The sequence below is a fragment of the Phacochoerus africanus genome, chromosome 11 (assembly GCF_016906955.1).
Source record: "Phacochoerus africanus isolate WHEZ1 chromosome 11, ROS_Pafr_v1, whole genome shotgun sequence".
Lineage (NCBI taxonomy): Eukaryota > Metazoa > Chordata > Mammalia > Artiodactyla > Suidae > Phacochoerus > Phacochoerus africanus.
In genome coordinates, this window is record NC_062554.1 from 117,188,421 (window position 1) to 117,432,923 (window position 244,503).

Genomic DNA, 244,503 nt, shown 5'->3' on the forward strand with positions numbered 1-244,503 from the left:
CAAAATGAACTACTGATGTCTGAGCAGGCAGTTGTAAAGCTCCTAACAAATCTGCTTTCAATTGGACATTTTTTTTTTCTCATTCTCATTGATGGCAAAAGTCCCCTATTTAAAAAAAAAATTGCAAAACAGATACCAAACACATATTTACTACAAATACATATTTTCATTTAAAGTCCAGAACCAAAAATTGCACCTCTAGTAACTATTAACTAACTCAGAAGCTTATGCTGATTTAATTCCAGACAGAACATAAGCTTTCAGAATTTCATAAGGCTGTACCACATAGGAAGACTTAAGTTGGCCTTTCTTTCCTTCTTTTTTTTTTTTTTTTTTTTTTTTGCTTTTTAGGGCCACACCCTTGGCATAAGGAAGTTCCCAGGCCTGGGGTCAAATCAGAGCTACAACTGCTGGCCACAGCCACAGCCACAGCAACTGTGGAATCCGTGCCTTGTCTGCAACCTACACCATAGCTCACGACAATGCTGGGTCCCTGACCCACTGAGTAAGGCCAGGGATCAAAATCACATCCTCATGAATCCTAGTCGGATTCGTTTCCACTGCACCACAATGGGAACTCCTAAAATAGGTTTTTAGGTTGAATCATGATAACACCCTAGTCTAAGCCACCAATAACCCTCGACTGATCACTTCCTAACTGCACTCTTGCCCTCATCTATCATTCACCACAAATGCGACCATGCCATTCCATTTTACCCTTCTATTTAACTGCTTTTATAACAAAATTCAAAATTTCAACAGTGCCCTGGAAGGCTCTCCATATCTACTGGGCTCTTTTCCCTCTTCAAACTCATCCCACACTCTTCTCTTCCTTGACTATTAATGGTCCAGCCATTATTGAGGCTGTGGCTACTCTAAGAAACCCTACAAATACACTGAAATGAAGATTATATTAAAACATAAAAACCCACATTAAGTTAGAAAGTTTATTGGTGTTACAATGTACATTTCCTTTAAGCTTTAGTTAACTAATATGTTATTTTTCTAAGAAATGGTAATATATGTTTGATTTTGACATCCTGCAAAGATTAACTCAAATGTAAAAATGGTTTCTATTTACATGAAAGAGTTAAACACAAACTTAAATAAAACACTGCCTTCTTAAAATAATAAGTTATTTAAAAAAACTGAGTTCCTTTGATAACTAAAGGTACCTTATTGCATTCTTCCAAATATATGGAAATTAACATGACCTACAATGCTGACATCTTGAAATAAAACAAAACCAAAAAAGACAGACCAAACAAAACCCATAATAATCTGTTTCTATTTAAATGCATTCAAAGAGTGCATTAACTCTCTGCTTTCTCTCTTGATGACTTTCTGGACATCTACCTAAGTAAAGTTCTTTAAATGAAGAATCTACATGTTAATATTCTTTCTATATCTTTGCAAAAGGACATTCATCAGTCTTGGAAAAGAAGCCCGCCTAACATTGTTCTGGTTTATGAGAGGTGTAACTTTTGAATGATAGTGATCTTTCCTCTCAGAGTTAATTCTGAGTCCAAAAGTATATCAGGTTCTTAACTCCCAGATGTTAGTTAAGATATAATTGTCTTGAAGCTCTGAAAACTGAAAAATTTACTTAAGTTTGAGGCTAACTCATTTGGCAGTAAAAACTGAACTGACCTGATGCAAGACTATTTCTAGTCTGTTAATCTCACATAATGTGAACATTCCTACATTTTGCTGCAAAAATAATGTGTTCGATAATGGAGTATTGCTCTATTGGAGGGTGTTATATAATACCTACTCTATTACTTTTCCAAAAGCCAAGAAGTTCTAAATTCAAAAATGCACTTGGCCCAAGTGTTTCAGAAATGTGGACCTGTAGTAGGTTTCAATAATATTAAACAGAGGGATACAATGGGATAATCTGATTATCCTTATTATCCATATACTTATTCACACCAAGCTTTTCCAAATGTCTATTTTTATAAAATATGTGTGGCATATAATTGTTTATCTTTTTCTAAAAAATGTTCAAAGTAACTCAAACAGAAAGCTTGGCATTACTTTTGCTTGATCTGCTACTCTAACTTTTCCTTTTACAAATTGAAAACAATGTACACAATTAACTAGACCATCTAAGAGATTATATGGCTTGAAAATTTGTGAATTAGGGCTTCAAATTCTTTTCCTCTAAATGAGGGGCTGGCAAACTATGGTCCGTGGGCCAGATCCAATCCTTCACCTACTTCACTGCTACACTCATTTATTTCCATGTGGTCTGTGGCTGCTTTTCTGCTACAAAGGCAGAGTTAAGTAGTTGTGGCAGAGACCATATGACCTGCAAAGACTAAAATATGTACTATTTGCCCTTGAAAGGAAAAAGTTTGCTGACCTTTACTCTAAGTTGATCATCCCAGGATGGCACTAATTCCTAGGACTATCTGATAGTCATGATTTTATAAAAATAAGTCAGCTTGTCTGCATTTAGGGCTTATTTAGGGCCTTATGTGTAACACTTCAAAGGCAAAGAGAGAGAGAGCTGTCACAGACTGATATTCCCTTTCTGTTTGAATGTGATCTCAACAAGTCACAATGTTAGACCCCTGGCCAGATCCAGCGGGACTGAGGAGTACATACTTGCTGATGACATAAATCTGGTCAGAGAATGAAAATGGAAATTCATAAGGTAAAGTTATTAATCTTTCCACCTACTGTAAACATTAAATTCTCTGAAAGGAATCCATATACTTTAGGTTGACATGCATAATTCCAAAGAGGTGGGGAAATGGGGACCTTACAACTTATTCATCCTTATTCTGGAGTTCATGTGTGCTACTTCTTGAAAAGATAAGATTATCTCTTGCCATATTTGACAAAAAGTTTCCCAGCTCAACTGTGGCTCAATAAACTTTTATTATTTTTTGTTATTTATTTTTATTCAAAAGAATTTGTTTCCCTATCACAAAAATTAGATAACCATACCACCAACAGCAGCAAAGTCCATAGAGTTATATTGATGGTGGAGAGTTCACTGGGTATTCCCAATGTCCCAAAGGTCATAAAGGAGGAAAAAAAGGAAAAAAAATACTCAAAGCAAATCCAAAACCCACGATGACTCTGGGGAAAGACATCACACGACAATTTGTCTTCTCTTATTGTCAGCTGCAGATGTATTTCAGCAGAATCAAGTACAATTTAACTTGAGTAAACCCTTCATACCAATTCCAGCACCTAACAGGGAGAAAAAAGAACCAGTTTAATGAAATAGTTTTAAAATATAGAAAGAGTTTAATCAGTCTTTATTATACTGTCAATGGAGAACCAAATCAAGTAAACTTTTCCCAACTGCTAAAATGTCAAATAATTTGAAGGAATTAGACATTAATCAATTTAATAGTTGCATGAACTCTTTTAGATTGATTTTCTCCATAATTAGGGCGCCTTCAACATAAACTACATAAAACATATAGATAAATGAACTGGCTGATGCATAGCATGAATGTAACATTTTGGGAACATATGTTGGTATCTTTCTATATTCATAAGAAACATTTTAATAAAACAGAAGACAGAAAAGCATTAGTTCCAGGAGCTAAATGTATCTCTGGTTTGGATTTACTGAGTGACCTTAGGCAGAACACTTAGCCTTTCTGTTTCAATTAACCTGTTAAATGGAGTTAAAATATTATCTTGTACCAGTAAAGTAACAGTTAATAAATCATTGTATACATAGAGATTTACATGTACTATGTAAATACAAATGTTGAACAGACTGAAAAAAAGAGAAACATTTTAAGTATTGCTGTTTACAATTTTAATCTACTTCTTCATTGATAAACAATTTATAGTGATAAAGGAATACGGAACCTAAAATCTTGTCTTTTCCTACTGCTTCATTTATTTCCCAATCATCTTGGTTTCAAGATATTTTGTTATTAAAGCAGTACCTTGTCATATAAGAAAGCTGTTGTATTTCGAAAACTAAAAAAAAGAAGTTATAAAAAGAATAGAAGAAAATGGCTGAGAAAGGACATTGGGTATGAGGACAATTATGAACAGTGTCAAAAGAATTACATTAGATGGAGATTGTAATTCTAGGTGGCAAAGAATTAAAGAAGCAACTTATCTCTTGCTGTGCTAATGTCTGACATATACCTGTGTTTCTGTAGGGCTTTTTGTCTTTACATTTGGGAAGCAGGCTACTTAACATAAAAGGTTAGTGCTGTTGAACAAAAACCTTCGATCTGACACTGAGACTCTCTATATATGTAGCTTTGAGCTTTCTGCACATATATTAGCAATCCTAATTGTCCTAAAGGCCAAACTTGTTGAAGAATAAGGTATAGCTTTTTCAATACACGCCTTGCCATGGGACTAAAGAGAAACTGAGAGACTACCGAGAGCTATTTCAAACAGAGATTCCAGGACCTTCTACCAGCTTGCTTGAGGCTTCCATAACATAGCACTGATGAGTTCAAAAGCCTGGCTTTTGTCCATGGCTCTCTAATGAGGCTTTCTAAATAGAGAAATTAGCTACATAAAAGGAAGAATATCATGTAAATTAATTTGATTAGCTAACAGTGCAGTTCTGCTTCGAGTTTTCTCATTTCATTTCCGTAGGACAATGTATAAGGCTTGGATTTGCTCTCCTGGTTGCTGGGTCATTCTCCACTCAGGATGAGTAGAAGGAAGCCATGGCAAAGTTAATGCTCAGGGGCAGGGGAAATAGATACATATTCCTGTTACTTCTATGATCAGCAGAGAATATGTGGAAAGAACTGGTGCCTACAGAATAAGCACTAATCAAACCCCTGTACTACAAACCTCCAAAATGATATTTTGTTTAAAAGTTCACTGCTTAGCTCAGGATTTATTTATCCAATGTATTATGTCCAAGTGCTGAATATCCAGTGGTATAGCTAGATGAAATTTTTACTTCCTTGAATTCCTAACTACAAAGAAAAGTATGTGTTGGGAGTTCCCGTTGTGGCGCAGCGGTTAACGAATCCGACTAGGAACCATGAGGTTGCGGGTTCGGTCCCTGCCCTTGCTCAGTGGGTTAACGATCTGGCATTGCCGTGAGCTGTGGTGTAGGTTGTAGACGCGGCTCAGATCTCGAGTTGCTGTGGCTCTGGCGTAGGCCGGTGGCTACAGCTCCGATTGGACCCCTAGCCTGGGAACCTCCATATGCTGTGGGAGTGGCCCAAAGAAATAGCAAAAAAGACAAAAAAAAAAGAAAAGTATGTGGAAAACTATGTGTGAATTTGCGAATGCGACTGTGAGCAAAAGGATATTAGAGTTTTCAGTTTACATCAATGGCACAATCACATGATCAATCAATTTTCAAATGAACACTTAGAATACATTTTCTTCCCCTAGCAACGGAGGAAAAACCTACTTGTCATGGGAGAGAAACATGAGGAAGAGAGAAATAAAATAAGAGTAAGACATTTTTAAATCTAGTGAAATGTCTAAGCATCTCCTGCTATATCTTGATCTTGTCCCTGAATACCCTGTGGGGTAGCTGCACTGACATAATAATAGAAGCTAAACAGGGTTTGGCCCACAGTGAATGCTTAATAGTCTTCATCTGTTTTTCATTCTGACCACCTTTAAAATCCCTTCAGCGTTTGTTTAACTTCTAACAAATACTATCATTTACTCTACAGTTGCAAGCTGCCTACTCTTTCTGCCTTCAATCAAAGCCACTTCCAGGCAGACAGAGACCCACGATTTGGCATGCTTGCTAGGGCTTAATGCAACTCTCTATTTCCATGTTATAGTTATAGTCTGTTACAGCCTAAACATGAATCTGAGTTTAAAATGGAGATGTATAAAATAGCTTACCTTAATTGTACCCTGACTGTTAGCAGCAATCAGCACATTGGACTCCTAGAAAAGAACAAGAACTTTTAGAGTAGAGTGAAGGATCTCCTGGAGGGTAGTCCAAGAGAATGATTTCCTCTTCACCCTTCTTTCTTCACTTTGCCCTAAGGCACATCTAACTGGAGAACCAACTTTAACATGGTTATAACTATGAATTATAAACACAAAATCCTTGTGAGGATTAAGTTTTAATAAAAAAAAAGTTGGAAGCAGAGTAGGAAACTTTCAAATGCAAAAGAAAAATAAAAGAAATAACAGATTGCCCTACTAGGAGGAAAGGCAAGAGAAACAAAGACCAAAATAAAAAGCAAATAAGAGTAACTTGAGAAAAATAAAGTATACAGTCCTCCACAGAAAACTTCATTCACTTTCTTCCATAAGACACCAGTAATTGGCATACCTTTCTATGGATAGCTATTTGGTAGTAGGAAAACCAGGTAAAACAGAATGTGACTATCTAGGAGAAGGAAAGCTACCTTTCTTTTTAATTGTTCTATCACTCACTATATGCATTTTTAATAACCTTGGTGATTACTTGAAACAGAATGCATGTGGTAACACATTTTTTATATTCTGAGTCTTAAGAAAAAAAATTTCTCTGGAAAACAGAAAGGGGGAAAGAAGGAATGGACAAGACTGAGTTTACCATTGAGTAAGGAGAGCTGGGACATGTCTTCATTGGAAACAGTGTCTAACAAGCACTGGGGCTTGGGAGTGTACACGAGTCTTTCAGCTTTTCAGAGCAAGCAGCTAAAAGAAGGTAAACAGACTCAGAACTGCCATAGAGGCCATATGGCTCATGGGAAGACCAAGTCCGAACAATAGCTTGAGAAACAACATAAAGAGGATTTTTCCCTCTGCTATGGGAACACATGTCAGGTAAATGAAACATTTATAGCCCAAATCTCAATGAAGGACAGGACCTGCCTGAACATCCCACAGGGTTCATCAGAAAGTGATGAAGAAAGAAAACTCCTGATGTGTACTTGGGAAAGTTATGTCAGCCACTCTGAGTTAAACTTCATTTCTATTTTTTAACTTTCTCATTCCTTGTAAGTTACTTTTGAAAAACGCTCACCTTGTTGCTACTTGGGGGATGAGAATATTCTTTGGATGTAGTCGGTGGTGACAGCATCAAGAGCCAGTTGTATCAAGAAGGAATAATACTCACTCTGGAGATGAGTATGGGAATTGTTGATGATGGGGTTGGGGACACCCCACCCCCCCACCCCCCCGCAAATATGGCACCTTGGCATAATGAATACTTCAAGCTGAAGGAGTTTGAGAAAATAGCAGAAGCAGGAAGATCACTCTGACCTCCCACACCCCTTGCCCTTTCTTCCTAAAACAGGTCATAAAACCCTCTCCCCAGAGTAAAGGAGCCTCCTTATTTCCAACAACAAATGAATGCCAAGAGGAATCCGAATAAGTGGGCCTTGCCACGTTTCCTGCAGCTTTCTACTCCTGAGTACAACTACCTCTCACTCCTTAACCCACCACGTTGCTACAGGACTACCCACTCGTCATCAAACACAGCAGAAAATACACAGGTCTATTTCATTTCCTTATGAAGGCTCTCGTATTATGTAAAACATAATAAACCTGTTTGCCTTTTTTCTGTTAATTTGTTTCTGTCAGCATAATTTTCAGGCCCAGATAAGGAACCTCAAGACCTTTAAGGAAAACCTCTTCCTCCCCACACAGCTATTTTCCTAGCTGAGCTTTTGCCTTAAATCAGCACATGTGTTCTTAGCAACACAGGTAACAGCATTCACTACCAGAATGAGTTTCAGTATCCACCTTGGGGAGTTATGGGCTACTGCTGGGACTGAATGTACACAGAATTAATGCTTCCATGTGGGGGTGGGGGAGAGGTGTTGAATAAGGGGGATTTAGGATTTATCTTCCCTTTTAGCAAAATCAATTCAGAAAGTGGTTAGAGTGAGTTCTGGGTATCCTTAGGGAATATAATAACTCACTCTGAGCTGCTCAAGAGGCAGAATTTCTACATCTGCCTCAGAAAACAACAAAAGGAGGCACTGTGGTGTAATGTGGATTTCCTTCTAGCAAGAACTTTAAACAAGCTGGTGTGACATCACAACTGCCACCAGAGAACCCAGAAATGTTTCTGCTGTGAACGCTATCCAGAAATGAAACTATGAATAGATCAATCTAGTTTCTGTTTGTGGAAAGACTCCTGTCTCCAAGAAAGCAACTACTACCATAATTACATGCTACAGTCACCAAGAATTTTTCCCTTTGCTATGGGAACACATGTCAGGTTAATGAAACATTTATAGCCCAAAGCTCTCTTTCTATTATGTTGGTTCTAGTCACCTTTTAATGCAGAGAAAGATAGAAAAACCTGGTGGAGGTGAGGACTCACCCTGAGGGGGAGGGGGAATCCACCTCTGCCAGTAACAGAGGTTATGAATTAAACAATTTAAATTTGTAATTCTCAGTGGAAGGACATTTGAAAAACTGGTATAGTATCATACAGTATGAAAGATTATGTTCAATATAAACAAAAGAATCTAGTTAGATCACCACACAATTTAGTTTGAAGTCTGTGCAATTACTACACTAAACCCAAGGAGGAAGACATCTGATAACAACCGAACGAGAACACACAATGTCTTTTTGTAAGCTGAGGACTATTTTGGCATCAAGAGGTGACCACATTAGGTGCTACCAGAGAGTTAACTTTAAACACCTTTTCCTGCGGAGACAGGAAACTATCTCATTTACAAATAGGCCATCATAGAAAGTGATTGCCCAGTTGGAATTGTCTTTTAGGGCTAACATATAGGTGACAGAGTGTCCTAAGAACTTTTAGAAAGAGTCAGAACTATTCAAATTAACAAACAATGAAAGAAAAATAATTGCTTCACTTCTCAGTATGCTCCTCCCTCCAAAGACCATGACTGTATTAAAAAGGGATTTAGGATTAAACTGTCTTTCAGAGAGCCAGATATTAGCTTAAGATAAATGGACTTTTGCACTCAACAGAAAAATAAAACCAGTATTTTACTTCAGCAGATATGGAAGTAAGTACAAGGTTTTTACTGTAGGTTTTGAGTGATTCTTGTTTGCATTTTGAATGACTAGTAATTCTTAGCTGTAGCTGTAGCCTGCCAGAGGCCTGATGTAAGAAAGTTCTGGCTCAATGGGTTGTTTTGACTCGCTAAATAAAATAAAAGTCAGCCAGTAATTCTCATTATTTTCTCCTTCTTTCTTGAAAATTGCCAGTTTTACTGCAAAGCCCTCCTCAAGGTTAAGATAATAATGCATGTACTATTTTCTTTTTAAGATAAAGAGTTTAAGAAAAGACAATGGAAAAATTAGCAGCAATTCTTTTATAAAAATAGAAGACATGTACATAAACATATACAAACTTGCTTATTACAAAATCTAAGACATTAATTACACTTAAACTGAAACAAAACCAGCAACCACTGGAATCATCTTCTCTTTGCTAGCCTGCCTGTAAAAGTACCATTATAGCTACTACATTAAAATCCTGAGCAAGTTGAGAATTAGTAATTATTCACTTAGTTTACAATGGGAGGATTTATTCTTAGAAATAGTCATACTTGATTTTAAATGTGAAGTAATTTTATTAGATACATAAATATGTAATTTTAAAACACTTCTATTTCTGGCTGTGATGGAATAAATAGAATAAATTTGCTTTCCTACCTTAAGCAAATAGAAAACTGAACAAAATATGTAAGACAGTACTGGATAACAGGCAGTACAGGACTATGATCACTACAAGAAGAGAAATAAAGAAGGTCAGTCCTATAATAACCCTCGCTTTCTGCTTGGAGGCAACTTCTGGACTACACAGCAAAGAAGGAAGATCTAAATAGAGCACAGAGGCTCTAAACAGACTGCAGCAGACTCACTAAGTTGAGGTGACAGAGGTGTAAGTACAGGTTGTAGGGCAGCTGCAATGCGTACGGCAGAGTACCTCAGAGGAGCAAGTGACCCTAGAGTTCCAGGAATACGTGTAAGGGGTCCCCTCGATTGTAAGTCAGAATAACAAACTGCATGCTCATAGGTAAAATTACACAAAGTCAGGAAAATAACCATGAAAAGGGAAAGTACAACCAACTGTTGAGAATCTATAACATTATCAAATGCGAGAGTACACACAAGATTAGATGTTTTAATTTTGACCAACCAGAGAGAAGAGACCTCACTGAACATTCAGGGCATTTAGAAGAGTTGCATAAGGGTCATGCCTTAACACTAGGGCTAAACAAGCCTTAAAGTAAATACTTCTGTAGACCAGGGATCAGCAGACTACAGCCTATGGATGAAATATAGCCCCTTGCCTGTATTTTGTATTTCAGTTTTAGCATGGTCATTTATTTACAGCTGGCCCTCTGGTTCCACATCCACGGATTTAACCAAATGTTTTTCTTCTTTTTCTTTTTTCTTTTTTTTGGTTTTTTTTGTCTTATGAGGGTCACACCTGCAGCATATGGAGAATCCCAGGCTAGAGGTACAATCAGAGCTATGGCTGCCAGCCTAAGCCACAGCAACGCCAGATCCAAGCCGTGTCTGTGACCTACACCACAGCTCATGGCATGCTGGATCCTTAACCCACTGAGCGAGGCCAGGGATCGAACCTGCAACCTCACAGTTCCTAGTCAGATTCATTTCTGCTGCGCCACAATGGGAACTCCCCTAACCAAATGTTTTTAGATTAAAATTATTTTGTAAAAAAAAATCCAGACAGTTCCAAAACACAAAACTTGAATTTATTTGCTGGCAATTATTTACATTTTTTTTTACAACTATGTACATGGCATTTACACTGTATCAGGCATTATAAATACTCTAGAGATGACAAAGTATACAGAAGGATACACTAGGTCACATGTAAATATTATGCGATTTTGTATCAAAGAGCATCCAGGGATTTTGATATCTGTTGGGAGTCCTAGAACCAATCCCCTGTGAATACTGAGGATTGAATTGTATACATTGTCCATAGTTGCTCTTCTACTACAGTAGCAGAACTGCAACAGAGATCGTGTGGCCTGCAAAGCCTAAAATCTTTGCAATGTGAGTCCTTTAAGAAAAAGTTTGCTAACTGCTACTTTAAAGTCACCCTAATAAAGCTTAGAAAGTCAAAAGAACTAAGTTTATCTCCAAACACTTCACTTTCTGTCAAAACAAAGTCAATACTCTTAAAACAATTCAACAAAATCTAGACATTCAACAATTCACAATGCTTTCAAGGGGCAAAAAGCATGACCTATAACTAGGAGAAAATTCACTGAATAGAAACAGATCTAGAAATGAAAAAGACAATGAAAGTAGCAAATGAGCATTTTTACAGTATAATTATATTCAAATATTTAAAGGAAACAATGAACTTAATGAGAAAAGAAATGGAAGACATAAGTATGAAAACCAAATGGAATAAAACACCATTAAATTTGACATTACAGAAAAAAAAAATGAAGCAGAGGGAGAAAAGGCTAAGAAGAAAGGAAAAAAAAAAGGTTAGTATTTGAGTGAACAATAGGACAATATATACTCTAATAAATGTGTAATTGGAATTCCAAATGAAAAGAGAAGGGGAAGAAAAGGTATATGAAGACATAAGACTAAAATTTTTCCAAATCTGAAAATTATAAACTCATAATCTAAGAAGCTCAACATTTCAGTGGAAAAAAAGCATAACACTACATTAAGGCACATCATAAACTACTAAAAATGAGTAAGAATGAGAAACTCTTGAAAACTGCCAGAGGAAAAAAGGTCACAATACATAAAAATTGAGTAGGGAGATCAGAAGGGGGTGCTCCCACACCCTACAAGGATATTATAGCCTAAAGGAAGAAGGCATACTCCCCCTTCTTGCCTGGCAAGAGTTCAGCCAACGAGACAGTCACAGCTTAGCTAAGAAAAAGTCATAGATTCTGTTTACCAAGTTCTCCAGCGTCCTCTCTATGAAAGAGTTTGCCTCTCTGTCTTTGCTGGGAACTTGCATGTGGCTCTCCATGACTGGAGACCTTGAAATGCAATTCTGTGATCCTGAATAATCTCATTTTTACTGGAGAAATAACCAGCAGTCTACTTGTTTTAGGTCAAAATATTTCGGTAGCCCGTGCAGGGATCCAGAGAAGACCTCCAACAACTCCAAGGCCGGTGAGCAAACAGGTGTGATACCCACATTGAACCCACTGTTGCTCACTGCTTTTCTGCAGACCTTGGGGTTTGAGGGTAAATGTTTCTCCTGGATCTAAGCTTTCACTCTCTTTGTGGTTTTGAAGCTTGCAAGGTTTTATTCGGGACCTATTTTAAGGCTTTGTCCTTTCTGGTTAAGTCCTTGTTCTGTATGCCAGCACTCATCTGGCGCTTTGGCCTAATTACTGAAATCAGGCTGTTCTGATTGAAACTGTGTTAGCTTTCAGTCCATTCCTTTGGAACAGGGGGTTTTTCACTGGGATTGTGCTAGTTAAGCCTTTGGCTTGCCTCCTTAAGAATTAGGCTATTTCATTAGTGTTGTGCAGCTGGTAGCCTGGCTCGTTCAGGACTGAATGGTAATAAGCCTACAGCTTACTTGACCTATTTGAGCTGTTTAGGCTGTTTGAAAATTGTTCTTTGATTCTAGAGAAAAATTTCTGAGAAATGGGACCCCAGTTACCTTCATACTTTGAGGGTCTCCCCCACCCCTATGGGGACTTCGGCTAATTTTGTGTTTAAAAACCAAGTTCCTTCTTTAGGTACATTTCTAACTAAACAGATCAACCTAACCAAAGTATTCTTGGTATTCCAATGGCCATTACAGGTAACTTTTGAAATTCCTAAATTTTCTTTTTAAAAAACCAAATCATCCTGATATTTTTTATTTGTTTTATTTCTGATGGTACTGAAGCTGATTCTGGAAACACTGACCATCTGTCACTATTGAATCAGTTTGCCCTTCTCATGGGCAAAATCTCCAACTAATACTGGCAAACTATTGGTGTACCTTGCATCAAGATTCAAATAGATGCCTCAAAACTTCTTCCCCAAATTAACCAATATCTCATAAGTAAAGAAGGCATAAAACCCATAATAAATTACAAAGCCCTTGTACTAGTTTCTGTAGTACTCCCATTTTACTGGGGAGAAAACCTAACGGCAGAGGGTGGAGGTTTACCTCCGAGGGATAAACTGTTGTTAGTTATTCCTTGACACGTTGTTCCTGACCTCCTAAGTTACTAACACACCCATTCCCACTGGAGGCAAACTCTACTATGACAGATTTATGTAAGGCATTCTTTAGTATTCCAGTTGGTGAAGCTAGCCAGTACCTTTTTGTCTTTACTTGGGAAGAAAAACAACTCAACTGGGCAGTAATGCTTGCTAAAGGTTCTACTAAAAGTCCTTACTTCTCACAAATTCTAAAGACTGACCTAGATGATATAAAGTCTCCTAGAGGTTCTACTTTGTTGCAATATGTGGATGATTTGCTACTTTACTCTTCTTTTCAAGCCTCCTCACAAGACAGCATCCACTTGCTAAAGCTTTTAGCCTTAAAGGGACAAAAGGCTGTCAAAGAAAAACTGCAGTTTGCCCGAACAAAGGTTCAATATTTAGAGTATCTAATACTAGAACAAGGACTACACCTAGATCCAGAAGGCTTCATGGTGTCCTAAGTTTACCAAAACCCAAAGTTCAGGCTAGTTGGTTACTGCAAAAAACTAGATTCCAAATTTCATATGGCAAAATATCTGTATATATACATATTTTTTTTTTGTCTTTTTGCCATTTCCTGGGCTGCTCCCAAGGCATATGGAGGTTCCCAGGCTAGGGGTCTAATCGGAGCTGTAGCTGCCACCCTACGCCAGAGCGACAGCAACGTGGGATCCAAGCCGCATCTGCAACCTACACCCCTACACCACAGCTCACGGCAACGCTGGATCGTTAACCCACTGAGCAAGGGCAGGGATCGAACCTGCAACCTCATGGTTCCTAGTCGGATTCGTTAACCACTGAGCCATGACGGGAACTCCAATATCTGTATATTTTAATTAGACAACAACCCTGAACCAATTTTATGGGAAGAACCAGATGACACAGACTTTAAGGCCTTAAAGGAGAGTTTGATGAACCTACCTACCTCCTTGGGCATCCCAATTATCAGAGTCCCCTTTTCTCTTTTGTTTATGAAAAGGAAGGAAATGCCCTTAGGGTATTTTCAACCACAGGGACCACCATCAACCCAAAGGGTATTATAGCCAGTAACTGGACCCTGTGGCACAGGAGAAACTCTTTACCTTACAGCCATTATGGTCACTGAGAAAAATCATCATGGGATCTCCTTTAATTGCATAAGTTATGCCTATGGAAGTTTCCACACTAGGGGTTGATTTGGAGCTGCAGCTGCTGGCCTACGCTACAGTCACAGAAACGTCAGATCTTAGCCACATCTGTGACCTATATCACAGCTTGTGGCCAGATCCTTAACCCACTGAGCAAGGCCAGGGATCGAATCTGCATTCTTATGGATACTCGTTGGGTTCTTAGCCCGCTGAACCACAATGGGAACTCCAAGGTCTTGAAAGGAACCAGCAGCAGTGAAACTCGTCATAAGTCCAAAGGGATACTTCTCCAAATGATAACTTAGAAACATTGGCTAGAGAAGCCCAACAATTGACCTCAGAAAAGGAAAAAAACTCGAATTTCAATAGTTAATTGGTTTGATAAAAATAGAAAGCTCTGGTTTAGACGAGTAATAATCCACGCCTACTGAAGACTCTGAGTCACTATACATGCATTATACTACTGGTTTACTGATAAAATGATAACATTCATGAATCAATACTGATGGGGAAAACATTAATAAGGCCACAAAAAGTGCCTACCTCATTTGTCCCACTTGCCTAAAATACAACTCAGGGAAGCCTGTTCATATTTCTCACAAACATTTCAAACCACCTAATGGACCTCTTGAGGTCTGGCAGATGGATTTCAGGTAATTTCCTCTGTCTTATGGATATAAATATGTTTTAGTCATGGTCTGTATATTTTCACACTGGACTGAAATCTTTTCTTGTAGACAGGCTATTGCCTCTTTTGTGGCTTGGAAAAGATTATCCCTACCTGGGGAACTCCTCTTGGACTTCATAATGATTAAGGAACCCATTATACTGGTCAGGCACTTCGAAAGTCTGCACTGTTTGGCCAGTTTTACAACACTTTGCTATACTTACCACCCTTAATCTTCTGGTTTAGTCAAATGCACTAACGGCATTACTAAGACTTTACCTAAAAAATTCGTAAAGGGCTTCCAAATTCTTTAGCCCAAAGCTTTGCCATTGGTCCTTCTAAGTCTTAGATCCATCATTTTTGGAACTCATAAACTCTTACCCTTTGAGAAGTCATAGGATGTTCGTGCTTCTTTACCCATAATTGATAAAAGGAGAGAACCATCAATGTTGCAAATGCCTAACTGCTTTTATTTTAAATAATCTTTTTTCTTTATTTTTTTTAAGTAGGGTAATCTTTTCACAGTGTGCTCTCAGGAGATAAGATTTTCAGCATCACATTTTGAAAGCTAGAGATTTCATCTATTGGCAAAAATATCCCCCCCAAAAGACTTTCTTCAACCTTGTTGGAAAGGCCCCTATCAGGTACAGCTAACCAACCCTTGTGTTTCCAAACTCCAGTGAACAGACTCTTGAGTCACATGATATACCTAAAAAGAGTACCAAACCCTGACTGGACCTGTACATTGTCTGGTGACCTGAAAGTAAAGACTTCCCAGAACTGAAACAGATGATATCTAGTGAAACAGCTTTTCCAAAATACCTGGACTAGGCTTGCTGGAAATTTGTCTGTACAACTTTAGATGATGACCTAATGCTTCAGATGATTTCCAATGTCTATGATCTTAATAACATATAGTATTGATTGGTTGATTGGCTATGCCCATGGCATATGGAAGTTCACAGGCCAGGGACTGAATTTGTGTCATAGCAGTGACCCAAGCTGCTGCAGTGACAATGCTGAATCCTTAATCCACTGCACCATGGGGGAACTCCAACATATAGTCTTTAGATAATAAAAAGTGCCTGAGAGTTCTCCCTCCTCTTTCTCCTTATTACTCAAATATGACTTCAATAGATTTCCAATTTATACACTTTGCCTCAGATGTGAGACACTACAGCCAGGAAAGACCTTTTCTGGCATTGAGGGGATAAAGGCACTGAAACTGAAAAACTTGACTCATGATCTTCAATCCTTTCAGAGAAAGATCTTGATCAAAAGGGGGAAATGTAAAACACTTAACTAGAAACCTCATTTAAAATGGAGTCAGGAGACCAGAAGAGGGAACTCCCACACCCTAAAAAAACAGCAGAGCTCAGCAGGAAGAAGAGAGACACCCTATTTTTGCCTGCAAGAGCTCAGCCAATGAGAGACAGTCATAACTCAGCCAATAAAAGGACTTGGACACTTTGTTTACCAGAGTCCTTCATAACTCCCTTTCCCATCCATAAAAGAGTTCTCCTCTCCATTTTCTGGGGACTTGCATGTGACTTGCCATAGTTTCAGGCTCTAAAATTCAACTGTTTGATGATCCTAAATAAAAACATTTTTGCTGGAGAAATAATTGGTAATCTGTTTTATGTCAACAATTACAATTGAGGAACAAGATCATCAATTTGTCATCAGAAGCAATGCAAGCCAATAAGATAGTTCTATTAAAGATGATAAAAGAAAAAAAAAGTCAAACAACAAATATTATTCAAAAATAAAGTTATTTTTAGACAAACAAACTGAGATAGCATCAGATATGCACTTTAAGAATTGTTAAAGGAAGTTCTTATTCCACATGAAAACTCGGACCTAAACAAAACAATGAAGACTAGCAGAAATGATCAATATGTGGGTAAATGTAAAAGACACTTGTTTTCTTGTTTTTTAATTTTCTTAACACGTAATTGCCTATTTAAAGCATAAATAATAACAATGGATTATGTTATTATAAACAGAGGTAACATAAATGACAGTAAAAGTACACAGGATAGAACGAGAAAATAGAAGTATATTGGAAGGTTCTTTCATAATACATAAAGTGGTATAATCTGATGACAGACTGTAATAAGTTAAACATGAATATTATAAACCTTAGAGAAACTACTGGAAAAGTAAGAGTACAGCTAATCAGCTATGAAAAGAGATAATAAAAAAAGAAAATGATGAATATGCAGGCAAAGAACAGACAATAAATAGCAAAATGGTACATAAATACCTAACCAGATTGACAACTAAATGTAAATGGTCTAAATACTACAATTAAAAGGCAGAGATTATAAGACTTGATAAAAGAGAAGAGTAAGTCTACGCTATTCATAAGAAATAATTTTAAATTAAAAAAAAAAGTTTTCTTAAAAAGAGAAAAAGATATACCATGCAAACATTAATCATCAGAAAGTTGGGATGGCAGAGAAAATAGCAGAGAAAATAGACTTCAGGACAAGGAATATGATCAAGAATAAGAGGAATGCTTTATAATTAAAGATCAATTTTAAAAATCCTAAATGCATATACACCTAAAACAGAGCTTCAAAATACTCAAAGTGAAAACTGATAGAACTGAATTAGAAGAGATAATGCCACACTTGTGTCTGCAGATTTCAATACTCTACTACCAACAATTCAAAAAATACATAGATAGAAAATAAAAAAAGATAAATTAATATTTACATCAAATCTGAAACGGCAAAAGTATGCATTTTTTCAAGTGCCTGTACACCACTTACCAAGACACAATATTTGCCAGACCATTAAAAAAAATCTTAGTATATTTAAAAGCATTAAACTATACAAGTTTGGTCTCTGACTAAACAGACCTAAAGTAGAAATCAGTAACAAAAGACACCTAGAAAAAAAATCTCCAAATATTTGGAATTTTAAAATACACTCTAAGTAACCCAGGGCTAAAATAAATCAAAGGGAAATGAGAAACAATATTGAACTAAAAAATATTGAAAACAGGAGTTCCCGTCGTGGCACAGTGGTTAACGAATCCGACTAGGAACCATGAGGTTGCGGGTTCGGTCCCTGCCCTTGCTCAGTGGGTTAATGATCTGGCGTTGCCGTGAGCTGTGGTGTAGGTTGCAGACGCGGCTCGGATCCTGCGTTGCTGTGGCTCTGGCGTAGGCCGGTGGCTACAGCTCCGATTTGACCCCTAGCCTGGGAACCTCCATATGCCGTGGGAGCGGCCCAAAGAAATAGCAAAAGACAAAAAAAAAAAAAAATTGAAAACACAACATATTAAAACTTGTGTAATACAGCTGTAACAGTTCCTAGATAGAAAACTATATCTCTTAATGTTTATATTAGTAAAGCATAATGTTTGACATTAATGATGTAGTAACTTGCAGCTTAAGAAGCTAGGGAAAAAGCAAATCACACAAGAAAAATATAAATAATGGCAGTAATAAAAAGCAGAAACCAATAAAATACAAAGGCAAAAACCGATAAAAATCGTTAAAATCAAAAGCTAGATCTTAAGATAAAATTGATTAAGCTCTACAAAAAGAGAGAGTAATTCAGGGTAACAATATCAGGAATGAAAGAATATCACTAGACATTCTTCAGATATTAAAAAAGATAAAGAATAAATAGAAACAACTTTTACCAATAAAACTGCAATATAATGAAATAAATAAATTCTGTGAAGATGCAATTCTCAAATAAGATAGAAGAAAGAAAAAGTCAGGAAACAGAGGAGGAAGGAATACCTCCAAATTCAGTTTATGAGTTAACCAAAGCAAAAGACAGTATAAAAAAAGTATAGACCAATTACCTTTATAAACAGATGTGTAAACTCTTAACAAAATACTGGTAAACAGAATCCAACCACATATAAAAGGAATAATGTATCATGCTCGAGTGGTTTTTACCCAGATATTCTACTAGATTAACCTTTTTTTTTAAGACAATGAATGTAACTAACATTTTTAGCAGAACATAAGAAAAAATCATGTAATTACAATTGATATGGAAAATGTATTTGATAGAATGCAATACGTATTCATAAGAAAAACTCTGGAAACTAAGACTAGAAAGGAGTTTCCTCAAGGGATAAGGAATACCTATGAATAACTTCTGGTTAGCATCACACTTAATGGTGAAATGCTGCACTCCTTTTGTCATGCTAACTGGAAGTTGTTCGCAAGTATTCCTTACCTTACCGTCTGGGAGTAAGGGGAAGATGCTTGTTTTCACCACTTCTATCTCATAGAGTTTGAGAGGTCTTAACCCAATCCAATAGTCACAGAAAAGAAAAAACATACAGATCAGAAATAAAGAAGTAAAACTGTCTTTATTTGTAAATGACAGGGCTGCCTATGTAGAAAATCTTTTAAAATCTTCAAAACAGCTGCTAGAACTAATACATGGATCTAGTAAGGCTGTCAGACACAAGGTCGTTATATCAGAATCAATTTATTTCTATAAACTAGCAATGAATACTTAGCAAATGAAAAATACCACTTATAATAACATAAAGAACATAAACTGCTTAGAGACAAACATTAAATATAGGTAAGACTTACAGCTGAAAATTACTAAACAATACTGACAGATATTAAGGGATACCTAAATAAACTGACAGACCAAACACTCCCATAAAATAAGGATGGTTTTATATGTAAGCCTTGGTTCTCATCATGATAAACAACCTTTTTCTTTTAACCTGAAGAAACCAGACCTACTAATAAACAAAATCAGAGTACACCACCTTCTTACTTAAGATTCTTTTTTCCAAATGTTAAGCATTATGTTAAACTAACTTCTCCTTTTCTCAGAATGAATAAATTTGTAGAAAATATGGAAATAAAAGATATTATATTAGTAAATCAAATATTTAAAAAGTGGAAAAATTCCTATAAGAAATTGATCAAGAAGCAGAAAACATGAATCATCCTATAGGCACTAAAAGAAAAAAAAATCAACTGTCAAAAATTTTTTCTACCTCAGGCTCACATGATTTTACCTACAAGTTCAATCAAACATTCCAGAAAGGAGTAATTCCAATCTTACACAAATTTTTCCTTAGGGAAGAAAAAAAAAAAAGGAGTACTCCCTAACTTGTATGAAGTTACTGTAACTAAAATCAAAACTGACAAGGACAATGCAAGAAAGAAAATTACAGCCAATGTTGTTCATGAAAATAGATGGAAAAATCCTAAACAAAAGAGTAGCAAGTCAATTTTAACAATATGTGAGGATAATACATCTTGAATAAGTTGGGCTTATTCCAACAATGAATGATTGGTTTAACAGCAGAAAAAAAAATGACCAATTATACACCAATATTTAAATGAGAAACACTGTATCATCTTCAATAGGTACAAAAGAAAGCAATAATACATTTTAGTGCTCATTTATGATGAGAAATCTTCACAAGCTGACAAGAGAAGAAGAAACTTCCTTGTAAGGGTATCTATAAAAATCCTAAAGCAAAAACCATATTTAATAGTGACATATTCAAAAGTTTTCCCTTTGGTGGATAACAAGCATACCAGATATCAACACTTCTATTCAACACTATACTAAAGGTCCTGGCCATTGGACTAAGTCAAATGAATAAAAGGTATCAAGGTACAAAAATTGGAGAGGGAGATTAAAATTTCATCATTTATGGATATTATTATGTACCAAAAATATCCGAAGAATGTATGTAGAAAGGTATAATTAAAATTGATAAGAGAGTTTAGCAAGATTGCTAGATTTAAAAATGGGAACAATAATGTACCATTCTTCAGGGACTGTTATGATACCTTTTTTCTCTCTCTTAAAATAAAAAAAAAAAAAAAAACTGGTCTGCTTGAATAGGTAGAATATACATGTGGTAAAAAGCCAAACAGTACAACAAAGAATAGAGGCAAAGTGAGTATCTCCCATGGTCCTGTTCTGAGTCCCTGGAGAAATTATTATGATTAGATGTGAAATCTTTCCAGATAAACTAGCATCATTAGTGTGAAATTCAATTGTATGATAAGACTTTCTCAAGATGTAAGGAATCTTGCATTTTCTACCTGCTGATTTGTTTCCCTCCTTATCTTATTTGAGTTTAGGGTATCAAACAATTCTACTTCCAATTTGGGATCTCCATCCTTGTTAAGTGGCAAGACATGTTTTATATTCAATGCTAAGCCACTTGATCACCTAAGAGAGGTCTTTAGGCATCTCTTACAAAAAAAAAAAAAAAGGCAGCTCCAGAGAATTAATTTCTGTATTGGCCTGCAGAATGAAATGGGCCTAGAATCTGTATCCCTAAAATCAAATGAACAAAATATGTTGATATACTATACTATATAGAAAGCTAAAATAGCAGTGTGGAATAAACACAGTTGTAGTCAGAAACACATGCGTTCAAAGTTCTAACACTTTTAAACTATGTCATCCTAGACAAGTTATCTCAATCTCAGTCTTCTCAACTGTAAAATAAAGCTGAGTTAACAAAAAACCAGGTAATAGAGCCAAGTGGGGTGGGGCGGAGATGGGCCAGGGAAGAGGAGGGGAGGGAAGGGGAGGGGAAGAGAAGAAAACTGAGTTAAGTGTTGCTGTTATGACCAAATGAGACACATACATAAGTATCTGGCATATAGTATGCACTTATAAGTGATTGTTTTAAGTGAGGAAAAGTCTTTTTTAAGAAAGATACTCAAAACTGTCAAAAATCATGAGGAGATGAAAAGATTGTTTAATAATAAAAGGTTATTAGATTTGGGCGTTAGATGGTATTGGCAACTCTACCTAATGGTCAAAAGTGCAGCATAAAAGGTGTTTGCACAAGTCCTTGGAGCTAACTTAGCCTTTAGAACCTAGCTTTAATAGACACCTCTGGAAAAAACTTTCCCTGATCTCCAAAGTGATAAGGTAACTTATCAAACTGCTTCCAGAAAGAGAATAAATGTCCATTATTTCAACACTTTTTAGGATATGATAGTAGCTTCACCATAAAGTTTATCAATTTCATGTCACTTACAGTCATCTACCATTATTCATCCATTTATCACCATTAAGGTAGATACTACTTGTCAGGCATTGTGCTGGGTGCTAGAGTCCTGAAGATGAGTAAGATATGATGCCTGATCTTGATATTATACACAAGGAGAAATGGGACTTTTAAACAGAAAACTACTATGTATATTATTTGTATAAGAAATAGAGAGTTCAAAGGGTAACTGAGGAAGTAAGAAGGAAAGAGGGAAAAATAAGAAAGGTTTTATAGATAAGGCCCCAAATGGAACATGAAAGAGGAACAACTGAAATTTCTCAAGAGAAAAGATAGAGGATATTTTAGACAAAGGGACAAGGTCATAGAAATGCCATGAGTTTGAAAAAAGTGGTGTTTTGGGATGATGAGAAATTGTGAATCATCTTTTGTAGTAGTTGATGAGATAAGAACAATAGGTTGGGGTGAACATGCAAACTAACTCTCTCATACCAGAGGAAGGATTTTATTTATGGATAACAAGGAGTCAGTGGCAAGGAAAAGGCAGGATTAGCTTTTCTCTTACTATTCTACTTCCTCAGTGATGTCTCAAGCCCTTACTCTCCCCCAGACACTAGGGTCATCCTTAATTCTCTCTCTTAACAAAACTCTCCAATTAACATGTATTAAGTTCAGCAACTGAATTCCTTGGAAGAAGTTTAAATAAATAAATAAATAAATAAATTTAAGTTGTGTACTAGTACGTGAGAGATAATAACCATACTCTCAAAATAGTTCAAAAGATTTTTTCAATTGAATATACTGAAATACCTTTGAGTAAACATGTTTGCAGTATGTAAAATCAACTTTAACAACTGTAAAAGGAAACTGAATACAGAAAAAATACTGATTAAATTATTTAATCACCTATCTAAATTGAACTTTGAATTTTCAATATCCTATTACAACGCACTCTATACACTGCTATGAAAATATTGAAAATATTCTCATGTGATAATCTCATCTCCCTGTAGAGTAGGCTTTAGGAGCTTACTAACATCTATAGAAGAAAGCCCAAATTTCTTTTTTTGGTATGGCATTCCATACCATATACTCTGGTACTTCACCAGCCTCATTCCCCAACAGAGTTTCTATTCTACCTTCTTAAGGATACTACTCTTTTTAAAAGTTTCCTACATATCAATTGGAGTTTCCCTCATCTACTTCTTTGTTCACACTTTCCTCCAGCCTGAGGGCAGTGTAGCAAAAAACAGTATGGGTTTTGGAGTTACAAAGACCTGGATTCAAATTCCAACTTTACTACTCATTTAGTTGTACTGTCTTGAGCAAATCAGTTAGCCTCTCTGAACCTCAATTTCACTTCTAAGCAGACAGAAAAGGTTTGTAATTTAAAAGATTTACAATGATGATTTTAAATTAAGATAACACTTTGTATATAATGCGTAGTAGGTATAACCAGATGCTGGTTTATTGTCTTCTGTCCAGGCATATCCCTTCTCTGTCTTAAGCCTTCTGAAACCCTTTTTGTATTTATGAAGCCCAGCACAAAAGCCAACATCATCATAAAATCTTCTATAATCCTCCCAATTAGCAGTAATCATTGCCCTCTAAGGCCAGTATTTTCAGGAGTAGTTCTTTTACAAAGATTTCTTTCATTCAGGCTTACACTATAGCTATTTGTTGATAAATATTTATGTTTTACTAGGTTGTAAACCACCTAAATGCAGATAACATATTTCATATATTGCAAAATGCATATCCAAACAATTAAAAACAAGTACAGTTATCTAGTTATGTCAATTAATATTGAAGATCACAGCAACATTTATTATTTACTGATTAAACATTTACCTAGAGTTTCCTACCTATCTCAATACTTTCTAAATATTTTCTAATTTTATTCCACAAAATTATGTAGAAGAGAGCATTATTCTGATTTTGTAGAGGAGGAAACTAAGGCACAAAAAAGTCAGTAACTTGCCCAAAGCCTCAAAGCTAATATTTAGAGGTGAAAGGAAGAAATCTGGCAACCTGACTCCAGCAATCTTACTCAGAACACTACCAGAAACTGGAAATGACGTACACCGCCACCTATCCCTAGATGTATAAAAGCACAACCTTGCCAAATACAGATCTCAAAAACTCCAGAAACATCTCCCCCCCAAACAACTTTACCGTCTGTGTTATAGAACTAAGGAAGGAAAGTTCCTTGAAGATTTTCCTGGAGAGAAAAACGTCTGAACATTTGATCTTTAAAACCGAGTCTCCCTGTCATTATTACCATTATGACAGGGCAAATGTGAAGTACACTGAAATACTATTCACATGTGTCCTCTAAAAGCAAGAGCTGCAGTTGAGATAGTCAGCAAAAGTTAATGTAAGCAGTCTGTCTTCAACAGCTTGTCCTATAAGCACTGAATTTTCTTCTTAAAGTGGTCACTAAGTTACATCCGTTTAAGCCCTTTGGATAAGCACTTGATATGATGAAAAATGTCAACCACTATGTACAACATACAGCATCTGCAAATACAGTTCCCTAGAGGACTCAGAACAGTGGGAAAGACGGCTAAATTTAATATTCTTCCTTAAAGATGTGTGTATATATATATATATTTATATAGACAAATATAGAGATATATAAATATATATCTAGATATATATGAAGAAAGCAGTATATAAAAACTTGAGATAACTAGGCTTCAAACATAACAACTACATTATATCTGTTACATCACAATCTACATTATAGCTGTAACTGTTAATTCCTTAATATTCTCACCAGAGAAACTCTTGTCTTATTTGGTGTTCTCTTTTTTATGAACAGAGATACTTTGTTTTCTCATTGCCAAAAAAAAGGTGTTAATTCGTTTGTTTGTTTTTTTGTCTTTTCTAGGGCCACACCCGCAGCATTTGGAGGTTCCCAGGCTAGGGGTCTAATTGGAGCTGTAGCCACTGGCCTACACCACAGCCACAGCAACATGGGATCCGAGCCCTGTCTGCGACCTACACCACAGCTCACGGCAGTGCTGGATCCTTAACCCACTGAGCAAGGCCAGGGATCAAACCTGCAACCTCATGGTTCCTAGTTGGATTGGCTAACTACTGAGCCACGAAGGGAACTCCAAAAAAGTGTTAATTTGAATATGACTTCAGGAGCACTGCAAACAAGAGACCATACATACTTCAGGATCTTTTTATACCAAGGTTATAAACATAAAAATAAAAGTAGGTGCTTTTGCCTCATTTTTTTCTTTCTTTGAGGTGGGGTGACTGGACGGTGACATTTGTATTCAAAATGCATATTGAAAATTAAAATGGCTTTTCTCGTCAAAGAGGAGTTGGTGAACTCTGTGTACAACGGAATCTGATTTTCATGCAGGATCTTAGAGCCACAAAACACTTTCAAATGCATTTGCCCTTTCAGCTTTTCTGCTTATGCATAACCTACAGCTGCCTTATGAACATCCTCTTCCTCTCCCTTGAGATGAAATGCAAATATAATATGTAGAGATTCTTAGGAGGTTTTCCTCCATCAATTTTCAGTTAAGTGATACCATTCAATAGTCCAATTTCCCCACTTCTTTATATTTCCTTCAAAACCATCCCAAAGCCTTTATATACTTCCCTATGATATCTTTTGATTTAAATACAAAGAGAGGAAATACTCAAAGTGTTAACATTTTGTTGTTTAATCTGAGTTGTAGTTGATTTCCTGACAGGCAGAACCATTTATCACGTTTCTTTTGTTTTGGACCTTGGAGTTATGCCTATTTTACTTTTGTTTGATTCATCAGGAGCATCCCCCAGTTTGCCCGGAGTGGTCATTTACCTTCATATAGACTCACATCTATGCTGCACATGGGCAGCATGTGAAAGCTACACAGAGATATTCAAACACTGGTTCAGGATCTCCAATTATTTTTAAATAAGTGATCTTTCTTTTGGCATGTGGTTTTTCAAAAATAACTTAACAAAAATATATGTAAATATGCCTAAGAAAGAATGAATACAAAACCATAATCTATCAATAAAGGGTCTTCCTCTTAATAAAATGTAACAGTCTGCACCCCCTACATTCTGTAAAGGATCTAAGGCTGAATAAATCAGTTGAACTGTTTTCAAGACAGACAATAAATAAAATCTGTGACCTTAGAATCTAAGGTTCTCATTTTACTACTGTCTCATTTTCTCACTTTACTATTTTACAGAGATAGTAAAACAAACAGAAAACCAAAATTCTATCATCATCACATAACTCTTTGTTGAGAACTATAGGTCAGTTGCTGTGTTAAGGAGTATAAAATTATTTCACTTAATCCATATACCAAGCTACTGAGGAAGTATCCTCAATTTACAAAGGAATACTTTCAAGATTACCCGGTTAAACATAAATCCTCTCTTTCTTCCCCAGTGGTATCCTTGCTTGGGATGATATTGAATCCCTTTCTGATCTCGAACTATAAGGGCTATTATGGATAGAAAGATATAGTCATGATCTATGATTAGTAGAATAATAGGTCATTATTTTAATAAAATATATTACCTTCATCACATTTCAACTTTTTTGATTCATTAAAACAAATACTTGCTCTTAGAACTAACTTACCTAAAAGGAGGAGATGGATTGTTACACTGCTCATCAAAAGAACTTCTAGATTTGCTGGCCTTTACTGATTGACCTGGATTAGTTAAGCCAATGTGGTGCCTCAGAAAAATACTATTTCTGTGTTCATTCTACTTCCTGGTTGTAGTTTCCTTAATTAAACAAATAGACAAATAATATCTATTTTAAAAAATTGTAATATACCTAAAAACTAGTTAAGATGGATAGAAGTAACCTCACTTGGTAGTCTATTAATAATCTGCAGAGAGAGCAAACAAAACGTCAAGGAAAGCAGTATTTGGAGGGTGGGTTTTAAAAGCTGTATGGAGGGGAACGATCAGACTTAGTCAGCTGTCCTAAGCCAGACAGAGACCTCCATGTTAATGTAGGATCACTGCAATTTGTAGACAAAAGGCATTTTTTGTCTACATGATGGGTTCTTGCAGGTTCCACTTTTGCTGTGCTTCATTATTAAGAAGTCTTTGTTATCGTCTTTTCTATGCCAACTTCCTGATCGCATCAAATCCTCATTTTAATATACTTTAATGCATTCAAATAACCTACAGGAAAAATATATGATTCAGAGAATAGAAAAAGAATGATTAAAAAGGCACACTTAGCATACAAAGTCAAAGTGATCTTTACTCAGAGAGAAAAGGTTGTAATAAATATGTACAAGAGAAAGAGGATGGAAACAAGCAAAAATATCACATCATTTTCACCTTCCTTCTAAATGCTTTCCAAAGTCTTCTCTCTTCTCATCATCTTACTTTTCCTTACCACACCAGACAACTGCCCTCACGTGTCAATACCTCTAGACCCTGGAAGCCTTTAGACCCCTGGAGGCTCTCTGGAATGGAGCTTGAGAACAATGTACTTGCAATGGCATACCTGACAGGGAAAAAAGACTCTAAATTGATGACTGATACTGTTAAAATGTAGAGGAGAGCCTCTGAGCATGGAATCGTGCATTTCTAAGGGTGCTATTTGTAAAATTCCTCCAGAGTACTCTGGCAAAGCTGTTCCAAGAGTTCTGTACTATTTTAGGGATACTCCATAACATAGTAGAAACAGTAATTAATTTAAGACATGGAGAAGTGGACCTGCATTTTGGTTCTGCCACAGTATTGTCCAACCTTCTTAAGAACTCAATTTTCTTCAAATATAAAATAGATTATCTTAAATACTCCATAGAAATCTTGTGACGACTCAAAGAAAACACAATAAAGTACCTAACCAAAAGAGAACTGGCATGTTTTAGGCAACATATAAGTGGCATTTATTCTTACTAAAACACTGTAACCTAAATTTCTTTACAATTAACAGGCAGTTTCTCAAGTATGACTGTACTACTGTATCTTTCATCAATGTAATTATGATCTTATAAAATTGATAAAAAAACATAATATAGGCGCTACAGATTAAGACTTTTTTTATCTTAACTATAACTCTTTCCTAGAAAACCAAGTACCTTTTTATAACACCAGTTGCTGGCATTGATATTTTTTGCTAAAACTCAAAGTAGAAACAAGAAATAAAACTAAGGTAATACTAACGAAGTACAACCTTAGAGAAAAATATACTGAATGGCAGGCAGCTGGTAATAGCACATCTATAGGTGCATTGGTACCTGTGAGAAACTGGAAACCAAGGAGATGAAATGGTTAAGAGGGGGACAGAAAAGTCAGAATTGGGTTGGGACACGATGAGAAAATGTAGATAAACGGGAGAGAGAAGACAAGGAAATACCAATATGCAAGGAACAACATACGCACAAGTTCAGAGGTAAAAATAGGAAGAGTATGGGGCAATGAAGAAATTTCTTAATGGATGTGTTGTGCTAAAAAACAGAAATTAGGCTGGACAAGCAGCATTATTCTAGATTCTTAAAAATCTTGAACACATGTAAGAGTTTAGTTACGATGCCTAAGATCAAACACATGAGGAAAGAGAAATCATTAAAGGAAGAAAGAAGAGTAACAATTAAAACTCATGTCTAGGATTATTCTATACTTATTTTAAAGGCTGAGTTTCCAATTAATTACTACTGAATTTGAAATCTGAGCTAACTTTGAATCAGTTCTTCTACTGTATTTTTTTTTTTCTTTCTGTAATGGGAGTTGGATTTTTTAAGGATCATATTTATTGGTTTGTTATTTTGTTTACTTATTTTTGGCTACACCCGTGGTATGCAGAAGTTCCCAGGCCAGGGACTGAACTTGCACCACAGCAGTGACAATGCTGGATCCATTACCTGTGTGCCACTAGGAAACTTCTAATGATCATATTTAATAGTGAGGACAAAATATAATTTTTTAATTAGATAAAGGTATCTGAAGTGGAAAAGATAAGATAATTGATAAACTGAGGTAATATATTTATCAAACTTTCCCCTAATTTTTAATGATGCCCAAATATATAAATTGGAGTTACATGTAAATACTGAGTTTGAAAAAAAACTTTTCTGGGTCAATTAAAGGTAATAAGCAATGTTTAACTCTATATGAATTCCTCTGTGTAATGATTAAGGACATGTGGTAGCAGTGTACAAAGGCAGACTGAAATAGTAAAAGGCCTTACATAAAGGGATTAAAAGTAGTCCATGGGGGCAGGGGTAAAGGAAGAAATAAGAATGAGGAGATGAAATGTATGAATAAATGAAAAGAAAGAGGCAAATACTGCAGATATTTGAAAGAAAGTATTAATGTTTGATGAATAATTAGAAAAGAGATTAGATAAAATTTATTTTGTTAATTCAACAAATATTTACGAAGCAAATACAAACAGAAGAAAAGCTCAAAAACTGCACTTTACTACATATGAATTCTATGAGCCGTGGGTTAAAAATGGAGGTTTTGGAGCTTCTGGGCTGGGGAATACATGAGGTGAGGAGAAGGTGGCTTGCTCAGAGAGGGCATGGATGCCCCAGGCCTTACCGCCCCACCAAAACCTTTCCCTACACATCTTTCCCATTTGGCTGTTCCTGAATTGGATCCTTTATAATCGGTAAACATTTGGTCAGATTAGGCTATTAAAAGTAAGGATGTGCTGCCTTCTGAGAGATCTTTGACTTCAGCTTTAAAATCCTGATTTACCAAAAGTACTCTAAGAATGTTCTAGTCTTAATTCCTGCCATTGAGGAGATAACAAGAACCCCAGCCTATTATCCAATACCCAATGCTTCCCCTGCAGTTGATTTTTATAGCTTCCAAAGTGACCAACTTCAAAGGACCCTTGGAAAGCCTCCTTTTGTGGCTCCTGGAAGGGTTTGAGACAGCGCCTAATTACTCCTGTGAAATGAAGAACAGGTCTGTGGCTGCCATTGTTAAAAAAACTTTATAAACAGCCTCCTCCCGCCCCCCCCCCCGCCTTTCCCAAATGGAAACACTGCTGGATCTCTACAAATTTTCACAGGTGAGATCAAGACTGAATGTCTAGGAAATGGATATCTTCATTTCTTCTGCGTAATTCTAGGCTTTTAAATAAAACAAAAGAGAATTATGCATCCCATAAAGAAAAAAACCACAGAAAAAAGTGGAGCTTCTTGTGTCTCACCCTCGAACTCTGGTTTAAGAAGTTCTGGGGTTTGGAAATTTGCTTTTTAAAATACATATCTTAAGTAATTAGTAATTCTTTAGTAGATGACTGGTAGACCACTTTGAAAATCACTAGTATCGATATGGGAAACTGTCTATAAATGCTGAATTCAAGAAAAAGGAGAAATCTGCATTTTTCTACTTTTAATTGGGCTGTGAGAGGGAAGTAGAGGAAAGATTTGCTTGTTTGTTTGAATTTACTGTGTGCCTATTTACCAGATTCCATGCAAGGCCAAGACAATACAAAGATAAATAGGATAAGACTTTTTAACTTATGAAAACTCCTGAGTTTTAATGAGAATGATTATACATGTAAAGCCTAATTATAATGCTTTTACAAATTATATAAATTTATTTGGTTAAAAAATATTATACTCAGTATTGGTATCTGAATTATGTAACCAGCTCACAGAAATTTAGTAGTAAAGTTAACTTCACAAATGGAAATGTATGAGAATTTAAAATAAATAAAATGAAACAATATTGGGTTGATACCTACATTAACGTAGTTAACATATACTAGTAATTGTCCTATTACTATATACTAGTCATTGTCTTATTCTTCCCTTTTCTTTCATTCTCCTATTCCCGTATTTTAAAATAGTCCATAAAAGTGTAAATTACATAAAACCAGCACAACATCATAGAATGCAGTTTTGAACTTTGCCTGCTTTTTCAAGTGACATTATACCTCTAAAGGATTCAAGTAAATGTGAGGTAAGGAGCAGGTTAACACAATGAAAATTAATTCAGAAAATGTTGCCCTTTACTGTTTATAGAGCTACACGTTGAACACTACACATTTGAAGATATTTACTATTTATGAGGTGATGGGAAAAAAAGATAAGAGCTATTCTTATAGGGCAACTTTGTAAGATTTTAGAGTTATGGAAAAATATAATGGAATTCCTTGTGAATCAGAGCTTCTTGTCACCAGAAGTACTGAAAAAAATACTTGAAGGATATTCCATTAGAAATATGATAGAAATCATTTATACAATAGGCAAAAGGCAGGGCTAGATCAATCTAATGGCAGTCATCTACTTTATGAATGCTCCACTATTTCTGGGGCTACAAAACTCCACCCTGTAATTAAAGGGCTCCCATCTAATGGCATTACAATACGTAACAGAGGTGCAGGAATGCATATCTGGGCACAGTGAGCAGCAAAGTCAAAGGCACCAAGGTTAAAACACAAACAAAAAACCCCAATCAGGGGTGTTTGAGGACCTATAAGCAGTTCAATGTTGCTGAAGGATAAAATATGCAAGTGGTGGAGAGATGGGTGTGGTGCCTAATGAAGGAGGGTGTCTTTAGATGTCCCGTAAAGTTTATATTTTATTCTATAATCACTGGGAAACTACTGAAGGATTTTGTTTAGATTTTATTCTGTAACCACTAGAATACTATCAACGGATTTTAAGTAGTACAGATAAGTAAGCCTGGGACTACTCAGAAGTAATAGCAGGGAATGATGAAAGCCTTGAACTAGTGGTAAGTGGCAGAGTAGCAGGGGTGGAAATGCATGATAGATTTAAGATGTATTAAACAGAAAATGAGATTGGATTTATGCTTAGATTACATACCAAACTTGATTTTACATTTCTGAGACTCCAGTCTTTAATGGTCAAAACTTGGTACTTGAATAAATTTGATTTTAAATTTATAAAATGCCAAAGAACAGAACTGTGCTTAATAAAACTTAAAAAAAAAAAAACTAATACAACATTTTCTATGATCTAGTAAATCATTGCAATAGTCTGTATTATTAGAATTTCTATAGCAATTAAAAAGTAGATTGCCAAACTCGTATAAATGTGTGTCTTCACACCTGTTAGTTGTATATAGGAAGACTGGTAAATTTTTATAGAAATAGTATTTGAGACTAAATAATTAAAAAGTTCTTAATGCTTATGATCAGGTCATATCAATTTCTGGATAGCCTAAATATTTTTTTTCACACTTAAAATTCTCACCCCTGGCTAAATTTGTACTGAGACTTTCATTAGAAAACTAATTTCAAATAGATGATCCCATTGCCACTACCAATTCAGATGCTGAACTGCCTTTTGTAACTGAAATTACTTTTGTCATTAGTTTGAATGATAACGTGTGGTATAGATGGTTGTGGTGGTTACAGATGGATATATATATATATATATATATTATAAAGCATATTTTGAAAAAGTAATCATCTCTAAAATGTTACAAGAAATAAAATGTCTATTTACTCTTAACAGTGCTGAAACATGTTGACAAAACAAGTTTAAATAGCAAGAACTCCGAGATCATTATTAAAAACCCCTTATATTTATTTATATCTGTATATAAATTTATATTAATACAAGTCTTAAATACTAGAAAGCCGGGCTTAGGGATGGAGAAAGTTGGGAAGACTAACTCTCCCATGCATACAATGAGGTAGACAACTTCAAATAAATGACATTTCTTGAAACTTCTGGCTAAAATCAGGGGCAACTGGCCTCTGCAGGGACAGATAATACCAGAGTAACTGCTTGCCCCGCACATCAACAGCTGGATAAGCCAGCAGGAAGATTCATGGTTACCAAAATGCTACAGGGTGGCGAGCATGAGTGCAAGAGGCTCCTGCTGCTGTCAACACTGACTGGGGCGGGGGGCGGGGGAGGCGGATAGGGGTAGAATCCTCATGCAAACTTTTCCTCCATGAACCCCACGAGGGAAGATTGGAATCTTGAGAGTTTCTCATGTGCTATTGACTGGAAGGAGGGAATAGCAATCATTTCCTAAAACTGCTCAGATGCACAACTACTATGTCCCTACTATGTCCTAATTGTTTTGAGAGTGATGAAAACGTAATGAACTTAAACAGAAAAAAGAACCTGTTTCCCAAGTAAGGACCTTTGGTTTTTAAGATTATGACATCAAAAAACTCATGTGATAATGCAGAGAGGTTAGTAAGACAATTACATACACAATAAATAATTTTCTGTTTGCAAAAATAAGTATTTGAAAAGCCAATATATAAATAGCCCAACATCCTTTTTCATACTTCTTACCTATATAATGCAGATTTTTATCTCACATTCTTTTTTTTTCCTTATTCCCTATAGATACATGCAGAATCTACCACTAGGGATACTGATTATCAACAGACTATAAGACAGTACACAAATTATAGATGCATCCCTTTTATTTCAAATAGGGATATTTTGCTATAAACAATTCTTCTGACAAAGCTCATGTTAAAAGTTAAAACATGTTTTATATTTATTCAAAGTTATATTAATAACTTTTGGCATAACCGCATAAAATATACCTTTAAAGATAGCTGGTTGGAACTGAAACTTATTTTCACAGATTTACTATCTTAGGAAAAAAGATGTTTCATGATCTTATTTACATGTTCTTTCTTTTTACTTGTGAATTATGCAGATTATTAGCAATTTTTATGGCGTTAACTATGTATTGACAAAATATAAAATTTTTACTACAGCTGGTCTGTTCTGTATGTGACATATTTACCTTGCATAAACATGATATTATATGATTTTAAATGTTTGTTCACAGTCAAAATCTCATTTGAGTTTTACAAACAACCCTATAAGGTAGTAAATCTGGTGTTACCTACTTTTAAACAAGATGAGGAAATGAATAAACAGAGGTAAAGTGACTTACTGAAGGCCCCTTGTCTCATAAAATAATTAATAGATAATACAAATCCGTTTTGGAAGAGGCAGAGAAGAAGAATAAAGAATTAAAATAAAGAGCTTCTATTCAATTATTCTGTAACTTTTTCTTTGTTTCATATAAAATCTGTCAAGATATAAAAATTACTATAAACTTCATATTAAGTGAAGTAAATCAGACAGAGAAAGAGAAGTATTACTGGGAATTTGGGATTAGCTGATATGTACTATTATATATATAAAATAAACAACAAGGATTTACTGAATAGCACAAGGAACTAGAGTCAACATCTTATAATAACCTGTAATGCAAATGAATCTAAAAAAGAATATACACATATATACATAAAACTGAATCACTTTGCTGTACACCTGAGACATTGTAAATCAATTATATTTCAATGTAAAAAATTTTTTAATTAATGTAAACTTCAAAGTGAGGGCAGAAAATTAACATGCATGATTTTTAACAATTGGTATAGCTAGTACAATTCAATTCATAGCTCTATCACGACAACTTGCCAGACCACATTTTTTAGCACTGATTTTTAATCACTAATGTTATGGTCCCTTTTTGGAACCTAAATAAAAGCAATAAACTCTCTTTCTAGAAAAACAATTGCATAGACACAACAAAGTTTTTCATATGCTTTTCTTGGGTCCTGAAGATCCTTGTGAGGTGGGTTTCATGAATCCAAAGTTAAGAGTTTTGTGCTAGAGGAACTGAAAAGCCCCAAAGGATCATAAAGAGTAATCACAAGTGGTAACTGCTAATCTAAATGATATACAAGTATGATTTAATAAGGAATTTTAAGACCTCAGTCCTGGAAAACAAGTCAATCACATCAACTAACTCAGTACTAGTCTGAAGTGTTAGAATCACCACTCATTCTACTCCTTTTAGTATTTCAATGCTAATGGAACACTGAGAAAGGTGCTAAACTCATTTAACTATTTTAAAGCTATCAGTTTATAAGGAGAAAATGTGAATGCTTCTGCAGCAATGCTTTCATGCAACATATAGGTTAAGCTGTACAATCAGAACTTCAGAGCAATGTTAGGAAAAAAGCATCAGTCTATTATTTTTCCATCTCAATAATTCTCTAAGGTACTAAGTGATTAGAACAGAAGCTCTTTGTTAGAGGAACATGACAGAAGCAGATGTTATTAAGATACAACATATATTTAAATAAAACATTTTCCATTAACCTGCAGCAGTTAAGGGACTATCAGAACATTTACTGTAAAGTGTATGTTAAGTGTAAAGTTGGCAAAGTTAACACAAAAAATTATGCAGTAATTACAGTAACAGAAACATTACTTTAAGAATTAAATAGTAAAGAATATGGCAACAAAGGAAGTTCAAAACATTTTAGAAAGATTGTCAGAAAGTGACTTTATTTTTCTTAGCACTGTTATTTGTAAAATATTTATATGTCAGAGCTATAGTTCTTGGAAGGTGTTGCAGTTCACGCGATAAGAATTTCTAAGAATAGGAGCTCCTGTCGTGCCTGAGCAGTAATAGACCCGACTGGTATTCATGAGGACAAAGGTTCGATCCTTGGCCTTGCTCACTGGATTAAGTATCTGACACTGCCGTGAGCTGCGGTGTAGGTTGCAGATGTGGCTCACTTCTGGCATGGCTGTGGCTGTGGTGTAGGCAGGCAGCTACAGCTCTGATTTGACCCCTACACTGGGAACTTCCGTATGCCATGGAGGCAACCCCAAAAAGACACACACACAAAGGAATTTCTAAGAATAGTGAAAGAAAATTCATTTTTTTCTTAGAAAACTGCCTTTAATAAACTTTTTGCCCAATCTTCCTAACATTAAGAAAGTTTCTATTCTGAGGTGACTTCTTTCCTTGGGGTTAAGGGACTTTGGAATTGGAAGCACTTATTCCACTTATAAGTGAGCTTAGGAGCTGTATCAAGAGAGAAAAAATTCAAACCAAAGAGTTTCTTAGACGGTCTGTCATTCATGGGGAAAAAAAGGTTTAATTTGTTACCTGACTTACATATCAACAATATGATCTTACTATAAGCACAGTTGGCCTTACAAATGGCCACTGGGCAACAGAAGTCTAGTATACAACCCCTTCAAATTAAACAGGGAAATGAAATTCAGACATATTAAGTGACATATCTAAAATAAAAAGGTAATTAATTACTATACCCTAGAGTTATCATCCCTTTAATGAAACAATGGATCTTCCCAATTTAACCTCAAACATATACCCAAGTTCTCGAACCAAGGTAAAACCCTGTCAGCAGTGCCTTTCAGTTCTAGCCTATTCCAGTATGTCCTTCTGTTAGCACTATCTTTGTGGTTTTTTTCGTTTGTTTTCATTTTCTGCTTTTTAGGGCCGCACCTTCAGCACATGGAAGTTCCCAGGCTAGGGGCTGAATTGGAGCTTCAGCTGCCAGCCTATGCCATAGCCACACCAATGTCAGATCTGAGCCACACTGGTGACCTACACTGAATCCGCAACACCAGATTCTTAACCCAATGAGTGAGGCCAGGGATGGAACCCACGTCATGGTTCCTAGCTGGGTTCATTGCCACTGAGCCACAACAGGAACTCTGCTGTGGGTTTTCAAAACTAATGTAAACTACGAACCAAATATTGAAGTCAATCACTCTTCTACAATCCTTTAGAGTTGCATGGATAAGATTCAAGATTCTTAACACAATCTAAAAGACCCTTAAAAACCATCCTTAACCTATCATTTCCCACTTCACCCCACTAATCCTGTTAATTCCTAGAAGCCTGCAAACACACTGCACTCTTCCATATTCTCAAGCTTTTGCACATGCTATTCCTGCTGCACAGAAATATCTGGATAATTTATGAAAAATACTAAGCAAGGGACCAAAACAGGATACTCAAGTGCTAATTTTCCTATTTTTACACATTAATTTTTTACTAATAGTAGCTACCATTTATTTCCTATGTGCAAATGTTTCATGTGCATATTTACTAATAAAGACTTTAAATATACTGTATTTAAATATTCATATTTTGGAGATTAATCCCTTGTTGGTCGATTCATTTGCAAATATTTTCTCTATTCTGTGGGTTGTCTTTTCATTTTGTTTAGGGTTTCCTTTGCTGTGCAGAAACTTTTCAGTTTAATTAAGTCCCATTTGCTTATTTTTTTTTTTTACTGTCATTACTCTAAGAGGTGGATCTGAGAAGAGGTTGCTGTCGTTTATGTCAGAGAGTGTTTGGCCTATGTTTTCCTCTAAGAGTTTTATAGTGTCTGGTCTTATATCTAGGTCCTTAATCCATTTTGAGTTTATTTTTGTGTAGGGTGTTAGGGAGTGTTCTAATTTCATTCTTTTCCATGTGGCTGTCCAGTTTTCCCAGCACCACTTATTAAACAGGCTGTCTTTTCTCCATTGTATATTCTTGCCTCCTTTGTCATAGATTAATTGGCTATAGGTGCATGGGTTTAATTCTGGGCTTTCTATCCCGTTCCACTGATCTATATTTCTGTCTTTGTGCCAGTACCATACAGTTCTGATGACTGCTGTTGCTTTGTAGTATTGAAAAATGGGCAGAAGATCTAAACAGACACTTCTCCAAAGAAGACATACGGATGGCCAAAAAAACACATGAAAATATGTTCAAGATCACTCATTATTAGAGAGATGCAAATCAAAACCACTATGAGGTACCACCTTACACCAGCCAGAATGGCCATCATCCAAAAGTCTACAAACAATAAGCACTAGAGAGGGTGTGGAAAAAAAGGAACCCTATTACACTGTTGGTGGGATTATAAATTGGTGCAACCATTGTGGAAAACAGTATGGAGATCCCTCATAAAGTTAAAAATAGAACTACCATTTGATCCAGCAATCCCACTCCTCGGCATCTATCCAGAGAAATCCTTGACTTGAAAAGACACATGTACTCCAATGTTCACTGCAACACTATTTGCAATAGCCAAGACATGAAAACAACCTAAATGTCCACTGACAGAGGAAATGGATAAAGATGTGGTACATATACACAATGGAATATTACTCAGCCATTAAAAGAAACGAAATACCAGCATTTTTAGCAACATGAATGGACCTAGAAATTATCATGGTAAGTGAAGTCAGTCAGATGATGAGACACCAACATCAAATGCTATCACTGACATGTGGAATCTGAAAAAAGGACACAATGAACGTCTTTGCAGAATAGATACTGACTCACAGTCTTTGAAAAAACTTATGGTTTCCAAAGGAGACAGTTTGGGGGGTGGGGGGATGTGCTGGGGGTGTGGGATGGAAATCCTATAAAACTGGATTGCGATGATCATTGTACAACTCTAAATGTAATAAATTCATTGAGTAATAAGAAAAAAACATTTCAGTCATAGTTTAAAAAAATACAAAAATAATTATTCATATTAACCCACTTCAAAAATGAAGTAGATTCAGAGAGGATAAGGAATTTTCCTGAGGTATCACAGCTAGTGACAAAACCAAGGTTTATAGCTAGAGATCAGATCTCAAAGACTGAGCCACATGAAAATATACATACACATGAATCATCTCTCTTTATCTTAACCTCATTTCCCCTCCCCAACAATCAGTGTTAGCATTGGTAAGGAAACCTGAAGTTTAGAAATTGGTCTTTTTTTTGAAAATCAAAAATAATAACAGAATTTAAAAACTAAAAAAAACAACATTTTGAGCCAGTTTTCTGCCCACTTGTGAGATTTTATATTACAAATACAATATTATAAGAAAAAAGGAGAAAAATAGGTCCAAAAACATAACAAACTTAGAACTTGGAAATCAGAGGCAGCCTAAGTGTCTAACAGTAATAGATAAATAGTAATTGATAGTGTATATAAAGGCTTTCAAATTTTATTATGAAGTAAGGTGAGAAAATGGTTAGATGTAAAAAACTATATGTAAAATATACCTATATGAACTGCAAAACTAAAAAATGGAGGCTGAAGACTAAAAGGACAAACATTAAAACATTAACTATGGTACTGTTCAAGTGGTAGAATTATAGGTCTGTTTTCCCTATTCTCTATTTCATAAAAGTTTTTATTAGTGAAGAAATATATAACCTTGTGGTGCAAAGGTGACAAAAGGATAAATAAGGTTATTAGGTGTCTTAAATAAGGTATAACTGGATTTAGATTGTCCAAGCGCTGAAAGTAAGTTTCTGCTTTGTCAGAGACTACATAATACAACAGGCTAGGAAGGAAACTTATTTATAGTTGTTTTGACTCTATTGATAGACAACATGTATATTTTAGCAAGAATAATAAAACTAAACAATAATTCAAATGCCAATATTCATTCAAAGAACAAAAATCTCATGCTTATTTTATTTTATTTTAGTTTTTTAGGGCTGCACCCACAGCATAGGGAGGTTCCCAGGCTAGGGGTCAAATCAGAGCTGCAGCTGCTGGCCTATCCGAAGCCACAGCAATGCAGGATCCGAGTCGCATCTGCAACCTACACCACAGTTCATGGCAACGCTGGATCCTTAACCCTCTCAGTGGGGCCAGGGATAGAAACCTGTCCTCATGGATACTAGTTGGATTTGTCACCACTGAGCTACAAGGGGAACTCTTCATACTTATTTTAAAAAGTAATTGCCACTTATCAATTAGTAAGAAACATGGCACCTAAACTGTGTAGAAGAATCTCTTCCTAAGGGTTTATTCACATCTATTCCGAGCCAATACAATAACTCAGGTTGATAAAGACCCTTATTCTAAAAAACAGGACATAAAAATTTTAAACTTATGTTTTTTTAAAAACATAAGTTTTTAAAAACTTAAAAACTTATGTTTTAAATAAATCTCATCTAATAGAAAAAACATACCTTCAAACAACTTATTAATATTACCAACAAAACAAAATATTCCCCCCACAATAATTATATCAAGTGAATGAGTTAAAGCTAATGACATTTACACAAAGACTAACAAAAAAACCAAAAGTCAAAAGCCAAGAAAAACCCAACTTATTAATCTTGAGCAGTGATCTTTTTCTCCATATCCCTAAAATAATGACTTGGAAAGGATGCAATGAAAAGAGAAAGAGAAATAAGTAAAAGCATGCACTAAATGTATAGAACAACATAGACTAGTCAATATTAAGTGGTTTTCTTCACCCTACTTCACTATAAAATGGCTGAAAACTGTTTTTTAAAGATGGTTGAGTACTCTGATGGAGAATGTAAAATTTATAGGGTATAGGCTTTTTTCCTACCAATAGACAAATAAAATCCCCCAAAAGGATCCTAGAATTTATTTTGCTATCAATAATTAATCCTTTGTATAAATTAAAGGGAAACACAGTTGTCAGATCTTTAAAATCCTGCAAAATATAAAAGACTTAGAATTAAAAAGTCTTAACTCTTCACAAGATAGAAAACCTTAAGGAAATGAAAATATTTCTTATAAATGGAGATTCCTATTGACCTTTGAAGTTCCAAGGCTAACTTATTAATTGGAAAAGTCATTAAACAGTCTATAATTATTCTTTTCAAAATATGAGATAAAACTATTTTTAAATGTAAATACCCACATAAGTATCTAGATCACTTATCCATTCTTATTAGTTTAGATTGTTGATTAATCTGAACCACTAGAGTCTTCCATTAGTACGAACATCAAGATTATGGGAATTACAAATGTGACTGGTTAGCAAGAAAAGGCTCATGATGGAGTTCCTGTCGTGGTGCAGAGGAAATGAATCCGACTAGGAACCATGAGGTTTCAGGTTCCACCCCTGGCCTTGCTCAGTGGGTTGGGGATCTGGCGTTGCCATGAGCTGTGGTATAGGTCACAGATGTGGCTCACATCTGGCGCTGCTGTGGCTGTGGTATAGGCCGGCAGCTACAGCTCCAATTAGACCCCTAGCCTGGGAACCTCCACATGTCATGGGTGCGGCCCTAAAAGGATAAAAGACAAAAAAAAAAAAAAAAAAAAAGAAAAGGCTCATGAGTACGACTTGTGAAACTTAAATGACTCTTGGCTGCTAAAAATAAGGATTATACATATTCAGTTAAATATTTCAAACTAAGATAAAGGTATTTAGATAGTCTGGCATGAAATGAGGTATTTCCGTTTCTTATTTACGAGGTGATAACATGATTGTAAGATCCATGATGAGAGATATACTAATTCTTGGCAATTAAAACAAAAACAAAAAAAGACGGGAGTTCCTGCTATGGAATACTGAGGATTAATAAGTATTACTAATACTGATACTTAGTAAGTAAGTTACTGTTTTAAATCCTAAAATACTTACGATTTATTAGGATTTAAAACAGTAACTTAACAAAATGGAACTAAACCTTAAAGTTAGAATTAGCAGGAAACAGTTTCTCTTACAGTTGCTGTTGCTTTAATTGTTAAAAACATGTTTATTCGATTAGAAAAAGAGTAATCATATTATCCATACATATACTTCAGCATATGAAACCAATTCAAGCAGTATTCTTTAAAAATGTTTAAGTCAAAGAAATGATATCCAATATTCACTCTCTTACCTTCTACTACAGCTATGGAAATTTGTAAGAACTATCAAAAGATAAATATTCAGAAATCAGTTAAATTTCTTCCTATCTCAAAATATTTTGGACACTTTTAAGCATGGTGGGGTAACAATGAAAATTATTTACAAGTTAATGGCATAATTCAGAATGCACTCACAAATTAACATATTTCTTCTTCCTTAAAAAAGGCAAAAACAAAACCTAAAACCAAGTAGGTTAAAGATATGTGTCAATTCTATTCCTCAAAATTCACATACTTCAGAAGGACAAACTTTTTAAGTATTTAATGAGAAAAAAATTATATGAACCATTCTAATATAGGTCAAATTCCATCACAGTACATATAAAAATGACAGTAATGAAATACTTAAAATGTCAACTAGTAGACCCACTAAATCGTTTTGTTGACTTCATTACATTTTCACCATAAAATATCTAATGCCACAAATGTTTTCACAGAAACTGTCCATACAATAGTGGACATTAAGTTTAAGGAATAATTACACTTCATGTAATTTAGAGAAGAAATAAATGTCAGGTTTGGTTCAGCTGTCCATAACCTTCTTGTCTCCTCTCTTTTCTACTTGCCCACCCCACTCTAGTTTGGATACTAAGGGAAGAACAGGGCACTTAGAAGGAGATGAGAGCCACATCTTCCTGGAAGTCAGGGTCCATGCTCAGAATCTTCTTTCCTTCCACGCCCAAGACAGACAAGAGTTCATTCAGATTGGCCCTCTTCCAGTCAGGAAAATTTTCTAAAGTGTTATAAACCATCCAGCTAGAGGGAAGAAGAAAGGAAAGGAAAGATAAAAGGAAAAAGAGAAACAGAAATGAAGAAAGGAGAGAAGAAAGAAAAAGAAGCTCCATGTTGTTTTCTCAGTGTTACGAAGAATTTAGGATGAGATATAGTTTATAAATATGGGAAGTCAATGTATATTAAAAGTTGCTTTTTTTTAATTGAAGAAAAGAAAAAAAGGCCATATCTTATTTTTTAGTGTGTGTGTTTCTTCCTGAGGGAGTAGCAAAATCTAACAGACATTAGGAATTCATAATTACAATTACTCCTTCTTTAACAGATGCTTGAGAACCAATAATGCCTCTTGGTTACAGTGTGTAACAAATCTCCAGTGGTAACATAAATTATGTTTCCATACTTGATTGTTCACCTAATTCTACATGGAGAATTGGGGGAACTTTTCAAAACACAAATCTGTATACTCTCTTCCCATCCTCCTCCAAATACAGATTCAGAGATCTAAGAAGAGAACTGTTTTGTTAGATATATACATATTTTTGGAAGAGCCCAAGATATTCTGATGATCAGTGAGGTTTGGGAATCACTGGTATAAGTCTTATCATAGATTCCATTAGCATTTTAATGGAAGAAGACTGGCTTTTCATGTGTACCTTACTTTCCCTAGGTTAATATAATCTGATGCTTTCTACAGTGTTTACTAAGTCAGGGAGGGATGCTTATCTCTTAGATAAAAGCATATATAAACTAGAAAATAGAAATGTGAAGTCTTTTGAGAGAAGACTGAGTTGTGAAATCAGTCTTTGTAATCAGAAAGCAAAGGACCAATAATAAATACCAACTTCCCTATAACTATACACACTTCAACATCATTTTCATTGCTTTTGAAAATATGCAAAAGCTTGGAGGTTTTATCCTAAGGACAAAATGGTAATTATGAAACAATTATACAAGTACCTATTGAAAGTTCATGTAGGAAAACTACTTCTCTTAAATTGATGTAGTTGCTACTACCATTAAGCTTTAAGTGCATCAATTAGATATTAGAAGTATCTCTCACCTCTACTCCAGCATTTCTTTGGTTTCAAAAGTCGGTATTTAATTAATTATGCAATAAATGAAATACTGGACAAGCTAAAAGATTGTATCATTCATTACAAAAATTATATATTAACTATACATTATGGGCAAATTATCTGCTTAGTGCTAGTGGTAATTTAAAAATGAATGTTACTAACAGTGAACACAAAACTTACTATATGTCAAAAAGTATTCTAAATCCTTTATGTACATTAATTTATTTTAGCATTATAACAACCCTAAAGGTAGGTTCCTACTATCATCAGCACTTTACAGAGAAACTGAAGCACAATGTAGTTAAGGAACCTGAGCAATGTCACAGATTAAGCTGGAAAATATGATTTGAATATCAGTGCCCTGGCTCCATATTCTGTGCTCTTACTTGATGCACTATGATGCATTTTTTTCAAGGAGTTTGCAGGCTAGCAGGGGATAGGGGACATGAACAAAAACAACAGTACAATGAAGTGTATTAATTCTTTTAGGAAATGTTTTTAACAGTAGGAAATATGAGAGATTTAGGTAAAGAAAAGATAAGAACATAAAGTTTTAGTTATAAACACCTCAGAATGTTTCATTAAAGGTTTTACTTATTAGAAAAGAAAGAATATATTTCATTATATAACTAAAAAAGATGCTCTTGCCTCATATAATTTTATATAGTGTATGTGATGACTTTGTTAACAAATTCCCAGATAGAATCCTGCTGGACTGGGTTTCAAGGGAGGGAAATTAGGGAAATCATTATCCTGATATCCTTCACTATAGAGTTAGAGAAAGAAAACACCCACCCTTGAAAACCAAAGCTTTTTCTGGGATAGGATATGTGTGTGTGATTTGTTTCTGAAGAGCTATGAAAGTCTTAAGTGTCCTTTATAAGCATTGCCTTTTACCATTAGATATGTATTTAGAATTGGTAACCCAAGACTAGGTAAGTATGTACGATGTGGTTCAAAGCTTAAAAAAAAATGATACAGGTACCTACAGCCTCAGTGGGAGTCACCATACACTCAGTATCTGCCTCCAACAAAAATATGCTGTCCCTTTACACAAACAGGATCACTTAACAGAAAGTAACTTGCATTCTTGAATCAATTATATTTCATTCCAATAGTTGCATAAAAGAGTTATGCCACAGCATTGATACACAGAGAATATATAATCTCCTTTACCTAACTTCTAGTCTCTAAATAAAGCAGTGATGATAAAAAAGATTTAACAGAAATAAAGAATAAGAATACTGCCCCCAAATTACCTCTACTTTGTACCATTTCCTATTCAAGAAAGAATTTCTTAAAAAAAAATTTCTCAGTAGGTAAGCAAAAAAAAACAAAAAACAAAAAACAAAAAACAAAAGGAAATAAAAAAGATAACGTTTCAGAAAACTTTATGGAAACAACTGATAAAAAAAGTATTTTACTAATCTTTAGCTAAAAAAAACCAAAAGCTAATGTTGTAGAAAACTGTTTATGGAAACAAGTGATAAAAAAGATTATTTTACTAACAAGCTATTTTCAAACTGGCAAAGATATTGGCATTATATTCCATGTCTTATGAGCATGGTCAAACTGAAATCTCTGGACTTTCTTGGTGCAAGAGCAAATGGAACCAGTTACAGTAAATACTTAGAAGAGAATAATATGGAGCCACTGAAAACACTCCTTTCAAAACATATTTAGACCTGGGAAATGTTCATGACAAAAGCAAAAGGTAAAGAATACCTTATACTAATATATAAGATAATATACGAATATCTTATAATAATATATAAGATATTCACTTTTGTTGGGGGAAAAGTTCCTATGTATAGGAAAATTTCATGGTTAATTATATTAAAATGTTCATATTAGTTATTTCTGGGAAAAGCGATTATAGGCATTTTCTTGGTTTTTGTTTTTCTAAATTCTCTAAAATATACATGTATTCATTTCTAACTGTTTCTTTTAGTAATAAGCTACTATAACCACTTGGGGTCGGGGAGAAACCTAAGAGATAATGGTTTGAGATCAACACATCATTCTCCACCAATGTGCTTGCCAGGGAGATTCACTATGACTTCCAGACTTTCTTAATATAAAGCTGCAAAAAACTTTCTTGGAATCAACTCTAAATTAAGTTAAGGATAATTATTTATTAATGAATTATCCAAATCATATCATTGATGCCTTTTAAGAGGCAGGTGGAAGGAAGAAATAAATTTTATATAAGTCAATATTAATACTTGCTAGAAACTGTGAGTAGAATATTTTAGAAAGAAAGATTAAAATTAGAACTAACATGAACTGTTGGTTATAGACTTTAATGATTCAGATAATGGTTGTATCCAATGAGTATCAGACAGCAAAAGTTACTACATCTATGAGACAAGAGGTTAAATAAATTACAGGGTACTTTTCAAGGAACTAGAGTCAAAAACTGAACTAAAATTGTAGTCTAATAGCCCACCATTCTCTACATTCAAAACTAGGGAGTTGACTGTTATATATAAAAACAAAGCAAATCATACTTACTTAAAGACTGTATAATTACTCAAATGGAATCTCTTTGGATATTCAATCCTACATGGACTAATACATTCAAATACAGTTTTGGAATTTGCAACTGCTTCTTCAAATACATAGATAGTAATTTTCTTTTACTACAGCAAATGAAACACATGATCAAGCTTATTTACATTTTAAAAATAACCAATGTGGAAATTAAATTCCAGAGCCTAAATAAAAATAAAGGGATATGTGGTATTTCAAGTAGTTATTTCTTATAAATTCATATTTTTTAAAAAATCATCAATTAATACTGAAATAGGTAATGCAAATAAGAGCTACTCTTGGGAGTAAAAAACCTAAGAGTTTGGCAATAATGAACATCCTTATGTCAAGAACTCTAATCTACACTGTATACAATAGCCAAGACACGGAAGTAATCTAAATGTCCACTGACAGAGGAATGGATAAAGAAGAATGTGGTACACATACACAATGGAATATTACTCAGCCATTAAAAGGAAAGAAGTAATGGCATTTGCAGCAACATGAATGCACCTAGAAATTATCATGGTAAGTGAAGTCAGTCAGACGATGAGACACCAACATCGTATGCTATCACTTACATGTGGAACCTAAAAAAAGGACACAATGAACTTCTTTGCAGAATGGATACTGACACACAGACTTTGCAAAACTTAATGGTTTCCAAATGAGACAGGTTGGGGGGTGGGGAGATGCACTGAGTGTTTGGGATGGAAATGCTATAAAATTTGGTTGTTAAGATTATTGTACAACTATAAATGTAATAAAATTCACTGAGTAATAAAAAAATAACTCTAATCTACTAGTTTCTTTAATTAAAATAACTTCAAATGAATTAAAATAAAAAGGTAAAAAATATAAAATGAAGAATTTTGCATTCTTCATTAGTATAGAATAACTATTACCATTTATAAGTATTCTAGAGAGGATCTACATTTTAAAATAAAAAACTTCTTTAAAAAAAAAGTATTTTCACTAGACTTCAAACAAAACTTATCTTAAAACTCCCTTTGAAAATTAAATGTGTAGAAGAGGTTGTGGCATTTTAATGGTAGAAATGCTAGAGCCACTACCTTTGCAAGAAAAAGCAAAAGAACAAAGGGCGGAAGACTATTAGCCAACCCTAAAGTGACTGAATAAAAGTGCTTTTAGACACAGGGGAAATATTAGGAAGAAAGAAAAAGAGAAAGGACAAAGTACTACCCCTCAGATTAAAAGAAACAACATTAGACATAGTCTCTATCTTTAAATGGAAGTAATTAAAAGCAAATATTGTTAAGCCCTGAAGGAAAAACAGACAGACCACATGGAAAATGTGAAGGTGGGGGAAGCATGCTGTTTAACTTACACAGTACAGTTAAAAGTAAAAGTAAAAGCAGAAATGCAGTAAATGCTACAATGAATTTGACCAGTATCTTTAAAAAAGGCAGTATACAGCATTCTTATCAGTTTATACACAGAACGGCAGAAATAAAAAGAGTAGAAATTACATATAATCTTGGCTGATTATTCAAAACAGAGCTTGAAATTACTGGTTCATTTTTCAGCCAGAAGTAGCCAAAAAGAAATATATATTTTATATATAGAATTTTATATATAGAAAAAGCAAAGCCAGACAAAAATTTAATCTGCAGGAAAATATCCTACATTTTTATAAAATCTAGATACTGTCTTAAAAGAATATATCTGTTGGTATTTGTGCCTCTCCCTCTACCACTCTTTCTTAATTTCTCATTCCCTCCATATGGCTAAATCACTACCATAAATGATAGCAAAAAGACATATCCAATTTTCATGTCATCATTAACTGAATAGTTTTAAGTTTTCTGTTAATTCATACAGTAGATTGATATACCACTAATATATACCCAAATACAAAAAAAACTTTCAAAGTTAAATGTCCTTAAATTGATCTCTTTCTTGTGATCAAAATTAGGTAGTACAGAAATCAAACAGAGAGAGATAATGAATTGTGTGGCTTTTTTAGAGACAGCCATTGATTTCATGTCTTAAATAATACAGGTGAGATTAAACATGGTATTATTTTCATATTCTCCAAAACAGTTCTCTGTACTTCTCCATCTCCAACTTCTCCCTTCTCTTTCTTTCTTAAAACCACTCCAAATTTATGTCGTACCATTCCTTTTTTTTTTTTGGCTCATCTTACTTATATTAGTAGTAGCATCTGACAAAGCCATCCATTTCTCCTCCTTGACTGTCTTCACTTGGCTTCCCAGGCACCAATTTTCCAATTTTTTTTTTGTCTTTTTAGGGCTGCACCCGTGGCATATAAAGTTCCCAGGCTAGTGTTTGAATCTGAGCTGTAGCTGCAGGCTTACACTACAACCACAGAAATGCCAGAGCCGAGCTGCATCTGCGACCTACACTGTAAGTCACGGCAATACCAGATCCTTAACCCACTGAGAAAGGCCAGGGATCAAACCCTACATCTTCATGGATACTAGCTGGGTTTGTTACCACTGAGCCACAATGGGAACCCCAACTTTCTAACTATTGATAACCATGCTTTCTCAGTCTTTTTGTTGATTCTTCACAATCACTGAACACTGGAGCACTGTGAAGTACACTCCCCTGGAGAGAACTCATCCCATTTCTTGCTTAAATATCTTTGACAGCTACAAAATTTTTACATCTAGCCCCACAATCTGCTAAGAACTCCAATTGGCATGTCCATTGGCAAGTAACATCTCAAACTTAACCAGTTTACAACTTTCCTATGAATTCCAAACTTGTCATCTCTACTTAGTATTTTTAGTAACTCTCAAACTTAGCCAGTCTAGAAGTCAATTCCTTGTCTTCTCCCCTCATCCTCTCCTGTAAGGCAGTTCCTCTAGTAGTCGCTTCCATCTTAATGCAATTCTGTGCTTAAAAATGCTTGGGGGGAAAAAAAAACCCACCTTACTGTCATCCTAGATTTTTCTGTTATTCTCCACATGTAATCTCCTTGCAATCCTATTCATTCCAAATTCAAAATATGAACATGATTACCTCTCACTGGCTTACCACTATCTAATCTTATCTGGATAATTATATAACAGCCTTCCTGATTCCAGTGCTGACACCTTATGTCTATTCTCTACAAAACAGCCAAAATGATTTTTCAAAATTTTAAGACAGATTGTCACTACTTTGCTCAAAATCTTACAATGCTCACAATGCTCTCTTTAAACAGCTCTTCTTCACTGTTCTGAAATCATCTACTGCTCCCACCTAGATCACTGTAGTGCAGCAATATTGGCCTTCTTTCTGTTGCTTGAACACTAGCCACATTTTTACTTCTAGACCTCCGAACTGCTTACTCCACCTGAAATCTTCTACATTTAAACATGGATTACATTTTCATCTCCTTCAAGTCTTTAACTCTGCTTCTCAGGTCAGCATTCTGTCACCACCAATTAAAAACTACAACTCCCTGCTCTAGCATCCCCCTATGCTATTTTCCTGCTTTGTTTTTCTCCAAAGCACTTGTCACCTTCTAATATTTACCTTTTGTGTGTATGTATCTCCTCCAGCACATAAAATTACAAGTCTCCTAAGAGGGCCATAATTTTTCTTTCTATAAAATTTTGTTTAGAGCTTATCTCCAGTATCTAGAATTGTGTCTAGACATACTAAATATCTGCTGAATAAATGAACAAAGCAGTATCTCATACCTTCTGCCTCATCTAAAACAAGGAAATAAAGTTATTTTTTGTGGCTAATAGAAGTGACAGTTAAATACAAGTCAGCTCTGAATTAAATCTGGAATGGTACTAAAGTGAGTTACAGAACTTTTAATTGTATTGTGAACTAAAGCAAGTTCCCTGGTGGTGCTGCTGTTGATCTAGGTAGCACACTTTAAGAACCTACAATGTGCATCCTTTTAGTCTAATATTACTTAGTTCTTTTGCTTCCTGCCTTAACAAAGCAAGGAACAGAGAATGTTTTAATTACATTTATTCTTCTCACTTATTATTGTCAAGTACTTAATTCTGTGTGGGTATTAAATTCAATAAGACATAATTGCTTTATACAGTCAATATGCAGATTTACTTCATATTTACCATTTCTATTGTTTTCCATTCCTTTCTGCATCTCTGACCTTCATCTCCTATATTTTTTCCTTCTGCTTTAAGAATATCTTTTAAGATTTTGTTTAGTGTAGGTCTGCTAATAGAAAATTCTTCATTTTTATTCATCTAAAATATCTTTATTTTACCTTTGTCTTGAGAAATTCTCACTGGATATGGCATTTTACAATGGCAGGTATTTTCCTTCACACACTGAAGTTCTGGTTCCACCATCTTCTGGTTTTTATTGCTTCACTGAGAAGTTGGCTGTCATTCTAATTGCCCATCCTCTGAAGACAGTTTTTCTTTGCCTTCTTTTAAGAACTCCCCTTTGTATTTCATTTCCAGCAGTTTTACTATGATGTGTCAAGGCATGGCTATTCCACCATCAGCAGGAGTCACAGGATCAGACATAATTAGCGTTAATCTAGCATTTAGTTAGCTTTACAGAAGGATATAAGATAGGAAATTCAGCATGCATAGCATCTTCAAACCCATCAAGAGTCCAAGCAACTATTCACATGTATAGCTTCTTGGATCTCTCCCCAAGCCACACAGAGGAAGCAAAGGTGTCAAGGACAGTTAAGGTACAGGTGGTCTACCTTGACACAGAGATGTGCCTTGGTTTCCTGCCAGTCTTACATTTTTCAGATTGTATAGATATAAGGCCAGTATGTCAACTCACAGTTATCTCTGTCCAGAAGCAGTAAGACAGATAGGGTTTCACAGTAAATTTAAGAGATAACTAGCTCCTCAATTGTCTTAGCTCAGTTTATTTCCACAGAATAGTGCCATGAGAAGGCAGACCCAAAATCAGATTTTTAGGCCAGCTAGGTCTGTTCAGGGTCTGGGGTCTAATATTAAATCTTTACTCACAATGTAGGTTTCAAGTCACTTGTTCTGTGGGATATGTTTATTGAATTTCTGTCTTAATATCTTTCATTAATTTTGTAAATTTCTCAACAATAATTCTTTCAAATATCTGCCTCAGCTGCATTATTTCTCTCCTCTCCTTTTAGGTCTCCTATTGAATATGTTTAACATTCTTACTTCAAACTCTATCTCTTTTGTCACCCCCCCATAACTTTTTTGTCTTTCAATGCTTCCTTCTGTATATTTTCTTCTAATTGTTCTACCAGTTCATTAATTTTTTTCAAATGTGTCTTATAGTTCAATCGACCCATCCACTAAGTTCTTAATTTGGGTAATTATATATATTTTATTTATTTATTTATTTATTTATTTATTTCGCTTTTTAGGGCTGTACCCATGGCATGTGGAAGTTCCCAGGCTAGGGGTCCAGAGCTACAGCTGCCGGCCTGTGCCACAGTCTGCAACCTACACCACAGGTCATGGCAATGCCTGATCCCTGACCCATTGAGCGAGGCCAGGGATTGAATCTGCAACCTCGTAGTTCCTCGTGGGATTTGTTTCCGCTGTGCCACAATGGGAACTCCTATACATATTTTTTAGTTCTAGAATATTCACTTTAAAAATAGTTTTCATTTCCCAATTTAAATTTTTGACCTTGTCTTTCATCTTGTCAGTACCGTTATTTTCAGGCTATGTCTGATAATATCCAGAGCTACTGTGAGTTTGTTTCTATTTTCTGATGCTTATGCTGAATTTATTAATGTTGTCTTGCCTTTTCCTCTGGTTTGTTTATTTTTTTTATTATGTCCTAGTTATTGTATTTTCAATTTTGAAAAAATAAAATTCTAGGATCATCTTCTTTAGAAGAATTTCTTACAGACAGGATTCATTTTGCATCCTGTCAACACTAGCAATCCAAGATCACCTCAGTTTACTCAGGATGGACATGATCTGAAGTTGAGGTGCAAAATCACCGAGAGCTTATCTTTTACTGGTTTTCCCTAGACTGCGGCCCTTTGGGGACCTAAACCAAGGTGAGTCCATCCATACAGTGGTAAGCACTAGACTGCATTTCCCACGCCCCCATGAATCTACCCTAAGTGCTCCTAGCATTCTACCCAAAGTGACGAATCCTCCCAGGGGAAAAAAATACTCAAAAGCCAGGCTCGTATTCCTAGACTGGCAATTCTTTTTTATCTTATTTACTTTCCAATGACTTAAAACAGGTTTTGGTTTTTAAAATACATACACTTGATCTAACTTTTCTAGCTCTACTTGGATGGTTGGTCCAAATCACTGTGTCTGTCATTACTAAAACTGAAGCTGAGGAATAGAACTTTAAGTGAAATGCTTTGAATATATCTAATTAAAGTTAAAGTGTACCTACAAACTCAGATGTCTTAAAGTAATTATCAGACAGAATTGTTTGTGTTAAAAATAAAACCAAGTAAGCACCTAAAAAGCAATTTTTAAGAGATGACATTAATGAATGACTCATGTGTATAAAATCAAGACAATAAAATAATTACTTCTTCATATAACTTATTAGAAAGCTTTAAAATGTATAAAGAAGTGACAAGCTTTTTGAGGAAAAAAAAATTTTTGGCAACCTTAACAACTTTTTTGTTAAGAAATTAAATGTGTTTAAATATTCTTGTATAGGAGTTCTCATCATGGCTCAGGGGAAACAAATCATCCATGAGGATGCAGGTTCGATCCCTGGCCTTGCTCAGTGGGTTAAGGATCCGGCCTTGCTGTGAGCTGTGGTGAAAGTCACAGACGTGGCTCGGATCTGGCATTACTGTGGCTGTGGCATAGGCCAGTGGGTACAGCTGGGACTCAACACCTAGCCTGGGAACCTCCATTATGCCATGGGTACAGCCCTAAAAAGATAAACAAATAAATATTCTTGCATAAACATATTTGTAGAGAACAATTTTGCCCTGACACAGTAATTCAATTAGGTATACATACAGCCCACTCTCCTTTACCTACATCAAATTTTTTCCATCAGGTTCAGTTGAATGTTTACTGAACCTATACTACATGTGATCAATAAGGAAAATGAGATACAGTGTTTTCTGGAGAAACTTCCAGTCTAGCAGTAGAGACAGACAGATAATGTGGTAATGCTGTAACAGAGGTACATCTAGAATGCTACAGGTACACAGGAGAGACATCCTGTCAGCATGATGTGCCATTTCAATTACTATTTCATTAGTGACATTTCAACTACTACTTTCTAAAATGCCTGTTTCCTTTGGTAATAAAATGCTAAGCAAAAAAGAAAATGAGTATCACATATCAATTTGTACTTTAAACTTAAAAAACTCACCTGTGTATACATAAACATAATGCATTACATGAGAGACCAAGGTTAAAGAGTGATATGAAAACTTACCCCATCTGGTAGTGCCCTCCAGCACACGGCACTAACAAATTCATTTGTATCATCTTCTTTTCGGTCTTTGTCCAGGACACTTTTGACCGTATCAAACTTAAAAGTTAGCAAAGTCTTAGAAAGTCCTTTATAGTACAGGTAAAGAGAGTTGTTCTCGCTTCCTGAAAAAATAAAATAAAAAACCAATTTTTTTAGAATGGGAGAATTTAGAATTAGGACATCACATTCATAAGGTAACTATCACTCAATGTTTAAGTTCAAAGACTAATATTCTTTCATGGTTAAATATAAAGATTCGGAGTTCCCGTCGTGGCGCAGTGGTTAACGAATCCGACTAGGAACCATGAGGTTGCGGGTTCGGTCCCTGCCCTTGCTCAGTGGGTTAACGATCCGGCGCTGCTGTGAGCTGTGGTGTAGGTTGCAGACGCGGCTCGGATCCCGCGTTGCTGTGGCTCTGGCGTAGGCCGGTGGCTACAGCTCCGATTCAACCCCTAGCCTGGGAACCTCCATATGCCGCGGGAGCGGCCCAAGAAATAGCAACAACAACAACAACAACAACAACGACAAAAGACAAAAAGACAAAAAATAAATAAATAAATAAATATAAAGATTCAAAGTTGAAGAGTTCTTGGGAATCATGTGAGAAAAGGAGTCACAGAAAAACAAAAAATAAAAAACCTTTACTAATCTAAAGAAATAACCACTGACAAATGATATAATATTGATATAAAAATCATTTTAGCAGAGTCTAGAGAAGAATCAGAACTCTTATTATAATGTGATCTTAAATTACATTTTAAAATATTTCTGTCTAGAGAGGAAAAGAAAGTTATAGCACTTAAAAAGGTAAATTTTAATACCCTACAAATTTTATTTTTCATTCCCCAATAAAAAATGAGTAGTCTAGAAACCTATATTTTTGAGCAGTTTTTTAAAGTAAGAGCCTTGCTTTGATAGGGTTTAGGCTTGTATATGTGTGAAGACAGTCAACTTTACTAAATAAAGGTCAGGTCATTTGAAAGTAGTAACAAATATCCAGGCATCAGATGTATCGAAGCATTTGAATAGTATCAAATTTGATTTTCCTACTTCTGATTTAAATTTGTATAAATTATCAACAATGAAAGTCCTAGAATAACAGATCATGACTATTCAAACAGACTGGTTATTGAAGAGAACACAGTGGTGGGGAAAATGAACATCAAGCTTAAGAAGACAACTGTATCCAAAATTAAGATATCAGCAGAAATTAAAATTTTGTCTTCTAAATAACATGTATAGAAATTGTACTAATGGAGAACAACTACAGCACATAATTAAAACCTTATGCTATTTCATGTGGTCAAGGCTTGAGTTCAGCAAAGGAGAGAAGGACTAATCCTTTTTTTAATCCAAGGAAAAGTCAACATGCTACCTTCTGAATGTACATATCATTTCTTGAGTTGGTATGTAGTCTATTCCACTGAATGCAATTACAGTGACAGATATCTACTAAAAAGTTTCAGGAAAAGATAATTTCACTTACCACAGGCTATATAATCTCCATTGGAAGCGAGGCCTACAAAGTTTTTTTCATTAATATGACCTTTGAAGGAACGTAGACAGTATGGTTTCCCTACATTCCACAGCTTTAGCTGGCTGTCTGTTGAACTGAGATAAACACAAAAAGTTAGAACATCTTTAAGATTTCATGAAATGAAATGCATCACTACTAATTAGAGGCAATCCAGTTTGGTGGCTGAGAATGCAGACTCTGGAGCCAGACTGTCTGGGAACACTCAATACGCCATTAATTTACTTTTTACTTCAGGAAATTTATACAGCCTCTCTGGCTTCAATTGTTTTTCATTGGTTAAATGTGAAATATAATAATTCCTACCTTACAGAATTAGATGAATGATATAAGATATTGCAAGAATTAAATTAATTCATTTTAATGCTTTCGATAGCCCCTGGGCAAGCAGGAAATAATCAACATTATCCATCAATAGTACCGCACCATCATCAAACAAGACTGCTCTATTGGGAGTTGTACTTAATTTCAGTTTTTCTAGTTTATTTGATTTACTTTTCAATTGTTAAATATAAACGATTTTCATAAGTTAGTTGTCCTGCTGGGGTGGAATACCATCAATGGTTGAATGGTCTATTTAGCTTATCTTACTAAAATGACATGCAAATGCAGCTAATAATTAAAAACAGCTGAATAAAAAAACACTGCTAATCCTATCATACAAAGACAGGATCTGAATAAAATACCATGTTTTTGTTTTCTGCTGAATTTCTGTTACAAAAGTAGGATCATACAACCTACATTATTTTGTCAAGAACATCTTCCTCATTCAATAATTTATATTTTTTATGTAAAAGAAACATGTTTCTATATCTTTATTAATGATTACACAATAAATCATCTGTTCTCTTACTCTAACATTCATAGAATAGGGTAGACCATGCTAATGTTTTACATAGATTTATTTTATTCAAAGATTCACAACATAAGTAGTATTATTAGTTCCCCTTCAGAGGTGAGGAAATAGATTTGAAGGTTAAGGATAGTTTCAGGGTATCACAGCTAGTAAATGGTAGAGCCAAGACTGAAACTGTGTTATTTCAGAAGCCAAACTTCAAACTCTAGGTACTTCTCTATTGCTTCTATTCACTTTCAACATACCATCAATTCTTAGACATTTATGCTGTTTTAAATTGTCCATTGCTTAACAATATTGCATTGAAAATCCCTTTGTGTGTATTTATTGTCCAAGAATTCAGAGGTTGAAACAATATGTATATACTTTAATATCACTTTTCAGTATTTCCAAATGTACTTGTCTCAAATACTTATAAACATCAATTATGTCCAAGAGGTAGATCATCGTAATTTATAAAAACTAAGAAGGAAAAAAGACTAGTGAATATATAAACAACAAATCCACATTAAAAAGCTCAACTGAGATTTCCAATGTATATAATTAACTAGTTGAAATCAAACTAACTGATTCAACATTTATAAGTCTGAAGTTTAAGAAAAATATTTTTGCCATATAATCTATCATCCACATTTGAATCTGAATAATATTTTAGTTATTTACTACCCATTATTATTTCTAAAGATGGGATACTTTTTGACTAGTTACTACTTATTTTAGAGTTGTGAACTAATTGCCTATATTAATTCCCCTTAGAAAGCTCAGCCTTTTCTTTTTTCTCTTTTTTGGTAACTCAATTCAAATGACCTCAACTCAAATTACCAAGTTCTTATTGAGAGCAACCTGCATGGTGGGCGGTCCCCACTATTAGGCACTGGCATTAATAATCTCCTAAAGGATATTAGAAACCATGTGAAAAAAAGAAAAAAGGAAAACAGTGTAAGATTAAGCTTGAGAAGAAAAAAGGAGAACAATGAAATGGATGACGGAAAGAAGGGACTGTCTGTTAGTAGAAGAGCTTGGTCCACAGTATTTGAGCAATGAGATTTATTTGTCTGGTTGTTATCTTGTTACTGCCAAACAAAATAAAAGACAACTAAAAGCTTATATTATGATTCCCTAGTTCAGAAGGCTTCTCGAAGGATATCTGTCAGGTGTAAGCAGTCATATTTAGAAAGTTCTTTTCAGAACATATTTAAAACTCACCATGAAATCAGAGGAAGACCAAGTAACATGGAAATGGAATAAAAAATGTCGGCCAAGGAGTTCCCATTGTGGCTCAGCAGAAACCAATCTGACTAGTATCCATGAGGATGCAGGTTTAATCCCTCACCTTGCTCAGTGGGTTAAGGATCTGGTGTTGACGTGAGCTGTGGTATATTTCACAGAAGTGGCTCAGATCTGGTGTGGCTGTGGCTGTGGCATAGGCCAGTGGCTACAGCTCAGATTTGACCCCTAGCCTGGGAACTTCCATATGCCATTGGGTGCAGCCCTAAAAAGACAAAAAAAAAAGTCAACCAAATATTGCTTAAAAGCAAAAATACTACTACCCTATTGCAATGTAGATTAATGTATAATAACCTATTAGTAGACTTTAATAAATAAAACACTTCTCATTCTATTGCATCAACTATATTGTTTCTCCTTTTATAAGGAAAGGCTGAAATCTAATCTGAGGTTCAAATGTTTAAGGGGGCAACACTAAAAATAGTATTATCAAGATTTTATTCACAAATAACACAGAAGTGAGCAATACAGACGCAAATATACATATGCTTTCATTACACAAGTTACAAAAATCTACTATTTAAGAAGAGGTGCATGCACCACAGGGTTGTTACTCTTTACAAAACCCATGGCGGGTGACGTTACAAACATGTTAAGCTCAACTTCTGAAAAGAGTAATACTCACGCAGACACAATTTCCTCACCGCTCACAAACTTTGCATAAGAGACTGCTTTTCGGTGTCCTTTGAATACCATGATTGGCTGTTTAGTGTTACGAAGATCATAGTAGTGAACACAGTGATCTAAAACAAAGCAAAACAAAAGAAAACAAAAGGGGGAAAATGCAGTAAATGAAAAAATGGTTTTGATATTTTTCATCAAATGTTTCAGAGACAATGTCAAATCTATAATAGCCAGACAACTGAAGGCAATGACTCGTTTTCAAAGATAAGAAGATGTAGTAGGTTTTCTGTTTTGAACCCAGGAGAATACAGTTGTATAAAAAAGTATATACACATATGCTCATGTCAGTCTGAAAGGGAGTTTCACTGATATTTCTTGAGATCCTGGCTCTAGAAAGAGTATTAAGGGTTTAAAGAAACTGAACGTTTTAAAATATATCCTTATATTTTGATGGCTTTATAAAAGAAAACATTTTGGACTTCTGATTAAACAATATGTTAATAATTTTATTTCTCACATTTGCCTTTTAAAATACATTTTCTTCGCGTTTCTGCTGTGGTGCATCGGGCTAAAAATCCGACCACAGTGGCTCAGGTCGCTGTGGATATGTGGGTTTGCTCCTCACAGTGGGTTAAAAGCACCTGGCATTGCTGCAGCTGTGGTGTAGATTGCAACTGCAGCTTATATTCAATCCCTGGCCTGAGAATTTCCATGGGTGCAGCCATAAAATTAAAAGAAAAAAAAAAAAACTTAGAAGAAAACCTTTGCAACTTTGGGTTAAGTATAAGATACATTTTCTTGAGATACACTTTACATATAATAAAAATCAACTTAAAGCATACAATTCAGTGATTTTTAGCAACTTAACCCAGTGTTGCAACCAACACCATAAATTAGTTTTAGAACATTTTCCTCATCTCAATAAAATTTCTCATGCCCACTTACCACTCACCACCCTAGGCTGTATTTTACCTCTGTAAATTCATCTTTTCTGGACTTTTCATATAAATGGAATTATATAATGTATGGCTTCTTACACTTTACATAATGTTTTTGTAGTCCAAATTTTAACATGGGTCAGCAGTTTATTCTTTTCTCCTGCTGAATAGTATCTAATAAGTAGATATACCACATTTTGTCTAGTTTAGGGATACTGTTTTCCATTTTTTCAGTTATCGTGAATAATGCTGCTATGAACAATCATGTTCAAACCTTTGTGTGGACATTGATTTAGATCTCAGGTTGATACCTCGAAAATGTAATTACTGTGTCATGTGATAATTTTGCGTTTAACTTTTAAAGAAACTGACAAACTGCTGACTGCACCATTTTACCCCACCAGCAATATATAATGGTTCCAATTCCTTTACCTGAGTTCTTTGAAAATTTCGCATACATATCTGAAATGTGTTTTGCAAATATTTTCAAACCTTGTGCTATTTTTTATTTTCTTAATAGTGATTTTGAAACACAGAACTTCTAAACTTTGATAAGGTCTAATTCATCTTCTTTTTCTTCACATAAAAATAAGAAATCTTTGACTAATCCAAGGTCTTAAGGATTTTTCTATTCTTTTCTAAAAGCTTTATTGTTTTGGTTCTTACATTTAAGTCTGTGATCAATTTTAAGTTAGTTTTTGTGTATAGTGTGAAGTAAAGGTCTTAGTTGATCTTTTTGCATGTGGATGGATATGAACCCAGTTGTCCCAGTATCATTTGAGAAGAGACTACTTTTTCCCCAATGAACAACTCTGGCACCTTTGTTGAAAATGAATGTATTATAAAGATTTACTTCTAGGTTCTTAATTCTAACCAATTGACCCACATATGCCTACTCCTGAGGAGATAAGATGGAGAAGGACTTCATCTCCTCTCATAAAAACACCAAAATCACAACTAACTGTTGAATAACCATCAACCAAAAGAGACTGCAACCTACCGTAAAAAGATACTCTACATCTAAAGACAAAGAAGAAGCCACAACAAGATGGTAGGAGAGGGGAACCTGCACAATCTAATCAAATCCCATACCTGCTGGGTAGGCAACCCACAAACTGGAAAAACTATATTGCAGAGGTTCTCCCACAGGAAGTAAGAACTATGAGTCCCATGTCAGGCTTCCCAGCCTGAAGGTCTGGCATTGGGATGAGGAGACCCCAAAGCATATGGCTTTGAAGGGCAGCAGAGCTTGAGTGAAGGAACTCCACAGGGCTGGGGGGAAACAGAGACTCCACTCTTGGAAGGTGGAGGTTTCACAAGGTTTCACAAGCACTGTGACCCAGGGCAAAGCAGAGACTCCTTAGGAACTTAGGCCAGAACCATCTTCAGGTATTGGAGGGTCTTCTGGAGAGGCAGGAGGTCAGCTGGGGCTCACTGTGGGAGTGGGGACACTGATGGCAGAGACCTCAGAGAGTGTTCTGTGGGACCACAGCCACACCAATGGGCAGATAGGCTGCCTGGGGCCATCCTGAGCCCACAACCACCTCTAAATACACCACCTGACACAGCCCTACCATGGATAAGACCCAGATCCACCCACCAGTCGAAAGGCGTCAGAAGCAAGAGGAACTAAGATTCCTCAGCCTGCGGAACAGAGACCACAAACACAGGAAATAAGACAAAAAGAAACAGCGGAGAAATAGGTTTCAGATGAAGTAACAAGATAAAACCCCAGAAGAACAACTAGTTCAGATTAACGATAGTAAAGATGATCTAAGAAAAAAAGGGAGGTACATATGACTGCTTTTCTGCCCGTACAACATCTTAACAACTACAGCTCTGGAATTCGGAAATTGGGAAGAAGAGTCCTCCAACTTTTTGTGACTTTTTTCAAAATTGTTTTGCTAATTCCTCATATTTTCCACTTTGAATTTATCCTACTTTGAGTTCATTGAGCTTCTTGGATATATATATTGATGTTTTTCATCCAATTTGGGGGTTTCTGGGCCATTATTTCTTCAAATATTTTTCTGGCCCTTTCTCACCTTATCTTCTGCGAATCTGAACTGTGTGTTCTCCTACACTTAATGGTGCCTCATAGGTTTCTGAGGCTCCATTCATTTTTCTCCATTCCTTTTTTCTTTCTGTTACTTAGACTGAATAAGCACTATTGATCTACCTCCAAGTTCACTCACTCTTCTGCCAGCCCAAATTTTCTCATAAGCACCTCTAGAGATTTTTTTCTTATCAGTTATTGTACTTTTCAACTACAGAATTCCTATGTTTTTTATTTCTATTTTAAAAATATTCTCTATTTTATAAGACATATTTGTCATATTTTACCTCTATTTCTTAAAGTTTAATTCACTGAATATTATTTATTTATTTATTTATTTATTTATTTATTTATTTATTTATTTTTGTCTTTTTGCTATTTCTTGGGCCGCTCCTGCGGCATATGGAGGTTCCCAGGCTAGGGGTTGACTCGGAGCTGTAGCTGCCAGCCTACGCCAGAGCCACAGCAACGCATTTATAATAACTGACTTAAATTCTCTAGTAAGCCCAACATTTCAGACAGTTTCTATTGACTGAATTTTTCCTGCTTCTTCGTATGTATCTCATAATTTTTTGTTAAAAACTAGACACTTCAGATAATAAAAAGCGACAGCTCCAGAATCAGTTCCCACCTCCCTCTCCCAGGTTTGCTGTGGCTAGCCTTTTCGTCGGGGATGGTGCTGTCATTTACTTGGTTTAGTGACTTTTCCAGAACTAATTCTGTAGAGTCTACAATTGCTGCAGCGTGGGACCACTGAAGTCTCTTAATCAGTTTTGTTTTTGTTTTTTGTTTTTTTTAACCTGAGTAAAGGCTGCTACTGAGTCAGCATCACTTAGTAATCACGAGAGTTCCTTAAATGGTTTGTGTCAGTATGTCTTCTACCCTTTGCCAAGGGAATCTGTGCGTGTGTGTCAGGGCATGCTTTCAAAGCTCAGGCAACTTATACATCTATCTTAGCCTTTATTTACTTCTTGCTTATTATTTACACAGAGCCTCTGGGTCTGCCAGAGATAAGCAACCAGAAGCCTAACCAGTTTTTCCTAGATAGGCAGACTGGCCTGCACAAGCACAAAGCATTACTATCCCAAGAATATACAGGGCTTTTTTAAAAAGCTGTGGCCCAGATCTTTCTTTCAAATTTTTGACTGGACTCTTGCTTACCCCTATGGGTATCACAACCTTAGATACTTGTGGTACTACATCTTTCTGTAGTGTCATCATCATTTTAAAATTCTTCATAATTTGAAGACTAAGCACATGACCTCTTTTTACTTTGAAACTTCAAGCCTGAAGAAAAGTTGAAGGAATAATACAATACATCTGTAACTTTCAACCTAGACTCATCAACTCTAAGCATTTTACAATATTTGTTTTACCTTCACTTCTACAAACTTAACTTGCATTCTATATTCAAATAATCCAACTGTTTTTAAAAAAAACCTTGAAAAAACTTTTAATTTTGTTCAAGGGTAACATAGTATATTTAGTTTCTCTTTGTTATTTTATATATAATGATTTTGTAATACTGTTATTTACCTGCATCCTCATGGATACTAGTCGGTTCATTACTGCCGAGCCACAGTGGGAACTCCCTAATACTGTTATTTTTGAAGCATCTAGGATATAGTTGTTTTGCAAAGTGTTCCACAAGTTTGAATTTGTCTGAATGTTTTCCTATTATAAAGTTCCTCTTACATGTTTTTGACAAGATGACTATAAAACTGATGGTCCTTCAAAATGCAGCACATCAGGAGGCATATAATGTTTGCTTCATGGCGATCTTAAATTTGATTGCTTAGTTAAATGCCTCTATGGCCTTGTCAATTTAGAGAGAATCTGTTTAATTTTTTAATCAAATGATGCTACTTGTACAACCATGAAGAACACCAACATAGAACAATTTCCAGTACAATAAATACTTTTCCTATAGGGATACTTTAAAAAAAACAAAAACAAAAACAACAAGACACTCAATTTCACCACAGTTGATTAATATCAACAGTGACTACTGTTAATATGTTAAAATAATACAATGGAAATAATTTGTTTGGAATAGATGTAGAAATATCCTACTGAACTTTAATGCCTTATAAAGAGTTCATAACCTTTCGCTAAATTAAGAATAAAATAACTGCAAATGATAAGTCCGAGTTTTTTTGTTTTTCTGCTTTTTAGGGCCACACCTGCAGAGTATGGAAGTTCTCAGGCTAGGGGTCGTACTGGAGCTACAGCTGCCGGCCTATAACACAGCCACAGCGAAGCGGGATCCAAGCTGTGTCTGCAACCCACACCACAGTTCATGGCAACACTGGATCCTGACCTACTGACCAAGGCCTGGGATCAAATCTGTATCCTCATGGACACTAGTTGGATTTGTTTCTGCTTCACCGTAACAGGAACTCCCCTAGGTCAAAGTTTTAAATACATTTTATGACACAACCATCCTAGAGTACGTTCCAAAAAAGCAAGAAAATGACAGAAATATACTCCATCTATATAAATTATGGCCAATCAGAGATCAAACTGAACTTCGAAAGTAAAAGAAGTTTTAGCCTATGCCAGAGCCACAGCAACGGCAGATCCAAGCCGTATCTGCAACCTACACCACAGCTCCTGGGAACGCTGGATCCTTAACCCACTGAGTGAGGCCAGGAATCTAACCCGAAACCTCACGGCTCCTAGTCGGATTCATTTCCACTGCACCATGATGGGAACTTCAAAATAGCAACAGTTTTATCTACTCTTAACAAATAACACTTTTTAATGAAATGGAAAAAAGTATTTTAAATGGTAACAAAACTATAACACACACAGAAAAAAATTAACCAGAAAGGCCTGGAACCTAAATGAAGTTAAACTATAAAATTTCACTGAAAGTCAAAATAATCCAAACAAAAAGATACCCTACGTAACTACGTAGTAAGACAAAACATCTTAATATCAGTGGTTCCAAAATTAACAAATAATTATAATGTAATTTAGATGAGACTCCCAAAATAATTTTCCTAGAATTAGAAAAATATAAATCTTAACACTTACATGGACATGCAAAAATTAACTAAGAAATATATGAAAATTTAACAGTGGGGGCAAAACCACCTGCCAGATAGCTGAAGCATTTTGAAAGCACATTTCCCTTTTGCAGAAAGAAGTTTTGAAGATGCTCATGTCTAACATTTGTACATATTAAAGACTGATTATAACTTCTATTCATAAGTGATGGCCAATGGTTAGTGAGTGTGTTTATAACATTAAAATTAAAAAATGATTTTAATTAAATGCATAATAAAATATTGAAAATAACTAAGCAATTATTGAGCATCATATTCTAAGAGCTCTATACATAGCATTTTCTTCTCATAATCCTCTTAAGAGCCTCAAAAGATTATCTCTATTGTAAAGATAAGGAACCAGGGGAGAGAAGTTAATCAACTTACCCAAAGTCACATTTCTAGTCAGTAACAAAACAGGGATTTAAATAAGGGAGTAGTAGGTTCCAGAAAAAGGGAGCACATTAAAAAAAAATTCTATCTGCTAATGAAAAGAGAATTCTATCCACATACACATGTTCATCCATACTCTCTTGGAATTTAACTATGAAATTACATTAGTATCCAAGAGAAATAAATATTGTTAGAATAAAGAAAAGATGTAATGATAAATTAAGATTTAAATTTATATTTTTAAAAGGTAATGTGTTCATGATACGGTGCTAGATTATCTCTTTTTAAAAAACCGAGATCATCAATTAAAAAAAAAGAATCAAGGAGATCTCTCAGTGCAAAACCTAAACTACAGGTGTTTACTGCTTTAGTGAACACTCAAGGTGGGAAACCAGATACAGAATACAAAGAAATTAAGAGTAGAGTGACTATATAATTTATTCTCCAACCCATACACTTTTGAGAATGAAAGAAGGCCCTAAGAGCATTTATGATGGTAAAACAAATATAAACTAGGATTTCCCCGGGCAAACCCAGATATTGGGTCATCTATACTTGAACAAAAAATTCTTTGCTGTGATTTTTTTTTTTGAGTACTTAAAGTTTTTAATCATGGAATACATGCTAACATATTATCTATCTTATTCACTGTCCTTAGATGGATGCTTTGGGCAGAGTAGGCACTCAATAACTATTGAAGGAATAGGTTTCCTCTGTCTATACAATATAGCTTCTTAAGCTTGTGATGACATAAGCATTAATTCATGCATGCAAAAACTTAGGTGAATAACAAAAAAATAATCTACAAACCTATCTCTATATATTAAACATGGGTGACAGAATACTGAAATTAAGGCACAGTGATTAATGAGTAATAATGGCATACTACATACTTCTAATTTAGGATGTAATAATGAAAACAAAGTTTAAACCTACAAAGAAAGTTATTCCTTTTAAAATGTTCTTCTATCCAAGTCATGATAATCAACCAAGATCAAAAGAAGACAATCTTTCACTTCTTACCTGCACAGCCGAAAGCCAAATGGTATCTAGAAGAGGGGCTGAATTTAACACAGCACACATTAGCCTTCGCCTCAATGCTTGCCACTGAGTTGTCTAAGTTGGTAGACCATAGCTTCACTAAGAGTAAGGGACAATAAAAAATGAAAATAAATACATTAGCCAATGCTTCTATAACCTAGAAAGTTTGCTTATTGCTACAGCTGTCTTTCCATACTAATCTAGGCATTTTGGTTTACTAGATCAAAAATGTTTAAACAGTGAATGAATAACAGACCAATATTTAAATGAAGAAAGCTTAGTTTCAAAGTCAGAAAACAAAATAGATAACCAATACATAATGAGAAATAATATGATCTCATAATTAAGACATAAAAGACAGGTTAAAAAAAAGCAATCTGGACATACACAGATTGTGTGTGTGTATATATATATATATATATATATGTGAGGGAATTACATGGTTTAACTTTTAACCTATTACACTTTTGAGAATCTCACACACACAGGCACACACTTTCATATGTATGATATATATCAGAATGTATATATGATACATAAACAAATGTCATTTAAAATACCTGGGATCCGTCCTATTTTATCTTCAATTCAGAATTTCATGATTTTATGGAGTTCCCGTCATGGCTCAGAAGAAACGAATCTGACTAGCATCCATGAGGATGCAGGTTCAATCTCTGACCTCACTCAGTGGGTCAAGGATCCGGTGTTGCTGTGAGCTGTGGTGTAGGTAGCAGACGCGGCTCAGATCTGATGTTGCTGTGGCTGTGGTGTAGGCCAGCAGCTACAGCTCTGATTCAACCCCGAGCCTGGGAACCTCCATATGCCGCTTGTGTGGTCTTTTTTAAGAACTTAGTTATATGGTTTAGTGTGTCTGAAGTGACAGCTAAACTATTTAGCTAAACTTTAAAATTTTGCATTAGTATTTGATATCTGCAATTTCAAAGGTATATACTGAGATTTGTAATGATTAGGGAGTGAAAAGCTAAGCAATCAAAGTAGGTCAGATCTGAGAGCAGGAGTATAAAAGTGAGATGTTACCTTGTAAGGTAATAGACCAACTATCATATTATTTATAAACAAAACTTTCCTAGTAGACACTAGAATACACATATAAAAAAGACTTTCAAGATAAAGGTTACAATCCTGGTTGCACATTAGAATTAACAGCAAACACTAACAAGAACAGTGATAAAAACCTTCCTATCCATTGTTCAATGGGTCCCAATGTCTCATCAGGACAGTGCCTAGAGTAAGTCTAGGTATTGGTGGGTTTTCTTTTTTTTTTTTTTTTTTTAAAAAAAAGCTCTCTGGGTGCTTCTAATGTGTATTTGGGGTTGAAAATCAATATACATGAATGGAGGCATAATACAATTTTAGAATCTTTTTAGGATTATCAATACAGTAATCTTTAAATAGGAGTGGGAAAAAGGTAAAAATGGTTCCAACTACCATTTCTATGAATGTCATTTTATAAGAACAGACTTTCTCTGTGTGAATAGGATCTATTTATCTTCTATGAATAGAACTTGGTAATAGAAAATTTCTTTAAATGTGTAAGATCTCTGAATAAAAACTAACCATTAAAAAGTTACTTATAACCTGATGAATTAGCCTTCCCTAAGAAAAATAAGATACTCATTATTAAAATAAAAATGATATTAAGTAGCCATATTTTATTTCACATTATTTTTCAATAGGAATCATATGCTATTTCAATCACATACAATTGTTCAGGTAGTTAAGATATTCAATTCTGAGATGAAATGGCTAGCTATAATTAAAAGTCTGTATTCAAACAGCATTCATAGATTAGTAGAATATCAAGTGGTAGAACTATAACAGCCTAGCAAGCCCAAGTTAATCCACAACAAATATTTACGGAGCACCTACCATTACACTGTTAATCAGTAAGACTCATTACAAATAAGTGCTATATATCAATTTTATGACTATTAAATATAAGTAAACATAAAAATGAACCAGAACTAACAGGTATAGTTAACTTAGAAGTGAAGTCTTTTTTTAAAAGGTCAAAGTAATTTTCTCCATAGAGTAATTATTTACATGTTACAAAAAAGTCATAATGGTAACCACAATGATTATAATTTCAATATATAAGATACTAGAATTTAATACAATTGCCTGAGCTATAGGATAACTAAGGTTTAAAATACCGTGAAGATACACTGACTATATAAAGTATAGAAAAGGAAAATGCACAAAATTTATTGGTTACTGATCACTAAAAAGAACACATATTGTGGTTAAACTGTGTTCCCCAAAAGATATGCTGATGCCCTAACCCCAGGTACCTATTGAGTCAGCTTATTAGGAAATAGGGTCTTTGCAGATATAATCAAGATGAGGTTATACTGGATTAGGATGGGCCCTCAATTCAATGACTGGTACCTTTATAAGAAGAGGGAGACTTGATACAGGGGAGAGCGTGAAGAAAACCACGTGCAGAGAGAGGCAGAAACTGGATGCAGCTACAAGTAAAAGAATGCCAAGGACTGCTACTAACCACCAGAAGCTAAGAAGACAGCAAGGAAAGATTCTTCCCTACAGTCTTCAGAGAGAGAATGGGACTGCCAACACCTGATTCTGGGCTTCTAGCCTCCAAGACTGTGAGAGAATAAATTTCTACAGTAGAAGCCAACCAGGCAGTGGTACACTGCTATGGCAGTCCTATGGAACTAATACAACAGATATGAAAAAATAACATTAAAATTAATTAAGTTCAACTCAACTAAGGTAACATCATAGAAGGAAAGGTAAAAAACAGTACAATCATTTCAGAGAAAGTATAGAAGAAATCAATAGAAGTACTGGAAGAAAGTGTCTATGACAAATATAAATGAGATGTTCTTCAAAATAAGGAAATACTGTTAAAAGGATAATAGTAAGAATTTTTTTAACTTCAAAAATTACAATCTCAACATTTACTGTGAAAACTCCTTTTCATAAGTAAAAGTGAATTTTAAAGAAAATATCCTCAAGGTGAAGAGCTAAGGCAATTAAATCAACAAAACACATTGTCCTTATTTGTATACAGTCTCCTTGACTCAGCAAAAAATCAAAATCGTGACTCCGAGGAAAATCATGTTGAAATATAGGAGCTAAAAAGAAAAACAAAACTTGTTTGGGGAACTATAATCAATATTTTGTAATAACCTATAAGGAAAAAGCATCTGAAAACAGACAGATACATAAATATGTATGTATAACTGCCACACTTTGCTGTACACTTGAAACAACATTGTAAATCAACTCTATTTCAATTTTTAAAGATTGCATTAAAAAAAAAAACAACAAAATTCAGGAGTTCCCGTTGTGGCGCAGTGGTTAACGAATCCGACTAGGAACCATGAGGTTGCGGGTTTGATCCCTTGCCTTGCTCAGTGGGTTAAAGATCTGGCGTTGCCGTGAGCTGTGGTGTAGGTCGCAGATGCGACTCGGATCCCGAGTTGCTGTGGCTCTGGCGTAGGCCGGTGGCTACAGCTCCGATTCGACCCCTAGCCTGGGAACCTCCATATGCTGTGGGAAGCGGCCCTTAGAAAAGGCAAAAAGATACAATAAAATAAAATAAAATAAAAAATTTAAAAAAATTAAAAAAAAAGAAAATTCAAGCTTGTTCTGAACACTGGCTAGCTGCCTTTAGGAAATGAAATTTTTACTTAAAATTGTTTTATTACAAGTTTGATTAATATTAATACGTAAAGAAAAACTTTTTTTTAAAGTATGACCTGAATCTTCAGTCCTATTTAGAAAAAAGAATTAAAAAAAAAATCCACTACCTTAGAGGATAGGTGAGGTTTATCATCTACTAATATATAAAATTTGAGTTAAACAGTCCCTAAGTTCTTTTGTTCAAATTAATTTTTTTCCAAAAACATAACACATTGCATATCTATAATAACATCAGTACCAGTTTCAAAGTGTAAGATTTATATGTTTCAAGCTTCTCAGATAGGGCCCACTATATATCTATTTGCACCAAAGCTTCCTAAGAAAGAATTCAATGTAAAAGATAAAGGAAACAGGCCTAGGAGTTGACACAGTAAGAAAGTCTGCCTTTAGTAAGGATGTACAAATATGAGTATGACTGACATGTGATACTCCTGGACCCACTTCTGAACCACTGTCTAGATCCTGCAGAAAATAGAATGAGTAAAAAGGGAGAGCGTGGCTTCACATAAACATCTGCATCATTTAATAGGTCTATAAAAAGCACACCATCACATCATACATCTGATCAGGAATTAATATCCAGGATAAAGAACTCCTACGACAACAAAAAGACAAACAATCCAATGTAAAAAATGGGCATAGAACCTGAATAAATACTTTTCCAGAGAAGATACACAAATGGCCAGTAAGCACATGAAAAGATGCTCAATATCACTATCACTGGGGAAAGGCAAAGCAAAACCACAATAAGATACTACTTCATATCCGTTAAGATCATTATTATTGAAAAAAAGAAAGACATGAAAAGAACAGATATTGGCAAGGATGTGGAGAAATCAGAAATAGTTGGGCACTACTGGTGGGAATTCTGGGAAACAGAATGGCAGTTCCTAAAAAATTTAAATATATAAGTATCATATGATCTCACAGTTCCATTTCTAAGTATACACCCAGAAGAACTTAAAGCAGAAAATAAAGGAATATTCTGTCATTCGTGTTCATAGCAGCATTATTCACAATACCCCAAAGGTGAAAGCAACCCAAAGTATCTGTCCATCCATGAATGAAACAAAACACAGTACAGTCATACAACAGATTACTTTTCAGCCTAATATAAGAAGGAAATTCTAATACATGCTACAATGGGGCTGAACCTTGAAGACATGATGCTAAGTGAAATAAATCAGGTACAAAAGGACAAATATTCATATGTGATACTTAGGAGAACTAGTCAAATTCACAGAGACAGAAAGTAGAAAGGTGATTGCCAGGGACTGGTAGAGGGGTTATGGAGAGTTAACTGTTTCATTAAAAGAGAAACAGTGTTTTCAAATCAGAGTTTGAGTTTTGCAATATAAATAAGGGTCAATGGATTGAGAGTGGTAAAGGTTGCACAAGAATGTGAACGCACTTACTACCACCAAGCAGTACACTTAAAAACAGTTAAAATGGTTCACTTTATGTGTATTTGAATACAATTTAAAATGAATAAATATCGCAGCAACATGGATGGAATTAGAGATTATAATACTAAGTGAAGTAAGTCAGAAAGATAAAGACAAGTATATGATATCACTTACACGGAGAATCTTAAAAATGACACAAAAGAACCTAGCTATGAAACAGAAATAGACAGGCAGAGAGTACAAACTTTTCATTGCCAAAGGAGAGGTAACTGGGAGAGGGATGAAGTAGGAGGTTGGGTTTAGCAGATGTAAGCTATTATACATGAAGGGGATGATCAATAAGATTGTACTGCACTGCACAGAGAAATATATTCAATACGCTATGATAAATCATAATGGAAAAGAACATACATACATATTTTTAAAATAGAGTGTGTGTATGTATAACTGAATCACTGTATATATACAAGTGTACATACATTTATGTACACAGAACTGTATGTATAACTGAATCAGATAGGGGTTGATTCAGAGCTACAGTTCTGAGCCAGGTCTGCGACCTATGCTACAGCTGATGGCAACCCTTCATCTTCAACTCACTGAGAGGACCCAGGGATCAAACTTTGTCCTCATGGCTACTAGTCGGGTTCATTTTCACTAAGCCACAACAGGAACTTCTCAAAGATAATTTCATAAAGCAATCAAGAAGGGACGTATTCCAAACTACACATACCGTGGGTTTACTAGTTTCTGATCCAAAAGTTTTGGGGTGGGGGGTCAGAAAAGTGTTATTTTCGTCTTACAGAATAGGACAGCTCTATCTATCACTGTGAAAGAAAATTTCAACAGGAGAGCTACTCTTGCTTATCTATCTACTACTCTGCATGTTATATGTATAAAAGCAAAGGGCAAAGAAATTAAGGTTTCTAACTCTAAGATAAAAGAAATCTGTTAACAGGGCTTTGTAAATTTGATGATGAGAAGAACTAGGCCAAAACAAGACAGTAGGATAAAAGAAAAGAAAGAATAGCAAAGACGGATACACAAGAAAGGAGAGGTCAATTAAATTGGAAGAAAGAGATGTAGAATTTTTGCCTTGAAACATGATAAATTCATGAAAAGATTTTAGTATACACTGGGAATTTAATATAATACAACATATATAGAGATATCTGAATACTTCAACAAAAAAGTTCATCTGATGGTATAGATAAAGGAAATGCTTATAAAAATATCACCATGTGGCATGAATTCAAAAAACATTATTGTAATAAAGATGAGTATATTCATTTTTCTTCCACTCCCTGAATGATATATGTTTCTGTGCTTACTAGATTATTTTTAAACAATCAGAAATCACAAAGGATTGCTATGGGTTTCAACAAATATCTGCAGCTTTGTCAGCAAAAAGGATTAAGTTGGGGGAGGGGATTCAAACAGTACCTTTTGCATCATCAGAACCTGAAGCCAAGAGTTTAGGATCCATCAAATTAAAGTCAACACTCCAACACCTCTTCTCATGCTCCTGGATGCGGAAGGAAGATAAAATAGTCTCAGAGAGAATACAGATCTTAAAATAAATAAAGCAAAAAACAAATGGATACTATGGTAGGAGGGAAAAATAACTGGCTGTGGAAACAAATGAAAAGCAAAGTAGATCCTAAACTTTTTATATATACATTTACTAAAATTACTGCTTGGGAAAATTAATTTGATACATTCCACAAATGCAAAAAGTCTAAGAGAAAAGCATTATTTCAGAAAAGTATTAGTTGGTATTATATAGGTATAAAAATGCTAAGTACTGACTTTTAATTTGTAATTACAAAGCACATGAAGCTCTACAATTATTAAGAAGTAAAAATGATTCTTAAAACAAGTAACTGGTATCCTTATTTACCTGATAGACCTTTGACCTCTGTCCTGTGAATCCATCCCACAGGATGACAGTGCCTTCATAATCACTGCTGGCTAACAGGTTCTTATGGTAACTACTCCAACTGATACAGCTGCAAGAAAAGAATATGGTTAAGCCTCACTTTACATAAAAATAAATAACAATGATACAAAGAATACTGATGTGTTAAGAAGATTAGAACCCTTTCAAAATGGTCTACTTGAGTTCACATTCATTACCCTGTCCACAGCACATCTGGAAAGAAAGGTATCATGTAATTCCCAGATTTTTTGATTGAAGCTACCAAGTTACAAGCTGTAATTAGTTTTCATTCTCATCACAAGCTGCAAGATGGATATGATGAGCCTAATGCTGCTACTGGCTACCCTTGATATGTGAGGAGAGCATGTCTGCAAGTGAAGAAAATAAAGGCCGGGGCACAAAGCAGGCCACAGCAAGATGACAGTGACCTAACCATCCTGCTTTGGCCCCTGGATCCAGTTATGCCAAATCATATAAACCAAAAAACTAGTTTGAATTGGGTTTCTGTATTTACATCAAAATCTTAACATAAGTATGTGACTGAAATTGCAATTAAAAGCATTTAACAGCTGGAATTAAACTTCAACATTTATGATTTCAGCTATTTTCAAATGTTCCAAAATTAAGAATGCAACATCTAAAAATGCATGCTTTCAGTCAGACACAGAAGGTATAGAGAAAGCAAAACAATTAACCTAGGTAACTTCCAAGCATTTGAACACAACAAGGTCTTTTCACTCTCAACGAACTGCATATGTGCTAAATTTTAGGGATTGGAAGAGTTCATTTGCAACTTTAAGCCTACTTATTAGAATTTCTGAAAGGAATTTTATGGAAGTTAAGAGCTTTGGAATTAGATAGTTTTAAGCTTAAATTCCAGACCTGTTACTTACTAGTGGCTTTGGGTAATTTAGTTCACTTTCACAACAGGTGTGCTCCAAACTGGTTTGAGGCATGTTTACAACATTGATTCTTTCAGTCCCAAACCCACAGTTTCCAGCCTTGAACAGTTTCCTCTCCATTATTTTAAGGCACATAAAGTACTGTCATATTTGTACATATGTCAGGACAGAAAAGGTAAACCCTCTAACCCATATTTTCATTACAATAACATTTACTATGAATTCTTGATATGGGCCAAGTATTGTGCTGAATGCATTATGTGGATTTATTTAAAATACAATCCTATGAAACAGGTAATACTATTACAGCCTCTATTTGATAAATGAGTCGCATGAAATGGTTAAGAGCACAGATTCTGGAACCAAACTACTTCTGTTTGAACTCTGGCTCCTCCATAAGTGCTCCTGCACTGCTTAAGCTGTACGGTCTTAAGCAAATTAATGAGCCTTTCTGTTCCTAAGCTTCCTTGTGTATAAAATGGGGCAATAACAGTCTGCTTAAGACAAAACACTTAGATAATGATTGCCACATAACAATTCAAAAAGTTGTATCTTACTAATGTTGTACTCTTTCCACCTAAAAATAACTCAGTATATAAACTAAGTATATAACAGATTCCTGATGATGAGCACCAGGAATGAATGAACATTATCAGTCTACCATTTTTATGAATGAATTAGGAAACAAAAAAGAAAGCAATAACAAATTATATAAAGACTGTAATACTTGCTATATTAACTTTATTTAAATTTACAATATACATATTTATGGTGTGTGTGTGTCATTCATTCAGATAAAAAAAGTATAAGGATGAATGGAAAATGTTCAAAGTTCTGAATAAATGTATTTTTAAATGATTTCCCTACACCACTCTCTTTCAAGCCAGTGCCTATGAGAACAGCTTAGGAAGCTTGTTTGAAAAATGCACATTCTAGGATTCCTCCAAGATGGGGGGGGGGGGGCACAGATTAGAAGTAAGGTGCAGTTCCTGCATTTTTATTAGTATTCTAGGTTTAAAAAGGACTCATTATGAACTCTAACCCCTAATATATGAAACTTAAAGGCTATGCCCTCATGAAAATGATCTTGTGAAAAGAATTCTTAAAACCATAAACAGTTATAATATTTAGAGATATGTGCGAGCTAGAAGAAAAACTCCTGACTTTGAGACACTATTTATTGGGCTATAGCCATACTTCATTCAACATCCCATGAAAGGCCATCTACAATAAAGACCTTTATTTGATTAAGTGAAAGACAGAGGACTTTCATTTGGCAAACAGAAAAATGATAACTACTAGCCCCCACAAGGAAAGAGTAATCAATGTCTAAAAGACATTCTGATGTATTCTCTGTATATAATTACAGTGTTCACTATGAATGTGTAAGGAGTCTCACAAAAAGGTAAAAAAGCTAGTACCGATTATAGACACTAATTGTTATAAACACATGGTATTATGCCAAGAAAATCATGTAAATACCTGATTTTGGAATTGCAGGTCATTTCATTTTCAGGGTAATGAATATCCACTGCATCCTGAATGACTGTGCCATATTCATAGACTTTAATCTTCTTTGTAACCCCAGCAATTGCAAAGTAGTCACAATCTCTGTCAAATTCGATACTAAGGGGAAAAGTATATTCTGGGTCAGTAAGACTACCCATCCTTATGAAGCTTACATGAACAACATTTCAGAATTTGTTTTTTTCTATTTCTAAAGTGATTTTGTTTATAAGGATAAGAGAGCTACTTGAAATGCCCTCAAATTATATTAGGCCTGATGTCCAGATTGTCATTAATAAGATATCGCAATTGGTAGAGAACTGTACATAGCTACACAATTGTGCTGAGAGATGGTTCTTTTTTTCCTAGAAACTTGACGTGTTTTTCAATTCAGCTTTAGCAACCATATTATAACAAACTCAACTGTCAAGGCTAAAAAGTTATACTGTAAAAGTTAAAAAAAAAGATTTAATGGTTTGGTATATTAAAAATACATCAAAAGAGAACTTCCAATAAATCTTTTCATAAATTCTAGCTCTCCCTTTCTTAACATTTTGTGAGGATGATAGAATTTCAAAATATTTAATGTGGAGTTCTCATCGTGGCTCAGTGGTAACAAACCCGACTAGTAACCATGAGGATGTGGATTTGATCCCTGGCCTCACTTGGTGGGTTAATGATCTGGCACTGCCATGAGCTGTGGTGTAGGTAGCAGACACAGCTCAGATCCTGCATTGCTGTGGCTGTGGTGTAGGCCAGCAGCTGCTGCTCTGATTTGAACCCTAGCCTGGGAACTTCTGTATGCTGCAGGTATGTCCCTAAAAAAAAAAAAAAAAAATCAAAATATTTAATGTTATTTAAACACATAAATTAGTCCACAAGCTGGAGCACTGAAGAAATTAAGGAAGGGGTAATGACAAAAGGGTGAAATACACATAAAAATGGAATTATTAAATTATTATTACATCTCCTCAAATCCACTTCTAATCTCCCAATGAAATAAGTTCTCTCTGACTTATGAACCACAAACAGGCAAGGGAAAAAGTAAAAACCTTTCCTTTCTTTCTAATTACTTAGCTACTCTTACCTTCTTTTTATACAAGTTCCAAAATAAGCTACTTCAAAACAGTACAAGATTTTTTCCACCTTTATAGACCTTAACTTGGAGTCTCAACAAAGTTTTTACATAATCAGCAAGAAGACTAAGTGCCTATGAGAACAGCTTAGGAAGCTTGTTTGAAAAATGAATCATCACATACATTATCTTTCATCCTTTCTAGAAGCTGTCATAAGGATACAGAATACATAAGAATTCTCACTATCTTCAATTAATTATAATAGATAACATTCATTGACCACTCAACTACTATAACCACTGTGCATATTAACTCATTTGATTCTTATAATAATAACCATATGAAATGGGTGTTAATTTATCCATAATTTTACACATGAGAGAGCTGAGAACTAAAGCTGAAGTAACTTGCCCAAAAGTTATTCATCTTGAAAGTGTCTAAAATAATACTACTACTCTGCATATTTCAAGCATTCATCCAATGCATAGAAATACCTACATGACATAGTTTTTTAAAAATAAATTGCCTGTGATATTCTTTTACCAAAAAGTTAATGATTAGTTAATAATACAGTAAGAAGCTTTGCTAAGCTTCTAATAAATAAGGAAAATAAGTACACATGAAGAATATTTCTCATAAAAACAAATGCTGAGATGCTCATTTTTTATTTAGCTTTAAATACTTAATTTTATAAAAATTTTAATTTCATTAAAGGTCATTGACTATTGCACAATTCAGCAAAAGCTCCCTCCAATACAATGTGACTATGTGGCAATGCAATAGATTTATCTGTACAACAATCTCATGCGAACTGCTGTCTCAGCTACTGCTTGTTACCTGCCCTGTAGACTCTAATGCAGCATAACTGTATCGATAGCAACTATTGAACTCACCAAACTCAATTTATACTCATAGCCTCATGCTACTGAAAGAAAAATATTACTGTGTCTGACAAAGGATAGAGTTATCAGAACTGAAATTCCATCCTTAGGAAATTTGGGTATGCCTGATACTCCAAGGAAAAACCAGTTATATTATCCCTAAATACTTTCTTTTTACCTACAAACATACATGACTAATAAACAAACAACATTCTAAATGTTGTTCCAGTAAAAGTTAACATGCTACTTCCAAACTATTTGTTTCTAATATAAAAAAGTTTAAATACTAACTTATTAAAAGCCACTGGGGAGTCCTTGTTGTGGCTCAGAGGTTAACAAACCCAACTAGTATCCATAAGGACATGGGTTCAATCCCTGACCTTGCTCAGTGGGTTAAGTATCTGGTGTTGCTCTGAGCTGTGGTGTAAGTTGCAGACATGGCTTGGATCCGGTGTTGCTGTGGCATATGCCAGCAGCTACAGCTTGGATTTGACTCTAGCCTGGGAACTTCCATATTTTAGGGTGAGGCCTAACAAGACAAAAGACAAAAATAAATAAATTTAAAAATAAAATAATAAAAATAAAAAGCCACTGTAGGAAGAAAAATGGCTTATAAATATAAATGCTAGCCAAAGGACTGATTTGATGATATAAGAAAGTAATTAAGTCTACTACTTTTTCTGTTGCTATCCTGCTATTCAAGACAACTCTTTTTTCAACGAAGGTTATTATTTAGCTATATCATATCATTCTTAACTCTCAAACTAAAAAACTAACTTTTGGATTTGACTTTACTGCTATTGTTTTCTTATATTCTGGTTATGTTTTGTTCTTACAATATTAGGATATCAAAGACCTAGACAGTATCCCTTTTTATTTGGTGGGGGAGGGGAGTGGCGGGAGGGGAGGTGTGCCTGTGGCATACAGAAATTCCTGAGCCAGGATCAAACCCACACCATAAACCACAGTAGCAACCTGAGCCACCTCAGTGACAACATTATATCCTTGATGCACTAAGCCACATGGGAACTTGCAGTATCCTTTTTTACTATTCTGGGATACTGAGGTTCTTTCAGTTTATTTTTATTAAAGTACAGTTGATTTACAATGTTGTACCAATTTCTGCTGTACAGCTAAGTGACCTAGTCATACACACACACACACATTTTTTTTCTCATATTATCTTCCACCATGTTCCTCCCAAGAGTTGGATATAGCTCCCTGTGCTATATAGTAGGACATCATTGCTTATCCATTCTAAACGTAACAGCTTGCATTTACTAACCCCAAACTCCCAGTCCATTCCATTCTTCCCCCTGCCCTACTCTTGGCAACCACAAGTCTCTTCTCTGTATCTGTGATGTAGATAGGTGCTGTTTTGTAGACAGGCTCATTTGTGCCATATTTTAGATTCCACATATAAATGATATCATATGGCATTTGTCTTTCTCTTTCTGATTTACTTCACTTAGTATGAGAATCTCTAGTTCCATCCATGTTGCTGCAAACGGCATTATTTTTCTTTTTTGTGGCTGAGTAGTTATTCCATGAGGTTCTTGTTTAAAAACAGTATTTTTACAGAAATACTGATCAAAAAATATAAGGAGTAGTATTATTTCTACTGAATTTTGGTAAAAAAGGAAAGGAAGACAAACAGCTACCTTTAAAAAAAATGCAAGTACTTCCACATAATTAAGACTCAGAATTTAAATACTTCCAAACAGTGAATCATTTGTTCCCAATCTCAGACATATTTAATCACATCTGTTCCCAAACACAAATGAAATTAGGCTCTAGAAACAGATCATGGAATAACTCAAAAGAATAATGTAGTTTTCAGGTACAGAGAGATTTTCAGAGCTAATCCAAAATAGATGGCTTCTATTTCACAATACATTTCATCTGCTTTAATTATGAAATCTGATAACATAAACAAAAGTAGTAAACAATGACTTGTTAGGCTGAAATATAAACAAAATAAAAGGAAAACAAATTAATTAAAATGTACCCATTTGTGCAATTAAATTCAAAAAAGAACTGTAAATAGTCTTGTCTGTTATATATAATTCACTTCTGCTATCCACTATCACCAGTAATAAAACAAGTTCTGTTTACGAAAGTTAACTGCAATAATAAATTCAGTTTCATAAAATTTTTCAAATTAAAAAAATAAACATTTTAAAGAATTACATGAATGGTGACTTACTTAAACATGAAAATAAACTACATCTTTCATATTTGGAATGTTTCTATTATTTTTACAAAGTGATTTATTTAAACAGTTGTAAAATGTAACTACACTGCAGAAAACTGGCTACATATTTTGTCCAAAGAGCCATCAGTCAAGCAATTAAGCTTCAAGGCAAGAGACCAAACAGGACACCTTATTAATGCACACATCTAGTACAGTGTAGCACGAAGCAATAGTAAAGATGTCAATATCTCAAGAAGGTAAGTTTGTCAGTGTTCCCACTGTCTGTCATATTTTTTGTAATTATAAAACATGCATTAGCAAACAAGGTGAATTAATAGCCCTGAACACTGGAATCCGATTTATTGAAAAAAAATATAAAATGAACACAATTGTTAAAGGTCTAATTTATTACTACGTTAGTATGCCCCAAGAGACAGGGGCTACTATAATTTCAAGGAAACTAAGAAAGGTTCAGAATTTGGTCTTTTTAATAAGAAAAGGGCAGATTTTTAAAGAATACAAACACAGGTAAAGTGAATAAGAACTGGTGTTATTTAACTGACTTTCTCCCAAATCAATCAATAATAGCAAAAATTTCCTTAACATACTTAGTACTATGCATCAAGTAATGTTTTAAGAACTTTACATAATACATACTTAATCTTCAAATCTCCACTGACAGATAAGGAAACTGAGGTATACTGATACTAAGAAATTTGCCCAAGGTTCACTAGATAATTCCAATTCAAGCCACCTGGTTTCAGAGTCTATGTTCTCATACTATGCAAAACTTCCATTTTAATAAGAACAAAAGAGCTTCAAGGAACACATACGAAGGCTAAATAAACAATAATGACATAAAATAATGTCTACTATATTATATATCATAATTCATCTTGTGCAACAATTTAAATAGGAGGAAAAAAAGAGTAAAGTAGCCTCATTGGGTTTATAAATAGTGGGAAAGACTTTTTATCAAATAATTATTAATATTTATTATTAAAATAAGCAAGTGCCAAATGATAAAGACAAAACATGCTATAGGAATTCCGTTGTCTATGATTACTAAGGCCAGCTGGAAGAAAATGGATGAAGCTTGAATATTCTCATCCATCAAATACCCAGTGTGCCTGTTATCTGCCAAACACTGACCTAGCTGATGGAAACTAAAACACGTTTGAGAAATTTGTATTGATACAAATCTGGGCTATTGCAATAGCCTCTTTACAAGTTTGCTACCTCTGAATTTCCTCTTTTCTAATCCATTTGAAGAACTGATATTCAGGAACATATCCAAAACCACAGCTCTGTTCACATAATTCTATCTTCATTTACTACCACTTAAATTCCAAACTCCAGTTGTTAACCAAAGATCCATCACAGCTCGGCTTGAATCTTTTCTTTTCTTTTTTTTTTTTGCTATTTCTTGGGCCGCTCCCGCGGCATATGGAGGTTCCCAGGCTAGGGGTCGAATCGGAGCTGTAGCCACTGGCCTACACCACAGCCACAGCAACGCGGGATCCGAGCCGCGTCTGCAACCTACACCACAGCTCACGGCAACGCCAGATCGTTAACCCACTGAGCAAGGGCAGGGAACGAACCCGCAACCTCATAGTTCCTAGTCGGATTCGTTAACCACTGCTCCACGACGGGAACTCCTTGAATCTTTTCTTAAAACTTACTTTGTTTTTAAAAATATGTATACTGGAAAATAGTTTAAAAAGTGTACAGAGAAAAGGAAGTCTCCAATCTTTCCAAATAAGCATCCAAATGGCCTCCCTAGAAATAACCCACAGTTACAGACTGCGTCCTACTAGAATTATCCTATACATAAACAAGCATATAGTATTCATATTCTCTTTTTTAAATTAAACACATGGCATGGTTCTGTACGTATCTTGCCCCCCACCCACATCTAACAGTCTCTGACAATCATGTTATATCAGCACGTATTAGAGCTACCTCATTTTCACCCCCAGTGGCTGCATAGAATTCTGACACACAGATGTATCATACATTATTTTAACCAGTCTAATGAGAACATTTACTCTCTAGTCTTTCACTGCTAAACAATGCTGCAATTAAATAAAACCCTTCACTGTGTCATTTTTCCAACATGCAAGAATATCCTTAAATATACCTGGATTATGAAGTGCTAGATCAAAAATCACACACTTTTTAATGTACTAAAATAAAGCTACACTTCTCTCCATCCAGATTAAGATCATTAATAATTTCAATTTTGTCTCTGAACGCTTCCATTTAAATATTCATTCCATTTGGAATTTATTTTAAACCGTGAAGACAGAAGAGATGTAACTACAGACACTCTCTGTTCATGGACTTGTACCACACAGCTTTAATTACTGATTCATCATAATATGCTGTAGCATCTTGGACGAACTACTGTCCTTTCATTAATTGTTCCATTCAGAATTTTCCCAGATATTTTACAACTATAGTTTCAAGTTTAACATCACCTTATTTCCAGAAAACAATCAAAATGTATGCTATCTGATATTTTCATTACAATCATGTTAAATTTATACATTAACTAAGGAAAATGAGATTTTTGTGATGCTTAATCTTTCCATTTAGGCATACCTGTGTCTTTCCTTTGTTCAAATTTCATTTCCTCAGCAGTATTTCAAAATTTTTCTTCTTTTAGATCTCCTACATTTCCAGTTAGGTTTATTATTTTCTATTTGACAACTTTCCGTATTTTTCCTGTTGTAATTAGCCTGTCTATTTTTATCCTTCTAGAGCCAGTTCAGATCAATTACATTTCCTTCAAAATAACCTGTCATCTAAAATCAACGGACTTGAGCAAAGTAGTTTATTATTTTTTTCTTCCAGTGTACCTGTAGGGACTTTCTCAGTTTCATTCTTATTTTACGTACTTGATGTTTCTCCTAGTTTTTACTTGATTAGGCTAACATGCATTGTTTTAAGAAGCTCACTGATTGAAAACAATTGTTTTTTTATAATTCATTCATGTTCTTACATTTACCTCATTTGTTTCCTTCTACTTTATTAACATTCATTTTGTTCTTCCTCTAACATTTCCAGTTGAATGCTTATTTTCATACTTTCTTCTTCATTAAAGCAAGAAAGTTTATTCTGAGCACTTTCAGCTACATTCCATAGGTTCTAAGTATACAAGTTTCACCAAAGTGGCTTCATTTTCACAGTGACTCTACAGTTGCCAAGATAGTTTTTAAATGTTAGTGGGGTGGGTTGTTTTTGTTTTTTTTCCCCCTGTGTTCTAATTTTGTTATGAATGTCTGGTCTCTTGCTGTATTATGATCAGAGAATGCTGTATCTGCTACTTTTATTTTCTGTAATTTGACATTTGATATATATATGACTATACATTTTCTGATGATCCATGGACATTCTAAAAGAAGTCATATTCTTAATGCATGTTTGTATATGCGTTCTAACTTGTTAATTATGTTATTTAGGGTTTCCACAGTTTCATTTTTAGTCCATTTAAGGTCTGACCAGTTATGAACTAAGATCTGATTTGATTTAAAGTCTCATACCCTAGTGTTGTTGTCTTACAGTTAACAAAGGAATTTTCCAATGTATAATGATATTTATAGATACTTAAATTTCATCATGGACTGAATCTTTATCATTATGAAGTGCTGCCTGGGGGAAAGGGTGGAGAGAAACTGAGATTTAATTACTTCTAGCCTGAATTAAATCTTCCTTTTAACATTCACACATCCAAATTACATACAACACAGATTTATGCTTCATATTATGATTTAATGCAAAAATACTTTTCCTTTTGATGGGAGGTTTAGCCTGTTTACATTTATTTATCAAGCACACATTTGTTTTTACTTCTGTCATTTTATCTTGTGACACATGTTTTAACTGCATTTTTTTCCAGTTTCAAAATGTCCATTTTAATCCTTTTTGTCTGCATTTTAACCATATTTTTAATTAAGGAATATCTTTGACCATTTGATTTACTTCTGCTTTCTGTGCTATTCTTATAAATGGGAACTGTATTTTTTCTGTCTAGTGGCTATTTTTATAACTCTATGAATTACTTTAAAAAGAAATAAAACATTCATGTATCTATTGTCTTTGATAAAAAGACAAAATTATTTTTGCATTCCCTCTTCCCATCCTATTGATTACTTTGATTGTCTTAAAGTTTTTTTTATACATTCAAGGATATTTTTATACCACTCATCCTTGTACAAGTTAAAAAACCTATAAATAATCATCTGAGTATAGAGATGAATCCCATTATACATATAAAGACAAACTAGTCATGCATTTCTAATATTCACAGAATGTTCCAAACTTATTCATTATAAGTAGGTTCAAATATCTGAGTACTCCGTTATATTGTCTAATGCGGTCATATCAAAATGTACATCTTATTTTAAATTATTTTTTTTCCTTTATATTACAGTTAGGGCGCTATAATTTTTTTTTAATGTTTGTATAGGTTGCAATATCTATTAACTTTAGTTAGAATAGTGTCAATGTTCAAGTAAAACTTGACAGATGTTGAAATTTGAATTTCATATAATTTTTACACATCGCAAAAAATTATTCTTTATATTTTTTCGCCATTTTAAAAATTTAAAAACTATTCTTAGCTTGCTGCTGTACAAACTAAGACAATGGGTCAAAACTGGCTTGCAAGCCTTAATTTATTGACCCCTGTCATGAATGAATGGATATATTTGATTTTATTGCATAGGTACTAAAATGAAGCCACATTTAAAGTCTATATATATGTATTTGTTCAATAATTTTCATTAGCTGGATGGTTTTGTTTTTAAGCCTATAAAGCCCTAAGATCTTGCTTTAAAACAACTACTTTAAAATTTTAATTTTTCTGTTCCCTCTGGCTATCACTGAATAGCTAGAACAAATATATGTACTATCTGATAAATTACATTCTGAAATACTTTTGTGAATGTCAAATGTTCACTCTATAATAACGTATCTTTTTCCTCAAAGCATTTAAAATTAAAGATGTAACTTGAGGCCCTTTAAGGTCAACTTAGTGATTATCAAATTTTTCTCATTTAAGTCTATAGGAAGTTATAATTTATACTCAAATTAATTTAATTGTAGACTCTTCATCTGTCCTAAAACAACTTTCTGTGCAAGGTATAACAATATCCTGATAGATGGTGTTTATTAGAGAACTTAGGAAAACTGAAAATAACTTCTGAAGCAAACTTGTAGAGAAAGATTGCATAAAAACATCTAGAAAATAGACATTTCTCCAAAGCAGACAGACAGATGGACCAAAAAACATGAAAAGATGCTCAACATCACTGCCTATTAGAGAAATGAAAGTCAAAGCTACAAAGAGATATCACCTCACACCAGTCAGAATGACCATCATTAAAAGGTCTACAAACAATAAATGCTGAAGAGGGTGTGGAGAAAAGGGAATCCACCTACACTGTTGGGAATGTAAGCTGGTGGAGACCACTATGGAGAGTAATATGGCAATTCCTTAAAATACTAAAAACAGAACTACCATATGATCCAGCAACCCCAGTCCTGGGCATCTATCCAGAGAAAACCCTAATTCGAAAAGATACACACACACCAATGTTCACTGCAGCAGTATTTACAAGAGCCAAGACATGGAAGCATCCTAAACGTCCATCAACAGAGGAATGGATAAAGAAGATGTGGTACATATATATACAACGGAATATTACTCAGCCATAAAAAAGAATGAAACAATGTCATTTGTAGCAACATGGATGAACCTAGAGATTATCATACAAAGTGAAATAAATCAGCAAAGACAAATACCACATGATATCACTTATGTGGGATCTGGTAAAATGAAATAAAAGAACTTACTTATAAAACAGAAATAAACTCACAGATTTCAAAACCAATCTTACGGTTATCACAGATGAAGCCATTAGGGGGAGTGGGGAATTGGGAGGTGAGAATAACATATACACCTACTGTGCAAAATATATGATTAATAAAAACCTACTGTATATAGCAGGAAAATCTACTCAATAGTTTGTAATAACCTATGCGGGAAAAAAATGTATATATTTATATGTAGAACTGATTTCTTTGTTCTACACCTTACACTAATATAACATAAGAAGTCAACTATGCTCCAATAAAATTTAAAAATAAATAAATAAAATAAAAACCTGTACTAGAGAAAAAAAAAAGAGTTAAAAGACAAAACAGGAGTTCCCTCAGGGTTCTTCAGGTTAAGGATCCGGCATCATCACTGCTGTGGCTCAGGTTCAATCCCTGGCCTGGGAACTTCCGCATGCTGTGGGCATGGCCAAAAACAAACAAACAAAAATGCCAAATATATTTTGTCCCCAAATCTACTATGACATTCTGTCCTCTTTGGAATGTATCTGTATTTAGTAAAGTGGTGGGACCTATATGCAAGTGAAAGTTCCAATTCTTTACTTTTGAAATTGAAGTATAAGATAGATCTAACTTTTTAGTTCTGTATCATGTGGCAGTATTTACAAGCAACCAAAAGGATTACAGTATTAAATCATCACTGTCATTGCTATGATGCTTCATCAGAAAACAATGTAATGATGACACAAAGAAACTATTCAATGCTACAGAGGGCTAATCTGGAATGAAAATGTATAATTTAGGAAGAATTTCATCATAAATACATAAAAGTATGTGTCCCCAAAATATCAGTTAGCCATAGACTTTAACAAATCAGAAATTCACCTCACATTTGCTATAGAAACAAGTAGACAAAAATCACTGGAGAAAAATGTGACTTTTATTAAAACAGTCCTTTCAAATCGTCTGGGCAGGGAGGGAAGAAAGGAGTGGCTCAGCAGGTTAAGCATTCAGTACTGTCACTGCTACGGCTCTTGTTGCTGTGGTGCGGTTCACTCTTTAGGTAAGGAACTTCCACAGGCCACAGGCGTGGCCGGAAAAAAAAAAAAAAGAGATAGAGAGTGCAGTACCAGTCTAAGAGAAGACAAATAGATCAATATAGAACAGAGAGTCAAGAAGTACATTCATACATATCCACTCAATTGATTTTTAAACACAGAAGAAGCCAGGGGGGAAAGTTTACTTTTAAACAAATAATGCTTGGAACAAGTGGATCCATACTTGGGAAAAAATTGAATTCTAACGTTTACCTCATAACCTAAACAAAAATAAACTTGAAATGGATTATAGAATTAAATGTAGAAGCTAAAACTATTAAAATTATAAGAGAAAAAAAAAATCTTCACAGTTTGGAGCAAGCAAATATTTATAAAGGAAATTTATAATAAATTCCAAAATGGCTAAACTATTCCATGATGACAGAAAATTGCTAACTAGTGGCCTAGGAAAGGAATCTTAAGGAGGAGGTAGAATTAAAGGCAAAGTGGCAGGAAATAAAATTTTTGGAAATACTGTGTATATTGACTGTAGTTTATACAACTGCCAAAATTAAAAACACTTTATTGTATGTAAATTGTACCTCGACAAAGGTGATTTTTGAAACTATCCAATTTGTGATTCTATACTTATTAAACTTAAATTATATAAATAACAGGATGAATTAAGCCCTCTTAAGGATAGATCAAAAGACAGCATTTTATAAATTTAGACGCTATAAACAAAAATTAACTGTTGATGAGAGAGAGGAAAAGGGAAGAGAAAGAATGTAAACACAATTAAAAGTCATTAGTGGTAGAAAAGCATTCCTGTTTCAAGATTAGCATGATAACGCTAACCATAGTGCAAGCTTCTGTCTTATTTCAAGGCATTTTTTAGCTTCGCTCGATAAATAATTTTTAAAAGACACAAACAGGAAACTTTGCTGAACAATCCAGGATTTGTTATTACATGAGTACTACAAATCTGTAGTTATCATTCAACCAGTGAAGGAATGCTTACCACATGACAGGCCAAGTAATAGGTATTTTGCATTAAGTAATGATGCAGCATATAAAATAGTCAGCCAGTCATCACTAGGAGATCACAAAATCTGACACAAGCTATTTTTATTCATAGATATGCCAAGGCCCCAAAAGATGACAGAACTTTAATCAATTGCAGTAGTACATCCTTAGAGCTTAAGCTTATCTAGTAGGTCAGGAGTCGGCAAACTTGTTCTGTAAAAGGGTCAGAGAAGCTGTGAAGGTCTCTGGGACACTACTAGACTCTGCTGTTGCAGCACAAATAGACAATACGTAAAGGAAAGAGCATGACTGTGTTTCCATAAAACTTCACTTATGGATACTAGAATTTAAATTTCATACAATTTTCACATGTCATTATTATAAGTCATGTTACTATACATTGTATGTTATTATTCTTTTGATTTTTTTCAATCAATTAAAAATATGAAAACCACGTTTGGTTCATGGGGCATTTAAAAACAGGTAATGCATTAAATCTGAGCCCCATGAGCCATAGTTTGCTGATTCCCATACTAGGCAAAAAGTCAACATTTTTCTTACACATGATGTTTTCTTTTATATAAGTAATACCAATGCAAAGCATGAAACTTACAAAAACCGGAAATTTTTAAGTAATTACAAAGAAATATGAATTTTCCATGTTATACTTAGACCAATGGCAATACGTATATTAAAGTTATTTTTAAAGGATAATGGAATAGTATTTTCTGGACATACCTTGTCTACTGTTTTAAGACAGAGTATGTGCCCCATAAATATTAGTCAAATAAATTTTGGAAAAAACTTTTGATGCCCTATGAGTATAATCTATCAAATGTAACATATTGCTCACTACCTTTACACGAACACACCTAGCACTGTAAGGTGAATAGCCCTGCCAACACTAGTTACCACACTCTCTAACAGCTCAATGATCTTAGGGTCTATTAAGATATGTCAGACCACTTGACCCCATATTAAATGGAAGTAAATTACTTTACTTTTTTAGCTCCTATTTGAAGTTTCATCATTTCTTCCCTTGGTCAAGCTAGTAGCTATCACTTCTTGCTGATGTTACTGAACATTTTGAAATTGAAATTTTTCCCTTCCTCTTATAACTTGAAGAGACACAACCTAGATATCTAAGATTACAGGGGTTATATACAAAAAAGTCAACAGTAATGAAATAACCCAAGCAGCTGGCCATCTGTGAATATATGAACTTTTTAGCCATTAATTTAGGGGCATTTATTTTGTTCTAAAGCCTTTTTATTTTCATTTCAGTCTTAGTTACTATGTTTCAGTCAGATGAGATTACCAGAGATTAAATTCTGTACAAGTGAAGTGTTAGCATAATATGAAACTATCTACTGTGAAGAGCAGATAGAGAAATTAACTCAGATAAAGGGGGGGAAAATCTAAATGGTATATGTGTACAAATGCTCTTGGAGTAATGGACATTCTTACCTAAGTTTTAAATGTCTAATGTTAGCAATATAGGCAAATTATCTCATCTCATGCAAATGACAAGTTCCCTTTGTCAAATACTTATATTATAAAATATTTCAGAATATTAAGCTTTATGTATACTGACTGACAGCACAGTCATTTCTAAGTTGCAGTAAAGTGTTGTCCTACTAAATTCACACTTGCGATAAAATGAATAGACATTGATTTTACTCGAAGGAAACCAGAATATATTACCCCAAATATGGCTCTTTGACATAAAAATTATTTTGAGCTGAAGGCAATTAAAAAGCAGCAAATTCAAGAAAATCTTTCTCCACTCCACACCTTTGTCAGCCTAAAAGCAGGCTATAAATGCTCCTTTTACTGACACTCGAGACTCCTACCAGCCTAGAAAAGCCCCCAGTGGAAATCTGCAACCAAACCACTTCCCGCTATGTATTTACCTTCCCATTGCTTGCTGTCCTTGGAAGTCTTCTGCTTGTCCTATCTTTATTCTACAGATTTATTATTTCTTGTTAAACATGTAATGTAAGCCAGAGCTCTAAGGCACCTCTTTGAGTTACTCATTTCCCCGGGTTCTCTCATGCATATATGAAATATATATAAACTTCTGTTTGTTTTTCTCTAGTTCTACATTTTTTGTTAGAAGGGTCCCAGCCAAGAACTCAGGATGGACAGAAAAGGATTTTTTCCTCCCCTACATATCCTCCTAATTAAATCAAAAGTTTAAGAAAGCATGAATAATGAGATTATATTTAAGAAAATAGGAGTTCCCGTCGTGGCGCAGTGGTTAACGAATCCGACTAGGAACTATGAGGTTGCGGGTTCGGTCCCTGCCCTTGCTCAGTGGGTTAACGATCCGGCGTTGCTGTGAGCTGTGGTGTAGGTCGCAGACGCGGCTCGGATCCCACGTTGCTGTGGCTCTGGCGTAGGCCGGTGGCTACAGCTCTGATTCAACCCCTAGCCTGGGAACCTCCATATGCCGCGGGAGCAGCCCAAGAAATAGCAACAACAACAACAACAACAACAAAAAAGACAAAAAAAAATAGTTTTTCAAATTTTAAAAGGTTCAAAACTTCCCTCTCAATCTCCCAAAATGTGTAACCTATTTACGGGCAGTCCAGTGACTCACTTCTATGTCAAAGTGAGATAGAGTCCTCCAGCACGAGTAAGAGAAGGCTTCCATTTAAGAACTCAGTCTGCAGGTTAATTATCAACATTAAATATCAATATCGTATATGTTGAAGAGCTCAATCTCAATTTTCACTATAAACTTCATTCACCAAAAATTGCTAAACAACTTGGAGAAAAAATAAGATACTTTATGTGTTCTGGGTTCTCTAAGATGGAGTTTCCTTACCGTTGTGCAGCAGGTAAGACAAATTAAGTTAAACATATGTAATCCCCTCTGTCCTTGGGACAGCTGGCTATGAGGCAATTCTCCAATCCAGCTCTCACTCAAATCTTCCAAGAACAGAAGGAATAAATATGTTGGTACAAATGCAACCTATTCATAGCACACTCTGACAGATTATTGGTTAGGAAACTATAAAGTAAATGGTTTTTTATCTCATTTTCTTATATTCATAAACTGTAAGAAATAAATGATTATGGTCATTTCCTAAAGAATTAAAATCGTAAATAATTCCTATTAGAAATAAATTTCTTCTATTAAAAATAAATATCTTTTAAAGCCCTTAGCCTAAGACAGTGTTCTCAAAATGCCAGCCCAGATGAGCGGCATTAGTATCTCCTGAGAATGTTAGAAATTCTTGGCCCCAGCAACCCGTGTTTTAACAAGTCCTCCAGCTATATTTGAGGCCTACCAAAGTTTGAGAACCACTGTCTTTAGTCATGTTAGTAAATCTGAAACAGTAAGAATATTGCCTAACATTTAACTTAGTATTTATAATCCACCACACAAAATGCTAGAACATTTCAATTAAGTTCTCATTTCACTTCATTTAAAAAGGATGAATTGAAACTATTTCTAATTAGACTAGATAGCTGAAATAAAAAAAAAAAAACTACATGAGACTACTCACTCAAACTGGTCTTCCATTACAAATTAGCAGTTTTTCTATAAAGATTTACAAAGGGTATCTCTCCTATAAAGGGTAAGTTTATATAATTTGATACATGTGAATAATTATAATCCCTTATATCTCCTCCATGTATTTTATGCAGAGAAAGTGCAAACCTAAGCAAATACAATGATGGCTGGCCTTTACCAACAATTACTGCTTCTACCACAAACTTCAGCAAAGTATTACAAAACACGTGATTTTGAACATGGTGAAAAAATAACATAGTAATGCCACTTCCCATCTTAAAAATCAAGTAGAGAAAGAATAATCTATAGAAATTCAAAGGAAAAAAAACATTTCAAATACATCCAAGAACATGAACATCATAAGCCTAAAGTAAAATCCCTCTTTAGTCAATTGCCTTCACATTTTATCAGCTCCTCATAAGCATTTATTACTTTTTACCTCTCATTTCAGTGTATTCTACAACTGAGTCAACATATAGGTATGCCCATTAGATATCAGATATCAGGTAAACTACCCAGCACTATGAGTATAAAAATGATAAAGAATTCCCTGTCAAAGGCTGAAATACCTTTTTGACCACAACCTCCACAACCACCCCCTCTCTTGCATGCTATCCCTACAACCCATCGCTCACGACCTCCACACAGCTGATTCCACCACCTGTGCCTCTTCCTCAGCCTTTTCCTATCTTTATTTCCTTCAGTATGCAGTTTAAGTTCCCTGGTCCAAAAATTTAATCATTTTCATCATCTAGTATCTTTTTTCTTTATAGTGAAACATCAACACCAACCACTCTTTCTACCTGTCACTCTGAGATGACATATGGAAAAAGCATAAACTCTTAAAAACTCCTTTATCTCCTTGTCACTGAATATACAAACATGCCTGCCTTTGAACCCAATCTCTTTGCCTTCCCTCCTATTATGTAGGAGAGCCCCTGCCTTCTAATAAAAGCAAAAAGTCTTTCTTTGCTTTGGATTCAATCCTGCACATTATCTCATCCTACAAATGATCTCCCCTTTCCTCACTGGTTTGGATGGCAGTACACACTTCCCATTTTCATTTTCATCTAAGAACCTTCTTGATATGCTTTACAGGTTCCTCATCTACCTGTGTCTTTTTTTTTTTTTTAATCTGCGGCCCCTGCAGCACATGGAAGCTCCCAGGTCAGGGATCAAATCTGAGCTAGAGTTATGCCCTACGCCACAGCTGCAGCAATGCCAGATCCTTAACCCATTGCAACGGGATCAGCCTGCACCTCCAGAGAGACAACACTGGATCCTTAACCTGCTGCACCACAGCAGGAACTCCCTCAAAATATTTTTTAAGTACTTCTTCACCTAAGCCCCACTGACCTCACCCTAGTATAGGTCACAAGCCATCATCAAGCATTATTCCTGGACAATTTCAACAGCCATCTATGTATCAAATCTCCCTACTTCCTACTCTTGCTTCTTTCAAATCCATTCTCCATACTGTACCCAGTAGATACATTCATAGGACTTACAACACTTTATTTTATATACTGGCTTATAATTTTTCTCCCCATAATTATGCATATCACTCTTATCTGTACCCTCAGCACTTAAAGTATTTGTTATGAATAGGTATAGTTAAAAAATTAAAACAAAAACAATACCCTAGAAAAATACAAGTAAATATACACATGAATACTACATATAACCAATCTCAGGACTATAGAAAAATTTTCTAAGCTCAGTTTTAAAAAGTCAGAAGAGCATATGGCAACTGTATCCTGATGAAGCCTATTCTATTTCTGCACATTACTGACTACAAAGATTTTCCTTACACTGACCTTAAAATGTGGCTTCCAGCCATTAACCCTACTTTATCTCCAGGTACTGAACAGAACTATTCTAGTTACTCTTCTACTCTGATTATTTGAAGAGAGTCATCAGGTTAACAAACTCTACTTTTTTCCAGGTAAATAATTTTATCATGAATAAAAGGCAACACTTTAATTCTAAGCCTCTGTTGTAGGCATCTATTTTAAGTTCTGATTAGTGAAAATCTTTTACTAGTCTACTTTAATCTCAAATGCTAGCCTCATTAACACTTTCTTTGTGGTTATAAGTGTAAAATACTTTGAGTTTATGGTTTCACTCTGTACTGCTAGCAAGCCTCAGCCTAAGCAAGAGCAAAGGAAAATAAACAAGGAAAACAAGAGGGATTAAGATGAGAAGAAGAAAAAGTTAGGGCAGGGGCCAGGGGAAGAAAGAGGATGTAGCAATTTCCAGAGCTTAAACTTAAGACTGTTTGTATTTCATTTTAGCCTATATCTTAAATGTCATAGAAGCAGGAAACATAAGCACTTGCTGAAATCTTGGATTTCTCTATTTTAAGTTGTTAACTTTAATTTACTTTTCTGTCATATGCCATTGGTGATTTAGACTTCTCTTTTGGCCGGGGATATTTTCTTCAAAGGAATACTTATCAGCAAGCAAATACGTAAAAGCAGGTTACGGTAGAGCCCTACCTGCTGCCCGCCCTCCCAGAGTGCACAAAAAGTTTTCCATTCATGCATGTATTCATTCAACAACTATTTAACCAATGAGCACCTACCACATGCCAGTTAAGGAGATGAATAAGGAACTAAGGCAGATAAGACCCCTTCCCCAAAAGCCTAGAATACAGTTTTAAAACTATTGCTTTAAAAAAACTGGTCCTGGGCCAAATGCTGAAGAGAAAATCCTTCCCTCTGCTCTCTCACTCCTTCCAATTCTTACCAGCCCCAGAGGGCCCAACAACTCTTAAGGCAACAGCAGAAATATCTTCTGATAGAAAGAGAAATGTAAAGCAGTCCTATAATCTTCACTAGAAAACAAGTCATTAATTACCTGGAGATCTATTTTAAGTACAAATTTAAAACCCATAGCACTCTACAGTAAGGAATATATTAAAAGGTACCCTAAATCTGGATCAGCACTGGCTGCCATTATGAAGAGAAGCTTAGTGAAAACAGTCCTTATAACTGGCTACTACAAAAAAAAAAAAATGAATTTGAATCCTTTCAAATCATGGCAAAAGTGACACTGGAATGTAGTATCTACAATAAATTGTTTTTTAAAAGGTTCATTATTAAGGCCAAGATGGATAGACAGTAATAGGGATACAAAATATCAGAAACTAGAATGAATTCTTTTGGCTGCCTCAAAAGTAAAGTGCTTTCTGAATTTTTTCCCAAGGTTTGAACAGATCCTGAAGGTATAATAGAACAGCAGAACTCAGGGCCCAGAATGCCTGGTTCCAATCTTAGTAAATCGTCATTTACTAGCAGTGTGTTGATCTTGGACAAGTTAGGAAATTTCTCTCTACCTCAATTCCTCATCTGTAGAATGTGATTAATAGTAATGCCTTACTCCACAGGGTTGATATAAAGATTAAATGTGTCAGTGAAATACTTAGAAGGTCATGTAAAATACTTGCAATTAACGCCTGAAAAAAGTAATCAAATACTACATCATTACCAGAAGCAAAAAATGCCGCAATATATACCCATTTTCTTCTTATGAATTTACTAATACTTGACATAATTCTATGTTAAGAAGTTGAGAAAATATAAGCAAAAACATTAAAGTAATCTTTAATTTACAGATGGAGTGTATAACAACTTTCCCCTACCTAGGTATAGGTATGCAAAATTCAAAACAAGAATTCAACAGTCATTGCTACTAAGTATTCAATTAGTTTAAACAATGCAGTTTCAAACCATTCCTCTCTGGTGGCCACTGAGTACCTAATTTAAGAAAAAATGCAAAATGTGTTATTGTTGCTATGTGTAAGAAAAATTTCTCTATCCTTTCTATTACTTGCTGATGTTAACCTAGGACCATCTGGTATTCATGACAATGAACTTCACTATAAGCCACTGATTTCCTTACCTTTCTATTATCTAATATTTGAGCTACACGTCAAAGTAAACAAATGCTGCCACCTTGTGGTGTGACGAGTATGGTATTAAATAACCAAAAGTGATGCATAAGCAAAGGAAACAAATTATAAAAGTAAGTTTGTGGTTCAGTTTTTTTTCTCGGTGAGATTCTCACTGCAATAAATGACCAACACTAGATACACTTTATGCAATTTTACAGTAAGAATAATTTCTTCTACAATGTAATGAAACAATGCACAAAATTCAACATTTTTTGTCATCTCTAATATGTCTTTACCCCTCCTCCCAAAAGAAACTCTTCATTAAATGTCCTAATCTGAACCTTTTCAGATGGCACCCCTAAAAATGAAATTTAGGAATAAACTTGACCTTGAGGTAAAAGACTTATATGCTGAGAAATATAAATCATTAATAAAGGAAACTGAAGATTTAAATAAATGGAAAGATGTCCCATGCTCTTGAATTGGAAGAATTAATATTGTTAAAATGGCCATATTATCCAAAATAATCTACAGATCTAATGTGATCCCTATCAAATTATCCATGACATTTTTCACAGAACTAGAACAAATGATTCTAAAATTTATATGGACTCCAAATTGCTATTTGGAGCAAATCCAAAGCAATCCTGGAAGAAAAGAACAAAGCAGGAGGCCTAACCCTTCCAGACTTCAGACAATACTACAAAGCTACAATAATGAAAAAGCATGATATTGGCACACACACACACACACACACACAAACGGACATATGAATCAATGGAACAGAATAAAGAGCCCAGAAATAAGCCCACACACCTATAGTTAATTAATCTTCAAAAAAGGACTAGCAATATGATCCAGCAATCCCACTCCTGGGCATATATCCAGAGAAAACAGTAATTTGAAAAGATACATGCACCCCATTGTTCACTGCAGCACTATTTACAATAGCCAAGACATGGAAGCAACCTAAATGTCCCAACAGAGGGATGGATAAAGAAGATGTGGTACATATATACAATGGAATATTACTGAGCCTTAAAAAAGAATGAAAGAATGCCATTTGCAGCAACGTGGATAAACCTAGAAACCATCATACTAAGTGAAAGATAAGCATCATATGATATCACCTATATGCTGAATCTTCAAAAAAAAAAAAAAAAGGATACAAATGAAACATACTCACAGACTACCAAAGACAACAGGTGGTGGGGGTGGGAGGGAGAGACTAGGGGTTTCGGACTGGCGCATGCACACTGAGGTATATGGAATGATTGGCTAACAGGGACCTGTTGTAGAGTATAGGAAAATCTACCCAATATTCTGTGACATTCTTTGTGGGAAAAGATTCTGAGAGAGAAGAGATATGTGAATATGTATAACTGGGTCACTTTGTGGTACAGCAGAAATTATCACAACCTTGTAAATTATATTTCCATTAAAAAAAAAAAGGCTGCTGTCAACATTCAAAAAAATCTTCAAAAAAATGAGGCAAGAATATATAACGGGAAAAAGATGGTCCCTTCAGCAAGTAGTGCTGGTGAAGTGGGACAGCTGCACATAAATCAATAAAGTTAAAACACATCCTCTCACCAGACACAAAAACAAAATCAAAATGGCTTAAAGACTTAAACAGAAGACATAAAACCATAAAACTCCTAGAAGAGACTGAAGGCAAAACATTCTCTGACTTAAATTGTACCAATGTTTTCTTAGTCAATCTCCCAATGCAATAGAAATAAAACCAAAAATAAACAAATGGGACCTAATCAAACTTACAAGCTTTTTTTTTTTTTCTTTTTATGGCTGCACCTGCAGCATATGGAGGCTCCCAGGCTAGGGGTCTAATCCGAGCTGCAGCTGCCAGCCTACACCACAACCATAGCAATGACAGATCCAAGCCGTGTCTGTGACCTACACCATAGCTCATGGCAACGCTGGATCTTTAACCCACTGAGTAAGGTCGGGGATCAAACCTGCAACCTCATGGTTCTTAGTCAGATTTGTTTCTGTTGCACCACAATGGGAACTCCAAACTTACAAGCTTTTGTATAGCAAAGGAAACCATGAACAAAACAGAAAGACAACCTATGGAATGTGTGAAAATATTTGCAAAGGATGTGACCAACAATGGCTCAATTTCCAAAACATACAACAGCTCAGACAACTCAAAAAAACAAAACAAAACAAAACAAAAAAAAACCAACCCAATCGAAAAATGGGCAGAAAACCTAAATAGATATTTCTCCAAAGAAAAAATACTAATGGCCAATAAGCACATGAAAAAAATGCTCTACATTGCTAATTATTAGAGAAATGCAAATCAAAACTACAATGAGGTACCACCTCACACCAGTCAGAATGTGTATCATTTTAAAAATCTATAAATAACAAGTGCTGGTGAGGATGTGAAGAAAAGGGAACCCTCCCACACTGCTGGTGGAAATGTAAGCTGGTACAACCACTACAGGAAACAGTATAGAGATTCCTCAGAAAACTAAGGATAGAGTTATCATATGATCTAGCAATCCCACTCCTAGGCATATATACAGACAAAACTATAATTCAAAAAGAACCCCTATGTTCACAGAAGCACTATTCACAATAGCCAAGACATATAAATAACCTAAACGTCCACTGGCAGATTAACAGATGCAGAAGATTTGGCACATATGTATAATGGAATACTACTCAGCCATAAAAAGAACAACATAATGCCATTTGCAATAGTGTGGATGGACTCAGGCATTATCATCCTAAGTGACAGAGAGAGGATGACAAATACCATATGATATCACTCATGTGGAATCTAAAATATGACAGAAATGAACCTACCTACAAAATAAAAACAGGCTCAAGGACAAGGAGAACAGACTTGTGGTGGCCAAGGGGGAAGTGTTGGGAGAAAGATGGAGTAGGAAGTTGGGGTCAGCAGAAGTAAGCTAGTGGACAAGGAGGGGGTGAACAAGTTCCTGCTGTACAGCACAGGGAACTATATTAAGTGTCCTGTAATAAACCATAATGGAAGAGAATATATTTTTTTAAAAGAATGTATTCATATCTATATAACTGAATCACTTTGCTGCACAGCAGAAATTAACAACATTGTGAATCAACACCTCAATTTAAAAAATTATACTAATTTTTTTTAAAAAGTCCTAATTTGAGAGGATTTAAAAGCCTTTAAAATGAATTTATTATCAGTGATGTGTCTGAATGTGAGAAACTAAAAAAAGCAAAAAATGACCAGGGTTGTGAAAGTTCCAAAGTGCCTTTGATACTGAGGATAATATGTTCCTTTGATACGAACAACAGTCATCAATTCTGCCTGATAAACTTTGAAAATTGGAAAATTTTCCTTCAGAAATGTTAATTCAATGTAAATAAGAGAAAAGAATAAGTTTTAACATCTAAGATGAAACAACTAAAGGTACTTTTAATTTTTTTTTTTTTAGGGCAGCACCTGTGGCATATGGAAGTTTCCAGGCTATGGGTCTACTTGGAGCTGTAGCTGCTGGCCTACACCACAGCCACAGTAACATGGGATCCAGGGGATCCGAGCTGCATCTGTGACCTACACCACAGCTCGAGGCACTTACCCATTTAACCCACTGAGCTCCTTAAACCACTGAGTGTGGCCAGGGACCGAACCTGCATCCTTATGGACACTAGTCAGGCTCAGACCCCTCTGCACCCCAATGGGAACACCTAAATTTCTTAATTTGCTTGAAATATGTTGATAAAACTAATATCACTTTCAACAAGTGATATTTCCAAACTGAAATCTGAAGTATTCCTATGACAGTACACTTCTGCCTCAGAATACAAAGCACTCTAATATGTCTTTGCATGATGGTTTTACCTGTTTTTAAAAAACAGAATTATATTATATCAGGCTGAAATGGCTTTCAAGAATGATGGAAAAAATAGCTCTTACTCTTTTATGAATACATAGAAATGTATAACCAATTCTACATTCTCTAACTAGAAGCCCTACTTTGTAATATGATGTTAAGAAGGAAATTTTTATTTTGTTTTTGGTTTTTTTGTTCATTATTTAATGGAGAAGAAAATGAAATACAGGATGAATTCATGATGGTCAGGGACATTAATCAATATTACAACAGAGTTCCAATCTACATTACATTGGAGGTGGGTAGAGCTATGTAATTATAGGTAAATCCATACATAGTAGGTCAATATTACTTCTTCTATAAAGACACTGAAATAAAATTGAGAGCTCTCCTAAATCCAAGCATCAAATCTGGCCTGTTCATGGTTATACTCCTAGCCTAGCCCACACTAGGTGTTCAATGAATTTTTGTTAAATAGATTAATTACTCATTTAATTAATTAGTTAAATGAGTTCCACAATCCACTGCATTTAAAAAAAAAACAATTTTTTTAAGGGCCGCATGTGCAGCATCTGGAAGTTCCCAAGCTAGGGGTCAATAGGAGCCACAGCCAGTGGCTTACCTGGGCTGCAATGCTGGATCTTTAAGCCAGTGAGGCCAGGGATCAAACCTGAATCCTCATGGATTAGTTGGGTTGGTTACAACTGAGCCACAACGGGAACTCCCCAAACTTTTTAATCACTTCAGTGCATGACTAGGAAAATTCACATTGCCAACATATAGAAAAATAAATAAATGTATGATTTTTATCTTATTCATTACCAAATTAAACAAGACTTGAATACAATCAAAGATTTAATGTAACAGTCTCTTTAGCTAATGACCTAAATTTCAAGATCAATGTTCATATACATTGATAAAAATCTTGTCATGCAAGTGGAAAAGAACATGTAGTTTCAGTAACTTTAAACAAGTTAAAACTTGCCAAATTCATAATCTGCATCAAAAATATCTTTTTAAAGCCTTCTTCATTCAATTTAGAAAATCTGAACATAGACTAGCAATCTGATGATTCCAAGAGACTACTGCTAATTGTGTTAGATGTAGTATAGCCCTGTGGTTTTATAATGTCTCTATTTTAAGACTTAGATATTCTTAAGAATGGAGGGCTGATATGACTTAATACCTGGGTTTGTTTCAAAATACTTAAGCAAAGAAAGTAAAAATAGAGTATCAACGAAGCGATCCTCATACTTGCAAAATTTGGTTCATTGCTGAGTCTGGGAAATGGTTGCATAATGGATTCCATTCTCTCCATCTTTATGTATATTAGAAATTTTTATTAAAAAAAAACTTTAGGCATTCTTGTTGTGGCTCAGTGGTTAACAAACCCAACCAGTATCCATGAGGATGCAGGTTCAATTCCCGATCTTGCTCACTGGATTAAGGATCCGGCATTGCCATGAGCTATGGTGTAGGTTGCAGACACAGCTCGGATCTGGCATTGATGTGGTTGTGGTATAGGCTGGCGGCTGTAGCTCCAATTCACACCCTCGCCAGGGAGCCTCTATATGCCATGAGTGTGGCCCCAAAAAGACAAAAAAAAAAAAAAGTCAAGATAATGAACATAAAAATAATATAAATAACAGAAATATAACTAGAAAATTCCAATATTTAAAACTAATAAGAGAAGTCTCAATAATCCATGAGTCAAAATAAAATCATATTTGAATTTTAAAAGCTTCCTGAACTGAGTAAAAATGACAAGATATTCTTTAATACAGTAACAATTAACAATCTAAAAAGAAAACTACAAAGATAATTCCATTTATAGCAGCATCAAAAAAATAATTAGGAATTAACCAAGGAGGTAACTTATACAATGAGAAGTACTGAACACTACTGACAGAAACTAGAGCAGACATAAATGAAAATGCATTCCATGTTCATGGTGGAAGACTGAATATTGTTAATACCACCCTACAAAAGTAATCTACAGATTTAATGCAATTCCTATAAAAATCTCAATAACTGTTTTTATAGAAATAGAGAACCCATCCTAAAATTCACATGGAATTCCAAAGGACTGAAGGGTTCTTACTTCTTGATTTCAGAACTTATTACAAAGTCATAGCAGTCATGAAACAAAGAAGAGAAACAGCCATACACACCAATGGAATAGAAGAGGGAACACAGAAATAAATACTTGCATACTTGGTCAAATGATTTTGGACAAGAGTGTCAAGACCATTCAACTGGGAAAGGACAGTTTTTTTCAACAAATGGTTCTGAGAAAACTGGGTGTCTAAAACAATATAGAAAAATCAACTCAAAAAGGATCAAAAACCTAAATCTAAAACCGTAAAACTCTTTTCACAACTTTGGATTTGGCAATGATTTCTTGGATATGACACCACAGAAACAAGCAATCAAAGAAAAAGTAGACAAATAAGACTTCATAAAACTTTTTAAATTGTGTGCATACCAATACTAACCTAATAAAAATGCAATCCAGAGAATGAGAGAAAATATTTACAAATCTGATAAAGGGTTAATATTCAGAATACAAAGAAAACTCCCCAAACTCAATAACAACAAAAACTCAATTCAAATATAGGCAAAGGACTTTGCGAATAAACATTTTCCCACAGAAGATATACAAATGACCAGTAAACACATGAAAAGACATTCAGCATCACTAATCATTAGGGAAATTCAAATCAAATCTAAGCAATACGACCCCACACCCAAAAGAATGGCTACTATCAAAAAAACTGAAAAAAAGTACTGGCAAGGATGTGGAGGAATCATACACTGTTGCTAGAAATGCAAACTGGAAGAGTCCCAGTAGAAAATGGCATGGCAGTTCCTCAAAAAATTAGTTACCATATGATCCAGCAATTCCATTTCTGGTTACATACCCAAATGAATTATAAGTAAGGCGTCAAAGAGAGAAATTTTTATTCCCATGTTCATAGCAGCATCATTTATAGTAGCCACAACATAGCAGCAACACAAATATCCATTGACAAACGGAAGACCAAAATGTGGTCGATGTGTACAACAGAATGTTATTTAGCCTTAAAAAGGACAGAAATCCCGACATATGTTATAACATGAATGAACACTGACAACAATAACTAAGCCAGTTACAAAAGGACAAATATTGCACCATTTCACTTATATGAGATGCTCACAGTAGTCAAATTCATAGACAAAGAAAGCAGAATGGTGGCTGCCAGGACTGGGGGGGCAAGAGGGAATAAGGAGTTATTGCTTAATGGGTACTGAGTTTCAGTTTTGTAAGATGTCAAGTATTAAGGAGATGGATGGTGTTGGCTAGTTGCACAGTATTATGAATGTATTTAATAACACCGAACAGTATAAGACGGTGAATTGTATGTTAAGTGTATTTTACTAGAGTAAAAAAAATTTTTGGAAAAAAGAAAAGATACAGCATCAAAATTTGTGAGATTCAATTAATACAGTGCTCAGAGGGAAATTTATAACACAAATTATATATATTAGGAAAGAAGAAAGGTTTCAACTCGGTCCCTTCAGTTTCAGTTTCTACCTTAAAAAAATGAGAAAGAGAAGGGTAAATTAAATTTAAAGAAAGCAGAAAATGGGAAATAATAAAGTTAAGAATAGAAAGCAATGAATCAGAAAAAATAGGGAATATCAATAAACCAGAAGCTGGCTCTTCAAGAAGATATTGAAAACTTCTAAGCCAGTCTATTAAGTAAAAAATAAATAAATAAATAAATAAATAAATAAATGGAAACAAATTTCTAAAATCGAGGATGAGAAAAGGAACATTACTGCAGAATCTAAAGATACTAAAAAAGGATAATAAAGGAATATTATGAACACTTGCCTGCCAATAAATTCAACAATCTAGATAAAATGGACAAGTTCCTTAAAAGGCACAAACTAAAAATAATGCTCAGTCAAGAAGAAACAGATAACTTGATGAGCCCTGTGTTCGTTTGTTTTTTTAATTTAATTTGTATTTAAAAAATCTTCCTTCACAGAAAACTCAGGACCAAGACAGCTTCACTGGAGAATTGTACAACATAAGCGAGAAAGAAATAATACCAATTCTTTACAAACTCTTCTAAAAACTGAAAAGGAGAGAGCACTTAGGAGAACAAGCCTTGTTGTCAAAACAAAACAAACTGCAGCCCTATGACAGGGATACTAATAATCATTCCCTTTTAGAGATAAACCACAACACTATAACTGCTTCTCAAATTCAATTAAATTCTAGGTACTCTTGCAAAAGAAAATAGTAAAGAGTGTTGCCCAGTACTTACCTTGAAACTATGCTGGAACCATTATAGAGATCACTAGCATATGATAACGTAGCCAAAGGTCGTACTGAATTATATCGAGTAAACTTGGACAAGCATTCCTGAAATTCATCCAACTGGCTTGCAGTTCGACTGTCATCTATATGAAGAAAACAAAATAAAATAAATGAGCTGCAACACAGGTCGACAGCAATATCCATGGATTAAAAATTATAAATATAAATAACAATTCTTAAAGTGTATTTAGGGAAGACTATCATACACAAATTAATTAGCAATCTTTCAGCTTTAATAAAAATTTCTTAGTGGTTCTTGAAAGATACTGTCTCTTTCAACCCCAGTAAGAACATACTGTGTATCCTCTGGTGTTTAAGCAATAATTACTGGCAAAAACAAAAAAGTACCTTTGATCAAGACACATTAAATCATTAAAACAAAATCCCTTATCGGTGGAGAAAGTGAGGGAGGAGAGAGGAACATATATATAGGACAAAATATTTGTTAGTTTGAAGGAACATGTTTACAGGGAGACTTCTTCATGCTCGTGTTTATTTACTGTCAAAACACAATTCATAATAACTTACTTTAGATTAAAAATTGATTTTTAAGTAAAAAGAAAGTGAAACTTTATTCATGTAATACTCTGAAGTGTTTCAAATCCAATTATGTAACAAAAGTAAAAAAATGCAATGTATGAATTATTCATTCTCAAAATCAAACTTAAAATAGGTTCCCTCAAATGTCTTAATAGAATATGGAAAACACTAATTCTATCCAATAAAATACTTCACAAATAATCCAGGTAAAGTTCATTTCAGTATACTGTTCTAAACTAAATGATGTAGAATTTAAATTAAAAAATCAGCTTATGAAGGACCTGAGAGCTAATCTACTCTCCAGTGTAGAAGCAAGTCTACAGTGAAAGCCTGAATAAAAACATCATTGCTTTGCAAAACTGCTTCAAGTTTGGACTTCTATTTTCCTTCCCAAAGAAAGAAAAGTAAAGCACACAATAGCTTTCTATACTGAAACGCTGGAAATAAGTCTGCTTTAACACTGTGTTTTCATACCATCTTGCTTATTCTTAGCTCATATACATATATATGCATACACACACATACAACTTAAGGTAAACTTTTTTCATTTCTCTTCGTAAATGTGCTCTGGAAATAATAGTAAGTGAAAAGAAATTAAGATACAAGAATTGTAAGTCAAAAGAGTTATTATATATACCACATGATATATAATAAAGAATTTATTTTATCAGAAGATATTTGGTTATCTTGAATTGTTGACATTTATAAATGTACCTATCAATTATTAAAAAGAAGAACAATTATTTGGAGAAACTAAGGAAGCGTCTGTCCCTAATATTTTACATTTTAAAGACCCAAACAGTCATCCAACAACCTATGTTTAAAAAGACTCTATTTTGTAGTGTTTCGATTCTAGAAAGAGCAAAAGGAACAAACCCAATCAGTATGCAATATCATGTTACTAAGCTAAAGCTCTTGGCCCACAAAAATCACTCTTTGGAAATTCAAATTATAAATAAAAACAGGTTACTGGGGCGGGGGAGGAAATATCAACTGTACTTCCAAGTAGTTTGGATAAAATAATTCATTGGTTCTTTTGATATACAACCCTACTACTGTGATCTACTTAATAAATACTGAAAAGAGAGCTACTTTAGATATCCACTTAAAAACGGCTTTAATCTATTCTTTTACATTTTGACATCAATTCCTAAGTGTACAAAATTCACAAGCATTTAAGAATGTCTATTTTTTACAAGATCACAATCCTTTTCTAGGGTAGTTGAACTTCTGCCATCATACCCACTCATTTAACATCTACTTCTAAAAGAAATTATAAAAACACTAAAAATAGTTATTTCAGTATCTGAAAGTATAGGGATTAGATTTTATTTATCTGGTTGTGAAAAGGTAGGATTTTGTTTGCTTGGTTGGTTTATGATCAATACCCATACATCACATGCTGGCCTATCACCTCTCCTATTCTAATTACAGATTAGTTTGTAAAACCGTTTTCACTGTCTCTTTTCTCTCTTCTAATGCTTTATAATTTAGCTTCTTTTTCAATTACAATTAAGAGGTCAAGGCATTAATTTATTAATCTCCGTCTCTCATTTTAATAGCTAAAACTTAAAGTTGGGGATGGGGACTGGATTCTCATTTGAAAACATACAAAAGGACAAACTCTTAGGTACCCCATTATGTAAAAATTTAAATTTTATCCTTATAGTCAAGGACACTAGGGGGAACTTCAGTAATATGATTAGTGTAGTCAATGTGCATATCTGATTAAGTTTGAGATGACTAAAAACTAAAGATAACATGTTTTAAGTACAATACAGCCTTGTCTACAAAAATAAAAATCTAATCTTCCTCCTGCTTTTAACTTTACTTTACCTTCCTATAAAGCTATATCCGCAAAATAAATTAAATCGGTTCACACTTATCTTTACTCTCCCAGAGCACTAATTATGCTCATTATTTAAAAATTATTAATCAATAGCCTACTCCAACCTCTCTCCCACCTCGTTCTCATTTTTAAAAAATGTCTGCCATTCGCCTGTGGTTGTATCTCAACATCATACTGACAAGCAACATCTGAAAGGGCTACTGTGGACTTTCTGCCGGTCAGAATGTAAGTCTCAGACCACTTTCAATTTAACAGCTTCCTACCATAGACTACAGACCATTAGAGAAGTTTAAGAAGGGGTTTAATTCTCAGACAATACAAAGAAGCTTTCCATTTGTAGGAAAGCCACTGACTATTAATTTCAAACACACTTAGAGACAGCTTGGCTTCTTCCTAGTCTTCACAGGAAAAATACTATGCAAATCTATATGTTTTTTCCTCCACCTCCAATCCTGAGGCAAATTTGTCCAAAAGTGACAAGCAATGTGAAGGTCATTTTACAAACATGCCTATTCAAGAGAAAACCAAGGCCAAATTTTTAACAATTAATAAAAAATATCAGACATCTTTTTCCTTTGGTGGTCCTCATTTTAAGCAGGTCTACTATGAATGACATCAATTAATTGAGAATCTAAATTATACTAAGCATTGTATTTTATATGCATCATCTACAGTCCATTAAAAAAACAACAACAAAAAAACCCCTGGAAGATGGGTATAAATGGCCCTAACTCCTTTGTGAGCAAAGACACCAAGAAAGGCTAAAGATTAGAGAACAAAAGGGCACAGAAATATACTACTTTTCTGTAGCAACAAAAATATTATATGCTATCACGTACAAATCTTTTTGTAAGTTATTTCCTCTACTTTGAGTATGTTTCCAATTATCTTTTTTAAGGTAATACTAGCCCTGACTAAATACAACTTCTCTGAAATCCCTACAGTAATCATAATCACTCTCTTACATTTCACTGTCTACAACTTGGCCTGGTTTTTTCACTCCCTGTTATATTAGCAGATATTCTTCTCTATTCCCTTAGGGCCCTCTGCACACTTACATAACATGTAATATCACATAGATTTATTTACCTGTTGCTTTCCCCCACTAAATTTAAAATACTCCTTGACAATACCAGTTCTTTCCTCTTTTTTATTCTTAGCACAGAGGACAATACTTAGAATTTAACAAATGTTGAATAATAGGAGGCAACTGAATTGAACTTATTTTTGCTAGCTACCTCTTCATGGCTGATTTGTTTTTTAAGTTTACTCAGCTTGCTATACAAAGATTAAAAATTCCCAAATAAAGAATAAAAATAGTTATGGAAAAGCAATGTTCTCCAAGATGTCTAAGAACTTCCACAATGTCAAAAATGCACACTTTTACTTTACGAATAGAACTTTCCATAAATCCAGCATAAGAGGCTAGATATGGATATGGAAATAGGAATTGAGATATCTTAAGAAGTCCTGAATGTGTACCTGAGATACGAGACATCCTTGTAGAAAAGTAACATTGCTCTAAGTCTTCAAAATGAGCAGTGAGTCGTTTTCGTCTTGATGCTAATGTGCTGTTATACCAGGGCTGTTTCTTTGTCTAAGGTGATAACAAGAAAAGACACTTGTAACTTAGAATAATTCATACTATCTTTCATCACAGAATATCCAAATGCTTGCATATTTTTGTAATTTGAAAAGTTCACACTAAAATAATTACAAATCATTAAAAACTCAATAGTGATTAGACCATATTTTCCAATTCTTATTTTAAAGGAAAAACAGCCCAATTTTATAAGAATAATATAAGAAGCTTCTTTCAATTCTCGAAATTAAATGAAGATAGAATCCATTATGACATTCTAAAACTTAGTATTTTGAGAATTTTAATTTTTAGTAATTGTTAGAAAACAATTACCAAGAGAAAACTAATTACTTTTTCATCTCCTTATATTGCAGCCCTATACCTTTTGAATAAGAGGAACAGCACTTGACTGTACAGAATAGGTACTTAATATTATTAGGTTAAGGGGCCATTAATATGTACTAAGTTTGACATATACATTAGAATAGAATAAATCATATATATATTTTGATAGCAACAACAAATCTGAAATATATTGGCATAAAAATCATATGAAGAACAAAAGTCTATGATCCCAAATATATAATACCAACTCCATGCTAACTAAAAGGTATGCCAATTCTTCCACAAATGGTTATTACCTACTTGGCTTGGTTATCACCTATTACGCTTGAGGCACATTAACAGATGAAGAAATAAGAAACATAATGAGACCCTGAGATGACACAAGTTAACCAATAATCATACCACAACTGAAAATGTATTAAGATGCATTAAGAAATATTAAGTTGCTTCTTAATTAACAAATAATATTTCAGTTACTACTTAAATATTTATTGAATTAATTAAAAAGTAACTTAATAGTAGTAACACAAGAAAAAACATTTATCTAAAGTAAACTCCTTCTAAGAGTAGACAATAAGAATTATATTTCAAAGAAGTGCTTGGATCACAAGAAAAAGAGACAAATTCCAAAGAGATAAACAGCCAAACAGTAAACTGCACTCAGAGAGGTGACAGTAAACAAGATATAACAGAGTAGAAAGAGAAAGAAGGAAATTCTTTAATTAAATTGATGGACAAGCAGATTCAACTGCAAAAAATAGAGAGAGAGAAAGGAGAGGATAATCTAATTTGGGGACAAATATCTACAAAAGAACAAGTACTAGAATTGGAGAATAAAAAGAGAATTCGCAAATTGAAAGATAAATCTGAAAGAATTAACCAAAATGAATGTATTTGAAGAGTTGATGCTGACAATTTTCCAAAACTGAAAACATACATTGACAGAGACACAGAAATTATTTCTGTCAAGAAGGATAATTAAAAAGAAATCCACAATGAGATACCCTAAAGAAAAACTGTTTTTGTCCAAAACAGGTAGATTTTAAAATCAAAGAGAAAAGATACCTCATCTAACAGAAACAATTAAAAAAGGCAAAAAACTTCTCAAAAGCAAAGAGAGAAGCTAGAACAGAGTAAATTTTGGTTATTCTTAAAAAGTTAAAAGAAAATAACCCCAATCTAAAATTCAGATCCCAAAAAACTATCCTGAAATAACATGAGCAAAATATTTTTTCATGTGAATGAAAACAAAGATTATTACCAATAAGCCATTTCTTTAAAATTACTGATACCATGTACTTGAAAAGTTCAATAATACAAACTAGAAGGTCTGAGACACAAAATCAGAAACACAATGAAACTAGTAACCAAGTAAGTAATTTTAAAATATTGTTTGTACATACATTAATTTATAGTATCTAATTTATGGGGTTTAAGAATAAGACCAAATAAATATACCAAAAAAGAGCATATAGGTCAGAGAGGACCCAAATATTTTTACTTGAAAAGTCTACCAAACATAAGGAAGATAAAACATCAGTCTTTTACAAACTCTCAGAAAACACTTCCCAATTTGTCTTATGAGGCCGGAATAACCATAATACCCAAACCCAAACAAGGACATTCGGGGAACAGAAGGAAAGGAGGGGAACAAGCACCCATGACAAAATAATAAAAAATCAATCCCAATAACATGTAAAAAGAATAGCTTGTCGAGACCAAATGGAGTTTAGTCCAAGAACGCAGGGTGGTTTTCATACTGGAAAAAATCAGTCAATGCAATTCATCAAGTGGGCAGAATAAAGAATAACCATATAATAATTTCAAGAGATGCAGAAAAAGCATCTGACAAAATTCAACACATTTCTCACCTAATGGATTAGCAAACATTGAAAAGCATAATTTATTCTGTCAGATATAGGCTCTGAGAAAGACACTAAGAAAACGGGCACATTCATATATTGCTGGTGAAAATGAAAACTGGTACAATCCTTTGGGGAAGGAAGATGATTTAGCAATATCAATCTGTCTGTCCTTCCACCCATCTACAGCTTTGACCCAGCAATCCCAAGTCTAGGAATGCACACTGAAGATACACTTCCAACAATATAAAAAGACACATGCACAAGTTAATCACTGCAGCACTACTTGTAATTTCAAAATAATATAAAATGTCTTTAAGAAACAAACTGATTAAGTAATCTTATGCATCTATAAAAAAATGAGAAAGATTTCTATGCACCTCTATGGATTCGTTTTCATGATAAATTATTAAATTTAAAAAAGCAAAATGCAGAAGAGAACCACCAAGAAAGGCACCCTTTGCAAAAGAAAGGAGAAATAAGAGAATATATATGTGTATCATTAAAATCTGACTAATAAAATTGGTTACCTATAGGGGGTAAGAAACAAGGTAGTGGGAAAAGATAAAGGGTATGGGAAGTAGTAGAAGGGCAGGAGGGGTGGTATTTATTGAGTATGACTTTTTGTATAGCTCTGATCTTTAGAATCAGGTTAATATTTCATATATTTTTTTTAAAAGTTTGTATGTAATAAAGATGCAGGTGGTTGCTGGAACACAACCAGAAACAAATGAACTTAACTGTATTTCAAAGAAATACTGCAGTTAATATTCATGGAAAATTAACAAATCCAAGTAACCTTCAAACACACTATTACTTACTATATACTCTCTCAGACTAAAGATAAAAAGAAATTTAACTAAATATCCAACACACTAGTTAGTAGATTTGTTTTCTTATTAATTTCTATATTGGTTTCTTAATTTTTATAGTAAGTCTATGACAATAAGTAAATTGTATTTTGATAATGAAAGGTGGGCTTCTGTCAGAAAAGGAACTACAGATACAGAAAGGGTTAAAGCCACAACATGGGAATTATCTTATGGCACAGCAGGTTAAGGATCCAGCGTTGTCAGTGCAGTGGCTTGGGTCGCTGCTGCGGGGAAGGTTCAGTTTCTGGCCTAGGAACTTCCATATGCCATGAGCATGGCCAAAAAAAAAAAAAAGCTACAATGTAAAAACCATATAAAAGAATGAAGTAATGCCATTTGCAGCAATGTGAATAGATTTAGAGATTATCATGTTAAGCGAAGTATGCCAGAGAAAGACAAATATCATGGGATAACATTTATATGTGGAATTTAAAATATGACACAAATAAACTTATTTACAAGACAGAAACAGATTCACAGAATTAGAAAACAAATTATGGTTACCAAAGGGATAGAAGGGCAGAAGAGAGATAAATTACGAGTATTGGATTAACGCATACAAACTACTATGCATAAAATAGGCAAACAACTAGGACGTACTACATACCAGAGGGAACTATACTCAATACCTTATAATAACTTACATATACACTCTGAAAAAGAATATATAAGTGAATCACTTTGCTGTACACCTGAAACACTCAACACTGTAAATTATACTTAATTTTTAAGAAATTTAATAATAAACATGGAAGAAATGTAACAGTTTGCATCCCCCAAACCCATCCATCCCACTCCCCCCCTCCTCACCCCTGAAACCCCAAGCCTGCTCTTCTTGGCCATGATCTGTTTCTGTTTTTTGTTTACCTGTTTGTTATTTTTAGACAGGATCATCTGTTTCATATTTTAGATTCCACAAATAAGTGCTATCATACGGTATTTGTCTTTTTCTTTCTGGCTTACTTCACTTGGTATGAGAGTCTCTAGATCCTGCAAATGGCATTGATCTTTTTTATGGCTGAGTAATATTCCATTGTATATATGCACCACATCTTCTTAATCCACTCATCTGTCAACAGACATTTAGGTTGTTTCCATGTCTTGGTTATTGTGAATAGTGCTGCAATGAACATGGGGGTGCATGTGTCTTTTTTAAGGAATGTTTTTTCTGGATATATGCCCAGCAATGGAATTGCTGAATCATATAGTAGCTCTATATTTAGTTTCCTGAGATACCTCCATACTGTTTTCCATAGTGGTTGTACCAATTTACATGCCCACTAACAGCGGAGGAGGGTACCTTTTTCTCCACACCTTCTCCAGCATTTGTTATTTGTTGACTTGTTAATGATGTCCATTCTGACTGGTGTGAGGTGACACCTCACTGTAGTTTTGATTTGCATTTCTCTAATAATTAGTGATATTGAGCATTTTTTCATACGCCTATTGGCTCCATATGTCTTCTTTGGAGAAATGTCTATTTAGGTCTTCTGCCCATTTTTCCACTGATTTGTTTGGGTTTTTGTTGTTGTTGAGTTACATGAGTTGTTTGTATATTTTTGAGATTAGGCCCTTGTCTGTTGCATGATTGGCAAAGATATTCTCCCATTCTGTGGGTTTTCTTTTTGTTTTTTTGATGGTTTCCTTTGCTATGCAAAAGCTTTTGATTTTGATTAGGTCCCACTGGTTTATTTGTGTCTTTGTTGTCATTATTCTAGGAGGTGGATCAAACAAGATGTTGCTGTGATTTATGTCAAAGAACATTCTGCCTTTGTTTTCCTCTAGGAGTTTCATAGCTCTGGCCTTATATTTAGGTCTTTAATTCATTTTGAGTTTATTTTTGTATATGGTATTAGATAGTGTTCTACTTTCATCCTTTTACATGTAGCTTTCCAGTTTTCCTAGTACCATTTATTCAAGAGGCTATCTTTCTTCCACTGTATGTTCTGCTCTCCTTCGTCAAAGATTAGCTGTCCATAGGTACTTGGGTTTATATCTGGGCTTTCTATCCTGTTTCATTGGTCTATATTTCTGTTTTTGTGCCAGCACCATATTGTTTTGATGACTGTAGCTTTGTAGTATTGTCTAAAGTCAGGAAACCTGACTCCAATTAAATCTTATATAGGCTCGTTTTTATTTCTCTCAACGTTAATCATCTTGTGTTTTTCCTATTTTCCTGAGTTCAATACCTAGTTCACTTATTTTTATTCTTATCTAAAAATGAATCCATTTAATGATATAAATTTTAGGATAATTCTGACCAAAATTTCATAAATTTTGCTACATAATATTTTTTCCAGCATTATTTTTGAATTGTTCATAGCAACATCTAAATCTACTCTTTGACAAAAGGAATTCAGGGTCTTTAGTTTACTCTGTGTCTGTCTTAGTTATTTATTCAAGGTCCTTTTTCAGAGAATGTAGATGGTACAATTTATCCAGTTTTTGAATCAATCTATTTTTCTAAATACTCCAAGATTACTATTAATAATGTATATCCTTTGATGCAAACTATGAAGTGAAAGAAGTACCTATTAAACCAAGTTTAACTCATCTCACCCAAAGAAAAATCCAGTGTCTTATAGTACCTAAGATAGTCATATACCAAAGAGGCCTCATTTATATTTTTCTCCCCCTTGTTCATTCCTCTCCAGCTATAATGGATTTCTTGACTATGTCACCTATGCTTCTACCCCAGGGTTTACATAATTGTTATCACTCAGTCAAGATCTTCCCAGAGATATTCACAGAGTTTGCTCCCTTACCTTCTCTTGTTTAAAGGTAATCTATTTTTATTACTACCAGTATTTCTCCAACTTGACTGAAAATTTGGTTACAACAGTTTTTGTATGTTTTATTTTTGTTCACTACAATAGCGTCTAGTAAGCAGGAGTTACTAAAAAACAAAAAACAAAACCGTTGGTCGAGTAAATTAATATTTGAAACCATGCCTAGGTTAAAATCTCTGCTCCCTCCTCTAGCTATATTACCTTGAGCAACCTCCTTAACTCTTCCGTGCCCCAGCTACCTTCTCGATAAAAGAGAAAATAGTAATAGTACTTATCTCATAGGAAAGTTCTAAGAATTAAAGCAGTTAATACATGTAAAATACTTAAGCAATGTCTATGAATAGTAAATGGAAGATGTTACCTAACTACTAATATTAATATTTTAATTACTTCTTGAGCTATACAGTTAGCCCTCTATATCCTCAGGTTCTGAATCTACAGATTCAACTAAATGCAGGCAGAAAATATTCCAAAAAAAGAGAAATTCCACAAAGTTCCAAAGAGCAAAACAAATTTGCAGCTGCAATGGCAACTATTTACACAGTTTCACATTGTATTTTAAAACTTTTTAATAGCATTACATTATATTAGGTATTATAAGTAACCTACAGATGATAAGATATACAGGAGGATGTGCTGCATACGTTACTTACAAGTTTACATCAATTCATATAAGGGACTTGAGCATCCTTGGATTCTGGTATCTGTCAGGGTCCTGGAACCAGTCCCCCATGGATACTGAGGGACGACTATACTTTAAAATCTTTTACCATGTTTAAGTTTTAGTCAATTTTTAAAAATTTCTAATAGTTTTTGCTTTATAAAAATACAAATGCTTTATATTATGCCACACAAATTACTATTACTTTGGGGGATTACATCTTTTCTTATGTGAAAAACTGTATCTGTCCTCTGTGCTTTCTTACTTGAGTTCTATTTTGGTCTGTACTTTTCCTCCCTTTATTATTCCTTTGTTTTTGTTTCTGCTATATTCCTTACCATTCCTACATTTGCCAGGCTTATCCTCAACTACTCTGTTTCCAATTCATTTCGTGTCAATTTGTTTTATATTTTTCTCTTCTAAAGAGTATAGCTAGAAATGAAGGGTAAGGACTTTGGCACAAGAGTCATAGCAGTTCTATCCCAAGAACACTAGCAGGTTTTCCTGCTCAACAACTTCCCTGTCCCCCCAACGGATGTTAAGGCTGGAGTCTCCTGGGAGTGTGCTTCACCCAAAAGCACACTTTTAATCTGCATACAGTGACCCACATGGTAGGCAGCCTTCCTAAATATTCTTTTTATCTTCTATGAATTACTTTTCAGTTTAGAGTGTAAGGATAGCAATATGTCAATGGGATTTCTTGTGGTAGAGGTGGGAGAGAGATTATCACATTGGCTTAGTGTACCACCTCAAACCAGAACTCTGCTTTATATAGGAAAACAGTAGGTGCTGACCTAAAAACAAAACAAAGAGAAAAATACCACTATCCAAACTGCTTTTCTTTTTCACCCAGATTCAATTTTTATTGTTCCTAGCTCATGCAATTTGCTAGAAATTCCATATCAATGTTTTATAGATGGCAACAGTAGAAAATTTTCTCTTTTTCCTCTATGCAGAGTTTGTCAATGCCTAGCAGCCAAAGACCATTAGGAACACACTTGTAGCTGAATAGGTTTCATCACTGCTCATTGCAACAAAGAACACAGCACACTTTGGGTTAAGGTAAGAGTATGTTACAAACTACTTATAAGATATAGGCTCATGTTAAGTGATTTGGGGGAGGGTTCAAGGAAATAAGGATTTGCTCTGGATTAGATTCAGTCAAGAAGTGGGGATAACTCTGTGACTGAGTATCTTAATAAATATTACATAGACAAACAGAAACCTGCAGTAAGACTAAAGCTGTAATTAGTAAAGATGCAGCAACTGCTCCTATCAGCCAGGACAGAGGTGTATTTGCTCTTTTTTTGTGGCTTGCACAGCAATTTATTTTTGTATGTGCTTAAATAAGTTTATAAATTAATCTTGTTTTTTGTTTCATCACAGTCCCAGAGTGCTGTGTCTAAATTTGATACTCTGTGAGATTATGTTTAAAAGGAGAATATTTAGGCCCAGCTGCGATTGCCTAGGCTGTTTCCAGATACAAGTTCTTAAGGCTGTTTCAATTTAATTCTTAAAAATTTCTCCTGATACACCCTTTATACCTTATAAAAACATCTAGGTCTGATGTGTTCATGGCTGTTCAGAAATAGATACAAACCAATCCATAAACTTACTATAAAAAAGAACAGACCAAATCCAAGTACGCAATTGAAGGTAACAAAGGATATACAAAGTAATTACACAAACTAACCATAAAAGTAAAAGAGGTGGTCATCTAAGTAGTGAGAGAAGAAAAATATAAACAAAAGCTGTATGATCCAAAAGAATTTTCCTTCCATTCTGATAAAGATAACTGCACTAACACATAAAGTGAATATACAAATGAACATGCATTAAAAATGCCATTTTTCTCATTTTAAGGAAAAAAGGATACAATAAAGGATAATGTAAGGACAATTTGTAAAATCTGAATAAGACATAGGGATTAAAAATAGCATACCAATGTTAACTTCTTGAATTTTAAAATTATATTGTGATTACATAGGACAATATCCTTGTTTTTTTGTTTTTTGTTTGTCTTTTGTCTTTTTTTATTGTTGTTGTTGTTGTTGCTATTTCTTGGGCCGCTCCCGCGGCATATGGAGGTTCCCAGGCTAGGGGTTGAATCGGAGCTGGAGCCACCGGCCTATGCCAGAGCCACAGCAACGCGGGATCCGAGCCGCGTCTGCAACCTACACCACAGCTCACGGCAACGCCGGATCGTTAGCCCACTGAGCAAGGGCAGGGACCGAACCCGCAACCTCATGGTTCCTAGTCGGATTTGTCAACCACTGCGCCACGACGGGAACTCCATTTTTTTTTTTTTAATATCCTTGTTTTTTAAGGAGATATACACTGAACTATTTAGAGATAAAGAAATATTATTCTGTGCTTTAAACAATCCAAAGAAAAAAAATTTTATGTGTATGTATGTAAAAGAGAGACAGAATGAAAGAATTCCCTGAGGCACAGTGAGCTAAGGATCAAGCACTGTCACTGCAGTGGTTGTAGGTTCAATCCCTGGCCCAGGGACCTCCACGTTCTGATAAAATAAATGTGGTCAAAATGCTAAGATCTGGATAATCTGCATATAGAATAAAAAGGAATTATTTTTAGCATTCTTATGACTTTTCTCTAAATATGAAGTCATTTCAATATAAAAAGTTAAAAGGCCTCAAAATTAGATGTGACAAATATGAGCATCCCCAAGTCAGAGACGAAGAGCGTAAAAATCAAAATAATCATACAATTAATTAAAGGTGAAGCCAGGGTCTCTTCTACTCAAATCTGTAATTTCCTTTCCACAGAAAAACTTCATGTTTCAAAATGATGATGGGTAATTCATTGATAAATTACAACTTTCCTATCTCTGAGAGAAACAATGCCCCAATTATTCATAATTCCCTCTTATAGTATTTCCTTCCCTCTCAAGGTCTGGGATGTTACCAGTATATTAAAAAAAATTTTTTTAACTCATCAGTGATAAGCAAATATATAGCTAATTATTAAAGTCCTAATCAATACCCTAGCATTTGAAACAGCTGTCTTTATGACAGGACATTCCAGTAAACTCTGTGTGATTTTACAACTAGGGTGATTATTTTCATGGTACCACTACTGTTAGATACATCTCTTACCTGAGAACTGCCACTGAAACCTGGAGGTTGGATGTATTCTGTGGAATCAATAATACTACTGCAAAATGAAGAAAGAAAAATGTGACTTCAGTTTATATAATCCCTTAGCAACAGTAAATCTAAAATATATCACACGTAAATTCCATATTTCTATTTCTAAGCAAATATTACCAATAATTTAATTAGATATCAAATAAATACATATCATATAAGCAAAAAAAAGTCAATGAATATTTACACCACCTTAAACATACCCACCTTGAAAGAATGTCAATAGGGAAAAATCACTAATCAGGTATATACACAGAAGTACTGCCACAATTTCATTTTCATATCAGCTATTTGAACTCTATTTAAGGAAAAGAGGACTTAAGAGTATTGGAAGAAGAGCACAAGCATTCAAACAAAAGCTATGGAACACTGCAGCTATGTGCCCTTGGACAAATAAATACCCTACAAATCGCTCAGTTTCCTTATCTGCAGTGACCAGAGGGAAACTAGCTATCTCCAGCTGTACCTAGAGTCTCCCCAAGCTCCAAAATGTTAGATATAATCATCTCATATGAAAGAAAACTATCAAAAGAATGAATAAATGGTAAAATACCAATAACCTTTCTTTCGTAACCCCATACCTATGTTCTAATTTCCTCTGCCCTAGTCAAACATAATCTGTTTTCTCCACTGGTTCTTTCTATTTGGTTATATTCTCTGGGCATTCTCCTACCTACTCCTACAAAAACCTCTAGAAGCCCAGACTATTAGTTCTAACTATATTATTCTAATACCCTTCCTATTAGTTCTAACCATATCTACCTTATCACCTCACTCCTAGCTCCTTCCTATCTTTAAATAAATTAGCCTATAAAGACTATTAACATCTGAAAATGGCATAACATATGAATCAACCATGACAGATCAACAGTTACATGCATTTTTAAAAAATTCTTCACTATTTCTACTATAAAAATGTTTATATTCTTGTTTATCCTAATGAAATGTGAGCAATTGAGGGTACTCATTTCAATGGTTCTCTTTACACAAACACACAAAATCATTATTTAGTATTCAAAGGATCATAAAGGTTATAAAATGAGATGCACTCTTAAAAGTACAGAGTGGGTTTTAATTTCACCTGTTAGCAGCTAAATGACTCTGGGCAAATTATTGATCTTATTTGGCTTCTAGCTTCACCATCTATTAAATGAATAAGATACTTCAAAGAGTATGAGATTTAATTTAGTTCATTAATTATTCCCATTTCTCAAGTGAGGAAACTCTGCCACTGAGAGATTATATATTTGGCCAAACTTAACAAGTCAGCAGCAGATTTAGAATTCAAACCCAGGTCTAGTTCCAGAGTTTACAGTGAACTACAATGCTACACACCCTAGGCACATCATACTCTATAATTGAAGAGTGAAGAAATCCAAGATTAGCCCAACCCACTTAAAAGACATAATTTAAGGAGAAAAGTGAAAAAACCAGCAAGTTATAAATATGGGCTATTAATTATTTCAAATAAATGTCAAATAAATAAAATAAATCATTTCAAATAAATTATAAAAATAAAGACAACCAAAAAATGGCAAGGGCAGGAAGAAAATTTTGAGGTAGTAACTAAAACTGAATTAGGAATAATACACTTTACTCACAATGGGGAAAAAAAGATGATAAAAGAATTCCTAATGTTCTGGATGATGACAATGAGGAGCTTGGTTAAAAATATATGAAAACTATACAGCTATTAATTCAAGTTAGAAAGGAAATTCAATTATGCAAGTAGATGTCACAAAACTACTCAAATTATTTTCCTCCAAAAGCAAAGATACACTTTGTAATTAGAAGACAAGACTGTTAATTTCATATATAAACTATACCTATAATGAATAAGAAGCTAAGGGATAACAGTGGCTCACTCTTTTTTTTTTTAGGGCCCCACATGCGGCATATGGAAGATTTCACGCTAGGGGGTCGAATTAGAGCTGCAGCTGCTGGCTTATGCCACAGCTAAGCAACACAGGATCTGAGCCAAGTCCACGACCTACACCACAGCTCACAGCAACACTGGATCCTTAACTTACTGGGCAGGGCTAGGGATTGAACCGACATCCCATGGATACTAGTCAGATTTGTTAGCACTGAGCCACAACAGGAATTCCAACAGTGGTTCACTCTTGATAAAAATAAGTTAACTAGTTTTAGAATGGACTTTTACTTGAAGAAAAATAAATTCACATTTAAATTACCATTACATACAAAATTAACTAATTAAAGAGATTTTTAATATGTGAGCAAAATAAAGTGTGTTCAGACCATTTAAGACTGATCATAAAGAAAATAAAACTATGGGAGTCCACATCGCGGCTCAGTGGTAACAAACTCAACTAGTATCCAAGAGAGAACATCCTGGGAACTTCCGTATCCTGCAATTGTGGCCCTAAAAGGCAAAAAAAGAAGAAAGAAACTGAAAAAGAAAACTATGAAGTTTTTAAATAAATAACGGAACTGAATGAACAACAACAATAAAACCTATGTACCCACATGAAACCGCTGTCACTGATTTGTTTTTGTATTAGTATAAACTGGGCATCTACCCAGAGAAAACCATAATTTGAAAAGATAGATGCACCCCAATGTTACTGCAGCACTATATACAATAGCCAAGACATGGAAGCAACCTAAATGTCCACTAACAGAGGAATGGGATAAAGAAGATGTGGTACATATATATACAATGGAATACTACTCAGCCATAAAAAGAATGAAATTATGTCATTTAGAGCAACATGGATGGACCTACAGATTATCATACTAAGTGAAGTCAGTCAGACAGTGAAAGCCAAATATCATATGGTATCACTTACATGTGGAATCTAAGAAAAAGTATACAAATGAACTTACTTGCAGAACAGAAACAGCTTCACAGATTTTGAAAAATGAATTTATGGTTGCCAAAGGGAATGGGTGGCAGGGAGGGATGGAATAAGGCTTTGGGACTGGCATATGCACACTGCAGTATATGAAATGACTGGCAAACGGGACCTACTGTATAGCATAGGAAACTCTATCCAATACTCTGTGATAATCTAGATGGGAAAAAATCTGCAAGAAAATGAATGTGCACATATGTATAACTGAACTGCCTGCTGTACAGCAAAAATTACCACAACATTGTAAGTCAACTACACTTCAAAAAGCTTTAAAAGGAGTTCCCATCGTGGCTCAGCAGAAATGAATCTGACTGGCATCCATGAGGACGCATGTTTGATCCCTGGCCTCGCTCAGTGGGTTAAGGATCCAGCACTGCTGTGGTGTAGGTCACAGCTACAGCTTGTGGCCAGCAGCTACAGCTCCGATTCAACTCTTAGCCTGGGAACCTCCATATGCTGCAGGTGCAGTCCTAAAAGGACAAAAAGAAAAGAAAAAAAAAAGAGAGAGAGAGAGAGACAATGAAACTTTAAAAAATGAAAAAGAAAATATGCTATAGCCAAAACTTTCTTCCCAGCATTTTACATAAAATTCCTAAACTGGTTTCTCAAAATGACACATACTGAGCAATGTGTAACCTGAAAACAATGTGACTTATAAATTTATGAGTGTTAATTAAAACCAAATATGATTTTAACTTTTTTAAACAGTAAAGTTTGTGACTATTTTATTCCTTTTCTACCAAGGCAGTAATCCCTAGTAAGGATGATTGCTTTAGAAATACTGATTACACCACTAACTGGGTGATGTCAGGCAAAACTGCTTCGTCTCTATGACTCATATTTGTCATTTGTAAAACAAAACTTACAGCACAGCATTTATTCTAAGGACTATTTGAGAATAATATGTGCAAATCACAAAAACTACCTAATACGCATATACTCTATTACTCTGACAGCTGCAACTTTTGCAAATACAGTTCTCTAAGATAAAAATAATTTCCTGATTTTGATACAAAATTCAATTGAAAATACACATGAAATTTTTTCTTACACAATGTCTTGTTCTCATTAAAAGGTCACAAACTGTGTCTGTGACCTACACAACAGCTCACAGAAATGCCAGATCCTTAACCCACTGAGCAGGGCCAGGGATGGAACCCGTATGTCATGGATACTAGTCAGGTTCATTACCACTGAGCCACAATGGGAACTCTTCAACAAGACATCTACAACCAATTTTACAGAACAGATTTTGTAAAATTAAACACTGGTGATTACAATGGCCTTTTCAGCAATATAGAGTTTGGCTTCTTAAAATATTGAGCTGAAAAAAGATGAAATAAAACTTCAATTCCTAGAACCCAAAATTATGAAAATCAAGTATTTTCTGCAACTTCTTTGAAGGTAAAACCTGACCTGAACAGATTTGGTATCATTTATCTTACTGTTTCAATGCTAAAATATGAATGTGCTTGATTAGGTGGAGCGGCCTTCTACTCTTCCATCAGTATACATAACACACAGCACATGTACTGTATTAACTTTCTAAAATTGTACAATACAGGGTATGGAGGACAGAAATAATACCATATACTGAAACACATTTGATTCCAGAGGTTTCCAAAAAAGTTATGAAAACCTATATATCATACAAGCTTGGATTCACTTGAGGAATGCAAGGATAGTTCAATAACAAAAGTACTGGGTTCCAGAATTTCACTGGTGGCTCAGCAGGTTATGGATCTGGCATTGTCACTGCTCTGGCTTCAGTCACAGCTGTGAAGGGTTTGATCCCTGGTCCAAGAACCTCCACATGCCATGGGTGTCCCCACCCTTTCCCCAAAATAAGGGCCTCCAGAGTACATACCTATAATCTTTAGGAAAAAGACAGAGATTCAATTCATTATTCAAAGAATGAAAGTTATCAGAGTATCCCAGATCTCCAGGAAAAACTTTCCCCAACACCTTTCTGCCCCCTTTTAATTGTAGATGGTTAGAAAGGGTTGTAATTATATAGTACACAGGAGGACTGTGTGAACCTAATATTTATGCCCATAATTCCACAGTATTACTGAAGTTGGGAAAAAAAAAAAAAAAAGCAAAAGGGCAATTCATTTCAATGTTTTCTTTGTAAGAAGAGTTTCCTCAGGGAGAAACTTATACTGGCAGATATAAAAAGCAAACATCTGAAAGATGGAAGAGTCTGAATCTGCTGCTTTACTGCTTTTAAAAGTAAAGGACTTGCTTAGTAGAGTTCAAAAAACAGAGAATAAGCTCAAAAGAATAAGACTGACAGACTGATCCACCTCTAATAAGGCCAATCAAAGTCTCAGTTCGTTAGGCTAAGTGCTCTTTACGTTACAGAACGATCTACAACTCTACTGAGTAGAGTAAGATAAATAGAAATCTTCGTACTATCTTCCCCAAAGATGAAATAAATTTAAGATAGATATACAACTTTAGTGTTGAACATCAGAGTTTACTTTTATGAAAAAGCATATCAGATTATTAAAAATGTCAGTAATAGACATATCCACTACCTACTAAACAAGTATCTATGCATATTTAAAGTATGATCTGCTAGGCCTACATTTGAATCTCTGGGACCCATCTCACACCTACTGATGAGATTTGGGGGTAGGGTTCAAATATCTACATGTCAAATAAGAGTCTTGGTAGATTCCATGAGACCTATTCATACCCCAGATCTCAGCATTAGAATGGACGTATAATACCTTCACCAAGCAGTGATAATTAGTTTATAACAAGAACCCAAAGATTTTTTAAATCCTGAAACACCAACACATCAAATATAATTACTAAAGTTTGATTATTTTAATTACTGGAATCAAAAAGTCTAAATACACCATATGTTAAGCAGATTAATTTGCCATCATAACTTATTTCCCATCCTATATAAAACTATGAGAGCAGAGTTCTAGGGTCTGTCATATTCACAACTATATCTCCAGTACCTAAAACTGTGTTTTATACATGTTTGATACACCTCCAAAAATTGATGACTATTTCTCTTCAAATATTCTAAATAAAGGAAACTGCACTATTTCAAAAAAACTTTTTCATAACTTGCTACATTTCTATTACCTGTCAATTTAATGAGAAACTACAGATGTGTGAAGAGTACCCTTTACATTGTTGCCAAGGAAATGTGTTTATTACTGTGTTTTGTTTCTTTGTTCAAGTTGAAAATTCCATAAGCTTCTTCAATGTCCTCCACTGCCTATGGCATCAAGTTCAACTCCTCTGCATGGTATAGGGTCAGAGTTAAGGCAAGTAATCCTTGGTATACTGGCTACAGTGAATACAAGTGTTGCACAGACCTCTTCAGATCTGTTTGTAATCATCTAACCTTGGAGATACGGAAAACAGTGTCAGGCTGTGTACAGAGAATTTCCTAAATTATTACAATTCCCCTCCTAGACAAAGGGAAATAAATGTTATATTAAAAACTCTTTAGGGGAGTTCCTGTTGTGGAACCCAACTAGTATCTATGAGGACGTAAGTTCAATTCCTAGCCTTGCTCAGTGGATTAAGGATCTGGCATTTCCATGAGCTGCGGCTCGGATCCCACATTCTGTGGCTGTGGTATAAGCTGGCAGCTGCAGCTCAGATTCATCCCCTAGCCTGGGAGCTTCTATATGCCATGGGTGCAGCCCTAAAGAAAAAAAAAAAAGAACAAACAAACAAAAAAAAACCCAAAACCTCTTTAGGTTTATTCAGAAGATTTGTTTAAAATATATAATAAATTAGGAATAAATTTGTAAGGATTAGAGTTAGACTTGACCATAAAAACATTTTAATTCCTGCATTTTAAAAGAAAAGTTATCTTACCAAGTGAAATAAAGCATTAAACCAATAATAATTGCCAAAAACTACCATAAACGTAAGAATTAATATGTAAGAAGAGGCTATTAACACTGCTCTGGTTACAGGTTATAATCCAGCCAAAGACCCAACATGCAAGAATACAGCAGATGGATCCCTTTTCATCCACTATACCAAACAGCCAACCCTAACCACCACCCTCTCCCCACCACACCTATGTCTTTTTAATGACTTGGCGCATGGGGATGGGGGTGGAGAGTCGCTCAGATAAATATAACTGTGGAGAACTGTGTGGCTGAGTTAAAAAGTAATTTCTTAACCTAGTCCGGAAGTCATTATACAGTATCAAATTCCTTGAATTGAATTTCATTAGTTTACTCATTCAAATTATAAAATATACAAATTCACAAGGTACTGACTTATCTTTCTTGCTCCCTCCCTCTCTCTCTATATATATACACACACACATATTCTTTTTTAAGTTTTATTGGAGTATAGTTGAGTTACAGTGTTGTTATATACATTCATAGTAACAGTTAAATAATCCCAGCATCCATAAAATGACCCCTTGCTTTTCCCTTCTGTGATACCTACATTTTGCTTCATCTGGACCTTTGTCAAAAATGATAGAAACACAAATGAAAGGTTAAGTTTCAAAAATATTTGACAGAGTAGTTAAATAAAAACAAAAGTGTCTTATATAGCAAGTCTGTTACTGGTAAAAGCATTTTAAAGATTAGCTATTCTAGACTAATTTTACTTACTATTTGTATTTATATTGTATTTATTTACTACTCTATCACAGGAGAGCATGAGTTACTCTGCAAATTTAACTCCATAATTATATGGATCATATAAAAGCATATTCATCCCCAAGCAGATAAAGAAGTTTCAACTAATATGTTGTATTTAAACTGAGTTCTTGGAAGTTCTAAAAATACAGAGGTAAGAGCCTAATAACTGACGATTCTGAAATACTTGCTTGGTTTAAAGACAAAAACAAAAGAAATCTGAGATGATAATTTCTGAGACAGAAATCACATCAATGAGATGTATGTTAAAAATTACAGGCAAAGCTACTGGTAATAAATGGCTTTGAAGAAGATTAAAATCTAAACGTTAATTTTAGATTTTTTTGGTCTAAGAATGTTTTTAATCTAAACAAAATCAAGATCAAAAGTCAAGAAGATCTGACTAAAATGTTTCATTTTATTACATACACAAAGTTTGGGCTAAAAAAGTTAAAAATGGAGTTCCCGTCGTGGCGCAGTGGTTAACGAATCCGACTAGGAACCATGAGGTTGCGGGTTCGGTCCCTGCCCTTGCTCAGTGGGTTAACGATCCGGCGTTGCCGTGAGCTGTGGTGTAGGTTGCAGATGTGGCTCGGATCCCACGTTGCTGTGGCTCTGGTGTAGGCCGGTGGCTACAGCTCCGATTCGACCCCTAGCCTGGGAACCTCCATATGCCACGGGAGCGGCCCAAGAAATAGCAGCAACAACAAAAGACCAAAAAAAAAAAAAAGTTAAAAATGCCTAGTATATTAATAATTCTCTAGAAGAATGGACCATGCTATGTACACGCTCATAATCATACTCTCAGACAAAACAAAAACAAAAATAATTCCATTTGGCAACAGGTAAAAGGTTGACTGTGCTTGCCTATCACTGTCCAGTTTACTCATGATTTGACACATACTGGTATGCAACAATGAAATATAAACTATAGTTAATCCTGAGAATTATGGAAAATTTCTTCCTCAGAACCTAAAGAACTAAAAAGGCCCTGAAAGCAGCAATCTTTGGGTTTGAACTAGTTCTAATATAAGAAATTTGCAATGGATTAAGACTTAAAAGTGGATTAAAAAAATTTTTTTGCCTAATTTTATCAAGAAAATAATTACATACTGTCCCCTAAACCTATAACAATGAAGCCTGACAGGTTTTTTTTTTAAATTATATTAATTAGTTTACTTACTAAATATACTAAAGGTCATGCTTCAATCAAATTTTCACAAACTATGAAAATTAAATGATATTCTAGGTTAATTATACATTTATTCAAAAACCTATTTTAAGTTCTATTATATATAAATGCTCACATAAAAATGTAGGGGTATAAGAAAATCCCAATATTCATAGGATTATAGCACAGCAAGGGAAGTCTGCACAAACTAGTACACATACTATGAGCAGGACCAAATAAGCAGGAATCTTTCATAATTAAAAAAAAATGGTTAGTTCCATCTTCCCCTTTCCTCCTCCCCTTCATTTTTTTTGGGGCACCGGTGTATCAAAAAAGAATAAAGAAAAGCTCATTCTGGTTGGATTGGGGGGTAGAGGTGTGGCAGCGGGAGAGGGGAACTACTAAAGAGAGGAATCCAGGAGGAGGCTTCTAGGCAAAAGGAACAATATAAGCAAATAGACCCTAACATCTTGTTTGGGGAGTTAAATTCAATTCTAAAGCACAAAAACCGTAAGCAGGGTACAGGTGGCTATGGAAGGTCATGCCAAAGAGTTAAATCTAAGCCAATTTACATGTAAGAGAGAGCCCTTGAAGGATTTTAAACAGGAAAGTAACATGATCAGCTTGCTCACAATACACTGTAGAAGGGTAGTTAAAAGACATTGCTAGACTCCATGTGGTATACAGGGTCTAAACAAGGCAGCAGGAAGAGAATAGACAAGGTATGACAATTACAGTTAATCATGGTACATGGAAGACAAAATCCTGGAGGAGGTTGGGTACAACTGTATGCCTTTTTATTTTCATTAAATACATAAATCTAACCATAAACCCAAAATCTATACAAGGGATTTAATGATCTTATTAAAAAGGCCCTCATTATAGGAAAACCACGAATTCACAAAAAATCTTTTTTTTTAAAGTAAACCACTTAAAAGAGAGACCAAAATGCTACAGTGAGGAATAAAAACAAAAACTGTCTGGCATTTAAATAATGAAGCTAATAACTAGAAGGAAAAAATTATAACTCAACCTCAGGCTATTTCCTAAAAATAAAGCAAACTCAAATATTGATAGAATAAAGTAACATTCTTTCCATGTTTAATTTCATATCTTAATCTTAAGGGTCGTTTCTCAAGAGTATTTAAGGAGACATCATTTTTCCCAAGTGTCTTTCTCAAAGTTTGAGTGATAATCAAATTACCTGTTTTAAGAAAATACCAAAAGACTCTTTTGAAGAAAATACCATGTTTGCCTATCTTCTCATTTTGTTAACCAGTCTAACTGTGCCAGAATCTCATTTGACAAGGCTTTCCATAAGATTTTAGCAATTCTCCAACAAAGGTTTCATAGACTCCATGAAATACTATATCTTTTATGGGGGACAGGATACTTTATTTTACAATACTTTTCCACTTCTCTTCTCTTCCACCAATAAAATTCTAATCCACGCCACCATATCCTCTCCTCTAGACTCTTATAATGTTACAAACTTTCCTCCTAGTTTCCAACGGCCAAGAATTGATAGGGACACTGAAAGTCTCCTATCTATCCTCTATGTAGGAACCCCAGTAAATATTTTAAAATCTAAATAGATCCTGCTCAAAACTCCACCATGGAAGTTCCCAGGCTAGGGGTCCAGTCGGAACTGCAGCTGCCAGCCTACACCAAAGACACAGCAATGCAGGATCCAAACCATGTCTGTGACCTACACCACAGCTCACAGCAATGCCAGATCCTTAACCTACTGAACACGGCCAGGGATTAAACCCACATCCTCATGGACACTAGTCGGGTTCATAACCCACTGAGTCACAATGGAAACTCCTTCCCATGACTTTTTATTATATTTTCACTTTATTTCATTCATGTGTCAGCTCCCTGGTATTTCCACTGTCCTTGCTAAAGTACTACTGATATATTACATACTAGAATTACTACATTATAAATTTGCTCACGTAGCATCTTCCCCAACCTTCACACACACAACACCCCAAAAGGGAAGCTCCATAAGGGAAGGGATCTTGCCAGCTGGATTTAACACTCAGAGCAGTATCTAGTGCATCAGAGGTATTCAATAAACAGAGCCAGTTAAATGAATATAATGCTATATTATCTATATGCTATTAAAAGCCATCAATGAGAGAGTGAACAAAGACCTGGACACAACAGATAGAAAGAAATGCTACTGTTAAACAGAGAGTGATATGACAATGAGAATTATCAGTTTGTAGGAGAAGAGTTCATGATACGACAACCTTTACTTGCCTGCATGCACACACATAATAAACATTCTATTGACAAAGACCCCCCGTACATCAGGAAGTGAATGCTAAGCTTAAAGGTAATATCTCACAGACCATGTCATTCCCAAGTGTTCAAAAGAAAAGAAAATATGCAGAAAACAAGCTGAATTACAAGGGTAAGGTGCCCCTAGAATCACCTAGAATTGGCAAGAATTCTCCATAAAACAGTTAATGGAAAATGTCAAACATTCTAGGGATTTTTGTTATCTAGACTATCCTTTGTGCCCCGTTCCCTATATATCGCCTCAAATAACACAGAAAATAGCCTTCCTGAATTGATACATGTTCTGAAGGTTAGTATATTGTCTTGTACTGTCACTGGACTACCTGATAATCCATGTGTTATCCTGAAACTATCTGTCCAGAAAGTCCCCACTGGACCATCAGCCTAAATGGATCATCAAATTAAAAACATGTAAAATTGCTCTTGCTATGAACAAATTTGAATTCAAATTTTAGGTAGTAGGTATTTCATCAAATAGAATGTGAGAGTTACACAGGGACCACAGATATTCACTATATTTCACAAACACTTACTGAAGGAAGCCAGTCACTACTACTACTCTAAAACCTAAGGAAAGAGTGACCAGGAAGACCTATATAATTCCTGCTCTATAGAGCATGTAGAAGGGAAGGCTTAATTAAATTGATAATATGGAGTCAGAAGATATCAGGGATATCCTAGTCAACAGATCTATTTAATATCCTCATTTTAAATCTGGGGAAAGTGATCCGCAAGAAAATTCAACAGGTTAGTGGAAAAGTCAAAGGTTTTACTTTATTTAATTCTTCTCTACTTATTACCATTTCATGTTTTTAAGTTATAGATTTTTAATGTCATCTGATTTTAATTCACAAGATATTTAAAGCTGTCATTATTTTAAGTAATCCACCCAACTTTTAATCCAAATCTGAATTCATACTATTATAATATTCTACTCACTAACAGCTGCTGGCATGAAAATTCAAAGAATTAAGGAAACAGATGGGCCATCTGAATCTCATTTCTAGATCATGACCAAAAGTAATTTCTCAGGGGTTTTGTACATTACATGGAAAAGGCTCCCAAGGACTAGTACCATATGTGCACTTTGTAATATAAATCCTAAGCAATTACAAGTTTCAAGCTCTGTACCTGTGTGATGGAGAAGGAGCTTCAAATTGAGGCACTGTGCTATCCTCACTGACAGGAGAGTATAAGCCACTCATTTCCTGGAAGCACAATTATTACAATTATAGACACTTCAAACAGAAGATATATAAATCAAAAGGAGTTATGATACCATATTCCTTTCCAATCCCAGGTTTTATCAGTCCCTTTTTATCTCAACATCCAAATGTCTGTCTCAAGGCTTTCTCTCCATAGAATACAAAAGCAAGAATATCTGAAAGTTAAGAGACAAGCCTTTTCTATGGTACACATTCTTAACAAAGAACTCTTTTATAAATATTTTTCATCACTTATGAAGTCACTTAATGTAGAAAAAGACAAATGTAAATATTTTAAGTGAGATGTACAGTACACTTTGTGAATAGTGAACTAGCTCATCATTAATCCAGGTGAGAACCTACTGATAAATATTAAGATAAATATGACAATATGGCAACTGGATCATTAGGTTAAACTCTCCAAAGTAGAGAAAAACAGAATGTCAGTTTCTGCTTTTAAATATTCTCTGCAAACATTACAAAAAATAATGCTCCTCTTGATGCAAATATTAGCTTTGTTGGTTAAACTCTAACCTCTGGTCATTAACTTAGAGGAAAAGGCCTTGTAATATATTATTACTGCATAAATTATGACTGAATCATACCAACAGCCTGGCCTGCTTTGCTATATGCTACATTTAATCTATGGGAAAACAGTAAATTTTTAAATGCCACTGAAGATGCATAATCAGGAAGAATTATTTCTGGCTAATCCGAGCCTAGTTCAATCATACAGCCAAGCAAGGGACATCAATATAGTAGTAACAAATCAGGAATGCCACATGGGATACTGAACTTCCACAAAATATTAAACTCTATCATTTACACATGCAAATGAAAATTATAACATGTGAATAAATTATAATTCATACTAAATTTAAATATAGCTGAAGAAAATAACCTCAATCATAATAGCTTATAAGCCTCCCTAAGACTCTCTCATGGATTTCTAGAAGTAAACTATATTATACTATAAAGTCCTAGATTATTATTAATTTGTTCTCATCTCTTTTTTAAAATAATCTTATCACAATAGATATATGTAAGAACTTCTTGATTTAATAAAGAATGGAATCGTGACATCATTTTGATGGCAATAATTGAGAGTTTTGTGGGAGTTGATTTAAGTTAACATGATGGCAAAGCAAGAAAACTGATTTTTTTTCACTCTAAGAATAATGACGGCAATAAAACACTATGAAACAAATTTAGAATACATTTTATCATAAAGAAAGTGTTTAGAATGCTTACTCTGCAAAAATGCACTCAATTAAAATTGAAGTAACATCTGTTACTTCCTATAAAATGGAGACCAAACTTATAAATTTCACACAATTTAAAGAAAAAGCAAAATTTCATGAAAATGAAAATTAGTAGAGATGTGAAAAATTGATAACATACTTCCACTCTTTTGATATCCTCTTCCAAAACACTTAGCTCCTTCTGGATCTGCTCCAGTTGCTGTAGATTAGAGAGAGAGGGAAAAAGAAAAGTCTAAACCAAGCCACATTGGCATCACTGCAATCATAAAACAACTTATATTTGTAAAATGATTTTTAGGAAACTGGGCAGTAATGGTAAATTGTAAGGGTGAAAAACTGCAGACAAAAGGCATTAAAAAGTAAATGTAGGAATCCCCTTGTGATGCAGAGGGTTATGGATCCCACAATGTCACTGCAGCAGTTTGGGTTGCTGCTGTGCTGAGTGTTCAACTCCTGGCCTGGGAACTTGACTTAATATTTAAGGAAACACAATGTTGTACTTCCTTTAATACGACAAGGATTGACTTGATAATAAAAATACTAAAGATGAACAACGACAATGTGACTTAATAAAAACAGAAGACATTCAAGTAACTTTCAAATTACCTCATTTAATTGTCAGCAATTAATGTTAGCATATCAGTTGCTAACTCCATTTGAAAAATAAAATTAGTCTCAGAGATTAAATTCTACCACCCAAATCCAATCACAACTTAACCTCCTAGGTATTTTTTAAAACATACTTAAGATAATGTTTTATCTTTGATATCTTACCTATTATACCATAACCTTTCTCCATGCCATTAAAATGCAAATATTTTCATTAGTGCATCACATTCAATGATATATTTAACCAAGGTCCTCTCATCAGAGATTTAAATTGTTTGCAAAATGGGAGTTCCCACTGTAGCTCAGTGGTAATGAACCTGACTAGTATCCATGAGGATTTGGGTTCGATCCCTGGCCTTACTTGGTGGGTTAAGTATCCAGTGTTGCCGTGATCTGTGGTGTAAGACACAGATGTGGCTCAGATCCTACATTGCTGTTGCCATGGCTGTGGTGTAGGCCGGCAGCTGCAGCTCCAATTCAACCTGGGAACTTTCATATGCCACATGTGCAGCCATAAAACACACACACACACACACACACACACACAATTGGAAATTATCATAAATAATTCTGGAACATATGAGTCTTCATTTCAAATTATACAAGCCTACATTTCAAATTTTATTGAAGTAATTAAAATGAAATTATTTGATCAAAAGAAATAGGAAATCTTTACTATATAAAACAAAACTGCTTTCCAGAAACACTATCGAATTTAAATTCCTATTACAATTATGTATAAGCAGCTGTCTTAGTTTAAGCCAAATATATTGAGCCAATTTTTAAAATGTAAAATAATAATAACAAATACTTATATAATACTTATTGCCAGATGTGAACCAGGAACATGAAGCAGAGAGAGGTTAAGTGACTTGCTCAAGATCAATCAGCAAGTACATGACAGAACTGGAGTTGAAATCAAGGCAGCCTTCTTGTTCCAGAATTCACACTGTTCACTACCATGCTATGCTGCTTCTTAAAAAGTGAACCTTATTGTTTAACTTACATTTATTTAATGACCGGTAGGGGTAAAACAGACTTTTAAGCACCTTTTCTTCTGTGGCAATACATATACAGTGAATAATATATTAATTTATCAATCCTAAGCCCTGTGAGACACAGGATGTAGAAAACTCTAGCCCTTGCCCTCACAGAATTCAGTCTATGGGAGACGGCAAATAAGTAAACCAATAGTTGAAATATCACAGGAAGCATTATGATAATGGAGTATACAGAGAATTAAAAGAATACTAACTGCTCCTAATCTAGATGGAAAACTTGGGGAGAAGAGAAAGGCAAATGGATAACTGAAATAGGATTTGAAATTAAATGAAGTGCTGATCCTTGAAAGACTAACATAATTTTGTCAGGTGGAAAAAACAGTGAGAAAAGACAGAATAAGCAGGGTAAATAATAATACATACAAAGTCCTAAAAGCTATGAGAAAGGTAAATAATAAATCTGAAGTTACAACAATGAATGAAATCACCCAATGTCAATCAGTATAGTCAGAAGAGATAAGAATAAAAATCAGGTGCGACAGAAATAAAAGCAAAAGTAAACCAATGGGACCTAATCAAACTGACAAGATTTTGTACAACAAAAGAAACCAAAAAGAAAACAAAAAGATAACTTACAGAATGGGAGAAAATAGTTCCAAATGATGCAACTGACAAGGGCTTAATCTCTAAAATACACAAGCAACTTACACAACTCAACAGCAAAAAAGCCAAACAACCCCATGGGAAAATGGGCAAAAGATCTGAATAGACGTTTCTCCAAAGAAGATACACAGATGGCCAACAAGCACGTGAAAAAATGCTCAACATCACTGTTTATTAGAGAAATGTACATCAAAACTACCTCACACGAGTCAGAATGGTCATCATTAATAAGTACACAAATAACAAATGCTGGAGGGGGTGTGGAGAAAAGGGAACCCTCCTGCACTCTTGGTGGGAATGTAAGCTGGTACAGCCACTATGGAGAACAGTATGGAGGTATCTTAGAAAACTATACATAGAACTACCATATGATCCAGCAATCTCACTTTTGGACATATATCCAGACAAAACTCTCCTTAAAAAAGTCACATGCACCCGCATATTCATTGCAGCACTATTCACAATAGCCAAGACATGGAAACAACCAAATGTCCATCGACAGATGATTGGATCAAGAAGATGTGGTATATATACATAATGGAATACTACTTGGCCATAAAAAAGAACAAAATAATGCCATTTGCAGCAACATAGATGGAACTAGAGACTCTCATCCTGAGTGAAGTAAGTCAGAAAGACAAATACCATATGCTATCACTTATATCTGGAATCTAATATACTGCAGGAATGAACCTTTCCACAGAAAAGAAAATTATGGACTTGGAGAATAGACTTGTGGTTGCCAAGGGGGAGGGGGTGGGAGTGGGATGGACTGGGAGCTTGGGGTTAATAGATGCAAACTACTGCCTTTGGAATGGATTAGCAATGAGATCCTGCTCTGTAGCACCAAGAACTATGTCTAGTCACTTATGATGGAGCATGATATTGGGAGAAAAAAGTATACATGTATGTGTAACTGGGTCACCATGCTAAACAGGAGAAAAAAAAATTGTATTGGGGAAATAAAAAAAAAATTTTTTTTTCTTAAATTGAGTGCAGGGAACATCAAAGGAAGAAGAAGCAGGTCAGTGTTCACTTTTTTTTTTTTTTTAGGGCCATACCTGCTTCACATGGACATTCCCAAGCTAGGGGTTGCTTAACTTGCAACCCTAGGTCCTAGGCTAGAGGTTGCCGCAGCTTGCAGCACACGAAATCCTTAACCCACTGAGCAAGGCCCGGATCAAACGCACATCCTCATGGATACAAGTTGGGTTCTTAGCCCTCTGAGCCACAATGGGAACTCCTATGTTAACTATTAATAAGGGCAAGGGGGTAGCCACAAAACCAGGAGAAAATATAGTACAGTATCACAGAAACCACTAGGGGGTGGGGAAGAGTGGTTAAAAAAAAAAGTAATTAGCACTGTCAAATTCTTTCAATTCTTTCATCTACTTTAATAAATTTAACTCTACCCTAAAATTTTTCACACAATACTCCTACCTTAACTGAAACTTTGCTCTCCCTCAAAGACACAGTCTGTCTCGGAACTCCTTCAAATAAAAGTTGGTCAAGTGGTAAATTCTTTCATGCCCCAGACTAGGTAGGGACTTACCACTTTCACTGCATTCAGTAGCCATTCCCAATAATTAGTCTTCCACAGTAACATTAAAAAACACTCTGGTCTGGCTCAATCCAAGCAACCATATCACTGTCTACAGATCTGGGACATCTATAAATGTCTCAGTTATTTCCTACCATCACTGAAGCATTTTGCCTTTTGGTCTATGGTCATTTTCAACTCCGCTGACTCTGAACACTAATTCAGCAAAACATCTCATGGTCACCTCTTACCTTTTATACTTAATGGCCTTTAAATTCTTCCCTGTTGAAATTTTTAAGCAAATACTGAGGGGTCTTTGGTATGAATGCTTTACAAACACATTTACAGAGAAGGATGAAATTAAATATCAAAAACATCAAAATATCAAAAACAATAAAATATCAAAATCCTGAGGGTATTATGCTAAGTATTATGCTAAGTCACCAGACTTCCTGTGGGGATTAGTTTGAAATGCATAGAAATATTGAATCACCATGTTGTGCATCAGGGATCAACATACTGTTGTAGGTCAATTATACTTCAAAATCAGAAAACAAACTCATAGGAAAAAAGATCAGATATGTGGTTACCAGAGGGGAGTAGGTGACAGGGAATTAGAGAAGAGTAGCCAAAAGATGCAAATTTCTGGTTACAAAATAATGAATGTTCATTAAACTTGCTGTGGTAATCATTTCATGATATATAAAAATCATTAAGTTATACATTTTAAGTTTATACAGTGCTGTACGTCAATTATATCTTAATGAAACTGGAGGGGAAAAAATAAAACAATCTCTCAAAGAAAAAAAGTAAAATATCAAAATCTAGAGATAGCCAATATCACTTGTTTGATACATAATACTTACTCAAGACCAAATTAACAATTTTCATTTCACTTCTGCAATTGAAGAATGAGAGAAAAAAAATTCCGATAAAACCTGAAATCCTGAAATATTAAATGCTAATGCCTTACTCTCTGAAGATAATGTCCCATCCTGCCAGGGCCCCAAAGCTTTTGCTGGATATTATGATATATGAAGGCCATATATGAAGTAAAATATACAAAACTACCAATGTTCAAACAATTTTTACTTCCAAAACAGCAATTTCGTATGATTCAATTTAAAAATAAATCAACCAAAGTACAATGGCCACCCGAATAAATATACAGGTTGAGTGTAAAACAAAATGATGTTACCTACTTAAGTGAAAAAGTCTGAAAAGGTGTCAAGACAGGAAATTTTTGCTTAAAGTTTGGAGAACGGAAACCACTTAGAGAGCACATATTAAATGAGACATTCACATTAACTACATGTTGAAATTCTGAAAATGTTTAAAGCTCTAAATTATTAGGGCATTATAATAAGAAACACATAGTTGGTCTCCATTCTGGCGCCAGATCATACTCCTAAAATCCTCATGAAAAGTGTTTTCTGTATGCTAATGACCAGACTGGAGCTGGGGGCTCCAGCAGAGCCTGCAGATTAGGGCAGGTGGTCAGGGTTACCAGACTGGTGTGTTGGAACTTTCAGCTCTATCTTCCAACATCCAGGGAAGGGAGAAGGGCTGGAGACTGAGCTGAATCGACAATGGCCAATCAGGACTTCCCACTCTGGCACAGTGGGTTAAGAATCCTACTGAAGTGTAGGTCACGACTATGACTCAGATTCAATCCCTTGCCCGAAGAACTTCCATATGCCATGGGTATAGCCATTTAAAAAAAGGGGGGGGGGGGAACCAATTAACCATGCGCATGTAATAAAGCCTCCAGAAAAAAATCCTAACTTAAAAGGGGTTCAAAGGGTGTCTGGGTTGGTGAGAACATGTAGATGCTGGGAGAATGGCACATCTAGAGACAGGATGGAAGCTCTGTGGCTCTTCTTTGATGTGGTTATACCTGAGTTGTACCCTTTAATAATAAACTGGTCATCTAGTAAGCAAACTGTTTTCCTAAGTTATACGATCCACTCCTGCAAGCTATCAAAGTCAAGGAGGGGGTCATGGGAACGTCTAATTTACAGCCATTTTAGTCAGAAGCACAGGTGACTTCCTGGACTTGCAAATATTATCTGAAGGAGGAGCTCAGCCTTGTGGGACTGAGCCCTTAACCAGCAAGAATTGGGGCTAACTCCAGGTAGACAGTGTTAGATAGAACTGAATTGAACTGAACTGTAGGACATTGAGCTGGCATCCACAGAGAATGGGAGAATTGCTTGGTGTGGAAAATCACATACACGTTTGGTGGACAGCAGCATGGAGAATAGTGATGAATAATGGAAACAAGTGTTTTCCTTTCCGGCATCAATATAAGACTTTATAGGGACAAGGAAATAAAAGAAAGATAAAGGATAATAACCATTTCAAAAAGCAGAAAGAAGAACCAGGCTAAATGCACTCTGCAAATGTGTTTGTTTCATCAACCAGAGAGGCAGTATCCAGAATAAAGCTTAAATCAGAATCCAAGAATATTTTGAACATACATGAAAAAAGTACATAAAGCTGAACTGCCATTATCTTTCTGAATGAAAATCAATCACAAATTGAAAATGCTAACAGGAAAAACTCTGGATCAAATCTGCCTTAACACTACCGAGAGTAATAATAATATATAAGGTAGAGAAATGCTACTTGAGAGCACAATCCTAATCCAGCAGTAAGTACTCTCTTAACACAGCACACTGTATCAAAATGCAAAGAAAATTTAAACATTTAAATTTAAAAACTGAAGAAAAAAATCTCAGAATCCCTTAAGACTAAAATGTAAAAGATTTCAAAAATAGAGCCCCCTTTTATTGATATTACTTTTGGTGCAGGTAGGTATTACTGGCCCTCATTTATTTGACCTTCACTATGATTTGATGGAAACATGCTAAAGTATTAAACTCAGTATTGGAATTTTATTTTTTAGAGCTAATATAATTAGAATAAATCATAACTGCCAAGTCCTCTTCAATTATCTGATATATTCAAAACTGAAGAAAAGAATACTGACCATACTCTCAGAAAAAAAAGCTGGTTAAAAAAAGAATAGAAAATTAATATCCATATATAAAAATAAGAAAGCACTGTTCACCTATTAGAGCATCCAACATCCAGAACACTGACAACACCAAAAGCTGACAACAATGTGTAGCAATAGACACTCTCATTTATTTTTGGCAGGAATGAAAAATGGTACAACCACTGTGGCAGACAGTTTGGCAGTTTCTTAAAAAAGTAAACATACTCTTATCATATGATCCAGTAATCACACTCTTTGGTATTTACTCAAAGGAACTGAAAACTCAAGATTCCAAAAAAACATGTTGATGGCAGCTTTATTCATAATTACCAACATCTGAAACAACCAAGATGTCCTTCAGAAAAAGAACAGATAAACAATGGTATATGCACACAATGGAATATTATTCAGTGCTAAGAAGAAGTGAGCTTTCAAGCCATGAAAAGACATGCAGAAACCTTGAATGCATATTACAAAGAACAGCAAATCTAAAAGGTTACATACTGTATGATTTCAACTCTGTGACATTCTGGAAAAGGCAAAACTATGGAGACAGTAAAAATCAGTGGTTGCAAAGGGCTGGAGAGAGGGAAAGGGATAAGAGGTAGAGCAAAGAAGAATTTGGGGACAATGAATATACTCTACACCTTAATATAAGGATGGAAACATATCATTATATATCTCTCCAGAACCACAGAATGTGCAAAACCAAGAGTGAACTCTATTGTAAACCATGAACTTTAGGTGATTATGATATGATGGTGTAGGTGCCTGAACTCTTAACAAACATAGCCTATGATGAGCAATGTTGGTAATGGAGAAGAATATGAACATCTAAGAGGGGCAGGGGTTATATAAGAAATCTCTGTACCTTCCTTTCAATCCTTCTGTTAACCTAAAAGTGCTCTAAAAAGACAAAGTCTTTAAAAAGACATAAATACATGCAAGCAGTCCTTAAGGAAAAAAAAAAAAAAGAACAAAATACCAAAAGAGAAAAAAACATAAAGCAAATAATAAAATGGCAGGCGTAAACTATAACATTTACATTAAATGTAGATAGTCTAAATACAAAATTATAAGACTGAGTGGGGCAGAGTGGATAAAAAACCCTCCACTGTCTACAAGAAACTCTCAAAGAAATAGACTCAGTAAGAATGAAAAAAATTCTCAACATATATTTAACAAACTTTACACCGCACCATGCAACTGCAGGAAACACATTCTTCTCAAACATGAATAAACTACCAGGTGATATGGCAAATATCAATTTTTTAAAAACTAAGTATTTTTTGGAGTTTCCGTCGTGGCACAGTGGTTAACGAATCTGACTAAGAACCATGAGGTTGCGGTTTCGATCCCTGGCCTTGCTCAGTGGGTTGACGATCCGGTGTTGTGGTGACCTGTGGTGTGGGTTGCAGATGCAGCTCAGGTCCCGTGTTGCTGTGGCTCTGGTGTAGGCCGGTGGCTACAGCTCCAATTAGACCCCTAGCCTGGGAACCTCCATATGCCACGGGAGCGGCCCAAGAAATGGCAAAAAGACAAAAACAAAAAACAAAACAAAACAAAAAAACCAAAAAAACAACTCAGTATTTTCTGATAATAATTGCAATTATAACAGAAATCCATAATTTAAAAAACAAGAAAATCACTATGTCTAAGTAATAAGTTTATCTCTAAACAACCCACAAGTCTAAGAAAAACTATAAATGAAAATCAGAAATTACTTTGAAATAAGGAACAGGAAACAAAAATGCCATACCAAAATTACTAGATGTAGCTAAAAGAAAAATTGCCTCAAATGCCTATCTTAGAAAAAAAAAGCCTGCCCAATAATATGTATGTCCAAGTTGAAAAATCAGAAAAGAAACAAAACCAAAAAGAGCAGAACGAAGGAAACTATAACTATAGAGTAATTGGTAAAATGGAAAACAAAAATAGAGAATACAGCTGAAAGTTGGTCCTAGAAAAAACTCATAAAATGGATACATCCCTAACAAGAACTGATCAAAAATGAGAAAAATGCACAGCACCACCAATAAGCAGAGTGAAGAATGAAAGACATCACTAAAAACTGGGGGAATTAAAAATTTAATATTAAGACCAATCTTATACCAATACATTTGAAAATTTAGGTGAAACAGACAACTTCTAGAAAAAAAGTCAAAAACGGTAGCTAAAACAAAAATCTGAATAAGCAGTAACTGAATTAGCAGTTTAAAACTTTCTGCAAACAACAGGTAGAGACAGCCTCTCCAGCAAAATCCTTAAACATTCAGCGAAGACATTCATGCTGGATTACACAAATTACTCCAGAAAAAAGAGGTACTTTCCCCAGTTCATCTGATAAAACTATCTTTAAAACAAAACTGGACAAGATTAGTGTGAGAAAAAAAATTACAGAACAGTCTCATGAATGAATATAGATGCAGTAATGGAGGCAAGTAGGGCGAACAACTGTCCTGGTAGGGTTTCTAGAATGCAGAACATTCAGTAATAAAACTAGAATACCTGTGGGCAAATCAGGATGGCTGGTCACCCTAGGTGCAAAGTTGATTGATGTTTTAATGTTAAACCAATGTAATTATCCAGTTTAACACAATGAAAAAAAATTGTATCATCTCAGTTGCACAAAAATTTTGAAGAATACTCAACCCCCAATCATGATTTTAAAAAATCTTCTTAGGAAACTAGGAATAGACACTTAGCTCCTTGAATGATATGATAAAAAATATCTACCAAAAACCTACAGAAAACATCATACCTAATGATGACACGTCGAAAGCTTTCACTTTGAGATCAGCACCAAGACTAGGATGCCCCGCTATCACCACTTCTATTCATCACTGTACCGGATGTCCTAGCCAGCAGAGTAAGACAAGAAAAATAAATACAAGATATAAGGATCATAAAGAAAGAAACTACACTGTTATTATTTGCAGATGATGATGTGTACACAGAAAACATAAAATAATCCACAAATGATTTATTAAAACGAATGATTTTAACAAGGTTGCTGGATACAAAAAAAAAAAAGGTATGTGTACAAATCAATTGTATTTCTACATATCAGCAACAAATAGTAAGAAACTGAAATTAAAGACACAGATATCACTTACAATAGCATAAAAATGACTGAAGACCTAAGAAATCTAAAATAAAGATGTGTAAGAATAATATCCTGAAAGATATCAAAATTTTGAAGGACATTCTTAAGGAGCTAAACATAAAGAGAGAAATACCATGTTCAGAGGCAAGAAGACTCAACCTCAATATTGTAAAGATATAGTCTCCCAAACTGATCTATCAAATCGAATTAATCCCAATAAAAAACACAGCAGGTATATCATGAACTGTATCAGCTGGTTCTAAAATTTACAGAGAAATGAAAAGAGCCATGAATATCTAGGACTTTCCTAAAAAAAGAACAGTAATTTACTTTAAAATTCTAATACTTAATACATTGTGGTATTGCCAAAAAGACAAACAGACCAGTGGAGTAAACGAGAGCCTATCAACAGACCCACACATGTATGGACACTTGATATATGACCGAAGTGGTATTTTAAAACAATGGGGAAAGAATGTACTTTTTAATTTAGGATACTTGGACAACTGGATATCCAAATGAAAAATTCTCAAGTAGATTACAGATGTGAATGCGGGGGAAAAAAAAAAGAATAAAGGCTTCAAGTAAATAATATGGCAAAATGTCTTTATGACAGTAGGTGGAGAAGAGTTCTTTTAACACAAAAGGTACTAATTTTAACAGGAAAGACTAATAAATTTGACTGTTATAGACAAACTTCTGCTCATCAAATGACATTATTAAGAAAATGCAAAAAGCAGTCCAATTAGAGAGGGAAAATATCATCCATAGATAAGTAGATAAACGATAGATAGGGTAGGTAGATAGAGAGATAGACAGGTAGATAGAAAGACAGGACAAAGAATTTTTATCTAGAATATATAAATAATAATCCATTACAAAAATCAACTAAATGGAAAAGATATAAGCCTTAAACAAGTAATTCATACAGACAGAAAAATTCAAACGGCCAGTTCACAGTATTGGGTGCTCAACCTCATTAGTGATGAGGGAAATGCACTTGAAAACCACAAAGAGAAAGCAGTAATACATACCCCAAGACTAGCTAAACTGAAAAAAGTCTATTGATACCAGGCATTGGCAAGAATATAGTTCAACAGGAACATCCATACAACACCTGTAGTAAAAGTAACCAATACAACTCCTCACACACTGTTTGACATTATCTATTAAATTTGAAGGTGTATATATCCTATGACCCATTAATTCCATTTCTACATACATAGCATAGAGATATGTGTGCTATTATATACCCAATACATAAATAAAATAGTAGCATTGTTTGTAAATAGCCCAAAATCAAAACTCTTAAGTCCATCAACAACAAAAATGGGGTGTGTTCATTTAATAGAATACTATAAAACAACAAAAATGAATCAACTATAGTCATATACAACGATATGGATGAAATATAACATTGAGCCAAGGACAAAAACAAAATATTACATAATGCAGAAGTGCATTTACAGTAGTTCAAAAAGAGACTTATAAATTATAAATACTTTGGCATCAAAACAATAAAGAAAAATAGAGCAGTAATTACCATAATATTAAAATACTGACTACCTAATGGGCAAGGAAGAAGGCTATCATCTGGTACATGTAGGCAGAGAGCTTCAGGGGTCCTAGGGATAATCTATTATTCAGTCAGAATGGTGTTTACATGGATGGTTACTCAACAAAAAATCTTTAAACTGTAAATTTGTTTTATGAATTTTCTACGCTTTATTTCATATGAAAAATTATAAAATGAAATTTATTCAAATATACAAAATAAAATTTTGAACAAAAGCAAAAGGAAACCAAAACTCATCAAAACTATTCTAAAACAGTAGATTAAACATGTACCACAATTGTCCAGAAGTATATCTTAAAATTAAATCAAATGAAATATAAGGCAATTGTTCAAATGCTGGTACAAATTTGCACAGATAAGATTGCCTTTTATATGGAACCCAAAGCTCTTCTGTTCAATTTGACATGAAGAAAGAATAACATGTTCATTTAAAAATATATATTTATTATGTGCAGTGGTAGGCAGGCTCTAAGATAGCCTCCAAAGATTCCCACCTCTTAGAATTCACACCCTGGGTGATTCCTTCTCTATATGTGGGCTGGACAAAAGATTTGCTTCTAATGGAAAAAAAAGAACACTGCTGAGATGTAACTTTCAAGATTTAAGTTATAAAAAGCATGTGATTGATGTCTTCAAAACCCTGTCCTGTTTTCTCACTTGTTCCCTGTGACGGAAGTCAGCTGCCATATAGTAAGCTGGCCTGTGGAGATGGCCATGTGGCAAGAATTTGATTATTTTTCCAACAGCCAATGAGTGAACTTGGAAGCATTCTTATCCCAGCAGAACCTTAAGATAATTGCTGAGATGGTCAACACCTAGAGGGAAGGCACTCAAGATTCCTGACTCAATATATTAAATGCTTGATGTTTTTAAGCCATTATATTTGAGGGTAATTTGTTACACGGCAAGAGATAACTAGTGCAAATGCCTACTATGTGCCTTGCACATTCCTTTCTCTTAATATTCAAAAGAGTATCAGTAGGGAAAAATAAATCACAAATAAAAATTTAATGTAGGATTCTAACAGCCCTAAAATACTAGCAACATGTGACATTAAAATAAATGTTAAATCTGAAAAACAGATTCAACTTCTATGATAAGTCTAAATCAAGACTCACCACAGGGAGTTCCCATTGTGGCTCATCAGAAACAACCGCAACTAGTATCTGTGAGCATGCAGGTTTGATCCCTCGTCTTGTTTGGTGGGTTAAAGGATCTGGCATTCCCATGAGCTGTGGTGTAGGTCACCAATGCAACTCACATCTGGCATTGCTGTGGCTGTGGTGTAGGCAAGCAGCTGCAGCTCTGAGTGGACCCCTAGCCTGGGAACTTCCATATGCTGTAGGTGTGGCTCTAAAAGACAAAAAAAAAAAGAAGACTCACCATAACCCCAATTAAAAGTTACGTATGAAATCACACAGTTATTAATTTCAAAGTTTGAATGTCAATCTTAGGAAAATAAATTGAAGGTAGTAGTTTGTGGAGTTCCTGCTGTGGCTCAGTGGGTTAAGGACCTGACACTGTCTCTGAGAGGATGCAGTTTCAATCCCTGGCCTCACTCTGTGGCATAAGCAACCAGTGTAGCCACAAGCTACAGCATAGGTCACAGATGCAGCCTGGATCCAGGCCACAGCTGCAGCTCCAATTCAACCCCTGGCCCAGGAACTTCCATATGCACAGTAGGTATAGCCAAAGGGAAAAAAAAATGTAGTTTGCCTCCTGGTCAGTCTACATTTTGCTTGAATAAGTTCAAATATAAATTATACTACAGGAGATAGTATCTCTAACAACTGTATTTATTTTGAAGATTAAACACACAAATATACTTTATAATATATGCAAAAAATAAAACCACTCATTTCATTCCATCTGCAATAAATCATGAGGTATGAATCAACTACATTTTCTAGACTAAATTTTATTATGATTCCAAATCACTATGGTCTTGGATTTAAATTTTGAAGAAATTTATAAAATTTAATCAAAGTAAGTGGCAAGTTTTTAAGTCTGTTAACCTAGCTCCAAATTTTTTAATTTTTAAAATTTTGTTAACCTAGCTCCTCAGAGTTCCTTGTGTAGTTAAACCTGAAATACTCAAAACCTGAAATACTCATTTATAGGCACATTAAAAACATGAAAACCAAAATATATAAATAACAATATAATCACTGCACACAAGAGGCATCAACATCCAGAAGCACTTGGAACCAGTATGTTTCTTGGCTAAACTGCCTACCCAAAGAAGATATAATCCAAAAGAGGAAAAAAAAAGAAAATACGATCCAAGAGAAAAAAAATCAATCCTGCACAAGGATCACATACGATTCCAACTAAACTTAAGCCGAAAAATTCTACAGCACAATTAACCCAGACATTTAATAATAACAATACAGGAATACTGATACTAAGAGCTATGTGATCAAAGGTAGTATCATAGAATGAGTTTTCAGAAGCCACCTGCCACCACATCAGAGAGAGGACAAATTGGCATAACAAGGAAGAAGTTATTGCTGAGAAATACTTCTCTGTTGATCTCTCCCATTTCTGCATATCTTATGATAACTTTTGGTCCAAATTATCTTTTCAAAGATATTCGATAGTGAACACCCTAACAAGATAGAAATGGTAACTTCTTCCAGGACAGAGGACAGATTTGTTTTCTAATCAATCAAATAAAAACAGTATCTCCCTGCAAGGCAAAGACTAATAAACAGGTTTACTAACAGACCCCTTTAAAAAGTGATATTCCCTAAGCTCAAAGTTCTTTAGTTGTAGCATATATCCATTTTATGTGCAGCATCTACCAGGGCCCATCTCTGTACCGCCCCTGAGGGACTTGCAGGTCATGAAGCTGATGCTGCCAGATGTGCCATGAGTAATCAAGACCTTTATCTCCAATCCAAGAGTCTTGTGTCTTCTGCCAACATCTATGAAACTGGAAAGCTAATCTGTCAGCTTGTTAGTAGGGTAAAAATTCCAGAACCTTCGCAGTTTATTTTATAGTTATAGGCTATGTGTTTCTTACCTGAGACAATTTCAAATTGTAATAGGTTACAAGCATTAATAGACAACAGAGAAGCATGAAAAACCTCAGAGGCTAATGAAAACCTTAAAAATTCAGGTCAAAGATAATAATCAGCCATTCCATTTAAACCTCCAGATATCCTCGTGTTTGGACTATTCATTTAATTGATTCATTGTCAGGTAATTTCCTACATGCTAAATCTCACTCAATGAGTTCAAAGTCTAAGGGAGAAAGAACCATGGAAAACTACTGCAGGGAGTTCCTGATGTGGCTCAGTAGTAACGGGAATCCAGTTAGCATTTTATGAGGATGAGGGTTTGATCCCTGGCCTCGCTCAGTGGATTAAGGATCCGACGTTGCTGTGAGCTGTGGTATAGTAACAGACGAGGCTCGGATCTGGCATTGCTGTGGCTGTGGCCAGCAGCTGAAGCTCCAATTTGACCCCTAGCCTTGAAACATCCATTTGCCGCATGTGCAGCCCTATTAAAAAAAAAAAACAAAAAACTACTGCAAAACAATTTCACATTCTGATTTAAAAGAGGATAAAGGTACATATGGAAAATCTGAAAATTATCACTCTTCCAAAGAATTATCTATAGCAAAAACTATTTCATGTACAAATTGAGTTAAAAATCTTGTTTCCACATATTATATAATGTTCAGATGTCTTACTCAAAGTGTGGTCCAGGACCAAGAAATGCAGATTAGCAGGCTCCAACACACACACTCTCTTAATCAGAACTTAGATTCTAAGAAGATCCTCAGGTGATTCTTATGCAAACTGAAGTTTAAGATAAACTCCTCACCAAAAAAAATACAATTAAAAATCAAGAACAAATATTAAATTTATAATGAAGATAATTTTAATAGACATACTAAAATCACAACTGCTATCTCAGCAAAAGTTAGATGAGAAAAATATAATCATAAACCATGTAAGGAATATTTAGCTATACAGTAGCATAACACAGAAAAACCCAATGTGAACAAAGCAGGAAAAGTTAAAAATAGACATGAATAGTCAAAATGAGGAGATATCAAATTAAGGTCATGTAAAGTTCTGGCAATGCACACTTTATCAAAGTAAGTTCTCACTTTTTTATTTCCAAAAATAATAAAGAAGGCCTGGCACCTAATATATGACATATGGCTATATTTTTATGAATTAAAAAAGCCCTAATTATAAAACTGAAAGTAAAAATAAAAGATTTGAGACAGAAATTTAAAAACAAAGCAGCTTTCAAAATTACTTTGGCATGCTACCAAGAACACAGTATTTTGCATTTGTGTTCCCATGTTTTGTACAATTGTGAAATGACTGAGGAATCTTATAAATGTTAAATTAGGACATTACGGTTATAAAATTATTAATAAAAAATTATCTTTTACTTATCCTACATGACTTACACTTTCTAAGTTCTAAATAGGTAGATATGTGTTTACTTGCTTTTTTTCTCCCAAAGTATTTTTATCATAGGAAAAATTGTAACCCTCTCTACTTAAGAATTCATTAAGTTTTCCTAAGTTCTCTTTTCAGGGTGAAGGTTAGGCTGCCATTTGATAATTCTATTTTCTATTGCTATTCTTTACAACTTTGAGAACATTTTTTCTTTTTTTTCTTTTTCTATTCATTATAATCGATCCTACAGAAACGATCCAAACGAAACAATCCATCACCAAAACGGCATTTTTAAAATATCAAGCTGTAATAGTAAAAGAATTTTTAAAATCTTAAAAAAAAACCCTGAAAACTCAAATGCCTTTAAATGTTTACATAAATTTTTTACCCTGAAATGCCCTCCTACAAAAAAATGGGGAAAAAGTGGAAGTAGTCAACAATAGTAAATAAGACATAATGTAAAATGCACAAAATAATATACCTCTCTTTTATTCCTTCTTGCAACCTTGAGGAATTCCATAAGGATCTGTAGTTGGGCTGCATGTGACTCCTATAATAGAAAATTATAATTGTTCTTTTAAAAATATTAACTATGAGTTCAAAGTTTTCCCTTAATACCACAATATAATCAGCATAAAACAACTTTATTCATCCAAATAAGTTAGTCTCATTTCTATTTAATCAGTTTTCCCTTTGCTAATTGGCATTTTTAAAAGCAAGGCATTTTCCCAAAACTAACTTTAAAAAACATGTGTTTTCAATCACACTTCTCATCTACCATCCTGAAAAAACTATTTATGGGAAATGGCAATTCTGTTATCTGCCCTGACTTTCTCTTCCCCCAACCTAATAAAGCATCAAAACAAAAGTCATAGTGGAGCTAACAGCTTCTAGATACTGAAATCACTTTCCCCATAAGAATTTCATTTGCAGGAGAGTAAGAAGCATAATAAATAGGAGGAAATTCATACTTTTTAGAAGTCAAATTTATTATTTCTCGTCATGATCTAGTTTTACAGATATAAGAATTAATACATCTCTATGAAAGATTTCAGTCAAAATAAAAAATTTAAAAACAATTTTAATAAAATCAAGTGGAAGGAGGGGTAAATAATATAAATTGGTAAACTGAAACAGAGATGTAACAGATAAACGGTAATTATTACCTTGACATATTTTGAGTGTCAAAAAATAAAATTACAAATGGATATCTTTTAGTGTTAAAATTTACACAATGAACCAAGGAATTCCAGCTGAATCTGATAAATATACGTAAAAAGAATTCCTAAAGCTAAAAATGAAATAACAATGAGATAGTTTATGAAAATAAAATTCTTTTATATTTGAAAAGAATTTAAAAAACTGATGGAGCACTTCTAAAATAAACAAAATTAAATGAGAAATATTAATAAGACTTTGATTTACCTGGCTATGCAACAGAATCATCTGAGGCATTTGTTGAAACAGTCACTGGAACAGGTTGTTTGTTTTTTTTAATGGCCACACCCACAGCATAGGGAAGTTCCCAGGGCAGGGACTGAATCTGAGCCACAGCTATAACCTATGCCACAGCTGCAGCAACACCAGATCCTTTAATCCAATGCACTGGGCTGGGGATTAAACCCGCACCTCCACAGCAACCCAAGCCACTGCAGTCAGATTCTTAACCCAAAGTGCCACAGTGGAATTTCCCATGAGACAGATTTTATCTGATTCTGTTACTCCAGGAAAGATTCCAGGAAACTAAGTTGAACAAATCCTCAGAGGAGAGGAATAAGCCAGTCAAAATTTGAAGAATCACTAAGATATCACACATACTACAAAAAAGCATGGCCACCTCACACTCACTCCCAGAATTCTAGCCCCTTTGGGGAGAGAGTGGAAATTCTTGGATTTTCAAAGTGAAGAGGCAAAAATAAATCAATGAAATGTTTAGGTCAAGAAAAATAAGGGCAAAAGAGGGCAAATATGAACTGACAATCACATAAGGATATTCCAATTAACAAACATGACTGAATTGATGGTTCACAAATGAACAAATTTATAATACATGGAATCATAAAGACTTTAAAGTGAAATTTTTTTCTTGAAAAAAAAAATCTGATATTTATTGGACCTTAGACACATTCTTGAGAACTAAGTTAAACTACCTTACAGAACAAATTCACAGAGGGGCTCTGACTCCAACAATGATGATAAACTCTCCCAAAATTGTCTTCGTTTGTCTTGGGATTTCTTCACATGGGTTTGTTTTTTTTTTTTTTTTTCTTTTCTTTTCTAGGGCCCCACTCACAGCATATGGAAGTTTCCAGGCTAGGGGTCAAATCAGAGCCACAGCCACAGCAACACCAGATCCAAGCCACAACTCTGAAACACCAGATCTGAGCCGCAACTCTGCAACTCTGACCTGCATCACAGCTCATGGCAACACCAGGGACTGAACCCACATCCTCATGGATACCTGTCAGGTTTGTTTCTGCTGAGCCACAACAGGAACTCCCACTTTACACTGTTTATCTGTAACTTATACAGACTATTTGGCTAGAGCAGAAACCACATCTTTATATAAAAATAACATAGTTCATTTGCAAAGGAATAGTACAAACTATCTTCAAAATACTTAGTGTGAATATTCCATTTTAATCTATCAATAAGGACATGTAAATAGGGTAAGAATACAACTGATTTTAAGGGAGGGGAGCCCAAAGCCTCAAGGACAAAGGAAAACTGGGACCAACAAAGTACACTGGAAATTCAGCACATAGCACCTTCTTCTACAATTTACTATTCTTTAAATGAATAAAAATAATTATCTCCAAAAAGGGGATAAATGGCAAATAAAAGAAACTGTAGTTTCACACAAATTTGAAAGAAAAGTATATAAAAGATATGATGGAAGACTAAAAAGAGAATGTTTAAAAATGAGAAGTGTATAGATAAATAAATCAAAATAATGTCCAGTCATATGACAATCTGCTAGTCTCAGAATTGAACATGAAACTAACCCCCTAACATCATTTATCCCACTACTAATAATAGAAGTTCAAGGAGTTGCCTTGCGGTACACTGGGTTAAGGACCTGGTGTTGTCACCACAGTGATGTGAGTTCCATCATTGGTATGGGAACTTCCACATGCCATGGGTGTGGCTAAAAAATATAAATAAATAAATAAATAATAGAAGCTCAAGAAATTAATTCCCTAATCATTTCTTACAGTTTTCAAAGCTTCTGGAAAAAGATAAATGATTATTTAGCACAATTATCTCACTTTCAGATAAGGAAACTGAGTAAAAGAATGAAAAGAAACCTATTTGAGAAAAAAGAAAAAACACATATTTAGAACCTTAGTCTCTATTCTCAGTACTCTTTGCAATATAGTAAGTTTTGTCACATTTGTCCCATCTGAAACTGAGAGAACCCTATGTGGCTCCTGGGCACAAAGGCACATGGAAATCTCTGAAACAACTAAATATGTCAATATAAAAATATTTCTGTTTAAAAAAGTAAATAAAGACTAGCTAATTCATCTTCCTGTAAGTCAGGTAGCTGCCAATTCTTCTCATTGAACAATGTGTACTATGAACCAAAAACTCGTGTTACTGGAAGGATAATTTTAAAATCCATAATCATATCAGTAAACTAACACACCTCTTTCTGCACATTCAGAAAATAACGTGCTTCAAAACACAAGAGGAAAACAAGGCCCTGTAACACAGGACACTATATTCAATATCCTGTGATAAGTCATAATGGAAAAGAATATAAAAAAGTGTGTGTGTGTGTGTGTGTGTTCGCGTATATATATATATATATATATATATATGTGTAAAAAACTGACCACACTTGCTATCAATAGACACTAACACATTATAAATCAATTACACGTCAATAAAAAACACAAGAGGAATATTTATAAAATGTGATGATAGGAATAGCTCATCAAATGAGTGTCTAAAACTTGAAAGAGCTGGTATCAGAGACAACACTTTCATAGTAATTTTAATAAAATTAAAATATTTAAGTTAAAAAAATTAGTGACCAATTTTCCTCAAATTAGAATATAAAAAGGTTGTTCACTCAACAACAAAAAAGAGCTAAATTGGAGTTCCCACTGTGGCTCAGCAGGTTAAGAACCTGACACTGCCTGAAGATGCAGGTTCGATCCCTGGACTCAATCAATGAATTAAGGATCTGACACTGTCACATACTGCAGCACAGGTCCAGAATACGCCTGCAGCTGCAGCTCCAACTCGATCCCTAGCCTGGAAATTCCATATGCTGTGGGTACAGCACCAAAAAGACAAAAAATAAAATAAAATAAAATAAAATAAAAATAAATGATTTTAGCAATGACACAAATAAAAGAATAAGCAAAGTCATAAAAATTTACTATAACTACATACAGTTCTGGAAACTAATAGAAAGCATAAGTGTGTTAAGGAGATACAGTGAAATGTAGAAAAAAGCAGTCAATCTGACAACAGAAATAGAAACTATTCAAAATAAACTAGCAAGGGGAAAAGATAAAACATAAATAAGCAAAGCTATTTATCATTGAACTGTGGTATAACTTCCACCAGCCTAAGAAATATGTAATTGGAGTTTCCAAATGGAAAAGGTGATAGAAAAATATTTGAAGAAATAATCACTGAATAATTTCCAAATCTGATGGAAACTATAATCCCATCAATCCAAGAATCTCAAAGAACTTCAAGAACAAGAAACATGGGGGGAAAGACTATACCAAGGCATATCAAAATCAAAATATTTAAAACCATAAAAAGAATATCTTGAAATAAGAGAAATATTTCATTCCTAGGATGAAGACTTCTCATCTGAAACAATGCAAGACAATAGACAATGGAGCAGCATCTTTAAAATACTGAAAGAAAAAAAGGTAAATCTAGAATTTTATCCTTATCTGGAAGTGCTTTCAGACACAAAGGGTAAATAAAGGCTTTCTCAGACATGGAACGTGAAAGAACTCATCACCAGCAGATCTACACCATAGAAATGAGAACGGCTGTCCTTTAGGCAAAAGGAAAATTACAGATGGAATTCCAAAGACTGAATGGAAGAATGAATGAAAAAAAAAAAAGAAAAAAACACTGAAGTATGCCAGAAATGATAAATACCTGGGTAAAAATAAGACTTTAAAAAAAAAAAAAAATCTCCATAAGGAGGTGCCCTGTGGTGTAGCAGTTAAGAATCTGGGCTTGTCACTGCAATGGCTCGAGTCACTGCTGTGGCATGATGTTCAGTCCCTGGCCAGGGAACTTAACACATGCTGAAGGCACAGCCAAAAATACAAAGATAAAAAAAAAAAAATCTCCATAAAACATAATTTACTATTTAAACTGAAATTAATAACAATTGATTGGGGGTATAAGATATACAGAGGTAAAACATTTGACAAAAAAATACAAAGGCTTGGAGAGGAGAAATGGAAGTATATTGTTGTAAGTTCTTGTAATGCAGAGGAAGTAAGATATTTCTTGAAGGTACAATGTAACAACAATTATTAAGCAACCACTAAGAAATCAAACAAAACATTTTCTCTGACAGGCCAAAAGACAAAGTGAAATCATGAAATATAATCTAAAATCATATAAATCATTGTCTGACCACAATACAATTTAACTAGAATTCAATTACCAAAATATATATATTTGCCAAAGTAGCAATATCCAAAATCCATACACACACACACACCTTCTTACAAGTCAATTAGAAAAAAGAAACAGTTTCTTATGAAAACAGGTATAAACAGACTATAAATAGGCAAATCACCAAATAAAAAACCAAGACGGCCAAACAAATGAAGAAATTCTCTTCACTAGCAAAAAATACCAAAAGTACAAAACAAAACACACACATTCACACACACACCCAAGCATCTGATAACTATCAGACCAGAAACTAAAAAAAAAAAAAAAGAGGAGGTTAATATGGCACAAAGTCTCAGAAAAGCAATTTGGCTACAGTTAATGTAGTTAAAATGTACATGCAAATCCTATGAAAAGCAATTCTACTCCTTAAATCACTATGTGTGTTTGTAAGAGACACGAATAATAATACTAAGTGCAATACAGTCACTCATAACTGAGAACTCAGAACTTCAGTGTGCATCAACAGGGGACAGAAATGTTCATGCAATGGACCACTACAGAGAAGTTAACATAAATAAACTAGATCGATATTCATCAGCAGGAACCTCAAAAAGTAAACAAAACTGCGTATGTTAAGAGGATAACTACAGTACAAAACTCTTTATATAAACTCTTTATATAAATTATACAAGCAATACTTTATATATGGTTATAGATACAAGCATATTTTTTTAAAAAAGCATATACACACTTGAGAAGTTTCCTTGCCAACTTCTTATGTTGGTTACTCTGGAAGAATGGAATGAGATGAGAGGGCTTTAAGTATTAAAAAATATTTAATTTTCAAAAGGCAGATCTAAGACAAGTAAAAAGTGTAACTATTTATTAAAACCAAAAGAAAGGAGTCGAGAGTCTCGTTATTTTCTGTACTGTTCTGTATGTTGGAAATATTCATCAAGTTAAATAATAGTGCAAAGTAAAACAGGAAAATAATAATGGGAAAACACTAAAATACCTATGATAGGAACTTAGCTTCTGAACTGGATCCATCAAAAAATAATAGGAAGGATCTAGGGTCTAAAATTTTTTTTTGTCTTTTTTTCTAAGGCCGCACCTGCAGCATATGGAAGTTCCCAGGCTAGGGGTTGAATCAGAGCTACAGCTACCGGCCTACACCACAGCCACAGCAATGCAGGATCCAAGCCAGGTCCACAACCTATACCACAGCTCCTGGCAATGCTGGATCCTTAACCCACTGAGAGAGACCAAGGATCAGTCGAACCTGCGCCCTCATGAATACTAGTCAGATTTGTTTCTGCTGAGCCACGATGGGAACTCCATAAAATTAAGACGCCTATATATTACTTCAATTCTAAAACAAAAAGACAAAAAGCACGGAAAGATTTATGTTAACATGTCAAAGGGGGAATAAGGTTAACAGCCCTCACATTCAGTAAGTAAACTGATGCCCCATACACCTTTAAGTGTGCCTGTGATGCAACAATCCAGAAAGTCTCTCTTTAACCACAAGCAAGAGGGAAAAAAAAATCTAGTGTTCTTTTAAGGTAAAAAAGAATCGAGAATCATTTGCTGCGAGTTGTACAGGAGGGGATCGGGAGGAGATCAGAGATTCCAACTACTTCTTTATCAGACTCTCAACAAATCATCCTGCCTTTAGCCTTTACTATGTGAGGTACCTCATACTCCCACTTCCAAGGCCTTTGTTCCACAATATAAACAGGGTTGGTTCCTAGCTATTCCTCACTGCTGGCTCAGTGTTCAGCTTTCTCAAATCTCCTAATGTATTACTTTTCATCCATCTGCTTTATAGCTTATAAAATACTGCTGCCATTGTCCTCTCCCATGCTTCTGCTTTTAAAAAAAACCTTTTACTCTCATTTTCATAGTATTAAGGGAACAAGGTAAGTTCTTATATTCAATCTATCATAGAGAAGTCTCTATCATTTATCATTATGTCAAAATATGTATGTAATTTAGTTTATCTCCTCACCTACCTCACCCTATTTCCACTAACCTCAACACACCATAACACAATATCTAGCACATAGTAGATGCAAATAGAAAACCATGTTTAAAATCATAGGAGAGGAGCCCCTGCTAGCTCAGGGGGTTAAGGATCTGGTGTTGTCACTGCTGTGGCTCTGGTTACTGCTGTGGTGCAGGTTCATTCTGCATGTGCAGCCAAAAACTTTTTTTAATTACATTATAGGAGAGTTTGGGTAAACAATTTTGGGGATATGACACCAAACAACAAAATCAAAAATAAAGATTTATTTTTTACAGACACTATATCAAACCTACAAGTTTCTGTGTAACAAAAGAAATGATCAGCAAAACAAAAAGGCAACTAATGTGGGAGAAAGTGGGAATGGGAGAAATTATCTGCAGATAATGTATCTATCTGATAAGAGGTTATTATCCAAAATGCTGTATATAAAGAATTCATATAATTCAATAGCAAAAACCCCAAATAACCCAATTTTAAAATGGGCTAAGGAACTGAATAGACATTTGTTTCCCAAAGAAGATTTCAAACGATCAACTAGTACATGAAAAGGTATTCAACATCACAAATCATTAGGGAACTACAAATCAAAGCCACAATGAGACATCCTCACACCAGTCAGGATGGCCATCATCAAAAAGGCAAGAGAGAACAAATGCTGATGTGGAAAAAGAGAGCACTTGTGCACTTGGTAGGAATGTAAACTGGCACAGGCCCTATGGAAACAGTATGGGGGTCCCTCCAAAAATTAAAAACAGCACTTCTGTTGTGGCTCAGCAGTAATGAATCCACTACTACCCATAAGGACGCGGGTTCAATCCCTGGCCTCACTCAGTGGGTTAAGGATCTGGCGTTGCTGTGAGCTGTGGTGTAGGTCCCAGGCACAGCTTGGATCTGGTGTTGCTGTGGCTGTGGTGTAGGCCAGCAGCTTCAGCTCCAATTGGACCCCTAGCCTGGAAATTTCCATATGCCATGGGTGTGGCCCTATAAAGACAAATAAATAAATAAAAATAAAACTACCATATGATTTAACAATCCCATTTCTGAGTATATATAGCCAAAGAAAATTAAATCACTATGTCAGAAAGATATCTGCACCTTCATATTTAATGCAGAATTATTTACAATTGCCAAGACATGTTAACAAAGTGTCCATCAACACATAAATGGATAAAGATATGGTACATACACAATGAAATACTATTCAGCCATAACAGAGTAAAAGAAGGAAATCCTGCCACCTGCAACAATATGGATGCACCTTGGGAGCAGTCTAAATGAAATAAGTCAGAAGAGCGATGAGTACTGTATAATCTCACGTATATGTGGATCTTGACAGAAGAAGGAAAGGAAAAAAACAACAAGCTCCACAGAAGAAGATCAGATTTGCAGTTACCAGGAGCAGAGGGTGGGGGAATCGAATGAAGGTTTAAAAAGCACAAACATCCAGTTTTAATGTAAACAAGTACTGAGGATATAATGTACAACATGATGCTGACAGTTAACACCACTGGATGGTATATTTGAAAGTTTCTAAGAGAGTAAACCCTAAAAATTCTTATCACAAGGAAAAAATTTTTTTCTTCCTTTTTTTTGTATCTATGAGATGATGGATGTCAACTAAATTTATTGTAGTAATCATTTCATAAAACAGGTGTCAAGTCATTATGCTGTGCACAAACTTACACAGTGCTATACATCAATTATACCTCAAAACTAAAAGAAAAAAATAAAAAATATAAAAAAGCCCTGAAAAAACACAGGAGAAATTCCCACCAAACCTGCCCCGTCTCCCCACCCCAAACACACAGCATCGAAGACTCATTTGGGTCAGATCCACCTTACTTACTCTTTTCTCCTAACAAAAGATCCCCATTCTATTAGGTGATACCCAGATCCAAGTTATGTTAAGCACAATCTATCCACACAATGTTTTAAATCAAGTTGGAAAGCTCCTTTTCTTTTTCTATCAAAAAACATGAATATAAAGAAAGAAGTATAGGAGACCACTTCATTCACTATGTGATAAAAGTCTAAGAAAAGAAAATCAGACCTTTCCCAAAGAAAGTCCCAACAACACTCAAGTGCCTGATTTCACTTCCTTATATGTGGTCTCCAGAGAAGTCATGGGTCCAATCTTCCAAACACTTTATCTGTTAAGCTCCTCCTTTTTATGTGTGTGAGCTACTCACTCCCTTATTCTGTCAATGTATTATTCTGTCACTCCCTCGTTTTCTCTTTGTTTAAGCTAGGTCAGAGTAGGTGTCTGCTTATGCTGAGTGTGCACTGTTTATAATGGAGCATATTCAATTCCTAATTAATACATGCAAATTCACATTCATATTTTCTACATTTGCCTGAAATAAATGTAACTTTATATTTACTTAGATTTTATTACATGAAAAAGGATATATTTAGCTCCAGTTTCCATCTTTCTATATGCCTTTACTTGAGCCAAAGACTGTTGTTATTGTCAATGGACACCTGACAGAAAAATTTTACATAGATTTTCTACTCCAAATCCCATATATGAAGAGGGGAAGATATTGCAAGGAAGATATTCATTAGAAGAAAATGACCAATATCATTGTTTCCTACTAAAATGAAACTGTACTACCTCATGATTGTAACACTCAGCTTTTGTTAATACAAACTGGCCACTGTAAATAAGTTGTATTATAAGAAATTTGTTCTTTATTTGAAAAGTAAAGGGGTATCTGTTAGAAATGGTAGTTTGCAGATGTTTCTTGCTGAATAAAATTGGTGGACTGAGTGACACTACCTTATTATTTTTAAACATTTCTAGATCTTTTTCTTTTTTTTGTTTTGTTTTGTTTTGCTTTATCTAGGGCCGCTCCCACGGCATGTGGAGGTTCCCAGGCTAGAGGTCGAATCGGAGCTGTAGCCACCGGCCTACACCAGAGCCACAGCAACGTAGGATCCGAGCCATGTCTGCAGCCTACACCACAGCTCAGGGCAACGCCAGATCCTTTAACCCACTGAGCAAGGCCAGGGATCGAACCTGCAACCTCATGGTTCCTAGTCAGATTCGTTAACCACTGCACCATGAAGGGAACTCCTCTAGATCTTTTTCAGTGAAGTTGAAAGAACGCCATTTAAAACAAAGTAAGTTTTAAAATCAGGCTGCCACTTACTGCTTCCAGTTGTTTCTTCTTCTGCACTAGTAACTCCAACATAAGGTTGACGTTGGCCAAATCAAGGTTATCTTGGTCAGTTCCCAACAAATCCTGAAATATCTGCCACCTGTGGCCATTCTAAAAACGAAGAAGAAACACAATAACTTCCTAAGAAGATGGTTTTACAAAAGCAAATGTTTGCTACTTCCTAACACATTTATTACATAACATAAAAAAAATAAACTATAATGTTCCAACCTACTCCTTCCCAGCTAATGGCTCCCCAATGCCTTCTAATTATAATTTAAACACTATTTCTCCCTTAAATGAATTTAAATAACAGATATGAAAGGCATATTCAAACAAATGTTAAGTCAGCATCTCTAACAGTGTAATTCCCATCAAAATAAATGCCTGGATTTTAACTACTTGTTTAGCCATATTCTCAACTTTGTATTTGGTAAGGCATTAATTTAAGCTCACTTGCCTCAGCAATTTGGGGCTAATCCTCTTCTATTTTTATGGCCACACCCAAAGCCTGGGAAAGTTCTCAGGCCAGGGATTGAACCCACACCACAGTAGTGTCAATGCCAGATAACCCGCTGAAATATCAGGGGACTCTTAATCCTTTTAAGTTGAGAATCTTTCAACAGTTTTTTCAAATCACCACCATAGTTTTCACTCTGCCATGTAAGTCTTCAAATGTCACGTATTATAAGCCAACTCTGACTCAATGTAATCCTACCAGACTTTTCAAAAGTTAAGAGTAAATTTGAGACAATACAGGTAAGAGAGTTCTATATTGAACCGAATAATCTTGTCTCCTTTAAGAAAAATAATAAGCTAAACTTTAACACTTAGTATTAAACCAATAAAAACAGCAAGTTGAAATTTGTTAAAAATAGTAATAAGAGTTGAAACATACGGTGCTACTCACTGAGTGGTCCAATTTGAACCTCTTTTCCTCAAATCTTTGCTTCTGTTTAAGAATGAGTTCATTCACTGAAAACAGAAACAAAACAAAAAGCACACATAAATCTGAATTTTTATAAATGTATCATCTAGTTTCTCTTTTAAAAGTCCCACATTTTAAAAGATGCTAAACAGAAAATGCTAGGGTTTTAATTTTACCTCACATTACAAACAGTTTTGCGGCAGCTACTACTACAACAACTACCACTATTACTAAGACCACTATGACCACAGCATGAGAATTCTTTAGAATACGCACTTTCTCTTACATGTCTCAATGATGACACTACTAGCACTTGAAGAGAGAGAATTCTTCACTATATGAGACTGTCCCATGCTCTACATGGCAACTGGCTAATTCTGCGAGGTAGGCACTAAAGACATCTATTTGTTCTTTTTATTTGTTACTTTTCTATAAATATCATGGCAAACACTGTCAGTTACCCAAAAATATTTCTAACCTTTTATTAAAAATAACTATGATTTTTTTCCCAAATGTCAGAATGCCAACTGCCACATACTTTCAGAGGTGCTAGAGCCCTCCTCAGCCTCATGGTATGATGCTTGAAAATCCTAAGCCAATCTAGTTCTATACCCTTACCAGTGATTGACAAGGGGTTAACTATGTGACCTAGTTTTGACCAATGAAGGGTATGCTGTCTTTCAGAAAAGCATAGGAGAACAAATTCTCTGTCTTCATTAGGGGTGATGTCTGGAACTGCTCAGAGGAGAGCTAGCCAGAGGACCAACACATATGGTGAGGATGCAGGAACAGAAAAATGGAAACATCTTGATATTATCACTGTGCTATCAAATTAACTAATACGAGAAATTCTTTTTATGTAAATCAATACTTTTTTCTTAATATTTAACCCACCTTTAATTGGATTTTTCTGTCTTTGACACTGAAATGATAAGAAATAAATAAATAAAACTGATAAAACTAGCACTAAGCTCGTTTAACTTTCCAGCCTTTACCTTACTTTAATTTACAGATATTATCCTATGGGTTATTCTTTGCATTTTAGAGATGAGGAAATACTAGAAAGAGCATAAGGAAATTACTCCTGGTGACCTATTAGACAGAGTTGGGATACAAACCCAACTACACCACATTGTAACTACAAATATTTTCAAACAAGTCAGAGAGGTACTAGGAACACAAGAGGAACCAAGCTTTAAGGATAAGGAAGATTAAGACTTTTTTTTTTTTTTGCCTTTTTCTAGGGTCGCTTCTGCGGCATATGGAGGTTCCCAGGCTAGGGGTTGAATCGGAGCTGTAGCCCCGGGCTACACCAGAGCCACAGCAACGCGGGATCCGAGCCGCGTCTGCAACCTACACGACAGCTCACGGCAACGCCAGATCCTTAACCCAATGAGCAAGGCCAGGGATCGAACCTGCGACCTCATAGTTCCTAGTCAGATTCGTTAACCACTGTGCCATGACGGGAACTCCGGAAGACTAAGACTTAATGCAAGATTCAAGCAACTCAAAACAGGAAGACAAATACATGAGGTAGCAGTTACAATACGATAATCAGTACTATCATTGAAATAGATTTAAAAAGAACAGAGGACAAGAAGCAGTCAAAAAGCAGGCTTCACATAAAACACAACATCAGAACTGGGCCATAAGAGGCACACAGAGACTCACTAGACAGGAAGAGAAGTGTAAAAGAACTCAGAAAAGTGTGTGGGGGGAGGGGGTAAAGTCATAACACAGCAGGAAATAGGATGATTTAAAATCAATACGGCTGAAACACAGGGACAGAGTGATTTTGTTAGTGATAACAAGAGCTTAAGAACTACGTTCGAATTGTAGACAGATCAGAGCCTGATTCTGAAGAACCTGTTATCTTACAAGTACATCATAATCCAGGGAAGATAAAGGAGAGAATGTGAAACAACAAGTGGGAATAAGAATTAGCCATTTAATAAAAGTTGTTATTTAAATAACTGTAATACATAAATGTATATATACCATATTACATTTTATCAAAAAATTCAATGTGAATATTCTATATCCACAATTATAATTCTCTGGATCCTTTTTGAATGTTTTGCTTCCAATTCTCTACCTTCAATAAAACTGAAGAAAGGACTGGACTTGTTAACTAACAGGACATCAAAACATTTTTTGACTATAAATCAGTAAGTATGTTTTTAAGCACATAATTCAGAAGGAGGTCAAATAAAATTATTTATGAAGGCAAAGTTTCTCATGACTTACACTTTTCAAAATAAAAAGGAAAAATCTTAAACTTATACATTGTTATACATCTAATGCTTTATAAAATCTGTAAATATTTATTTAATCAATTGCATGTCTTTACAACTCAAAACTAAGATTTTTAAAATACTTAATAGAAAATTATGTTCAAAAGAAACTTCAAGTCTATAATTTCTATCTTTTGTTACAGAAAAGTATGACAGATGAATCAACAAGAATTTCAAGGATGAAAATACATTATATAAGGATAAAATTATGTAAGTATAAAATATAATTTTAAATATAGGATAAAATTATATGGGCAATATGCAATTTAAGTAGAAGTTCTAAGAGAGTAAGAAAGAAATTTCATATTGTTAGTAAAAAGTGCCTATTTTCAAATCAATGCTAGGTATTAAATCACTATGATATTCAGATTCCACTGGATACATTTTAAAGAGAGATAAAAGTTTATTTTGAAATAATCATATTTATAATATGCCTGAAATTATATCCTTTACAACCAGTTTAGCTTATAGAGAAAAATGCTGAACGCTAACTTAAAATGTGGCAGCAATGTGGTTCAAACTACATCATATTTCAGAATTTTTATATGGGTCACCCAAGCAAAAAGGTTTTCAGACCACTGCTATAGAAAATATGTAGCCCAGCCCTCTACTCATGACTCAGGTAAAGCATTAAAAGTGAAGAATCCTAACCTATCAGTAAAAAAGGTGCAAGGCTACCTAGAATATTTCAGAATCAAATAACATATACTTATTTTATCATGCTCAAGAGGAAATCTGAAATGTTATTTCTATGGCTGACATAAATAATCACACTGGAAGCTGCACTGTAATTAAAAGACTTCAAACATGGGTATAAAATACTTACACTCTCCTATTACCCAAAGTCAAAATTTTTTATCCATATAAAGATAAGGTTAAAAACCAGATCATCACCAAGATAATTTCTAGCTTAGAAAATTGGTAATTATGACTTAACTATTCACTGAAACATATACATTTGAGGCTTTAAATATGAAATTACTTTATATCTTATTACTGTATTTCCACATTCCTTCCGTATTAGCACATGGTGTTCTCTATTTAGAAATTCACATAACAAAATTTCTAACTTGTGCACTCATTAAGGAGTGTTGCCTGAAAAATCCTGTAAATACCTAAATCTTCAGACCACTAGGTTTCTTTTTATATTTAACCATTCCAAAAGAAGTAATTTTCCAAAGTTATGACAACTCACAGAAAAGTGATTCTAGGACCCTCACCAGCAGCATCAATCCATGTTTGTGAGTTCAGGGACAAAGGATTCTGCTTTGCAGGACTTTGGTTTCCCTTTTCCCTAATCTAGCTCATGAAGTCCAATCCCACAGAGTATCATACCATTCAGTATTTCTTCTTTTCCTAAGTTTTTCCTACTAGTTTGCCATAAGAAGTGGGAATACCTAGAAAAATTTGGTATTCCAACAGAAAAATCTTCAAAATATTTCCTTCAGGGTTCCTCTTCGCTGTGCAATCATCCAGTGATTTTCCTTCATGAAAAGATACTGGATTGTAGTGAGGAGTGAAAGAAAAAAGGATCGTAACCAATGTAATTTTAGACCAGAGATAAAAAGGAGAGCAAAACAATAGGTAACTAAAAACATCCAAAACTCATGATTTATTATAAACCACCATCAGAACTAAGCAAATCAGGAGTTCCCGTCGTGGCGCAGTGGTTAACGAAGCCGACTAGGAACCATGAGGTTGCGGGTTCGATCCTTGGCCTCGCTCAGTGGGTTAACGATCCGGTGTTGCCGTGAGCTGTGGTGTAGGTCTCAGATGTGGCTCGGATCTGGAGTTGCTGTGGCTCTGGCGTAGGCCAGCGGCTACAGCTCCGATTCGACCCTTAGCCCGGGAACCTCCATATGCTGTGGGAGCAGCCAAAGAAATGGCAAAAAGACAAAAAAAAAAAAACCAACTAAGCAAATCAAAGTGCAAACGGAAGTACTGCCAGGTCAGAATTTAATAGCCAAGCAGACATCACATCCTGAGTACATCACTGTTTAGAATAGAGAATTATCCTTTCTGATATACATACCCAACAGTGCCCTACTTTATGCCTCCCCATACTTGAAAATTAATGTTTGGAAAACTAATCTTCATTCTCCAAAACTCAAACTAGAGATTTTCCACAGTACCTTAGGATTTTCAACATACAGGACTTTTAGATTTTTTTCATAGTCAATGTCTGACTAGATATTATGTTCAAGCACTTACCACTTACCTTAAGGGTGCCCTATTTGTGTCTCTCTTTTCCAGACACCATTTCTCTCTCAAAAGTTCACATCCATGTCTTCCTTGCCCAGGTTTACTTCTCAATTGCCTCCCAAGGTCACAGACTCTCTTCCTCCATCCAGGGGTCCTCATACCCAAGTTTTTCCCCTTCCTCCTCTCCATTAACCTTTTCCTCCATTGCTTCTCCCTTCTGCCCCAGAAGCAGAAACAAGAGGACTGCACAACATGATTGAGAGACAGATATGTGGACCTTTGACATTCTGCTTCAGCTCACATTCTGTTCAGCCATCAATGTAAGAATCTAAGACTTGTATCAGTCCATTTTCGAATGAAAATGAAATATAATATGATATGGTACGTATATGGTATACAATCAATGTCACAACCCAGGGGAAAGTACTCTGGTGAGTAAGAGACACTTGAATATCTCTAAGCTGTATTTTCTATATAAATAAGTGCTAGCACATCCTCTTAGGAACTGAATATTCTTAAAAATTAAAAATCATTCCAAAGACTCACCCAAGAAATTAGGATACAGATGATCAATATTATCCACAATATAGTTACACTTGGGACATCTATTATTATCCTCCAAACTCTGATGAATACACTTGTAGCTATGATCAGGGGGGGAAAAAAAAAAAAGTTTGATTAAATCAGTGATACATTATTAAACTGGTCACAACCTAACACCTATTAGTTTTTTACTCCTCATTTTCAACATAAGTAACCCAGCAGTTATCAAATTTATTTCAGCTGATACTTTTATATCATAAAGAAGATACATAGGGTATTTATTAGATAAAAGTAAAAAAAAGTTATTTAAAAATAAACTAAAGAAACAAGCCTACTGGATATAAAATTTTTAAAGATATACTAAGTTTTAAGTTTATACAATTTTTTAAAAGTTTATGTAATTTAAACATCATATAACAACACCAAGAAAAACAAATTGCTATGATTTAGTTAAGCGAACAGACTGTGTTCTTGGAGTGTTGATATCCTTAACACAAAAAGAGCTCATTCAAAAAAGAGAAAATAAGAGAAAAACAGAAAAATCAACAAGAGAAAAATAAGTAAATAAGCCTGGGAAATCATCACCTGCACTAGGATTTAAAATTATATACTAGTTTTTACCAATGAGAACACAAAAATAAGGAAAAATTTATCAGTGTTAAGGAGTACACACAGATATGAAAAATCTCATGTGCTCCAGCAGGAAATGTAACTGCCACAACTTTTCTAGAATTCAAATTGTATGGAAAACCTTAAGGTTGTGTATCCCCTTTGACAAAGTGATTTTACTTCTAGGAATTTATCCTAAGGAAATAAGCAGATACCAGATACATAAAGATATTCAATAAATAGCCAAATAAATCAGAAGCAACCAAAACTAGGAAACTGACTAGATAAATTTTTAAACATCAATCCAATGTAATGAATTCAGCCAATACAGATCCAATGTAATGTATTCAGCCAATAAAAATCACATTGTAACATGTAACTATATACCACAAAAAATAATTAGTGCCTACTAATAGTTACAGCCGGAGAAATACAATTATGAGAAATTTTTCCTTTCTTACATTATACATTTCCATAATGTTCAGCTTTTTAAAATTATGTATTACCCTACAGTCAAAAAAAACTTTTGATACGACGTTCAATTAAAACCCAAAGAACTATCCAATCAACATTATAAAAAAGTCACTACACCACTAAATTACTGAATAAAAGTAATCCCTAACAAAGTGGATACATTCTATTTATGTTTAAAAAAAACTGTGTATGTACATTTAAAATTTTTGTATTTAATTCAACCATAGTTGATTTGCAATATTATGTTAGTTTCAAACAACTTCAGATTCTTTTACAATGAAAGTTATTATAAGATATTGAATATACTTCCCTGTGCTATACAGTAAATCCTTGTTGTTTATTTTATACATGGTGGTGGATATCTATTAATCTCATACTCCTAATTTATCCCTCTCTCCCCCCCTTTCCCCTTAGTAACCATAAGTTTGTTTTCCTTTTCTTTTTTATGTTTTTTTTTCGATTTGGGGACTGCACCCGCAGCACATAGAAATTCCCAGGTTAGGGGTCTAATCGGAGTTGTAGATGCCAGTCTACACCACAGCCACAGCAACACTGGACCTAAGCCATGTGTGCAACCTACACCACAGCTCACAGCAACGCCGGATCCTTAACCCATTGAGCAAGGCCAGGCATCGAACCCGTGTCCTCATGGACGCTAGTTAGGTTTGTTACCACTGAGCCATGATGGGAACACCACCATAAGTTTCTAGGTCTGTTAGTCTCTTTCTGTTTTGTAAATAATTGATTTGAATTATTTTTTAGATATATATATATATGAGATATCATATGTCTTTCTCTGCCTTACTTCCTTAATACAATAATCTTTAGGCCTATCCACGTTGCAAATGGCGATCTTTCATTTTTAATGGTTGAATAATATTCCATTGTGTATATACACACACCACATCTTCTTTATCCATTCATCTGCTGATGAATATTAGGTTGCTTGCTTCCATGTTTTGGCTTTTGTAAATAGTGCCACTATAAACCCTCAAGTGGATATATTTTTTCAAATTAGAGTTTTCTAAAAAGGAACCCTATTACACTGTTGGCAGGATTGCAAATTGGTGCACCACTATGGAAAACAGTATGGAGATTCCTCAGAAAACTAAAAATAGAACTACCATTTGATCCAGCAATCCCACTCCTGGGCATCTATCCAGAGAAAATCATGACTCAAAAAGACACATGTACTTCAATGTTCACTACAGCACTATTTGCAATAGCCAAGACATGGAAACAACCTAAATGTCCATTGACAGAGGAGTGGATCAAGGAGATATGGTACATATACACAATGGAATATTACTCAGCCATTAAAAGGAACAAAATAATGGCATTTTTATCAACATGGATGGACCTAGAAATTATCATGCTAAGTGAAGTCAGCCATACAATGAGACACCAACATCAAATGCTGTATCACTTACACGTGGAATGTGAAAAAAAGGACGCAATGAACTTCTTTGCAGAACAGATAATGACTCAAAGACTTTGAAAAACTTATGGTCTACAAAGGAGACAGGTTGGGGGGGTGGGATGCGCTAGGGGTTTGGGATGGAAATGCTATAAAACTGGGTTGTGATGATCACTGTACAACTAGAAATGTAATAAATTGAGTAATAAAAACAAGCAAACAAACAAAAAATAGTGTTTTCTTTGGATATAGGCCCAGGAATGGGACTGCAGTATCATGTGGTAACTCTATTTTTAGTTTCTTAAGAACTCTCCAGACTCTTCAGAGTGGCTGCACCAATTTACATTCCCACCAACAGGGCAGGAAGGTTCCCTTTTCTCCACACTCTCTAACATGTATTTTGGTAGACTTTTTGATGATGGCTATTCTAACCATTGTAAGGTGATACCTCATTGTATTTTTCATTTGCTTTTCTCTAATAATTAGCAATGTGGAGCATCTCTTTGTGTGCCTGCTGGCCATCTGTATGTCTTCTTTGGAGAAATGTCTATTTTAAATCTTCTGTCCATTTTTTCATGGGTTGGTTGTTTGTTCTTTATGAACTATCTATATATTTGGTAAATTAAGCCCTTGCTGGTAACATTCTTCACAAGTATTTTCTCTCATTCCATAGCCTGTCTTTTCATTTTGTTTATGGTTTCCTTTGCTGGGCAAAGTGTTTGATTACATACCATTTGTTTATTTTTGCTTTTATTTCTTTTGCCTTGGAAGATTGAACTAAGAAAATATTATTGCAATTTATGTCAGAGAAAGTTTTGCCTCTGTTCCAGGAATTCTATAGTATCATGTCTTATGTTTAAGTTTGTGTATGGTTTGAGGGTGTGTTCTAACTTCATTGCTTTACATGCAGCTGTCCACCTTTACCAACACCACTTGCAGAAGAGACTGTCCTTTCTCCATTGAATATTCTTGCCTACTTTGTCAAAGATTAATTGACTGGAGATGTGTGGGTTTATTTCTGGACACTCTATTCTGTTCCACTGATCTATATGTCTGTTTTTGTACCCAGTACCATGTTGTTTTGATTACTGCATCTTTGTAGTATTATCTAAAGTCTGGGAGGGTTTTGCCTTCTGCTTTGTTGTTTTTCTCAGAAATGCTTTGGTAATTCTAGGTCTTCTGTGGTTCTATATAAATTTTATGATTATTTGTTCTAGTTCTATGAAAAATATCATGGATAATTTGATAGAGATCATATGTAGATTGCTTTAGACAGTATGGTCATTTTAACAATATTAATTCTTCCAATCCAAGAGAAGCAAATATCTTCCCATTTATCTGTATCATGTTCAATTTCCTTTATCAATGTTTTATAGTTCTCAGTATATGGGTCTTTTACATCTTTTGTTAGGTTTATTCCAAAGTATTTTAATTTTTTTGACATGATTTGTGCTGCCTTCTGGGTCATATAGAACACTATTAGAAAGTCTCACTATTTCTTGCCACAGTAACTCTAATTCATTCTCATCCATCTATCTACTTGACCATCACCACACCAGATGCAATGTTTTGGATTCCAAAAAAAAAGTAAGTGCCTATACTCGTAATCAAAATAGGGTGGGCACAAAGAAATAAGAAGGATATCGATCTTGGGTCCACCTGAGAAATTTTCAAGAGCTAAGTGCACTAAAACACTTAAAAAAAATTAGTCAGTACTATAGTATGCTGACATAAATGAGTACCAGTGTCCCTTGCTAAGTGTATATCTAATCATGAAGAGAGAATATTTCTCTATTGATGTACGTAATTGCTCTGTTTCTTCTGTTAAGTTACACCTACCTACAAAATACAATAAATAGATTTTAGTGTCTGTGAACAGGGATGTATAGGTATAGAAAACTGAATCATCAGAAAATTCTCAAAAAAGAAGGTACTATAACAAGGACAGAAAGAAAAAATCACTACCAGTGGTCGTATACGATCATCAGGTACAAATATAATAACCAGGCACAAAGAAAGACTAATGGTAAGGTACAAGATGATGGATCAGTCACAAGTCCCAAAATGCAAACTGATACCCAGGTTTGATCACAAATATGCTAGGAAATGACAACACTGAGGGACCTTGTTAATTATAATCAACTTGTACTGAAGCAAAATAGTAAATAAATCAGGACTTGACAGACATGAGATCTGAGAAGCAAGGGGCAGAGGACAAACTAGAGGTAGCATAGGGGCAAAAAGAAAGAGCAAACCTTATCTCTATACCATACAGAAGCCAGACTTTTTAAATTCTATCACTGAGCTTCAGTTACACAATAGCTAATACCAGGTTTACTGTGAAGCAGTAATGAATAAAATAAAAGAAGTTCCTACTACACGGTCTCCAACTTTTTACTAGGAAAGACCTACCATTTATAACTAGGACAAGGGACAAACAGTTGATCTGGCCCAATTTGATTTAGTGTTAATAATCTGGATGGAGCCTTGAAATAGTATACTGCTTGGCTCCAGGTTACCAGCCAGGGCTCAAGTTAACAAAGAGTTGATGTAACAGCCTACTGTTAATGACTGAAGTTCCATAGGCCTCAAATGTTAGGTAGGGCAAATAATTAGCAGCTTTGCTTTAAAGAAAAGTACAAAATGTTTCACAGCTGATCAAGCCAGGCAATAGGATGGGACTGCCAGCCTCCAGGTATACCAGCTCCTTCCAATGTTATCATCTCTACGCTACCAAAACCTAATCTCTAGTAGATATTTAAACACACAGTCACATCAGGGTATAACAAAGTAATCTGAATTGTAACAAAGATCAATATTTTATTTCCATTTAAAAGGGGAAAAAAGTATTTAAGAAACTGATGAGGCTTTCCAACAAGTGCCTAAAGACTCACCATGAAGATTACAGGATTTATTGAAAAGGCCAGGCCTGTCTAGTTATAATGTCAATCAATTTATTATACTTCACAACACAGTGAAGCAAGACACTTCACCTTTTTTAAAATGCCACAGTGAATATATAAGTTAGAGGGAAATTAGGAAACCTCACCTTACAATCTGTTTCACACTTCAGCACCTTCATATCTGTGACAAAAGAGATGAAGAGTAGGAAGACAATGTGGGATGGGGGCTAGACAGCAGCAACAGCCAAAAAGACAGGTTGAATGACAACGATAAGGTAAGTTTTAGACCCAGGACTAAATTCCTGGTCTACCAACTTCAAGAACTTGCTCTCCTAGCTTTAAATCAGTAGTTCTCAATTGAGGGCAACTTTGTCCCCTAAAGGATATCTAGAAATGGCTGGAGACATTTTTGGTTGTCACAACTGGGAGTAAAAGGGTTGCTACTGGGTTGCTACAGAAACCAGGGATAGTGCTGAACAGTCTACAACAGCAAGGACAATGGGCCCACAGCAAAGAATTATCTGGTCTAATACATTAATACTACCAAGGTTGGGAAAGCCTACTCTAAATCACCCAGTTTTCCAGAAAAATCAAAATTCAAAGTCTCAAAGAAAAGTATACGATTTCCTATGGAATGCCAAGGTACCGTATCAATTAATGGACAAAAGAGAAGAGTACTGCTAAACAATCAGCCTAAAAAGATGACAAACATACATGTATCAGCCTAAAAGCAAGACCCACATGACCAGAATTTCAGTAGCTATGTGAAGCCGAAAGGGATTCACAAGTGATAATAATGTTAATGCCATGATATACCAGGAAATGAAAATTATTTAAGAAGGCAAGATAGCCTTATTTTTAAAAACCAAGAAAAACATTTTGAAAGAATACACAATCACGTCTTACTGGTGATAATTTTTAAGACAGAATAGAAAGGCTAGGGATGAAAGGACTTACATTCCATATTATATCTTTCTATACAATAAAAGTTTCCACAGACTAGAGTATATGTTGCTCTTATTATTTGAATAACTTTTATTTTAATACAGAACACAAATAGTGCAAGCCAAGAAAGCTATTTTTATTCTAAATTTCTTTTTAGGTCCTTTTTTTTTTTTTTTGCCATTTATTGGGCCACTCTCGCGGCATATGGAGTTCCCAGGCTAGGGGTCTAATCGGAGCTGTAGCCACTGGCCTACGCCAGAGCCACAGCAAGGAGGGATCCGAGCCGTGTCTGCAACCTACACCACAGCTCACGGCAACACCGGATCATCAACCCACTGAGCAAGGCCAGGGATCAAACCCGCAACCTCATGGTTCATAGTCGGATTTGTTAACCACTGTGCCATGACGGGAACTCCCTAAATTTCTTTTTAAACGACTGGAAGATTGGATATACCTATCAATGAAGCAACACACCCCAGATTAAACTAAAGGACTTATAGACTGGTGACAATACTCTTCTTGACTAATGGTTATCAACCCACCAAATATGATATTCAACCTCAGTATAAAATTATGGGTATAACTTCAACATAAATTAGAATATAAGAACTATTAGAATATAATAGAACTATTAAACCAACAGTATAAATAATTTTGGGAGATGACTGATTGTAAATAAAATATAATACCACCGATCAAATAGATAAATAAAAAAAACTAAAGGAATTAAACATACACAGATAACATGCCCATTAGGATAGCACTATGCAAAAAAAAAAACAAAACCCAAAAACAAACAAACAAAAAAAAAAGAAAATAACAAGTGTTGGAGAAGATGTAAAAAATTGGGACCCTTTAACACTGTTGGTGGTAATGTAAAATGGTATTAAAGGTATGAAAAACAGCATGGGGGGTCTGTAGAAAATTAAACATAAAATTACCACATGATCCCGCAATTCTGCTTCCAGGTATATATCTGAAAGAACTGAAAGCAGGATTTCAAGGAGATATTTATTCACCAATTCAAAACAGCATTATTAACAATAGTTAATAGGTGAAAGCAACACAAGTGTCCACACACGGATGAATGCACAAATAAAATAGAATATATACAGTCAAACATCAGTATCTACAGGAGGTTGGTTCCAGGACCCCTATGGATACCAACATGCAAGGATGCTCAAGTCTCTTACGCAGTACTACACATCTTCCTGTACACTTCAAAGAATCCCTAGATCATTTATAATATGTAATATGATGTCACTATGTAAACAGTTTCAGTGAACTGCGAATTCAAGCAGTGCTGGTGGGAACATTCTGGAATTTTTTTTTCAAAACTTTCTGTGGTGTTTTGAACCCACAGATACTGAGGCCCAAGTATACAAGCAATGAAACAGTATTTAGCCTTAGAAAGGAAGGAAATTTTGACACATGCTACAACATAGATGAAACTTGAGTGCACTATATTAAGTGAAATAAACCAGTCACAAAAAACAACTATGGTTTGATTCCACTTACATGAGGTCCAGAATAGACAAATTCACAAAAAAAGTAGAATGATTGATTGACAAAAGTTGAGGAAAGAAAGAAATGGGGACGTCGTTTAATGGGTAGTTTCAGTTTTGCAAGATGAAAAAGTTCTGGAGATTGACTGCACAACAATGTGACCAATACTCAACATTATTTCACTTTAAAATGGTTAAGAAAAAAAAATTAAAATGGTTAAGATAATAAATTTTAAGTGATGTGTATTTTATCAAACTAAAAATCTTTTAAGATATACAGATTAACATGACATACAATCTAAAGACGGCAGTGAGCCAAGTGTTAAAGAACACAGAGCTTTTTAATCTTCTAACACCCTTTTCCAATGACCTCCTAGCCTGCTTTAATGGACCTCACCCCATCCCCCATAAAAAGTTAAAGGTGCTTCATGCTTCATCCTGACTACCCAGCACCCTCAATTTCCTAAAAGAGTAGGAACAATTTAAATAATTAATAAACCCAAAAGTTTTAAAATTCATCTGTAAGGCCGATGGTAAATCTAAGTATTTCACAGAAATTATGCCACCAACCATGTTTGCCTTGAGCTGTTGAACCTGTACGGATATATCAGTCAAGGAAATATGACTCAAAATCACCAGAACTAGCTTTAAAAACACAACTTCTCACTGGCTACATTTACATACAAGTTAAAAACTGTGAAAATACAATTTCACTAAAATAAAATCGTCTTACCAAAAGCTGTGGCCACACTTTGTCATGTATGCTTCCTCAATCATATCAAAGCAGATAGGGCTAAAAACAAAATAGAAAAATAATTAATACTTTTTAAGTAGAGTGATTATGAATCGAAAAAGCCAACGATACCAACAAAATCATATTTCAATACCTAGCTAAGCCTTCAAACTTTCTATTGAGGAGAGATGAAATTTCTACTGAGCTGAATGAACTTCTGAGAATTGCTGGTAAAACAACAATTTGTCTAAGATGGCTCTGAGGGCCATCAAGTTCTAAGATGAATTAAATGAATAATTTAGCTGGCCCCAATACTTTAACTTGCCCAGAATATCTAATAGTGTAATGCAATCATGAGACTGCTTAAGTTCTACCATCTTTTTCAACCATCCTTCTACTGAAAAGCACCTATCTAAATGTTCTCTTTTTATTTCCTATTTTAAGGAAAACTAATTCCCTGAGTGATAAATTTAGAATTCCAATTTCAGTAACTCTTCTAGATAGTGAGATAATAATGATAGCTAATACTTAACACGAACTATGCATATCCACTAAAACAATGACCTCTATTAGCTCACTTAATCCTTTCAACAGCACAGGTACCTACTACTATACCCATTTTACAGATGAGGAAACAGAGACACAGAGATGTTCAAGTCACACAGCTTGGAAGTAACAATGCCAATTTTCAAACTCAGGTCCATGTTCACTATCACAATTCTAAACTACTTCCAGATACTGTGAGGTAAATATCAAGTCATTCCAACTATGACACATGTTCTGGCCAAGGAAAGGTGGTTATCAGTCTCCAAGAGGGCACAGTCTACCAGAAAAAAGCAAAGTCTTGTAAAAGGCAATTTCCACTTCTCCTTCCCCTTTCTTCCTAGCAAAAACTCTGAGGAAGTCTCCAGAGATACAACAGCCCATCTTGTGATCATGAGGACAAAAACCATAAGCTAAGAAGATAGGATACCAGTTCCTTGATGACATCCTTAAGTTACTGCCTCAGGGATGGGTTGCTTATCTCTGGACTTCACATTACGTGAGAAATGTGAATCCCCACTTGCTTAAGTCAGAGTTTTCTGTTACTGGCATACAAATCCAATCCTTACTGATGATATATGACAAAGTGTAAATGAAAATTGACACACTTCTTCAAGAAAAAGAAATCTCCTGGGAGTTCCCGTCGTGGCGCAGTGGTTAACAAATCTGACTAGGAACCATGAGGTTGCGGGTTCGATCCCTGGCCTTGCTCAGTGGGTTAAGGATCCGGCGTTGCTATGAGCTGTAGTATAGGTTGCAGACACAGATTGGATCCCGTGTTGCTGTGGCTCTGGCGTAGGCCGGTGGCTACAGCTCCAATTTGACCCCTAGCTCGGGAACCTCCATATGCCGAGGGAGCAGCCCTAGAAAAAGACAAAAAAATCTCCCCTAAGTGAAGGGATTCAGTAATTTGTCTTTTGGAATAATGTCCATCTTGCTCCTGCATGATGGAGTTAAGGAAGCTAAGGTAGGGTTCCTTCTGAGGGCATGTGGATGAGTTGTACAGACTGCTCTGTGACCCCAGTTTGTGACTGAAGAGTGGTGAAGAGCATATCCAGAATAAACAAATTTTATTTCACACAGATCAAGCTGGTTGCTAGGTGCTCAGGCAGATACCTTAAGGCCCACAACCCAGAGTAAAGGCAGTATTTACTTCCCTCTCTTTATAAAGACTTTAGAGCAGTTTTTCAAGTCTGCAATAAAACTGAAAGGAAGGTACAGAGACTTCTCCTGCCCCCACACACGCACAGCCTCCCCTATTACCATCACTCACTAGAAATGTTACTTTTTTTTTTAACCAAGAATGAACCTGCAATGGCACATCACAACCCCATCCAAAACTCCAAAGTTTACCTTACGGTTCATTATTCATGCTGTGCATTCTATGGGTTTAGGCAAAAATATAATGACATATAACCATCATCATAATATCATACAGATTATTTTCACTGCTCTAAAAATCCTCTGTGACACATGCACCTACATGTTCATTGCACCACTATTCACAATAGCCAGGACATGGAAACAACCCAAATGTCCATCAACAGATGATTGGATTAGGAAGATGTGGTGTATATACACACAATGGAATAGTACTTGGTCATAAAAAAGAATGACATAATGCCATTTGCAGCAACATGGATGGAACTAGAGAATCTCATACTAAGTGAAATGAGTCAGAAAGACAAAGACAAATACCATATGATATCACTTATAACTGGAATCTAATATCCAGCACAAATGAACATCTTCACAGAAAAGAAAACCATGGACTTGGAGAAGAGACTTGTGGCTGCCCAACGGGAGAGGGAGGGAGTAGGAGGGATCAGGAGCTTGGGGTTATCAGACACAACTTAGAATAGATTTACAAGGAGATCCTGCTGAGTAGCACTGAGAACTATGTCTAGATACTCATACTGCAACAGAAAAAAGGGTGGGGGAAAATGTATACATGTAAGAGTAACTTGATCCCCATGCTGTACAGCAGGAAAAAATTAAATTAAATTAAATTAAAAATCCTCTGTGCTTTGCCTATTCATTTCTCTCCCCTTACCCACATCCACTGATCTTTTTATTATCTCCATGGTTGTGTCTTTTCTAGAATGTCATATAGTTGGGATTATATAGAATGTAGCCTTTTCAGGTTGGCTTCTCCCACTTACTAAAAGGCATATAAGGTGCTTCCATGTTTTTTCATGGCTTGATAGCTAATTTCTTTTCATTGCTGAGTAGTATTTCAGTGTCTGGATATATTGCAGTTTATTTATCCATTCACCTACTGAAGAATGTGTTAGCTGTTTCCAAGATTTGGCAATTAAGGATGCAGCTGCTATAAGCATTCTTGTGCAGGTTTCTGTGTGGTAATAAGTTTTCAACTCCTTTAGGCAAGTATTAAAGAATACAACTAACAGAGGATTAGTTTTGTAAGAAACCAACCAAAATATGTCTTGAAGTGGCTGTACCATATTTTATTTCCATTAGCAAAGAACAAGTTTTCCTGTTGCACTGCATCCTCTTCAACATCTGGTGTTGTTGGTGCTCAAGATGTGGCCATTCTGATACACGTTTAGTGATGTCTCGTTGTTCTGACTTGCACTTTCCCAATGATCTAAGATGATATGGAGCATTTCTCATATGCTTACTTACCATCTCTAGATCTATGAGGTGTCTGCCAAAGTCTTTGGTCCACTTTAAAATCAGGTTGTTTTCTTATTGTTAAGTTTTAAGAGTTCTTTGGATATTATACTTTTTCCTATTAATTCCTCACAAATCTTTTGGGTGGTTTATTATTAAATCTGCTTTTTTAATTTTTTTGAAGTATAGTTGATTACCAATGTTGTCTTAATTTCTGCTATACAGCAAAGTTATTCAGTTACACATATAGACATATCCACTCCCATAAAGGTTATCACAGAATACTGAGTGGATTTCCCTGTGCTATACGGCAGGTGAGTTCTTTGTATATTCCAGATAAAAATCCTTTATGTCTTTTCCAAATATTTGTTCACAATTTTGTCTTTCCATTCTCTTGACATTCTCCCCTGAGCAGAATATTTTAATTTTAAAGAAGTTCTGTTTATTGATCCTTTCTGTCACAGATCATGTCTTTGGTGTTGTGCCTAAAAAGTCATCAACAAACTCAAGGTTAACTAGACTTCCCCTATGTTATCTTCTAGGAATCTAATAATTTCTCATCTTACATGTAATTCTGTGATACATTTAATTTTGGTGAATGGGGATATGGTCTAGATTCATTTTGTTTGCATGTGGATGAAGAGTTTTTCCAGGAACTTTCTTCTATACTGTTTTGCTTCTGCTTCCTGTCAAAGATCAGTTGACTATCTTTACCTGGGTCTATATCTGGACCCTCTATTCATTAATACTGAACTGTCTATTCTATTCTTTTGCCAATACCACACTGCCTTAATTAACTCCATATATTACTTTGATTAAAAAAACACTGTTCCCTTGAATGAAAATCTGTAGTCCCAATACTGATTAATTTCTAAAACTCAACTGCTATGTGAATAAGAATAAACATCTAAATTTTTCTATCACAGAAGGTCTAGATATTAACACACCAACCTTTTAGAAAACTAATAAAGCATTTTTAAGATTCAGGGGAAGAGATCTTTCTGTTTCCAAAGTAAATATAGGTTTGAGTAACAATATTATCACATCTCTGATTTATGCTGAATTAAATGATGCTTAGAGGAAGGATGCAAAATATTTTAACAGAGTGATCTCTCATATCTACACTACCAACAGTGCCAACAATGGCTATTTTTGGACTGGCCCTAGCAATCAAAATGAATTAATTGTGAATATTTATCAACAGTCTCTCAAAAAATTCTAAAAAAATTTAAAAATCATATATTTAACAAATTATGTATTAGGTATTGAGTATATACCACACATTGTTCTAGATACCAAGGACAGAGAAGTGACTAAAACAAACAAAAATCTCTCAGGGTTTATAGGCAAAGTTTGGGTTACACAGGATAGTCAGAGAAGCTTCAGTGAGAAGGTGACATCAGAATAACTCTTTTAAGATAGCAGGGATGGAGGATAATGTGAGAAAAAGAATGTGTGTGTGTGTATATATATATATGAATGGGTCACTTTAATGGTCAGCAAAATTTGACAGAACACTATAAATTAACTATAATAAAAAAAAGAAAATTTAAAAAAAAAGGAGGGAAATGAACTACACTAAAAATCTGGAAGAATTACAATTTAGTGGCAAGAGCAACTGTAAATGTCCTAAGGCGTCATGTTTAAAGACTAACGAGATAAGAGTTCCCACCGTAGTGCAGTGGAAATGAACCTGCCTAGGAACCATGAGGTTGAAGGTTCGAACCCTGGCCTCATTCAGTGGGTTAAGGATCTGGTGTTGCCATGAACTGTGGTGTATGTTGCAGATGCAGCTCCTATCTGGCGTTGCTGTGGCTGTGGCGTAGGCCAGCAGCTGCAGTTCCAATTTAACGCCTAGCCTGGGAACCTCCATATGCCACAAGCACAGCCCTAAAAAGCAAAAAAAAAAAAAAAAAAACACCTCTTTTTTCTTTTTTTTGGCCATGCCTGCTTCAAGCAGAAGTTCCTGGGACAGGGACTGAACTCAAAACACAGCAGTAACAACACTAAGCCCTTAACCACTAGGCCACCAGGGAACTCCAACAAAGAACTACTTTAGCTCAAGTTAAGGATTTGGGTTTTAATAGTTAATAAAACAAGAATTCATCGGAAGATGTGGAACAGATGAGTGATAACAATCTGACAGTGTGATCAACCAGATCATTCTACCATATATGTTGAAAGGAACTAAAGGAAAGCCACTGTAAAATTTGAAGCTAAAAGAACTGATAACAGGCTTATTCCACACAAAGCTCTATCACCCATTAGTTTATTTAAAAAAAAAAAAAAACCACCACCACAACAACAACAAACGCAAAAACAGGACATATGGAACGCCTGTTGTGGCTCAGCAGGTTAAGAACTTGACACGGCATAATCTCTGCGAGGATGAAGGTTCCATCCCTTGCCCTGTACAGTGGGGTAAGAATCCAGCAGTGTCGCAACCTGTGGCGTAGGTGGCAGATGCAGCTCAGATTCAGCATTGCTGTTCTGTGGCAAAGGGTAGCAGCTATAGCTTTGATTCGACTCCTAGCTCAGGAACTTCCATATGCTACAGGTGTGGCTGGAGGGGGGAAAAAAAAAGGACATAATATGAGTTGTCCTATAATATGCTCCACTAATATTAAAAGTTGTATACAGCATCTAAAAATTACTATCAGATCAGTTTCAACAAGAAGCTTTTAAGGAACGGCTTCTGAGTAACACGTGAAAGAGAAGAAAGTCTCCATTCTTTGCACCACAGTAAAGGTGCAACAAAAAGGGGATTCAACTAAAATTAATCCTAGCTATGTCACCTACAACTTTTGACTTTGGACAAGTAGCTTAATCTCTCTGTTTCAGAGTTCCTGTGTGGTGCAGTGGAAACAAATCTGCCTAGCATCCATGAGGTTGCAGGTTCGATTCCTGGCCTCGATCAGTGGGTTAAGGATCTGACGTTGCCATGAGCTGTGGTGTAAACCGCAGACAGGGCTTGGATCTGATGTTGCTGTGGCTGTGGTGTAGGCCAGAAGCTGTACCTCTGATTGGACCCCTAGCCTGGGAACCTCCATATGCCAGGAGTGAGGCCCTAAAAAAAGCATAAAAAAGAATAATTTCTGTTTCCTCATTTGTATAAGTGGGATGTTATTTACATCACAGAATCACTGTACTGATTAACAAAAATCCATTAGGTACTCAGTACAAATCGTAGTGTACAATATTCAACAAATGGCAGAATACACAAATAAAGAATATGGAAAACTCTGTATCAATGATAGAAATATGGGAAGAAAAGAATCCACATGCTCAAGCTGAAAATCTCAAAAAATTTCTATTAGGAACAGGTATAATAAATCTTGATGACATTGGGCTGGGCAATGGCTTCTTAGATAAGACACCAAAAGCATGAGAAACAGAAGAAAAAATAGATAAATTGGACTTCATCAAAAGCTAAAACTTTCGTACATCAAAGGACACTGTCAGAATATTTGCAAATCACATATCAAAGAGGGGACCTCTACTCAGAATATATAAAAGAACTCTTACAACTCAACAGCAAAAAAACAAATAGACAATCCAATTTTAAACTTTAGCAAAGAGCTTGTACAGATGGTCCCTGACTTATTTAAATCAAGATTTTTTTGACTTTATGATACATGTTCAATAGAAACCATATTTGGGGAAAAGAAGGAATGGTCTTTTCAGGGCCACACCCGTGGCATATGGAAGTTCCTAGGCTAGGAGTTGAATATGAGCTGCAGCTGCAGTGGCCACAGGCACTGCAATGCCAGATCTGAGCTGAATCTGTGACCTACACTACAGCTCACAGCAACGCCAGATCCTTAACCCACTGAGCAGGGCCAGGGATTAAACCCACGTTCTCATAGATACTAATCGAATTCATTACCACTGAGCCACAACAGGAACTTCTGGAAAAAATATTTTAAAAAAGAAACAGATACAATAGAACAAAAGAAGAAAAGGACTGACTGACCATGCCCCTTCCCCCCAAAAAGGGATGAAATATTCAAGAAATATAGAACCTAATAAAACACAACCAACTCTTTCCAGTTATGAAGGGTAAGAACATACCCAGAGTAGGATCTGGGGAAAACTGTAAACAAATGATTTAGAACCCTTCTACTCTGCCTGTGAATAGCATTCAGGGACAATGAGCTAGAAGACCTAAGCATAAGTACACATATAGCAAGCATATAACTGGCAGCCAGACCAAACATTATACAGATACATGAAATTTTATACCACCACCCCAAAATTTATACAGGTCACCCTAAAAATGTTCATGGACTCCTCAAAACTTTTTATGGATAACTGACACAGTACATCATCGAAGAGAAGGAAAGAAATCACAAATGGATTAAATTCTCTGCTGGAACTGTTCATGTCTCTTGCACCACTATAACAACAGCAATTCTTGTAAATCAACATACAAGACAGAAAATCCAACAGAAAAAAAAAAATGGGAAAGAATGTCAATTCCTAATTCACAGAAAGGGGAAAAAACACTGCCTTTCAAATATATGGAAAGATGTTCCAACTCACTGGTTAAAATAATACTTTATCCCCACTAAATTATTAGAAAATTAGAACACCAATTATGCAGGGGAGGATATGGAGAAAGAAAGATCTTCATGAAAGATATTCTAGCAGGCAACTGACATAGAATATTCATATACTTACGACCTGGCAATCCCACTCTTGAGATTATTTGTAAACAGGTACAGCTATAAACATATACACATATAGGTATATGTAGTACATGCATATATATGTAAGTATAAACAAGAGTCTCTGTGTGTGTGTGTGTGTGTGTGTGTGTGTGTGTATACATCTAAGAGAGAAACATTCATATCTGTCAACAAGGAATACCCATGAGGATACTTAGATTAAACTGGATAGCTGATACAAAAGTAGGGAATTAGAGGCAGCCTTAATGCTCATAATTACTATAATGATGAAGTAAGATGTGCCTGGAAATAAACTATAAAACATCATGCAACAGTTAAAAGGAATGAACCAAAGGTACATGAATCACCATGACTGAATATTTTGTCAAGTGAAAATAGAAATAAAAATGAGATCTGTGACACAATACAATTTATTTAAGATTAAAATGTGCAAAACACATTTCACAGTATATACTCAAAAACACTTATCAATCACAAGAGGAGTTCCTGCTGTGGTGCAGTGAGTGAATCCAACTGCAATGGCTCAGGTCACTGAAGAGGCATGAGTTTGATCCCCAGCCTGGCACAGTGGGTTAAAGGATCTGGTATTGGTGCAGTTGAGGCATAGGTCATAGGTCACAGCTGGGGCTCAGATTCAATCCCTGGCTCAGGAACTTCCATATGTTGCAGGTGTGGCCATTAAAAAGAAAACAAAACAAAACAAAACAAAAAAATGCAATAGCAAAGAAAACCAAGACAAGAGGTCAGAAGAATAAGCAATGAAGTAGGAGGAGGAAAACAACAGCTTATTCAATAGAATCTAAAAATTAAATCAACAGTAATATGTACCATTATATGCTACTAAAAAAGAAACATCTCTGTTAATTAAACTATCATAATACTTCCTTACCAGTTAATTTTATTTTATCCTTTTCTGAAAAGCTCTTTTAGACATAAACATTTAATCATATATCACTCTTGTACAGAAAACACACACTTACACATAATTACGTTTTCCAAATTTTGATTCTTCAGGGTCTAACTTTTCTGAGTCATTTTTGGATCAAATCACTGATATCCAGATTTCTTCACACAATATTGTCCATTACTTTAGTGAAGTATCATTTGTTAGTAGAATCCATAATAGAATTAAAAGCTATTACTTCTAGTACCATAAGTCAAGTTTACAGTCAGTCAGCCATAACCTACATCTGACTTCAGCTTCAGGAATGTTGCTAAACATGTCTAATTCACAACATCCCAAAACTGCTTGCACCTCTAACTCTCACATTCAAACACTTAGTTCATAGAGAATAAAAGAGTAATTTACAACCATCTCAGAGACTTTCTTCTCATCTGTTAAAATCAAGACTCAAGTTTTGAGGCGTGCATTTTTTTTTATGTCCACACATCTATATGAAATGACAGCTACATCCAACTGCCAGCCAGCCAACAAGAATTTTTTTTAATTTGATCACCTATAACACATAACCCAATTTTCAAATATGTCAAACTATAAATGGAAGAAAAAAGCATCAGAGAAATTTGACAAAGTAAGGCAAAGCAATAAAGGAGCCTTGATGGGCCAATGGACAATGTGAAACGTGATTAAGCCCACTCTTCATTTGCAGTTAAAAAGTAGGCCCTTTTACTATATACACTTAGAAAATGGCGGGGGGAGAGAATAAACAAAACAACTGCTTTTAGATACTGGACACTAAGCTACACGGTACTGAGATCTTTGAGGGAAGGGGAACAAATGAAGTGAACACTATCAAAGACCCAGCTTTCTGCTGTCACAAGAAGTTTCACAGGCATAACACCAGAGTCTCACTGATTTTCAGGAAGGATAAAGGGGAAAGAATTTACAGGACAGAACACCAGAGAAGGAGGAACTACAAGAAGAAAATCCTGGGAGTTCTCACTGTGGCACAGCAGAAACGAATCTGACTAGTAGCCATGAGGCTTCGGATTCAATCCCTGGCCTAGCTCAGTGGGTTAAGGATCTGGCACTGTCGTGAGCTGTGGTGTAGCTCAAAGACAGCTCCAATCCGGCATTGCTGTGGTTGTGGCATAGGCCGGCAGCTGTAGCTCTGATTCGACTAGCCTGGGAACCTCCATATGCTGCAGGTACAGCCCTAAAAAGACAAAAAAGAAAATCCTAAAAATCTGTGTAGCATTCTCATCAAGTTCACTATTGAATGCTAGTCATATATGTCCAAGGTAAAACTCCACAAGATCACGACATCAAGAAACAAAGGATTATTTCCACTGGCTCATTAATACATGAAATACAAGTTTAAAAAAAAAAAAGCACTGAACTAGGAAGATGTCCACAGATATTATTCAAATTAAAACACAAAAAGAAAAAGAAACCAGAGCATCTACAGGCTACAGGACAATATCAAATCAGAAGAAATACATGAACAGTGGCTAAAAAAAAAGTTAAAATAACAAAGAATATCACAGCACAGATCCAAGAAGTTCTGAAAACCTCAAACAAAACTTTAAAAAACAAACAAAAAAAACCCACTCTGACCCATATATTGCATTTAAACTGCTAAAAGCAAATCTGAAGAAAAAAATCTTAACATAGGAAAGGAAACAGTCAGCTGAGTCCAGAAAGCACAGAGAATCCCACCTAGAATTAACACAAGGAGGAAAACACTGAGACACAATAATCAAATTGACAAAAATTAAAGACTCAGAGAAAATATTAAAAGAGCAACAAGAGAAAAGTAACAACATACAAGCAAATCTCTGTAAGATGATCAGCTGATTTTTCAGCAGAAGCTCTGGAGACCAGAGGAAGGGCATGATATATGTAAAGTGAGAAAAGGGAAAAATCTACAACCAAGAATACTCTACCCAGCAAGGCTCTCATTCAGATTTGACAGGGAAATCAAAAACTTTACAAAAAAGCAAAAGCTAAAAAGAATTTAGCACCACCAAACTGGCTTCATGACATATGCTAAAGGAAGTTCTCCAAGTGGAAAAAAGCCCACAAATAAAAACAAGAAAATTACAAATATGATAGCAAAACCAGTAAGAGAGAGAGGAGAGTAAAAATGCAGGATATTTAAATTGCATTTGAAATTAAGAGATCAGGAGTTACTGTTGTGGCTCAACAGGTTAAGAACCCAACATAGTGTCCATGAGGATGTGGATTTGATCACTGGCCTCACTCAGTGGGTTAAGGGTCTGGTTGCCACAGCTGTGATGTAGGTTACAGGTGTGGCTCGGATCCAGTGTTGCTGTGGCTGCAGCTCCGATTCAACCCCTAGTCTGGGAAGTTCCAAATGCTGCAAGTACGGCTATTAAAAAACAAAAACAAAAAACAAAAAACAAAAACCTTAAAACAACTGACAAAATGGAATTAGTAACATAGATATCAATAATCACCTTAAATGTAAACAAACTAAACATTCCAACCAAAAGACACAGACTTGCTGAATGTATACAAAACAGGACCCATATGTATGCTGCCTATAATAGACTCACTTCAGATTTAGAGACATATAGAGCGAAAGTGAGGGGATGGAAAAAGGTATTTCCCACCCACAAATGTAAATAAAATGAAACCTGGAGGAATTCTTGCTGTGGCACAGTGGACTAAGGATCTGGCACTACAGCAGCTGTGGCAAAGGTTGCAGCTGAGGCTCAGATTAGATCCTTGGCCTAGGAAGTTCCATATGCCATGGGTGCAGTGAAAGAGGGAGGGAGGGAGGGAGGAAGCTGGAGTAACAATATTTAGATCAGACAAAACTGCCTTTAAAATAAGCCTGTTGCAAAATAATAAGAGACAAAGGACACTACAGAATGATCAAGGATCTATCCAGAAGATACAACAATTGTAAATAAATAAATATATATATATATATATATAGAGAGAGAGAGAGACTCAACCTAGGAGCAATTCAATATATAAGGCAAGTATTATCAGACATAAAAAGGAGAAACTGACAATAACACAGTAACAGTGTGGGACTTTTAACATCCCATTTACATCAATAGACAGATTATCCAGACATAAAACCAATAAAGAAACACAGGCTTTAAATGACACATTAGACTAAATGGACTTCATTGATATTTATAGAGCATCCTACTGGAAAGCAACAGAACACACATACTTTTCTAGTGTACATGAAACACACTTTAGGACAGATCAAAACCTGGGCCACAAAGCAATCCTCAGTAAATTTAAGAAAACTAAAATCATATCAAGCATCTTTTCCAACCATAATGCTAAAAGGCTAGAAATCAATTACAAGAAAAAAAAAATACACAAAACACAAAAACACCCAGAAGCTAAACAATAAGCTAGTAAACAACCAATGGATCACTGAAGAAATTAAAGGGGAAATCAAAAATACATATGGATAAATGAACATGAAATCATGACAATCCACAATCTATGGCATGCAGCGAATGCAATTTTAAGAGGTAAGTTTATACAAGCTTACCTCAGAAAACAAGAAAAATCTCAAATAAACAACATAAACTTATACTTAAAGCAACTAGAGAAAGAAGAACAAACAAAACCCAAAGTTAGTAGAAGGAAAGGAATAGTAAAGATCAGAGGGAAAATAAATGAAATATAAACTTAAAAAAATAGAAAAGATAAATGAAACTAAAAGCTGTTTCTTTGAAAAGATAAACAAAATTGGTAAAACTTTAGCTAGACTCATCAAGAAAGAAAGGAAGCAAGCCCAAGTCAATAAAATCATAAATGAAAAAGGAAAAATTTTCACACCACAGAAATACAAAGGATCATAAAAGACTACGAGTTACCATATGCCAATCAAATGGACAACCTAGAAAAAATGGAAAAATTCTTAGAAAGATAAGATATCCCAAGACTGAATCAGAAAGAAATAGAAAACATGAACAGACCAATTACCAGTACTGAAACTGAATCAGTAATTTTAAAACTCCCAACAAACAAAAGTCAAGGACAAATAGCTTGACTTAATATTTTGAGAAGACTTAACACTTAACCTTCTGAAAGGTACCTATCCAAAAAATTGCAAACGAATACTTCTGAATTCATTTTAAGCCACAATCACCCTGATACCAAAACCAGACAAAGATATCACACACAAAAAAACCGAAAATTATAGAAAATATCACTGATAAACATAGACAAAAAAATTCTCAACAAAATACTAGCAAATAACTCCAACAGTCATTAATTAAAAAGATCATACACCATGATCAAGAGGAACTTATCCCAGGGAAGGATTTCTCTATATCTACAAATCAACCCACGGGATACAACACATTAAAAAACTGAATAAAACCCATTATGATCATCTCCATAGATGCAGAAAAAGATTTTGATAAAATTCAACATTCATTTATGGTAAAAACCCTTCAGGAAGTGGGCACAGGGGGAACATAACTCAACATAGACAAGGACATACATGAGAAACCCACAGTTAACATCATACTCGACGGTGAAAAGATGAGAGCATTTCCTATAAGATAGGACCCAGAAAAGCATGCCCACTCTTGACACTTCTATTCAACATAGTTTTGGAAGTCCTAGCCAGCAATCAGACAAAAAAAGAAAAAAAAAGAAATAAAAGGAATGCAAATTGGAGCAGAGTTAAAATTGTCATTGCTTCCAGATGACACAGAAAATCCTAAAGACACTACCAGAAAACTACTAGGATTAATCAATAAATTTGGTAAAGCTGCTGGATATGAAATTAATACAGAGATCAGGTGCATTTCTATACACTATCAATGAAAAATCAGGAAGAGAAATTAAGGAAACAATCCCATTAATCATGTCATTAAAAAGAGTACAATACCTAGAAATAGACCTATCTATGGAGGCAAAAGACCTTTAAGATGTATACTCCAAAGCCTGGAGCTAATGGAAGAAATCAGACAACACAAAGACCTGGAAAGATATACTGTGTTCTTGGACTGAAAGAATTGACATTGTTAAAATGATCATACACTCAAGGCAATCTACAGTTTCAATGAAATCCCTATCAAATTACCAATAGCATTTTTCATAGAACTAAAACAAAAAAAAATTTTAATTTGTATGGAAACACAAAAGGCCCTGATTAATGAAAACAACCTGGAGAAAGAAGAATGGAGCCAGAGGAATCAGGCTGCCTGGCCTCAGGCTATATTGCAAAGCTACAGTCATCAAAACAGTATGGTATCAGCACAAAAACAGACATACTGATCAATGGAATAGGATAGAAAGCCTTGAAATAAATCTATGCACTTATGGTCATTTAATCTAGTACAAAGGAGGCAAGAACATACAATATAAAAGACAGTCTCTTTAATAAGTGGTGCTGGGAGAACTGGACAGCCACATGTAAAAGAATAAAATTAGAACATTCTTTAACACCATATACAAAAAATAAACTCAAAATAGATTAAAGACCTAAAAAGTAAAATCAGATACTATAAAACTCATAGAAGAAAATATAAGCAAAACATTCTTTGACATAAATCACAGCAATAACTTTTTGGATCCATCTCCTAGAATAACAGAAATAAAAGCAAAAATAAACAAACGGGATCTAATTAAACTTAAAACCTTTTTGCAAGCAAAGGAAACCATAAACAAAACAAAAAGACAACCTCTGGAATCGGAGAAAATATTTGCAAACAAGGCAACAAAGGGCTTAAATTCCAAAATATACTGATAAACTCATGCAGCCCAACATCAATAAAAACCAAACAACCCAGTCAAAAGATCAGCAGAAGACCTAAATGGACATTTATCCAAAGAAGACATACAGATGGCCAACAGGTACACAAAAAGATGCTCGACATGACTACTTATTAGAGAAATGCAAATCAAAATTGCAATGAGACATTACCTCACGCCAGTCGGAATGGCCATTATTAAACAGTCTAAAATTAATAAATGCTGGAGGGTGTGGAGAAAAGGGAACCCTCCTTCACTGCTGGTGAGAATGTAAATTGGTGTAGCCACTATGGAAACATTATGGAGGTTCCTTAAACTAAAATTAGAGTTGCCATATATGATCCAGCAATCCCTCTCCTGAGCATATACCTGGGAAAAAACCTCTAATTTGAAGACATACATGCACCCCAATATTCACAGCAGCACTATTTACAATACCCAAGACATGGAAGCAACCTAAATGTCCATCCCCAAATATATGGATAAACATGTGGTGTATACATACACAACAGAGTATTACTCAACCATAAAAATACTGAAATAGGAGTTCCCGTCGTGGCGCAGTGGTTAACGAATCCGACTAGGAACCATGAGGTTGCGGGTTTGATCCCTTGCCTTGGTTCGGTCCCTGCCCTTGCTCAGTGGGTTAACGATCCGGCGTTGCCGTGAGCTGTGGTGTAGGTTGCAGACGCGGCTCGGATCCCGCGTTGCTGTGGCTCTGGCGTAGGCCGGTGGCTACAGCTCCGATTCAACCCCTAGCCTGGGAACCTCCATATGCCGCGGGAGCGGCCCAAGAAATAGCAACAACAACAACAACAACAACAACAAAAAAGACCAAAAAAAAAAAAACTGAAATAATGCCATTTGCAGCAACTTAGGCCCCAAAATGATCATATTAAGTAAAGTAAATCATCCAGAGAAAGATAAATATATGGTATCACTTAACTTGTAAAAATCAACAAATATATATATACAAAAAAAAGAAAGAAAATGACAAAAGTATTGGAAAAAAGAGAATATTCACGATTAGATAACATTAGAAACCAGGTATTATGAAGAAAAAGTTATTTGAAAGGAGGTGTAAGAACTCAGAAAAGAATCAGAAATTTAAAAAAAGAAAGAACATAAAAGCAAATAAGCATAACGGACACTGATTTACAAAGTAAGATGGCTATTGTCAGCATCTGATTTTGCAATCACACCCCAGAACTTATGCATACCACAAAGTGACCACACTGGTACTATTCAAACCATTATTAGTGATGATTATTTTGAACTTTTCATCTTGCTATCATTTAATTAAGATAATGATCTTCAGTTGAACCTTGTGAAGAAGACATTTTTACCAACTCCCGAAACTAAGGGCAGATATTACACTGCACTACCTTAAGCTAGCTGAAAGATTATGAGTGTCATTAATTGCACTTAAAAACCAACACTGCAGAATAGATATACAGAAAATTATGTTTTAAATTTTACTAATTTGTATTTATAAGGCATGTCATCTCAGGCAAGGGTATTATGACAGTCAGTTTGACTCTCAAGTTACACTTTTAATCAAGGCTTTATTTGTACTCTTCCTGACTTTTATATGCATTACCTGCTTCAAAAGGAGCATTCAAACTTACATCAAACGGTACAATAATAATAAATGGTACAATAATAAGAGCATTGCTCAATCCTTATATATTTTGATACTGACACTAATTCCATTATGCTTCTACAAAGTGTGTCAACTGTGTCATAGTAGTACTGGTTCTAACTAGTCAAGCCTTTCACAGGTTAAATACTAAAAAACAACATTATCAAGACAATCAGAGCCAGACACAATCTAGAGTCATTTAAGAAAATAAGGAGAGGTTACATCTTACCTAATAGGACCAAAGGACCACATTCGTATTTTGCTACCAAATGAGAAATCCTGACAAATACTACCTGATTCTTTTTGGTGATTTTATAATTTACAATGTCCTTGTACATGTATTATATACCTAAACCTCCCAGTCCTACAATGGAATATCACTATATCTCAATGTATAAATGAATAAACATACTCAAACATTTACTTGCCCTAAGTTAAATCTTGGGCTTTAAATTCCAAGTCTAGTGCCTTTTGCTTCATGCTATGATCTCAAAAGATAAAGGAAACAAGTATTTATATGCATCACTGTGACTATGAAATTTAAAATCACTATCAGCATATACAAGACCTTGGAAAAAATCATTTTAAATATGCTGAAATTTATATACATCCTTGAAGAATGAAAAAAACCCAGCAAAGTCAGTAGCCACAAAAATGTTTCTCTTTCCTCTCAAAATGTCCAAAACTTGACATTTCTCTAGCTTCCTCCTTCCCTTTACATCAGCTGCTGTGTGATCATTCCCAAGACATCCTCCATTCTCAACTGGCCCCAAGTGGATTCAGGACTGAAAGACAAGGAAACAAAATGAAAAAGTAAAAAATAAACCTGAAATCCTTTTCTACACCTACACTGACGACACTAGATCCCCCAGCACCAGTTTTCAGAGGAGCAGGTAAGTTCCAGCTTCTGTCCATTTATCTCTCTCCTTTTAGTTTCATGTGATACGATAAAAAGCCTTTAAAAACTTAAAGGCCCATTTTAATGGAGATTAAATTTATTTGGCATTTTATAAACAGATTCCTTTCCTATCTCCACTAAAACCTGTGCTTAAACTTGCCTTATGTCACAGAGAATTCTATGAATAAGTCAGGAAAGATAGGAAGAAAAGGAATAGAAGGCAAAGTTTTTAGACTCTATAATTTAATAATGAAAGCTTAAAAAGAGGGGAAGCTATTCAAAATAGCTATGTGCTAGCTTCAGGTGAAGAGGGTTTTGTTTTAAAAATGACATCATGTGGGCACCATGATTAATACAAAAAGCGATAGGCATGGAAAAAGCAGCAGGAGAGACAATCTCTGGTGTCCAACCTCCCCCCAAAAGTAGACTGGATGAAGGAACCAAATATGGCCAAGGAGTGTCATTACTGATTCCTGCCAGTGTGAAAATCACCCCCAATAACACTCTCAATCTCTTCCTGGGTCTTATTCCATTCACGCATTCCCAAGATTTCTCTACTCAAACAGAGCAACAGTTCTAACCATTAAAGGCTCAGAGCTGGAAAAGAATTTTAATTACGCTTATGTAGTTAGAACGTTAAGTGGACAACTAGGAGAATTACAGCAAACATCAGCACCAGGCCTCATAAGATCTAGTGTTAGATTCAAGGTGGATCTAGGGACTTGAGTGCACTTTTATGGAATACAGGTCTTCATTAGTGCCCTACAATTAATGTGACTAATGTTTCTTTTTCTGCTGCTCAAACATATCAGCTTCATATATACAGCTGACCCTTGAACAACACAGGTTTGACATGTGTAGGTCCACTTATACACAGATTTTATTCAATAATAAATACTATAGTACTACATGGTCTGCAGTTGGTTGAATGTGCAAAAGTGGAGTCTGCAGATATGGAGGGCCAACTATAAATTATAGGTGAATTTTCAATTGGGCAGAGGGTGGATACCTCAACTCCTTTGCTGTTCAAGGTTCAACTATATAGCCCTTTCAGCACCAACACTTCATTAAGGACTTTAATGTAAAAGGGGAGGGGGAGTATTCCTGCTATAGTGCAGCGGGTTAAGGATCTGGCATTGCCTCTTCAGCAGCTTGGGTCACCACTGAGGCACAAGTTCGAGCCCCAGCCCAGTGCAGTGGGGTAAGGATCTGGTGTTGCTGCAGCTGTGGCATAGGTCACAAGTGTGGCTAAGATTCAATCCCTAGTTCCTCTAGCTGAGGAACTCCATATGCCATGGGTGCAGCCAAAAAAAAAAAAAACAAAAAAAAAACAAAAAAAAACAACAAAACAATAGGCCAATTCAAGTGGTTTTCTAATTTCAAATTCCTAAGACAGGAAATATGATTGACCCAAAAATATCCTTTCAAGCCAATTCCAACAAGATGTAACTGCTGTATTTTACTCATATTTCAGAACAGCACCCATCACAAGCCATTCAGCCACTAGGAAAGATATCAAGTTTACACAGAAGAAAAACATGTGTAGATGCAAATGTAGGAGAGTCTACAGAAACAACAAGTTCTAGTCTGGAAGTATAAACAGAGACAATACCATATCTGTTTCATTAGACAGTATTCCCAGCTCCTTATCAGAGATAAAAGAAATCCCAAACTGTATGGATTTTTTTTTTTTTTAATAGCCACACCTGTAGTATATGGAAGTTCCTGGGCTAGGGGTCATAACAGAGCTGCAGCTGGGGCCTATACCACAGCTACAGCAACATGGGGTCTGAGCCACATCTGCCACCTATACTGCAGCTTGCAGCAATACCAGATCCTTAACCCCCTGAGCAAGGTGAGGATTCGAACCCACATTCTCACAGAGACAACATCAAGTCCTTAACCAGCTGAGCCACAACGGGAACTCCTACACGGATTTTTTTAAAATAACTTTTTAAGACAACACATTTTAGTAGTTAAATTTTATTTTACAAATATAGTACTGAGTCTAAAATATAACCCAATTAAATTAGTCTTCTACTCTTGAACTGAAAACCCAAACACTATACATAATATACACCTCTATAGAAAATGCATTCAAATGCAGTGAAATTTTGGACCATAACTTTTCTCTGAACTCTAGTCTGGCCACCAAGAAATATCCTACTGACTGACCCAAGTTAACTATTGAAGATCAAAACACAAACTTTAAAAAATAAGAGAATAACCAATAAGCCCACAAAAAGATACTCAACATCACTAGTCGATAAGGGAATACAAATTAAAACCACAATGAATGAGATACTATTTTACACCCACTACACAGGCTATAATCAAAAAAAAAGAAAAGAAAGAAAAAGAAAAACAAAGAACAGAAAAATAATACATATTGGTAAAAATGAAGAGAAACTGAAAACCTTGTACACATTGGTGGAAATGTATAATGGTGCAATGGAAAACACTTTGGCAGTTCCTGAAAATGTTAAACAAAATGACCATATGATGTCAGCAATTACACTCCCAGGTAAATAATGCACAGCCGGGAAAACAATGTTCAAACAAAAATTTCCACATGAATGTTCACAGGAACATTATTCATAATAAATAAAAAATGAAAACAACACAAATTTCCGTCAACTGAAGAATGGATAAAAGAAATGTGGTCTATCACTAGAATGGAATATTATTAAGCCATAAAAAGTGATACACATGACAACACGGAGGAATCTTAAACATTATGCTACGTGAAAGAAGCCAGACACAAAACACCATGTACTGTATAATTCCATTTATATGAAACATACAAAACCAGAACATCTATAGAGACAGAAAGCAAACTAGCAGTTGCCAGGGGAAGAGGAGAGTGACTGCTTAATGGGTATTGGGTTTACTTTTGGTGTGATTAAAATGTTCTGGGACTAGACAGTGGTGATGGCTGCACACTGAACTGTACACTTTAAATGGTTTAAATGTTTTTTATGAGGTATGACTTCTACCTCCCTTAAAAAAAAAAAAAGAGAGAGAGAGAGAGCTTACATTTCTAGCCACAGTAAAGTAACTGGAATGGATCAGAATGGAAGCATACTACTGCAAAATCCTTACACTGTATATGAAATGATACATAACATTTAAAAGTAGAGTGTAAAAAATTTTAAATGAGTGCTGTAAATCTTAGAGCAATACTTTCCCCCAAACACACACACACACACACACACAACTAGCACTAATAAGTCAACTGTGGAAATAAGAGAAATCTTAAAAATATCAAATTAAACCAAAAGAAGTCTAGAAAGGAAGGGGGGAAAAAAGAGAAAAAAAAATAGAAAAATAGAAGGGACAAACAGAAAACAAAGAGCAAGCAAGACAGACACATAAACCTAAGCACATCATAATTATGCTAAAATGCAAATAGTCTAACCAATCCTATTAAAAGGCAAATTGTCACAGTAAATTAAAAAGACTCAACCATATGCTACCTACAAGAACCCTACTATAAATATTAAAATACAGAAGTAGTGAAGGACAATAAAAGCATATCACATAAACACTTAAGAAAGCCAGAGAGGCTACATTAACAGACTAAACAGATTTGAGAACAAATATCATCAGGAATAAGCAAGGGCATTTCAAAATGATAAGGAGATCAATCCAACAACTCTAAATCTGTGTGCCCTACTAAATTTCAAAATATATGAAATGAAAGTTGACAGAACTGTAAGGAGACACAGCAAAAACCACAATTACAGTTGGAATGGTTAAAGATTTTTAACACTCCTCTTTCAGTAACTGACAGAACAAGTATACACAAAATCAATAGGAGTAGACACAGCTTAACAAATCCCCGAACTTGACTATTTGACATTTACAGAATATACCAGCCTACACAGAGCAGAATACTCATTTATTCAAGTGCATATGGAACATTAACCAAGATAAAGTTTATGATGGACCATGAAACAAATCTCAATAAATTTAAAAGAACTGAATTCAAACAAATCATATTCTCTGAAAAAAAGCTGAATTATACTTAAAGTCAATAACAGAATGATATCTAGAAAATTCTCATTTAGAAACTAAACAACAGGAGTTCGTGTTGTGGCTCAATGGGTTGAGGACCCAATGTTGTCTCTATGAGGATGTGGGTTCAAACCCTGCCCGCCCTCAGTGGGTTAAGAATCTGGCATTGCTACAACTAGGTCACAGATGCACCACAGCTCCAATTCAAACCCTAACCCTGGAACTTCCATAAACTGCAGGTGCAGCCATTAAAAAAAAAAAAAAAAAAAAAAAAAAGAAAGAAAGAAAGAAAAGAAAAAGAAAGAAAGAAATTAAACAACGTATTTCTAAATAATCCATTGTTCAAATAAGAAACCGCAATGGAAATGATAAAGTATTTTGAACTAAGTGAAAATTAGCACAGGGACTAGAAAGGGAAGTTGACAGAATTAAACATTTTTCTTAGAAAAGAAGAACAAAATAATCTAAACTTCTGTATTCAGAAACCAGAAAAAGAAGATGCAACTCAAAGCAGAATAATACAGCCAAGTATCAGTAAAACAGAAAATGGACAAACATATAGAAAATCAATAATACCAAAGCCAGTTATTTTAAGATTAATAAAACTGATAATCCTCTAGCCTATCAGAGGAAAAAAAGAGAAAACACAAATTATCAGTATCAGGAATGAAAGAAAGGATATCCCTCCAAATCCTATAAATATTTAAAGCATAATGTATTTGTATGAAACTTATGCCAATAAATTCAAAATGGACAAATCCCTTAGCAGACAAATTACCAAAGCAGAAATAAAGAACTTGATGGAGTTCTGTGGTGGCTGAACAGGTTAAGGATTTGGCGTTGTCACTGGTGTGGCTTGAGTCGCTGCTGTGGCACGGCTCGATTCCTGGCCTGGGAATTTCCACATGCCACAGGTGTGGCCAAATAAATAAATAAATAAATAAATAAGAAGTAAAGAACCTGAATAGCCCTTTATCAATTAAAGAAACTGAAGTAGTAAATAAAAACCTTTCCTCAAAAACTATGGTGTCATGGGTGAATTCTACCAGACACTTAAGGAAGAAACATAACAAGTCCACAAACTCTTTCAGAAAATAGAGAACATTTCCCATTTCTTTAAAAGTCCAGCATCACTCTCTATGTGATGGGCTGAATTGCAGCTTCTTTCAGATCAGTATTTTGAAATCCTAGCCCTGGGTACCTCAGAAGATCTTTTGGAGATTGGGCCTTAAAATGGTAATTAAGGTAAAATGAGGTCATGTATGCGGGACCTAATACCAAATGACTTGTATCCTTACGAGAGATTAGAATACAGACAACACACGGACCAAGGGACAAACATGTGAAGACACACTGAGAGGTGGCCATCAGTAAGCCAAAGAAAGGCCTCAGAAGAATCCAAACCTGCCAACACCTTGATATTGGACCTCAAGCCTCTAAAACTATGAGAAAACAAATCTCTGTTGTTTAAGCTACCCACTTATGGCAGCCCTAGCAAACTAATAAATACCAAAACCTATAAATATACATGTATATTATAGGAAAAACATAGATCAATATCACTCATAAACAAAAATGCAAAATATCTCTTTAGAAATTAGTAAATAAGTGGCTCGGATCCCAAGTTGCTGTAGCTGTGGTGTAGGCTGGCAGCAACAGGTCTGATTTGACCCCTAGTCTGGGAACTTCCACATGCCACACCTGTGGCCCAAAAAAACCCCCACAAACTAAACAAAAAAACCCCACACACAGGCAAAAAACAAAGAAAACAAAAAAGAAATTGAAATTAAAATAACATTTACAACAGCCATCAAAAAAAGCTTAACAAAATATGTGCAAGATTCTATACCTGAAAACTATAAAACATTAGGAGAAATTAAAGACCTAAATAAGTGGAGAAATATACTACACTTATGGCTCAAGGATTCAATATCAAGATGTCAAATCTTCCTAAATTGAGTCACAGATTCAAAGTAACCCAAATTAAAATCCTACCATGCTTTTTTAAAGTAAGCAAATTCTAAAATCTATGTGGAAATGCAAACATCCTAAATAACTAAACCAACTTTGAAACAGAGGAACAAATTTTACACTATGTGACTTCAAGATTTACGATGATACAGTAATCAAGACAGTATAGTATCGGCACAAGGATAAACACATACTGACCAATGGAACAAAGACTCCAGAAATAAACTTAAACATATTAATTAATTTTTGAGAAAGGTTCCAAGAAAATTCAGTGAATGAAGATGGTCTTTTCAACAAATAGATGCTATAATAACTGAACATCTATAGTGGAGGGGAAAAAATCTCCAACCCTTACCACACACTGTATATAAAAACATGAAATGACTATAAACCTAGTCACAAAAAAACTATAGCTTGTAGAATATACAGGAAGACTTAGACAACAATTTCTTAGATCACAAAAGTCATAGAGAAAAAAAAATCCATAAATTTAAAACTTTTGCACTTCAAAAGACACTGCTAAGAAAACTAAAAAATAAACAAGAGTGGGGAAAAAAAAAATCACAACTGACAAAAGACTTGCAGCCATAAAATATAACGAACTCTTACAACTCAAGACAACTTACGAGAAAAAAAGCCAAAGATTAGAAGAAACACTTTATAAAAGATGTACAAATGGAAATGAGCACAAGTAAGTATGCTTAACATCATGTCATTAAGAAAATGAAAATAAAGATACTACTGCATACACCCACTAAAATGTCTTAAATTCTAAAGACTGAAAACAAGTGTTTGGCAAAGAGTGGAACTGAAACTCTTATACACTGCTGGCAGAAATGCAAAATGATACAGTCACTTTAGGAAACTGTTTTGCAGTTTCTTATAATTTTAAGCATACACTTGGCCATACAACCCAGCAATACACTCCTAGATATTTACCCCAGGGATGTGAAGACATGTCCACACAGAAACTTGAATGTGAATGTTTACAACAGCTTTCTTCAACAATCACCAAAAACTTCAGAAACAAAGAAACTCAAATATCTTTTAACTAATGAATATATAAATGTTATATCGGTATAATAGAATACTACTCAACAATTAAAAGTAGAGAATCATTCGAAATTAGTGAATCTTTAAAACATCACATCAAATGAAAGATATCACACACAAAAACTACATATTGAACAATTCCATTAATACAAAATCCTAGAAAAAGCAAATGTTTGAAAACACATCACTGACCTCTAGGTGTCAGAGGTGAGGGCAGAAGACAGAGTGCAAAGCTGTCACACAGTGAACTTTCTAGAGTAAATGTTCTACATCTTGATTAGAGTGATTACGTAGATGTATTCATTTTCCAAACTCAGTGAACTATACTGGTGACTTCTATTATATACAAATTATATCTTTTTTTTGTCCCCCTCCCCCACCATCAGTATGCAGAAGTTCCCAAGCCAAGGAAAGAACCCACTGTGACAGGTGTGGGATCAAACCCACGCCTCATCAGTGACCCGAGCAGCTGCAAAGGCAATGCTGGACCCTTAGCCCACTGAGCCACAATGGGGACTCCAAGACAAATAATTTTTTTTTCTTTTTTGGCCACCCCAAAGTATATGGAGTTCCAGAGCCAGGAACCAGATCCAAGTTGCTGTTACAAACTATGAAGCAGCTCTGGCAACACTGGATCCTTAACCCATTGCGCAGGGCCAGGAATCAAATCTGCGTCCCAGTGCTCCAGAGACACAGCCAATCCCACTATTCTGTTGCACCATGAGGGGAACTCCCAAAACAAATAATTTTTTTTAATTTGTTCTTTCATCAAAAATAATACACATATGCAAGGAGAAAAAGAGTGAATAAGGTTTAAGATTGTGGTTGCTTTAATATGCAAGGAGAAAAAGAGTGAATAAGGTTTGAGATTGTGGTTGCTTTAACCAATAACAATTCTTAGATGGAATATGATCACCTAAGTAATGCTGGTTTATTACCAGGAAAATATTATAAAAGGAAAAGGTAGCTAGCTACTAATCAATACACTCTTTAGTAATGAACTACTGCTGTACAAGTACAACCCTCTCAATTTGTAGACCAGAATTCAAATTAACAATCTTTCATATCCTGCTTCATAATCTTTATGCTGCCATTTGATTCACCTAAGTCTTCTGCTGACAACAATGCTCATGACCCACCATGCGATAGTCAGAAAACCATAATGAATTGCTATGATTTGACATTACCTTCTTGGAGTTCCCATCGTGGCTCAGTGGAAATGAATTTGACTAGGAACTATAAGGTTGTGGGTTCGATCCCTGGCCTCACTCAGTGGGTTAAGTCTTTGGCGCTGCTGTGAGCTGTGGTGTAGGTCACAGATATGGCTCAGATCTGGTGTTGCTGTGGCTCTGATGCAGGCTGGTGGCTACAGTTCCGATTAGACCCCTAGCCTGGGAACCTCCATATGCCAGGAGTGCGGGCCTAAAAAACAGAAAAAAACAAAAAACAAAAAAAACTGACATTATCTTCTTCAGAGTATATACCTTTCATCATTACTGTTATCCAAATGGCACACGTATTATAAAGCAAAACAACACCAAGTTTCAGTTCTGCAGATTCAAGGAAGTTATTGACTGATGTTACTATAATAATAATGTAGTAAATTCTTAAGTTTATTTCAATATTTGAATATGCTTAACAGCTCTTTAAATTATTTAGTCCTATTTATAGGCTCAAAATGGTCTTAAAATGTGACCATTTCACTTACATGTTCCACTTACTTTCCTAACTATCAGAGGGGAAACTGTATCCCATAATTTAGTGACCTTCAAAAACTTTTCACATATATATCACTGTGATGTATATCTGAAACACTGTAAATCAACTATACTTCAGTTTAAAAAAAGTCTTAAACAAAAACAAAAATTTTCCACCCTCATATGCAGTAAGCTATACATTGTACATACATTGTGCATAAATAAGTAACGAAAAGTTTCTTCAAACTTATCTTTATCATGACAGAGTCATGATATCTCCTATTTTATTTCACTTTTTAACAGTTTGTATTAGCAAGAAATGGTCAATAGATTTCATCTTTAGGGTTAAATGTGATTAATAGAGAGTTGCTGCTTAGAGTGCTATGTTGAGGACTGTGAGACAACATCTGAATTCAGAGGAGATTTTAACATCTGCCATAGTACTAAGAGAAGCAATAATGCCAGGACGTAATAACTATAATTATGTGACTAAAAGTCTTTCTTCACTTTAAATCATGAGCTCCTTCAGGACAGTCTAATGTTAATAGTTTGACATGAGAGGTAGTCACATAGTTAATAAATGGTAGAGAGACTTAACATAGATTCTACCTACTTTTTATCAGGGAGAGTTAACCTTCCTTACAAGGGGCTATCTACTTAAAAATACGTATTTCTGCTACAATTTAGAGAATATCTGGAGGAGTTCCCACTGTGGCACAGTGGAAATGAATCTGACTAGTATCCATGAGGATGTGGGTTCGACCCCTGGCCTTGCTCAGTGGGTTAAGGATCCAGCATTGCCGTGAGCTGTGGTGTAGGTTACAGACACGGCTCAGATCCCAAGTTGCTATGGTTGTGGGGTAGGCTGGCAGCAGTAGCTCTGATTTAATCCTCGGCCTGGGAACTTCCATATGCCCCATAGGTGCAGCCTTAAAAAGCAGAAAAAAAAAAAGACTATCTGGAACTTGAAAAGGTAGAAAAGATCATTTCAAGCAGTTGGACAGGCTAATGCATTGGCAGTAGTAATGTGATAGAATAAAAGAAAGAAGTCTTCCAAATACAAGCTAGACTCATAGTTTAGTTAAATGGATCATGTATGAAAAATCAAAGTAACAAAGATTTTCTTTGAATGTCAGAGATCTATCCAGCCTAAAACTGTATACGACTCTCAACTGTAGTACAGATTTTCCATTTGTAAACACTGTTAGAATTACCTGAAACATATTTTCAATCCTTTGTATGAAAGAAATATTAAAGTGAAAACTATAAATCCCTAAAATGTTCATCAATTCTGCAATTAAGTATTTGCCTTCAAATATAAGTCAGGTGAGGCCAATATGTGTTACTAATAATTAGGCATTTGATTTTAAATCAACTCTTCACAAGGAGGGGAAGAGGACAAGTCATTATCACCAAAGGAGCTCCTGCAAACTACACTGCCCACTCCAGCCTCCAATTCTGTTTCGTCTTCTTGGGAAATAGACAGGCAGACAGGCAAGAAGAGGGAATGATTAAGGATAAAAACATTTAAATCCTGTGATTATGAAACAGCTGTTTCCCTCCAATCTACCACATTTAAGAATTAGAAGGTTAAATACATGTACTTATAGATGTGAATGTTTTTAATGCCATACCAAAAAAGCACTATATTGAGAATTGGGAGATTTGCGTTTACATTTTGTCCCTCAGCTGTCCAATCTGAAACCAAGTTACTTAACTTCTCTGTACCTCTGTGAGAATACAATTATATTAGTATTATATTAAAACTGGAAGTTCTATATAACTTCACAAAATTGCTCTAGGATAAAATGAAAAATGAAGTATAGACTTCATTTTAAAAGTATATCTTTAAAATGTGATGAATAAAGCATTATCATCATTATTCAAACTTAAGCCTCATTTAGATGTAAAAGCTTAGAGTAATTTGGATTTGGTTCACAGTATGACCTTGAAGCAAAGCAGGCCAACCACCCAGAGCCAATTAGAAATGAAAAGTATTCCTTGGGCCTTGCCTAATCCTTATCTTCCTACCCTAAAGGCTTGGCCAAATCAAATAAAGCTTAAGAATCAAGAAAGTTGATTCCCATTAATGAATTCTTCTGAATATTCAACCTCAACAGAAAAAGAAACAACAAACTATGAGATTCTTACAAAGTCAAATATTTGGGACTTTTTTTTTTTTTGGCCACCTGTGGCATGCCTAAGTCCCCAGGCCAGCGATCAAACCCAAGCCACAACAGTGACAACCCCAAATTCTTAACTGCTAGGCCACCAGGAAACTCCAAGTCCTTACAATTTTTTGTTTGTTTGTTTTTTGTTATTGTCTTTTTAGGGCTGCACTCACGGCATATGGAAGTTCCCAAACTAAGGGTCGAATCGGAGCTGTAAGCAGCCACAGCAATGGGTTCCAAGATGCATCTTTGACCTACACCACAGCTCACGGCAATGCTGGATCCTTGACCCACTGACCCACAGGGATAGAACCCACATCCTCATGGATACTAGCTGGGTTCACTACCGCTGAGCCACTACAGGAACGCCCTGTAACTTTTACCTACAGATTCTCACTGGACACTTCCACTTGGAATATAAATGAAAGCAAAAAAATCTAAACGACAGGGTAAAAACTTAGAGACTGGATTTTAATTTTTAAAAATTAGGTAACAATGGAGTTCCCGTCGGGGCGCAGCGGAAACAAATCCGACTAGGAACCATGAAGTTGAGGGTTCGACCCCTGGCCTCGCTCAGTGGATTAAGGATCCAGCATTGCTGTGAGCTGTGGTATAGGTCGCAGATGTGGCTCGGATCTGCTGTGGCTGTGGCATAGGCTGGCAGCTGTAGCTCCAATTAGACCCCTAGCCTGGGAACCTCCATAAATAAATAAATAAATAAACATTAGGTAACAAACTAATAGAAATTTTAATAAGCTTACCCCTAAACATTTTTATAGTAGGAGTTCCCACTGGGGGGCAGTGGGTTAAGAACCAGACTGAAGGAGCTCAGGTGGCTGTGGAGGTGCGGATTCAATCCCTGGCCCACTACAGTGGGTTAAAGGATCTGGCACTGATGCAGCTGTGGCATAGGTTAGAGCTGTGGCTCAATCCTTGGCCGGGGTACTTCCATAAGTCACGGGTGTGGCCATAAAAATAAAATAAAAATAAAAATAAGTGCCAGCTGCTCATACTCCATCCGTCTCCAATCCCCTACAAAATGACTTAAAGTATAATGAAGTGTTTACAGTGCCTGGCAGACAGTGAAAGCGAAATAAATATCTGTTGAATGAATGATTGATTCCCTTATTTCTCACACCCTTTACACTATTTTAGAGTACCTATATGGATAACAGCACGTTTGTTTTCTTTTAGCCTACGGAAAACTGAAATGCAAATGGCGGCTAACAAGACAAATTCTGCAAACCCTCACCTTGTTTCATTAGCTTCTACCTTATATGGCATTCTCTGCTGGTTAAGAACACAAACACCTCTTAGCTCCAACCATAAACTGCTTAAATTATTTATAAATAACAATTACAATTATAGCCCACTTTCAGTGAAAAATGAATCAATTCTGAATCCAAAGTTATTTATGACAAATGCAAAAATATGCACGACATTTTTACTGCAAGAACTAAAAACTGTAAGTCTAATCAATAACTTTCTTATAGTTCCAACTTCTAGCCCTATCATAGTTAATGACAACAATTCAGATCATCTTCAACCCTGAAGTGAATCAACTTCCCCTATAATGACAGTGCAAGTCAACTTCCTACATCACTAATACTCTATCGACAATTTCCTCCAGAGGAAAAGCACAAAATCCTACCAGTTCTCACTCAGCTACAAGCAATTCCTTTCTCATAATCCTACCACTTGGATTGGGTTGTAGATACAAAACCCAATGAAAATTCCCAAACACTCTCCAGCAAGACAATCAACTCCATCTTTCACTTATCAAGGATAACCTCTCTATGCCAAAAGTTGTAACTGTGTATCATTCAAGACTCTATGATGACAATTCCTAGTGTTTCTCAAATCCGAAGTTTCAGTATACTCTAATGTGTTAATACAAATGTAATACAGTTGCATCTGACACACGAATGACAAATATAAATGTGGTCCCCTCTTTCAAGACGTTCAGCTGAGAGGTGGAATTCTTTTGTGAACAGACTTCCTTGACTACAGGAGCGTCAACAACAGATTTAAAAGTAAGTGACCCAGCCTCTGAAGTGGGAGGAGATATTTACACGGACACACGATGGATATTTACACCAAATACTACTTCCCTTTAAGCATCCACGTTTAGAGTACCATCCACCATACTTCCAATAAGCAAATTTTGACCACCAACTCCCTCCCTCAGCATCCCGGGAACCTTAAGCCTCTCTCTCTGTACAAGTTTTAATTAACCTCAACGAGCAATCCGGACTGACAGGGTGCCTAATTCCTCAGATAGCCAGAAAACGCAAGGCCCAACCTCCGTGCCGAACTTTCTCCTTTTCTGTACAGCAATTTATTTGACCTTCCATCGCTCCCCTTATTTATTACTCCCTAAACTCCCTCCACTTCTCCCCACCAGCATCGACGTCTTTAATACCTCCATCCTGCCATCCTGCCTCGGGACTCCCCCACCTCTCCTCACCACCCCCTGCAAACGCTCGGATCCCTCTGCAGACACCGCCACAGAGCCCAACACACCGCCCTCACCCCGGACCCCAGCCGCCCCAACAGCAGAAAGTCCTAGTGTAGAGAGAGGCAGAAGGCTGCTCGTCCAACGCACCAGACGAAGTCGTTGCTTTTGTCCTCATAGGAGTTGATGAGCCCGTTGCACAGGGGGGCGAGCAGAGGTCGCTTCCTGCTGCCGCTGCCTAGGCTGGAGCTGCTCCCTCCTACGCCAGCGCTGGGCCTGGCGGCGCAGCTCAGCCGGGACAGGCCCGCGGACACCGCCCCGGCGCTGCCGGACACGGCGGCCGCCACCAGCACAGGCCGCACCGGGCCCCCGAGGCCGCCAGAGCCCGCGGCCTGGGCCGCCCCGCCGGACCCCAGCGCCGCCGCCGAAGCTGCCAAGGAAGGGGGCGACGGGGAAGAGGATAAGGACGAGGAGGCGGAAGTCACCGAGGAGGCCGCCGAGGAGCCAGGGCTGGTCCCTGCGGAGCCCGAACCGACCTGGCGGCTCCCAGACATCGTGACTCCCTCCCCTCCGGACGGGCGCTCGGAGGAGAGGGACCTGCCGCCGCCTCCCTCCCCTCCGCCTCAGTGCATCCTGAGGACGAGCGACGCGCCGGGAGGTGGGGCTGAGAAACAATAAAGTTGATTTTTGTTAGGCAACCACACAGCAGCGTCCGGCGGGAGGGGGCGGAGGGAACTATTAAAGCAGAGCAGGAACCACTACCGCTCTCGAGGCCGCCGCCGCCGCCGCCGCCGCGATCACCGCCGCAGCCAACCCGGGCGCGCCGTGGGCCGGCCGTGCGCGCGCGCGAGCGGCGGAAGGGGCGGGAGCGGCGGGGGATACAACTTTAGACGCGCCCGCTGCCGGGGCGGTGCTCAGACACGCACGGCGCTTAGACACGCACAGCGCTCCCTGGGCGACGGCGGCCTAGCAACGACCGTTGCCCTCATCGAGAGCTGGTTTTGTTCGTGACGCGCCCGAGGGCAGGGCTGTCTTAAGGGGTGAAAGGGCTGCGGAGAGAGAGGAATGGATGGCAGTGGTGGCCGAGCGGTTTGGCGGAGGGGGAAGATGAGGAGCGCTCCAAAAGCGACTGCGCAGGCGCACCCTGGGCTCCGACCCTCGCAGGTTACCCAGGGTCCCAGCTCCAGGGGAAGAGGAGCGGCGCTGGCGGTGAGTCGCTGCACCACGCATGCGTGGCAGCGAGCCGCATTCCTGAACGTGGGCAGGGAGCGGTCGCTGCTGACTGGAAGGCGGCAGTGTGACCCAGTAGCTAGGGCACAGCAGGTGCTTCCGAATCCTGGATTGGAGGCTCTGAAGCCTGGGACACACAAAAGGAACCTAGAAGCTCTGAGCAGTTGAAAAGAGCAGTGGACTGAGAGTCAAGGACTCTGGGCTATGCTTTAACCATTCCATAGTTTTGAAGTCAGTGAATAGTGCTTCGTAAATTACAAACATTATGGAAAGTTTATGGGTTCGACTATGATCTCTTGGATTTTGAAAAGTTATTTACCAAGTATAAACATGAAAAAGCAAATTGTATTTAATCGGAACACAACTCGGTTAAAGCCCACATCTAACGTGGATTTGATGTGATTTCTATCACAAAACAAGGAAACCTAGCAGTTAATACCACCAGAAGATGCGATTTCTGGTAGGCTTTTTCGAATATTGAAAGTTGATTTCAGTTTTTCATTTGCCACTTTGAAACTCCCTAAGGTTCTGGGGGATATAAATTAGAAACAACTAAACTGGAATTTTCGGTATCCCTTCCAACTCTATCATCTTGTGATTCTTAGAGGGAAAAATCTCTGATTTAATTCTGTCCTGGGTATCGAAGACTATAGTGCAACTATATGCACCTTTCCCTAGGAACACCTGTCCATGCTGAAGGGACAGCGCCAGAGAAGGCTGAGCCATTTACCTGGCAGTGAACTTGCATAAAGGTGCGAACCTACTGAGGACTGCCTTAGCTGCTCACCTGGAATTCCCAGCTCAAGTTTCAGCTCAGAATAATGATAGGTATGAGCATATCAGATTTCCAAGAACCATCTCCCTTTTATGAGCATTGCATTTTCCAACTTTGTTTAAATTCTCTTTCAAGAGCCAACTGATGTGAAGCTTTACTGACTCCTAGGCAGGAAGAGTTGCACCCTCATTTCTGCTCCTAGAATATTTTATTTGCACATATAATGTATTTTAGTGGTGTATATGTTTGTCTTCCACTAGCCTATCAGCTTCAGCTTTGTGCTCCTAACATGTAACACAATACTTGACCTATGATAAGTGCCTCTAGGGGTAAAAGAGTTTATATGGGGGAGCCATACTTTAAAGAGCCTCTAATCTACTTTGAAAAATAGCCTACAAGCAGCTGGAAACAATGAAGGCATTAAGTGGGGGTAAAATACTTTCACAATGGTGTTTTGAAGATTAAATGTTCAGAATAATCTTTGAGCAGAGGTGGGAGATTAGGAGCAAAGAAACGAATTAGGAAAAAATTATAACAGTCTAAGCATAGGTGATTAGATTCTAGATTAGGGTGCTGACAAGGAAGGTAAAGGAGTATTTCTGGAAACACACACACACACATGCAAAAGAGTCTACAGCATTAAGTTATTCTCTGTAAAAGAATCTTTACAATCCTTTAGGACATGACCTATGTCTGTCATCATAGCCTTTCCTAGTGATTGACACAAAGCCCAGTAAGTTGATTACACAAAAATAATAGAACACAGGGATAAATGACTCCAATGATGACTCCAGGTGTGTCAATATGACAATTATGGATGGCCAATGGATGGTTTAATTTTGGATGTGTTAAGTAAGCGTGGGATGAAAATACATTCAAATAACCATATCTAGGCAGTGGCTGAAAGTTCGGGCTAAGGCACAGGAGAAAATTCAGCACATAGCAGAAATAAAACTGCAGTTTCCTAAGCTTTATCTCCAGAGATTCTGACTCTGGTTCTGGGCTAAGACTTATGAATTTGCATTCTTATCAGCACCCAAGTGAACCTGATGCAGGTGACGGACCTTTTGAGAAATACTGTGATAAATATTTTATCAGGTGGGAGTTGCTGTTGTGTGCACAGTGGAGACGAATCTGACTAGTATCCATGAGGATGCGGGTTCAATCCCAGTAGGTTAAGGATCTAGCATTGCTTGGATCTGCTGTGGCTGTGGCTGTGACTGGCAGCTGTAGCTCTGATTCGATCCCTAGCCTGGGAACTTCCATATGCCACAAGTGTGGCCCTAAACACACACACACACACACACACACACGCACAAAAGCAAAAAAAAATATTTTAGGGAGTGTAGGAAAAGTATGTAAAATAGCCTCTTCTTTCCAGGTATCTTTTTCTTTTCTTTTTTGTCTTTTTAGGACGGCATCCACAGCATATGGAGGTTCCCAGGCTAGGGGTCAAATCAGAGCTGCAGCTGCTGGCCTACACCATAGCCACAGCAACACTAGATTTTTAACCCACTGAGTGAGGCCAGGTATCAAACCTGCATCCTCACGGATACTAGTCAGATTCCTTTCCGCTGAGCCACGACAAGAATTCCTTCCCTTCCAGGTATCTTATTCAGGGGACAGAAAGTGGTATGACCCCAGCTGAGAAGTCTCCTAGAAAGAGTATCAGCTTAGTATTACTTCTTTGGAACCTATCATCAGTAAAATCTCAATACGCAAAAGGAAGCTGAGGGAATGTGATGCAATAGAATTTCTCTTTTATACCAGATGAATGTAGAAACTAGTCTTAAAGTTACAGTCCTTTCTAGTTTCTAGGGGCAAGATCTTCTGGGAAAGCAGAAGAGAAAAGAGGAAGAATGGCAAAACACACCCACATTCAGGGGAAGTCAGACAATTCAGGAAAAGACACTAGCAAAAGAGAAGAAAGCTTTAATGAAAAATGAGAGTAGATGTGGAATAAAAAACTAAGTCCTAATAATTAAAATAATTTCAACATCTTGTTAAATAAATTAGGCCTGAGAATAAGTCCTGAAAATTGACAAGACAAAATCCAAACTCTGCAACAAAAACACTGCTACTGAAGTAAAATCTAATGTAGCTTAAATGGAGTGGAATTACCAAGAGTATTAATTTCCCAGACATATTTCTAAGGTGTCTTACCTAAATATAATTTAGGAAAATAATGCCACTGGTTTCCATGTCCAACTAGCCCTGCCCTTTGGTAACCAATCTCCCAAAAAGATCTTCCCTAGGAGTTCCCTTGTGGTGTAGCAGATTAAGGATCCAGCATAGTCACTGCGGCAGCTCGGTTCAAGTCAATGGCTGCTGTGGCTCAGGTTCAATCCTTGGCCCTGGAACTTCATATGCCTCAAGCGCAACCAAATAAAAAATAAAAAAATGTCCTCCCTGAAAGGTTTATTTGCTTGACTCGCCTGAAGGGTTTGCTTTCTGTTAGCCCTGTTTGCTGTCCCAGATCTGAGTGAATGATAGCCTCCTATTAATTTTTTTCTTAATTTAATGTGGTTACCTTGATATAACAATGTAGGTGATATAAATTAACAGTACTATTGAATAGTTAAATAGAGAAGAAAAAAATATTTTCTGTCCATATGAATGGACACGAAAGAAATAGAAGTTTCTATAATCCAATAGCATAATAACACATTTAGCGGAAAAAAATCCATAATCTACTGATAAAATTGAAATACCAATTTATATATTAAAACCAAAGGTAGACGGTTATATATTAAAACCAAATGTAGACAGTTACTTGTGGAGAACTATAATTTCTTACAATTGGAGAACAACTCCTCTGAAAATGTCTATCATGCTGTTTTCATTGCTAGAATTGCATCATTAGCTTTTATTCCCTTCCAGTCTTCCTATATAAAATTATGAGCATTTTTTAGAGAAGGTACACTAATAGCAATAATACCTTAGTAAGTCAGTCATCCTGTTGAAAGAAGTTAATTTCCTTTTGCAACCTACCGTTAGCAATTTTAGTCAAAGTACTTGTAAAATACAGCCTAAGCAAATCAGAAGTGGTATAATAATGAAGAATTATAGGTGGGGCTGTATGAAGGTGAACACAAGTTACTGAATAGGGTTAGCTTAAAAATAAACAAAAAAACATGAGTTTCCCTCGTGTCTCAGCAGTAATGAACCAGACTATTATACATGAAGATGTGGGTTCAGTCCCTGAGTTAAGGATCTGGCATTGCCGTGAGCTGTAGTGTAGGCTGCAGATGTAGCACAGATCCTGCTTTGCTGTGGCTGTGGTGTAGGCTAGCAGCTGCAGCTCCAATTTGCCCCCTAGCCTGGAAGAGTCCACATGCCAAAGGTGCAGCCCTAAAATACACACACACACACACACATACACACACACACAAAATCCAAGAAGGAAAAGCCAATAGTGACTAGGAAAACAAAGTTGTTTTATATATGGTGAATGTGTACATATTTTAAGAATATATGGGTAAGTTTGGATCCACTTGAAGATCATAAGCCGGAGCAAAATGAGGTCTCATGCATTCTGGAAAAAAAAACAAAACCAAAACCCATAGAACAATTGGTGTCATCCTGAGGTGGAAGCCAGGTAATATTAAAGGGCAGAAGAAAACACAAAACACCTCTCTCTGAAACTGAAGCCGATAACATTGCAAGACATTTGCCCCTGGATAGGACCACCCAGGCAGCAGTGTTGCATCACTGTGAGGTCTGGGAAAGTGTATAGCTGAATCGAGGAATGTTTTAAACAGTACATTGTCCATTGTAATTTGTATCTAGTTTCTTCCCAGATCGTGAATGATATTTCTTTCTACCTCCTACCCTGAGTGTTCAGATGTAGTTGCTGACAAATCACACCATGATAGCTCCTTCTATACCTGTTCCTATCACCCTCTGAATTCTGTAAGAAACTGGGAATGCTAAAGCAGAACTAAAGTATGAATTTGTGTTAACAATCTAGAATGAAGGGTGAAAAGTATTTGGATATGATCATTATAATTAAATTTATACCATGTTGGAAAAGAAGTTAGTTTGAGAGCCTATTCTTTTTTTTTAGTGGCACCTGGGGCATATGAACGTTCCCAGAGCTACAGCTGCCGGCCTACACCACAGCTATAGCGATTTGGGATCCGAGCCTCATCTGTGACCTACAACAACAGCTCACAGCAACACCAGATCCTTAACCCACTGAGCAAGGCCGGGGATCAAACCCGTGTCCTCATGGATACTAGTCAGATTTGTTTCCACTGCACCACACCACAGCGGGAACTCTGGGGTCCTATTCTTAACCTTTGAAGGTGATGTCAAGTAAAACAAATACTCCATCTGGGGAGTTCCCACTGTAGCTCAGCAGGTTAAGAATCCAAGTAGTATCCATGAGGATGTGGGTTCGATCCCTGGCCTCCCTCAGTGGTTTAAGGATCTGGCATTGCAGATGTGGCTTGGATTCATATGCAACTCTAGCCTGGGAACTTCCATATGCCATAGGTGCAGCCCTAAAAAGAAAAAATTCCATCTGACAGTATGTTTCTTTTTCCTGAGTTTGTATAGTAATACTTATGTTCTAAATTTGAATATTCTACTCAGATACAGCAGGTATTTCTTTTCTCACCCCTACCCAATGAGTCCTCTCACATAGAGCCCTGAGCATCTACTATTAAACCTGTTCTTCAGCTGCACTTGCCCTTTATCAATTTATTGTGAAATAGTAGAAACTGGTTTTATCTCATTTTCAGTTTGAAAAATTAGGTCAAAGAGGTAAAGCTGCTGGCCAAAATCCCAGTACTCCACCCTGCATTCAGCAGCTAAGATTTGTTGAATCAAGTGATCTCTGTTTGACCACAGTTCAACGGACACAAGAGCATATATTGGTTTCAAGTCAGTTAAACCAAAGTCACAAATTAAAATTGAGTGTAATATGCCTTTCTCCATTCTTCCTTTGCTGTGCTCTGTGATACTGCGTGACTCTGAAACACTTGGTTGGTACCAAGATATAATCCATCCTGATATTACCTCTGAAGAAATTACAAGCTGAATTCCATGCTGAAAATCTGAGTGTGGGTATCCACCACAGTACCAAGAGCAGTGGATATGAAAAGTGTATGACTTTTCTATTGCTGCTGTAACAAATTACCACAAATTTAAAGTTTATAATGACAAAATTTAGGCTCACTGGTTTCTCTGTCTAAATCTAAAGGCTAAAATCAATGTATCAGCAGGGCTGCTTTACTTTCTGGAGGCTCTGGGGAAATTCTGCCTCCAGGCTCATTCAGGTTGTTGGCAGATTTGAATTTTGTGTGGTCATAGGACTAATGCTCCTATTTCTTTACTGGCTATCAGCTCGGGGCTATTTTCAGCTTCTAGAGGTTACCTGCATTCCTTGGCTCAGAGCCCCCTTCTTAGATGACCAGTTCTAGTGGGTGGGTCAGGACCTTCTTCCACTGCATCTCTGGCTGAATCTCCTGCCTTCTTCTTTTACTTTTTAAGGACCTATGTGATGACATTGGACCAACATAAATAATCCAAGACAACCTCCCTGCCTTAAAGTCAGCAAATTCCAGCCGCAAAATCTCTCTTACATTAGCATATTGGCAGGTCTCAGGAATGAAGGCCTTGTTATCTTCAGTGGGGCTTTAATTCGCCTACCACATGCAGTATAGAGTACATATAGCTCAAGGAAAGCTGGTTGGTTGATTGGATGATATGAAGTGTTTCCTGGCCTATCCTCACAAAGAATTTGCTTTTTCCAAAGAACTGCTTAATAAGATAATGATCCTCCTGGATGACCTCTTCAAAGAAAAAATACTGAGAAAATACTTTTCTTGTGCGAAATCACCTCACTCTCTAAAATTAAGGCGGATTAGCTGCTCTCTATTCAAATATATTCACTAAGTATTGATTAATAACATAGATACTGTATACACACACACACATACACACATACATACGTATTTTTTTTTTTGCCCACGCCCTTGGAATGTGGAAGTTCCCAGGCCAGGGACTGAACCCACACCACAACAGTGATCCCAGCCATTGCAGTGACAATGCCAGGTCCTTAACTTGCTGTGCCACAAGGGAACTCCAATACAGATTTATATTGACAGCTAAATTTAGGTACTTAACTCTGGACATCATTACTGAGCATTCTTTTGTATATCATGGAAGAACAATACTGTTTCCTTTGTGGAAATTTTCTTTTTTTTTTTTTTTTTAACTCTTGGTGTATTTTTATTGCTTTATTTTTATTTTTTGCATTTAAGGCCCTCACCTACAGCATATGGAGATTCCCAGACTAGGGGTGGAAATAGAGCTGTAGCCACTAGCTTACACCACAGCTGCAGCCACACAGGATCTGAGCCACATTTGCAACCTATGCCACAGTCTTCTGCAAGGCCGGATCCTTAACCCACTGAGCAAGGCCAGGGATTGAACCCTCCTCCTCATGGATACTAGTCAGGTTCCTTATCACTGAGACACGACGGGAACTCCCTCTTAGCATATTTTTATATTGCAAAAAGTTCTTTCACCTGAATAATGAGACCAAAAAATGTGGAGCACTTTGAAACCTCGGTTTGTTGTGCCAGCATTGTCATTTATCTCTCCTAAATGAATCTAGAACTAGAATTCCTGACAGAAATGAAGAACTCCTTGTGATTTTTAATTCAAAGTGGCAGACTGAGATCACATATTTACCTCTTTCAGAAAATACCTTGAAAAGTAAAGGAATATCTTCAAAAGAAAAAATCCATCAATTGAAATATATATTCAATTTATGCAGAATATATATTTTTTGCAGGTATGAAGTTGGGACTCCATTTCTAATTTTTCCAAATGGACAATTTTGCCAGCATGATATTCTGAATAATGACAGCACCGTCTCTGCCTAATATTTATGCCTTGTCATTTTGATTTTTTCATTGCTTGTTAAGCATTTGAAGGGCATGTTGAAATTCTTATGAATTATTAGCTAGAATAATTTGCACTAGTTGCTGCAACAAACCAATTTCCACATTTCAGTGAGTCTTCCTAGTTCTGTGTGAGCTTTGAGAGTGTTCCCGGGCTCCTTTGGGTGGTTTTGTCTCTAACTGTTCTCAGGCACGTTCCTCACAAAGCTCTTCAGATCTCTGGAGCTCTCTCTTTGTATAGATTTTTCCTCTCTGCAACTCTGCCCTGAAAACTCCAGCCACTGGATTCTCAACCATTTCTCAGACTCCCACTTCTGTTTCCTTAACTGAAAGAGACCTAGGTCCCTTCTTCCTGTAGTGTGGTCTGGAGATGTTCTTCAGGCCATAAGCTGGGGCAATTGGGAGGCTCACCTCATTTCTTATTCCTCTCTTGAGGATAAGGATTCTGTGCTGACATCCAATAACTAAAAGCATGTTTCATTTAGTGTGCTTGTTTGTTTGTTTTTTAGGGCACACCTGAGACATGTGGAAGTTCCGAGGCTAGGGGTTGAATCAGAGCTGCAGCTGTTGGCTTAAACTACAGTCACAGCAACATCTGTGACCTACGCTACAGCTTGGAGCAATGCCAGATCCCTAACCCACTGAGCGAAACAGAGATTGAACCCATATCCTCATGGATACTAGTCAGGTTCTTAACCTGCTGAGCCACAACAGGAATTCCTAGCATCCTTGTTTTTGTTTTTGTGGTTTTTTTGTATGTTTCATGTGCAAGGGCAAGTTTGGCCCATGTTACTCCATATTGGTCAGAAGCAGAAGTTCCTTGGGTTCCTTTTGTCATTTTGTAAATTGGAATTCATTCCTTTTAAAAAAAATTTCTTTTTTAATTTTTTTTTTTTGTTTTTTAGGGCCGTACCAACAGCATATGAAAGTTCCCAGGTTAGGGGTCAAATCGGAGCTGCAGCTGCCAGCGTACGCCACAGCCACAGCAACTCTGAATCACCTACATCACAGCTCATGGCAACGCTGGATCCCATCCTAACCCACCGAGGTTAGGATCTAACTCGCATCTTCATGGATACTAGTCGGATTCATTTCCACTGCGCCACAACAGGAACTCCCTGGAATTCATTCTTAAGCAATTTTTTTTTCTTTTTTCTTTTTTTTTTTTTTTTTTTACAAGATCATGAGGTTGTGTTCCCTAGAAACAGAGTCTGAAATGGGAATTCTTATGAAAATGATTGAATGGGAGTTTGCTCTTAAAAGAAGAGGAGTGAGGCAAGCAGGATAAGGTAGGGGAAAAAAACTGGGGAAGGATGAGGTCTCAACCAAGGGCTGCTTTCAGTCTAGTCCCCCAAGGAGACCAGGAGCATCAACTACACTGCTAAGCTGGTTCCAAGGAGGATGGATTTTTGTTTACTCTTGTGTCAGTCATTTGGCCATTGGCTGCCAGGGTGGGAGGAGCAGTGGAGGGATAGGAGCAGGTTAGGAAGGCTAACTTTCCAGTACACACAAGAGCAATTTTCCACAGCCCTTGCTCCTACCTTCAGGATACACAAGGGCAATCGGCAATTCTCCAGAGAAGAAGGCATTAGCAGCCAATACTCAGCAAATTTGTGCCAGGTTAAAGGAATCTAGGTCAGGCACCATCAATATCTACAATATCTACAATAGGTGGTAAGCATTTCACATATGTTTCTTTGCCCTCACACTTAACTAATAATTTGGCTGGTTCAAAAACTTTAGGTTCAACATAGTTTCCCTTCAGAACTTTGTAGGCATTTATTTCTATTAGCCTATAGTGTTGCATATAATACATCTGTCTTAATCAGCTACCAAAGCAAATTTTCATAGACTGTATAATGCAGTGTTCATAAAGGGAAAGTGGTTCTTGGAAATCTGATATGCCCATTCCCATATCACTCATTATTCTAACATGTGGTGTCTCAATGTTTTATGTGATTATTATTATTTTTTTAATTTTTTGGCCACCCCAAGACATATAGAGTTCCTGGGCCAGGGATTAGATCCAAGTCACATCTGCCACTTAAGCTGCAGCTGGGCAGAATCCTTTAACCCACGGTGCAGGGCTGGGGATCAAACCTGTGTCCTAGCACTGCAGAGACACCACCCATCCCCTTGTGCCACAGCAGAAACTCCTTTCCTGATTATTTACTCGTATATTCTTACTAAATAGATGTTGAATTAAGATGTTCCCACATTTTAGGAGTTCCTGTTGTAGCTTGGCAGGGGTTAAGAACCCAACACAGTTCCCTGAGGACACGTGTGTGTTCTATCCCTGGCCTCACTCAGTGGGTTAAGGATCAGGTGTTCCTGCAAGCTGCAGAATAGGCGCCAGATGCGGCTTGGATCCCACATTGCTGTGGCTATGGTGTAGGCTGGCAGCACAGCTGCAGCTCTGATTTGACCCCTAGCCCAGGAACTTCCATATGCCAAAGGTGAGGCTCTGAAAAGAAACAGAAGGAAAAAAAAAAGATGTTTCCATATTTTAAAGATACCTTAAAGATTAATCCAACTTCCTTTGTGATTTTGAGTTTTTAACAATATCATGAAGATATTTTCTAGCTTAGGGTGAATGCATCACTCACAGGAACTCACTAATATCCTCTAAATATCATGACTCTGTATTTTTGGTGGGTGACATATTTGATATACTTCCAAACACCCCCATAGCAACTGAGGTTTGAAGTTTCAAAAATACACTCAAAAGTCATATTTTCATCCTCGTTAGTTCATGTATTAATATCATCTTAGAACAGAAGCTCCAGTTATAATCTGTTTTGGAAGTCGTTGTTTGCTTTCTTTCTATTTGAGAAGGAATACAATATCTAGATTGATGCTATTCATTCCTTCATTCATTCCCTTTTTTTTTTTTTAAGACTGCATCTGTAGCATGTAGAAGTTCTCAGGCTAGGAGTCTAATCTGTGTTGCAGATGCCAGCCTTCGCCACAGCCACAGCAACACAGGGCTCCAAGCCACATCTTCAACTTATGCCACAGCTTAGGTCAGAGATGGAATCTGAATCCTCACAGACACTGTGTCAGGTTCTTAAGTCGCTGGGCCATGACAGAAAATCCCATCCTTTCATTTATGTGTTCAGTCAAGGTATCATTGGTCTTTTGCCTCCTAGCAAATACTTAGAGGCTTGAAACACCACCAACACCATTAATAATCACTTGAGTTCATGACTATGCAGGTTGGCAATTTCTACTCAGCTACGCTGGAAAATTCTTCAGGTCTCACTTGGACTCTCTCCTGTGTGTGCTAGATTGGCTGGTCTGTGATGACCTCAGCTGGGACAGCAATAACCCAACTCATTATTTTATCCTGATTGTTAACTCAAGGTTAACCATAAAACATAAAGCCCTATATTTGAGATGTCACGGGGTAGGTAATAGCAAGAGAAATCACTGATGAGACTGGAATAAAAATCAAATCTGGATTTAATGAAGGAGAGATTGTATTCCTAAGGATTATTCCAAAAGAGGGAAAGGAACTACTGTAAATTGGGGAAGGAGGTTATTGCCAAAGGGAGAATGCTTTGACCACAAGATCTGGAAGCAGCTCAAGAGTTAGGCAAAAAGACAAGAGTAAACTAAGCTAGAAAGAACTAAGTGTGGGGAAGTGGGTGTGTGACTGGGTGGCATGTTCAGGTAGTAGACCAGAGAATATTTGATTTTATGCTGAGGCCAGTTTATTCTCAGGAGGGAGTGTGTAATACTGGCTTAGGTTGATGGTGAGCCAAAGTTTAGGGGCCTGGAGTAAGGAGACAGGAGGAAAAAAAATAATTATATACTTATGGGACCTCCTTGGAGATATGAGACTCAAAAGACGACTAGAGGATTGAGGTTAATATACTATCATAAGCTAAGAAAAAGTTTAGGGATGGGGGCTTCAAAGAGGAATAGTTAATTCTTCATTAGTGGAGAAAGTGGTAAATAAAGTTTGCCCTTTGCAGACAAGTCTCTCGTGTGAAAAAATTATCTCTAATAATAGCTGTCTTCCTGGTATAGCTCCCCCACCTGCTTTTTATGGCCACATCTAGGGTATGTAGAAATTCCCAGCTAAGGGTCAGTGGAGCTACAACTGAGGCAACACCCGATCTGAGCCTCAGAAGCAAACAGTGTAGCTTACTAAAGGGTCCCTTTCGGCTTTTTCTAATGTAGATTTCCTTTATAAATGTAGATTTCCTTTACAAAAGGGTGTTTCTACCTTTTTGGGGGTGGGGGGAGGATAGCAGAGTGCAGTGGTTTGAAGTAGGCTCTTAGTTCTCAGACCACGTATTGAACTCAAGCTGTAGCAGTGGAAGCACTAAATTTGAAGCACTAGACCACTAAGAAACTTCCTTTACTCTGTTTTTAGAGGTCTTCCTACATCTACAGTTTCTTAAAAATAACCAGGAGTTCCTGCTGTGGTGCTATGGGATCAGCAGCAGTGTCTCTGCAGTGTCAGGATGCAGGTTTGATCCCCGAAACTGTGGCTCGGATCTTATCCCTGGCCTGGGAACTCCATATGCCGTGAGGTGACCAAAAAAGAAAAAAAAAATAGTTCAAAATAATACATATGCCAAAGAAGCATATTCTGGGATGACATATTCTGCTACTCTTCAAAATGTTATATTGTTTTTATTATAACAAATCTCAGAAAGTCCTATTGTTGTCAAACTCAAGTTCATGAATCTGACATACAGTCCAAACAAACTGAAATGTCAGCGTTTGGAGTATAGAATGCTCTGTTGTTAAAGGCCAAGTAAGGAGAATTGGTGGCTTATGCTCAAAAGACATGAACTCCCTGACAGGTTTCAGAGAAGAGTTTTTAAAAGCAAAATTTGGAGTGAAGGCTGCAGGGTGTCTGATTTTCTTCTGATTGGTTGGTGAAGTACAAGCAGTACACCAGGAATCTAGTGCTCAGTCGGAAGTTACCATCCTCCATCTGAGTGGAGTCCTTGGTTCCTAAAGAAGAACTCAAGAATATATGTTATATATATAATCCCTTGAGAAGGAACTAGAACTCTGATTTATTGCTGCAGTATTATTTCTTGACTGATTTTCCTTCATTTCTGCAATCCCAAACTTCCCTAATTAGTAACTGTTTGAATCTACCCTTTGGAACTCAGGGAAGGTCTAGTAGCCTGAAGCCTTTTTCCTATAAATAGGAAATGGGAGATGTTCCTGCCAAGGCACAGAAGGTTAAGAATCCGACAGCAGCAGCTCAGTCACTGTGGAGGAGTGGGTTCAATCCCCAGGCTGGCACAGTGGGTTAAAAAGGGTCCTGGTTTGCTGCACCTGCAGTGTAAGTCACAGCTGTGGCTCAGATTCCATCCGTGACCTGGAAACTTACATATGTCGTGGGTGTGGCCATTAAAAAAAAATAAAAGGAGTTCCCACCGTGGAGCAGCAGAAATAAATCCAACTAGGAACCATGAGGTTGCAGGTTCGATCCCTGGCCTCACTCAGTGGGTTCAGGATCTGGTGTTGCTGCGAGCCATGGTGTAGGCTGTAGACTCGGCTCAGATCCTGCATTGCTGTGGCGTAGGCTGGCAGCTGTAGCTCCAATTGGACCCCTACCCTGGGAACCTCCATATGTTGCAGGTGCGGCCCTAACATTGCAAAAAAAAAAAGAAAGGATAGGGGAGATACAGAAAGGCTTTGTACCCAGGAGTGCCCCACTGTCTTTTAGGAAGGGATATGTAAAACAAAGCCTGGGAAGAAAGTGATCCCTCATTCTAGTAAGAAGAAACCTGGTATATCAGTGAAGATATGATCAGTTCATGCTTTCCAAAGGAGAGACGCAGGAAAGCCCACTTCCTGGAACTTAACAGTAAGTTAACTGGAGAATTTTTGGTTGTTAGGAGGGAATAATTTATAAATGTGGAAGTCCTCATGGTAGCAGGCAGAAGGAGAATGAACTGAGACATTCTGTTAATATGAAAGGAACGTGTGTGGGTGTCTGTGGTACCACTGTGCCAATGATGTATTAATGACCTAAATGACTGCTAGCTTGGGAAGTAGGGGCTACCACGTAAGTTAAGGGCAATCCAAGGCCTTGGTCACAGCATGCTTAGAAGACTGGGGCCCAATTGTCCTTGCCACAGTTTGGGAGCAGTGACTCCATCCCAAGAGAGGCAAGCTGCATTGATCTCAAGCTTCAGCCTCCCTCTCCCTCACTGAGCACTCAGGTCTTATAGTAGGGGTGTCACTCACAGAGAAGCCTGCCATTGTCCCCAGCCCCAGCTCCAGAGCTTGGGCTCAGAAATTTTCCACGGGGAAAGAAATGGGCCATAAAGCAGCTCCTATTCTCTTCTGGAAACATTGACTTCATTTGTAGCAGGGTCTGAAGAAATTCAAGTCCAAGGGCATGAACAGCAGAGGTTGTGGTAAGAGGCAATTGGACAGAGATTTATGGCTTTAATGAAGATTCAGACCAGACTATAGGCTGCCTAGTTTGTGAGAGAGGACTGAGCAGTAGATCAGCTGGGAGGATTCCTTTTGGAGTCAAAAAAAAAAAATATATATATATATGGACAATTTCAGAAGTTATTTCATTTATCTTTTCTTTTTTTTCTTTTATGCCTGGCTGGGGTCATTTTAAAGTTCCTGGGCGGGGGATAGAACCGAGCCATAGCAGCAACAATGCTGGATCCTTAACCCTCTGAGTCACCAGGGAACTTGGGTCACTGCTGTGGCATGGGTGCAATCCCTGGCCCAGGAACTTCTGCATGCCCTGGGCACAGCTCAAACAAAAAATAAATAAATAATAAAAATAAAGATACAGTTTGGTTAGATGAGAGAGCAATTTATGCCCCAGGACTTTGATGAAAAAAATAAAGCAACTAACCAGTCATTGGTGGAATTGAATGTCTGGGTGTCGTCAGGGAAAAAGAGGAAGAAAGCAAGGTCATCCCCAAGGTGACTGTGAGTATATCCAAAGCTGTCACTCCTTAAGGAGTAGTATGAGAGGTTTAACACTCTGTGTGTGTGTGTGTGTGTGTGTGTGTATGTGCGTGCGCGCACACGCACGCAAGTTAGCAGGGAGACTAGACTTCACTGAAATAATCCCTCCAATCACGAAAATAATTGAGGGGGGAGCAGTTGCTAAGTCTGGACCAGCAGTGTCCCTTCCAAATGTGGAAAAGTTTGGGTAAAAATAAATGACAGATGAGAGAAGGAGAAATAATAGCTGAGTGTAAAGGAGTATATACGTGGTTATGCAATGAGAGAATTTCAAACTTAAGAAAGGCTCGCGGCAAGAGAAGAATACTATCTCTTAGCATAATTATACCAGATGCCCAGAAGGGCAAAACTATGCTGTTGCCTGCTTTGATACCCGATGAAGTCAGACGGCAGTATGTAAACCTGAGTCTGGGAGACATTCTGGTCATGAGATATATTTGATGAACAGGATCAGTGTTACTGACTAAATTGAGACCTAGTAATGTTCTAGTATCTTTGACTATTTTTTCAGGCTGCATCTACTATAAAGGATATCACTTTGGGAGGGTTTTTCTTTTTCTTTTTTTTAGGGCTGTACCTGCAGCATGTGGAAGTTCCCAAGCTAGGGGTCGAGTCAGAGCTACAGCTGCTGGCCTACACCACAGCCCCAGCAATGCCAGATCCAAGCCGCATCTTCCAGTTACACCACAGCTCACAGCAACACTGAATCCTTAACCCACTGAGCGGGGCCAGAGATGGAACCCATATCTTCATGGATACAAGTCAGGTTCTTAACCTGCTGAACCATAACAGGAACTCTTAAAGGATACCACTTTGGAAGGAATTTCTGAGAAATGCTTCCTACTGGGATTTCAGACCCCGTGGTGGCTCCCAGCAGATTGATTACTGTGTAACTATAAACCCTGATGGTCAAATGCTTAGAAAGGTCCCTGGTTATAATGGATAGACTTACAACGGCAGCATGCTCAACGTGCCGCAGTGTGCTGTGCACAAACAAAATCACCCTAGTTTTTATGCGTGGAAAGCTATAAGCAGAATGGGGGGAAACAATGGGTTCCTGTTAGGATTAAAGCAGTGGGCATCATGTGGTGGATCTGGGATTCCTGTGGAAACAGCCCCACCCTTAGACAGGAAGGCTGTGGGAGGCCCTTATGACAGACTCAAACTAAATTACAGCTGCCTTTGACCAACCAACCCAAGTACAGGGTGCCCAACATTTTTGGGTACAAAATATGTATCCTGACTGCACCCAGGCTGTTAGTACACAAGGGCAACATCATGCATGGCAGATTATACAATGGCCCACAAGTTGGAAAAAGGCTTTAGGGGAGATAGAGGCAAGTCTAGGTATTCTGGGACAAGTGGAGTTTGCTTTTAATGAGAAGCAGCATTCAGAGGGAGAGTATTTATTCACTAGAATAAACAGATTAGAGGGACTTCTCTTCCAGCAGGAGAGTAAAGGATAGGAAGTACACATTTATCATAAGGTATAAACAGCAGCAGATCAAGGGAAAAAAATAATCCAACTAGTGCAAGAATGTGAAAATGTTTGTAAAGGTTTCATAGGACAAATTAGTTGTTTCTTTAAATCTGTCAATATACCATGCTGTCTTCTTCAAATGTTAGGCATATTTGTGTTGGTTCTGTTAAAAAGAAACATCAGGTCCAAAATGGAGTCATTTGCTCTAAGGCCCCACAGCAGCAAACCTAGACCTAACAGCTAACCTTGGAGTTCCCGTCGTGGCTCAGTGGTTAACAAATCCAACTAGGAACTATGAGGTTGCCGGATCAATCCCTGGCCTTGCTCAGTGGGTTAAGGACACTGCTCAGATCTGGGATTGCTGTGGCTGTGGTGTACACCAGCAGTTACAGCTCCTATTCAGCCCCTAGCCTGGGCACCTCCACATGCCTCGGGTATGGCCCTAGAAAAAGACAAAAAGACAGAAAACAAACAAACCAACCCACCGCCAACAAAAAAACAACCTAATTGCAATTACAACCTTAAAGGAGTATAACTTTTAATGTGTCAACCTGGAATTGCCTGGTCAGCCCTGAGATATTTGGCTAATAGGCCTCTTCCCGTCAGGGGATTGGCCTTACATAAAACAATTCATTTTTTTGCTAACACTCCTTTTCCCTGCTCCCTTTCTGCCTTTATTTTTTATATTTATACTTATTTATTTTTGCTTTTTAGGGCCATATCCGTGGCATACGGAGGTTCCCAGGCCAGGGGTCAAATAGGAGCTGTAGCCGCTGGCCTGCACCACAGCCACAGCAATGCCAGATCTGAGCAGTGTCTGAGACCTATACCACAGCTCAGGGCAATGCTGGATCCTTAACCCACTGAGCGAGGCCAGGGATTGAACCTGTGTCCTCATGGATCCTAGTTAGATTCGTTTCCACTGCACCACAAAGGGAACTCCTATATTTTTTTTATTTTTAAATTTTTTTCCTCTCTGCCTTTATTTTATTTTTATGGCCAAACAGCATATAGAAGTTCCTGGGCTAGGGACTAACTCTGAGCCACAGTTGTGACCTACACTTCAGCTATAGCAACACCAGATCCTTAGACCCAGGTTAGGGATTGAACCTGAGCCTCTGCAGCAACCCTGAGATCTTGCAGTTGGATTCTTAACCCACTGTGCCACAGTGGGAACTCCCTCTCTGTCTCTATAAAACTAAAAACCTTTCCCTTTCTGTAGTTAAATGAAGCTCCTTTCTATTTGCTAGGTTGGATGGTGCCCATTTCATGAATCATTTAATGCAGCCAATTAGATCTTCAAATATACTCTTAATTTTTGTTATTTAACAGTAAAATTGCTAGATCTGTTCTGTCAACGCTACACTAGATGTAAGTGCTTTGATAGGTATGATCATTTTGTTGTAAGGGATCTGTGTTCAAAAACTAGGGGGTAGCCTGTAATATTGTGATTATATAAAAAGAAATACATACTTTTGGTCTTTGTCTCTGGTTACTGCCTCTCAGGTCACAAAACTTGTAATTTCCTGAGTAGAGTAATAAGGGCATCTTTTGTTAAATTTGCTTTTTTTTTTTTTTTTTGGTCTTTGATTCCTGCAACAGTTTTAGAGTGCTAAAAATAAAATGGTGGATTTTGTTATTCATAACAAATCCTTTCAATCACATCTGGGTTCATGTTAACTAAGGAAATTTTTGGAAAGCCTCTAGATAACCTAAGGATGTGGGCTGGTTGCCAGGGTAACCGACTAGAGTGATTAGAGGGTTGGCTCTTGAACTTCACCTCCCACCTCACTCCAATCCTAACCTCTTGAAAAAGGAGAGGGGTTTGAGGGTGAATTCATCCCCTGTAGCCAATGATTTTATTAATTATGCTCATATAACAACATCTCCATAACAACTCCAAAGTGTGGGGTTTGGAAAGAAAGTTGGCTTACAAGAACGCATCCACCTGTCAGGAGGGTGACCACAAACTCCATAGGAACAGAAGCACCTGAACTTGGTACCTTTCCGGACCTTGCCCTATGCATTTCTACATCTGGCTGTTCATTTGTATCTTTTAATATCTTTGAAATAAATTGGTTTCCTGAGTTCTCTGAACTGCTCTAGCAAATTAATCAAAACTGAGGAGATTGTGGAACCTTCTGATTTACAAATAGGTACTAACTTGAACTTGGTGATTGGTAGCTGAAGCCAGGTAAGGAAGGGAGGGGCAGCCTTATAGGACTGAGATCAGTAATCTCTGGGATCTAATGTTAACTCCAGGTAGAGTCAGAACTAAACTGGATTGTAAAACATACAGATGGCATTACAGAATTGTTTGCTGTATGGAAAACTCTCACATTTGGTGAAACAGTACCAAGAGTACAGAAGTATTCCGAGTAGTGGGTAGAGGAAAAAAGTGTTTTCTTCACACAAATAAAAAGCAAATGTAACAATCTTTGCTGGAGAAGTGCCTTGGTTTTCTGCTTCACAGTGCTTGGAGGGAACCTTGCGTTGTCCCCTACCCAGGTCCGATGCTTAGAGCCAGCCCATGCCACGGCTCACAACGTCCCCCCAACCCCCATCCGCCCCAGCGCCGCGCAGCCGCCGCCCCAGCGCCGCGCAGCCGCCGCCCCAGCGCCGCGCAGCCGCCGCCCCAGCGCCGCGCAGCCGCCGCCCCAGCGCCGCGCAGCCGCCGCCCCAGCGCCGCGCAGCCGCCGCCCCAGCGCCGCGCAGCCGCCGCCCAGCGCAGCCAGCCGCCCAGCGCCGCGCAGCCGCCGCCCCAGCGCCGCGCAGCCGCCGCCCCAGCGCCGCGCAGCCGCCGCCCCAGCGCCGCGCAGCCACCAAGGCCCTCTCTGCTCAGCCACCTGCTCACCCAACGACCTCAGACCCGTAGCAGGTGCTTCAGAACTACCACCAGGACTCAGAGGCAGCTGTCAACCACCGACTAACCTGGAGTCTAGACCTCCTACGTCTGTCTGTACACATCATAGGGCTTTGACTGCGACTTTGAAGAACTTTGCTAAATACTTTCTTCACCGATCTCGGGGTGGGGAGAGGGAACTTGCTGAGAAACTGATCAACCTGCAGAATCAACTGAGGTGGCGGGGTCTTCCTTCAGATTATCAAGAAACCAGACTGTGATTGATGGCTGGGAGAATGGCCTGAATCCAGTGTAATGTGTGCTACGCTTGGAAAGAAGCATGGATCAAACACTACTGGAACTGCACCAACCGGCCGTTGACAAAAATGAGCCCTATTTGACTTCATTGAGACTCAGACCTGAATGAGTGGATGAAATCCATTAAAGAATTGAGTGATCACGTAACCAGCTTGCACAAGATGGGGGCTCCCAGAATCTGGCATGGCAGAGCACCTTTTACTAACACACCTTGGGAAACAGTGATAAGGAGAGCTGAGCCTTAGGCTAGCTTCTGGTAGCTGGTAGCCACCGGAGTGACTTCACCGGACACCAAGGCAGTGCATGCCTGTTTGGGTTACTTTTGCTTTTTCTTTAACTTGTAGCAAAACATCTACTTAGGTTCTTTCTTTAGCACATTCCTTCAAAAAAGTAATTTGGTACCCCCTCCACACCGAAGCAAATAATAAGAACAGCCCTGGAAAGGAGCTGAGAAGACCACCATGAGAGTTGCTGTAATGTATTATGAGAAATATCCATCTTTCAGCAAAAAACTGAGGCATGCAAAGAAACAATATTGTGACCTATATGTATCACAGAAACTGCCTGTGAGAATATGTAATGTCAGATTTAATAGAAAAAAATCAAAGTAGCCATTATAAATATGCTCACAGAACTAAAGGAAAGCATGATTAAAGAAGTACAGGAAGATATGATGACTGTTGCATCAAATAGAGTATCAATAAAGAGATAGAAATTGTAAAGAAAGACCAAATGCAAATTCCTTTGACTTGGAAGTTAAAAGTGTTGATTTAAAAAAAAAAAAAAAAAGCACAAACCAAAAGTTGAGAATTGTTTTATTTGATGGGCTTGGCAAGGACTTAAGCCTGAGAGGGAACATCTCAGATAGCACTGAGGAACAACTCAGAAGAGGAAAGGGAGGAGCTAGTATATACAGGAGTTCAAACAAACCAACCAGATAGCAGAACATCAAAAGATTACTGTTAATTAAAGAAAATCAGATGGGTGAAGTGAATGAATCTCATACTTTTCTATGTATGAGGACCTGCAAAAGTCTGGGCAGCTTGCAATCATTCCTTTGATACACACCTTAACTCTCTAGGGCCAATATCCTGTTTTTCTCCATCCTGAATCCTCTCAGTGTGCACAGTCAGGGGCAGCTGCAGTGGCTGATGGCTTGATGGCTGCAACATCCTTTGTTTACTGATATGGCAGGCAACATCCACAAAAAAGTGCAATAACTGAAATTTTAAAATTCGCTAGAGAGACACAACAGATTTGAATGGCAGAATATAAAGAATTAGCACACTTGAAGACAGATTGATAAACTTCCTGTGAGTATACTTTAGCTCCATCCAAAATATTTTGATGTATTTTTATTTTTACCTAGTTTCAAATATTTATTTTTAAATGATTTTCCTTAGTTATTTAGAAGTTTGTTGTTTAATTTCCAAATATTTGAGGCTTTTCAAAATATCTAATGTTATTGATTTCTGACATAATTTTGTTGTGTTGAGAGAACATATTCTTAAAATTTTAAGCTTATATTGTTTATATATTATAAACAATGTAATAACTTGTTTTAACCACCCTAAGGTTTATCTTGGTTAATACTCTATGTACACATGGAAAGAATGTGAATTCTGCAGTTTATTGGATAAATTGTTCTATAAAGGTCAGTTAGGTTAAAGTAGTTAATTATTATTTTTAGAACTTCCACATCCTTTTAGGTTTTTATCTAGTTATTAAAGAGGAAATTGATGGATTTATCTATTTGTCTCTTTAGTTCAGTCAGCTTTTGCTTCATCTGTTTTTAAGCTCAGTTATTAGCCACCTGCATTTTGGTTTGCTGTGTCTTCTTCCTGGATTGACCCATTTATCATTATAAATGCCTTTCTTTATCTATAATAATTCTTCTTGTCTTAAGGTCCAGTAAGTCTAATATTCATAAAACCCTTTCAGCTTTCTTTTGCATACCATTTACATGGTATATCCTTTTTCAGCCTTTTCTTTTTAACCTATTTTTTTTAACATTTGAAGAAATTGATATGGTTGGATTTAGTTCTGTCCTTTTTGTTACTTGCTTTTTTTTTTTCAATTGACATATAGTGCATTTGCAGTGTTGTGTTAGTTTCTGGTGCATAGCAAAGTGATTCAGTTATACATATATACACATATATTCTTTTTTATTATAGGTTATTACAAGACATTGAATATAGTTCCTTGTATTGTATAGTGGGGACCGTGTTGTTTATTCATTTTATGTATACTAGTTTGTATTTGTCAATCCCAAACTCCTAATTTATTCCTGCCCACCCCTTCCCCTTTGCTAACTATAGGTATATCTGTTTTTATTTTGTAAATAAGTTCATTTGCATCATATTTTAGATTCCACATATAGGTGATATCCAGGATAGATACCCAAGAGCAACACTGGATTAGTTATGGAAAATTAAAGAAACTTGCATGTTATACACATCTAAATGGTGGTTATTCCATTTTTGAGCTTAACTACATTAGAAGAATTTTCATGTGTCATCTCACTGATTGTAAATCTTGTTGCCCAGAAACTGTACCCCTTCAGAAACAGGGCAGATTCTGTCTAGAACAAAGGAGTCAGTCAGCTTGAATAGCTGACTTTTTTGGAGTCTCTGGCAAAGCACTAATCTGATGGCCAGAATTTATTGTGTGAAAAGAGATTTCCAAGCAAACAAGGAAACATTTCTCTTTATGTAGCAAAAGCAAAGCTTGGAGCCCTGGATAAGAAGTCTGTTGCAAGTGCAAGATGTTAAAAACAAAAAACAAAAAACTTAGAATTTAAGGTTAGAGGCATCCAACAGTCAGAAAGAGAAGCAATGTTTCCACCTAAGAGATTTGCAGAGGAAGAAAAGGCCAAGTGAGGTCAGAAGTTAGCATCATCGTATATCCTCTCAGGTTAAATCTTGGGAATCAGAAAACATAGTGGTACCTCTGCGTGGGCACAGGGAAATCAGAGGATATCAAAGCTAGTGACTTGCTTTTCCAGGCACATGCAGTAGATGAGGGAGACCGCTCCAATTTGACCCACGTTCAGATAGGGCCACACCTAAAAGGATTCTGAAGCAAGAGAGCATTATTGGAAAAGACAGGGTCCCCATAACTTGTGTGGAGAAAGTCTAGTCTGCTTCATGTAGGAAATACAGAAAATAGCCACTGGGCAAGGAACAAGTGGCTCCTGGTTTTGTGGTCTAATCTGAGGGCAAGGTGGAGGATGTGGCTGAGACTCAGAGGCTCTGCAACCCCCCAAAAGGCTAAGGTGGAGCCATCAGACCCTGATTGTGTCTAGAAAACACAATCTGATTTACTAGCCATAGACTTCAGTATTGAAAGTGGAGACCAGTAAGTTTCAGAGGCTAAACTAAAAGTCATACATGTGGACTCCCTCAATTCTTTAAGGATTTATAATCTTCCAGACACACCTGATTACATCTTGGGTAGAGGAGAAATCCTAAAGTACTCAATATTTACCCCCAAAAGCAAAATTTTTCTAAAAGAGACTGAATTTACTGTTTTAAAGCCAAAAGAAACTAAGCTGCCTTTAGTTGGAAAGTTCAAATGATTTCTCGTCATTGCTTAGCAGGTCAGAGACTCAAAATCAAGATGAGTTTAATTACAAATAAGAAAAGCCAATAATACCAGACTAGACAATTTAGGCAAAGCTTCCCATTGAAGATAAGTAAAAATAAATAGACTATTTACACATACATGAATAAAAGCATCATCTAAAAATATAAAACTAGCAACTATAAAAAGTGACATTTTGGCGTTCCTGTCATGACTCAGTGGTTAATGAGTCCTACAAGGAACTATGAGGTTTTGGGTTCGATCCCTGGCCTCGCTCAGTGGGTTAAGGATCCCGCATTGCTGTGATCTGTGGTGTAGGTTGCAGCTCGGATCTGGCATTGCTATGGCTCTGGTGTAGGCCGGCGGCTTCAGCTCTGATTAGACCCCTGGTCTGGGAACCTCCATGTGCTGTGGATGCGGCCCTAGAAAAAGACAGAAAAAAAAAAGAGACATTTTTCAATTTCTCTATGAAATGTCTAGATATATATTTATTACCTAGCATGAAATTCATTGAACTTCTGTGTATTGATGTCTTTCATCAGTTCTAAAAAAAACTCAGACGTTATCTTTTCAAATATTTGCATAAACAAATAAAATAGAAAATCTTTTAAGACAATTAGAGAAAAAAAGATTACCTAAATGCATAACAGTTATAGCTAACAGAGTTGTAGTTTTGTTAAAAGGAAAAATAGAGACCAGAAAACAGTGGAATGATATCTTCAAGGTGATGAAAAATATGATACCTAAACCAGAAGACTCTACGGAATGAAAGAATCCTTTGGATATAAGAAAGAAGGTGTAGAAAATTAATTACACAAAAAGGAAATTCTAATGGGTATTCTTCAGATTAACGGAAAATGACCATAGATAGAAGGTCAGAGATTTACAAAGAAATGAGCAATGAAGTGTTCATTAAATGAACATTGCATAAAATAATAATAAAACTGTCTTGTGTTTAGGACTTAGCTAGTTAGCTAGAGAAATAAAATACATGTAGAAATAAACTTGTAAATTGGAATGAGGATAAATGTAGTTAAAATGTTTTCAGGCCTTTGCTTTGTCCTGGAAGAGGTTAAAATGATTGACTTTGGTAAATTAAGGAGGCATGTGGTAATTTCTAGTGTAACTATTAAATATTAAAAAAAGAAAGAAGCAATGTATAATATCCAAACTAATTGGGAGGAGTGAATGATAAAAAATAATAAATACATTCAGAAGAAGTCTACACCCTTCAGAAATTTGTATTCTCCATATATACCATCTTTTATCATTAACACATACCAACATTCCTAATCACTGTACACAAAGAGAAGGGTGTGTTACATGAGGGTAAAGGAAAAAGATCCTCAAATGACATTGAGGAGTAAGGAGAACGCTAATTGTACATGTGATCTAGGAGTTAGTGGGATGTGAGATGCACCCATTTGACAATTCAAGAGAAGGGTCCATGAGGAACAGTCACTGTTGATAATGTAAAAAAGGTCGTTTTCCATGGTTTGAAGATTTCGAGAGGGCACCGTTGAAGTGTTTGGGAGATAGGGTAGCAGTAGGCATCGTATCCGCGGGAGGGGAGGCTAAGAGCTGTGTAGTAGGAAGGCATAGATGACCAGAGCAGCTGCCTAGACAGAACCAGCCTAACAGTGGTAGGAGGCACACAGAATTTGGCTGACTGAAAGATTTTCTGGTTAACTAGTCTCAGAAATAACCTGGCAAATCTAAGGTCTCTCCGAGGCATCAGCAAAGGGTTGGTTGATTGGGTTTCCAAGAAATCCTTGGTCTAGAAAAAACAATCTTCAAACAGTCTAGTTGGTCCCCATGACTCACGCCGGGGAGGAAACGATAGCAACTGTTGGCCTTCAGTGGCTCAATAATACGTGCTTGAAAGATTTCAAACTTGTAATTATTTTCTAAAAATATTTCTTTTAACAAATTGAGTTTATTGTTCCTCAAAAGCTAGGTATTTTTTGGCTGTGTAGCCCCTCAAAAATTTGGCGTCATCTTCAAAAAGAACAGAAGAGTTCAATAAACAACCAGCTGAGTTTTGTGGCTCTGGAGAGCTATGTAAATCAATAAAGAATCCTGTGTCCTCTAGGTATGCATAGCTATTAGTGTTTTATTATCTCTTCCTTCCTTTTGAAATTCCAGTGTGCGCTCTGTGTTCAGTAATGATGGACTTGCCCTGATTTCTCACGTCCTCTCATAATTCAGTGTTTTAATAAATCAATCAACATACTTCATTTTAGAAATTACCTATTCAGTTCAATATATATTGTATGTTCTATCAATGGCAGCAAGCAGACCATGAACTTCATTCCTTTTAAGACTCTCTGTTGGAATAAATGGTGAGGTCATAACGTAGTGAGGGAAACAAACAGCTTACTCCTGTGGTCATTAAACGAATTGGATATAGCAGAAATGATGCCTTGGTAGTAATGGCTGTTACTTCAGCAATCAGTCATTGTCACCAGCTCTGCAGTGGAAACTTTTGTCGAATTTTAATGGTTTTAAATCCTTTTTCTAAAATAAAAAAATCTAATTTGAATTGTAGATCCATAAACTGTTTGAGAAATACCTGACAAAATATTTAAGGCCTGGTTTCTTCTGCCCCGTTACACTTCTTACGTGGAAGAAGTGGGGCCGAGAGGTGGTACATAGAAAGATCATTGGTCGTATCACTCCTTGAAGAGCTAACATTTTTTTTTCCAATGTGTTTTTTATTTTCTACCTTTTGTGAATCTTAAGATAGGGGCTCCCCAAGGGGCAAAAACATGGGTTGGTGAAAGGATTTGTCCCAAATTAGGGAAAAAATTATGTGTGAATAAAGGAAACATACTTCTGTGTGTGTGTGTGTGTGTGTGTGTGTGTGTTTCTATATATCTATGTTATCTATCTGTAATTTTTGGAAAGGCTCAGTAAGTTAATCTAATTCATTTGTCTGGACTGATGGAGGAGCAAGTAAAAAGGCATTCAGCTCTTAATCTATAAACTGTAGCCTGGTGAGGAGATGCTGCCATTTGAAGGCAGGTATTTAATACCTTTTAGTAGCTTGTTTCACTCTCTGGCTCTACTGGCATAGCTTGAACTTGAATTATTTCCTTTTCCCTTTTTAATATTAAAAATATTTTTGGCGTTAATAATAATACTTATAGGTATAAAATTATAAAAGTAGATAAATATGTAAAATGCATTGGAATGGGAGAATTATACTCAGTTATAGCTTTCTTAACATTTTAGTGCTCTTACATGTTAAAAAACACTAACATACACAAACCCCTACACAGAGTATTCTTGATAATTCTCAATCCTGGCAACACATTAAAATCATTATCCATATCGCTATATAAGTAACAATAATGAAAATAAAAAATATCATTATCAGTTTGCTCTATGTAAGAAAGAAGAATTGGAACTCCAGTCATTTGAACAAGGCTTAAAGAATGATCCTAGGAGTTCCCTGGTGGTCTAGTGGTTAGGACTTGGCACTTTCACCCCTATGGCTTGGGTTCAATCCCTGGTGAAGGAATAGAGATCCCACATCAAGCCACTACTCCCTGTGCCTGAAATAAAAAAGAATGATCCTTTCCCCTCCCTCAAAAGATTGATTAATAATATACATTTATCGTTAAGTTAAATTTTAGAGGTTGTACTTATGTGAATATACATATAAAATAGTTTATCAAATATGTACATAGTCATCTCTTTTCCAAGTTCATCAACCCCAAAGTCTCATGCAATTACTGGCCCCAGCCTGAAAAACTTTAATCCAGGTGATAAACAATTCTTTTTATCTGGGATATGGTTTCCAGGGGTTCAGCAACTTGTATAAGTTAAAGCAATGGTTACTTTTTTATTTTATTTTATTTTTTGGCTGCCCAAACCTGAAACTTGTTGAAACACAACTTTGGGGCTCAACTCTAGATCTACTGAATCAAAAACACTGAAGCAGGGCCCAGCAATGTTTTAACAAGCACCTAGCTGATTCAGATGAATGTGAAAGTTCCAGGTAATGCTGCTAGTGCAGGGGTCACACAGATTACATATATATTACATAGTTTATAGTATGGTATCATAACCAGGAAACTGACGTTAATAAAATCTATTCATCTTATTCAGATTTTACCAGTTGAGCACACTCATTCATGTGCATATGTGTAATTAGTCGTGCAGTTTCATTGCATGTGTAGATTTGTGTGATGACTACCTGTAGTCAAAATACAAAACAATTCCATCCATGAATCCCTTGTGTTATCCTTTTAGAGCCACCAACACCTTCCTTCTTCACTTGATCATCCACTCTCTGGCAACTACTAATCTGTTCTCCATCACAGTAATTTTGTCATTTCAGAATGCTTTGTAAACAGAATCATAATCTTTTGGGATTGGCTTCTTTAACTCATCAAAATTCCCTTGAGATCCATCCAAATCATTGTGTATACATCAATAGTTGCTCCTTTTATTGTTCAGTAATATTCCTTGGTATAGATGTACTGCAACTTGTTTAACAGTTTACCTTTTGTTGGACATTTGGGTTGTTTCCTGCTTTTAGGTATTACAAGGAAAACTGCTATAAACATCCATGTACAGTTTGTGTGTGTGCGTGCGTGAATATAATTTTACATTTATTTAGGATACATGCCTAAGAGTGAAGTTGCTGAGTTGTATGCTAATCACATATTTAATTTTTTTTTCTTTCCAGGGTCACACCCACAGCATATGGAAGTTCCCAGGTTAGGAGTTGAATTGAAGCTATAGCTGCCAGCCTACGCCACAGCCACAGCAACATGGGATCTGAGCCCTGTCTGCGACCTACACCACAGCTCACAGCAACGCCAGATTCTTAACCCACTGAGCGAGGCCAGGGATTGAACCCACGTCCTCATGGATACTAGTTGGATTTGTTTCCGCTGTGCCACAATGTTTAGTTTTATAAGAAACTGGCAAACTGTTTTCCAGAGTGGCTTTATCATTTTTCAGTCTTACTAGCTATGTATGAGTGACTCAGGTTTTTCACATCCTTACCATCATTTGGTGTTGTCACCCTTTAATATTTTAACTCTTCTGATAGGTAATATAGGATTATCTCATTGTGTCTTTAATTTTCATTTCCTCAGTGTCTAAGGTGTTGGACATCTTTTTAGGTGCTTATTTGACATTTATAGATCTTCTTTGGAGAAATATCTATTCATGTTCTTTGCCATTTTAAAAACTGAATTGTCTTTTTGTTGTAGATTTGTAGGAGTTCTTTATATATTCGGAATACTAGACCTTTATCAGATATGTGATTGTGAATATTTTCTCCAATTCTGTGGACTGTCTTTTCACTCTCTTGATAGTGTCCTTTAATGCACATAAGTTATAAATTCTGACAAAGTGCATTTTCCTATTTTTTCTTTTGTCGATTATTCTTTTTGTGTCATATCTAAGAAACCATTGCTTACTTCATGGTCATGAAGATTAACCCCCATGGTGTCTTCTAAGAGTTTTACAGTTTCATTTTAATTTCTTAATTTTTATTTTTATTTTTTTAAGCCACACCTGTGGCATATGGAATTTCTCAGGATAGGGGTCAAATCAGAGCTGCAGCTGCTGGCCTATGCCACAGCCACAGCAACTCAGGATCTGAGCCACATCTGCGACCTACACCATAGCTTGTGGCAGTGCCAGATACTTAACCCTTTGAAGGAGGCCAGGGATCGAAACTGCATCCCCATGGATGCTAGTCAGATTTGTTTCCACTGAGCCACGATGGGAACTCCAAGTTTTATAGTTTTAGCTTTTATGTCTAAATTTTTATTCTATTATTTGGTATTTTTAATAGGTTGAACCTTGTGTTTATATGTTTTAAATTTTTCTCATTGTTGTAAAATACAGATAACATAAAACTTCCCATCTTAACCTTTTTTTTTTTTATGTGTACAGTTCAGTAGTGTCAAGTATATTTGCATTGTTGTGCAACCAACATGGTTGGAATTCTTTTTGTCTTGTAAAACCAAACTCCATGTGATCATGAAACAACTCTCCATTTCCCTCTTCTCCCAGCCTCTGGCAACTACCATTCTAATTCCTTTTTGATTACTGTAGATACTTCATATAAATGACATCATATGGTATTTATCTTTTTGTGACTAGTTTAGTTCATTTAGTGTAATGTCCTCCAGGTTCATCTACGTTGTAGTATATGTCAGAATTTCTTTCTTTTTTAAAGCTGAATAATATTCTATATATACCACATTTTGTTTATCTATCCATATGTCAATGGGCAGTTCAGTTGCTTCCACCTCTTGGCTATAGTGAATAACTCTGCTGTGAACATGGGTGTACAAATATACCTTCGAGACCCTGTTTCCAATGCTTTTGGGCATATATGCAAAAGTGGAATTGCTGGATCATATGGTATTCTTCTTTTAAATTAATTAATTAATTAATTAGTCCACACACCCACAGCATGTGGAAGTTCCCTGGCCAGGGATCTAACCCACACCACTGCAATAATCAGAGCCACTGCAGTGACAATGCTAGATCCTTAACCCACTGAGCCACAAGGGAACTTCAGTAATTCTACTTTTAATTCTTTTTAGGAAACACTGTAGTGACAAAAGTTTCTATAGAACAGAGGTTCTAGTTTTTCCACATCCTCATCAACACTTGAGAGTTTCTGGGTTTTTCTTTTGTTTTGGTTTGTTTTTTGATAATAGCCATCCTAATGGGTGTGAAGTGATATTTCACTGTAGTTTTGATTTGCAATTTCCTAATGATTAGTGATATTGAATATCTTTTCATGTTCTTGTTAGCTATCTGTATATCTTCTTTGGAGAAATGTTTATTCAAGTCCCTTTGGCATTTTTAAATCAGGTCTTTTGTTGTTGTTGAGTTGTAGGAGTTCTTTATATATTCTGGATCTTGATCCTTTATTGAATATGTGATTTTCAAATATTTTCTCCCATTTTGTAGGTTTCCTTTTTACACTATAGATTTTATCTTTTGGGCACACAGAAGTTTTCGATTTTTATGTGGTCCAGTTTTTTTTTTTTTAATTTAAAATTTTTGCTTTTGCTGTCCTAGCCAAGAAATCATTGCTAAATTCAACAACAAGAAGCTTCCCCCCTATGATTTCTTCTAAGAGTTTTATAGATTTAGCTCTTATACTTAGGTTCTTTGGTCTACCATATGGTACCTTTGATATGCTGAACCCTGTATATATCACCTTTAAAAATTCAAACAAGAAAACTAATAAATAAACAACTTTGAGGCTTTTACTGGGTTGGAATTAAACCCATAGAGTTATTTGGGGAGAATTAACAGCTAAATATTCAAACTTCAAATACAGGAAATTACTATATAAAGTCATTTATTTGTAGGATTTTTTTTTTTTTCTTTTTACTGATGTATCTATGACACATGAAAGTTGCTGGGCTAAGGGTCAAATTGGAGCTGCAGCTGCTGGCCTGCGCCACAGCCACAGCAACTTGGGATCCATAAACCACTGAACAAGGCCGGGGATTGAACATGCATCCTCACAGATGCGGGTTCCTAACCTGCTAGACCACAATGGGAACTCCTTTTTGTACAATTTTTAATGTAGATTCAATATTTGAAATTTTCCTTACATGGGCATTGCATACTTCACGTATTATTCCTGGGTAGATTATATTTTAATGCTACTCTAAACATAATGTTCCTATTATATTTTTCACTTTATTGCTGGCTTTGAAGAAAACTAGGTTAAAAAATATTTGTAGCATGTATTTCACCTTAATGAATTCTCTTTTAGTCGTAATAGTTCTCATGCATTTTCCGGTTATTTCTCTAGAATTGTCTATGTGGGGGAAAACGGATGCACTCATCTCTGTTTCCAGATGATGTGTTTGTCTACAAGTATAATCCTAAAACATAAGCTTAAAATTATTGGAGAGATCAGTAAGGTGATTATCTCTTAAAAAATGTGTATACACACATTGTTTTCCTTTATATCTAGAAAATACATTAGAAAAATCCCCTTCAATTATAGGGAAAATGCGTAATAACCAAGAGTGAAATATTCCTCTTCTAATGGAGGGAATGTAATACAGGAAAGAGTAATTATTTTATCTTATTTATCTTACCTTCATTGCAAAGTGTAGTTGTTGAGAACATGGATTTAACAGAAAGCTGACATTTACGAACCACATGGCTCTGGGCCATTAACAACCATTATAAACCTCGGTTTCTGCATCTGAAGAGTGTTATTATCGTCCCTACTTCATGAGGCGGTTGTAATAATAATCCAGGTGAAATGCTTGAAACAATACAGGTGAAATGATTAGTGTGGTGTATGGTACATAGCAAGTGTTAAATATACTGTCATTATTGTTACTTTATAGGGCCAGACATATAGAACAAAGTTATAAAGTTATAGCATGCATTCCTTTATTCTCTATGGCACTAAGAAGGATGTTATTAGTGTTTCAGAATTAAGCACAATGCTTGCCAGGGAGCATTTACTTTGAATGAAGGTGTAGATTAAGAGACTCCTAGTTACACATGTCCCTTTCAAGGCCCTGGACAACGTGTTCATATGATCACATATTTTTTATTCAAACACAGTTTGCTAAGATCACCACCATTTCTTTCTAGGCTGGCTTCCCCTTCATCTTATTTCTATTACTGTCAGTTGGCACTGGAGTTACTGTGGCCTATCAGTTATTTATTGCTGTGTAAAAAAAAAAAACCAAAAACAAAATCTCCCCTCAAATTAAAAAAAAATCACATATTAGTTCAAAATTCTATGGGTGAGTAATTCTGACTGGCATCTGCTGGATGGTTCTGCTGATCTTTCGTGGGCTCACTCCTGTGACTGCAGCCAGATGGTGGGGTCGAATCGGACTTGTAGCAGCTGGCCTACGCCACAGCAAGCCCAGATATGAGCTGCATCTGTGACCTACACTACAGCTCATGGCAACACCAGATCCTTAACGCACTGAGTTAGGCCGGGGATCAAACCCACATCCTCATGGACACTAGTTGGGTTCCTTACTGCTGAGCCACAACAGGAACTCCCAGGATATGGTCCGTTCAGTTTATTTATTAAAAGACTTTTTTTTTGGCTGTGCCTGTGGCATGTGGAAGTTCCCAGGCCAGCAGCCAAACCCACACCATAGCAGTAACCCAAGCCACAGTAGTCAATGCTGTATCATTAACCTACTGAACCACCAGGGAACTCCATATGGTCCTTTATAAACATTTAGCTTTTAATTTTATCATGGGCATGATGGTATGTGCAATGACTAACAGACATTTATCTTATATGGGCCTGTTGAACTGTCATTAGATCTTTTCTTGGTTTAACAATTGAGTTCTCTGATTTATTAAAACATAAATGTATTTTTTTTCTGAAATAGTGTGATATGAAAAGTTGTGTTCTCAATAATGTTTTTGTTTAGACATATTTAGGTAACTAAGAATAATTAAATGCCCTGTATCTCCAATCTTTAGCACTTAATTTACCCAGTTAAGTGCTAAAGATTGTAGTTTTTGACTAGATTGAGAAAGAGAAAAAAAAAAAATCAAAGAACATGGCTATTTGTAATTCTGGCTTTGGCTGATATAGTTGAGGGACAATCATGTGTTTCCCTGCTTGTTATATTCACCGTGTCTCAAAGTTAGAGACACATAGTGAGGGATAGGTGAAGACTTTTCCTCTTTTTTGGGGAGTTTTCTAAGGTATTTTGTTTTTATTGTAGAAAGTAAGATTTATAGTCCAAAATGTTTCTTAATCCATTTTGATTGACAATGCAGTTAATGGAAATTCCCCTTGGACTTGTCATATGATCTCATTTTTAGCTGACAAAGTTATTTTGTGTATTATTGTGGACTTGTTATGGTCAGTTGGGTGTGAGTTGAGTTGTGGCAGGCAATGCTAGTATGTTGCTATACAGAGAAGGATATTGAGATTTGTGGAGTGACTTATATAATAAATTATAGAGCCTGTAAATGTGAAAATTTGTATTTAAAATTTAGTTTTGTTTACTTAAGTATCCAAGGTTCAGAAGTCATAATGAAATTTAAGAAAGTGTTCAATTCAAGCGAGGGAGTGAAAGCGTTCTATAGAGGAAACCCAAATTTTATGAATTTGGAAGTGGAGCAATGATGTATAATAAAATACAAAGTGTGTCACTGTCATCTTGTAACTGAGTCTTAGGAGATATCATTGGAATTGAGGAATTCTGTAGCCAGGGAGCTGGGTGTTAAGTCAGTAAGAATGATGGGGTTGGGTAGCGGACCAGATGAATAGAAAGATTAGCCCATTGATCAAAGTCATCGGAATGGTGGTGTGACCTGTAAGTAATGGTAATAAGAGTAGTAAAAAAGCTGTGATGATTTAACAAGAGTAGTTTGAAGAAAGGAACATTCAGAGCTATATCTCTCCTCCTGCTCAATTAATGAGAAGGGCTTCCACTGGTCAAAAAGATTCATGGAGTTAGTTGTATTATCATAGCAAAGCCATATTTCAGTTGAGGCAACAATTGTGGAAAATTCTGAGACTGTATAGATTGATTCATCTGTCTCACAATTTGAGTAATTCCCTTAAGGTCCATGTGGGCGTATACCTTTTTGGCATCAAATCTGCCTCGGAGGTAATGGAATCCGGCACTCATTTCCTGTCCTCATTTAGTTCAGTCTACACAGATAAAATTTCTTTCCATTTCCTTGATATGAAAAAACTTAGATCCAAGAATTCTTCTGTTTTTGTTCGGTCCATCTTTATTTTTTCCCCGTTAGTTTTTCTGAATTATCTTGAAATTCCCTTACTTTTTTTCTTGGGAGCAACGCTCCATAGCCTTTGATTCTTTTTGGATTAATGTAACATAAATCCATCTGTAAAGCCATTTATAGATGGATATTACAGACTTTGAACATTGCGAATTGACAGTATTCATTCTGTAGGCAGAGAAGCTGCATTTTCTCCACTTGCAAGAATGAATGACACCCTTCCAATTTATAAAAAATTTGGTAGAAGGAGTTCCCATTGTGGCTCAGTGGTAACAAATCCAACTAGTATCCATGAGGATGTGGATTTGATCCCTGGCACCGCTTAGTGGATTAAGTATCTGGTGTTGCTGTGAGCTGTGGTGTAGGTGCAGATATGGCTTGGATTGGGCATTGCTGTGGCTGTGGCATAGCCTGGAAGCTTTCATATGCGGCAAGTGAGGCCCTAAAAAGCAAAAAAGAAAAAAAAAAGAAAAAAGAAACCAACAAAACAAAATGAACATTTGGTGGAGTTTTTTTTTTTTTTTTTTTAATTCTAATATATTGAATTAAGACTCTTGTCCTCTCTCCAGGAAAGAAAAGGGGAGAATAAAAACTCCATCTGTTCTGCCTTCTAACAAGTTGAGAATTCACATAGTGATCTACTTTGAAAACATTTTCGTAGGTTTATTTATGAGTATGTCCCTTTAACACCAGGATTAAAGTCTATTTTCTTCCTTTTCCATCAGCAATGCCTGGCAGTCTGTCACAGAGTGATATTACACAGGTCTGATGGATTTATCCTCCCCAAAGTCCTGCTTACTATTCACTGGCACCTTGTGATCTTTTAGTATTTTATAAATGAAATGATTGATGAGTTTGGTCTATTCAGGTATCAAAGTTAAGGTGACCAGGCTATAATTTTTAAGGTTATTACTTTATTTTCTTCTTTAGAAGTAGGCTCTACCCGTGTTCTTTCTCTGTTTTCAGGCTTCATACCTGTCCACCATGTACAGAAAGATTTCTATGCTAAGTTCAGGACCTGTGCTAAATATTCCTGGATCTACCTACCAGGGCATGCTGATCTGAAAACATGCACAATATTTAATCGCTCACTCATTTATCTTCTATTGTGGATGAACTTTGTATCCTTTGGTAGAAATATTTGTTTGATCACAGTTGAACCTTTTTACAGGCTTCCTAATCAAATTCAGCTTTAGGAAAAAAACACTTACCCACCTGGGAGCTCCATAATTCACAAAACCCAATCTCTCTATCCTTAGATTAGATGATAAAATAAAATTAGTGGTATTTGGAAAAACTCAGGAAAGATGCCCAATAGTGTAGTACACATTATTTTTCTATGAATCTCTAATCTGTTGCCATGGAGTATTTGGAAATTGGTCAAAGAGGCTTTGTTTAGCTTTACTTTTCATATCAAAAGAGTTACTTTTCATATCAATAGTCCAGTTACATACGCTGTAACTCAGTAACTCTAGCTCAGAAGTTTTCCTACCTTGTTGTAAGTAGGATTTCTTCCTACTTACATCAAGCTAAACTTATTTAATTAGTTTATTAAATGAGCTCTACTCAGTGGACTGAAGCAGAAAGCACCTTTGTTTTTTTCCCATGTTCTTTGGATTAGTTACATATTTCCAGCCCCTGGAATATAATCTCAGTCAGGTCCAAGGTTTTTCTGTCTGACTAAATAATTAACAGCATAGCATAGATGGTTATCAAAAGTCCAAAATCTCATTCAGTTTAAAATCTCTTCTTTCCCAGTTTAGATGAGCCTCAGGTTTAGAGGATGGAAGGGATGGGATAGGGAAGGGTTTTGATCTGACTACTTCCTTATCTTGTTTCACCACATTCTCCACTTAACAGAGGCTGTTTTGGAGCCCTTTAATGTTAGAATCGGGGAAAGAGAAGTAAGGGGCAGGAAGGTCCTTCTGGACTGTTCAAGTTGTAATATGGTGTTGAGCCCATGTGAGAATGATGGAATTCAAGGCTTACCTTTCTTCTTCTTCTTTGAAAATAAATGAGTTCACTTCTTTTAATTAACTTGTTCTCACCACAGCACTGTTAAAGTCAAGGCATGATCTCTATTCTGTAGATGAGGAAGCCACCTTGAATATGATGCTCTGACTTTGGGCTTCTTGCTCAGGGCAGTGGTCTTCCGCAGGACGGTAGCTGCCTGAGAGAATACGCTTCAGTGATACTCCTCAGGTGCTTCTTTTAGTTTAGTGATGCTCTCTTGGAAATCTTCATCTGCAGTTCCTGGCAGGAGTGATCCCTCCCTGTCAGTTTCATCCCTCCACTCCATGTCTGCATTCATGGGTGACCTTTATCCTCTCATTGTTGAGGCTGCCTCACTCTTGGCAGGAGACTTCAGTGGAACTCCTGGCCAACTATTCAACTTGACTATCAGTCACTCCACTCTGCAGGATTTGCCTCTGATCCAAGGAAGACAGACCCCTCTGTCTTGCTGTCAATAGATACATCACTTACTACTAATAGAAGCTTTTTCTTCTTTAGGCAGCTCTAGCTCTAACTTTGCTTTTTTTGTTCAGCCACGGGTCAGGTAGTTTGCTCCCATGTTTCTAATATTCCAGAGAATGCATATTAGCTTTTCAAATTCTTTCAAAACTTCAGTTAACTTAAAATGAGGAGGGAGGGTCCCTTTGTGAGGAGGGAGGAAACTTAAACACTCTTCATCTATGTTGTAATATCTAACAACGATCTTACCCCAAAATCAGTTCTGATTACCAGCCTCTTTACCCTCCCAATGGACTCTGATCCATTTCTCAGACAATAAGAGGTGAGTGATTGAAGAGCTGGTTTCACAGTGTCTTCGATGTTCGCTGGAATTTAAGCGGCAATAAAGCAGGTTGTTTTGTCTCTTCTGTTTATTGCCGTATCATTAAGTTTTATTTTTTATTTTTTTGACAGTTAGCCAGCTTCTTTTATTTTATTTTTAATTTATCAATGAATTTATCACATCTGCAGTTGTATAATGATCATCACAATCCAGTTGCACAGGATTTCCATCCCACAGCCCAAGCACATCCCCCCACCCCCCAAACTATCTCCTCCGGAGACCATAAAGTTTTGCAAAGTCTGTGAGTCAGCATCTGTCCTGCAAAGAAGTTCATTGTGTCCTTTTTTCAGATTCCACATGTCAGTGAAAGCATTTGATGCTGGTGTCTCATTGTATGGCTGAACTTCACTTAGCATGATAACTTCTAGGTCCATCCATGTTGCTAAAAATGCCATTATTTTGTTCATTTTAATGGCTGAGTAATATTGCATTGTGTATATGTACCATATCTTCTTGATCCACTCCTCTGTCGATGGACATTTAGGTTGTTTCCATGTCTTGGCTACTGAAAATAGTTCATTAAGTTTTAGAAGAGTACCTGATACCTGGTAGGCACTCAATAGATGTATACTGAACATGCGAATGAAGGAGAAACACTCAAGCACCTTGTTTTTACAATGTGTAGATAGGTATTTGTGATATTCTTAACCTTTGGGACATCTGCTGAAACTTAAAAAAGAGAGAGAGAATTTTAAAATTATCTTTACAAAGAGAATAAATATAAACTTTGTGGATCATCTTTCAATGGTGATGTTCAAAAATACTTGTATTTTTCATGGACCAGAGGCTATAAATCCCAAACTAGAAGTTTACTAAACTTCAGCATTCGAGAACAAATAAGAAATTGGGTTTATTTTAGTTTTTTTCCATCAATTTGCAGATTACACATTCCAGCTTCTGAGTCTGTGAAGATTGTGCGAAAGGAGAATTTACTAGACTCAGGCTCACAGAGGAAGACACTTTAGGGTCACATCTGGTAATGCTCCTCTCTCAAATTTCTCTGATGCATGTCTTGCCATCAAGTCAGGAGTTCGTAAAACTTGTTCTGGCTGTGGATCATGTTGGAAGTCAAGACTATGGATCACGTGAGACTTTTGAGAGTCCAGATATCAGCAAAGGCGACCCACCAGAAATGTCATTGGAAAAGTCTCCCTTTGATTAACTGGACAAATGGCACTGTTTGAAGTTATAAAGGAAGGATTTCAAGCAAATTTTTTATTTATACAAGTATCATAAATGTAGACATGGATGGCAAATGATTTTCTTGTCATGTGCCAACTTTGATCAATGGGTAAGAGGTGCTTGGAAAGCTAGGCTGAGAAGGGTTTTGAGACTAAATCCAGTCCTAGTGCTATGTGACTGATCAGAGGTAACGAATCACAGTGGGAAGATAGCACGCTTGCATTTCTCTTGTGCTTGACTATGTTTTGATTGTTTGAAGGGTTAGTGATGGTTCAAGTTGCTAATTATGCAGGAATAGTAGTTAAAAGATGGTAAAGGTAATTTTATCCCATTTTTATCTTCGAAATAATTTAAAGAAATTAAAAGCAATGAAAAGTTTGAAGATAAAGAATAGAAAACATTTCTTTTGTTTGCTTGTTTGTTTTTTGTTTTTTTTTGTCTTCTTTAGGGCTGCACCTGCGGCATATGGAGGTTCCCAGGCTAGGGGCCTAATTGGAGCGGTAGCCGCCAACCTATGCCAGAGCCACAGCAGCGAGGGATCTGAGTCATCTGTGACCTACACCACAGCTCATGGCAATGCCGGGTCCTTAACCCACTGAGTGAGGCCAGGGATTGAACCCACAACCTCATGGTTCCTAGTTGGATTCGTTTCCTCTGCACCATAACGGGAACTCCAGAAAACATCTTTGATGGAAATGGCAGTCACTTACACCCTATCGATAAAGGAAAACTGACAAATTAGTAAAACCAGACCAAAGGGAAAATGTGAAAGGGATCTCTCTCTCTCTCTCTTTTTATTTAAATTGCTGCACCATAAGATACGAAATTTCTCAGGTCAGGGATTGAACCCGAGCCACAGCTGCAACCTATGCTGCAGGTGCAGCAACTCCGGATCTTTTAACCCACTGTGCTAGGATGGGGATCAAACCCACGCCTCTGTGGTGACCCAGGCTGCTGCAGTTGTATTTTTTTTTTGTCTTTTTGTCATTTCTTGGGCCGCTCCCCGCGGCATATGGAGGTTCCCAGGCTAGGGGTCCAATCAGAGCTGTAGCCATCGGCCTGCATCAGAGCCACAGCAACGTGTGACCCGAGCCGCATCTGCAACCTACACCACAGCTCACGGCAACGCCAGATCCTTAACCCACTGAGCAAGGCCAGGGATCGAACCTGCAACCTCATGGTTCCTAGTCGGATTCATTAACCACTGAGCCATGACGAACTCCTGCAGCTGTATTCTTAACCCACTGCACCACAGCACGATCTCCTCTATCTCTCTATTTCAAGCAGTGTTCAGGTTCTTCAGAATAGATGGCTCAGACTTGAGGAGTGTAAACAATAGTCTTTAATTGGTATAAAAATTATCCCATTTATGTGGCATGGAGATATACTGTGGAGCACCTCACATTGTGGGAAAATATCTGAGAAAAATGTAGTTATTAAACTTGCCTGTTGTACAGCTCACTTCCATGGCTTTTTCTTCAGCAAATAATAGGCCTAGAAAGAATGGATTAGAAAGCACAGGGCAGAGTTCCCACTGTGGTGCAGTGGGTTAAGGGATCTGGCTTTGCCTCAGCTGTGCTATAGGTCACAGCTATGGCTTGGAGTCAGTCCCTGGCCAGGGAACTTCCATATGCCATGGGTGTGGCCATTAAAAAAAAAAAAAAAGCACAGGGCTTAAACTGCAGTACAATACATATGAAGGAGGATAGGAACCAAATGCACAAAATGTACTGGATGAATACATATCAGAATATATGTTAGGCAATAGTTGAACATTTCAAACACTTGTCAGGGATATCAAAGACATTTTTTTAAATGATTTTTTTTTTAATAACATAGAAAGAAATGCCAGCATTAAAGAAAAAATTACAGGAGTTCCCTTCGTGGTGCAGTGGTTAATGAATCCGACTAGGAGCCATGAGGTTGCAGGTTCGATCCCTGGCCTTGCTCGCTGGGTTAAGGATCCGACGTTGCCTTGAGCTGTGGCATAGGTTGCAGATGTGGCTCGGATCCCACATTGCTGTAGCTCTGGTGTTTGCCTGTGCCTGCGGCTACAGCTCTGATTAGACCCCTAGCGTGGGAACCTCCATATGCTGCGGGAAAAGGCCCTAGAAAAAGAAAAAAAGAAATGAAATAATTACAAAGACAATATAAAGAGATGAAAATGATCTAAAGGCATGCAAGAAATGAATGGAAGGGTGAAAAAAACATATTTCAGGAATAAAAGTCATTTTATTTTATTATTTATTTATTTATTTATTTGGCCACCCCATGGTGTCTGGAGTTCCTGGGCCAGGGATCAGATCCGAGTTGCAGTTTTAATGTAGCTGATTCAAGATTTGAAATTTTCCTTACACGGGCATTGCATATTTCATACATGGAAAAACATGTATGGAAGACAGATTTGAGGAAATTTTGCAAAAAAAAGATAACAACAAAAACGATTATTGCAAGAATAAAGAGTTAAAAATATTCAGAAAAACAATGTGTACGGGAGGCAGGGTACAACCATGCAGCAGAAACTAGACAGTCATTGGAGCTTGGAAAGCATTATACAATGAATCATATGATAAGATATTGGAGCGATGGGGGATTGGCTAGTAAATTCATTTACTAGGGCTACCATATAACAGGTACTATAGTCCTGGCTTACACAATTAACACAAATAAATTACAAATTAATTTTCTCACAATAGTGAAGGCTAGAAGTCAGATATTCTCTATGGTGTCAGAAAGCAGTTATTCCAAAACTTGATAAAGGTGGTATAGTAGAAAAAGAAAGTCATTGCCAAATGTTAACTTCTGAATATCAGAAATTAGTTAATAGCATCTGTTAGAAATTTAAAAGAATAATACCTACTAAGCAAAGTTCCTACCAGGAGTGACCATTTGGTTCAATGTTAAGAAACCTGTTGATTTAATTCACATGTTAATAGGCTAATGGGTTAAAACACATAGGGCTGTCTTCATAGATGTTAAATGGGCATTTATCTGATAAAATTTAACATCCATTAAAATAATGGAAAATAGAAACAAATAATAATAATAGAAATTTTCTTTCTTTCTTCCTTCCTTCCTTCCTTTCTTTTTTCCTTCCTTCCTTTTTTCCTCCTTCCTTTCTTCCTTCCTTTCTTTCCTCCTTTCCTCCTTTCTTCCTTCCTTCCTTCTCCTGTGGCATATGGAAGTTCCCAGGCCAGAGACTGAATCTGAGCCACAGATTCCATCTACACTGCAACTGTGGTAATGCCAGATCCTTTGCCAAGCCCATAGCAATACAGCAACCCAAGTTGCTGCAGTTGGATTTTTAAGCTACTGTGCCACAGTGGGAACTCCACAAATTGCTTTAATTACCTTTTAAACAAGGTAAATTAATAATTCACCTGAGGTTACGTAACCAGGAAGGATGGAGCCTGGATTTGAACCTAGATAACCTTTTATGCAGAGATCTCTTCATTGTGTATCCTTACAGACAGCGGTGTTTCCCAGCCTTCCTCATATCCTCGTACACAGAGAAACTGAACATTTTTTATGGCATGCTGGGGAATGGAAACAAGACTGCTTGCAGAGCAACCGGGTTAGGGCTTGGGCTGCATCAGGCCTGGCTAAGTGCCTCAGGGACTGAGGGGATCAATGTTTTGTCACATCTGTAACTACCCTGTATTACCTCTAAACAAGAAAATGGTCTCAATATAAATTTTTAATAATATGGGAATTTGATGAGAGCTAAAAGTAACATTTCAAATCAGCGGAAAATATTTATTAATAATATATTAAAATATTTTATTTTAGGAGATTATATATTTTATAAAATATAAATTATCTATTTTAATATATAAAATTTATATATTTTATTATAAATAACATCAAATTATTAATTTGATATGGAAACAACTTACTTTCCATCTGGGGAAAAATATAGCTGAATCTCTATCAACTTCTGAGTTGTCAGAATTAAAGTACTTAAGAAAAAGACGTATATTTAAAAAATTAATATTGGGCAAGGAAAAATTCTCTAATAAAGATACACAAACACAAACGTAGAAAAATACTGATAAATACATGTATATCAAAGAAAAAGAAGCTTTCTGTACAGCAACAAATATTCTAAACAAAGTCGAAAGACAGTTGACAAATTGTCAAAATATATATAACATTTCAGGCAAACTACTAATTTTTTTAGTACACAAGTATTCTTCTAAATTAACAAGAATACAGGCTATAAAAATTATCTAGTAAGTATTTTACATAAAAATGCAGATAGACTATAAACACATCATAATTTGGTCTGCCTCATTCATAAATGAAGAAAATGCATATTTAAAGAAAACACAAAAGAGGCGTCATTTTCTACCTGTCAGATTATTGAAAAGGATTAAAATTGGATGATATAATAACATTAATGAGAATATGAGGGAAGAAGTGTTTTCATCCACTGTTAGTGGGAGTACAAATTAGTACAGATTACCTCATGGAGGACGATTTAGCAATAGCCATTAAAATTCAATATACACAAAGCTTCTCATCCAAATGTTCCACTTTTAGGAATTTACCCAATGAATATACATATGCAAATCTGAAAAGATGTATACCCAAGTTCTTGCAGCATCATTTTAATGAGGAAAAAAGTCGGGTGGGGGACAACGTAAATATACAGGAATAGGGAAATAATACAGGGTTCTGAAAAAGAAATAGATCTATTATTAAAAAATACAGAATAACTGCATTTGAATAAAACAAAAGAATTAGATTGCTATTAAAGCACATGTAAAGTTTAAACGCATGGGAATTCTGGAAAGATAAGTTAAGAAACTCCAGATGGAGGGAGTTTTGAGATGCAGAATGGGCCAAGGGCCTGGAGTAGGAAGA

The 244,503-nt window shown here is 36.0% G+C and overlaps 1 protein-coding gene, 1 non-coding gene and 1 pseudogene across 4 annotated transcripts; 1 reads left to right on the top strand and 2 right to left on the bottom strand.

The window, feature by feature from the left end:
• Window positions 1-933: 933 nt before the first annotated feature.
• Window positions 934-201,588, bottom strand: COP1 (COP1 E3 ubiquitin ligase). 3 transcript variants are annotated; one of them, XM_047753827.1, is made up of 20 exons: window positions 200,890-201,588; window positions 170,307-170,366; window positions 161,724-161,821; window positions 156,652-156,728; window positions 155,745-155,864; window positions 145,435-145,503; window positions 129,173-129,232; window positions 127,698-127,774; window positions 115,519-115,576; window positions 105,771-105,885; window positions 101,847-101,982; window positions 74,180-74,323; window positions 71,757-71,865; window positions 71,300-71,381; window positions 64,743-64,859; window positions 57,284-57,401; window positions 54,468-54,592; window positions 52,943-53,103; window positions 5,821-5,865; window positions 934-3,204 (listed from the first exon to the last, which is right to left on the bottom strand). In XM_047753827.1, exons 1-20 carry the CDS (start codon window positions 201,291-201,293, stop codon window positions 3,187-3,189), a joined length of 2,193 nt encoding a protein of 730 aa, XP_047609783.1. In that variant the 5' UTR covers window positions 201,294-201,588; the 3' UTR covers window positions 934-3,186. The 3 variants fall into 3 exon arrangements, with proteins under 3 accessions (XP_047609783.1, XP_047609784.1, XP_047609785.1); XM_047753828.1 differs by having other exon boundaries at window positions 156,664-156,728; window positions 200,890-201,533; XM_047753829.1 differs by lacking the exon at window positions 145,435-145,503 and having other exon boundaries at window positions 200,890-201,534.
• LOC125112283 (small Cajal body-specific RNA 3) lies at window positions 26,763-26,898 on the bottom strand. The gene has a single exon (XR_007131081.1). It is a non-coding gene; the product is annotated as a small Cajal body-specific RNA 3 (non-coding RNA).
• A 15,418-nt stretch (window positions 201,589-217,006) lies between the features above and the next one.
• LOC125112181 (ferritin, mitochondrial-like) lies at window positions 217,007-222,562 on the top strand (annotated as a pseudogene).
• The last annotated feature ends 21,941 nt before the right edge of the window (window positions 222,563-244,503 follow it).

Bases quoted from the DNA above. Each gene is read 5' to 3' on its own strand.
- COP1 (XM_047753827.1), bottom strand. From the start codon at position 201,293: ATGTCTGGGAGCCGCCAGGTCGGTTCGGGCTCCGCAGGGACCAGCCCT. The intron at 155,865-156,651 runs GTATGTTTCAAC...CTTCGTTTTTAG, and splicing joins ACCACTCAGTGAGTAGCACC to AATGGCCACAGGTGGCAGAT. The intron at 145,504-155,744 runs GTAAGTGGCAGC...TTTCTATTATAG, and splicing joins AGAAGAAACAACTGGAAGCA to GAGTCACATGCAGCCCAACT.